This window comes from Miscanthus floridulus, chromosome 1 (genome assembly GCF_019320115.1).
Source record: "Miscanthus floridulus cultivar M001 chromosome 1, ASM1932011v1, whole genome shotgun sequence".
NCBI classification, from domain to species: domain Eukaryota; kingdom Viridiplantae; phylum Streptophyta; class Magnoliopsida; order Poales; family Poaceae; genus Miscanthus; species Miscanthus floridulus.
In genome coordinates, this window is record NC_089580.1 from 69,831,523 (window position 1) to 70,119,880 (window position 288,358).

The 288,358-nt window shown below is 44.7% G+C and overlaps 4 protein-coding genes, 1 non-coding gene and 2 pseudogenes across 5 annotated transcripts; 2 read left to right on the forward strand and 5 right to left on the reverse strand.

The window, feature by feature from the left end:
• Window positions 1-23,288: 23,288 nt before the first annotated feature.
• Window positions 23,289-153,831, forward strand: LOC136458422 (probable leucine-rich repeat receptor-like protein kinase At1g35710; annotated as a pseudogene).
• On the reverse strand, window positions 39,060-43,414 carry LOC136535817 (probable leucine-rich repeat receptor-like protein kinase At1g35710). Its single transcript, XM_066528227.1, has 2 exons — window positions 40,055-43,414; window positions 39,060-39,814 (listed from the first exon to the last, which is right to left on the reverse strand). Exons 1-2 carry the CDS (start codon window positions 43,347-43,349, stop codon window positions 39,447-39,449), a joined length of 3,663 nt encoding a protein of 1,220 aa, XP_066384324.1. The 5' UTR covers window positions 43,350-43,414; the 3' UTR covers window positions 39,060-39,446.
• Window positions 153,832-171,491: 17,660 nt separating the features above from the next.
• LOC136535826 (nucleolin 2-like) lies at window positions 171,492-178,322 on the reverse strand (annotated as a pseudogene).
• Window positions 178,323-231,511: 53,189 nt separating this feature from the next.
• LOC136535834 (cellulose synthase A catalytic subunit 7 [UDP-forming]) lies at window positions 231,512-235,755 on the reverse strand. Its single transcript, XM_066528252.1, has 7 exons — window positions 235,599-235,755; window positions 235,272-235,470; window positions 234,940-235,128; window positions 234,079-234,848; window positions 232,937-234,001; window positions 232,378-232,728; window positions 231,512-232,288 (listed from the first exon to the last, which is right to left on the reverse strand). The coding sequence occupies exons 1-7, from the start codon at window positions 235,680-235,682 to the stop codon at window positions 231,701-231,703; spliced, it is 3,246 nt and encodes a 1,081-aa protein (XP_066384349.1). The 5' UTR covers window positions 235,683-235,755; the 3' UTR covers window positions 231,512-231,700.
• TRNAG-GCC (transfer RNA glycine (anticodon GCC)) lies at window positions 232,774-232,844 on the forward strand. The gene has a single exon. It is a non-coding gene; the product is annotated as a tRNA-Gly (tRNA).
• A 785-nt stretch (window positions 235,756-236,540) lies between the features above and the next one.
• Window positions 236,541-240,275, reverse strand: LOC136486661 (eukaryotic translation initiation factor). Its single transcript, XM_066483618.1, has 5 exons — window positions 239,936-240,275; window positions 237,908-238,076; window positions 237,670-237,795; window positions 236,918-236,983; window positions 236,541-236,826 (listed from the first exon to the last, which is right to left on the reverse strand). The coding sequence occupies exons 1-5, from the start codon at window positions 240,151-240,153 to the stop codon at window positions 236,776-236,778; spliced, it is 630 nt and encodes a 209-aa protein (XP_066339715.1). The 5' UTR covers window positions 240,154-240,275; the 3' UTR covers window positions 236,541-236,775.
• Window positions 240,276-243,853: 3,578 nt separating this feature from the next.
• LOC136486666 (peroxisome biogenesis protein 12-like) lies at window positions 243,854-250,182 on the reverse strand. Its single transcript, XM_066483622.1, has 10 exons — window positions 249,815-250,182; window positions 248,516-248,621; window positions 247,797-247,945; window positions 245,725-245,977; window positions 245,293-245,402; window positions 245,062-245,136; window positions 244,881-244,967; window positions 244,462-244,548; window positions 244,149-244,286; window positions 243,854-244,067 (listed from the first exon to the last, which is right to left on the reverse strand). The coding sequence occupies exons 1-10, from the start codon at window positions 249,920-249,922 to the stop codon at window positions 243,996-243,998; spliced, it is 1,185 nt and encodes a 394-aa protein (XP_066339719.1). The 5' UTR covers window positions 249,923-250,182; the 3' UTR covers window positions 243,854-243,995.
• Window positions 250,183-288,358: the final 38,176 nt, after the last annotated feature.

The window sequence follows — 288,358 nt, forward strand, 5'->3', positions numbered from 1 at the left end:
CTACAGGTTGTACCTGCAGAAAGCTACAACGCACTGGCATATGCGTTCTACTGTTCGCCGACGCTCTTCGCGCTCCTCCCCGTCGCCCCAAAGCACAAGGCGGACGGGACTTGCGACGGCAGCCCAGCCCCGTATCATTGCTGGTCAAGTCGGAGGTAGTTTTGCGTAATGGCACGACCGCGGGACGCCTGACCTTCGCGTCGCGGACCGAGGCGCGCTGTGGCGAATCTAGGATTTTAGTTCAGGACATGCTGTTAAAAAATTTTCATATATAAATCAGTAAAATCATTTGACAATTCGGTAACAATTATGAAATTTGCTATGTAATTCGGCATATATACACTAAATAAACATGATAAGTTTTAAATTTGAAGATTAAGTTGAAAACATCCACAATATTATAATATGAATAGTTCAAGCATCATAATGATAGCTCCAAATATATGCATTAAAGAGAGTAAGAGACTTACAATACTACTTATCTGACTTTTTTTGCCGACGCTTTCTATAGGAAATGAATGCGTTTCTGATATCACCTTCTTCTAGCCAATTATTAAAAAGCGATGCAATATCTCCATCTCTCTTGATAACTACACAATTATTAAAAACACAATACCAAACAATTAAACAAATTGCAAGTGCATGGATTGAATCCTCAATCCTCATATATGATGACACAAACACTCACATGATACTAAATTGTTGATCAATTTTAGTTGTCTCTGATGTTGAGCAAATCTCCGATCTCAATGCATATTATTGATGACCGAACGATATTAGCCATGGATATAAACATGATCTTTCAATAGAAAGACGAATAGTAAAAAAAGAGATTGATTCTCACCGCGGTGGCTCAGGCTGTCGGACTATATATGCACGTTAATCATGCATCAGGCCGATCCTCCATGTCACGTACTCGGTAGTCGGCGCCGTGAAGATTCAAGCCTCGAGACGGCAGCCAGCAGGCGAGACTCTAATGTGCAATACTAGTAGATCAATAGGAAGTCCAGGCGTCGGCGGTCAGGAATTGCGCATTCTAAGGACTAGACCTTGACTTTCCGAATTTCCGCCTGGCGTCCTTATGGCCACGTGGGCAGGACCTAGGCTTCCCATCCGTATGGCCGCGTGGGCCTGGAAACCAGGAAAGTCCATCATCTCTCGGCAATGAGCAACTGCTACGTTTGTTTTCCATGGTGCAGATACGGTCTTTTTTGTTTTTACAAATATAGACGTATATACATGAAAGCTATTGCCGGATCTGCAGGGTATGCCAGTGCATACCTAGCATACCATGTAGCTCCGCCCCTGGAGGCGCGCTGCTGGACCTTCGCGGCCGGTCGGAGACCGTTGGGACCCTTGGCTTGCCGGGGTAGCTAGGTCGTGACAAGTTATCTGGCCAAAGGTGCACTGGGCTGGGTTTCGTTGGAGCTTGATGAAAATGGACCTTCGCCGATGCCATGGTGCCACCATGAATGTGGTTGAAGACGAAAAGACTTCGATTCTAGGCTAGACGAAACTCTATTTAATCAGCATGGTAGCTGGCGAAGAGTGTCCTCAGGTGCGCCAGTGCCTGCTCTCTGTTGATTAGCAGTCTGAGTAGGGCCCTGTTTAGTTCCCTCCTAAAATACCAATTTTTTTAAGATTCCCTGTCACATCAAATCTTTGGACGCAGGCATGAAGCATTAAATATAAATAAAAAATAAAACTAATTACACAGTTTAGACGAAATCCACGAGACGAATCTTTTAAGCCTAATTAGATTATGATTGGACACTAATTGCCAAATAACAACGAAAACGCTACAGTGTCGTTTTGCCAAAAATTTCGATAACCAAACTGGCCCTAGGCCATGATATCCATCGTGAGTTCTGAAGAAATCCAGGTACACAGAACCAAATGACACCAGAGTGGATCGTGATCAAGGTTTTCATTTTCGGAAATTAAAATTTATCGGGGGTCACAGATAAAGAGGATAAACATGATATATCGTAAATATCGGACTAAATTCAAATAAAATTTTATTTGAATTTAAGTAAATTTAAATAAATTTAAACAAAATTTGTACGAAAAAGATATATATTTTCTTATCGGCACCTACAGATAAAAAGGATATATCGGAAATATCAGGAGATTTCGACCTAAAAAGGAAACCATGATCGTGATCTCCATTGAAGGCAGAAGGAGAACAACATGCCGTACTTGTTGGAGAACCCGACCAAGTAGAGTTTCTTTGACCAGACGAAGGAGACGCGGCTGTCGGGCTCGACGGTGACGGTGATCTTGAACATGGCCATCGGCGCATCGCTGAGTTGCTGGCGCTTGAGGACGGGATGGTGCTAGATCCAGCGATCCGCGGCTGCGCTGACATGGAAGTCTAGGTCGGCTAGAAGCATCGCGTAGCTTTGGCCGCCATGGGAGCCACCATGCGATAGGTTGAAGTGCTCCTCTATGACGGTACTCGCCCTGCGCGCATTCATGAATTGATAAGCGACAGCGGCGGCCCTAGGGGAAGTGGAGGCCTGGGAGTCCGGGCAGAACAAGATATCCTCGGCGGCAGCGATAGAGGACTCCGACAGAGGCGACGACCATGATCCCAATGACAGCGGCTCCCTACGGGCGGCAGAAACCTTGGAATCCGTGGAATCCGATGAAGCGGAAGCGGGTCGTGTCGGCTCACGTCTGATCGGCTAGTGTTGTGGAAGCGGAAACCTTGGAACCTTGAAGAAGCTTCTGACTACCGCTCCTGTTCTAGCTCAGCCAGACATTGAAAAGCCGTTTTATGTTTATTATGATGCATCTGGCATTGGTATTGGGTGTGTACTGATGCAAGAAGGCTGAATTATTGCTTATGCTTCTAGACAACTCAAGCGTCATGAAGAACATTATCCTACTCATGACTTGGAGTTAGCAGCCATTGTTCACGCACTCAAGATCTGGCGTCATTATCTGTTGGGAAGTGCTTGTCATATCTATACTGATCACAAGATTTTGAAGTACATTTTTACCCAGTCTGAATTGAATTTGCGTCAGAGAATATAGTTAGAATTGATCAAAGATTATGATCTAGAAGTTCATTATCATCCGGGCAAAACGAATGTGGTTGCAGATGCTCTCAGTCGTAAGTCTCATTGCAATTGTCTTACAGTAAGGCCTTTTGATAGTACTTTGTGTCAGGAAATGGAAAAGTTAAATTTAGAGATCATTCAGCAAGGGACTTTAGCCAATATTACTGTGGAATCCACTATTCTGAGTTAGATTATTGCTGCTCAGAAAGAAAATAAAGGGATAGCTCATATCAGAGAAAGAGTTGTAACCGGAAAGGCTTCGTGTTTTCGGATTGATGATGAAGCAATTCTGTTGTTCAAGAATCGTCTGGTAGTACCAAAAGTTCCTGAGTTACGTTTCAGCAGATCCTCGATGAAGGTCACCTGTCCAGATTCTCTATACATCCAGGAAGCAATAGGATGTATCAAAATCTGAAGCAGAGATTCTGGTAGACTAAAATGAAGATAGGGATTGCTCGATACGTAGCTAAGTGTGATACTTGTCAACGTGTGAAAGCTGTCCATCTGAAACCTGCAGGACCACTGCAACCTTTACCTGTTCCCATCTTGGAAGTGTAATGATATTAGTATGGACTTTATTATGGATCTGCACAAGACAGTCTAAAGATTTTGATTTCATTTGGGCCATTGTTGATCGTCTTACCAACATAGAACATTTCGAATGCGGAAACCTTGGAATCCGATGACATCAGAAGGAGAAGCGGAGAGGCCAGGTGCAACATGTCGTAGTACGTTATGATGAAGGATTATATTGAGTGATTAACAGTTACTAGTTCCTATCGGGCACAAAGTAGGTCCAAGAGTTACAACGTATAAATAATGAGCTCAATCAGCTATGTATCACTTTGGATCAAACAGAAATTTCATCAGTGTTATAAAAATTTCAAAAGATGCAATCATATAGGCACACAAAGACATGTCAGCCAAACTTAGGGGAATAAAATGACAGTTAACAGTTAGGTCCAAGAGTTACAACTATAAACCATGAGCTCAGTCAGCTCTGTATCACTTTGGATCAAACAGAAACTTTGGTGTTATAAAAAACAACAGAAGCAATCCTATATGCACACAAAAGACATACGGTCTGTTCGCTGGTTGATTTCTGGTCTGATAAGCCCGGCTGGTGCTAATTTGTTGTGAGAGGAAAACACCGTTGGCTGGCTGATAAGCCCTGGCTGAAACCAACAAACGAACAGGCTGATAGTCTCAGGAGGGGCAGTTTCTATAAACATACTGTACTGACTCTATAATCGCATTCGCTGTGCCTTTCCCAAGGCTAGGATGCAAATCCACCATAAACTGATCCTTCTGTATCTTCAACAATCAGAACAGTATGTACATCTCCATTCCTATAAAACAAGATACATATCCAAGAATTACATATATTGTTATGAACCTTAGTACCTTAGTTCATATCAGAGAAAGGGAGGATAACTATTGCCAAGAGGAAGGTCGGGTAAAGTCGGTGTGAAGGGAGATTAGAATATTTGAAGGTAACTAGATTATTTGTTGTTCATTCCTTTTTTTCCTCTCTCAGCAGGATACAAGATATAAATAGAAGTTCCTGAGTCATACCTCCTCGATTCTCTCCGAGCCATTAACTTCTTACAGTACTCCCTAACCGGCAGCTTACTGCCATTGATTGCATGTAGCTGGCTGTGCATGTGCCTCTCTAGTTTTTAACCCCTAACTGGCAGCTTAACTGCCATTGATTACAACATGCACCTCCTGGATTATCGTTCTGGCTGCATCTTGAGCCCTGGGATGCCTTTGGTACTAGCGCCCCCACATCACATATATATAGTTCCAAAATTATTAATATAGAAACCATGGGCTGTGAGAGGGCAAGTATAAGGACTCTCATGAATCATGATAATAGGTTCTTAAACCGACAAGCTTGTGCGCATTATTAGCAATGAGAACTGGCACCAATGTGGCCACTATGCCGTCAAAGAAAATAACTGAAACCATGCCATGAGGGTGGAATTTTAATTTCATTATGCCATTTCCATATATAATAACATGCCATTATAATTATGAATAAGTTGAAGTTCCACTTCAGAAGATTTACAAAATTGAAATATAGTTTCATGACTGGACGCCAAGATAGATTCCAAATCAGACCTGGCAGTGCACGAGAGAGGTAAATGCAAGAGTAAATCTATCTATACTCTATACTAGTATAAAAGAGCGAAAGAATTGAAAAATACCTGTTATATAAAACTTCCTACCCACCCTATGTTTTAACCCTTAGATGTGATTTGATATCTTGATCTAAGGGATAATAAACGTCATTACCTCCTAACAAGTGGGCCACATCTTACAAAACATAAGATTTTTACGTTCCTGCCATACAATTCCATCGCCGGCGTTGTTTTTTTTTCATTGAGACAATTTTATACCCACACGTACCCACTCCCGAACGGTCACAGCGTCTTTCACAGAGACAAAATTCTACCTAAGACTAAATTCTACCCACCTGCGCCTCCTACGGCGTCACATTCGTCGGTTTCCCGCGGCACGGAGTCACGCACGCGAGATCAGAAAGTTCGTCGGGTTCCCGCGGCACATCGATCACGGCGTCATGTTCGTCAGTTTCCCGCGGCACAGAGTCACGCACAAGTGATCAGAAAGTCCACGTGCCGTGAACACGTGTCCAGCAGCAGCTTCATCTGCGGGTCTCCAGCGTCCGGCACTGCCTTCACGTCTATAGCTGCTGACCTGCCGTCACCTACAGCTCTCTGCCTGACACATCAGAAGCCAGAAGTTTGATTAATGCAGGTATACATTTTTTTATTTTTGTGTTGATATGATATGATAAAGATTGATTATGTTCTATTAAAGATTGATTAATATAATCTGTGTTGCGTGTTTATTAAAATTATTTTGAACTCTCTTTCAACTACATGTTTCTAAAAAGTAATAATCTACTCTTTTCCAACTTGCAAGTTGCAAATTATTTTGAACTCTCTTTCAACTACATGTTTCTAAAAAGTAATCTACTCTTTTCCAACTTGCAAGTTGCAACTAAACCTGAATTGCTTAAATGCATTTATCTTTAATTTTTTGTTTCACCATTGCTTTAAAATTCCTTGTCTGCAGTGCTCCATATTAATATAAACAAGACAACCTAAACCTTGTTATGCTTCGACCACAAGATAAGATGGTAATCTGACCACAAGACAAGATGGCAATGTTCAAGGTGATATGTTATTTGTTTTTTAAAAATCAGTCTTTGTGGATTTTTTATTTCAAAATCAAATAACATTTTCACATATTTGTTAGAGGATGGAGTCGGCTTGGAGAATAGAAATTCAATAGGATGTAAAAGGAAACGTGAAGTACAAGCTACTGATGTAATGACTTGTGATAAAGATGTTGAAAGACGGGCTAGAAGCCGAGAATATCAACATAACTATCGTGCACGGTTACGGGCTGAGGCTGTTGGTAAACAAAAAGAATACTCTGATCCTAGCATGATAATAGCGAAGCAACCAGGTTTGATTTAAACTTATGTTAATTATGTTACTACAATACTATTATATGTTATAAATGTGTAATAGAATTAATTGCAATATGAAACAGAACATACTGGTGTGCAGTCTAATGATAAAGAGGCAAAAAGACGGGTTAGAAATCAGGAATATCAACGTAACTATCGTGCAAAGTTAAGGGCTAAGGCCAGTGCTAATGAAGAATATCATCCTAATCCAAACACGATGATAGCAAACAACACAGGTTTGATTACAAATTTGAAATATTACTGCAGTACTATTAAATGTTATATATTTGAGGTAAAACACACTTAAATGTGAAACAGAACGTATTGGTGTGCAGTGTAATGATAAAGACGCAGACGCAGAAAGATGGGCTAAAATTCGGAAATATCACCGTAACTATCGTGCAAAGTTAAGTGCTAAGGTCGATGTTAACGAACAACGTCATCCGAATCAAGCATGCTGATTGCAAATAACACAGGTTTGATTACAGATTTTGTTACTGCAAGATTATTATTAAACTCATTGGTCTAATGTTAATAAAGTATTCAACTATTTATAATAATATATTATTGTGTTTAGGTACGATTGAAATTGTGAAACAAGATAATCTTGCATACAGCAACCAAAAACCTAATTGTGCCACTCGGTTAGCCTCTCGCACATTTTTTCTCAGACTTGTTAAACCAGAATGTTTATCTGGTCAAGCCAATGAAACGGAAAAAACCTTATAAAGAATAACACAGGGACAAATTGGAAGTAATGTCGTGAAGCCACAAAGAATAAAGGTAGGGAGTTTTAGATTTCAAATGAACAGACAATATGCAAGAGACAGAATGCACACCTTTCCAAATGTACCATGGTCACATAATTCCACCATGAGAAATCATGCGGTGCATCTTGTACAATGAATCAAATGTCTGGTTTCATATTGGATTTAGCGTGCCTGTCACAACCTGCAATAATACTGAATTATGAGAGCCTTGAAAAAAAATATGGACGTACATAACTCTGAGATTGGGAAAGATAATAACCCTTGTCTTCTTTTTAGTTTCTCACCTCTTTAAGTACAGGACCACAAATGGGTCAGCCTTGCCACCAATGTACATAGGTGGCAAATACTCTGTAGAGATGACCGTTACAGAAAGGACTCCTCAAATAATATCATTTTTCTCTGATTAACATCATATCCATTAGACTCGGTGTTGAGAACCTTCTCCAATGGAGTTAGTTGAATCTGATTACCAAAAGGATTAGGAACCCCTACCTGCTTAGCATAAGGGTAGTAGAGGTTCACCAGGTGAACCTAAGGAACAAGGAAACATGCAAAATCATTAACTTCACTGCAAGAAAAAAATTGAGTTCAGTATATACAGCTTGAAAGGCAGGTGTTGCATGTGTAGAAGCTGGCCACAGGAACCATAGATATTAAGAGATAAGTTTTGCAACTGTTACATGCTTGGGATACATGACATTATTAGCTACAAAGTTTTACTCTATTTACCCTCCATCCAACACAGATATATCAAAAAGTGGTGGTGGTGCTAGGTTCTGATTCTATAAGACATCCTATCCATACCTACATATACATGTTCTATGTATCTCTATAATCTACTAATTCTCGCAGCATAACTTCGCTTTCAGTTTGACTAGATTAGTGACCAAATACAAAAACTGAATATGGTAGGCATATTATTGCTAACAAAAAGAGATTAAAGGGGGAAATTGACATTTAAATGAAATTAACTGAACTTACTACGAAATAGAATGCGGCAAGGAGACGCAAGCTGCTGGAGCAACACTGGACTCGCCGAGTAGGAGCCGAAGGCGCCCTCGTCGCCTCACAGACGAGAAGGAGAGCATGCCCTGGCGGCCTTCGGACGGCGCAGCCAGCAATGGCAACCTGCCCGATGGCGTGGCCCTATACCGGCGGCCAGTAGGCAGCGTGGTCAGACCCGGCTCAGACCTGCCCCGGCGTCCTACAGGCGGATCCACCAGCTCCGGCGGACAACCCTAGGCGACGCGGCCAGACCCGGCGTAGCCCTGCCCCGGCTACCTGCGGGCAGATTCACCAGCTACGGCGGCCAGCCATATGGGCGACGCGGCCAGACCCAGTGAAGGAGCTCTGCCCGGCTCAACTTCTTCACCGGTGGCAAGAACTGGGACGCGCGGCCAGCCTCGGCGGTGGTGCTCTGCACAACAGGGTGGAGTACGGGCAGAAATGGAGGAGAGGAGGTGGAGAGAAATGGAGAAGACATTGAATTGGGATGCGCCGCTATAGAAAAATTAGAGGCTGACAGAAACAATTATGGACGCGACCCGTGTCTATGGGCTTTTGGTCCAATTAGAATAGGAAAATAAAATATATACAAATACAAAGTTGGTAAAAAAAAGCCGAATAAAAAAATCATTAATAAGAAAAAAAACATGATTGGCGGGTCTAATAATACCTTACCTAAACTTTATGAAATTCTACTCTAATACCCCAACATACGTACAATATAAAAATTAGTGACGGATTATAAATTATAAAAGTTTAAAAAACATAAAAAATCAATAGAAATAAAAACAAAAAATGTAAAAATAAAATTGTTGTTTTTTAAAAAAATATGGAAATAATATGATAAGATGATAAGGGCAAACAAACTAGAAAATGGCAAATAAAAACAACAAATATCTTCTAGACACGTGCGTGCCGCACATGCATGTTAACTAGTAGTAATTAATGCCTGCAAATTGAATAAAAATTCCAAAAAAGCAATAGATCATACATCTTGTTCAAACACAAAGCAATCCAAGCAATGCGCGCGTGCACTTCTTCCTTACTCCTTGTCCCCACCGATGGTCCTCCTAATGCCGTGTTTTTCAAATTCCACAGTATGATAGCTATCTGCACTTCTTTGATGACTCGAAGTCAACAGCTCGTGACGTTCCACTAGGAGATCAAGCGCTTCACACAGCCATTTATTAATTATTCCAGAAGGAACAATGCAAGAACTTTCAAGATTCATCGACGGCTCAACACTACAGCTCATGTCCTAGCCATCCAGGCATTCAATCATTCGAACACAACTAGTTTTCCAATGCAGATTACCTGTACTAATGCATCTCATGTAAATGGCTGTCCTTTGATGACGGCTTTGCAATCTGTATCGGGTGACTCATTCGCCCTCATTGCAGCACACTGCTGTTAATAAATTTGCTCTTTATAAAAAAAAAAAGTCTTGCCGGCCATTCCACTGACAGTCCTAATGCCGTGTTATCCATGCACAATGTGAATGTGCTCCAGATTCCATGACCGCGAGTCCACGGTCGTCGTCGTCAACCACGCTGCACTTGTTTTTTCTTAAGCAAAACTCATCTTTATTCAAAAGCATGAGATCAGTGATATCACTATCCACAAGAGAAGTTACTAATCGAAGTTTGGAAGGGGATCAGACCGGACACATGGCTTACTCAGGTTCATTCACAATACTATATCACTACAGTAGAACAGGCAATCACTATTAGATCATCACTGTCGGATATGCGATAGTGATTCAATGATGGGTCATAAGCCTAGGATCCGGAAAATATTGGGGGAAGTCATTTACCCAGCAGGGATCCACGTAACCACCCATTAATTGCTTCTCCACTGTTGGATCCACCACCACCGTTAGTTCTGGTTACGGCATCTTCAAGGGTTTCCAAAACATACTCTCAATCTTTTTTTTTTTGACAAGATTGGAAAAATTGATCTCCCTATCTCAACTCTTAGTCTTTGCGCACTTGGGGAAATCATCCAATCGCGCGGAAATATACGTGTGCGTATCATCGGCCAACCAGAGGTGGAATGATGTGAAAAATAATAAAGAGTGGAACAGGGTTGTTAATGCAAATATACAAGAGAGAAAGTATAAAAGTGGTTGGGGTGATTTAGAAATAGTATGGAATTCCTGATGCAAAATTGTCTTCTATATTTTAGGAACCCAATAAAAATGGCAACATATCATGTGCAAACCAATTAACCTGTGCAAACTTAGAAATTACCAATCAGGACCACTGGATGCTGATCCAATGAATGGGGTGAGGGGGCTTGAGCGCAAAAAAAGGATGGCGGGTGGGGGGCTTAAGCATAAAAAAATCTCACCTCTCACCCTATTCATTGGATCAGCCTCTAATGGTCCTGATTGGTACTTTTCAAGTTTGCATAGGTTAGTTGGTTTGCACCTGATACGTTGTCAATAAAAATACTCTCAACTTTGTTTAGGCACCGGAAAACTCATTGATGTACCAGAGTGCTTTTTTGAAACTATTGAAGATGCTCTTATAAAACATGCATCTGGACGCATCCCCTACTGGCCACTAGTAGTCCCACACAACTATCGCGCTGTACGGCTTGACTTGATCTTAGGCTGCCGATATGTTTATTATATGGTCAGTATTGTTAAGATTAAATAAATTGTGATCAATTAGTTAATCCTGTCAATAGCAATGGTTAATTATGGTTTACTGTAGAGACACCTTTAGATCCCGTAAAGACACCTTTTCATCAACAGACAACTGCACATTGGGCTTATATAAATATTTGTATACTGTTCATCAATCAATACACAGTCATTTTCATCCATCGTCATTTTTCCTTTCAACACGTTATCCGCGCGCTCACCACTGACGTTGAGAGGCAGAAAGGAAGGAAAGGGACTTCACTGGAGACTTCGCTGGCGTTGCAGTAACTCAAGGTAGAAGATGGCCAACCCCATACCTTCCACGAATGCCATGGTCGACTCCATCACCAACGCGGTGGAGTCCGCCATCCACCGTGGTCACCAAGCCAGAGGCCTTCGCCGCTACATGCTCAAGGCGCCGTCCAGCGTGTCCTTCGGGACATCTCGGACCACCGTATCCCCCCTCGCTGCTTCCATGGCGTTCGCACTGGAGGGAGCAGTGGCCATCGTCCGTCATCGCCGCGCCCGGAGCCCCATTAGTCGCCGCGCCCTTCGTCCTTGCTGCAGTTCGCCCCCGGTGTCTGGCTGACGCATGGCCCTGCCATGTTCATCAGGCACGTGGGGGCGCCGTCGTAGACGCCACCGATGCCGTCGTCGCTGCCAAGGCCGCCGGTGACATTGCTGCCGCCACCACCACCTTTATCGCTGGCCACGCTTGTGCTGCCATGGAACGGAGGTGGTGGCTCCATGGCCGCACGCCATGGCGCCCCTACGCTCCCCACCCGTAGCGCCGGCACGGAGGCTTGGCCATCTGGCTTCGCCTATGACATCGACGTCGCCCTTCCACTGCCACCTCCACCGTCCGGGCGCTCCTACGCCGACATGGCGGCCAACCGCCGCCAAGCCCAGCACTGGAACGCCCTCCTGCACGGCAACGCCCTCGGAGCTGGGTTTGTCTCCTCCTCGAATGAGGGGGAGGAGGTTCCCTACCTCAGAGCAGCCTCGGAAGGACTGGTGGGGGCGTATCCGCCATTCCCGGCTCGCAGCGATGGCCCTTGTGGCCGGAGCTCGCTGGGGACGAGCGGGGTTCGCCCTGCCGGCCGGCCTCCATGGCCGGAGTATGGGCTTCGGCCCCAATTCACCATGAGAGGAAGGGGAGGAGGGAGAAGAGGCACATGACGACGTACGGCACCAGCTGGAGCGGCACCAGAGGCGGCGGCTGCGGCGGCGGCTGGTGATTGGGTTGGTTAGGGTGCCACCTCTTTATAGGCCACCGGCGGGGCCGGGCTTGTGGGCCAAAACGGCGGCCCAGGCCCAGGTTACGGCCTGGTGCCGGCGCGCCCCTCCCCTCCCTGGCTCGCAGGGCCGCGCCTGGCTGGCCGCTAGTCTACGTGCCTGGCCGGCCGGCTGGGCTGCGCGCCCTGCTGGGCCAAAATTGCCTAGGAGATTTTTATTTCTTTGTTTTTTTTTGTTTTTCAGCAGTAGTACAATTAATTAGCATATGATTTAGCTAATTTATTTTTCTGCAAGAACATCAATTTACCTGTATTGTTTGATGTTGCTCTGTACCTGCTGTACATTGTCACTGTATATAACTATGGTTTGCTCTTATTATATTACAATGCAATCTATGATTCTATTATATTTTGGAGTATGTTGGTGCACCCAAACCCAATTTTGCACCACATAGATATTACACTTGTGACTTTGATTATTAAATTAGAATATGTTAGTGCACCTAAACCCCCTATTTTGCACCAACATATATGTTGCATTTGTAATTTTATAATAGAATTGGGTATGTTGGTGCTCCCAAACCCCTTTTGCATCACATACATGTTAAATTCGCTAGTGACTTAGATGCAATTTAACAAAATTATCCACAAAATTAGAAAACTTTAATTATTGTAAGTTTAAAATTGCAATATATATTTTGATTATTTTAGTTAATTAACACAAGATAATGGAGTCTATGGCATTGGCTGCATTTAATTCCTTGTGAATTATCCTGCCTAGAGACCGTACCATAGCAGTGATCAAATCACCCGTTACTAAGAGGTCTACATCTTGTTTCTCTGAAACTTGATGATTACCTACACTGTATTTTTACCCAAAATAATGGTTTTGGATTGTTATAAATGGTCTACATCCACGTGATGATTACCATTTTCATCATATTATTTTGCTATAACACAAGATGGTAGAGTCCTAAGTAATGGCTGCGTTTAATTCACTTGTGAATTATCCTGCCTAGAGATCGTACTTAGGCAGCAATATATTTGCCTACCATAAAGATCTACTCTTTGTCTTTGACTTAGAGACTATCTGTCTTGTGTATATCAAAAATTTATGATGATTTATTGTACGGTCTACATAATTTTGTGATTACCTACAACACTCCAAAACTATGATAAGATATAAACTTTAAAAATAATGCATTTAGTATTACAATATTACCATGTTGATTTTAATTTACCATATGGTAAATTAATTAATCCATGTTTGTCCACGTAGGATCATGGCCACTACGGGTTCGAGGAACTCGCGTTAAATGGTAGCAATTACCCTACATGGGCTTCTGATATCAAGATAGCGCTTGCATCTCGTAGTCTTTTGGCTACAATTCAGGAACCCCAAACCGGGGTTGTCCTGCAAGATAAGTATACCTATACTGCTTTAACTCTGCTACGGTTTTATATTCATAACGACCTTAAATCTGAATACCTTATAATTGAAAATCCTCGTGAATTATGAATCGCTCTTAAAGAACGATATGAACAGCAAAAGGAACTTATTTGGCCTGAGGCCAATCATGAATGGAATCATTTATGTCTCCAAGATTTTAAATCTATGGCAGACTATAATCATGTTGTTCATATGATTTATTCTAAGTTGAAGTTTTGTGACAAAGAGCCAACGGATACAGACAAGATAGAGAAAACACTCTCTACTATGCTTCTGTCTGATAGAGTCTTGCAACAACAATACAGGGCTCATAATTACCACCTTTATTCCCAGCTTATTCATACATTGACTCAGGCAGAAAAACATGATGAACTTCTTCTAAAGAATCATCATAAGCGCCATGTTGATTCAACGCCTCTGCCTGAGGTTCATAACATACAGAAAAATACAAGGAATAAGTTAAATGGATCTTTTCTAAAGAACATAACTGGTAAACGCAAACATAACAGGAGACAAAGGCCTAATTCAAACAAGAGGAAGAAGGACAATGCGAAATCAAAAAATGACAATAAGTGTCATAGATGTGGAGATTTTTCATATTTTGCCAAGAATTGCCGTGCACCTAAGCATCTGGTTGCTTTGTACCAAAAGTCCTTAAAGGAGGTCAAGCCAGCAGGAGACACAAGATATGAGGCACACTTCAATCTTGCATCTAAGGCTGTCTCGAAAGAGGGTTGTTCCAATCAGGCCCCAAAAGAACAAGTGAACAACAATTCTCTTAACATTGAAGAGAACCTTCCATCGATGGACAACATGCTCCTAGACTTTGGTTCTAGAGACATGTTTGAAGATTTGGAGTAATCTCGGTTCAACATTTGATATCTCACTTGATAAATGTTGTAATAGTTTAAGTCATACAAACATATAGTTGTTTTTGGGTTGTATTATTTAGTGTGCTTGAGAGTTGTACAACCTTCTTTATATTGTTGTTAAGTTGTACCAACTCATTGATATTGTAATATCATACTCTTGTATTTGATATTCAATATATTGCATGTATAACTCTATATATTACATTTGAGTATTTTAATTTTATTTGTTTTACATATAGATGTCTGTTGATCTCAATCCAAAGGAGGAAGAATTATGCCTTATGTACTCATGTACCTAATGTTTTCCTAAACGGTAAACGGTCTTTACACGGTCGCCCTTCATTTAGCGTTTAGGCTGTTTACACGGTGTTTAAATGAAGTTAAACGGTCTAAATGGTTTTATACTTAAAAAATACATATAATTATATATGTGCATGTAAAAATCAAGTATTCTAGTATTTATACATATTTATCCGAGTAAAAATCAATTATTTTGGTATGTATATATATTTATGCATGTGAAAAGAACTAAATATAGATATTTATGCATGTAACATATCAAGTGTACACATTTATAAATATAATAAACTTAAGTGTACAAATTTATCCATACAAAACTGAACTAGATTTACCTCGTGTTCGCCTAAACGGTCGTTTAAACAGCTGTTTAGCCCGTTTAATGTTGTTTATCTCCGTTCCATTTAGGCCGTTCAGGCCATTTTTTCTCTTTTTTGACCGTTTAAACGGTCAACCGTTTAATTTCCGTTTACCCCCTAAACAAAATAGTTACCACCGTTTACCGTTTACTGGCCGTTTAAACGGTCGTTTAATCCGTTTAGGCGAACACTGCATGTACCACAAACTCTATACTTAGAGAGATGAAATATTTCCAGACTCTTAAGAAAAGAGAAGGAAATATTATGACTATCGCTGGTCGCGATGCGTTAATAGTTGGTTCAGGAAGAGCCACTATTACCCTTCCTATAGGTACACAAATTACGATGGAGGATGCCTTGTTGTATCTCGACTCGACTCGTACCCTTCTAAATTTTAGAGACGTTCGTAAGAATGGTTTTCATCTGGAAACACATATGGATAATAAAGAGGAATTTCTTCTCTTTACCAAACTTACTGGATATGGCAAATAAATCTGTGAAAAGATTTCTTCACTCTAAACTGGATTGTACTTTACATACATAAAGCCCATAGAACATGTTGCTTATAAGATAATTTTACAAGATGTCGATACATTCCGAAACTGGCATGATTGACTTGGGCACCCTAGAATAGGGATGATGAAGAAAATTATCGGTAATTCCATTGGTCATGATATGGAAAATATAAAATTTCCCCAAAATAAAGATTTTTGTTGCACTACTTGTGCAACTAGAAAATCAATTTTAAGACCATCATATCTTAAAATTCGAGCTGAACCACTCAAATTCCTTGAAAGAATTCAAGGAGATATTTGTGGTCCGATCCAACCATTGTCGGTTCGTTCAGGTACTTCATGGTATTGATAGACGCATCTACTAGATGGTCTCACATGTCTCTTTTATCGACACGCAACCATGCTTTTGCCAAAATAATGGCTCAACTTATTAAGTTGAAGGCACATTATCCTGAACATCGGATTCAATCTATCCGAAGAATTCTTATCCCATGTTTTTAATAATTATTGCATGGCATTGGGAATTCAGATTCAGCATTCCGTTCCATATGTACATACTCAAAATGGTTTGGCTGAATCATTGATTTAAAGAATCAAGCTCATTGCAAGACCTTTGTTGATGAATTGCAAATTGCCTACGTCGTGTTAGGGTCATGCAGTTCTGCACGCTGCCAACCTAATCCAACTACGACCAACTGCATATCATGAAACATCCCCTTTACAGTTAGTACGTGGGAATCCTCTGAGTATTTCCCATTTGCGTAAGTTTGGGTGCGCAGTATACGTACCCATCTCACCACCACAATATACATCGATGGGTCCTCATAGGAAACTGGGGATCTATGTGGGATATTCATCTCTGTTGATCATTAAGTACTTAGAACCTCTAACAGGGGATCTATTTTCAGCCTGGTTCGCTGATTGTATTTTTAATGAGGATCATTTCCCGGCATTAGGGGGAGAATTGTACCAAAAGGAATGCCAGGAAATTGGTTGGAATGCAAAAGGTATTTCATTTTCTGATCCACGTACTACAGAAACTGAACTACAAGTTCAAAGAATTATTGATTTGCAAAATATTGCAAACAATCTGCTAGATGATTTCTCTAATTATAAAGGTGTTACAAAGTCTCTCCATCCTGCAAGGAATGTGCCCGAAAGAGTGAAGGTACCTAATAAAACCACTCACCCCCAAATTGGCAATAAGAGGGGGAGAAGCACTTCCAGGAGGCAAGATGTCGTTGCTGGCAAGCAAAAGAAGACTGGAAATGCAACTCAACCTTTGGTTGAAAGATACCTAGAGGACATACAATGTCCTGTGGATAGAAGTGATCCACAATCTAGCTCAGTTATGCACATAAACACTGAGGCTGGAACATCGGAAGACCCTAGATCCATCGTTTTGGGAAGTCATGATGAATCTTTAAGGGTAGACAAAATCGCTATAAATTTCATAGAAACTGGAGAGTCTTATAATCATAAGTCCACAATAGTCGACATTTATTTTTCTGAACAAATTGCAAATATCCTTCAAACTGATTCAGATCCTAAGTCTGACTGAGTGCAAGAAGCACTCGGACTAGGATAAGTGGAAGGTAGCAATTGAAACAAGGATTGCCTTGCTTTATAAAAGGGAAGTGTTTTCGGCTGTAATGCCAACACCCCCTGGTATCTTCCCTATGGGATACAAATGGGTTTTTGTTCGTAAAAGGAATGAAAACAACGAAGTGGTGAGATATAAAGTAAGGCTTGTGGCACAAGGTTTTATGCAAAGACTTGGTGTTGATTTCAATGAAACTTACTCTCCGGTAATGAGCGGAATAACGTTTCGATACTTAATATCGCTGGCAGTACAAAATCGTCTATCGATGCAATTGATGGACGTAGTGACCGCATATTTGTATGGGTCATTGGATTCTAATATATACATGAAAGTTCCTGATGGAATCAGTATACCGAATTCCAAGGCAAATCACAACATGTATTGCGTCAAGTTACAGAAGTCATTATATGGCTTAAAGTAGTCGGGTCGAATGTGGTACAATCGGTTAAGTGAATCCCTTAAGTTGAAGGTATACACAAATAATAATGACTGCCTATGTGTCTTCATTAAAAAAATCATCAACATGATTTTGCATTATATCGGTGTACATTGATGATCTTAATATCATTGGCAACGAACCCGATATTAATGAAGCACGTCATCATTTAAAGACGGAGTTTGAAATGAAAGATTTGGATCAAACCAAATTTTGCTTGGGTTTACAACTTGAGCATTTTCATTCTGGTATATTTATATACCAAGCTACCTATTTTCAAAAGGTATTGGAGAAATTCAATATGGACAAGTCATATCCAACAAAACCCCTGATGATAGATCCATAGATATTAAGAAGGATCTTTTTAGACCACGGGAAGAAGAAGAAGAAGAAGAAGAAGAAGAAGAGATATTGGGACCACATGTCCCATATCTTAGTGCCGTTGGAGCACTAATATATCTTGCTAATAGCACCTGGCCGGATATTGCATTCGCAGTAAATTTGCAGGCAAGACATAGTGCTGCTCCTACCAAACGTCATTGGGTAGGAGTGAAAACCGTTTTGAGATACCTCAATGGCACTAGAGATCTTGGATTATTCTATAGTAGAAATCAAGATCCAATTTTGTTAGGATATACAGATGCTGGTTATTTATCAGATCCCCACAATGGCAGATCACAAACAGGCTTTGTATTCTTGCAAGGTGGAACAACAATATCTTGGAAGTCTTCAAAGCAGACTTTGGTCTTCAAAGCAGACTTTGGTGTCTACTTCCACCAATTATTCTGAAATAATTGCTTTATATGAAGCATCACGCGAATGCGTATGGCTTCGCAGAATGATAAACCACATAATACAATCATGTGGTATTGGTGCACTTGAGACACCAACAATTATCTTTGAGGGTAATTCAGCATGTGTTACACAAATGGAATCAGGTTATATTAAGAGTAATATGACTAAGCATATTATTCTCAAGTTATTCTATCCCCATGAGCTCTAAAAGAATGGAGAAATTAAAATCTTGCAAACTAAGTCATGTGATAATCTAGCAGATTTATTCACAAAATCTCTACCATACTCCGCATTCCGTAAATGTGTTGAGGGCATTGGTATGAGAAGACTTAGAGACTTGCAAGAATCAGGGGGAGAATCCCTCTAAAATATAACATGTTTTCAACATCACATTACACTCTTTTTTCTTTATATGAGTTTTACTCTTCTAGAGTTTTCTCACATAAAGTTTTTAATGAGGTAATGCTAACACATAGTAAATGTCATATTATCTATTTTTCCTCACAGAGATTTTTTGAAGATAATATTTATGACATATTGATCTCTAATCAAACTGTTTTTAGACTATGTCTTTGGGAATACCTAAAGGGTCTATTAACATTGGAGTTATATATATCATGGTGTTTCTCCTTATTTTTCCCACTAGGTTTTAAGGAGTTTTACCTGGTATATCGGTATACTTTGGTTTTTTTCCACAGGGTTTTCCAAAGCTTCAAGATGATGACTTATGAACAAACAAAGACGTCTACAGGAACCAATTGATCAAGGGGAGTGTTAAGATTAAATAAATTATAATCAATTTGTTAATCCTGTCATTAGCAACGGTTAATGATGGTTTACTGTAGAGACACCTTTAGATTCCGTAGTGACACCTTTTCATCAACAGACAACTGTCCATTGGGCTTATATAAATATGTATACACTGTTCATCGATCAATACACAAATCATTTTCATCCATCGTCATTTTTCCTTTCAACAAGTATGATACATGTCCTAGTAGAACTTAGTACGTAAGAGCATCTGCAGGAGTTTCCAAAATCCATTCCCAATCTATATTTTTTGAGAATATTGAAAAAACTGCTCTACAACAACTCCCTATCTCAACTTCCAATCTTTCACTTGGAAAAATTTTATCCATATGCTCGTTATTCAGCCCATCAAGGAGAAATTGAGTGCTTGACTGTTCATGGTCTTGAGATGGTAGCCCGTTTGGTTGTCTTGGATTGTTTTATTTTCTTGCTGCTATTATTTCTCATGATTTACTTATTAAACAATAATTTACATGGAAATAATATTTGATTATCTTCTAGTGTACGAGAAATTGTAGGCGGAAGCAAATTAGAAATTGCAGATGAAATAATTTACAAAACTTCCAACATTCAAACATGGTCATCGTCTAAGAAGTGTCTTTTTCTTACTCCACTTGCCTGAAGTGGTCGTCGCGACCATGGAATCTACTAGGGGTGTGTTTGGTAGAACTTATTTACCAGTTTCATAAAGCTATTTTCAGCTTCTCCTACCAAACGGGTTCACATGAAATAGATTTTTCCTAAAACCTGTTTTTTCAGCTCCTCTCACATGCACAATTCTCTAGATGAAGCTAGATAAAACTAAAAATACTAGCTTCTCCCAGCTTTCTCTCTACTATCTTTCTGAAAGGTTATTTTACCAAACGTTTATGAAATTAGATTCAGCTCTACTAGTAAAACTGTTTTTAGAGCTAAAACCAAAAAAAAAAACTAATTCATTAGTAAAGCTGAGCTGTACCAAACTCTTGACCGGAGTCCTCATTACTGAAGGCGATCGAGGCCAACCCAGCGGCATGAATCCACACTCAGCTTTTACGCTGCTATTGATCGACTGGCGCACCAGCCCGCCAGCAACGACCAATCCACGTGCACGCTCGTTGGTCATCGTTCATATACACCGTGCCGCGGGGCCGCTGGAGTGACTGATGACTAGTGAGCTCCCTTCCAGCTACTCAATCAAGATCAACATGACGAAGCCAACCAGGCACCTCACCGTCGTTCTCACGGTCCTATTCATGCTAGTAGACCGGGAATCTGCTCGTGGAAATGGAAAGTAAGGCCCCATTTGTTTGCGCTCTTGCACGCTCTGGCTCTCCTAGTTCACTGTTGCGCACTGTGCGATACTGAAGACTGCTGTAGCGGACAAAAAGAGGGCTCTGGCTCCGGCACAGGCAAGAGAGGAGCCAGAGGACCTGCAGTTTTGAGGTTCCTCCCGGCTCCACCACAGCACTGTAGCGGCAGAGGAGGCGGAGCTAGTAGTAGCCCCTCCAAACAGGCTCTAAAAACAGCAGCTGAACAGTCTGGGAGCATGCGGGCGGCAGCTGTACCTGGGAGCATTGGTTGGGGACGCTAGCTGAATTTCCCGTCCATAGACCCACTAGTAATTTATCTTATGATACAAAGTGTCTACATTAATATTCACTAGAATATTTTACTAACACATTTAACTATCTCGCCATGCAAAGTGTCTACGTCAGCATCCACTGACACATCCAACTAACACATGCCATTATGGCCCCGTTCGCTTCGCTGAAAAAACAAACCGAAACACTGTTCCGGCTAATTTGTTATGAGAGAAAAATACTATTTTGGCTAAAAAAACAAGCTGAAAAAGACGGATTATAAGATAAAGATGTCTTTATTCAAGCTATTTACATTACCAAACCATATCATTTACTAACATATATTTAGTTGTTCATATTAAATACTAAAAATCACCCACTAATATATATTATGATATTTATTCAATCGTATATAAGTAGTATAATGTCACCCACAACTCGCGGGACGTTCTTCTAGCAACTACAACTTGGGAGACCATCGTTCCGCATACAACAAAGCGCGTCACTGCACACGTCGAGAGGAACAACGTAAGATGATGGTTGGGTTAGGTCATTAGGCGTACGTTAAGGGGTAGTTACGGTTTTTTTAGAATTTTTTTAGAATGGGCCAGCGAATAACACTGCTGTCCGCCTTCCGGTTCCTGTGTCAATGTATTTTTGTTTCTAGTACTTTTCGAACATGATCACATGATGAAGTATGTAAGTTTTAAGACATGCTGGAAACTAGTTTATTTGTGCTCGTCCTGGCCTGGGCCGGATAAACCGATAGTAGTACTGGTAACTACCAAAGTCCCGCAAAGATTTTTATCTCAAGTCCAACAACCGTAAGTTTAACTAAGTTTATATAAACAACAATAATATTTGTGATATTAAATAGATACAATCAGATTCATGCATATAATGCAATATATCTTTAAATTTATTTAGTGTTATATGTGTTGATAATCTTCCCTTCAAAAAAATATGCATGGATAATCTACTCTTTAAAGTTGGTTAAACCTAAAATATTTTAGCTTAGAACAAAACAAGAACTTCACTCTTTGCTGGACTAGGGTAGCTAGAAGTACTACCGCATTAGGCCCTGTTTAGTTTCCCCCTCCTAAACTTTAGTCATCTTTAGTCACTGGGTGTTTAGTTTGAGTGACTAAAAGAGACTAAAAGAGGCCTTTTACTCCTTTTTAGTCAGGGTGTTTGGCTCCAAAGTGACTAAAATGTGAGGTTTAGTCCCTTTTAGCAACAATTTGATGACTAGTTGGATAAAGCCCATTTAGTCCTATTTATTTATAGTATTTGGATGAAAAATAACTAAATAAGACTAGATTAAGCTGACTAAACTTTAGAAGGGGCTGACTAAACATGCCCTTAATCATGCATCCACAAATGCCGTTCACGATGGTTCGCTGCTTGTGCACCTCAAGCAATACCATAGCCCTCCCTTTCGTGGGTGGACTAGCACCACGACCGTAACAACCGCAAATCCGGAATGGGATGAAAAATCGAGCTTTACCAAGGCTTGCCATTTTATTCCATGTAAAAAATCACATAATTGAACCACCATACCTTCTCAGCACACCAATATACCTTATATACGGATCAGGTTTAAGCCAAACTTAGAATAATACTCCCTCCATTCTAAATTATAAAAATATTTTGACTTTTCTAGATAAATTGGTTTTGCTATCTAAATGCATAAAAAAGTCGTGTATCTAGAAAAGTCAAAACGTCTTATAATCTGAAATGAAGGGGTAGTAGAAGTTAGAGTATGTTTTTTTGTCCTTAGACATGTTGGCTCTCTGCGAAATCTAATCAGTTCGGTGTGTTTATCATGATAAATAGTTGGTTTGATTTCGATGCAATGATTTTAACCTATTCATTTTGTTTGTTCTATCTATGACAAGGTTTGATTCTCCAACAATTTGTTCTAGTGGTGGAAAATCATAATCTTATTTTGGGGGTTTTTGTTAGCCGTTGTTTTTTTCACTCGTTACTAGATATAATCTAGCGGCAAGTGGATTTTGGGGCCATAAAAGTCTCGCATCGCAATGGTGTTTGTAGGTGCCCTTTTTATCTCGTTGTTCTTTGATTGCGATTTTCAAATTCTGACAGACGACGGATAATCGAAGAAAGAAGATAACTATATCAGTTTTTGATGTACTATATTTTTATGCTCATTTTGTGACAAATTATCCATCTTTTATAATAGTATAATCATTTTTCTTGATAAATAGCCGATATAAGACATTCTTTTAAGCGTTTTTATTAAAGAACTCGGAACTTCCCTTTTATCGAGAATGAGAACTGGCATCGCACGCTATACTTGACCAAAATGCATGTGCACGCCACGCTCCGCTCTGCCACCCGGCCAATGCCGACGCCACCACCAGCCCACGCCCGCCTCCTCCTCGCGGCCCCACTCCTCGCCATCCTTGCCCTCGCCGTCGTCGCTGCCAATGCCAATGCTGCGACGCCGCCGTCGCCAGCCGACGTGCTGCTGGCGTGGAAGTCGAGCCTGGGCAACCCGGCGGCGCTGTCCACGTGGACGAACGCCACCCAGGTCTACATCTGCACCACCTGGCTCGGGGTCTCCTGCGACGCCGCCGGCCGCGTCGTGTCGCTCCGTCTGCGCGGGCTCGGCCTCACGGGCGGCCTGGACGCGCTCGATCCGGCCGCGTTCCCGAGCCTCACATCCCTCGACCTCAAGGACAACAACCTCGCCGGCGCCATCCCGGCGTCGTTCTCGCAGCTGCGCGCTCTGGCCACGCTCGACCTGGGCAGCAACGGGCTCAACGGCACCATCCCGCCGCAGCTCGGCGACCTCTCGGGCCTCGTCGAACTCCGCCTGTTCAACAACAACCTCGTCGGCGATATCCCTTATCAGCTGAGCAGGCTCCCAAAGATCGTCCAGCTCGACCTGGGGTCCAACTACCTGACTAGCGCCCTGTTCTCACCGATGCCCACGGTGGAGTTCCTCTCGCTCTCCCTCAACTACCTCAACGGCAGCTTCCCGGAGTTCGTGCTCAGGAGCGGCAACGTCACCTACCTCGACCTGTCGCAGAACGGCTTCTCCGGTTCGATCCCGGACGCGCTGCCGGAGCGGCTGCCGAACCTGCAGTGGCTCAACCTGTCAGCCAACGCGTTCTCCACCTTGGCGGCAACAACCTTACTGGCGGCGTCCCAGACTTCCTCGGGTCCATGTCGCAGCTGAGGGTCCTTGAGCTCGGCAGCAACCCGCTCGGTGGATTGCTCCCGCCGGTTCTTGGCCGGCTCAAGATGCTGCAACGTCTCGTCGTCAAGAGCGCCAGTCTGGTCTCCACTCTTCCGCCGGAGCTCGGCAGCCTCAGCAACCTCGACTTCCTCGATCTCTCGATTAACCATCTCTCTGGGGGATTGCCGGCGTCGTTCGCCGGGATGCGGAAGATTAGGGAGATGGGGATAGCACACTGCAACCTCACCGGCGACATTCCGAGGGGACTGTTCACGAGCTGGCCGGAGCTCATATCCTTTCAAGCACAGACGAACTCTTTGACCGGAACCATTCCACCTGAGGTCGGCAAGGCGACGAAGCTGCTAATCTTGTACCTCTTCAGCAACAACCTCACCGGCGAGATCCCGCGGGAGCTCGGCGAGTTGGCTAACCTGGCTGAACTGGATTTGTCGGTGAACTGGCTCAGCGGATCGATACCAAGCTCGTTGGGCAACCTCAAGCAGCTCACAAGATTGGCACTTTTCTTCAACGCGCTTAACGGAGCGATCCCATCGGAGATTGGGAACATGACAGAACTGCAGATCTTGGATCTGAACAACAACCAATTAGAAGGTGAGCTGCCTTCCACCATCTCGTCTCTCAGAAATCTCCAGTACCTCGCCTTGTTTGATAACAACTTGAGCGGAAGCCTACCTCCGGACCTTGGCAGAGGGCGGCCCTGACCGACGTGTACTTTGCTAACAATAGTTTCTCGGGTGACCTGCCACGGTACCTCTGCGATGGCTTCGCGCTGAATAACCTCACAGCGAACCACAACAACTTCAGCGGCACGCTGCCACCATGTCTACGGAACTGCTCTGAGCTGTACCGGGTGCGATTAGATCAGAATCACTTCACCGGCGACATCTCAGAGGCGTTCGGTGTCCATCCCATCTTGGACCACTTGGACGTCTCAGGGAACAATTTCGCGGGGAGACTGTCGTCAGATTGGTCACAGTGCACCCGTCTCACGTCTCTATTCGTCAATGAAAACCGCATATCTGGCAATATTGATGCATCCTTCTGTAGCTTGTCTTCTCTGAGGTCATTGGATCTCTCAAATAACCAACTGAGTGGGGAGCTCCCAAGCTGTTGGTGGAACTTGCAAGCTCTGGAATTCATGGATTTGTCTAGCAACATCTTCTCTGGAGGATTTGCAGGCTCAGCGACGAGCGACCTATGATTTGCCTCTCCAGTCGCTTCATCTTGGTAACAACAGCTTCTTTGGAACTTTTCCACCTATCGTTCAGAAATGCATGAAGCTAAGAACATTTGATATTGGGGACAACAATTTCTTTGGTGACGTCCCGTCTTGGATTGGAACAGCTATTCCTCTTTTAAGGTTTCTCATGCTTGGATCTAACAATTTCACTGGTATTATTCCGTCGGAGCTGTCCCTACTTTCTAATCTTCATTTACTTGACATGGCCAATAATAACTTCATTGGATCCATTCCGAGATCAATTGGCAACTTATCATCAATGGAACAACCATTCATGGTAGAAACTCTTCAAAATCACGATATTCGTTTCCAGCTTAAATTGGTACAGCAGAGCCGGGTTTCCGTGTTTTCAAGGAGGACTACTCCTGAACCTCCAAAGCCTCTGGATGAGTATCGAGCTAGAGTTAGCGTAGTCTGGAAAGGCAGTGAACAAACTTTTCAGACAAGTATTGACTTCGTAACAGGCATTGATTTATCTGGCAATTCACTTTCTGACAGCATCCCCGAAGAGATAATGTACCTTCAAGGTCTCAGGTTTTTGAACTTGTCAAGAAATAATCTGTCAGGCAGCATTCCACAAGGAATTGGCAGGTTGGATCTCTTGGAGTCCCTTGACTTATCGTGGAATGAACTTTCAGGTGTTATTCCTCGGAGCATTTCAAATCTGTCTTGCCTTAGCACGTTAAATCTCTCGAATAATCACTTGTGGGGTGAGATACCCACAGGAAGGCAACTTCAGACACTTGATGATCCATCGATTTACGGAAACAATTTGGGGCTCTGTGGCTTCCCTCTGAGCGTAGCATGTTCCAACAGAGATAAATCTGAGATGACCAAAGGCCGTAAAGAAGTTACATGGTTATGTTACTCTGTAATTCTTGGCATCGTTTTTGGTTTTTGGCTTTTCTTTGGAGCTCTAGTTTTTCTGGAGTACTTGAGATTTTTGGTTTTTAAGTTTGCTGATAGCTTAGGAAAGGTTACGCAAAGGTTTGTCTACTCGGTGTCCGGATGAAAAATCTTCTCTTTCACACCTAATTTTTTTGTTTTCCTTTTATTTCTCGTTTTTCTTCCTGAAAATAGCAAGAGAATAAAATTAAGAAAGGGCAGAAAGCAGATGACGTGCCTTCTGATTAACAATTGCCTATCAATATTTTTTGTCACTTGATGCGGTTGTGTTGATGCCATACCCCCGGTACCCCGACTTCCATATTGCCGACTACCTACTCCGGATCAGAGACGACCCGAAGGCCCACGACGACCCTATTCAAGGAAGGATATCTCCGAATTGCGCAAGACTCCGACTAGGGCACGACTCCTTAGCTTATAGGGCAAGTTGGTCCCGGATATAAATAGCTAGCAATTCTCCCTATTGTAATCATCGACTCTTTCATAGGCCTAGCCACATTGTAATCGCAATCTCGTCGAATACAAGCAATACAAACAAGTAGCAACTGGACGTAGAGCTTTTACCCGCTTCCCGGGGGCACCGAACCAGTATAAATCTCGTCTCCATATGTGATTATTCTTCGCACCAAGCGGGGTTCCCCAAGAACCAAATATCTACCGGTAAAAAACACAGACAGAAGCACACCAGGTATGGAGATCTTGCGCGAAGACCGATCATGCCGATCATCAACAAGGTTTGGTACCCAGATCTACGATTATGGGCAACTATTACTCATATTCACAGATCAATTCCCTGTCCCACGATGTGTCACCGACTATCCACTTTGGGAGTTTGGTGTTCGAACACCAGGGAGATTCCAATCTACAGCTGATAGGGATCTATGATCCTGACTTGACTCGTGCTGGCCGCGAAGTATTCACGTCATTCAACCATATTCCTGAGGATCTTGCCGATTCTACCGCCCGTCTCAATCTTGACTACGACGGCTCAGATGAGGAAGTAGACCCTTACGAGGGTCGCAACGTTTACATGGCTACACGAGACAATACACAAGCTACGACTGAGGCCGGGTCATCAACATCGCGCCCACCACCTCGTCTTAGCAACGCTCCAATGACCAACACAATTACGCCATGGGCTGTGACAGAGTCTACCCTTTGCCCAAGGAATCTAAATTCCGACTTCCGCATGGCGTAGGAAGACAACATTCAGATCAGGACGCTCATAGGAACTATGGGGGCCCTGACACAAGAAGGAACGCCATTGGCAACCATCATAAAACAGGCACAAGACCTAGCCGATCAGGCTAAACAACGCTTGGAGGCAAAGGCGGCCGCACCTTCTAAATCGACCAGATCCAAATCGCATAACCGGAATCCACGCCCTGAGTGATCTAACCGATCAGTGGGCAACCGGTACAATGCCCCGCCTGGAGGTCGAGACCTAAGGCCCGAGTTGGATGCGAACCGAAGAGGTCGGGATGCCCGAGCGACGCTCGATGCAAATCGGGCTCAATATTATGGCTCCAATCCCTGAGTCTTGGTGACTGATTATTATGCATTCGCCCTGAATCTACGGAGGGTCATTTGGCCTCGTAAGTTCAAACCTGGCCCGATTAAGAAATACGACGACACCACCAATCCAAAGGAGTGGATCAACATCTACTCTATGGTCATCGAGGCAGCATACAGTGATGATTACGTTAAAGCCAATCACCTCTTGACTGTCCTACATGGCTCGGCTCGAACATGGTTGATGAACCTACCCGCAGGTACCGTTCAGTCCTGGGCTCATCTGTGCCAGATGTTTGAGGCCAACTTCCATGCAACATACACCTGCCCTGGTCAGGAGGATGATCTGTTCGCATGCATACAGAGACCCGATGAATCTCTTTAGGATTTCATTCGATGGTTCAGTGATATCTGCAACATGATTCCTGACATGATTGAAGATCGGGTGATCGTAGCCTTCAAGCAAGGTTGCAAGGATGAAAAGACTGTCGAGAAGCTAGCCACTAAAAACCCTAAAACGGTGGCTGAGCTCTACAAGATCATCAAGTCAATGGCCAAGGCAGCTGATGCCCGAGCACGAGTGCACAGACAACTCGACGCCTCTCGATCAGCAGAGGATAAGAAGTGCAAGAACAAAGACACTAAAATCCTCACCGCCGAAAAGGGAAAAGCTCTGCCCCGACGCCAAGGTAAACCTGATGACATCCCTGTTTATTGTCCTGTTCATCATTCCACCAAGCACTCCTCCGCGGAGTGCTCAGTGTATAAAAAGCAAAAATAGGAGGAGGAACAGCAGCATAGTGCCGAAGCACCCGACTGTCAGCAATGACACGATCAGAACGTTCACATGGCAGAAGAAGAAGAAGAAGTTGTCCTGCCTGAGAACAAAATACTCACCATCTATGGTGGTACAGCCACCCCGGCTTCCAAGACCAAGCTAAAACAAGTCCAGCGGCAGGTGAGCAGTACCCAGCCGTCAGAAAGAAGGCTCAAGCGGTCAGAAGTCCCCATCTTGTTTGACTTTAGGGATCATCCCCGGAATCTATATGATGCCCCACTGCTCCCATTGGTTATTAAACCATACATCATGAATTACAAGGTCGAACGAACCTTAATCAATAGTGGCAGTGTGCTCAATCTGCTCTTCGCCAATACATACGACAACCTCGCGTTGCCCAGGAAGGCTCTAATCCCAGTCAAGGAACCCTTCTATGGAATAATACCAGGCATGTTAGCTTATCCACTCGAAAGGATCGACCTCTAGGTTACCCTACAAGATGGCAAGAACCCAAGGTCCGAAATCCTTACTTTCGAGGTGGCTAACTTTGACTCGGCCTACAACTGCATTCTGGGAAGACCGTTCCTGAAGAAATAACACCTTGTGTATTTTGTGAGCGAAGTGCTACATGCCCGATCCAGGTACCCAAACATTCAAAAGTTAATCTATGCCGTATTGATACCTTCTCGAAAGCTTAAGCATTATTTCTTAAGTCACAAGATCAAAGTAGTTTCTTCGTATCCACTCGGTACCATTGTTCATAATCGAGATGCTATTGGTAGAATCGCTCAATGGTCAATCGAGTTAGGCCAATACGACATAGAGTTTGTACCTAGAACTACGATCAAATCGTAGGCTGAAAGGTCTAAATATGGCTAGAGGGGGTGAATAGCCTATTAAAAATCTAAAAGATCACTAAAGCAATTTGATTAGTATGACAAATAGCGAATTGCAAACTTGCTCTAGCTCTATAAGGGTTGCAAGCCAGCTATCCAACAATTCTAGTTACTATGATCACTAGGCACACAATTTGCTAAGTCACTATTCACTAAGAGCTCTCACACTTGCTACACTAAAGAGCTCCACTAGATGAACTTAAACTATAAAGCAAGCTCTCAATTCTAGCTACACTAAAGAGCTTGCTACAACTAGTTTGCGGGAATATAAATGAGTGAGTAGGGTGATTATACCGCCGCATAGAGGAGTGAACCAATCACAAGATGAATACCAATTCAATCATCGGGAGAATACCAAAGGGCAAGAGACAACCAATTTTTCTCCCGATGTTCACGTGCTTGTCGGCACGCTAGTCCCCGTTGTGTCAACCAACACCTAGAGGTTCGATGGCTAAGAGGTGTTGCACGAATCTCATTCACACAATTGGACACCATAAGAACCTATCCACAAGTGAGGTAACTCAATGACACAAGCAATCCACTAGAGTTACCTTTCGGCTCTCTGCCGAGGAAGGCACATGACCCCTCACAATCACCAGGAGACGGCCACGAATAATCACCAACTCGTGCCAATCCTCCTCCGCTGCTCCAAGCCATCTAGGTGGTAGCAACAGTCAAGAGAAACAAGAAATCCACAACCACAATGATCCCCAAGTGCCACTAGATGCAACCACTCAAGCAAATGCACTTGGAATCACTCCCAATCTCACTATGATGATGAATCAATAATAAAGATGAGTGGGCGGTGTTTTCTTAGGCTCACAAGGATGTTAGGAATATCAAAGTACCAAGAGAGTGAGCCCCAAGCTAGTACCTTTCTATTTATAGAGTCCCAAGATTCAAAGAGCCGTTGGGCACTCTCGGGCTAACCGGACACACTTACCGGACTCGCCCCTACATCCAGTCGGCCAGCGTCTGATCGCATCGATGGTTGCCATGTGTCCCCATTTAAACTTCAGCCATCGGATGCCAATGGTCACTTAACGTTCAATGCATAGTCAAACAATCGACCGGACATGCCGCTTCAACGCACCTGACGCAGAGCCACGCCGCGTCTGTTCGATTCTAGAAGAGTCCAGAGACGTTTTTCGTCAACCGGACATGTTTGGTCATGAGTGACCGAACGTGCCTAGGAGTCTAGTTAGCTCCCCGCATCTCTGCCTGCGAAAAACCGGCCAACATCAGTGTACGTCCGTCGTGACCTGACGCAGCCCCTGCGCGCCCGGTCGCGTGTTGACCTCTGTGTCTACTCGCTTGAAGAAGTGACTGGACATGCCGGTCAGGGCCAGAGCCAGCATCCGGTCCTTCACCTCATCCTTGGCCAGACAGCGCTGCTTCGCTATAATTGACCGAATGTGCCCGGGGTGAGTCCGGTCACCCCGCGGCCAGCGTCTGGTCGTGGACTGTCTTCTCTTTTTCTTTTTCTAAGTCCACACCCGCTTCACCCTTGCTTTCAACTTGCTAACCACAAAGTGTAGAACTAGTGTGCATGAGTGTTAGCATTTTTCAAAGCATTTTACAAGGGTCAAGGTTAGCACACTAGGTTCCTAAATGCATATGCAAGAATCAAGTCACCTAGTGGCACTCGATAAACCGTTTAGCCAAAGATTTCCCCTCTTTATAGTATCCTAAGTCACTCACACCCTCTATGGTGTCTTGAGTGCAAAACAAAAACCTATCTTATACCTTTGCCTTGATCTTCTCGGTTTTTGTTTTTCTCTTTCTTATTTTCCAAGTTAGAGCTTGATCATCGTCAACACTTGTCCATCTTCATCTCCATGGACCTCACCTTGCTCACTCACTTGGATGGCACCAACCTAGCTCATATCACCACTCATGACAAAGGTTAGTGCTAGGTTTCATCAATTATCCAAAACCAAACTAGGGCTTTCATAGGCTCTAGCTGATTTTGTTGCAGAATGGACAAATCCGAAACCCGAGGAGGCGTCTCAAAACCCCGAGCATTGGCTAATGTTCTATGATGGAGCAAAGTGCAAGAATGGTGCAGGGATGGTGTCGTCTTAATATCGCCTAAAGGGGATGCCATGAGGTACGCAATTCAAATTGAATTTTATAGATCCTACTCCAACTAACAACATTGCTGAGTAGAAGGCCTGTTAACTAGTTTACGAATTGCCATATCCTTGGGTGTTAAGCGACTGCTTGTGAAAGGGGATTCGAAAGTAGTCGCTAAAGAAACCAGCAAGGATTATTGAGCAACAAACGAGAACATGGTCACATATCTACTGGCATATAGACGATTAGAATCTAAATTTGATGGGCTCGAGGTCTAATACATCGTGAGAAAACTAAACCCGGATGCTGATACGCTCGCTAGCCGGGCAGCTGAACGACAACACCTACCGGGAGACATCCTAGTTGAAGTGCTAACAAAACCCTCTATCCCAATGTCAAAGTCAGGTCCAAACCCCACGCTTGATCTGTCAAGTGACGAGGCAATACTCAGCGAATTCCTTGGGAAGTCTATGCTGGGCGATACGGCTCTTGCTACCGCTCTAGCTGGAAATGGGGAGAAGTGGATGGATCCCATCCGAGCATACCTCACAAACTAGGCTACTCTGGTCGATGATACGAACATAGAACGAACCAGCCGTAAAGCCATGGGCTATCAAATGGTAGATGGCACCCTCTACAAGCGAGGGCAAAATGGGGTTCTTCGCAAGTGTATCACCCAGGCCGAGGGCATTAGTTTGCTCCACGACATCCACGGAGGAATCTGTAGGTCCCATGCCTCTCATGGAACACTGGTTGGGAAAGCTCGTCGACAAGGATTTTACTGGCCTACAGCGCTCGCAGACGCCAATGAGTTGGTTCGAACATGTGAAGCTTGTCAGTTTTTTAAACGGCAGATTCACCAACCTGCTCAAGCATTAAATGCGATCCCTTTGTCCTTTTTCAAGTGCTCGGGGTGGCTAAAGATTTCTAATTGTAGCGATCGATACTTTCACAAAGTGGGTTGAAGCCGAGCCAGTAGGCCGGATAACCAAAGAAAATATAGTCAAATTTTTGTGGAGCATTGTACTGTGTTTTGGCGTATCGCACCGAATACTTTTGGATAATGGTACACAATTTACCAACAAAAAATTTGAGGTTTTTTGTGAAAGACATGCCATCAAGCATTATCGGTCCTCAGTCTATCACCCCATGACCAACAGTCAAGTAGAGCATGCTAATGGAATAATTATGCAAGGGATCAAGACTCATATTTTTGATAGGCTTAGTGCCTACGATAAAAAAATGGGTCGAAGAACTCTCCACAGTTCTATGGGTAGTGCGCACTACAGCTAACCGAGCAACGGGTGAAACGCCATTTTTCCTTGTGTATGGGGCTGAAGCTGTCCTTCCCCCTGAAGTCCGACTAAACTCGCCCCGAGTAGCGATGTTCTCCAAAGAAGAGCAAGCTGACTGTCGTTATACCGACCTAGAACTCCTCGAAGAAAACCGCGATATAGCTGTATTCTGAGTCGAGAAATACCAGCAAGCCCTTCGTAGATATCATAGCAGCGCGTACGCGGCCGGGTGCTTAACATTGGCGATCTGGTACTCAAACGAGACCAACGCACAAAGGATAAAACTAAGTTAACACCCCCTTGGCAGGGTCCATACATCGTAGTTGATATAGCCCGACCAGGCGTATACCGACTAGCAGAGATAGACGGGGATATGCTCCCGAATACGTGGAACATGGATCAGCTACAACATTTTTATGCATAATAAACTGCGTTCCTGATGTTCTATTTCTCAGCATACAACCCAGATAAGTGTTTCATTTGTTGTTGATTTTATTTCTCTGTTAGTTGTAGTTTTCTCGAGCATATATGCTCGGGGGCTGGGGCTAGGGCTGTTCAATTATGGCTACCTTTTCTCGACTAGTCTTCTACTATTTATTCAGGTAAGCTACTCATACCCAAATAAATAGTCAGGGGCTATCATACTGCTATTTACTAGTCTGCAAAAATTCTCAATCATGCTAAGCCTAAATCATGCAAATGGCAACTCACGGTGCACAAACCGCTCGAGTTTAGCTATTACAAGTCTGAATGTTTGCATAATGATCAAATAACAAAAGAAAGAAGAATTGTGCAAGACTAACAAAGTAATCTTACAATATTGTAGGGACAGATAAATGTTTTCATTTTTTTAATTTTCCTCGCCACAATTTGACAGGTCCAGCGTTGTTAGTCTATTCAAGTATTAAAAATGGCTTGACAGCCGCAATGTAAGTTAGTCACAAAGCAAACTATGGCTTTTTTATTCTCAAAATAGATGATTTAGTACACTGTAAATAATTTACAAACACCTTGTCCCTGAGTTGTGAGTAAAGTTCTAACCTGACTCGAGGCTATGAATCAACTCAGTAACTGGGACGACACTGCTAAAATTATCCCGATTTCGGATTGTGTCCACGTGTAAAGCGTGTCGTGGCTCTGATCGCGGCGACTCGAATACGGAACAGTTTGAAAAAATGCGGATAAACAACAAGATACTCATCGGGAACTAGTCATTTCATTGATATAATTTGTGAACGCGGATTTACAAATGATTAAACTAGAACCCTACTCTAAGGCGGATGAAGCAGGCGCCACCTCAGATTGTCACCAAGCTACATACAGGGCATGATGACGAGATGGGAGTAGCCTAGCTCCCCGAAGGCGACCCGCCTCCTACGGGCTCGTCCTTCTCCTCTTCCTCCCCCCTTCGTCTACCTCCTCCTCCTCCTTGGCGGCCTTGTCCTCATCGTCGCTGCTGAGGACCACAAGGCCACCATCCCCCGGGATGCCAATGGCCTCGCGATTCAGCTCGACAAAGAGCTTCCTCGCAATCTCCTCGTAGCGGCTCGTGTCTGGCCAGCCGGCGGCACAAGGAGTCGAGGGCCCGGGGACGGCGGAGACGGCGGAGGCGACAGGAGTGGTAGAGGCAACCGGGGCGGCGGGGGCAGCGCCCACCGGTGGTGTCGAGCCTTCTAGCTCGTCCTCGTCGGAGAGCTCGATCACCACCTCCGATGCGGACGGCGCCGGCTGGGTCAGGACCCTGACCGGAAATCCCGGCGAAGCGACTTCATCGACCACAGCTTCCCCGCCTAGGACCGCTGGGGCTAGAGCCGCCGGCGTCATTACTAGCATCAATGTTGTTGCCGGGGCTGGGACTTCGGAGGACGTCGGGGATGGAGACGCGGGAGCAGATTTCGGAGGCGATGGCGTACTACTCGACGACGCCACCGTAGCCGATTGGCCAGGTGACTACATGAGTAGCAGATGCGGCACCTTGTGAGGACGTTTGCGGCCGACGGTTTTCTTCCTCATCTTCGCTATGAAATTTCAAAATGGAGGTTGCAGATTCATCACGAGCGGGCCTAATTAAATAGGACCAAGCCACCTTTCTAGGAATCTCAACCGCCGTCTTAATTAAAAAGGAATTCAATCTCCACCACGCGCATTCTCGGGGAACCGAGCCGACGCAGCGTTTCGACTGACAGACGACTGTGCGTCCCCTGGCTTGCGTGTGAAACGGTATTGGCAAGACAGGACGACCCGGGGATGGCACTAGAACAAGCTCATCTCCCAACAGCGCACCTCTCTTGGCCTACCCAAGATCAGGTCTTAAGTCGCAACTGGCAATTTTGGGTGGCGTCTAATCACCCGGATCTCAAGCCAACCGACTAAGACAATCCTGACTACACATAGACGGTTGAGTTGTGTTTGATAGACAAGCTTGGGGGCTTATGTCGATGCCATACCCCTGGGTACCCTGACTTCCATATTGCCGACTACCTACTCCGGATCAGAGATGACCCGAAGGCCTACGACGACCCTATTCAAGGAAGGATATCTCCGAATTACGCAAGACTCCGACTAGGGCACGACTCCTTAGCTTGTAGGGCAAGTTGGTCCCGGATATAAATAGCTAGCAATTCTCACTGTTGTAATCGTCGACTCTTTCATAGGCCTAGCCACATTGTAATCACAATCTCGCCAAATACAAGTAATACAAACAAGTAGCAACTGGACGTATGGCTTTTACCCGCTTCCCGGGGGCACCGAACCGGTACAAATCTCGTCTCCATTGATTGTTCTTCACACCAAGCAGGGTTCCCCAAGAACCAAATATCTGCCGGTAAAAAACACCGACAAGTTGTTACAGTTTTTTTTAAAGGAAAATACTTGTGTGAACCAAGCAAAAACTAAGGTAGCGTTTGGTTGGAAGAAAAGGTGGAGCGGGGTGGTCCTGACTCTGGTTTCTGGGATGGGACGAGAACGAGATGGATACATTGTCTGTTTGGTTAGTGGAATGGGATGATCCATATTCTTTGTTTGGTTGGAAGGATAAAGTGAGACGGAGTGATCGTGTCTCGTGTTTGGATGAAGGGATAGGAATATGATATCTCGATATGGTCACCTTCCACATAAGCTGGTAAAGTTACCTCCTTTCTTTTGTATTGACAGCACAATGATAATAAATAGAATGACTTACCATTGCCGTGCCTAACCATTGTATGACAAGAAACGGGCAATGTTAATATGCAAGGTGGGTTGTTCATGAGCCCGTGAATAAGTTTAATTTTGCAGAAAATCTATGTAACAACTGAATAATTTATGAACAACCATCATCACTTGATAATTTGTGCCAAATAATAGGTCTAGATCAAATATGTCTCTCTCCGTCTTCTCTTCTCTCTTCTTCTCCCTCCGTCCAACCTTGATTCCGAGAAGCCGCTCGTGACAGATTGACAGTGGCGGAACGACCGAGGGAGTTGATGATGAAGACATCCAGAGCTTCAATCGAACACTGCTGGGTTGTTTACAGTATCCATCGTTCTTAAAAAGGTACACGAAACCACTTCCTAAATTCATTTTCTTGTATGTATGCTATCAGCCTGTTCGCTTGCTCGTATCTGGCTTATAAGCCATAGCTTATCAGCCAACTAACTGTATTTTTCTCTTACACCAAACCAGCCAACAGTACTTATAAGCTAAACCAGCCCTAACAAACACTACCGGAGACCGGCTGTGTGCCGAGTGCCAGTGGTTTGCCGAGTGTTGTTTTTCGGGCACTCGGCAAAGACGTCTTTGCCGAGTGTTTTTTTTGACACTCGGCAAAGAGGCTCTTTGCTGAGTGTTTTTTTTAATACTCGGCAAAGAGCTTCTTTGCCGAGTGTTTTTTTTTTGACACTCGGCAAAGAAAATTTCAAAGCACATTTTGAAGTAGTAAATTAATTCAAATGAAAAAGTTTTCAACTACAAAGTTGTATAACTCATCAAGATGTACAATGTTTGTTTTGGTCTTTTCTTCATACGACAAAGTAAAAATAAATTTGTTCACAAATCTAACATATCTCTCTTGTAGTTTATGAAACTACAAGAGAGATATATAAGATTTGTGAACAATGTTAGAACGACCATGTCGGATGAATAGATGACCAAACAACCAAAATAAACTTTGTAGATCTCAAAAAGTTATGAAACTTTGTAATTGGCAACTTTTTGATTTGAAAACATCTTGTCATGCAAAACTGCGTTTGAATTTCAAAATTTTAAAATTCGAACTTTTCAAACGACATCGGATGAAAAAACAACCAAAATAAACTCTGTAGATCTCGAAAAGTTATGAAACATTGTAGTTGACAACTTTTTGATTTGAAAACATCTTGTCATGCAAAACTGTTTTTGAATTTCAAAATTTTAAAATTCAAATTTTGTAAACGACCTCGGATGGAAAAACTTTCTAAACTAAAAGTGTAGATCTCGAAAAGTTATGAAACTTTATAGTTTACAACCTTTTTGATTTGAAAACATCTTGTCATGCAAAACTGTGTTTGAATTTCAAAATTTTAAAATTCAAATTTTGTAAACGACCTCGGATGGAAAAAAAACTTCCTAAACTAAAAGTGTTGATCTCGAAAAGTTATGAAACTTTGTAGTTTATAACTTTTTTATTTGAATTCGTTTAGGGCCTCAAATATGCAATTTACACTCGGTTTAGTATAATATATTGGGAACTAAAACGGAATCTAGACATAAGTGAGAGTGTGGTGTAGTGGTAGAGGAGGTATGTGCACAGCAGGAGGTCTCGGGTTCGAATCGCGTCTGCCGCGTAGCCATGAAATTCACGCGAAAAATGTTGATAAAAAAAAATTCTATTTTTTTTTGGTAAAAATTCCCATTTTTTTCGGGTTTTTTTTCGGTTTCAACTTTGCCGAGTGTCGGGCACTCGACAAAGGCTTTGCTGAGTGCCCGATAAAAAACACTCGGCAAAGTTGGCTTTGCGTCACTGTTTTTGGCGAGTGCTGTTTGCCGAGTATTACACTCGACGAACCATTTGTCGAGTATTTCGGGCACTCGGCAAACTCAAGGAGTCCGGCAGTGAAACATGCGTATATTATAGGTCACCGTCAGGCGATCAAACCAGTGGCAAATCGTGCGGCCGTGCACTTCTTTCCTGGAGGGTCCCCACCGATAGTCTTAATGCCGTGTTTTTCAAATTTCACAATGTGCTAGTCCATATATGCACTTGTTCCTTGACTCGAAGTCAGTCTTGCCAGCAATGTCCATTCCACTGACAGTCCTGCAGATGCCGTGTAATCCACAAAATCCATGACCGCGAGTCCACGGTCGTCGTCAACCAAGCTGCACTCGGGTTTCTTAACGAGTTAACGGTATGTCAAGTGGCCTTCAAACTATCACCTTATATATATATATATAAGAAAAAAAAAATCCTTCACTGGTTTCCAAGGCTGAAACCGAGAGGCGAGAGTGCCATGGCAGATCTCGCACGAGGATCCCAGAGCCTTCTCACCTACCTCTGCTCTGTCTCCTGCTACTATCATCCTCAGCCCACCTGGCGCTGGCGATGAGCATGGACCTCGACAACGACGACGACTTCGACATTGATGACAGATTCTCTGGAGAAGTTGAGGTATTCTGTTTTCTTGTTTGTTGATCGCATGCAATACAAAATTATGCAAAAGGTGCGGCCTATCAATCATTTTCTTTCGAAAGAAAAGAGTGATCCATCTTCCGTACCTATGTTTTCTACAAGTGATACAAGCTGAAGAATGGACTAATGATGTCATCTCTACTATACTTAGCAATCCAATCTTCTCTTTTTTTTTCTACCCTAGTACAGCAGGAGATTTGCTGCCTTTCTTTGTATGCTTTAAGATGTAATGCTGAGAGGAGGCCAGAAGGATTATAGTCAACTGTTGTATGGCAATTTCAGTAAAAACCTCATTATATGTTTAAGGAGATTTGCTGTCTTTTTTTGTATGCCTGTAGTCAACTGTCTTTTTATGTTTAAGGAGTAAAAACCATACAATTATGTGGGCGCTGTAGCCAGCAGCACTTGTCCTGATTCCTGACTTCCATGGAAATATTGATGCGGCATATACATGAACTGTTCAAGTAGTGAGACATCTGTGCGGGTTTTTTTTTTTTTTTTTTTTTTTTTTTTGTGTGTGTGTGTGTGTGTGTGTGTGAAGGAAAATGGCAAGAGCTCTGCCTTGCATTTAAGTAGGAATAGAAGTAGAAAAACACAATCTGGTCACAATGTGCGGTATCATCTCAGAGAAAGCACTTGTCATATTTGAGAAATAATAAGCAAAGTGGCTGTAGAACACCTCTTACAAGTTACAACTTGTGGTTTTCCACTATCTACCCTACAGTTGCATGTTTAGCCCCTTGACAGGGGGGAAAACGAACATCAGCATAGTAACAAATTTAATACAGCTAACTTTGTGTACATATAGACTTCTAAGTATCTCCAGAATAGTTTCGTGGTCTATCACTATGCAGACTGAGAGAAAATTAGTCCTCTCAAACTGTATCAAAAAACAATACATTAACTACAAATTTCACTTGTTGAGCTTCAAACCTTTGCACAGGCAAACATCACTTCTGGTAGTCTGTTAGCTTGCTTACTGTGATCTGTCTGAACGGTTCAGAAAGATAAGCCTGAGTGTGCGCTGATATCTCTTGAGCAACTGATCGCATGGAAGGCCGCGATTCAGGATTTGCCCGTGTGCAAGCGAGCACGATTCTGACAACGAACACAATTTCTTCTGCAAGGTCACCCGTTGGAGGTTCCAACCGCTGGTCTAGTATGTCCTGGAGTAATAAATCTTCTTCTGTGGAAGAGGAGATAGCCGACAGGGAGGTTAAGAGGTCACCAGGATGCTTCCCCATCATCACCTCCAGAGCAACCACTCCAAAGCTGTAAACATCGCATTTCTCTGTGACGTTCATTGTGTATGCCAATTCTGCAAGAGTAAAACCAGAGCTGCCACAAGTTAGTATGCTGCGTCGTGATACATCATCAAGCAAAGTGCCTCAGTAGTTAGTGCTAATGTAAACATCTGAATTCATAACATTACTTTTCGGCAATAGGAGGGATCTTAGTTGTTACTGGTGTACTTAATAGCTCAGATCAGGTGTTCTGTATTCAAGTAAAATCTGTAAAACTATATGCTCCATGAACAGTAAGCAGATGCAAGATTTACCTGGAGCCATATAGCCATATGATCCTGCTACAGAAGTCCAGTTTGTAGAAGCAGAGCCAAGCAGCTTCGCCGTGCCAAAATCAGACAGCCGCGGCTCAAATTCCGACTCAAGCAGGATGTTGTTCACAGTGATGTCACGGTGAACAATGGGCTGGCTACAGTCATGGTGGAGGTAGGCCAGGGCATGAGCAACCCCCTGGACCACCTTCACCCTCCTGCCCCAGTCCAGCTTCTTCTTGCCCTCTTCCCCGTACAATGTCTTCCCCAAGCTGCCCCTCTCCAGGTACTCATACACCAGGTACATGTAGTCTCCACTCGTGCAGAAGCCATGGAGCTTGACGATGTTCCGGTGACGGACCTCTGTCAGTGCCTTGATCTCGTTCTCAAAGCTCTTCCTGCTCACTTCTGATATGTCTCCTGTCTCAGCCACATGGAAGCGCTTCACGGCCACGACCTGCCCACTGGGGAGCTCAGCCTTGTACACGCTCCCAAACCCGCCTTTACCGATGCAGAAGAATTCATTGAAGCTGTCGGTGGCATTCACGATGTCGAGGAATGTGAATTTCACTTCCTTCTCCCAGATCACGGATTCATATGGATCGTTTGTGCTTGCCTCCAACACTTTCTGTTCCCTGGGTCTCCTTCTGTATGCTAGGATGAGGCAAGCAACAACGCCTGCCAGCAACACTGCTCCAACTACTGAGAAAACTATTTCAATGACCGTTCTCTTGTGATGCCCTGAAGCGGAGCTGCGGTCGCAAGAAGGAATGCCTTGCACATTGCCGCAAAGCCCTAGGTTCCCAATGTAAGCCTCAGCCGAAGAGTTCTGGAAAGCATTGCCCAACGGTATTTCACCAGTGAGCTGATTGTAAGAAAAATCAACAATCTCCAGGCTCGACATGCGAGAGAAACTTGCTGGAATTGAACCATTGAGCTCATTGTGTGACAAATTCAGTTTCTGTAGGTTCGCCAGCTTCACAAGATTTGAAGGGATAGGACCGGACAGTGAGTTACTGCTCAAATCAAGCAGGGTCTGCAGCTGAAACAGGTTACCGATCTCACTTGGTATCTGCCCTGATAAATTGTTCTTGCTCAAATCAAGATAGGTTAGTGAACCAAGATTGCCAATGCCCACTGGTATGGTCCCATTAAGCATGTTCCCTGACAAATCAACTTTCTGCAGTTTGGAATTGTTGCCCAAACTTGTCGGAATCGGCCCGGAAAAGGAGTTATGGCTCAGGTTGAGATTGAACAAGAAGTTGAGATTACCCAGCTCAGGTGGAATAGCTCCTGCCAAGTTGTTCGCAGCCAAGCTGAGATCCTGCAAGCTTGTCATGTTCCCAAACGCCGCTGGAATGGCGCCAGATATGCTGTTGCCATCCATCTTCAGGCGTGTGATCTTGGTGCATTGTCCCCAATCATCTGAAAGCCGACCAGTCAGCTTGTTCCCGGAGATGTCCAGGTAGTCCATGCTGGGGTGGACCCCGAACACCTCCGAGATGTCGCCGGTGAAATGGTTCCCCTCCAGCCGCACCCGATACAGCTCGGAGCAGTTCTTCAAGCACGGCGGCAGCTTGCCGCTGAAGTTGTTGTGGTTCGCCGTGAAGTTATTCAACACGAAGCCGTCGCAGAGTCTCTGCGGCAGCTCGCCGGAGAAACTGTTGTTGGCGAAGCTCGCATCGGTCAATGCCAACCCTGCGCCGAGGTCCGGTGGGACGGTACCACTCATGTTGTTGTCGAACACTGACAGGTACCGGAGGTTCCTCAGCAACGAGATGGTGGAAGGCAGCTCGCCTTCCAGGTCGTTGGTGTTGACGTCCAAGATTTGCAGCGCCGTCATGTTGCCGATCTCCGGCGGGATCTTGCCGGTGAGCTCGTTGAAGAAGAGCGCCAGCCGCGTGAGTTGCTTGAGGTTGCCGAACGAGTTTGGTATCGGTCCGCTGAGCGAGTTCACCGACAAATCCAGTTCAGCCAGGTTCACCAACCCGCCGAGCTGCGACGGGATCTCGCCGGTGAGGTTGTTGCTGTAGAGATACAAGATTAGCAGCTTCGTCGCCTTGCCAACCTCAGGTGGAATGGTTCCGGTCAAGGAGTTCGTCTGCGCTTGAAAGGATATGAGCTCCGGCCAGCTCGCGAACAGCTGCCCTGGGATCTCGCCGGTGAGGTTGTTGAACGATATGCCGAACTCCCGCATCCTCTTCATCCCGGCGAACGACGCCGGCAATCCCCCAGAGAGATGGTTAATCGAGAGATCGAGGAAGTCGAGGTTGCTGAGGCTGCCGAGCTCCGGCGGCAGAGTGGAGACCAGACTGGCGTTCTTCACGTCGAGACGTTGCAGCATCTTGAGCCGTCCAACAACCGGTGGGAGCGGCCCGCCGAGCGGGTTGCTCGCCAGCTCAAGGACCCTCAGCTGCGACATGGACCCGAGGAAGTCTGGGACGCCGCCAGTAAGGCTGTTGCCGCCAAGGTGCAGGTCCCTAAGCATCGTCAGCCTCGCGAGCGACGCTGGGATCCGGCCGGAGAACGTGTTGGCTGACAGGTTGAGCCACTGCAGGTTCGGCAGCCGCTCCGGCAGCGCGTCCGGGATCGGACCGGAGAAGCCGTTCTGCGACAGGTCGAGGTAGGTGACGTTGCCGCTCCTGAGCACGAACTCCGGGAAGCTGCCGTTGAGGTAGTTGAGGGAGAGCGAGAGGAACTCCACCGTGGGCATCGGTGAGAACGGGGCGCTAGTCAGGTAGTTGGACCCCAGGTCGAGCTGGACGATCTTTGGGAGCCTGCTCAGCTGATAAGGGATATCGCCGACGAGGTTGTTGTTGAACAGGCGGAGTTCGACGAGGCCCGAGAGGTCGCCGAGCTGCGGCGGGATGGTGCCGTTGAGCCCGTTGCTGCCCAGGTCGAGCGTGGCCAGAGCGCGCAGCTGCGAGAACGACGCCGGGATGGCGCCGGCGAGGTTGTTGTCCTTGAGGTCGAGGGATGTGAGGCTCGGGAATGCGGCCGGGTCGAGCGCGTCCAGGCCGCCCGTGAGGCCGAGCCCGCGCAGACGGAGCGACACGACGCGGCCGGCGGCGTCGCAGGAGACCCCGAGCCAGGTGGTGCAGATGAAGACCTGGGTGGCGTTCGTCCACGTGGACAGCGCCGCCGGGTTGCCCAGGCTCGACTTCCACGCCAGCAGCACGTCGGCTGGCGACGGCGGCGTCGCAGCATTGGCATTGGCAGCGACGACGGCGAGGGCAAGGATGGCGAGGAGTGGGGCCGCGAGGAGGAGGCGGGCGTGGGCGGGTGGTGGCGTCGGCATTGGCCGGGTGGCAGAGCGGAGCGCGGCGTGCCCGTGCCCGTTCGTGCGGTGAGGCGGGCGGGGAGGGCCGGACGGGGGGGGCGGTGAGGCGGTGAGCACGTGGTGGTCTTGACTCTTTGAGCTCACGGCGCGCGCGGGCGCGGCTGGCTGGCGGTCAATGCAGTGGGTTGACTTGCGAGCACATGCGGTGCTACGGCTGGGAGGAAGCGGAGTGAACGGGAAAAGGGCCAGCGGCGCACTTGCATTTTGGTCAAGTATAGCGTGCGATGCCGGTTCTCATTCTCGATAAAAGAGAAGTTCCGAGTTCTTTAATAAAAACGCTTAAAAGAATGTCTTATATCGGCTATTTATCAAGAAAAATGATTATACTATTATAAAAAGATGGATAATTTGTCACAAAATGACCATAAAAATAAAGTACATCAAAAACTGATATAGTTATCTTCTTTCTTCGATTATCCGTCGTCTGTCATAATTTGAAAATCGCAATCAAAGAACAACGAGATAAAAAGGACACCTACAAACACCATTGTCATGCAAGACTTTTATGGCCCCAAAATCCACTTGCCGCTAGGATTATATCTAGTAACGAGTGAAAAAAACAACGGCTAACAAAAACCCCCAAAATAAGATTTTGATTTTCCACCACTAGAACAAATTGTTGGAGAATCAAACCTTGTCATAGATAGAACAAACAAAATGAATAGGTTAAAATGATTGCATCGAAATCAAACCAACTATTTATCGTGATAAACACACCGAACTGATTAGATTTCGCAGAGAGCCAACATGTCTAAGGAAAAAAATCATACTCTAACTTCTACTACCCCTTCATTTCAGATTATAAGACGTTTTGACTTTTCTACGTACATGACTTTTTTATGCATTTAGATAGCAAAGCCAATTTATCTAGAAAAGTCAAAATATTTTTATAATTTAGAATGGAGGGAGTATTATTCTAAGTTTGGCTTAAACCTGATCCGTATATAAGGTATATTGGTGTGCTGAGAAGGTATGGTGGTTCAATTATGTGATTTTTGACATGGAATAAAATGGCAAGCCTTGGTAAAGCTCGATTTTTCATCCCATTCCGGATTTGCGGTTGTTATGGTCGCGGTGCTAGTCCACCCACGAAAGGGAGGGCTATGGTATTGCTTGAGGTGCACAAGTAGCAAACCATCGTGAACGGCATCTGTGGATGCATGATTAAGGGTATGTTTAGTTAGCCTCTCCTAAAGTTTAGTCAGCTTAATCTAGTCTCATTTAGTCACTTTTCATCCAAACATTATAAATAAATAGGACTAAATGGGTTTTATCCAATTACACTACTACATGATTGATTGACCGCGACGACGGCCAGAGGCCTCCGTGGCGGACTCCATTTTTAGCCCGTCACGGTAAATCGATCGATTAACGGAGGCGGGCATTTTCTTATTTGTCGAGACGGGCACTTTTGCCCGCCTCGGAAAATCAATTTTTCGAGGCGGGCACCATAAAATGCCCGCCATGATTAACCGTGGCGGACATTTTAAGGTGCCCGCATCGGAAAATCGATTTTCCAAGGCGGGCACGGAAAAAGGCCCGCCTCCTAAAAAAACAGGCCTAGCTCCCGGCCCATCTCAGCCCGTACACGCTCCTCGTATATATATACATCGCTAGGGTTTCCTTCACTCACAGCCCACCGCCGCTCGGCGCGCCCTCTCCCTCACCCCCGACGCCGCTCCCTCTACCTCACCTCTCTCCCTCTCCCTCACCAGATCCGGTGGCCTCTCTCCGTCGCCATCTCCTACCTCCGGCGGCAACGCCCCATCTCCTCCTTCCTACCTTTGGTGGCGGCGCCCAATCTCCCTCCTACCTCAGGCGCGGACGGAGGCGCTCCCGGCAGCGCAGGCGTCGACGGCCCTCCGGCATCTCCTCCCTCCGGCAGATCCTGGTGGCTCAGTTGCAGGCGGTGCCTGGCGCAGACCGCCTCTCCCCATGGCGGCGGCGGTGGCGTGGATCTCGGTGGTAGATCTCCCCATGGCGGCGACGGCCCCCTCCTCCCTGCGCACGACGGTGGCCGTGGTGGTGAGCGGCGCATGCCCGTGCTGTAGGTACAAATCCCTCTCTCCCTCTCTCCATCGCCCTCACTCTTTCCTCTCTTCCTTCTTCATCTTCTCTCTCTTTCTCCTAGGGCTGAAGATCCGGCGGCGTGGAGGTGCATGTCGATCCGGCATGGAGGAGGTCAGCCGTGGCCAGATCTGGCGAGGAAGAGGTCGGGTACGCCTAGATCCGGCGACGGCGGCAGCGCTGCAGCCCGGGATGGGCTCGGCGGGCCCATGGATGGGCTCAGCGGGCCTGTCCAGGGTTTTCTTTTCTTTTTTTTGTTTTTTTTGAAATTATTAACCGCGGCGGGCACATCTAAGGCGTCCGCCGCATTAAATCATTAACCGCGGCGGGCAAAGTGGTCCGCCATGGGAAGGCCACGATTTACCGTGACCTCTTCGCGGTGGCGAACGGCTTTGCCCACCGTGGTAAACCAAAAACGTCCGCCGCGGAAGTGTTTTTCTGTAGTAGTGCTAGTCACCAAATTATTGCTAAAAAGGACTAAACCTCGCATTTTAGTCACTTTGGAGCCAAATACCATGACTAAAAAGGGAGTAAAATGCCTCTTTTAGTCCCTCAAACTAAACATCCAGTGACTAAATTTAGGAGGGGGAAACTAAACAGGGCCTAATGCGGTAGTACTTCTAGCTACCCTCGTCCAGCAAAGAGTGAAGTTCTTGTTTTGTTCTAAGCTAAAATATTTTAGGTTTAACCAAATTTAAAGAGTAGATTATCCATGCATATTTTTTTGAAGGGAAGATTATCAACACATATAACACTAAATAAATTTAAAGATATATTGCATTATATGCATGAATCTGATTGTATCTATTTAATATCACAAATATTATTGTTTTTTATATAAACTTAGTTAAACTTACGGTTGTTTGACTTGACATAAAAATCTTTGCGGGACTTTGGTAGTTACTACTACTAGTTTATCCGGCCCAGGCCAGGACGAGCACAAACAAACTAGTTTCCAGCATGTCTTACAACTTACATACTTCATCATGTGATCATGTTCGAAAAGTACTAGAAACAAAAATCCATTGACACAGGAACCGGACAGGCGGACAGTAGTGTTATTCGCTGGCCCATTCTAAAAAAAAAATCTAAAAAAAAAACGTAACTACCCCTTAACGTACGCCTAATGACCTAACCCAACCATCATCTTACGTCATTCCTCTGGACGTGCAGTGACGCGCTTTGTTGTATGCGGAATGATGGTCTCCCAAGTTGTAGTGAGTAAAAGAACACCCCGCGCGTTGCTGCGGAAACCGCTGATGACATTATGGCCACGTTCGGCTTACTGAGTCTTGGCTGAAAAACATTGTTCGGGCTGAAATGTTGTAAGAAAAAAACATTGTTCCGGCTGAAAAAAAGAAGCCAAACAAACTGGATATGGGGTAAGCCGAACGGGACCTATATATTTATTAATATGATTGAATAAATATCATAATATATGTTAGTAGATGATTTTTAGCATTCTGATATGGACAACTAAATATACGTTAGTAAATGATGTGATTTGGTAATGTGAATAGCTTGAATAAAGATATAATGGCATGTGTTAGTTGGATATGTTAGTGGATGCTGATGTAGACACTTTGCATGATGAGATAGTTGAATGTGCTAGTGGAATATTTAGTGCATGTTGATGTGGACACTTTGTATCGTAAAATAAATTACTAATGTGGTTTATCTTTATAAAAGATATAGAGATTGGTGGACGAGAAATTCAGCTAGCGTCCCCATCCCATGCTCCCAGGTACAGCTGCCGCCCGCATGCTCCCAGACTGTTCAGCTGCTATTTTTACTTTCCATTTCCACGAGCAGATTCTCAGGCTCCGCGTCCGCGTGCCGACGTGAATGGCTGCAGGGACGCGTCACGCAGGCGTCCAACCGGGGCGCGTCCGCGCGTGGCGACGGCCGAATGGCAGGGCGTGCGGTGCGGTGCTCGGCGCGGGGAGCGCGCAGCCGCAGCCGCAGCGGTGCTCGCGTCCTGCTCGGGGCTGTGTCCACTAGCCGTCCAGCCGACAGCCCGACACATATGCGTGATGCTGATGTGTGATGATGATGCAGTAGTCTTGGGCTCTTCCGCTCTTCATTCTTGGCTGTGTCTGTGTGCTTTGACTTGGGATTACGGCCGCAAGTCAATGAATCATCTTCCAACTAATAGAGCCAGACTGGTCCACTCTGGACTGCTGCCAATACTTGATCTAGAGGCAGTACCTACTACAGTAGTACATACTCCTAGATTATTTCAATTAGACTCTTTTGGGGTGGCTAATGACCGTCTTTTGTTTTGTTTTTTTGGTACTAATGTAGTAGTACTAGTTTATCTTGGTGTTTTGTTTCCTTTGCTGCTAATGTACTGCTACTAGTTTATGTCGAGCATCGACAAGCAGAAACTGGCCTAGAAAACTTAGGACTACACGGTGGTTTCTCTATAAATTTAGGCCTTTGTTTGGATGTCTATGAATCCATCTCAATTCGCACAAGTTTTGATGGTAGATCAAACTTATTTTAAAGGGTGTTTAATTTAGAGATAAATGGGATAAATCCATCTCTAAAAGAGAATATTCTCCCAATAATTAGGGTGGCTTGTCTCTGAAAATAAACAGCCAGATTCATCCCACTACAATGAAGTCTCCCTCCTTCATGACCGTCTCGTCTCTGCCTCACACCACCACAGATTAGCCACTGTCGTCGTCGGCACCAGTGTATTGTCTCTGGCACCAGGGTGTGGCCCTCCACCCTCCGCTGTCCTCTGGTTCTCCTCATATCGGAGCATAGTTCTTCTTTCCACCGCCTTTTGCATCTTCGTGCACCACTGCCTCAATGGCAGCTTGTCTCCTCGGCGTCGCTACAAGCTCCCCTCGTTGCTTCACTAGGCATGCACAGCTCTAGTAAATGCCAAACTCCATGCGTGAGGACCAGACTCTTCGACTTCTGCCACCGTAGAGAATGAAGCATGAGCACCCCTGAAATGGAGAACAACAGTAGGAAAACTCAAATTCCCACTTTCTCTACCATCATTTTTGGAGATGAATAGTCAAATTGGTTCACAGTTGATCAAGTAAGATTTGTGTGAAAATGATCAGGCCAGGACTCACCATACTCACAATGTAAGATGAATTTTGCTAGAACATGGCCACAGACAATTGGGCCGGGACTCACCATGGGAGACAAAAATTTTCATGAACATGGCCAAACCAGTTGGAAGTTCATGGCATCACAGAGGAGGCTAATAGTAGATCACAGTTGGCAATAACCATCGTTTGTCCCATCCTTCTTCACTCTCTTTATCAAACAAAGAACTGGAATGGACCAATACCATGAAAAGAGCAAGTGGGGTCATTCCATCCCTAGAATCTAGGATGAGGAGATCCCATCCTCCTTTGTCGCGAAACCAATCACATGATTAATGTTCTGGTTTGTATTAGCTTTTGTATATTTGGATTGATAGGTGAATTTGTTTCTCTCAATGCATAGTTTCATTTTTTTTACTATTATATGGGCTTACTTCAGCATTTTATTCTTGTATAGTGTGAAATTGTACCAAAATTAAGTATTAGCATACTAACCACCTCCCAAAAAAGTGATACCAACAATTTGTATACATGGTTGAGGAAGAGGGAGAGGAAGGAGAGAGATATATAAAGAGGGAAAAGAAGATGAGAAAGAGAAGTAGCAAGCCTCCCTTAATTGTGCATCCTAGGTCCACCACTGCAAGAATTGGAGCAACTATATACCATAATGGCAATCCATGCCACAACTTAGACTTAACTCAGGCACCACGATGTGCTTTCTTAGTTGCTGAATTCTAGTGCCTCAAAGACTTATAGACCCAAAAAATTTAGAACCAACGTTGTAACACCCTCGGTGTTACACCGTAAATCGTTTACTAAAATATGTCATGAGCATCATATTTATGTGTTAATGCGTGTGATAAAGTGTGTAGATCAATTTCTGTAACTCGAAACGATCAACTAAAAAGTGAAATGAAAGTTGATTCGATAGTCATGTTATATCACTTATGGTTTAAAACCATTTTTCATTAAGCAAAAATGCTATAGAACATATATGGATCACCTTAATAAAGTTGGAAGTACAAACTTTGTAGATGACAGTGAAATACTTGCGGTCGAAAAATGATATTACTAGCTAATATTTTCACTAACTTAGAAATCATAAATAGAAATCAAATTCAGCTCAAAAATAGAAATTTTCAAGTCTGTCAACAGTTAGACACTGCTATGTTTAGCAATTTATTGTGAGAGATTGGGTTAAGGAGTGGTATAGTGTTATAGCTCGATTTGGTAGTCTCATGTGCTATCTTGAGCATGGTGAAGATGGTCTAGGTCCTAAAGCAATCGTTTGGTCGTGTTGAATGCTTTAAAATTCGTGCGTGTCACAGTCTCGGGTTGGTTGGCGTCGGGTGCGCGGTCACCGCGCGGCCTTCTCACGCCGCGGACATGGCCGCGTTCCGCGCGGTCAATCGTGCCGCCGCGCTTGGCCGGCCGAGCCGCCTGGGCTTGGCCGAGGCTGGCCACAGCGTGCCGCTGGCCCCGCGCCCTGCTACTCTGCCTCGCGCTGCCGTTTGGGTGCCGCCGCAACCTCGCTGCGCTGCCGTTGCGTCTGCACTACAGACGCACCTCACGTCACGACGCTGCTGCTGCCATCGCATCATCGTTGCGTCGGTGTCAGTCCGCTGCATCTCTGTGCTGTTGTCAGCCCTGTGCGTGTCGTCTCTGCTGCGCGCATGTAGGTGAGCCGCCGTCGCCATGCCATTTATGGCACTGCGGCGCGCGGGCCACGCCGGTCGGGCGTGGGCACGCGTTGTCTGTAGCACCGGCGCATGGGCCTCCTGAGCTCGCTACTCGCGTCCCGCCAAGGCAAGGACGAGCCGAGCCCACTGTCGCGCTCCATTTCTCTCTTTGTCTCTTCTCTCTCTGCTTTCCGTCACCGTCGAGTTGCGTCACGGTGAGCTAGAGAGCGAGCACCTCTCATCAATTCCTCATGCTCGCATCTCCGCCTTCACGCCCCCCTTCAGCCGACCCTACCCTGCCTTGACTCACGTCACGCCGAGCTCCAATTTTGGAGCTTTGCCCATCGTCGTGCCGTTAAGGCCCGTCACCGCCCGCACCGTGGCTAGCCTCCACCACTTCACCCCGCGCTAATTCCTCTGCACCACTAGCTCGCTTTGGCTCCCTCTCCACCATGCGCACGCCAGTGGGAGCACTACCGCCTCCTCGCTGCCGCTGACATAGCTGTGTCCGCTGTGGCTTGTCGCCGTGCTCGCCGCACGCATGTGGCCAGCACTGCTCAAGTAGTCACCGGCCGAACCACAACTTTGGCCTATTTTGTGGTGTGCCCTAGTGCTTATCCCCTATCTCTACCATCCTGTTAGTGCTGTGGCTCACCAGAATGCGGTTGTCGCCGTTGAGGTAGTTGAGGGAGAGCAAAAGGAACTCAACCATGGGCATTGGTGAGAATGGGGCGCTAGTCAGGTAGTTGGACCCCAGGTCGAGCTAGACGATCTTTGGGAGCCTGCTCAGCTAATAAGGGATATCGCCAACGAGGTTGTTGTTGAATAGGTGGAGTTCGACGAGGCCCGAGAGGTCACTGAGCTACGGCGGGATGGTGCCGTTGAGCCCATTGCTTCCCAGGTCGAGCGTGGCCATAGCGTGCAGCTGCGAGAACGACACCAGGATGGCACCAGTGAGGTTCTTGTCCTTGAGGTCGAGGGATGAGAGGCTTGAGAGTGTGGTCGGGTCAAGCGCGTCTAGGTCGCCCGTGAGGCCGAGCCCGCGCAGACGGAGCGACACGACGTGGCTGTTTACACCAAAATTTGGGAGAAGAGCGCGGGAACTCGTAGGCTTCCAAGATTGTGCTAATCAAGGAGTCGATTCCATAAGGATTGATATCAGCTGGTTCGGATGCAATACTAGGATCGGTTCTCTATGAATGACATCATCAGATAATGATGATGAGATATGATTGGTGTCGGGAAGATACATGTCGGACTCTACAAAAGGAGAAAGATTAGGGTCCAAGTTATCTTAAAATAGGAATGTTTTCTTTGTACCAAAGATTGTACTGAGTCGTACTCGAGTAGGATTCGTTTTTAGGCTCCGGGTATAAATATCAAACCCCGACTATTGTAAAAGACAGAATCAATCCAATACAAGTTACTTACTTTTTTCGGCTCTGGCCACCTCTTAGGAGTAGGAGTAGAGTAGATCTTCGCGAGTTCTTCAGCGAGTATGGCTGCATTGATCCGATCGACCTTCACTGCTTGTCTATAAGTACCATCCTGGCTTATACCTCTGTTCGTATAGCTGCATCGATCCGGTCGACCTCCACTGTGACTCTAGTATAAGCTAGTTATCGACTCTTGTTTAGTTTAAGTACGGCTGCATCGATACGATCGACCTCCACTGCTCGAACTACATTAAGGTCAAGTTATCAGCTCTATCTAAGGGTGGCATTCCTTCGGATAGATTCATTAAGTTACCAACATTGCTTGTTGCTTCCATTATTTATTTAATTACAGCAATATCACTTCACCCAATTGGAATTGATCTAGATCGGCCTTATATCTTGTATAACCCATCGTTTGTTAATCTAAATTGATCCGATCTACACTTTAAAATGATGAGTTATGTTTTATCGGCTGTTTTATGTCAATCTTAATTGTGCATAGTGTGTGGTTAAGGTATGTTGTGTCTTGAGTAGATCGATTGGCTAGCAAAAACCGTTCCATGGCCTGTTATCATGGCCTGTGTGATTCTGCCTCACACCCCACTGTTAGCACCATGGAGTGGGGATTGTTATTCGGTAGATTTGTTCTTGATAAGACATGACCTTAACTGTGCGCTATGCCTAAATCAGCTGTCTTAGCCGATATCGAGTGCTTTCATGAACAATTCACATCACGAGATCGTTGAAGTACGGATAGGTTGAAAGATGTGTTAGCCCCATGATCTTATTATTGTATTACGGCCTGCATGATTCTACATCCTTATGGTACATTATGAAGATCTACCTGATGGAGATAAAGATGTCATCGACAAAGCTATAGAAGAATTTCAGAACAAATGTTTGTTGTTCTACACCAAAACACGTGACAACACAATTGTTCAGAAATTTCCACTACCAAGAGTTCTATTACACGGGCAGACAGATACAGTTGAAGCTGAAGACAGGTGTTTCTTTATGGAAATTGTAGACAAATCTGTTCGTGATGCCATATCAAGCCATAATAAAGCTTTCTTGGACACATTCCACAACGCCATGAAAGAGGCGATTCATGGGTTTTTAGTTGGTCAAGTTGGACCGGCTTATTGCAACATTCCACATCTGGTGACCTAAGGAACTAATCAAGTCGGTACCAGCCATCAAGAAGGAGCACCAACTGGTAATGATGATGTCCAGGTAGTTTAGGGTTCATCTGAACAAGCTCAAGGAACTACTACGAATCAGATATAGTATAATCCTGGACCGTCAGTATAGCATGTGCAACAGCCGGCAGGGCAAGGTCAGAACTAGGTGATCAATTTTGGCACATCAGGCCACATACCATCGTTGGCTCAAAAAATAGCACCATCAATTCAAAGGATCCATAGAGATATAGATCCTCATGTCTATAATCAGAGACTTCAAGCAGCAAGCCAGCAAAGGACCCAGTAGATAGAGATTCCATAGGGTTATCATTATGGCACATATTATAACACCCTTCACATGATTCCAAATCTAGGGTGTCAAGGCACACGGGATTTCAATCCACAGATGGGTCAGCAGGTGTAGGGAAATCCAAATTCACATGCTGACGAGTTGTTGCTAAAGGTGACCAAGATGATGAAGAATCAATTCGGTCTAAAGCCAAAAGGGCTGACCTTTTCGTACAAATGCCCATATCCAGAATGGTATGATTTGGTCGCTCTTTCCACAAATTATAGGCTCCCAGAGTTTGCTAAGTTCACTAGCCAAGACAGTGCAAGAATGATAGAATATGTCAGTCGGTATCTCATACAATTGGGCGAGGCATCTGTTGAAGAGGCCCATCGAGTTCATTTCTTCTTCCTATCCCTGTCAGGGCCAGCCTTCACTTAGTTTTTATCACTGTCAGTCAATTCCATCGCCAATTGGGCTGACCTAGAGAAGAAGTTTCATACATATTTTACACTAGGACTAGAGAAAAGAAGATAACCGATTTAACAACTATAAGGCAGAAGACTAATGAATCAGGCACTGAGTTTCTTTAGAGGTTCCAAGAGACTAGGAACTTATGCTTCTCATTAAACTTGGCTGACGATCAGCTAGCTGCTTGAGCCGTTCAAGGAATGCTGCCAATCTGGAAAGAAAAACTATTGGGATAAGAATTTGACAACTTGGGTCAATTGGCTCAACGAGTGGCAGCACTTAATAGCCAATTCCAGAGTATGCGCAGAGATACCCGATTTCAGAAGAGTACCACAGTGGTCGAAGCTTATAATCCATATTCAGTCAATGATGGCTATGAAGATGAAGAAGAAGAGGTTGCTGTGGCTGAATGGAATTGGGGCAAAAAGACAGTAATGGTGGCAAATCCTTGTGGAAGAGGAGTCGAGGAGAGCTATGACTTTGATGTCACAAAATCAGACAAGCTCTTCGATTTCTTGCTTGAGAAGGGGCAGATCAAGTTGCCCAATAATCATGTTATGTTGCCCCCTGATCAGTTGAAGAATAAGAAGTTCTGCAAGTTCCATAACGCTACTTCTCATTCCACAAATGAATGCAGAATTTTCCGGTAGCATATACAGAGGGCTATTCAGCAAGGAAGGCTCAAGTTTGATACACCTCGGAAAATAAAAGTTGATGATAATTCTTTCCCAGGAGATCAAAACATGGTTGATGCTAGGATGATCAATGGAAAGACCAAGGTCCTAACATCAACCAAATCAAGAGAAGCTGAAATAGTCGATCCCGAGAAGCAAATATCGGCTGACGAGTATGGAGAGATTAAGAGACATCACGATAAGCAAAAGAGCCGATATGAGCAGGGGGAAACATCAAAAGCAGGGGCGATAAAGCCACGGGTTACATCTCGAATTCTATTGAATAAATGACAGCGATAGAAGGAAAAGGATTATCAGCGTTGGTTAAAGGATCAAGAATACCAGCGTCAATTGGAAAAAGAGAGGTATGAAAGGAAACAAGCCGAATCACATTGGAATTGTCCTTTCTTCAGACATTGCTGGAATGAAGGTTTGAAGTTGCCTACCAGACATGACTGTCCAGAATGCAGCGATCAATATTGGGAGTTTAGGCAATCTCAAACCAACCGTCGATCTATCCATGCTCAAGATGCATATCATCATAATAACATGGATCGGTGTTTAAAAAATAAAAGTGTTCATGATCGGCTTGGAAAATGAGTTGTTGACCAAGACTGGGCTGATTATGAAGAAGAAGGCAATGAGAGAGAATATGTCTGGCAAGAAGGCCAATGGTGCCCAGAAGGTTTGACAAGAAGCCAGAAGAGAAGGGTGCAACGAATATGGAATAGAGAGTTGGAACAGACTCAAGCATCCGGTAAACCTTAAGTATGGCGTACTAAGCAAACAGCCGATAAAAAGCAACCATCGGCTAATATTCAAATGGCTTTTCTGTTGCCATCAGAGTTCAGAGCTCTGGTAGATCAAGAAGTTTATTCGGATTTCAATGAGTCAGAGTATGAGGAGATGGTTGCCAAGTAACGGTTATACAACAAGCAATATTTGATAAACCAGTCAAGCATCAGCACCTAAAGGCTTTATATGTAAAAGGTTTGGTTGATGGGAAGCCGATGAATAAGATGTTGGTGGACGGAGGTGCTTCTGTTAATCTCATGGCTTACACCACTTTTTCATAAACTTAGCAAAGGACCAGGAGATCTGATGGAGATTGACATGATGCTTAAGGATTTTGGAGGTAATGCGTCTAAGACCCAGGGGGGGTAATAAACGTCGAACTAACAATTGGGAGTAAGACTCTGCTCACCACATTCTTCGTCATCGATGGGAAAGGGTCATATAGTTTGCTCCTTGGTCGTGTTTGGATTCATGTGAACTATTGTGTACCATCGACCATGCATCAGTGTTTGATTCAATGGCATGGAGATGATGTTGAACTGGTTCGCACTGTTGAGTCTGTGAGCATCGCAACAGCCGATCCAGCCTTCTGGGAACTAAGAGACTTTGAATGCTTTTCTGGCAAGTTGTGGGAAGGAGGCTTCATTAAAATCAGCAATGAAAGCCAACAGCCGATGTAAGCAATCAACTCTGAGAGTTTATTTTGATAAATAATCATGGCTTCGTGTTGGCCATTGGATTAAGGAAAAAATAAGCATTGGTACTGGAGATGGGCTTAGACCGACGTATGTGAATGCTAAGTTGAATCGTAAGTGTGATTCAGAGTTGATAGATTTCTTAAAGGAGTTCTGTTTCACTTAATGGGATACTTGACCTAGGTTGATCAATCATGTAACCTTTGGTCTAAAAAGTTCTAGTGCAACCTATCAATAGCGATCGACGAAAATATTTAAAGGGATGTTATCCTGGCATTTGATCAATACTTGATAGCCAATTTGTTTAGTCGCCGGCTCTAATAGCCGATACCAGAAAGGTATCGCCTCTAGTTCAAAAAATGAAAAAACCTTCAAAGACATAAAAGCCGATACGATATGTATCGCCTCCAGAGCAAGAAATAAAAAAACAAAGACAGTCATACACAAGGGCATTGCACTGAGACACATTCATGAAAGAACATGAGTCTTTGTTCATCAGTTTAGCCTAAGTACAAGTTAATCGAAGACCTTGTTCACCACATCTTGAGCAGATGTGATGTCCACAATGGCCTCCGCCGCGACGACAAACTCCTCAAGCAAATCCTCATGCTCCTCAGGGCCGTCGTCCATTGGGAAACTAGTCTCTATGGCATGGAGCTCGTACCCAGTCTGGACTTGCGCCGCGGTCAGCGCCACCACCGCACCATGATGAACGTCGTGGAGGGCGATCTCCTGAATGCGGGCCGAAACGTCGTTGAGGGGAGCATTGATGAGGGAGCCCCGAGCATTGACGACATCCACAGCCATGCTCGCCGCTAGTTAGAGAGACTCTAACTGCACTGTCAGGGCTGATGATCACAGAAACAGGAGAGTTGTCAACATAAAAGACAATGGAAATCGGAGTAAAGTGTTCCTAGAATTCGTCTTACCTGCCACCACAGCATCAGACTCGGCTAGCCATGCTCGAACGGCGCTAGCCTCTTCCTTGGCCGCACGAAGAGCGGCCTGAGAAACCCCGAGGCGGATCTTGAGCTAGCCATTCTCCCAAGTCACCTCGGAATAGCGGTTCTAAACCGCCCTCCACTCTCAGAGAAAATGCCAGGCGTCGTCGCCGTTGTACGAGTCGGAGGAGTCTGAAGATGAGGTCGGCGCGAAAGATGTAGCATCAAAGGGCTCACTGGCCCTAGGAAGAAGATGGAGGCTGTCATTCAAAATGAATCTATAGACAAATCAGAACAGTTCATCGTTGCAAGCAGAAGATGTTGATCTCACCTCATACGCCGGAGGCGCTGATTTACTGACATGTTCTCCTCTGGGACCTCCTCTGCTGCACGTTTGTCATGGTTCTCCTCGCTGGCCATGAAGTTGATCAGATCTACAGGAAGGGAGGAAGGCCGCTACAGTGTTTTGCGAGGGCGGAGAAATGCAAAGGAACAGGAATGGTTGCGAGTGCGGATGTGTTCGAAGCCAAAACCCTCGACTAGTATTTGAAGACACGAAGCGAAGAGGCGGACGCCTCGGGACACGCAAAAGGCAACCGCAATTAATAGAAGGCAAAGCGCCACTTCACCAACGCTGAAGAGAATACATCGCTGGGTGATTAAGGACAGAAGATTGAGGGGTTTGCTTAATGAAGGCCATGTTTTTAGACTTAATTGGATTCAGATTAGAAGTCTGGGATCAGCTGTTTCAAATCGGCTCTTTAGCCGAAACAAGAAGTACAATTAGGTGATGAAGAGTATGATCGATTCTACATAAGGCACGCGTTAACATACAGATTACAAGGCTAGAACATCCTGGATTGCGTTTAGTACTTCTAGCCCAATAGCATCATCTTCTGCAATTCGTTGCTTATCTTCTTTGGCTGATCCAGGAATGTCCTCAAGGCTGTTGCGGATGACCCTGCCTTCTCTAACTTTGGCCCGTAGTTCTTGCTTCTTCTGTTTGATGGCATCAGGTATTTGGGCCAGGGCGGACTTGCGATGATCAATGGTAGCCTTTATGTTTTCTAGCTCCCTCTCAAGTTCTGCACGCTTGATTTCCAGTTGGGACAATTCTGGATCGGTCCTGAGGGAGGAGTTCTTCAGATCATCAATCAACTGTGTCAGCTCTTTAGCCTCTTGCTTGTTGAACCTCTTGGCCAGTAAAGTTTCATGATCGGACAGATTCCTCTGAGCCTTTTTCACCTTCAAGGCCTAAACCTCAAAGATGGATAAAGACGATAAGACTCTGGAGAGAACTGGGGATGGATTGTTCTTGATGGCCAAAAGGACTCTCTGCATTGAATTGGTGTCTTGGACCAAATTGGCTATATTTTTCTTGAACATTGGCAATACGTCTCTTAGCCGATTTTTGGTCTGCTCTAACAAAGCTTCCTTGGAAGAGGTGACTGACGAACTGACTACATCTTCATCCAAATATTACCCAAGATTGAATGAATTGCTCAAAGCTGGGAGATCAAGCGCCTATATATAAATCTTGATTAGAAGGTTTTGATTAGTTCATGACAAAATGGATGGCGAAATGGATACAATACCTTTTCTATGATAGCCTCCATCTGAAGAGAAGGGACGGCTGATGATGCACCAGTGATGACTGGTTGAATTGGCTCTAAACTTTCAACTCGGTATCTGCAAGTATCAAGAAAAATTTTTAGTTCATAATCATTGCAGAAGGATAAAAGGGATGTATAATTTTCTTACCATCAGTTGTATGCCGAACTGGAGAATTGACAGTCTGAGTGTCAACAACAACCGGATCACCTTCAACGCCGATAGGATCACTGAGTGGACTATCAGGCTCCTGCCCCTGCATAGGTGTTTCCTCGGAAAGTATCTGGCATGATAAGAAGTCAGATAGAGGATGAAAAACTGAATAAATCGAAAGTTAGAGAAAATACTCCGACAAGCAGCAAGAAGGGAACTCACATTTTCTGCTGTTGTGGAAGCATTGGTCATTTCAACCAAAATCAGCTCCTTTTGAGGATCAGCTGATAGGGGCTCAGTTGGTGTTTAGTCGAACGCCTGGGATAGCAGTTCCATAGATTGGGACGCAATACTTGATAACTATAAAGGAATGGTATCAGAAAGGTGAACATCGGTTCGAGAAGAAGATGAATTGTTTACCTAAGCAGCTGATGGCCTCGTTCTGTGGAGTCTCTTCCCAGTAGTAGTTTTCTGGGTTATCCCTTGAGCTACCTTGCACTTTGAAGATTGATACGTCACGATAGCAGAGGCAGCATGAGTTTTCATTAATTTTTTCAGTGAAGGCGCAGGCGATCCCATTCTTGAAACAGGGCACGGTTGCTGGTAATCTATAGGTCACCCCTTCCTATCCAAGCTCGGAGGATCAAATTCAACATCCTAAAAAGATCGATTAGACCGGTTGGCAGAGGAATCCGTCGAGCAGTTTTCTTGAAAAGAAATAGCAAATCACCTCTCTGTCAGAAGGAAATTCTCCATCCAGGGCTATACACAAAGGATGGACCAATCCACAGAAGAGATGGGAGTGCCATTCTTACCACCAGGAGTCGAAGAGAGTGGAAGAAAGGTTGACTATAATCCAGTCATGCAAACAGAGGGAAGGAAGATCTGATCCCAGCTGAAAAACTCTGGAGGCTTTCAGTACTTCACTAATATCTTTCTGTGGCTTTAATATGTTCTTGAAAAATAGTTGAGGAGGCAATTGACCGAAACCAAACTGACGAGCTACAAAGGATGGGTTGTAAAACTCATAAGTTGGAAGGTTGCTTGGAATGAAAGAGCCTGTTGCCATTTTGCCACGGCCATGACGAAACTCGGCTGGAAGAACATAGGGCTTGACGAAGGAATTGAAGATTGCGGCCGCCTCATCATCCGAACAGCCTGACTCAAATCCAAATTTGAATGGGAAGATCAACTCATCATTCTCATCATCATATGGTAGCCTAAGTCAGGATGTCTACATCAAACCCTCTTTAGAACTTCTTGAAGAGATGGCCAATATCAAAATCAATTGTTATGGCCGATGCAGCCTCACCATGGCTCATGCACTGCCGAGTTCTTCCTTCTTCACCTCTATATTCCTCATCAAAGGTGGAAGAAGGGAAGCTCAGGCTTTTGAGATCAGACCTCACAAACTTATGCATATACAGGTTAAGCCACAGTTGTATTAACCATGAAGGGCCACTGACAGTATGCATTGGTTCATTCTTTAGTAATTGGGCAGCCACATGGTACATCAGATGATAAGCGGCTCCTAGCAAATACTTTTCAAGAGGGATATATTTGCCTAATGCTAGGTGCTCCGCCATGAGTTTGTGATTGTAGGTTGGACCATAAGATGACCCACAGAAAATGAATCTTTCCAACCACATGTTTAGAAAGGCCACGTATTCCCTTTCGCTGATAGCTAATCCATCTCCAACGTGGTTCAAAATGTAACTGACCCATCCTATGTAGTCTGCTATTTTGGCTAATTTCTTGGAGCCAGCACTCAAGTACTCGTAAGGCTGCATTGATCTAGTAATTCTAAGGCCAGTCAATATGTAAACATCGGCTAGACTGATGGTCATTGGGCCATGACCAAATACAAAGGCATTCAGGGCATTGGACCAGAAATAAGATGCAGAAATCAGGAGTGAATCGTTCATCTCCATCCCGAAAATGAGAGGGTCAAACATTGGTTCAGATCATAAAGCTCTCAATCTCCACCGTTTTTCTTAGACACCCTACGGAACCAATTTCTCCATCCCTTAGGCATCTTTGACCAATTTCTGAAGAGAGTTTGGGTATTCCAAGAGGACAAATCCACTACAGATTGTTTAAAAGGGATTTGGTTGGTTTCTTGACGGATGAAATCAGATGGATCAAGATCATCCATAGGCCCAAGAAAATAAATATTGGAGGCAACAACTGATGGAATCAGGATGTCGTTCCTCATTTCCTAAGAAATCGGACGAAATAAGTTTGAGGAGAAAAAAAATACAAGGTAGCGGCCGATGATTGGAGAGTAGAAACTTCGAGACATACCCCAGGGATGTGGTCGATGGTCGCCATTGCAGCCAAAATAGGTTTGAATCTGGCGAGGATCGCTTGGATGACAGCTTGTTAGAACAAGTGATTTGCTAGGGTTTGAGGCCTTGGTGATGACGGCGTCGGCTGTTAAAGTTGGTTCAAGAAAGAAGGAGAAAGTAAATAGGACAAGTGAGTTGGAAGAGATACTGTTGGGGTGTTATATAAAACTCAGGCCGGGAAGTCAGGAGTCATGCGTATATCTCGGGATAAAACAGTTGCGGCGTGGTAAACCAATGTACCAGAATTTTGGAATAAAATCATTTTATCCTAAAATTGGGGGCATGTGTTTACACCAAAATTTAGGAGAAGAGCGCGGGAACTCGCAGGCTTCCAAGATTGTGCCAATCAAGGAGTCGATTGCATAAGAATTGGTATCAGCCGGTTTGGAAGCGATACTAGGATCGGTTCTCTTTGAATGACGTCAGCAGATAACGATGATGAGATATGATCGGCATCGAGAAGATATATGTCGGACTCTACAAATAGGAAAAGATTATGGTACAAATTATCTTAAAATAAGAACGTTTTCTTTGCACCAAAGATTGTACCGAGCACGTGGTGGTCTTGACTCTTTGAGCTTGCGGCGCGTGCGGGCGCGGCTGGCTGGCGGTCAATGCGGTGGGTTGACTTGCGAGCACATGTGGTGCTACGGCTGGGAGGAAGCGGAGTGAACGGGAAAAGGGGTAGCGGCGCACTTGCATTTTGGTCAAGTATAGCGTGCGATGCCGGTTCTCATTCTCGATAAAAGGGAAGTTCCGAGTTCTTTAATAAAAACGCTTAAAAGAACGTCTTATATCGGCTATTTATCAAGAAAAATGATTATACTATTATAAAAGATGGATAATTTGTCACAAAATGACCATAAAAATAGAGTACATAAAAAACTGATATAGTTATCTTCTTTCTTCGATTATCCGTCTGTCAGAATTTGAAAATCGCAATCAAAGAACAACGAGATAAAAAGGACACCTACAAACACCATTGTCATGCAAGACTTTTATGGCCCCAAAATCCACTTGCTGCTAGGATTATATCTAGTAACGAGTGAAAAAAACAACGGCTAACAAAAACCCCCCAAAATAAGATTATGATTTTCCACCACTAGAACAAATTGTTGGAGAATCAAACCTTGTCATAGATAGAACAAACAAAATGAATAGGTTGAAATCATTGCATCGAAATCAAACCAACTATTTATCATGATAAACACACCGAACTAATTAGATTTCGCAGAGCCAACATGTCTAAGGAAAAAAACATACTCTAACTTCTACTATCCCTTCATTTCAAATTATAAGACGTTTTGACTTTTCTAAATACATGACTTTTTTATGCATTAAGATAGAAAAACTAATTTATCTAGAAAAGTCAAAATATTTTTATAATTTAGAATGGAGGGAGTATTATACTAAGTTTGGCTTAAACCTGATCCGTATATAAGGTATATTGGTGTGCTGAGAAGGTATTGACATGGAATAAAATGGCAAGCCTGGGTAAAGCTCGATTTGTCATCCCATTCCGGATTTGCGGTTGTTATGGTCGCGGTGCTAGTCCACCCACAAAAGGGAGGGCTATGGTATTGCTTGAGGTGCACAAGCAGCGAACCATCGTGAACGGCATTTGTGAATGCATGATTAAGGGCATGTTTAGTCAGCCCCTCCTAAAGTTTAGTCAGCTTAATCTAGTCTCATTTAGTCACTTTTCACCCAAACACTATAAATAAATAGGACTAAATTGTTGCTAAAAGGGACTAAACCTCACATTTTAGTCACTTTGAGCCAAACACCCTGACTAAAATGAAGTAAAAGGCTTCTTTTAGTCTCTTTTAGTTCTCAAATTAAACAGCCAGTGACTAAAGGTGACTAAAGTTTAGGAGGGGAAAACCAAATAGGGCCTAATGCGGTAGTACTTCTAGCTACCCTCTTCTAGCTACCCTCGTCCAGCAAAGAGTGAAGTTCTTGTTTTGTTCTAAGCTAAAATATTTTAGGTTTAACCAACTTTAAAGAGTAGATTATCCATGCATATTTTTTTGAAGGGAAGATTATCAACACATATAACACTAAATAAATTTAAAGATATATTGCATTATATGCATGAATCTGATTGTATATATTTAATATCACAAATATTATTGTTCTTTATATAAACTTAGTTAAACTTACGGTTGTTTGACTTGAGATAAAAATCTTTGCGGGACTTTGGTAGTTACTACTACTAGTTTATCCGGCCCAGGCCAGGACGAGCACAAATAAACTAGTTTCCAGCATGTCTTACAACTTACATACTTCATCACGTGATCATGTTCGAAAAGTACTAGAAACAAAAATACATTGACACAGGAATCGGACAGGCGGACAGCAGTGTTATTCGCTGGCCCATTCTAAAAAAATTCTAAAAAAAACGTAACTACCCCTTAACGTACGCCTAATGACCTAACCCAACCATCATCTTTCGTCGTTCCTCTGGACGTGCAGCGACGCGCTTTGTTGTATGCGGAATGATGGTCTCCCAAGTTGTAGTTACCGAAAGAACGTCTAGCGCGTTGCTGATGATATGGAAAACTAAATATACGTTATACTACTTATATTTATTAATATAATTAAATAAATATCATAATATATGTTATTTGTTATGGACAACTAAATATATGTTAGTAAATGATGTGGTTTGGTAATATAAATAGCTTGAATAAAGACATAATGATATGTGTTAGTTGGATATGTTAGTGGATACTGATGTGGACATTTTGTATGACGAGATAGTTAAATGTGCTAGTGGAAATGTTGACGTAGACATTTCGTATCGTAAGATAATTTGCTAGTGGGGTTTATATATATATATATATATATATATATATATATATATATATATATATATATATATATATATATATATATATATATATATATATAGGCCCCGTTCGGCTTACCCCATATTTGACTTGTTTTTTTAGCCAGAATATTATTTTTTTTTCACAATAATTCAGCTAAAACAGTGTTTTTCAGTCAGTTTCAGTTAAGATTCAGATCAGCGAGAGAGATTCGTGGACGGGAAATTCAGCTAGCGTCCCCATCGCATGCTCCCAGGTACAGCTGCCGCCCGCGTGCTCCCAGACTGTTCAGCTGCTGTTTTTACTTTCCATTTCCACGAGCAGATTCCTAGGCTCCGCGTCCGCGTGCCGACGTGAATGGCTGCAGGGACGCGTCACGCAGGCGTCCAACCGGGGCGCGTCCGCGCGTGGCGACGGCCGAATGGCAGGGCGTGCGGTGCGGTGCTCGGCGCGGGGAGCGCGCAGCCGCAGCCGCAGCGGTGCTCGCGTCCTGCCCGGGGCTGTGTCCACTAGCCGTCCAGCCGACAGCCCGACACATATGCGTGACGCTGATGTGTGATGATAATGCAGTAGTCTTGCTCTTCCGCTCTTCATTCTTGGCTGTGTCTGTGTGCTTTGACTTGGGATACTGCAGCAAGTCAATGAATCATCTTCCAACTAATAGAGCCAGACTGGTCCACTCTGGACTGCTGCCAATACTTGATCTAGAGGCCGTACCTACTACACATGTATGTACTCCTAGATTATTTCAATTAGACTCTTTTGGGATGGAGCTTGACCATCTTTTATTTTGTTTTTTTGGTACTAATGTAGTAGTAATGTACTGCTACTCAAAGACCTTGTGCATCAGATTACCCTAAGTAATCAAAGACATGTATTCACAGTCATGCGCGAAGGCATCGCATTGAAACATATTCGTGAAAAGAACATGAGTCTTTTGTGCATCAGATTACCCTAAGTACAAACTAATCAAAGATCTTGTTCACTACATCTTGAGCGGATGTGATGTCCACTATGGCCTCCGCTGCCATGACAAACTCTTCTAGCAGGTCCTCGTGTTCTTCAGGGCCGTCGCCTGATGGGAAACCAGTCTCCATGGCGTGGAGTTCATACCCGGTCTGAACTTGTGCCGCGGTCAGCGCCACCGCCGCACCATGACGAACACCGTGGAGGACAATCTCCCGAACATGGGCCGGAACGTCGTAGAGACGAGCATTGATAAGGGAGCCGTGGGCATTGACGGTGTCAACAACCGTGTTCGCCGTCAGTTGGAGAGACTCCAACTGCATCGTCAGGGCTGATGATCACATAAAAGGGGGAACTATCAAGATAAATGCAGTGAGAGATCGGAATGGAAACATCTCTGAAGATCGTCTTGCCTGTTACCACAGCGTCGGACTCGGCCAGCCGCGCTCAGACGACGCTGGCCTCCTCCTCAGCGGCATGAAGAGCGGCCTAAGAAGCCCCAAGGCGGATCTCGAGCTAGCCATTTTCCTGAGTTGCCTCGGAGTAGCGGTTCTGAGCCACCCTCCACTCCCGGAGGAAACGCCGAGCATCATCGCCGTTGTACGAATCGGAGGAATCCGACGATGAGGATGGCACGGAGGATATGGCATTAGAGGGTTCACCAACCCTGGGAAGAGGACGGAGCCTGTCGTTCACAACAAACCTAGAAACAAGAGTTCACCCCTATGAACAGAAAGTTACAGATCGTCGCCATGAGTAGAAGGCAACAATCTCACCTCATGCGTCGGAGGCATTGGCTCACCGGCATGTTCTCCTCCAGAGTCTCCTCCGCAGCGCGCTTGCCGCGGTTGTCCTCATCGGCCATGAAGTTGTTTGGATCTATTGGAAGGGGAGAAAAACCGCTACAAGGTTGTGAAGGTGGAGATGTGCAAAGGAACAAGAGCGGTTGCAAGTGTAGATGTGTTCGAGGTCAGAGCCCTCGGCTGGTATTTGAAGCCACGGAGCGAAGAGATGGACGCCTCGGGGAAGTACAAAAGGCAACCGCAATTAATAGAAGGTGAAGCGCCACCTCGCTAATACCAAGAAAGATGCTACGTCGGGCGATTGAAGGCAAAAGATCAAAAGGTTCTCTAAATAAAAGTCACGTTTTCATATTCAATTAAGATCAAGATCGTAAATCTGGAATCGGCTGTTTCCAATCGGCTCTTCGGCCGAAGGAAAGAAATACAACAAGACAAATATGGTTATCGTACACAAGATATGTATGTTGGCCTACAGATTACACGTTCAGAACATCCTGAATGATTTTCAGTATTGCAAGCCGGACAACATTAGTCTCTGCAATCTTGTGCTCACGTTCTTCAGCTGTTCCAGGGGCGTTCTCAAGGCTACCACGGATAGTTCTACTTTCTTTCACTTTGGCCAATAGTTCATATTTCTTCTGTTTGGTGGCATCAGGTATTTGAGCCAGAGTGGACTTGCGATGATCATTGGTGGCCTTCACGTTTTCCGGCTCCCTCTCAAGCTCTGCACGTTTGGCTTCTAATTGGGACAACTCTGGATCGATCCCGAGGGAAGAGTTCTTCAGAGCATCAATCGACTGTGTTAGTTCTTTGACCTCTTGCCTGTTGGAATCCCTTTTAGCCAACAAGGCTTTATGGTTGGACAAGTTCCTCTGAATTGTTTTCACCTTCAAGGCCTGATCTTCGAAAATAGGCAAATATGATAAGACCCTGGAGAGAGCTGGGGATGGATTGCCCTGAATAGCCAAGAAGACTCACTGCATTGATTCAGTATCTTGGACATTGTTCGCCTAAACGGTCATTTAGCCCGTTTAAACACCGTGTAAACGCTACACGGTGGTGCGCCGTTTCCGTTTAATCACCCGTTTACCCCGTTTAATTGGTCGTTTAGCCCGTTTAATGGGACATTTTGCCCGAATAATGGCTAAATGGTAGGTGACCGACTCTTTACTATTTAGCGTTTAGGAAAACACTGATCTTGGACCAAATCGACTATGTTCTTCTCAAATATAGGCAGTATATCTTTTAGCATTTCTAGTCTCCTCTGGCAAGGATTCAACAGAAGAAGTGGCTGACAATCTGATTTCATCTTCATCAAAATACTCCTCAAGATTGAAAGAACAACTCTATGCCGGAGGATCGAGTGCCTATATGTAGGGGAAATATTGATTAAAAGGTTTGAATCAGTTTGTCGCAAAATGGATGGTGAAAAGATACAGTACCTTCTCTGTAGTAGCCTCTATCAGAAGAGGGGGAGCAACTGGTGATGCACCAATAGCATCTGGTTGAATCGGCTCTAGATTTCTAGCGTTGATATATGCAATGGCAAGGAGAGATTTTTATTCATGTTTATTGCAGAGGAATAGGCCAAGCACATGATTTCCTTACCATCAGGTGTATGCCGAATTGGGGAATCGGTAGTATGAGTATCAACAACGGGACTGTTCCCAGCGTCAATGGGATCGTTGTCAATAGGAGAACTGCCAGGCCCTTGCTCTTACATGGGTATTTCCTCAGAAGATGTCTGGCGTGACAAAGGATTAAACAAAGGTTGGAAAACCGGGTAAATCAAGAAGTTAACGGAAAATCAAGGATAAAACTCACATTTTCTGCCATTGTGAAAGCATTGGTTGCCTCTACTAAAATTGGCTTCTCCTGAGATGAAGGTTCGGTTGGTGGTGGATCAAGTGCCTGAGATAGCTATCCCGCGCCCAAAGCAGACTGAGACGCGATGCTCGATAACTGTGAAAAAATTGGGATCAAAAAATTGAACATCAGTTTGAGGAGAGTGTGAATCGTTCACCTGAGCAGCTGATGGTCTTGTCCTACGGAGTCTTTTTCCAGTAGTGGCTTTATGAGTTGCCCCTGGAACCACTTTGCACTTTGGAGATTGACATGTCATGATCATAGGAGCAGCATGGGTTCTCATCAACTTCTTCAAAGAAGATGCAGTTGATCCCATCCTTGAAATTAGGCATGACAACTGGTAATCTATCGGACGCCCTCTCCTATCCTGGCTTGGAGGCTCGAATTCAATATCCTGAAAGGGTCGGTTAGGACAGCTGGCAAGAAGATTCACCAAGTAATTTCTCCGAAAAGAGAATGAAGGGATTACCTCACTATCAGAAGCAAATTCCCCGTCCAGAGCTATGCACAGAGGGTAGATCGGCCCACAGAAGAGATGAGAATGCCATTCTTGCCACCAGGATTCAAAGAGATTGGAAGAAAAGCTGGCCCTGACCCAGTCATGCAAGGAAAAAGAAGGAAGGCCTGATCCCAATTGGAAGACTCTAGAAGCTTCTAGCACATCACTGATATCTTCCCTCGGCTTCAGGGTGTTCTTGAAGAACAAACAAGGGGGGAGTTGACCGAGGCTGAACTGACGGGCCACAAACAAAGGGTTGTAAAACTCATAGGTTGGAGTATTGCCTAGGATGGAGGAGCCTTTAATCATTTTACCACGTCCATGATGAAATTCGGCTGGAAGAACACAGGGCTTAATAAAAGAATTGAAGATCGCAGCCGCTGTTTTGTCCGAACAGCCGGATCAAATCGGAATCTGAAAGGAAAAGTCAGTTCATCCTCCTCATTATAAGGTAGCCAGGTCAAGACGGCCACATCAAACCCTCTATAAATTTTTTTGAAGAGGTGGCCAACATCGAAGTTGATTATTATGGTTGATGCAACCTCACCATAGTTCGTACACCGTCAAGTTCTTCCTTCTTTGCCTCTACATTACTCACTAAAATTAGAGGAAGGAAAGCTCAAGTCTCTGAGGTCAGGCTTTACAATCTTGTGCATGTACAAATTGAGCCACAATTATATTAGCCACCAAGGACCGCTGATAGTCTACATCGGTTCATTCTTTAGTAATTGGACAGCCACCTGGTACATCAGATGATAAGCAGCTCCTAGCAGATATTTTCCAAGAGGGATATTCTTGCCTAATGCTAGGTGCTCCACCATGAGTTTGTGATTATAGGTTGGACCACAAGATGACCCATAGAAAATGAATATTTCCAACCACATGTTCAGAAAGGCCACATAATCCCTTTCACTGACGGCCGGTCCATCTTCAATATGATTTAGAATGTAACTTGCCCATCTAGTACAGTCTGCTATCTTGGCCAATCTCTTGGGACCGGCACTCAAATACTCATAAGGTTGCACCGATCCAGTGATCCTAAGGCCGATCAACATGTATACGTCAGCCAGAGTGATGGTCATTGGGCCGTGGCCAAAGATGAAAGCATTCAGAGCATTAGACTAGAAATAAGAAGCAGAGATCAAGAGTGAATCATTCCTCTCCATTTCGGATAACGAAAGTGTTAAGCATTGGTTCAGATCATAAAGTTCCTAGTCTCCGCCTTTTTTCGCAGATACCCTACATAACCAATCTCTCCATCCCTTAGGTGCATTAGGCCAGTTTCTGAAGGAAGTTTCATTCTAGGAGGATGAATCCACTACAGACTGTTTAAAGGGGATCTGGTTTGTTTCTTGACGTATAAAATCGGATGGGTCAGAATCACCCAAAGGCCCAAGAAAGTAAGCATTAGGGACGGTAGCTGATGGAATCAAGATCTCGTTCCTCATTTCTTAGAAATTGGATAAAATAACTTCAAGAAGAAAGAAGATATGGGGTGGTGGCCGATACTCGGAAAATGGAAACTTGGAGATATACCTCAGGGACGTGGTCGAAGGTCGCCATCGCGGTCAAAAATTGGTTTGGATCTAGCGAGGATCGCTTGGACAACAACACAATTGGAACAGATGATCTGCTAGGGTTTGAGGCCTCAGTGATGATGGCGACGACTGTTTGAAGTTGGCTTAAGAAGAAGGGAGAAAGCGAACAGGCCGAGTAAGTTGCAAGATATACTGTTGAGATGTTATGTAGAACTTGGGCCGGGGAGTCAGGAATCGCGCGTATATCTCGGATGGTGCAGTTGCGGCGTGGTAAACCAGTGAACCGGAATTTCGGGATAAAATCATTTTATCCCAAAATTGGGGGGCATGTGTTTACACCAAAATTTTAGAGAAGAGCGTGGGAACTCACAGGCTTCTAGAATTATGCCAATCAAGGAGTCTATAGAATAAAGATTGATACCTGCTGGAGCAAATGCGACACTGGATCGATTCTCTCTGAATGACATCAGTAGATAACAATGACAGGACATGATTGGCGCCAAGAAGATACATATCGGACTCTACAAAAGGGGAAAGATTAGAGTCCAAGTTATCTTAAAATAGGAATATTTCCTTCATACCAAAAATTGTGATGAGTCATGCTTAGACAGGAGTCGTGCACAGGTCCCGGGTATAAATATCAAGCCCCGGCTATTGTAAAAACAACAATCAATCAAATACAAGTCAATTACTTTTTTCGGCTCTGGCCACCCCTTAGGAGTAGGAGTAGAGTAGATCTTGGTGAGTTCTTCAGCGAGTATGGCTACATCGATCCGACTGACCTCCACTGCTTGTTTGTAAGTACCGTCATGGTTTATACCTCTGTTCGTATGGTTGCATCGATCTAGTCGACCCCCACTGTGACTCTGATATAGGCTAGTTATCGACTCTTGTCTAATTCAAGTATGGCCTGTGTGATTCTGCCTCACACCCCACTACTTGAATTAGATCAAGGTCAAGTTATCGGCTCTACGTTAGTATGGCAGTCTTTGGTAGATTCATTAAGTTACCAATATTGCTTATTGCTTTCATCGTTTATCTAATTACAGCAATATCACTCTGCCCGATTGAGATTGATCTAGATCAGCCTTATATCTTGTTTAACTCATCGTTTGCTAATTTAAAGTTGATCTAATCTACACCTTAAACGATGAATTATGCTTTTATCGGCTGTTTTATATCAATCTTAATCGTGCATAGCGTGCGGTTAAGGCATGTCCGATCATGAGTAGATCTATTGGTTAATAAAAACCATTCCATGGCCCATCATCATGGCCTATGGGATTCTACCTCTCACCCCACTGTTGGCACCATAGAGTGGGGATCGTTAGTTGGTAGACCTGTTCCTGAGGAGGCATGACCTTAACTGTGCGCTATGCCTGAATATGCTATTTAGCTGATATCGAGTGCTTTCATGAATAGTTCACATTACGATATCATTGAAGTAGAGATAAGTTGAAAGATATGTTAGCCCCATGATCTTATTATTGTATTACGGCCTGCATGATTCTGCCTCGTGCCCCACTGATATTAGTAATGAGTTAGGGTCGTCGAGTCTATTGTTCTTACTACGGCCTGCATGATTCTGCCTCATGCCCCACTGGTCATGGCGATGGATGAGATCTAACATGTTCATTAGATTTATCTTTATTAAATGTTTAAGTGGTGTTGAATTGTCTCTTTATATAAAAAGGAGTTCGGTTACTTGTAATCATTGGCTCAGTATAAACCGATCATCATTGATATCATATTGCCATTGATTAATATTTGCTTAAATAATAATTATCCTGAATGATAACCGATTCTTCTTATACGACCCTATGAGCTTTAATCGATTTATTCTTATAAATATGCTAGAATTGACTATTTAGTCGATCTCCTCTCATATCGGCTCTCAGAGCCACACATTCAGAACTGTCTGGCAATACCAGCATATTTCACCCTTAATTACAGATGAGCTTTCTCTCCTTGTCAATTGCAGGGTCAAATTGACTGGCATGTCTCGGGAAGATTGTGCAAGGATCGACCACCCTTGCATTGAAGCTAGGCGGATCTGCTCCATCGAGCAGACCCTTCCGGCTTGCTACGTGTGTCCTCGGCACGGGGATGAAAATTCTATGTCAACACACGTTTCTGGCACGCCCGGTGGGACACCACAATCGTCATGGCTGCTCACAACAACGACAACATCCTTATGGTACATTATGAAGACCTACTTGATGAAGATAAGGATACCATCAGCAAAGCTACAGAAGAATTTAAGAAGAAGTGTTTGTTGTCCTACACCAAAACACGTGATAGCAAAATTATTCAGAAATTTCCACTACCATGGGTTCTACTACACAGGCAGATAGATACAGTCGAAGCTAAAGACAGTCATTTCTTTATGGAAGCCATAGACAAATCTATTCGTGATGCCATATCAAGCCACAATGAAGCTTTCGTTGACGCATTTCACAACGCCATGAAAGAGGTGATTCATGGAACTCTAGTTGGTCAGGTTGGATTAACTTGTTACAACATTCTAGATTCATCGACTCAAGGGACCAATCAAGTAGGTACCAGCCATCAAGAAGCAGCACCAACTGATAATGGTGATGTCCAGACATGGCTGCATTCCGCGCGGTCAACCATGCCGCTGCACTTGGCCGGTCGAGCCGCCTAGGCTTGGCTGAGGCCGGCCGTAGCGAGCCGCTAGCCCCGTGCCCTGTTGCTCTGCCTTGCGCTGCCATTTGGGTGCCACCGCTGCTGCGCTGTGCTGCCGTCACGTTCGCATTGTCGACGCTCCTCGTGTCATGACGCTGCTGTTGCTGTCTCATCATCGTCATGTTCGCACTAGTCTGCACGCATGTGGGCGAGCCACCATCGCCATGCCATTTATGGCACTACGACACGCGAGCCACGCTAGTCGGACGCGTGCACACGTTGTCCGTAGCACCGGTGCATGGGCCTCCTAAGCTCGCCGCTTGTGTCCTGCCAAGGCAAGGACAAGCCGAGCCCACTACTGCACTCCATTTCTCTCTTTATCTCTTCTCTCTCTGCTTTTCGCCGCCATCAAGTCGCATCACGGTGAGCTAGAGAGTGAGCACCTCTCATCAATTCCTCATGCTCACGTCTTTGCCTTCATGCCCCCTCTCCAGCCGACCCCACTCCACCTTGACTCGTGTCACGCCGAGCTCCAATTTTGGAGCTTGGCCCACCGCCATGCCGTTAAGGCCCGTCATCGCCCGCACCATGACCAGCCTCCACCACTTCACCCCATGCTAATTCCTCTGCACCACTAGCTCACCTTGGCTCCCAATCCACCATGCACATGCCAGTGGGAGCGCTACCGCCTCCACGCTGCCGCTGACACAGCGGTGTCTGCCGTGCTCGCCGCACGCACATGGCTAGCACTGCTCAGCTAGTCGCCGGTCGAACCACAACTTTGCCCTGGTTCGCGGTGTGCCATGGTGCTTATCCCCTATCTCTATCGTCCTATTAGCACTATGGCTCACCAAAACACGGTTGTCGCTGTTGCAGGTCATCCTTCGCCAGGGAGAACCCGCTCTACTTCACCCCCATTTGTGCCACCACCGCCCATCGCTTCGTGTTGAACCCTAGATGAGCATCAGTCTCGTAGATAGGTCAGTGTGGCTCCCGTATGGCCGGCGCAAGCGCCAGTGCCATCGCTCGCCATGCTGGAGCGCATGGGGAAGGTCGGGGGCCTTGCCGTTGTAAAGAAGAGAAAGATCCGCAGGTTCCGTTGTAAAGTCGTTGTCTATAGAAATAGTACGTGTAGTGTTCGCGCTATTTTCTGATAACGCGAGGGCATATTTGCTAATGTGCCAACACGCGCGGGCTTCCTCGCCATAGGCCGCCTCGCGTGCATGGGCTGGTGCCGTGTGGGCCGCACCGCGGGCCACCGTGCGCTCGTGCACTCGCTGCGTCGCGTGTGGCCCGCGTTGGGCCGAAATCAATTTAGAGTTTTCGTGGAGAATAGAAATAGCTTTTCACTTTAATTCTGAGCTGAACTTTGGTAATTAGTATAAAATCAGGTAGGTATCCAAAAATTATGAAACTAATTTTGTTAAGTTCCTAAAATTGTGCTCTATCTATTAGTATATTTAGTTCATATGTATACTTGTTGATACTATGAGCTATTAAATCATTTGAGAGTGCTTAATATTACTAGGTTAAATATTGTAGGAATTTTTATGGTAAAATGGTGATAGCTTTAGTTTTGAAAATTTTATAGTTGCTTCATGGTATTATTATGTGCTCACTATAATTTTTGTAGCTTTAAAATAGACTTAACATAAGGGTAGTTAAATGCTCTTTGTTTCAAATATACATTAAATCATTAGTAGAAATAGAGATATATCCTTCATTTGTAAAGCTATGTGTTTGTTAGTTGAACCCAACACTTTACCTGATAAAGATGATAGTTAGCTTAATATCTTAGTCATTAGAGCTAGCTTAGTAGTTTACCATGTGCATTCTTATTTTAAGTGTTGATGTTGCTGAAATGCTAAGTGTTGCATCATCATCGCATGCGTATAGAGAACAAGTTGGCGGAGATCATGACCATCAGAGATCATGAGTTTGAGGAAGTGATCGAGGAGTATGAGGAGGAGATCCTCGTGCAGGAGGAGGTCCCAGAGCCACCACTGACTGACTGAGCTGACACCGCGCCTGCCCAAGGCAAGCCCAGGTGCATAACCCTTATTTTGAATAATCACTAGATATATATATATGTGATGTGTATTTATGTTACAGGCTTATTGTTGAAACTGCATGCATAGATATACCTACCCATGAGTTCTACTAGCATAGGTCGAGTAGATTCTATGCTTAGGTTTTTCGGTAGCGTGAGTAACCTGCTGTTACTCATAATAGGAGATTATTATTATTACTCTCATGATAAAATGGTGAAAGAAAATGGAGACTGGGCAGGGATATGGTACGTGTATTGGTGGGTGTAACAGGTTGTGTCCCACGGCCAACGGGGCATAGCTTGGTTACACTATTTCCCTATCCGTGTCGGTTAAGGACCAACTGTTGCATTGGATTCTAGTCAGGTCACAGACTTATTATCCTGAGTACATACTTGCTTATGGGAGCCGGAAGGCTCGTTGCTCTCTTGTCGTGGGTTTCGGCTCTTTCTAGACTGACTGATTGGAGGCGGGGATGGTGGAGGTCTAAGCACCACACTGGGTCCAGGACTCAGGTGTGGGGGCTTGGAGTCCAAGTTTGGACAGGGACCTGGACCCCTTGATAGGAGAGTGGTGGGTTGGTCCTACTTGTGCCTAGGGTATAAGTGGGGCATATGTTTTGGGGTACCCAACTGGGCTACATTGGTTCACGAATCGCCATGTAATACGGTATGACTTGTCTACGATCTAGCACCGTAGTAATAACTAGAAGATGAAAGATGGTAAAATGGATCTGATTGCTCAACCCTTGCTTGAAAGTAGAATAACTGCTTAAATTGAATGGTTAGATAATGAACTAGTCATGACGGCTAATAAAACACCTACATATGGATTCACTACTAGTATTGCTTTTTGCAAAAAGGAAACCCAGCAAACCATAAAGCTTATCATATCCTTTGGAGTCGGAAAATTATTCCCACTAGTCGGGTAAGTCTTGCGAGTACATTGTGTACTCAGGGTTTTATTTACCCCTATTGCAGGTGCAACTTGAAGAATGACTATTGTGTGGAGGATTTTTCCGATGGGCACAGATGGATACTTGTATCTTATCGTTAGATGTTTATTTCAATTCCGCACTCTGAATTTAGTATTGTAATAATGTATTTCTAAGAACTCTTATTGTATGAAATGGACTAAGTATTGTAAACTTATTCTCATTATTGGACCCTGGAGGAAAAACGTGGATTGTTCGAGTTCTCTCTTGGGGTGTGCTTGACGGAACCATTCGACGTAGCTTACTTTCGGGGTACTTAGGGTCTGGTGGAAGACAAGCGCCTCTGAAAGCGTGCTATTTTGGCGATTCTGCCACAAACATTTAGCCACAAAAGCACCATGATCGAGGTTATTGTAGTCTTTTTGAAAATGAAGTAGTGAATAAACAAAGCCTACTATTGTCCTACAAAAGGCGGAATAGAAAAAATATCATTGTTGTCTCATCTCATGGGAGGAGGCATGGGCACAAGGGATCCCTAAAAGTGTGTCAGAATGTATAGTCTGAATACAGATTTTGTCGGGACTCCTGTTGGTAATGGTGAAGGATGGGTTTCGTCCTAAAACTATGTTGCTCTCTTTCTCCTCATAATTAACTTATCACGTCAACAATTTTGTTGTTCTGTTATAAATTTAACTGAGATTGAGACCCTGATGAAATTTCCACTAGGACTAACCTCAGCAAATGTATGAGTACCCATCATGTTCTTGTACACCAAGTTTTCAATTTGCTAGAATCTAGAAGCCCACCATTTTCTTGCAAAAGATAATAGCTGATTAATCTTTTACCAACTAGATTCTCTTGTGGGTCTCTCTCTCTCTCTCTTGCATCTTAAGAGATTCTTCCTCCATTACAAATTAAAATCCATTTTCAATTTGCCCTTATCTAAATTTGCTTGGCGCTGGCTAAAATCTAGCAAACTATATCCAAATATACAGTATCAGATGAATTTACTATTTATTTCATGTTGTACCTAATGAATTTTGTTTGATGTTATAGATGTTTATGGCTTTTTTCTATAAACTTTGTAAAGAAACTAGATAAATTGGCTTAGGATATAAATCCAAAATGGCTTGAAGTTTAGAACGAACGAAATATTTATTTATGGCTTTTCAGAGCCTACATTTTTTTTGTATGGTGGAGGTGGAAAATGATATGTATTTCTTCTGAGTTGTGTGACCAGATGTACGAAGGTCAACTGTTCTACCGCTATCCACTCACAAAAAAAACTTTTCTACCGTGAGTGATGGATGTGGTGGCTTAATATTTGCACACTTGCACGGTTTGGCCATGTTGTCCATTGGGTAGGGGGTACTGGGGTCTGCTGGACCTTTAGCCCCAGTGCTGCTGACAGGGGCGAAGCTAGGTTATTGATAGGTGGTGCAAATGCACCCTACAAAATTTGTAAAATAGTGGTTTTGTCTAGATTTTCACCATATATGCACCCCCAATAGCAAAAGTCTATGCACCCATAAGGCAATTGCACCACCCTCTAGTTTACTCTAGCTTCGCCACTGGCTGCTGACCTTCGTGCGCCACAGCCCACCACAACAGTCAAACACAAGATCCAATCCCAACACATCAATGCTGTGGGCACAAACGAATACTTGTATCTTATGGTTAGATGTTTATTTCAATTCCGCTATTAAATTCTTCACTCTGAACTTGGTATTATAATAATGTATTTCTAAGAACTCTTGTTGTATGAAATGGACTAAGTTTTGTAAACTCATTCTCATTATTGGATCTTAGATGAAAAACATGGATTGTTTGAGTTCTCCCTTGGGGTGTGCTCGATGAAACCGTCCAATGTAGCTTACTTTCAGGGCGCTTAGTGTCGGTGGAAGACAAGCACCTCCCGGAGCGTGCTATTTCGGTGGTTCTGCCACAAGTGGGCTCAGATCCAATAATGAGTCTACGAGTTTCATAACTCTTTTTAAAACCTAAAATTTGACCAACAAAAGTTTTGCGAAAGGTAGGATGCGAAAAAATTATGTAAATATGTATAAGCCCTAGCAATATGGTCTAACTAGGATAATGACACTGGTTTTATCTAATCAAGTTTCTATAGGTACACTAACTTATGCTATGTAAGAATCATTTAGCAAGCAGAAAGTGAGTGTGCGATGTGCCAAAAAATTCTATGAATGCCGCTATATTCCGACTTGAGTGAACGTATAGGTCGATGCATGCATCATGAAAAGAGAATCTTGCTTAAACTAACTTTCCCCCACACGTATAAATTGGATTAGTGAATTGATAGGATAACCTAAAAGAATGCTTCATCTAAAAGCCTTATCATTTCTTCAATCTCTTATTCCTGATGTGGAGGTATTGCCCCTAACGGTGGGTTCCTATCTTTTTTCAGATGAACCTAAGGTCTAGTTGGGGGAGTACCAGCGCTGGGGCAGACTAGGGTGATAACGGTCGTGATGAGGGCATTGGCAACACCAATGGGGACAGCCATGAGGCCCCACTTCTGGCTCCTCCTCCACCACCACCACTTTCGATGACCCATGCGGAGATGATGGCGGAGATGCTGGCTACTTGGCGCGAGTCAACCCATGCCATGGAGATGCTAGCCTAGGCTGTTGGTGGCTTCACCCATGGAGGGCCCGATGGCAATGGCAGGAACGGGGGTGGTGCCCACGGTCCCGAGGGGCCTTGTTCTTACCAAGATTTCTTGAAGATGCACCCACCCAAGTTCACGCCGACTGCTGAGCCTCTAGATGCGGAGCATTGGCTTCGTATTCTAGAGCAAAAGTTTCTGCTACTCACTGTAACTGAAGAACAGAAGGTGCGCTTTGCAGCGCAGCAACTATTGGGTTCTGCTAGTGCATGGTGGGACACGTTCAATGCCATGCAGCCGGTGGACCACCGTGTGACTTGGCAAGAGTTTACCGCTGCTTTCAGGGAGTACTACATTCCTACTGGTGTGCTAAATAGGAAGTTGACGGAGTTCCTAGACCTAAAGCAAGGGAGCATGTCTGTGATGGATTATATGAACAAGTCCAACCATCTTGCATAGTATGCTAGGACCCATGTAGACACTGATGAGAAGAAGAGGGATCATTTCTATCATGGCCTCTCTTGCAGTCTACAGAAGGAGCTATACACAGGAAACTACCAGACTTTTGGTGCTATGATGAATGTTTTTATTGCCATGGAAGGACTTCAGCATGACTATCAGGCTAAGTGGAAGTGCAAGCGAGTGATTATTGGGTCTTCTAGTCACCCCTAGGCTCAGAAGGTGCAGGTTGTTAGGAAGATGTCCTATCACTCTCTGGGTGGATAGCCATCCCGTTAGTCTTAGCAGATCACCAGGTGGTGCAACAACAGCCTTAAGGCATAGCAGGTTCTGCCTCGTCAGAGGTAGGGGAACAATCTTGGTGCTTGTTTCAAGTGTGGCAAGGAAGGCCACTATGCTTGGGAGTGTCCGTAGAACTAGCATGCGCACTCTTCCTAGCCTTTAGTCAACTCCCATCTGGTCAAGAGGACGATTATCAAGAAGAAGGTGCCCATAAGCCGCTCTAGACAAGTCAACTTCACTGAGGTTGAGGAGATCTTGTAGAATGAACTAGTGATGGCTGGTATGTTTACCATTGATTCCCACCCAGCATATGTGTTGTTTGATTCTGGTGCATCACATTCATTCATGAGCATGGGGTTTGCACAGAGGCACAATATATCTCTTATGGCTATTCCTATTGCCTATAGAATCAGTACTCTGGGTGCACAGTTGTGCGTTAATACTCGGACGGACATAGTCGGATTAGTGCTAGCCACTCACACTTACCGCCTCTAGTTCATGGTGCTGCCTGGGCAAGGCATTGATGTAATTCGAGGCATGAACTGGTTGCGAGTTTATAGGGTAGTCTTGGACCTTAAGCAGAGAGTTATTGAGTTATGACTTTCTTCTTCCAAGGATAGGATGTCTCTTCTTATTCCCTCAGATCCAACCTTACCAGTTGTTGTTTATATTGTAACTTCTCCTGATTTTGCCTCTATTCCCGTGGTCTATCAGTTCCCGGATGTATTTTCTAAAGATCTACCTAGGTTGCCACCGGATAGAGATTTGGAATTTTCCATTGAGTTAGAACCTAGCACTGCTCCTATTTCATGGCGTCCCTAGCGCATGGCTCCTAAAGAACTAGTAGAATTATTGGAGAAGGGCTTTATCCGTCCTAACTCTTCACCATGGGGTTGCCTTGCTATTTTTGTAAAGAAGAAGAATGGTACTCTGTGGATGTGTGTCGATTATCGCCCTCTCAATGTGTGTGGATTGCCTCGTATTGATACTTTATTTGATCAGTAGGCTGGTGCAAAGGTGTTTTCAAAGATTGATCTTCGTTTGGGTTATCATCAAAATAAGATCCAGCCACAAGATATACCAAAGACAACTTTCTCTACTAGGTATGGGCTATATGAATACCTAGTCATGTCTTTTGGTCTTACCAATGCTCCTGCATTCTTCATGTATCTCATGAATTCAGTCTTCATGTCAGAGCTGTATAAGTTTGTAGTGGTTTTCATTGATGATATTTTGATATACTCAAAGAACAATGAAGAGCATGCACATCATCTTCGGATAGTACTGACTCGATTAAGGGAACACAAGCTGTATGCCAAATTTAGCAAGTGTGAGTTTTGGTTGGATCGAGTGCAGTTTTTGGGACATGTTCTGACACCTAAAGGTATCTCTATGGACCCAAGCAAGGTGCAAGATGTGTTAAATTGGAAGTCTCTGAAGTCAGTCCATCAGATCCATCAATTCCTTGGTCTTGCTGGTTATTATCGGTGCTTCATTCCTGACTTCTCCAAAATAGCCCAACCAATGACCAAGTTACTCTAGAAAGATGTGAAGTTTGTGTGGAGTCCGGCTTGTGAAGAAGCTTTACAAGCCCTAAAGAAATTTCTTACCTTTGCTCCTATTCTTGCCCAACCAGATATTGACAGGTCATTTGATGTGTATTGTGATGCCTCAAGGACTAGATTTGGATGCGTGCTTATGTAGGATGGACGTGTGATAGCTTATGCTTCATGCCAGCTAAAAAAGCATGACGCTCTAAAAATTTTGAGGCATTATTTGTTGGGAAATAAAGTGCATATTTATATGGATCACAAGAGCCTCAAATATATTTTTACTCAGTCTGAGCTGAGCATGAGGCAATGGAGATGGTTGGAGCTAATCAAGGATTATAATTTGGAGGTTCATTACCTAAGCTAATGTGTTAGCTGATGCCTTAAGTCAGAAGTTGCATCAAGTTGAAGAAGAACCTTTGTCTCTCAACCATGCTGAGGTGTTAGCCCATATTGCTCTAGTCTCAAATCTACTTGAGCAAATTATTATAGAGCAAAGGCAAGATGTTTCGGAAATCCCACATATCAAGGGCGTGGTCCACATTTTAGTATTGATGATCAAGGTGTAGTGAGGTTCAAGAACCGATTGGTGGTTCCCTCAAGTGATGAGCTTAGGAGAGAATTTTTGGATGAAGCTCATAATTCCAAGTTATCCATTCATCTAGGAAGTAACAAGATGTATCATGATTTGCGTCACTTATATTAGTGGTCAAATATGAAGCAGGATATCACCAAGTATGTTGCGGAATGCGACACTTGTGGAAGAGTTAAGGCAAACCATATGCATACATTGGGATTTTTGCAACCCTTGCCTATCCCTATTTGTAAATGGGAGGATATTTCCATGGACTTTGTTGTGGGTTTGCCCCACATGGCAAAGGGGTATGACTCTATTTGGGTCATTGTTGATCGCCTTACCAAGTCCGCTCATTTTCTTCTGGTGGATACAAGGTATTTAGCCAAGAAGTATGCCAAGTTGTATTTTGACCCAATTGTGACCCTGCATGGAGTTCCTCTTACTATCATCTCTGATAGAGGGTTAGTCTTTGTCTCTCATTTCTAGGAGCAACTTCAGCAATGTCTTGGTACTAGTCTCCTCGGAAGTTCAGCTTATCATCCGCAAACTGATGGCCAAACAGAAAGGGTAAATCAGGTACTAGAGGATATGTTGAGAGCTTGTACCATTTCTTTTCCTAGAAAGTGGGACGAATGCTTGACTCTAACTGAGTTTTCTTATAACAATAGTTATCAATAAAGCTTTCGAATGGCACCATTTGAGGCCTTGTATGGCAAGAAATGTAGAACACCACTTAACTAGGTTGAAGTGGGTGACCGTGGTTATTTTAGACCTGATTTTATCAAAGAAGCTCGAGAGCAAGTTAGCATTATTCAGAGCCATTTGAAGGCAGCTCAAAGTCGTCAGAAAACTTATGCGGACAAGAGAAGAAGGCCCTTGCAATTTGAAGTTGGTGATCATGTGTATCTCAAAGTGTCACCCATGAGAGGGGTGCATCGCTTTGGTGTCCGAGGAAAGCTAGCCCCTCGCTATGTTGGACCTTACAAGAATTTGGCCCGGTGTGGTTTTGCTGCATACCGTATCGAGCTCCTGGATATTTTGTCAGTAGTGCATAATATCTTCCATGTTTCCTAGTTAAAGTAATGGTTGTGGACCCCTGATGAAGCTTTGGAAATTGAAGGACTTCCCCTCTAGCTCGACTTGTCTTATATTGAGCATCCTATCAAGATCTTAGATAAAAAAAGAGTGACTAGAAATAATGTGATGAAGTTTTATAAAGTTCAGTGATAAAATCACTCGGAGGACAAAGCAACGTGGGAGCAAGAAAGCTATATCTTAAAGCATTATCCCCACCTTCTTTCTAGTTCACCGAGGTAATTGTTAAATCGGAATTTATTTCTTATCTCTTTTCCCACACTAGGCACATGAAATCTCGAGATGAGATTTTGTTTAAGGGGGGTAGATTTGTAACACCCTCGTTGTTACACCATAAATCATTTACTAAAACATGTCATGAGCATCATGTTTATGTGTTAATGCGTGTGGTAAAGTGTGTAGATCAATTTCTGTAACTCGAAATGATCAACTAAAAGGCGAAACAAAAGTTGATTCGATAGTCACGTTATATCACTTAGGGTTTAAAACTAATTTTTATTAAGCAAAAATGCTATAGAACATATATGGGTCACCTTAATAAAGTTGGAAGTACAAACTTTGTAGATGATAGTGAAATACTTGCAGTCAAAAAATGATATTACTAGCTAATATTTCCACTAGCTTAGAAATCACAAATGGAAATCAAATTTAGCTCAAAAACTTAGAAAATTTCAAGTCTGCCAACAGTTAGACACTGCTATGTTTAGCAATTTATTGTGAGAGATTGGATTAAGGAGTGGTGTAGTGTTATAGCTCGATTTGGTAGTCTCATGTGCCATCTTGAGCATGGTGAAGATGGTCTAGGTCCTAAAGCAATCGTTTGGTCATGTTGAACGCATTAAAATTCGTGTGTGTCACTGTCTCGGGTTGGTTGGCGCTGGGTGCACAGTCACTGCGTGGCCTTCTCACACCGTGGACATGGCCGCATTCTGCGCAGTCAACCATGCCACCACGCTTGCCCGGCCAAGCCACCTGGGCTTGGCCAAGGCCGGCCACAGCGAGCCGCTGGCCCTACGCCCTGCTGCTCTGCCTTGCGCTGTCATTTGGGTGCCGCCGCTGCCGCGTTGCGCTATCATCGTGTCCACACAACCAATGCTCCTTGTGTCATGACACTGCTGCTGCCATCGCATCATCATCGCGGCCACGCCGGTCAGCTGCATCTCTACGCTATTGTTGGCCCTGTGCGTGTCGTCTCTGCCGCGCGCACGTGGGCGAGCTACCGTCACCATGCCATTTATGGCACTACGGCGCGTGGGCCATGCCGGTTGGATGTGGAAGCACGTTGTCCATAGCACTAGCTCATGGGCCTCCCGAGCTCACCACTCATGTCTTGCCAAGGCAAGGATGAGCCAAGCCCCACTATCACGCTCCATTTCTCTCTTCTCTCTCTGCTTTTCGCCGTCGTTGAGTCGCGTCACGGCAGGCCAGAGAGTGAGCACCTCTCATCAATTCCTCATGCTCGCATCTCTACCTTCACGCCCCCCTCTCCAGCCGACCCCACCCCGCCTTGACTTGCATCACGCCGAGCTCGAATTTTGGAGCATTGCCAGCTGCCATGCCATTAAGGCCCGTCACCGCCCGTGCCGTGGCCAGCCTCCACCACTTCACCCCACGCTAATTCCTCTACACCACTAGCTCGCCTTGGCTCACTCTCCACTGTAAGCATGCCAGGGGGAGCGCTACCGCCTCCCCGCTACCACTAATGTGGCTGTGTCCACCATGGCTTGTCGCCGTGCTCGCCACTCGCACGTGGCCAACACTGCTCAGGTAGTCACCGGCCGAACCACAACTTTGGCCTAGTTCATGGTGTGCTCTAGTGCTTATCCCCTATCTCTACCATCCTATTAGCGCTATGGATCATCGAAAAATAGTTGCCGCCATTGTAGGTCGTCCGCTGCTAGGGAGAGCCCGCTCTACTTCAGCCCCGTTCATGCCACCACCGCCCATCGCTTCCCGTCGAACCCTAGATGAGCGTCGGTCTCGTAGATAGGTCAGCATGGGTCCTGTGTGGCTAGCATCGGTCTCATAGATAGGAGCACACGGGGAAGGCTGGGGGCCTTGCCATGGTAAAGAGGAGAAAGATCCGAGGGTTCTGTTGCAAAGTTGTTGTCTATAGAAATAGTACATGTAGTGTTTGCGCTATTTTTTGATAACGCGAGGGCATTTTTGCTAATATGCTAGCACACGCAAGCTTCCTCGCTACGGGCCGCCTCGCATGCTTGGGCTGGTGCCGCGTGGGCCACAGCGTGGGCCACCATGCGCTCGCGCGCACGCTGCATTGCGTGTGGGCCAAGTTGGGCCAAAATTAGTTTAGCGTTTTCAAGGAGATTAGAAATAGCTTTTCATTTTAATTCTGAGCTGAACTTTTATAATTAATATAAAATTATGTAGGTATCCAAAAATTGTGAAACCAATTTTGTTAAGTTCCTAAAATTGTGCTCTATTTGTTAGTGTATTTAGTTTATATATATACTTGTTGATACTAGGAGCTATTAAATCATTTGAGAGTGATTAATATTACATGGTTAAATATTGTAGGAATGTTTGTGGCAAAATGGTGATTGCTTTAGCTTTGAAAATTTTACAGTAGCTTCGTGGTATTATTATGTGCTCACTGTAATTTTTGTAGCTTTAGAATAGACTTAACATAAGGGTAGTTAAATGCTCTTTGTTTCAAATATACAATAAATCATTAGTAGAAATAGAGATATATCCTCCATTTGTAAAGCTAGGTGTTTGTTAGTTGAACCCAACACTTTACTTGATGAAGATGATAGTTAGCTTAGTATCTTAGTCATTAGAGCTAGCTTAGTAGTTTACCATGTGTATTCTTATTTTAAGAGTTGTTGTCGCCGAAATGTTGTGTTGCATCATCATCGCATGCATGCAGAGAACGAGTTGGTGGAGATCATGACCGTCGGAGATCACGAGTTCAAGGAAGTGATCGAGGAGTATGAGGAGGAGGTCCTCATGCAGGAGGAGGTCCCAGAACTGCCACTGACTAACTGAGTTGATACTGCGCCTGCCTAAGGCAAGCCCCGGTGTATAACCCTTATTTTGAATAATCACTGGATATGTATATGTGATGTGTATTTACGTTACAGGCTTATTGTTGAAACTACATGCATAGATATACCTACCCATGAGTCCTACTAGCATAGGTTTTTCAGTAGCATGAGTAACCTGCTGTAAACTCACAATAGGAGATTATTATTATTACTCTCATGATAAAATGGCGAAAGGAAATGGAGACCGGGCAGGGATATGGTACGGGTATTGGTGGGTGTAATAGGTTGTGTCCCACGGCCAACAAGACATAGCTTGGTTACACTGTTTCCCTATCTGTGTCGGTTAAGGACCGACCATTGCATTGGATTCTAGTTAGGTCATAGACTTATAATCTAGAGTACATACTTGCTTATGGGAGCAAGAAGGCTCGTTGCTCTCTTGTCGTGGGTTCTGGCTTTTTCTGGACTGACTAATTGGAGGCAGGTATGGTGGTGGTCTAAGCACCGCACTGAGTCCGAGACTCAGGTGTGGGGGCTTAGAGTCCAAGTTTGGACGAGGACCTAGACCCCTTGATAGGAGAGTGGTGGTAAAAGGTCCTAATGGCTAGAGGGGGGTGAATAGCCTATTAAAATTTCTACAACAACACTTAGCAAACCGGTTAGACAAATATGTGATGAAACGAGTGTTGCGCTAGCCTACTAAAATGCAAGCCACCTACCACAATTCTAGTTTCTATAGTCTCTATCCACACAATGGCTATGTCACTACACCAAGTTAGTGTTCTCTCAAAGGCTAACTAAAGAGCCACACTAACCAAACTAACAAGCTCTCATGACTAGTTACACTAAAGAGCTTAACAACTAGTTTGTGGTAATGTAAAGAGAGAGAGCAAAATGGTTATACCGCTAAGTTGAGGAATGAACCAATCAGTCATAAGAATGAATACCAATAAAGACCAATCACCTCAGAATCAAATGATGACACATTGATTTTTTACCAAGGTTCACTTGCTTGCTGGCAAGCTAGTCCTCATTGTGGCAATTCACTCACTTGGAGGTTCACGCTCTAATTGGCATCACACGACAAACCCTCAATAGGTTGCCGCAAAACCAACACAAGATGACGATCACACAAGCCACAAGCAATTTACTAGAGTACCTTTCAGCTCTCCACCGGGGAAAGGTCAAGAACCTCTCTATCAGTGCGGGACCCACGGGATACCCCACAAGAAAGGAAGAAGACCTAGTCTAACTAGGATTCTTCCCCTGTAATATTAGTAGCAGTATTACTCCATAATCCTACTAGGAATTCTCATTGTAAACCGACTAGGACTCTGACCTCCTGACTATATAAAGGAGGGCAGGGCTCCTTAGATAAGGAGTTTAATAGAACAATTGTACGACACAACACTTCATAATCAATCCAACGCAAAGGCTAACACCGACTGGATGTAGGGCTATTACTCGATCTGCGATCGAGGGCCTAAACCAGGATAAATCGACTGTCTCTTGCGTTAACCATCGAGTTCTGCATATGCTGAAGCCCGAACATACTGCCCCGGGTACCCCCGTGGCAGGCGTGCTAAAATCCAAAAACTCGAAAAACACTTCCAAGGACTAGAAATTCTACATGTCTTGCGGGATTCCAACATTGCAGCAGATGTTCTTGCCAAGCTTGGATCCGACAGGGCAAAGGTCCCACCCGACGTATTCATAGAGGAGTTATCAGCTCCTTCTATCAAACAACCCGGTGAGACAACCACAGAACTCACAGCCAAAGGCAACTAGATTCTGGTGATCAACACTTCATGGACACAGGTTTTTATTAACTACATCAAAGAGAATATGTTGTTGGCAGAAAAACAGCAAGCCACACAAGTCATTCGTAGAAGCAAGAATTACGTCCTAGTAGGAGACAAGCTATACAGAAGAGCCGCATCATCAGGAGTACTCCTAAAATGCGTCTCATTTGAAGAAGGCAAACAAATCCTAGACAAAATACACTCAGGCTACTGTGGAAATCACGCTGCTTCAAGAACACTAGTCGGCAAAGCATTCCGCACTGGTTTCTACTGGCCAACCACTTTGAAAGACGCAGAAGAACTCATCAGAAGATGCAAAAGTTGTCAGATATTCGCAAGACAAGCTTATGTGCCAGCCCACAACCTCATCTGCATTCCACCCGCTTGGCCTTTCTCCTGCTAGGGGCTAGATCAAGTGGGACCTCTCAAAAAAGCAAAGGGCGGTTTTGAGTACATCTTTGTAGCAATCAACAAGTTCACCAAGTGGATCGAATACAAACCACTCGCAAAATACAGCGCAGCCAAAGCGGTCGAGTTCATCCAAGATATTATGCATCGCTTCAGCATGCCCAATCGAATCATCATAGATTTGGGTTCTCCCTTCATAGCTACAGAATTCAAAAGTTGGGCATAGGATTGTGGCTTTAGTATAGATTACGCTTCAGTCGCACATCCAGAAGCCAATGGACAGGTAGAAAGGGCTAATGGACTCATACTAGCCGAATTAAAACCAAGATTGTATGAAGAACTAGTAGACTATGGGTCAAAATGGATCGAAGAATTACCCAAAGTCGTATGGGGGCTACGGACTCAAATAAGCAGAGCCACCGGATACTCACCTTTCTTCCTGGTATACAGATCAGAAGCCATACTGCCCATAGACCTGATCTGGACGTCACCAAGGATAGAACAATACGACGAAGGAGAAGCAGAACACACCCGAAGATTAGAACTCGACAGCATAGAAGAAGTCAGAGTAAACGCTACCCTACAATCAGTGAAATACCTCCAAGGACTAAGGCGCCACTACAACAAGAATACACAGTCTCAATCATTACAAGTCTGAGACCTAGCACTAAGAAGAATACAAAAAAACCGACGGACGCCATAAACTACTCAGTCCATGGGAAGGTCCTTTTATCGTCGCAGAAGCCATCGGACCAGGCACATACAAGCTCATAACAGAAGATGGAAAAGAAGTCAATAATACATGGCACATCAGTCAGCTACGAAGATTCTACACATAAAAACAACTCAAGGGAGAATATGTATACAAGACACAAGAGATCAACGTTCATGATCAACAAAGATACCGCAATGTACCATTGTAACACATCAATATTCATGATCAATAAAGATGATTATCTCTCGACAAACATATGTCTCATGGCTCTATCCGAGTTGTTTCTTAAATGCAAAATGGCTGAAAATACGCCTGAGCATCCCGACCGAGAGCAAAATAGTTGAAAAGACACTTGAGCCCACCGATGAGGGTAGCTAACAAGTTAACACCCAAAATAAAATGCAAAATGACTGAAAAGACGCCTAAGCATCCCGGCCAAGAGCAAAATAGTTGAAAAGACACTTGAGCCCGCCGATGAGGGTAGCTTACAAGCTAACACCCGAAATAAAATGCAAAATGGCTAAAAAGACGCCTGAGCATCCCGGCCGAGAGCAAAATAAATGAAAAGACACTTGAGCCCGCCGATGAGGGTAGCTAACAAGATAACACCCGAAATAAAATGCAAAATGGCTAAAAAGACGCCTGAGCATCCTGATCGAGAGCAAAATAGCTGAAAAGACGCTTGAGCCCGCTGATGAGGGTAGCTAACAAGCTAGAACCCAAAATAAAATCAAAATGACTGAAACTAAGCCTGAGCATAGACTAGAGCAATATCAAAAGCAAGACCCTCCAGCTACTTGTACCAAACAACAAGAGGCTCGGGGGCTACACTGGAGATAATTAAGAATGCAAAGATCTACATATAACGAGTTGTTTACAACTTGACGGATCAAGAAAGGTCGTCAACACAAAGATCTACATATAACGAGTTGTTTATGGGGCACAAGAGAAGGCCAGACAAGCACTCGACAGATCAAGAAAGGTCATCAACATGAGTTGTTTACTTAAACAGAAAAGTACTCGACAAATCATCCGAGGAATAGGCGGGGCATTCAGGCAAAGAAGACATCAACAAAAAAGACCTTCATTCAAAAAAAAGAAGTATAATGTCATATTACAAGGCACGGGCATAAAAGTCAAATACATCAAGCCTCATCATCAGGAGAAGGGAGAACGATATTAAGATTATCTACTATCCTACTAGCTAAGTCTTCAACTTCAGGCTCCATCCTCTCAACAGCATCGATGTATTCTTGACTATCAGCTTCCTCTGCTATCTTGGACAAAAGAGCCGCTAGAGCAAGAACTCGGACTTGGGCTAGAACATTCTTGGTACACAGTTGAGCGCACCTCTTCACAAACTCTTGGAAACAAGTTGGAATTCGAGGAATCAACTGAGCCCAAGATTGCCCGTCATCCGCTGGAGTTCGAAGAACGTCGGCTACTGAACAAAAGGATTTCCACAAAGCCTTCCAGTTTTCAGTAGCCGTCGCCAACCTACCAAACAAGTCTTTAATGGTTTTCTAGGCCTGCACAAGATCTCTATCAGCTCCACGCCTAATCAACTTAGCAAGCGCAAGTTCCTCTTCAGCATGAGTAATTACCTCCTCAGCCTTGTTATGACTTGTACGAACGAGAGTCTTCATTTCTTCAACGCCCTCTGAGAGTTTTTGTTTCTCAACCTGGAGAGCTAGACGAAGCAGCAGACAACAAGTCAGCAGAAAGGAAAGTTTGAATGCAAAAAGAAACAAAAATAACCCTCAATACCATTGCACTCCTTCTTCACGGCCTCCAAGTCCTTCACGGCCTCCGAGTTCTTTCGAGCCTCCTGAAGAGTGGCATCCCTCTGCTTCTTGATTTCAATAGCCTAGGCACAAAGAGATTTTTCTTCATCCTGATGCATTTGATGCTCAGCCTCTAGCTTGGCCCGGAGGAGATCAAGATCAGCTTTCAGGGTGCTCACTTCTGAAGACAACTTTTTCTCATTTTCAGACGAGAAAAAGAAGCCGGTATGATCATGAGAGAAGGACTGAGCAAAAAGATACAAAGAAGAACAAAGAATAAGGACCAAAGAAAAGCAAACATCCAAAGAAGGAACGATGAAAAAGCTTACTTGGAGCTTTTCTCCAAAAGAAGTCGCAAGGGATGACAAGTTTCCCCAGGCAGCAGTTAATTCCGATAGCCGATGAGTGGCATCGAACTGCTACACCACATCATCAGCAAAAGGTGGACCACTAGAGGCAAGAGAAGGAGAGGGAGAGGCTGGCCGAGGCAAAGAAGGAACGACCAGAGCGACCTCCCAGGAAGCCGAGGCCAATCCCTTAGAAGGACCCAATGCAATGGCCACGGTCACCTCTAGGGCGGCCAAGTCTACAGCGGCACCATCGCTAGAAAGCTTCGTAGCCCCCGCAGCCACTTCACCAACAGTACGCTGCGAGTCCTAAGGCTCGGTACTCGGTGGCACGACGGAGGGCTAAGAAGAAGTCGACGAAGAAGCGAGAGAAGACGAAGGACTGAAAATTGATAAAAGAAATCGCCGATGAGAACCAGAAAAAAGGAGAATAGAAGCAAAAAAGATGAAGCCAGAATCTACTCACCCAGCCACCTTCTTCCTCGCAAAACCAAAAGAAGACCTCGCAGGGGGGACCATGGCGGCAAAAACGTCCCTGCCACTTGGCGACAGGAGCGGTATAGCCGATACCGGAGCCCAGGAAGAAGCTGGGGCTTGAGCCACGGAAGAACTCGGCATTGGAGCTATGGAAGAACTCGGTACCAAAGCTACCGAAGAACTCAACATCAGAATTTCAAAAGAAGCCGGCGCGGGAGCCTTAGAAGAACCCATACCCGATGTCCGGTTACTTCAAATAGATCAAGACTAAAAGTCAAGACAAAGAGGAGAAATTCAATGGAAGGGGAATATGAAAATAACTCACCGCCACATGATGAGGGGTACTTCATCATCCTCTTCCCCCTCGATCTCAACCAAGGCCACCAGAGCACCCACTGAAAAAAAAGAATAAAAGTACTCGGTTCAAGATAAAAACAAGAAAACAAAGGGACAGAGAGTATAAAATATGCTCACCTAAGAGCATGCTAGCTACAACTGGAGTACCTGGAAGAGTACTTGACTTGCGAGACTTCTTGGAAGCAGGTAGGCCAGATGAAGACCCATCCATTCGCCCCCTCTTCGAGACACTACGAGGACCGCGGGGGACTAGATGAGGAACATATTCTTCATATACATCAACAAATCCAGAAGAAACTCTAGGAAGCACTTTGGAGATTGGGAACTTACTGGTTGCGGAAGCTCCAGCAAGTTTCTCCCCAGTTTTTGCCACGGCAGGGAGAACATCAAGAGGGACCAGGTCAACAAAGTTGCGCCCAAACTCCTATGAAAAAGAATAAAACAACAAGATAGGGAAAAGTTAAACAAAAATGGATACAGTAAGAATACATAAAGTACCCAAACAAAGAGAAAAACAACTTACGGTTGGAGGCGGGTTGTTGGCAGAGAACTCAGAGACAGTAAGCGGGACAACGCTTGCTCCTTTGAGCATCTTCTAGAGACACTCGAGTACCTCCTCATCGGTCAGCTCAAGAGCTAGGACCATGCGTGAAGGATCCTTAGCCCCGAAGTACTCGAAGCCGAGGTGTTCTCGCTCCTTCAAATGCTGAACTCGGTGATGAAGAAAACTCGAGACAATACCAAAACCGGTTAAACCCTGCTGTTTCAGCATACTAATCCTATCAAGGAATGACTGGATTGCCTGAACCTCAGTGGGTGACATAGGGTTCTTATCCCATCAGTCATTAACCATGGGGCCAGATCCAGAGTGGACAACAAGGGAAGGGATCAGATTGGTGGCATAAAACCAGTCGGCACGCCAATCTCTTATAGAGTTGACCAGGTCATAGTCAAAGAACTTGCTCTTAAGACCTTGGTGAAATTGAATCCCACAACCACCAAGAACACTGGTTTCTTCACGGCGGGGTTGGGGTTTCAGGCGAAAGAAATAACAAAACAGAGAAAGAGAAGGGGGAATTCCAAGGAAAGCTTCATAAAGATGAACAAAGACAGAAAGATGAAGAACTGCATTAGGAGCAAGATGGTTCAAGCAAATCCCAAAATAGCTGAGAAATTGATGAAGAAAGGCAGAGGCGGGAAGGCAAAGTCCAGCGCGAATGAAAGAGACAAAAAGAACGATCTCACTAGGACCTGGAGTAGGGACCCGATGCTCGCCTGGAACTCTCCATTTAGCAAAAGCCTTGCTCTGGATCAAGCCATCGCTGACAAGCTCACGGAGCTGCTCTTCGGTGGTTGTCAGAGTCGGCCAAGACTTCTGGGCGGCCCTCATGGCAACAAACTCCTGATTCTCGATCACGGAGAGTGAAGACTCCTCGTCCACAAAAGAAGACTGGGACTTACTTGCGGTCTTCTTCTTACCCATGTACTAACGGAGGCAAAAAGCAATTAGGGGAAAAGAAAGCCTAGACAGCGACGCTAAAGACGGCGATGGCGGATGACTGAGAGCTAGGGTTTGAAGGCAAGAGAAAGGCAGTAAAGAAAAAGAAGATGAAGGGTCTTTAAATAGTTTTTACAGCATTAAAAATGGCCCACCAGGCTCGTTAAAGCACCATGTGAGAACGCAACGGTCCATTTACTGACATAGCTAAAATGACGGAGGGCACAAATCCACACAATGGTACAATTCAATGGGCAGATTTCAGACTTATCCATCCAGCACTACTGCGGAGTTATCAGATAACTGCAAGAACAACTCATCAACAAAGAAGAAAAGAAGGGCAACTTCACAAGGAACATAAGAACTCGGTTCTTATGAAAAGAACTCAGGAATATCATGAACAACCAGAACTACAGCAGAAAAGTAAACAACAACTCAGAAGACAAGATTCTTTCCATTACAAGTGACTTCAAAAATAGAAGATTACAAATCTTACAAGACCCAACGTACTCGGTACCATGAAAAGCAAAGTAGCAAAGAAGAACATGGACACGGCTGGGCTCTAGAACGACTATGTGTCCTAAATTGCTACTCAGAAGGACAAACCGCCATCGGCTACACTGTTTTCTTCAAAGGACAGACGCAGTGCATCCAAGGCGGAAATCAGCAGCACGGTAGGACAACATGGAGCAGAGGAGGCCAATAGGCATCTGTCTACCCAAGACCGATGTGATGCTGGATATGGTGTTGATCTGCACCAGACAGTCTCAAGACAGGCCATGAGGATCAACCTAGAACTGCCAGATGAAGGAACAAAGTCTACATCACAAGACTTCCTCCAACTACCGCCACGTACATCCTAGTACATTGCTGCCACAGGATTAGCCTACCTCTAATCCCTATCACAAGACTTCCTCCAGCTACGACAAGACACACAGGAACTATGAAACATGCCCAGGGGCTGCTCTACTTCACAAACTACCATGTTAGTGATCACAAAGGTTTCAACAGAATGTTCAATGGATGAAAGCAAGCACTCTAGGAGGGTATTTATAGATCAAAGGAGCGGTGCACATGGACTAGGAGTACCAACAAAATAAGCCTAACAAAGAACATAGTGAAAAGACAGGACTCAATAATGGAAGACTCAGGCGAGAGGGAACAGTACTCGAAGACGGGCATATTCAGAAGAATATACCGACACAGTACAACCCATGAACAAAAGGCATTCACACTCAACCACCACCATACAACTACATCTGACAACAGCAGACTACTAGAGAATATGCCAAAACCCTACTTCTGAGTTCTTCCTAAATAAAACAACCCGGATATATGCTCGGGGGCTACAAAAGGAGAGGTATACAGTTCTTTCAAACAACTCAGATTCAAGACCCTCCAACTTTTTGTTCCAAATAGCAAGAGGCAAGGGGGCTACACTCAGTGAGTGCACTTTTTTCTCCAAAAAAGCGCACACCACTCAGAATGCTTCTTCAAGACAGACGGCGTCAGGGCCACAAGACAAAAAGAACCCAAACACAGCTAAATCAGAGCCCCTTTTTCAACAAAGAAGTCGGGGAGCCTTTCGACGAAGAATCAAGAAGGTTACAAGAAAAGACCCTCAAGCTCCTTGTGCCAAACAGTAAGAGGCTCGAGGGCTACATCCATATGGGAGTACTTTTTTCAAAAAGGTACACACCACACAAAGATCTCACGAAGCGCTACACGGTTTCAATCAAGAAAGCACTCAGACGACGCTTGTTCCTGCTCAACAAGACTTGAAGGAACAAGACGAGGCTTCCAGAACTCAACCATGAAGTGCTCGGGGGCTTGTCAGTGCGAGACCCACGGGATACCCCGCAAGGAAGGAAGAAGACTTAGTCTAACTAGGATTCTTCCCCTGTAATCTTAGTAGCAATATTACTCCGTAATCCTACTAGGAATTCTCATTGTAAACCGACTAGGACTCTGACCTCCTGACTATATAAAGGAGGGTAGGGCTCCTTAGATAAGGAGTTCAATAGAACAATTATATGACACAACGCTTCATAATCAATCCAACGCAAAGGCTAACATCGACTAGACATAGGGCTATTACTCGATCTGCGATCGAGGGCCTGAACCAGGATAAATCGACTGTCTCTTGCGTTAACCATTGAGTTCTGCATATGCTAAAGCCCAAACATACTGCCCTGGGTACCCTCATGGCAGGCTATCGGTGGTCAAACATCGACACCCTCACAATCACCATGATCAGAGCCAGAGACAATCACCAACCTCCGCTCGATGATCTTCGCTGCTCCAAGCCATCTAGGTGGCGGCAACCACCAAGAGTAACAAGTGAATCCCGCAGCGAAACACAAACACCAGGTGCCTCTAGATGCAAACACTCAAGCAATGCACTTGGATTCACTCCCAATCTCACAATGATGATGGATCAATATGGAGATGAGTGAGAGGACTTGGGCTAAGCTCACAAGGTTGCTATGCTAATGCAAATGACTAAGAGAGTGAGCTAGAGCCAGCCACATGCCTTTAAATAGAGCCCCTAGGAAAATAGAGCCGTTGGCTCCTATATCCAGCGAAACATGGGCTGACCGGATGCGCTGGCTAGGTTGACTGGATGCTGGACCCCTGTGTTCAGTCGCCCGATGCTCGCCATGTGTCATTAGCTTCAAATGTTGAATGCTCAATCTCAATGGCTAGTCTGCTTTGCGCCACGTCTTAAGTTGTGACCGAACGCACTGCTCAAAGTGATCGGACGCTCCATCACTAGAGTCCAATCATTTCTAGTAAGGTTCCAGAGATGGTTTTTCATGATCAGACCTATTTGGTGGCTCATGACCGGACCTAGGCTAGCGTCCGATCAACTCAGCCTCTCTTGGTTGCTTGCGTCAACATATGTCACTAGGTGACCAGACACACTCCCTGCGTGTCCGATCCCTCTTTCTCTTCAGTGTCCGATCAAGGGACTGAGGGTGGCCTTCACTGCGTGCCACTTACCGGACATGAGGTCAGAGTCCGATCACTGCCCAAGGGAGAGTCCGATCAACATGAAACTTTTCCTTTTGACCCCGAACTTCACCACCCTTGATTAAATGTGCCAACAACCAAGTGTATCACCTTGTGCATGTGTGTTAGCATATTTTCACAAACATTTTTAAGGGTGTTAGCTTTCCACTAGATCCTAAATGCATATGCAATGAATTAGAGCATCTAGTGGCACTTTGATAACCGCATTTCGATATGAGATACACCCCTCTTAATAGTACGGCTATTGATCCTAAATGTGATCACACTTGCTAAGTGTCTCGATCACTAAACCGAAAAGATCCTATCAATTTCACCTTTTGCCTTGAGCTTTTTGTTTTTCTCTTTCTTCTTTTCCAAGTCCAAGCACTTGATCATCACCATGGCATCACCATCATCAAGTCATGATCTTCATTTGCTTCACCACTTAGAATGTGCCACCTATCTCATAATCACTTTGATAAAGTAGGTTAGCACATAGGGTTTCATCAATTCACCAAAACCAGACTAGAGCTTTCAATCTCCCCCTTTTTGGTAATTGATAACAACCCTTTCATAAAGATATGAATTGAAATTCATTTAGATCCATGTTGCTTGCCCAAGCATATTTACTGTGTAAAAGGATATGGACAAGTTTGATGAATCCCATATGGTAGCAATTGCTCCCCCTACGTATGCGCTAAGAGTTTGGATTGTAGCTTGCACATATGCTTAGATATGAAATATAGGAGACAATGTCTACCAAATGATGCTAAGGTATAAAAGATGGACCTTTGAAGCGTGATACCAATCAAAGTGCACCAATATACCATCCTTAGCACCATGAGTAACTAGACATTCACAAAAAGACTAGAATACCCCGTGAGATCAACATTAGAAGTAAGGGTCTAGTTTTCATAATGTGAGCATGAGTCTAGTTACTTAACCTATGCATGTTAGTTTTTCATTTCATCATTCAAACCTACAACTAGCATACACCACACAAGCATGGATATCGAAATTTAAAACTTGTGCTATGCAAGCAAATATACGAAATGCACATTCAAATGCATCCACCAAGTTTATGAGCTTGCTCCCCCTACTTGTGTGCTAAAAATTTTAATTGATCCCTTTCTTTGTCATATCTCTCCTCCTATGTCAATTTTTCACTATTTCTTCCCATATCACTTATATTTTTATTTCTCCCCCTATCACTTATATCTTTGTTTTTTCCCCTTTGTCATCAATGATCACAAACTCTTAAATTATAGATAGGTTAGGATTATCAATGTCAATCAATGGGGTGAGGATCATTTTCCCAAATTTGGTCCAATCTAGATCACTAGCCAAAGATATTTAACTCGGTTTGATCCAAGGACAAGCTTCTTCACACCTCCAAATAAGGATTATCTTTTACCATGTTGAGTTAAACACTTAGAGCTCATTTTCTAGATCAAACACTATGTTTATAAGCCCACAAACATGTCATATGCTACCACTAGACCAAATTAAGCATAGAAGCAATAGTGGTACCATACAAACATCAAAATCATTTTATTTTCATGAATGAGCCTATTAAATGTGAAAGATGACTAGATGCACTAAACATATCCTTAGCAAGGATGTATGCCATGTCAATCAACTTTTACCTTGGATTGCTCGAAGAAGAGGCATGTCATATAAGTGGGGGGTTCATCAACACATATTTGAGAAATCCAATATGTTCAACTCATTCCTTAGCTTGCAAAACCTTTTCTCATCCAATGGTTTGGTGAATATATCGGCAAGTTGATCTTCGGTGCCTACACTCTCAATGCAAATGTCCCCTTTTTGTTGGTGATCTCTTATGAAATAATGACGGACATCAATGTGCTTTCTTGAACTTGATTCCAAAGTCACTCAAAGTGGCCTTCATCCAAAGTATTTGTGCACAACAACTACCGGCGGATATGTATTCGGCTTCGGCGGTTGATAATGCAACACTATTTTGCTTCTTTGATGACCATAAAACAAGTGATCTTCCCAACAATTGACATGTGTCTGAGGTGCTCTTCCTTTCAACCTTGCATCCCGCATAATCCAAGTTGGACTAACCAACTAGCTCAAACCAATATTTTGTGTATGCTTCAAGTACCGCAATATTCTCTTTGTAGCCTTCAAATTACTTTCTCTTGGTAAGGCTTGAAATCTTGCACACATGCATACACTAAACATGACATCCGGTTTTGATGCGGTCACATAGAGTAGACTTCTAATCATAGACCGATACAATTTTTGATCCACTATATTGCCTCTTGCATCACTATCCAAGATACCATTTGTCCCCATTGGTGTACTAATAGCTTTGCTATCACTCATGCCAAACTTCTTGATCATGTCCTTGATATACTTGCCTTGACCCACAAATGTACCATTATTTAATTGCTTGATTTGAAGACCAAGGAAGTAACTAAGCTATCCAATCATGGACATCTCAAACTCACTTGCCATCATCTTGCCAAACTCCTCACAAAAATCTTGGTTTGTTGACCCAAATATGATATCATCAATATAGATTTGCAATACAAACAAGTCATTTCCAAGCTTCTTGGTGAAGAGAGTGGTGTCAACCTTTCCCATCTTGAATCCCTTAGAGAGTAGAAAATCCCTCAATCTCTCATACCATGCTCTTGGTGCTTGTTTCAATTCATACAAAGCCTTTCTCAACTTGTACACATGGTCGGGCTTCTCATCATCTTTAAAACCGAGAGGTTGCTCAACATATACTTCTTCATTTATGTAACCACTGAGAAATGCACTCTTGACATCCATTTGATAGAGTTTGATGTTGTGGGCACAAGCATAGGCTAGCAAGATTCTAATTGCTTCCAATCTAGCAACTGGGGTATATGTTTCTCCAAAGTCAAGACCTTTAATTTGTGTATAGCCTTGTGCTACCAATCTTGCTTTGTTCCTTACTACTATCCCATCTTGATCTTGCTTGTTTCTAAATACCCATTTGGTTCTAATCACATTGAGTCCCTTTGGTCTCTCTACTAATTCTCATACTTGATTTCTTGTGAAGTTATTCAATTCTTCATGCATAGCATTCACCCAATCAACATCCTTCAATGCTTCATCTATCTTCTTTGGTTCAATGAATGACACAAATAAGAAACTCTCACAAAATGAAGCCAATCTTGATCTAGTTTGCACACCTCTTGAAATATCACCAATGATAGTGTCCAATGGATGATCCCTTGCAATATTGGTTGGTTGGGGGTATTGGAACTTGATTGCTTGTACTTGCTTGATCATTGGGTTGAGATGATGTGCTAGCCACTTGATCTTGTTCATTATTATGAGAGCCACTTGTACTAGCTTGATTTGTATCATCTTGCAAATTTGTGTTAGAGAGCACTTGCACTTGATCATCTTCATCATCATTCACTTGCTTAGGCCTCAATTCACCAACATCCATGTTCTTCATGGCATTTGAAAGTTGAATACCTCTAACATCTTCTAAGTTCTCACTTTCATCTTGGGAACCCTTGGTTTCATCAAATTCAACATCCTGAACTTCCTCAAGAGTACCACTATCCAAATTCCAAACTCTATATGCTTTGCTAGTACTAAGTATCCAAGTAGGAATTCTTCATCACATTTATTGTCAAACTTACCCAATCTAGTGTCTTTCTTCATGATATAGCATTTGCAACCAAAGACCCAAAAATATGTAATGTTGGGCTTTCTACCATTCAAGAGCTCATATGATGTCTTCTCTTTTAATGGGTGACAATAAAGCTGGTTGCTACAATAGCAAGCCGTGTTGATAGCTTCGGCCCAAAAAGATTGACTCATATTGTACTCACTAAGCATAGACCTTGCCATATCATTGAGTGTTCTATTCTTCCTATCAACAAGGTCATTTGATTGAGGAGTGTACTTGGTCGAGAATTAATGTCTAATTCCAAATTTATCACATAACTCATCAATTCTAGTGTTCTTGAACTCACTACCATTGTCACTTCTAACTCTCTTGATGGTTGTTTCAAACTCATTGTGCATGCCCTTAACAAATGATTTAAATGTTGCAAACACATCACTTTTGTTCACTAGAAAGAATACCCAAGTGTATCTAGTATAATCATCCACTATCACAAAGTCATATTTGTTTCCACCGATGCTAGTGTATTGTGTTGGCCCAAACAAATCCATGTGCAATAACTCAAATGCTTTACTAGTGCTCATCATACTTTTCTTAGAATGGGTGTTTTCAACTTGTTTGCCGACTTGACATGAGCTACAATGCTTATCCTTCTCAAACACAACATCTTTCAAGCCTCTAACCAAGTCATGCTTAACCAATCTATTCAATTGGTTTATTCCAACATGACCAAGCCTTCTATGCCATAACCAACCCATGCTAGACTTAGTGAACAAACATGTAGATAATTGAGCTTCACTAGCATTGAAATCAACCAAGTATAGATTCTCATATCTAAAGCCTTTGAAGATCAAGTTAGAGCCATCAACACTTATGATCTCTACATCATCTACCCCAAATATGCATTTGAATCCAAGATCACACAATTGAGCCACGGATAGCAAATTGAAGTTCAAGCTCTCAACAAGCAACAAATTGAAAATGCTCAAATCATTGGATATTGCAATCTTACCAAGCCCTTTGACCTTACCTTTGCCATTGTCACCAAATGTAATACTATCATAACCATCATTGCCATTGGTGTTGATTGAGTTGAACATTCTTGCATCACCGGTCATGTGTTGAGTGCACCCACTATTAAGAACCCAATGCCTTTCTCTGGCTTTGTAATTGACCTACAAAAGAACATCAATTCTTTTTAGGTACCCAAACTTACTTGGGTCCTTGAAGGTTAGTGACCAAGCTCTTTGGCACCCAAATGGCTTTCTTCTTTGAGCCCATCCATGGTGTACCAATGAACTTAGCTTTCACACCATTTATACCCTTAGTAAGCACATAGAAAGAATTAATCTTAATTGAGGATACATTAGCATTTTTGCTCTTGTTCTTACACTCATGCTCTTTATGACTAACTTGCTTGCAATTAGTGCAAAACTGACCATTGTTCTTCACAAAACAAGTCTTGTGAGGAGCAAAGGCCGCCTTGCCTTTCTTAGGGATATAGCATAATCCCTCTTTGTAGAGAGAAGCTCTTTGACTACCCAAGTACATAAGCAAGCGGTCCTCACCACCATAGGCCTTAGTCAAGGTGTGAGTGAGCTCATTGATCTCTTTCTTGAGGGTCTCATTCTCAACTATTAGTGAGGCATCATATGTGAAACCATCACTACTAGATGTGGTGGAAGTAGAAGTGCTACAAGAAGGGTTAGTGGGAGCAACAATGATAGGCTTATATAATGATTCATCAATTAGGTCACAAGTTAAGCCTACATTACATGTCTAAACATGCTTATTTTCATTTTGCTCATCAAGTAAAGAGGAATGAGCCTTTTCAAGCTTCTTGTGAGCGTTGCCAAGCTTATCGTGGGCTTCCTCTAGCCTCTCATGAGATGCGTTTACCTCATAAAAGGCTTGCTTAAGGGCTTTTAGTTCCTTACGCAAGCTTTTGCATTCCCTTCTCTTAATGTTAAAATATTTTTAGCATCATCTAACATGTCAAGTAGTTCATCCTTAGTTGGTTCATCATCATCACTATCACTTTCATTTTCATTTTCATTTTCATTTTCAAGTTCCTCATCACTTCCATCATCACAAGTTTGTACCTTAGTGGCCTTAGCCATGAAGCATGATGGAGTGTCAAAGAGAGAAGGCTTCTCATTGATAGTAATGCTTGCAAAAGCCTTCTTCTTGGTGGTCTTGTCATCATCACTATCATCATCATCACTTGAGGAAGCATCACTATCCCAAGTGACCACATATGAACCACCCTTCTTCTTCTTGATGGTTATCTTATCCTTCTTCTTGCTCTTTTTGTTATCATCATCATTATCACTATTGTATGAGCATTGAGCAACAAGATGATCCTTGCTTCCACAATTGAAGCACTTTCTTGATTCTTCCTTGTTCTTGGATGAAGACTTATTTCTTCTATCACGGTAACCCTTCTTCATCATGAACTTCCTAAATCTCTTGACAAAGAGAGCCATCTTCTCATCATCTATCTCATCAAAGCTCAAGTCTTCATCTTCACTTGATGATTCTTGCTTTGCCTTGCCCTTGGATGTTGTGGCCTCGAATGCCACACTCTTCTTCTTCTCATCCTTTTTCTTATCTTTGTTTTCCTTCTTTTCTTCCTTCTCATCATCGACTCTATATGTATCATCGGTCATTATATCTCCTAACACTTGGTTTGGTGTCATGGTGTCCAAACCACTCCTCACTAGAATAATGATCAATGTGCCAAATCTTTAGGGTAGGCATCTCAAGAACTTATGGGACAAATCCTTGTCCTCCATCTTCTCTCCAAGTGCTTTGAGATCATTGACAAGCACTTGAAGCCTATGAAATATCTCAGGCACACTCTCATCTGTAACACCTCTGGTGTTACAAGCTTGCTTAGCACCAAGATTTAGACCTAGGAGAATTTACCAAAATGATTTCTCAGATTTTTAAAATTTAACTTATGTTTAAAAGTGTAATTTTGGTGAATTATATGGAACAACGGGTTAATTAGTTCCTAGATGTTTTGTTCTATGAGTTAGTATGACATATGGACTAGTGTGTGAAATGCATAGTGGTTGAAATTAATTTGGTTTAGGCATATTAAAAATCATGGCAAAAGCAATAAAGGTTGTTAGTTCTAGCTAGTTATTATTATTCTCTCTACGTCGAAAATGATAGTAGACAATGCCATTTTGACATTCGATTTCCAACAAAAATGGTTAAGCACTACATCTATGTTTTCACATGATCGGTTGCATTTAGGTGTACACTAGGGCATGGTGCAAGTCATGGTTACGTTAGAAGTTACGATGCTCACGCAAATAAAAATTGATCAAAATTCGCTAGAACGCTTTGAACCGTGTCGTTGGCGCTCTGTTCATGAACCGGCACCTGTGGCAAGTGATCTCTGTCGCTCATCTCAACTACCTCGCTCGTGTCCTTGCTGCTGTCCTTGTCTTTGCCCTTCCACTTGCTCTCTCCCTTGTCTGCTCTGTTTGGTACCGCTGCCACTACTGGACGAGCGCAGTAGGCGCCATGTGAGCATGCTCCCTCATGTCCTTCTTCTAGAGTGCGTTAAAGCAAGTTGACCGAGCTTGCTTCTTGAACTAACCCATCATGTAGGGGCATCAACAGGAGAGCATGTGGCCCTGCTCCTGCCCACATTGTGTCCAATCCTGTCTCTGTGCATGCACAGGCGCGCCTCTACCCCATGCTACGTCGTTCTGCCCTGCCCCTCGCTGTGCTTGAAATTGGTGGTGAGCTCGCACTAGTTTCCTCACTTTTCCTATTGTGCCATTCGGCCTACCTTCGCTAGCCCCTGTCACTTCCTGCTCTGTCGAGCCAAACAACCATGTGTGGCCGCCGTGCCCACCTTGGTCCATGCTGGACCATGCCCCTCAGCGCGGCCCATCCTAGTGCGACAGCCACTGTGCCCTAGAGCATCATCACCGGGCCACCATCGCTATGCCTTCCATTACCTGTCATCAGTTTCCCCACCTCGCAAGTACATGCAAGCCACAGTGCTACCAATCCCATGCGCCCGAGTCTGCTTTGCCATGCGCTACATCCTCCTCCTCGATGTCCATAGCGCCACAACATGCGGGTGTGCTGATGTTGCCATGCCACGCCAACCACCCGTCCATTGTCGGCTTTTCCCCCATGGCATGCGTGTGACCCATGGCGCTGTCCCTCTCCAGTGCCTCCTCCACCTCCACGCCCGCACCAATGCTAGTGCTATGCCACCATGCTACCATGCCCTGTTGTGGTGCCACCCCCATGTCGGCGTCACCCATCCCCCATGGCACTGCCTCACCTCGCCACGCCTCCCCATAGACGACCACATCAAGGGCTGAATAAAGGCCGCGTCCTCCTCATCCCCGGTGGCTCACCACCACATGATGCCTTGACCGTCGCTCCTGCTGTGGCCGTGCGTGGCCATCGGGCCATGCCCCGCCTCGGTCCATGCCACCGAGGTGTGCACGTCTGTGTCCTCCTGGTCGCTGCATCCTGCCCCAGCATGAGCAATGCCATGTCCACCATGTACCGCGTTGCTCCATGATAGCACCATCGTTGGCTGGTTCCCCTGCCTCCGCATGGCTCTGTTTTAAGGTAGACAAAGGGCTCAAGTGTAAATAGCACTTTTACCATGTTCTTTTTGCAAAAACGCTAGACTCATAGGTTTACAAATAGGGTCTTAGTTGATTTTGAGAAAGTTCAGGGGCCTTTATGCAATTTGCCACCGTGCCTGGGCTTGTCCATGCGTGGGCCGACCATTCCTAGTTGCTGGGTTGTGGCCATCCTAGGCCTGGTGCCGCTCGCCCCGCTAGGCTGGCCTGCTCCCCGCGTGGGCTGGCCGCTTAGCCGTGCATGGGCCGCACACGCCCCGCCTTGCCTAGGCTACCTTGGCCGCCGGTCTAGGCCGATGCTGGGCCAGCCGCTGTGCGCGTAGCCATTTCTGCATGGGCCATGGGGCTTCTAGGCTAGTTTAGTTGCCACCGACCCTTGTTCATTTTTTAGGTATTTTCTAATTTAATGTTGAAGCAAACTTGTAACATCAGTAGTAAATTATGTAGTGGTCTAAAAATTGTGAAATTAATTTTATTAGGTTCATAAAATCATGATCTACTTGTTAGTGTAATTTATCCACATAGTTGCATAATATTTTTAGGAGTTCCCTAATTATTTTAAAATGCTTAATATTGCTAAGAATGAACTTGTGAGAACTGTTGTGAGAAATTGATGATAGTAGTGGCTCTAAAAATTTCATAGTAAATTCATAATAATATTAGTTACTCTCTATAATTTTTGTAACTTCAAAATAATTAGATAGATATGGTAGCTAATGAACCCTAGTTCGAATAAAGATTAAATTGATAGAATGGGATCAAGAAACAACTTGGGTTTGTAGAGCTAAAACATTTGTTCGGAAGTAACGCCTTATTCAACAACATTGATACATAGGTTAGTACGTTAGTCGTTGGAACTAGCTCATTAGCTTGAGAGGCGTAAATTGTATTTTACGAGTCATGGTTGCAGTTGATTAATTACGTCTTTGCATTGCATCACATTGGATATCATAATAGGGATGTCGATGGATCACGGAGTTATCGGGAGTTGTTGGAGAAATGGTACTTTGGGAGATCGTGTTGCCATGATGGAGAGCTAACTTCTGATTAAATCTTACCCAGGCAAGCCCTGGTGAATAACACCTACTGTTCTGCACTTTAAATTATATTTGTGCATTAAGTTTTAAGGAGTTGAATGAAACCCACTTACATATATATATATATATCTTTATCCTATGAGTTTTACTAGTATGATAGAATCGTGTAGATTACTATGCTACAGGACTCCGGTAGAAGTCAAGTGATTGCCTGTCACTCGCAAGAGATAGAAAATATATTACTATATTATTTTTATCACTTGGAATATATAAATGGTGGAAAGGAAAATAGTGACCGGGCAGGGATATGGTTTGGGTATTGGTGGGTGTAAGAGGTTGTGTCCTGCGGCTACAGGGCATAGCTTGATTACACTGCTTTCCCTATCTATGTCGGTTAAGGACCAGCCATTGCATTGGGTTCTAGGCAGATTACAGACTTATTATCCCGAGCACATACTTAGGTATGGGCATAGGGAAGACTTGTTACTCTCTTGTCATGGGTTCTGGCTCTTTCTAGACCGACTGTCAAGGTGGTTTTTGGGTATTGGAGGTCCTTGAACCGCACTGAGTCCGGGACTCAGGGGCGGCGGCTTGGAGTCCCAATTTGGATGAGGACCTAGACCCCATGATAGGAGGGTAGTGGGTTGGTCCTGCTTGTGCCTAGGGTACAAGCGGGGCATGTGTTTTAGGGTACCTAGCTAGGGGCATTGATTCACAAATCACTAGCATTCTGGTATGACTTGTCTACGGTGTAGCAACATAGTAAGAACTAGAAGATGAAAGATGGTAAAAGGATTCTGATTGCTTACCACCTGCTTGAAAGTAGCACATGTGCTTACATAGAATGGTTAGTTAATGAACTAACATGACCGCTAATAAAAATCGAATATAAGGACGCACGCTTAGTAATGCTTCCTGTAGATGCTATAAACCCATAAGCCAGATAGCCTTGCATATCCTTGGAGTCTTTTCTTTCCTCCTGTCAGGTAAGTCTTGCTGAGTACAATTAAGTACTCAAGGTATTATTTCCACCTGTTGCAGGTGATAGGTGGATGCTAGAGCTGACTCTTGTGTGTGGATTCCTCCTGGTGGGCTCAGAGGGGATTCCTTTACGCTGCGATCATAGTCTTTATTTATAACTCTCACCAAATGTTTTTATAAATGGAAGTTCTATAATCTGTTGTCATAGCGTATATAATAATGCTTTATCATGTCATGAATAGATATTTATTTTCGTTGTAATTCTGATCACATGTTTATATTCCGCTATTAAATTAAATTGTTCATAACTCTGATAACATGATCATAGTCTACTATTATCAACAGTTAATAGTATACTCTGATGTTGCATAAAAAGTGATATAAGAAATGGTTAAGAATGATGTAAGCTTTATTCTCTCATTTGTGATCCTAATGAAAAAATGTGGATTTTCGGGTTCTCCCTTGGGGTGTGCTCGATGGAACCGTGTAATTTAGTGTTCTCCCTTGAGTGCTTAGTGTCTAATGGAAGACAAGCACTCCTGCGAGGTATTAGATTAGGCGGTTCTACCACAGGTGGTATCAAAGCATAAATGAGGAAATAAAGCTTCAAAAACCTTTTCTAAAATAAAATTTGACTACAAATTCTTTTCAAAGAATAGGACATCTTTATGTGAAGTTATATAAGTAGCCCTATTACTATGGTTATGTATCCAGGATAGATGACACTCTACTGACTTAGGTAGGCTTAATCAATTTTTCTGTAGGTACACTAACCCCGAGCATAGTCTGATAGTATCGACTAGCTACAGGAAGAGAACGATGTGCCAAAAATCTAAGAACGGTTACCGTATATATTGGCAATAGTGGAAGGACATATAGGATGTGCATTCATGCATATCCTAGTTGTGTATTGTAGTGCCCGTATTGCTTGCAGATACGCTATCCATAGGTGTCGTGCGTGTCGTATTGTGCTAACTGACCGTCCTTGTTCTAGAGTTATTTCTACACTATGGCTTCATGCTCTGTGTTCGCCCGTGGTTCACGCCTATTGTGACCCATGTGTCCCCATACTCTTTTCTGCGCTCTTGTCAGCCCCTTGCCCTACAGTCATACTAGTCAGTAATGGCCTCGGACATCGCTCGCCTTGAACACGCGAAGGATTTGGTTGATTCATTCATAGTAACCCCACGTAGGAACCCTAGTGAACCACGCTAGGACCACTGACCGCTCTGCCTTTATAAGTAGGGCCTAGCTTAGCCATTGGTACCACCACTCAGCGCACTTTAGCTCATCTAGCTTTTCCTTTGAGCAAGCTTTTTGCTCAGTTCTTCCTCACAACCACCGCTAGGAATGGTAGGTGTCTGGGTTAGTAGTTACTGCCTGAATGTTGAGGGTTTTCCCAGAATCCTACATGCCACCCTACAAAAGCTCGGAGTCAAAGATCATCCTGAGTATGAGGGCCATGAGTATGAGAAGCATGGCACTGAGCGGTGTGAGGTTACCGTCTACATTGGGAAGAGTGAAGAGTTCCCCAACATCACTGAAGCCTGGAATGTGACCGCAACCAGGTTTTACTTCGTCGACACCTACCAAGTTGTGGCCCGCAAAGCCTTGCGGTATCTTTGCTAGATCTATGAGGATCCCATTGCCCGTATCCCCATGAGGTTCTTTCCACCTTTAGAAAAGAACTGATGGGCATGGAGGGCTCGCATGGAGGCTTTGTAAGGGTGGGATGCACAAGAAGGCTTTGCATCTATATCAGAATAGTACACCCATCATAGAAAAATAAGTAAAAGAGTTTGAAACATGATTCTACGCATCGCTACGAACACATAGTCACGAGAGGCACGCTAATCGGAGCTACGGTTGAAACGATACAACTACCGAGAGATTTACTTTAAAAACAAAACCACATACTTCATTTATTTTAATAATTATATAAAACATCTATAAGATATCTCAGAGAAAATACTTAAGTTGAATTAAGTCAAACTTATATTTGGTTTTAAAAATTGAAGTGGAATTTATTACATTTTACTTATAAATCTAGTGACATAATTATTATTCAAGTTGGGATTTAAACCCAAGAAATTCCAGAGATTTTGACATTAATACTAATGCGTAGGTCACATCATTAGGAAACCAACGTAATTTGAATGGACTATTTCAGAGTTAAAATGAATAAGTTATGATTTACACAAGTTTTACTTTAGTTAAATAATAGATTAAATCTACCCATGAATTTTAAATATTGAAAACATGCCTAACAGTAGTATAAACATGTAGAAAATGTAAATACGGACCTAACGAAATTCAAATGGTTCAAATCGGACTTAAAATGCAAAAGTTAGGCATGAAATAAGGTGCAATGGCATTTCTGTAAATAAACTAAACTTATTTTTGAATTAAAATAATTAAAATATGATTTTACATGTTTATTGGACTACGTGTACTATTTCTAGAAAATATAGGGACCTAAATGAATAAAAACAGGACTGATATGCATTTATTTTGAATTAATCTGGACTCTGGATTGATTCTACGAAAACAGAAGTGCTTTTCTGCAAAACTAGCATGGCTTGACTGGATGTTGACCACGTCAGCTGACTGGATGGCATGTGGACGCATACGATTCGCTCGGTGCACCACGTGGCGTGGTGGACTGGCTGACGCAGCACCATGGGCCGAGTCTATGGGTCCACGGTGGACCGGTTATGATCCAACCGGTATGGTTAGATCTCGGTCGTCCAGAATCGATCCGACAGCATAGGAGGCACGAAAGGACCTATGCCGCTGTACAGTAACGCCGGTGAGCATGCCATGGCCGGTGGTAAGGCTACCACAGCGGCGAATCCCCGGTACGGCGATTCCAACCATTCCAACCCAAACCGAAGGCACGTACGGGGTCTACAGAACCTCGCGAACATGATGGAATGCAAAACGTGGGTAGAGAACATGCTGGAGTGTGGATCCCATGGCGGCACCATTGTCGGCGGCGTCGGGAGCATGCGGATACTGTGTTCTAGAGCGCTAACCGAGACAAGAAGGGGACGAGGAGGTTTGGGAGCTCACCGTGAGTCCGGGAAAGGCGACGTATGCGTCCGGGAAGGCTCTGAAGGTGGGGTCAACAACGATGGCTATCTGGAGAGAGAAGAATGGGCATGGTGAGGGTGAATCCGATCATACCGTGACCAAAACCAAGAAATGGTGGTACCTACGGGCGTGGGGGAATACAGCATAGCTCACGGGCGCTTCGGCGACAAGGTTTGAGGCATTGAAATGAGGAATTGCAGCCGCGGCGAGCTTTGAGCGGCGTACAGAGAAAAGGGGAGAAGGAGAGGGGTCTAGCTTAGGCTTTATAGGTGGGTAGCGATGCAGTAGAAGGAAGGAGAGTGGGGCACGGTGATCTCGTCGCTTGCCATGTGGGCGCGGTGGGCCAACGGCTTGCCGTAGGGGCAGCGCCATCGGTGGGAGCGAGAAAGGAAAGGTATGTGAGGAAGAAACGAAAGGGAAGGGGGCGCGGTGCTGACGAGTGGGACCCACGTCGTAGCGAGAGAGAAGGGAAGCGCATGCGGGTGTGCACTGAGGTGAAGCCGAGGTGGGCCATGGGAGAGCTGGGCCATGCGGGCAACACAAGGTGAAGGTAGGCGTGAGCAACAGGCCATGAGCGGGAAGAAACAGGAAGGGGAGAAGGGCATGGAGCAGCGGGCCACCGAGCGTGCCGGTGCGGAGCTAGAAGGCAGGAAGGAGGGGAGGAAGCTGGGCCGGCGAAGAGGAAAGGAGCGGGCCATCGAGTGGGCCAAAGCTAGGAAGAGAAGGAAGAAGAGGCTGGGCCAGTTCCTAGTGCTGGGCTGAAAAGGGAGAAAAGCAAAATTTTCAAATAAAAATCCTTTTCTATTTCTAGTTTTCAAATCCCAAGCCAAATTCAAATCAAATTCAAGTATAGTTTCAAATATACTTCCCTGTTCAAATAAAAATGGACAATTTTGTTAGGCTTTCTAAGATAAACTTTACAACTTTAAAAATACTTTTGTTTTCTAATTTTAATTTTTTTTTTCTTTTCTTTTATTTCAAAGCCATTTTCAAACCCTTTTCAAAAACATTCCAAATTACTTTGGAGTTTTGGATCAACACCACCCATCACGATAAACTTTATGCACCAACATGTATGCACAACCAGTTGCTAAACCTTATGATGAATTTTAAATTAATGATTTTTTTTATTTTCCTATATTCCATGTGCACAAAAATTCATAAATAAATCATTTTAGCTCTATTTCAAAAGAGGCAAATTTTAGGGTGTTACAATTCTACCCCCTTAAGATGAATCTCGTCCTCGAGATTCGGAAGACGTCGACTAAGAGATGGGAATACTCTGTCATTGGATTCTTCTTTACTCCCTCGTGTAGTTCCTTCGTCTTGATAAAGATCCACTTTACTTTGCATACCTATTGCCCTTACTCCAAGTAATTTGCCTAACTAATTCCAAAATTTTGACAAGTACCTTGAACAACTCTCAGGTAACCCTAATCACTAGGCCATAATTCTCTTTCCTCATATGTTCACCTTCCAATGGAGCTTCCTTATCTTCTTGGTCTGAAAGAGAATCTATCACCAATCTTCAAAACATTAATGATCCCGATTAAGTTACTCGAACTAGGAATACAACTCTTAATCCTTGGTGTCACCCGAACCTTCTTAGCACAATTCTCCATTGCTAAGGGCATTGGCCATGACTTCGCTTCTTGAAGTGATAGCACTTTTCTAAGTCATAATCAATCTCATTCCAACGAGGTTATCACAAGCTCAAGACCAACTTGGTGAAAATGTCCTATATATTCTTGTGATCCTCCTAGATATCACTTTTTACTTTCAAGAAGATAGTACTTCCATGCTTCACAATGGATAACTCTAGATAACATGTTAGGTAGTTCAACTCAAGCTTCCTTAGTTGACTTAATGAACAAGCCACTACTTTTCTTCTCGTAGAAGGACACATCCCACACCTTGATAAGGTGCATCATAGTGGGGATAAAGCTCTTGTCCTGATCTGACAAAGCTAATACTTAGGTTTTACATCAATCTCTACTTGGATTCCTTCAAACACTTACCTAAGGTTTCTTTATCCAAACTAATTTAAAAGTTTCTCCAGTAGCTCTACTAAAATCTTGATGATCTTGGATAAACCTTTCTTGAACTTCTAACCAAACCACATTGAAACTCTGAGTTTCTCTTGCATCTTTGGGTATCACCATGCTTCCGCTACGCAAACTAGAACGTAAGATACTTCATCTTACAAATTCTTCCACTTGGCTACCCCCTTAAGAAAAGATAAACCAGGGGACACAAGAAGGGTAGCTTGCACCTTCTTTAGATGAGCTTACTAGTATCAAGATGTTCTGTCATCCCAATGATACTCTTGTATATGGGCAAGGACAAGAAATCTGAATTTCCTTGCGAGCAGAAAAATAGCAGTGTGGTAAGACAGTTGTGACTCCCATTCTGTTAATCCAATGAAGTTGTAGCTTATATCGTTGGAAAGCTTATAAAATTCTCCACAACCTCCTTATAGAACACTTTTCTGAATTCTACAGTTCACTTGGTCAAAAATAGTGCACAAGAGAAACTGTTCCTGGTTCCAAACAGCACAGATACATCGCCTTGTGATTGAAGTCTACTGTTGTCTAGAATTTTCTCATGATTTTTTATCATCCAAAATCAGAGATATGAACTGATAAAAACAAGCTGCTCCGAAGACAGGATAGGAAAAATAGAAGAAAACCATAACCCAACTATTTATTTCATTAATCCTTATACCTTAAACATATGAACTAAATGAAATTGTGCGATCACCCAACAAGATCATTGCAATCATTACAAAGATTTAAAACAATCATAAGCAAAATGACAATTCAATAAGCAGTAGAGATGCACAGTTCAATCATTGTCTCAACTTGCGATACTATCATTTTTATTACATAAAGGGCACAATTCCTATCCTTAACTAAGGATCTTGGATAGTCTAACTTAACTTCTTCATTCACCAATCTCACCGAATGCTTTTTTCGGGCTGGGTATCACTGACACTTTTTGTAACAGTCCAATAGTGATCTAACTCTGGCTACTTCTTTGGTGTAATTGTTGATCCTTCTGTGGGCAAGATTTAACATAATGTCCTTCCTGATGGCAATGATAACACTTTCTCTTAGCTGGATCTTTAGTGATGTCATACTCCATAGAATTGTTGCTTTGAGTATTGTCAGCTTGCTGACTCTATAAGTTCGTCTTTGTTTGATTGGACCGCTTTTTAGCTCGCTTGATCTTTCAGGGTTGAAACTCCTTATAGGTGATCGTCCACCCATCTATGCATACCTCATGTGGAAAGAGTGGAGTAATCTTAGCTTGAGAAACTTCTAATTCTCTAGAGTCTGAGTTTATCTGACCAGGGATTGGAGCTAGACGTGACAATGTAGTAGAACTCGAATGTTGATTGCTTCCCAATTCTAACTCTGGTGAGACCTCCTTTCTTTTCTTATCCACATTAGCTTCACAACTCGGGTTCACCTTAACTTCCCTCTTATTAGACTTGTCCTGAAGATAGGGAAATCCATAATGTTTACAACACTGACATGGATCTTGACTTCTAAGAGTCTTGATATGAACAGCCTTATTAGACTTCATCTTCTTCCAAGCTTCTACCACTTATCTCTTCACTGGTCCCTTTGGTATGTTGGTTTGACCTTGTGGCAAGCATTATTGAGAACTCCCATATTGAGTCATTCCTTCTAATACTTGTTGTTGCATAGCTACCAGCTTCTCCTTGTTGAATGCAGTCAAGGACAATGTAGCTTGGTCCTCCTGATCTCTGATGCTGGTGGTCTCCTCATTACGACCCATCTATATAAACGAAGAGAGAGGATTGAGAATAGAGACAAAGTTTTCATAATAGACAGAGGCCGAAGTGAGCATAACTTTTAGCAAATAATAAGGTTGGAGAGAAAACAAGAACTAAGCAAAGATGAAAGCATGCTAAAACGTCCAGTTCTATCTAGGCTTGCGTCCTATAGTCAGCATTGCTCTGATATCACTTTGTAGCACCTGGTTTTAAAGACAAAACTAGATGCACACTATATGTGAGTCCAGGAAGTCAAATCTCACATATAGCCATAAATAAGGGTAATATCAATAGACAATGCTTAAATACATAATGTATTAGTATAAGGAATATAACCTCAGAGTGTAGACAACGGAAAGACAACTCTGATCTTCTAGTGAAGACTCCAAATCCACAGGAACGACTGACTAGTTGACCACAAGCCTAACTCCTCTAAACCAGCAATCTGGTACCCATCTAGGATTTTTATCCAGAGTATAGAAAAGTAAAGCAAGCGTAAGTACATCTCATACTCAGCAACATAACATGGGGTTCATGAGGCTCAAAAGGCTGACACTCGTTTAACTGCGATTAGCTTTTGATTATCACAATTTTAGCAATTGGTTGGCAACAAGTTTAACCATAAGCCCATAAACACATGATCAGGTAAACATGAATAATGTATAGCATAAATAATTAATTATTAGTATCACCATTAACCATTAATGATTATCTATTCCGTAAGGGTTCCAATGCCACTCATGTCCATGAGCACGGTTGTTATAACAGTTTTACACTCTATAGAGGTTGTACACTTTCACTGTGAGTCATGATTTACCCTTTCGCTCGAGGTGATCAACCTCTTGACCCACTACCAAGGAAGGTCAGCAGGGTTTGCTATGAAGTATTTCAAAGGTTCGTCTAACAAATTAGGGCCGCTAAAGTATGTGGCCCTCCTCTAGGAGTGGCACGCGTGGGCACGCAGCACGGTACACACATGCTAACAGGAAAGGAAACATACCCTCTTGCGCCATAAAGGTAACCACTAACAAGCTAGAAAAAAGGTCCTCGTACTAAGCTAAAGCCAGAGCCATATAGCCCTCATAGTTGTACTGTATGTCCTGGATGATCACTTATAGATAAGTCCTTAGGGAGAGGAATTTGAAGCATTTAGAAAGTAGCTAAATACTCCAGCCCCCTTGTTTCCATGTTACTAAAAAGTCATGCTTTAATGTTTATTGCATATACCATTAGTCAAGTTACACGATCATGGTTTTGGTTAAGCACTAGCAAAAACTACCCAATGCAATATCCCAAAGGTATCAAGGTACAAGATATCAAATACAGGGACCTAAATGAATAAAAATAGGACTGATATGCATTTATTTTGAATTAATCTAGACTACGGATTGATTCTATGAAAATAGAAGGGCTTTTCTACAAAACTGGCATGGCTTGACTGGATGTTGACCATGTCGGCTGACTGGATGACATGTGGACGCATACAATTCGCTCGGTGCACCATGTGGCGTGGTGGACTGGCTGACACGGCACCATGGGCCGAGTCTATGGGTCCACAATGGACCGATTATGATCCAACTGGTATGGTTAGATCTCAGCCATCCAGAACTGATCTGATGGCATAGGAGGCACGGAAGGACCTACACCACTGTACAGTAACACCGATGAGCATGCCATGGCCGGTGGTGAATCACTGGTACGGTGATTCCAGCCATTCCAACCCAAACTGAAGGCACGTACGGGATCTACAGGACCTCACAAACATGATGGAATGCAAAATGTGAGCGGGGAATGCGCCGGAGTGTGGATCCTATGGTGGAGCCATTGCCAGCGGCGTCGCGAGCTTGCGGATACGGCATTCTAGAGCGCTAACCGAGACAAGAAGGGGACGAGGAGGTTCGCGAGCTCACCGTGAGTCCGGGAAAGGCGACGTATGTGTGCGGGAAGGCTCCGAAGTGGGGTCGACGATGGCGGTGATCTGGAGAGAGAAGAATGGGTGCGGTGAGGGTGAATCCGATCAAACTGTGACCAAAACCAAGAAATGGCGGTTCCTATGGGCGTGGGGGAACACGGTGGGGCTCACGGGCGCGTCGGCGATGAGGTTTGGGGTGCCAGAATGAGGAATCATGGCAACGGCAAGCTTTGAGCGGCGTACGGAGAAAAGGGGTGGAGAGGGGTCCGGCTTAGGCTTTATAGGTGGGCAACGATGTAGTAGAAGGATGGAGAGCGGGGCATGGCAATTCTGGTCGCTTGCCATGTGGGCGCGGTGGGCCGGCAGCTTGCCATAGGGGCAGCACCATTGGTGGGAGTGAGAAAGGAAAGGTACACGAGGAAGAAAGGAAAGGGAAGGGGGTGCGGTGCTGATGGGCAGGACCCGCGTCGTAGCAAGAGAGAAGGGAAGCGCATGCGGGTGTGCGCTGAGGTGAAGTCGAGGTGGGCCACAGGAGAGCTAGGTTGCGCGGGCGACACGGGGTGGAGGTAGGTGCGAGCAATGGGCCATGAGCAGGAAGAAAGAGGAAGGGGAGGAAGGGCGCGAAATAGCGGGCCGCCGAGTGGGCCGGTGCGGAGCTAGAAAGCAGGAAGGAGGGGAGGAACCAGCTGGGCCGCCAAGTAGGCCGAGCGTGGGAGGAGGAGGAAGCTAGGCCAGCGAAGAGGAAAGGAGTGGGCCATCGAGTGGGCCAAAGCCGGGAAGAGAAGGAAGAAGAGGCTGGGCCAGTTCCTAGGGCTGGGCTGAAAAGGGAGAAAAGCAAATATTTCAAATATAAATCCTTTTCTATTTCTAGTTTTCAAATCCCAAGCCAAATTCAAATCAAATTCAAGTATAGTTTCAAATATACTTCCCTATTCAAATAAAAATGGACAATTTTGTTAGGCTTTCCAAGATAAACTTTACAACTTTAAAAATACTATTATTTTCTAATTTTATTTTCTTTCTTTTCTTTAATTTCAAAGCCATTTTCAAACCCTTTTCAAAAACATTCCAAATTACTTTGGAGTTTTGAATCAACACAACTCATCACGATAAACTTTATGCACCAACATGTATGCACAACCAGTTGCTAAACCTTATGATGAATTTTAAATTAATAACAAAATTTATTTTCCTATATTCCATGTGCACAAGAATTCATAAATAAATCATTTTAGCTCTATTACAAAAGTGGCAAATTTTAGGGTGTTATAGTATCACATGAGCTTATATAGAATGGTTATTTAATGAACTAACGCGACTGCTAATAAAAATCAAATATAAGGACGCATGCTTAATAATGCTTCCTGTAGATGCAATAAACTCACAAGCTAGATAGCCTTGCATATCCTTGGAGTCTTTTCTTTCCTCCTATCAGGTAAGTCTTGCTGAGTACAATTGAGTACTCAGGATTTTATTTTCCCCTGTTGCAGGTGACAGGTGGATGCTAGAGTTGACTCTTGTATGTGGATTCCTCTTGGTGGGCTCAGAGGGGATTCCTTTACGCTATGATTATAGTCTTTATTTATAACTCTCACCAAATGTTTTTATAAATGGAAGTTCTATAATCTGTTGTCATAGCGTATATAATAATGCTTCATCATGTCATGAATAGATATTTATTTCCACTATAATTCTGATCACATGTTTATATTCCGCTGTTAAATTAAATTGTTCATAACTCTGATAACATGATCATAGTCTGCTATTATCAATAGTAAATATTATACTCTAATATTGCATAAAAAGTGATGTAAGAAATAGTTAAGAATGATGTAAGCTTTATTCTCTTATTTGTGATCCTAATGGAAAAATGTGAATTTTTGGGTTCTCCCTTGTGGTGTGCTCGATGGAACCGTGCAATTTAGTGTTCTCCCCTGAGTGCTTAGTGTCTAATAGAAGACAAGCACTCATGGGAGGCATTAGATTAGGTGGTTCTGCAACATCATTCTTCTTCATCTTGAAACTAGCAAACTTCTCCTTAAGGATATATGCCTTGGCACCCTTCACCACTTGAGTGCCCTCAAATGATTTCTTCAACTTCTTCCATGCTTCATGAGCTATCTCAATGTTCTTAATTTGCTCAAATGTTCTCTCATCAATAGCATCAAGAATGGCACTAAGAGCAATGTCATTGTTTTGGAGAAGCATTTCTTCGGCGGCGGTGGGGTTTTCTGGATCCTCTATCTCAATCTTGGTCTCCACCACTTTCCAAACCTTTCTATTGATTGACTTGATATATGTTGTCATCTTAGCCTTCCAATAGGGATAGTTTGAGCCATTAAATTGGGGTGGCTTCTTGGTGTTGTTAATTTGAGCCATTTTGACACCGAAGGTTGTTAAGCCTCAAATCATGGTGACCTCAGCTCTGATACCACTTGATAGGTCCTAATGGCTAGAGGGGGGGTGAATAGCCTATTAAAATTTTCTACAACAACACTTAGCAAAGCGGATAAACAAATATGTGACAAAGCGAGTGTTGCGCTAGCCTACTAAAATGCAAGCCACCTACCATAATTCTTGTTTCTATAGTCTCCACACACACAATGACTATGTCACTACACCAAGTTAGTGTGCTCTTAAAGTCTAACTAAAGAGTCACACTAACCAAACTAACCAAACTAACAAGCTCTCATGACTAGTTACATTAAAGAGCTTGATAACTAGTTTGCGGTAATGTAAAGAGAGATAGCAAAATAGTTATACCGCCGAGTCAAGTAATGAACCAATCAATCACAAGAATGAATACCAATGAAGACCAATCACCTCAGAATCAAATGATGGCACAATGAGTTTTTCCCGAGGTTCACTTGCTTGCCGACAAGCTAGTCCTCGTTGTGGTGATTCACTCACTTGGAGGTTCATGTGCTAATTGGCATCACACACCAAACCCTCAATAGGGTGCCGCACAACCAACACAAGATGAGGATCACACAAGTCATGAGCAATTTACTAGAGTACCTTTTGGCTCTCCACCGGGGAAAGGTCAAGAACCCCTCACAATCACCATGATCGGAGCCAGAGACAATCACCAACCTCCGCTCGACGATCTTCACTGCTCCAAGCCATCTAGGTGGCGGCAACCACCAAGAGTAACAAATGAATCCCACAGCGAAACATAAACACCTAGTGTCTTTAGATGCAAACACTCAAGCAATGCACTTGGATTCACTCCCAATCTCACAAAGATGATGAATCAATGATGGAGATGAGTGGGGGGACTTTGGCTAAGCTCACAAGGTTGTTATGTTAATGCAAATGGCCAAGAGAGTGAGCTAGAGCCGGCCACACGCCTTTAAATAGAGCCCCCAATGAAATAGAGCTATTGGCTCCTCTGTCTAGCGAAACTCAGGCTAACCGGATGCATTGGTCAGGTTGATCGGACGCTGGACCCCTGTGTCCGGTCGCCCGATGCTCGCCATGTGTCATTAGCTTTAAATGTTGAACGCGGTCGTTGTCTCATCTCACGGGAGGAGGCGCGGGCACAAGGGATCCCTAAAAGTGTGTCAGAATGTGTAGTCTCAATACAGATTTCGTCCGGACTCCTGTCGGTAATAGTGAAGGATGGGTTTCGTCCCTATAACTATGTTGCTTTCTTTCTCCTCATAATTAACTTATCACGTCAACAATTTCGTTGTTCTGTTATAAATTTAACTGAGATTGAGACCCTGATGAAATTTCCACTAGGACTAACCTCAGCAAATGTTTGAGTACCTATCATGTTCTTGTACACCAAGTTTTCAATTTGCCAGAATCTAGAAGCCCACCATTTTCTTGCAAAAGATAATAGCTGATTAATCTTTTACTCTCTTGTGGGTCTCTCTCTCGCATACTAAGAGATTCTTCCTCCATTACAAATTAAAATCCATTTTCAATTTGCCCTTATCTCAATTTGCTTGGCGCCGGCTAAAATCTAGCAAACTATATCCAAATATACAGTATCGGATGAAATCACTATTTATTTCATATTGTACCTAATGAATCTTGTTTGATGTTATAGATGTTTATGGATTTTTTTCTATAAACTTTGTAAAGAAACTAGATAAATTGGCCTAGGATATAAATCCAAAACAGCTTGAAGTTTAGAACGAACCAAATATTTATTTATGGCTTTTCGGAGCCTATATTTTTTTTTTGAGTAAAATACATCGGAGGTTCATTAACTTTCGGTGAAGTGTCATCTAGGTCCATCAACTTTGAAACTGTATTTTTGGGTCCATTAACTTTTGTTTTGTGTCATCTAGGTCCATCAGCTTTGACTCTTGCATTTTTGGTCCATGAACTTTTAAAATGGTTCAATGTGGGTCCACGCATGTATGCATGCACGTCGGCTTTTTGCGTCGGTGGAGCCATGCCTGCACTCGCCGCCATCGCTCGTCTACCGGGCATGCATGTGTGTTTTCCTGCTCGAATCATGACAGGGGCGCATCGCCGTGCGGCTGCCTGACGTGGCCGTTGACGACCTTCTCATCCCGAGCTACTCGTACCTCGTGGGGACGCTCTACGACATGGCGCGTGGCGGCACGGGGCAACCAGATGCTGCGGCTCGATATGGACAGCATGTGGAACCGCGTGTAGGAGCTCGAGCGCGAGTGCACGAGCATGAGGAAAGCCATCGACAAGATGGACCGGCGAGGCGGGGCACCGGTGGATAGGGGAGCGCCGTCCGTGCCGGCGGATGGGAGGTGGGGTGCGATAGTGACGAAGCGGTTCGGGTGCAAATTCCCGGCGTAGGTCTACCAGTCGCAGCAGCGGATGGTGGTGGCACGGACTCGCCGGCCACGCATTGAGCAGAGCCCCTGAGTTCTTAGCCATTGCACATCCTAGCTTTGAGTTCATTGTTCCGTTCTCTTGATTCTTTCAGAGTTTTCCCTGCGCGGCATTGTGTCCTTTTTCACTGAGATCATTGAATTGCGTATTAGCAGCGCACAAATTGTACTTGGAAGTCAGTCATCTTGCTCTAATTGTGCAACGGCAAAGGCTCGCCACTCGTTGCAGTAGTGCTGCGCGTGGGTGCGACCTTGTGCTCCAGCCGCATGTGGTCGAAGCACCGCAGCCCTTCCTCGAGCAGACCGTCGCGGCTGTAGGCGTTCAGCACGCCGACGTACGCCGCCGCATCGGGCGCGTGGCCTTCCCGGACCATCGCGTCGAACACCTGCAGCGCCTTCCGCCCGTCCCCGTGCAGCGCCAAGCCGGATAGCATGGCGCTGTACGTCCACGCGTTCTTGCCGTCCATCGCGTCGAACACCGTCGTGGCCTTCTCGATGCTGCCGCACTTGGCGTACATGTCAACCAGGGACGTCTGCATGATGGTGTTCAGCCTCGCAGTGTTCCTCAGCAGCGCACAGTGGACGCTCCGCCCGACGTCGAAGGAACCCAGGTGCGCACACGCCAAGAGCACGCTGGCCATGGAGCTCTCGTCGGGCCTCCACCCATCGAGCTGAAGCTGTCACCTGCCTCCCTTCTTGCAAGGCCGCGAGCTGCGCGCACGACTTGAGTACGAACGGGAATGTGTAGCTGTCAGACCCGACGTCCGCCTCCAGCATGTCAACGTACAGGCGCAGCGCGGCAGCCGGCTCACGGCCGGCTCACGATCGCGACTCGAAGATGGACGCCGCGAGCTCCATGCCGCCCGGCCAGCCCGAGAGCGCGCTGAGGAGACCCGAGCTGGAGGCCGTAAGCATGACTCACGCACGCGGCACACACGCCGACGCACGGCCGGCCCATCGTCGTCTTTCTGATTGACGCTCCAACGACCGACCAGCGGCATCCTTTCCGGTCCATTATGCACGATCTCTCTTTCTTCTTTTGGCTCTGGTCTAATCCAGTAGAGCAGTAGTTCGTTCACTGCACGACATGTGGTCGCCTGTTACTAGCTAGCTAGCTACTGCACTTCATTTCATCTGATCTCAACATCGTCCGGCCAGGGCGTTCCCCGTCGAGGGCGGCGGCAAGGCGCTGCGGTTCGTCTACGGCAGCCGGCCAGGGCCGCTTAGCCGGTTAGCCGGGCCGAAATGCACTAACCCTGTCATGATTCGAGCAGGAAAACACATATGCATGTCCGGCAGACGAGCGACGACGACGAGTGCAGGCATGGCTCCACCGACGCAAAAAGCCGACGTGCGTGCATGCATGCGTGGACTTGCAGTGAACCATTTTAAAAGTTCATAAACAAAAAATGCAAGAGTCAAAGCTGATGGACCTAGATGACACAAAACGAAAGTTAATAGACCAAAAAATGCAGTTTCAAAGTTGATGAACCTAGATGACACTTCACCGAAAGTTAATGGACCTTTGATGTATTTTACTCTTTTTTTTGTATGGTGGAAGTGGAAAACGGCATGTATTTCTTCTGAGCTGTGTGACCGGATGTACGCAGGTCAACTGTTCTACCGCGATCCACTCACAACAACAACAACAACAACAAAGTCTTAAATCCCAAATAAATTGGGGTAGGCTAGAGTTGAAACCCGGCAGAAGCCATCAAGGTTCAGGCACGTGAATAGTGTTTTCCAAACACTCATATCTAAGGCTAAGTCTTTATGTATATTCCATCCTTTCAAGTCTCATTTTATTGTCTCTACCTAAGTCAACTTCGGTCTTTCTCTGTCTCTCTTCACGTTACTATCCTGGCTTAGGATTCCACTACACACCGGTGCCTCTGGAGGTCTCCGTTGGACATGTTCAAACCATCTCAACCGGTATTGGATAAGCTTTTTTTCGACCGGTGCTACCCCTAATCTTCCGTGATCCACTCAACAAAAAAAAAAAAAAAAAAAACTGTTCATCGGGCCATGTTGTCCATCGGGTAGGGGTACTGGGGTCTGCTGGACCTTTAGCCCCAGTGCTGCTGACCTCCGTGCGCTGCAGCAGTCCGTTGTCCACGCAGACGCAGCCGAACCCTGGCCCGGGCGGGGACGGGGACGGGGATGAAAACCACGGCTAGTACTCACGACTCACGAGCGTCGAGCGAGGTGGTAAAAGCAAAGGAGGAGGTCACTTTTTTTAACGTAAAACTGGTAGGTGTTCTGTCTTTGCAAAGCAGGGAGTGCACTGTACACATTTGCCTGCAGTCAGCAGTTACCTTTGCAAAGTAGACACGAGAGATTTCAGCGCCGCCTTGGCTGCTTTTCAAATTTGGTGCCATGAGTGATGTGCAATTAGACGTGGTGATAGTCTGATACATTTCGGATTCAAATCAACATGGACAGCAACTAAAATGTACTCGGTAAGTCCAATTTTACCTCAATACAAAATGACTATCCTATGCTGAAAGTTTGGTCCTGGAATAAAACAATTTGTGTTTGCCCTTTTAAATTGTAAGTGAATTTGACTATAATTTATTGAGATGACTCGGTACAATTGCCTGCTACTTTATGTAGATTGGTGTGACTAGATGAACGAGTGTCCTCACATCGAAATTTAGACCCTAAGGGGCCGCATGCTCGGCTCCGGCTCCTTCGTCCCTGTTACTTCCTGTGCAATTCTGTAGCGACCAAGAAAAAGGCTTCGACTCCTACACAGCCTAGAGGAGAGCCAGAAGAGCTACCGAAGGGGTGCTCCTCCTGGCTCCGCTACAGTTGCGCTACAGTAGCGGAGCCGGAGCACCCAAAAGCCGCACCAAACACAGCTTAAAATTGGAAACCTCGCGTTCGCATCTTAAAATTTAGCGAAATTTGCTGGAATTTGCCGAGGACTCGGTACGATTGCTGCTACCTTGTGACTAGATATATACGTGGGCCCCATGTTTAAAGTCGAACAAGAAATCATTTATGACTTAATTTTAGCGGAATTGACCAAAAAAATTTATTATATACCGTATGATTTGGTACCATTGTCTCCATGGACCCTATATACCTTAAAAGCCAGATCCTAGAATTGAAAAATTCATAGTTCGTGCCTTAAATTTTTAGCGTAATTTACAGACGTCTGTTGGAGATGAGCCGCTACTTGTGCAGATTGGTGTCGCTAGATATATATATACGTGGGGTTCACATCGTAAACTCGAAATGGACTTTAAAAGCTAATCTATCTTTTTGAGTCGAAATAAATCCAATGAACATTGTACCTTTTGAGTTAATCTCCAATGGATTTTGAATTTTATTGCATCAAATGATGGTGGACATTCAAATCCAAATAGCTAGCAAGTAGACCCCAAGACAGCTGAAGTCAAATTAGACTTTTATTATTCGAATCTACTCCTACCTCTACGTGCAAGTGCAATCTAGCCTATGTGCTGATGAAATACTAGCATTAGTTTACCATCCAGCGTGAAAAAAGCACCTAAATATTGTATACGGCGGCACGTTGAGTTGGACTCGATGTGATTCCAACGGTCCAACCATTGGAAAATGAATTACCCTAGTTCGGCATATGTTGAAATTCTCTTCAGCCCTCTTATCCCCATCTTATTTGTCAAAGCGCCTTGGCACCTGCCCTTCATCCGGCCGAGCCAATTTGAAACACAAAGGCGAGCCGAGCCATGCCTTTTCGGTGGTAGCCCCCTCCAACCACAGTTCAGTTCCAGACGAAGCTCGCGCCTCTTGAGAGTCATCTAGTGCTCGGGAATGGAGGAAAACACACTACCGATTCCAGAGGAAAGGATCCGTTGGCTCACAAGAACACAGGAAAGAAAACATCCGGTTCGAGCTCATGTTTTGGCGGAAGTCCGAGGCAAATCTCCGTCGTCCCTCGCTCACGGAGAGAGAAAGCGCTCGCTCGACCGCACCACAGCGCGGCTCACCTGCGCGACGCCGCAACAGCGGCCTTTCCTGTGTTCCTCAAGGGTGCCAGGCCGCCGTCTCCGACCAGCGCCGCACCGCGCTCGACCTCCTCCAGTCCCTGCCCCGGCCCCCTCCGCCTGCCGGCGGCCCTCCCCCGTCCGGCTCCAACCCTGCTCCTCGCGACTCCTCCAACTCCCATCGCGACTCCTCCGACCGGGACCGGGACCGGGACCGGGACCGAGACACAGACAGAGACCGGGAACGCCGCCGCGACGAGTGCCACTGTTGCTGTGAATTTTGAGCCCTGACCATGGTTTGGTTGGGTCTTTTCACTTAGACCACATCCATGTGGAAACCATTGGCGCCTTCCGTAACCGGTGGGTGACCCCAGTTTCCTTGCTAAGTCACTCGTGGTAAAAGTTTTTTTTTAAAAAAAAGTATGTGTGATACGCCTCAAACAAACCGTATTCGTCGGCCGAGTGGATTCCATGCGCACAGCACACCTTGTAGTTTCCGATTCGCTTCCTTTGCATTGATCGCAGACATACGGAGTATCGTATGTGTCCAACACATACCGCGCGCATGCATTTCCCAGTCAAGCAACTGCCTGTTTAGATAGATATACTCGATGACATCACTTTCCTTCCAATTCCAACCGATCTTTCCGTTCATCGCCTCTCCTTTAATTTGGCGCCTAGCAATATCACATTTCCATCCCCAAGACTTCCACGCTGTCTATACGGCTAGCGTGTGCAGTGACAGTGAGCCAGTGACCAGTGAACCAAACCATCGTCGGGACCCGGGAGCCCGGGACAGAATTATAATTGGTTCCTACTCAAAAAATAATTATAATTGGTTCTTTCTTCTGCCCTAATCCCCCTGGTCCTCGGTTCACGGCGGTGACAGATATTATTATTTGACGAGGAGATCGCGGCCCGTCATCAACACTAGGGGTGTTTGGGACTGCTCCACGAACTCCACCGTGGAGCAGCTCTATAAGAAATTGGAGTTTGTAGAGCACCTCTTTAGATGCTTTCACAACCCTACACTTTTTCCCGAAATAGAGTGCGTGGAGCTGAAACCGTTTGGCTAAAAAATATGTAGCGGAGCTAGAAAACATAGAGCGGAGCAGTCCTAAACACCCTCTTAATACTACTCCATAGTTGCATACTCTATCAATCAGACATAGCTAGCGGCCGGTCAACTCAAAGGGTGCCAGGAAAACAGGATCGGCAGCCTAGGATTCTAGGAATCACATGGCTGATGAGTACTCTGGACAGGGAGAGGCATGCTTAGCAGGGAGCTCTTGCACATGGAACAGGAAGGACAGGTTGCTCAAGAGTCAAGTCAAAACCACGGGCTTTTCATAATTGAATATTACTACCTAATCTGCTCTTCAGTGTTCCTTTTCTCTTGAGATGACGAAACGTTCCTACCTAATTTGCCTGTCTATGGTAAATGCCATTTTTCCTTTTTTTTGCTTGCCACCAGCCCATGTAGGTCACGGATTCTTACATGGCCCGAAGCAGGATGGGCCACCATGCCGAAGTGGGCTGATAAGCCTTTACTAGGTCTTCTATCGTACATCCAGTTAGCGTCAGAAGCCCAGCCCAGTTATGGTTGCCGGAACCGAAATAATCCCATGATACAATGGTTGTACTTATTCCCAAGGTCCAGAATCCGGAGAGACTGAAGGACTTGCGGCCAATAAGTTTATGCAGTGTGGTTTATAAAATTGCATCGAAGGTTCTCTCAAATCGCCTTAAGACCATCCTGCCTTTCATCATCTCACAGAATCAGAGTGCGTTTGTACGTGGGCGCCTAATCACTGATAGTGTTTTAATAGCATATGAGATGACGCATTTCATGCAGACAACTAGAAGTGGAAGTGAGGGGTATGCAGTCCTAAAATTAGATATGAGCAAGGCTTATGATCGGGTGGAGTGGGTGTTTGTGGAGGAAATGATGAGAAGGTTGGGTTTCAATGAACATGGATTAGCCTGATTATGAGATGCATTACTACTGTGAAGTACAGGGTGAAAGTGATTGGTGAACTTACAGAGCAGATCTGTCCATCACGTGGTCTACGCCAGGGTGATCCAGTTTCACCATATCTATTCCTGTTATGTGCAGAAGGTTTCTCGGCCTTAAGAGAATGATGATCGACTGCAGGGGGTTTATATATGTGCAACAGCTCCGAGCATAACTCATTTATTGTTTGCAGATGATTCTTTGCTTCTCCTGAAAGCTAATGAAAGGAATGCATCTCATCTGCGACATGCATGTGCTACAATTGTACGAGGCATGTTCGGGGCAAATGATAAATAAGAAAAAAAATCTTCTATCCTATTTAGTAAGAATACAAAGGCACGGGACAGGAAGGATTTTATGGATGTTCTTGAGTTGTCACAGGAAGCTACGAATGCCAAATATTTGGGGCTGTCTGTTTATATGGGGAAGTCAAAGGCAAGTCTCTTTGCTTATCTCAAGGAAAGGGTATGGAAGAGGATTCAGGGTTGGAAGGAGAAGCTCCTTTCGAAAGCTGAAAAAGAGACTCTTATCAAGGCCTCCTCCTTCTCTTCTTGGCAGTGCTCTGCCATGGCCGCCCCTGCTAAGCTGCCTTCCCTAGCTTCGGCAGCGGTGGGGGAAAAGTTCTCCTCCTTCATTCTCGGCAAGTATGGGATGGTTGTGGCTCCTGGTGCGCCATCTGTTGGTGCCTTCACACTGCTCGTCGTCCTTGGCAGGTGCCGTTTTCGACTAGATGAAAGTTTCGTTGCTACTACTCTCGGTGCCATTCTGGGTGATCTTGCTGAGCATTTTCATGTCAGTTTGATTGAGGATAGAATCTTCCTCTTCTCTGTTTCGTCCAAGGCAATTGGTTTTGAAATCTACAGAATCAGAAAGTTTGTCTGTGATGAGCTTGAGCTTTCCTTCCATCTTTTTAACGACTCTGGCTTGGCCTCTGCTAGCTCTTTCTCAAGTAATCTCCCGGTTTTCCCTTGGGTGGAAGTAAGGAAGAAATCTTCTTATGCTGATGTAGTGAAAAAACCTGCTGCAGTTCTTACTGGCGCAAACAGAGTTCCAATCCGCTCGCCACCTGTTCGACAGAATGCCACTTCCAAGGCCAAGCAAAAGTCAGTTTTTGATCGCTTATCCTTTCCAAGAATTTCTGTCTTTGATCGATTGAATTGGGATCCAAGGCGTTCTGTGAAACATCAGGTATTTCAGAAGCAGTTCAGTCAACCAATTTCTAACTCTTCTGCAATGGAACGAATGCAATGTTCTGATCATAACTCACATGGGCTCAGTGTTGAGTGGGATGAACTTAACTTAGATTTGAATTTGGGATCTTTATTTGGTGTTTCCAAAGGTCCAGTTGATCTCTCCTCTTCGGTTTCTGTGTTTTGCCGGCGTTGTCACTCTTCATCCCACTCAAGGTTTGCATGCAAAGCCCCCATTAAATGTGATAAATGTCTTGGGTGGAGCCATGTTGCAGCCTCCTGCCGTGTGAATTGGGAGAACCTGCAAAGACGTGTGAATGGACGCCCCCTAGATAATTTCGTGAAGGATTTTGGGTCATCTTCTGATCACACTGTAGGATCTACAGGAAGATAAAGAAGGCCTAGAGGGGGTGAATAAGCTTGTAAAAATTCAACTCAAAACTCTATTAGAACAGAGGACGGCACTGCCGGCCTTTCAGGGCAGCACTGTCGCTCTATGAAAATAAATCTAACACAGCTGAGATTTTACAGAGATGAATCTGACCCCACTAGCTACTTAATCCTGCAATAGACAGACAAGATCTAGTTCAAAGACTGAATACCACAGAAACTCTACACAAGCGTGGATCGAGCAACCAAACCCTAATAACAGCTAGCAATGAGCTAAACCAGCAAGTAAACAAGATGAAGCACGTGAGACACAAGATTTATCCTATGGTTCAGCTCACCACAGTGATTTGCCTAAGTCCACATTGTTGAGGAAGTCACAAAAGGCTTGGGCTTGCCACAAAGGCTTGCCTTACCCTCGTTCTCAAATCAAGAGAGCGAACTCTTGAGGTGAGAGGTAATTTCTTAGCTTTTGAATGAGGTTACAAACCTCCCAAGACTGCCACACGGGTTGGCAAGCACAAGGGCGACGCCTAGCCGGCTAGGAGCAAACTCCAAGAGTAACAAACCCTAGAACCGCCGGCCAAATATAAACCAAATGCTCTTAGACTTTGGGAATCAGTGGATCTACTCTCCAATCAAGTTTTGCTGCCTTTTCTCTCAAGTTTTGATGGTTGGAATCAAGGATTTGCTTGAGGGATGGTGGAGCAACAATGAAGGAGAGAAGTGAGCTTTGGTTCTATCTTATTTCGAGCAGAATGACTCAGTGAAAAAGATGACTGTTGTGGGCCGGGCCTGAAGGGTATAAATACCCCTCGAGCCCAATGGTTAGTTAAGGGCGGCACTGCCGCTCTTAACAGGGTGGCACTACCATCCTAGCCAAAACAGGTAAGATGATGTGAAATTTGGCTGGCTGTCTTGACTAGGTGGGAGGATGTAAATCTATGAATTTGAGCATCTGGTTCAACAGTTGACCAGCTGTCCTAAAATCCCTCTTAATAGTACGGCTTTCCCTAAACTCAATTTCAAAACATAAAAGAATTTAAATCTCCTTTGAGCTAGGTCTAGCCACCTTTTGTAATTAGGACACCTGCAACTTGTACATCATCCTCATTTTTCGATTCTCTGCTTGTCATCTCGATAAATCTCATTAGTCCTCTAATTTGGTGGTCATCAATGCCAAAACCCACAATAGGGCTTGATTGCACTTACAATCTCCCCCCTTTTTGGTAATTGATGACAACCCAATTAGAGCATACAAATGATATGAAATCTAAACTAAGATTTTCGAACCATGGATGTAGGAGCCTCCCCCTAAATTTGTGAATAGAGATTTGAATTCTCAATTTGGCATGAAGGGCCATGATTCACATTTTAGGTGTGATGGGAACCTCCCCCTACATCCATGCCTGTTGTGGGGTGCTGAACAAAGTGTCACAAGAATAAGAGTGATGCATATGACAGGTCATATCAGTTCAAGCACACAAGACTCTGGCTGATACAGCACAGGGCGGCACTGTCGTCCTGACTATATCAGTCAGGTAGCAATCAGATTCCTACAGCAGATCATACGAATATAAAACAATCTAAACTCAGAATATGACGAGCTAAAAAGTATCCATGAATACATGTCTATATCTGAAGCAAATTAAGTCACAAAGTAGCATATTTCATAAAATAGAGTTTTGAGCGACTATCAAACTCATAACCTAACAACTACTCTCATCGGATCTGAACATAAGGCGCAGCTGCAGAGAACACATGGCGTCAAAAATCTATTGACCCCTCTAATTTTCTCCCCCTTTGGCATCAAGTACCAAAAAGAGAAGAAAAAGAAGAAAAAACACTCGTCACTGTCGGAGTCAACGCGGGCACGTCCGGCGACGTGGGTGTGTGAAGTGAAGCGTGCTGATCGTCGCGGAGGTGCTGCCCCAGCTGAAGTAGAAGGCCCTGGCTGATCCATCGAAGGACGCGGTCTCCTAGAATATGTGCGAAACAAAGCTGCCTGAACCTGTGGATCAGCCTCTATAGGGTGAATCTCTACACCAAGGTCCTGTTACCTTAGGGGCTCCTCAAAATGCTGCCCCTGTGGATACCCATAGTACTGACTGAATGGCTCATATGAGTGCCCATACTACTGATCATCTGGTTGTTCATCATGATGCTCATCAGAAGAAGAAAGGCGAGGCAAGTTAGGAAACTAAGGTGGTAACTGCACTGGTGGAAGTGGTGGCAGCCCTGCCATCTCCCTAGCATGCCTCACAGCTTTCATGTTTTCCATTCTATCCTCATAAACAGTCTGTGAAGCATATGCACAATGAGCAAAGATTGCCTTCATCCATGCACTCATCTTCCCCCACTTTGACTTCTTTTGTTCCCTAGCCCTGGACGGCTTAGGAATATCTCTATGTGCAGCTCCAGAAGAGTGAAAGCATGCTGCCCCACTATCTCCAAGTCCTCCAGACCTAGTGTGCTGAGTAGCTGAGCCAAGTCCCCCTAAGCCACCATGGGTCTTTTTGATCTTGTAAACAGTGTGCTCACAATCCTTAGGGAACCATATGCCAGTCACTCTCTCAATCATAAACATGAGATAAGGGGCATAGGGCAAAGATCTCCCATCATCCAAGGCATATGTTAGCTTAACCCAAATAAATCTTAGAACATTAAACTTTTCACAGCTAGGAAACCTAGACAACATATTAGTGATATAGCCATTCAAATATGTTGCATTGTCTTTGGGGTTAAGAGTGATCCTGAAAAGATTGTTCATGATGTAATAGAAGCTCTTGAGCTTGGTCCTTGACCAATCAGGAACTGCAAGATTTTGATCCTCCCACATGAAGCTTACTTCCATTGGCTCAAGATGACGCTCATTATGAATCCTCTCATATCCCCTGTGGATGTGTCCAAAACCAAGAATATGACAGAAGGTGACAAAATCAATGCGATAATGTCACCCATCAGTCATCCAATGAAGCTCATCCACTTCCCTGTTCTAACAGTAAGTGGCATGGAACTGTGCAAGAATCTCCCTGTTCCAATCATACCTGAAACTCATGATGTTTGTCATCTTAAAGCGGTCATAGGTCTTGATGGCTGTAGCAAACTGATGATCATCTCTGCTCTCCAAGTCACCAAAATCAATATACTGCATCTTGCTGATCTTGCCCTTTGACTTGGATAGGATGGATGTGGCATAAAAATCAGATTAGAAAGCATTCCAAAATCTATAATCAATGCCATTGGATCTGTCAGAGGAGTAAGGATCAATCTCTCTAGCTTCACCAGTCTTCTTTCAACTCATAGAATAATCAATGACCTTATGATTATCACTGTTTTGGGGAGGATTGAGGTTGAACACATTAGTGTTATCTCTCATGTAGTTGCTATCAAACTCTAAAATGTGTAGAGGAGAATTAGGCCACACACGAATGGTCATTCCCATCTTCTGAATTCTTTCTTCTTCAGCAAGGTCTTCATCAAGATTTCTGTCACTGAGAATATAGGTTGCCTGTCCCCTGCCTCTCTTGACCTTTTGCTTAGTTGTCATCACCTTTCTTTTTCCTCGGTCCATCTATGCAATTAAATGAGACTTGATAAGAAACTATAAAAGATGATGAGTTAGAGATAGCTGCAAGCAGGTTTTAACAAGAAAAAGAATTTTGAAAATGACACAGGAAGCTTTGCTAGATTTGGAATCAGCATGGTCGGGTGGCACTGCCGCCCTCAGTTGCTTCACTAGTTCATTTTCACTTTTCTCATTCTGGCTAAATCCTACTTCCAACAGTGTCTATCCATCATCACAATTTCATAATCATATTCTAAACAAAAAATATATGAAACCTTAGCCATGGATTTGAAAGATTGAATATGAAAAACTTTAGAAACAATTTTGATAAATGAATCCAATCCATTCTGAACTTCATTGATTTTATGAGATTGAGTATAGTAGTTAGAATCTGCTAGAGGTGCCATTAATGGTCCCATGGGCGGCATTGCCGCTCTCCCCAAAATCATCCAACCAGTGAAATTCAAAATCAATCCAATTCAACCATCAAAAACCTTTCTAAACCCTTCATACTTCCCCTAGAAACTGGAATCCATGACTAAAAGCTTCACATTGCATAGATCGAATGGGGTTAGGGTTTCACCTTGCTTCCAAAATGTTGGAGTGGAGGGAGAAGAGGAGAAAGGGCTCGGCCAGGAGCTTCCTACAGGGATCAGCGATGAGAAAACTCGCCCGGCTGTAGGGGCGGCACTGCCGGGGTGGTAGGCCACAAGGAACGGCGGTGGCACATGCTTGAGAGAGAAGAAGAGAGGAGCACAAGCGTCGGCGTCGGCTGGGAGAGAAGGGAAGAGTTGAGTCGAGGGCCAGAGAAAGAAATATATAGAAGAAAACGGGCCCCGCAACCCAGCCAAAGTTGGCAGAAAATGGCCCAGTTTTCTGAGAGCGGCATTGCCAGCCATTAAGAGCGGCACTGCTGCCCGACCAATTTTGCAGAGATTACGCTAAAACTCTATGACCTTCTTTACCTCAGATATGGATATATATTATCTAAATATCATGACTAGTAAGCAATCAACAATACAGACAATGGTCATGACACTTAGTTGGCCTTTTGAAATGGTTTTGAAACACAATATAGTATCCTTTTAAATCATTTTCCTATGTCGCTAGGTTGTCAAACAGAGGTGTGCCATATTTCAAACCACGTTACGAGAATCAAGTATATTTAGCTCACTACGCAAAGCTCAAAACCTTGACTCATCGAGAGGCTTAGTGAAGATATCGGCTAGTTGTTTTTCGGTGCTCACATGACGAATTTTGATATCTCCTTTGATTTCGTGGTCTCTCAAGAAGTGATGTCGGATGTCTATATGTTTGGTTCTTGAGTGGCTTACGGGATTGTTTGCAAGCTTTATGGCACTTTCATTGTCACACAAGAGTGGGATTTTGGTGAATTGACATCCGAAATCACGAAGGGTTTGCCTCATCTAAAGTAGTTGAGCACAACATGCACCGACTGCAACATACTCAGCCTCAGTGGTGGAAAGGGCTACACAATTTTGCTTCTTTGAACTCCAAGACACTGGGGACCGTCCAAGGAATTGACACGTCCCCGAAGTGCTTTTTCTATCTACCTTACAACCGGCATAATCGGAATCCGAATAGCCAAGTAGATTGAACTTGGAGCCCTTGGGATACCACAAGCCAAGGTTAGGAGTGTGTACTAAATATCTCAAGATTCTTTTAACAGCCACTAAATGGCACTCTTTCGGGTTGGCTTGAAATCTAACACACATGCACACACTAAGCATTATGTCTGGCCAAGATGCACATAAGTAAAGTAGAGAGCCGATCATGGATCGATATACCTTGATGTCCACGACTTTCCCTTCTTCATTTAGATTAAGATGTCCATTGGTTGGCATGGGAGTTTTGATAGGCTTGGCATTCACCATGTCGAACTTTTTAAGCATATCATGGGTGTACTTGGTTTGGCTAATGAATGTCCCTTCCTTCATTTGCTTGATTTGAAATCCAAGGAAGAACTTCAGCTCACCCATCATGGACATCTCAAATCTCTTAGTCATGATCCTACTAAACTCATCACAATACATATGGTTAGTACTAACAAATATTATGTCATCGACATATATTTGGCACACAAATATATCATTTCCAACTTTGTGAGTAAAGAGTGTAGGGTCAGCTTTGCCTATTTCAAAGTCTTGTTTGTGCAAGAATTCCTTAAGGCATTCATACCATGCTCTTGGTGCTTGCTTAAGCCCATAGAGTGCCTTTTGGAGTTTATAAACATGATTTGAGAATTTGGGATCTTCAAATCCTGGTGGCTGCTCCACATATACTAACTCTTGTATTGGGCCATTGAGGAATGCACTCTTGACATCCATTTGGTACAGCTTGAAGTCATGATGGGCAGCAAAGGCTAGAAGCATTCGAATCGCTTTAAGTCTTGCCACTGGTGCATATGTTTCTTCAAAGTCCAAGCCCTCTACTTGAGTGAAGCCTTAGGCCACTAATCTTGCCTTGTTCCTTGTCACCACGCCATTTTCATCTTGCTTATTGCGGAAGACCCACTTGGTACTAATGACATTGGTATTGGGCCTTTCCACCAAGTTCCACACTTGATTTCTCTCAAAGTTGTTGAGCTCTTCTTGCATGGCCATGACCCAATCTGGATCTCCAAGTGCTTATTCTACCTTGAGAGGTTCCAAAGAGGAAACAAATGAGTAATATTGACAAAAATTTGCTAAATGTGAACAAGTTATTACCCCCTTTCGAATGCTCCCAAGGATATTGTCAATGGGATGATCCTGTTGTATAGTGTGACGTAGCCTTGGATGCTCAACACCTCCTTATTCTTCTTCTGGACCCTCAGCCTCTTCTTGTTCAAGGATAGGCTCCAGGTTGAGCCCTTGAAGTGGTGGAGTAGGAGTTGAAGGAGCTGCTACTAAAGTGGATGGGGCGGCACTGCCGCCCTGCTGATTTTCAGCAGGTGAGTGCTGCCCTTGTCGATGAAGTACGTCAGTAGAAATTTGTGCAGCAACATCCTGTGGATCCTCATCATTAGTGGCTCAATCTTCTTGTGGCCTAATGTCGCCTATAGTCATTTGCTTGATTGCTTCACATGGTGGATCCTCTTTTCCTACAATACTTGAATCAACTTGCTCCACTTGAGAGCTATTAGATTCATCAAATGTCACATCTACCATGACTTCAACTCTACCTATGGTTTTGTTGAAGACATGATAGGCATGCTCATTTGATCCATAACCAAGAAGAACGCCTTCATCAACTTTAGGTACGAATTTAGAGGTTTTGGGTCTTTTGTTAAGTATAAAGCACTTGCACCCAAACACTCTAAAGTATGACACCTTTGGTTTGTTACCGGTTAGAAGCTCATATGAAGTCTTCTTGAGTTTCTTGTGTAAGTAGAGGCGGTTGATGGCATGGCAAGCGGTGTTGACGGCGTCACTCCAAAAGAGGTCCGACGTCTTGTACTCATCTAGCATTGTCCTTGCCATATCAAGAAGTGTACGGTTCTTCCTCTCTACTATACCATTTTGTTGAGGGGTTTAAGGAGTTGAAAACTCATGCTTGATGCCCTCATCATCAAGAAACTCTTCAACTAGAGTGTTCTTGAATTTGGTCTCATTGTCACTTCTTATCTTCTTGATAGGAAGACCAAACTCCCTTTGTGCCCTTTTCACAAATATCTTGACTTTCTCTTGCACCTAGGACTTATTATAAACAAAGAACACCCAAGTGAAATGGGAATAATCATCAATAATAACTAGACCATATTTTTTAGCCCTGATGCTTAGGTAGGCGACCGATCCAAAGAGATCCATGTGAATCAACTCCAACAGTTGTGTGGTGGTCATGATGCTCTTTGGTGGGTGAGGTACACCTACTTGCTTTCCGGCTTGGCAAGCACTACAAATCCTATCTTTCTCAAATTAAATATTGGTTAGTCCAAGGATGTGGTTGTCTTTTAGGAGTTTGGCCAAGTTCCTCATCCCAACATGAGCTAGTTAGCGATGCCATAGCCAACCCATGCTAGATTTTGCTACTAAACAGGTCTCAAGCTTAGCTTTACTTTTGCTGAAATCAACTAGGTAAAGCTTGTTCTTGAGTTGACCCGTAAAGACAATAGAGGAATCCTCCCTCTCAGAGACTTCCACACCCTTATCCGTGAAGAGACAATTGTAGCCCATCTCACATAATTGAGAGATGGACAGCAGATTGTACTTCAAGGAATCAACATGTAAGACATTTGTAATTGAATGATCAAGTGTAATAGCTACTTTACCAAGTCCAATCACACCCCTTTTTGAATTGTCACCAAATATAATATTCTCATCTGAATTTGTAGTTGGGGAGTATGATGAGAACATACTCCTTTCTCCAGTCATATGGTTTGTACAGCCATTGTCAAGCACCTAATTTGACCCACCGGAGGAGTATGCCTGCAACACAAGTTTAGTTCCTAGTTTTAGGTCTCCAAATATTCTTGGGGCCTTGCATGTTAGTCATAAGAACTTTAGGAACCCAAATGGAAGTATTAAGATAAACATTTTGACCATTGCCAACAAACTTGGCAAACACTTCCCCCTTGCTGTTGTGCTACAAAACAAAGTTAGAATTCAAACATTGTTGAGGTGCTTTTGTCTTTGGTGGATAAGCATATCTATTTGGAGTGACCCAGATAGATTTCTTTAGTTTCTGGACAACTTGCTCAGGATGAGACACCTTCTTCTTGGGCTTGACATGAGCAGAGGAGAAGGAGGTGGTCTTCCCTTTTCTGTGGGGGGCGGCACTATCGCCCATAGGCTGTGGTGCTACTCTGGGATGGCCTTGTGCCACCATCTATGCAGATCTATCTATACCTTCCTGCCCTTTGCTCATGAACTGAACACACTCATATCCATTGATTACCTTTCTCCCATTGGTTTTACCTCCATGAGTGTGCCCAAGCCCATCTTTGATGCGTGGATTTCTTCCACCTTTGTATTGCGGCCTCTTTGGTTTTTCAACTTTACCACCAGTAGGTTTCTTGCCTTCCATGCACCTTTTTCCTAACATAGCATTGAGCCTAGCAATCTCCTTTTTCATAACCTCCAAGTTTGCAAGGTTAGTGGAATAAACATTTAAGTCAAGATTATAGCATTTTCCACACCCTTGGCTAGTGGAGGGAATAGAAGTGTCATTTGTGTTAGAGGAGAGTGGGGTGCTCTCGCATAGAAGATTATATTGCTTCTCAAGTTTGTTGTGCTTTTCAACTAAGACACAATACTTGTCATTGAGTGCAATATTTGCCTTCTTTGTGAGAGCATGTTGTCTTTGTTCTTCGGCCAAGGTCTTGTTCAAAGAGTTCACCTCACTTCTCTCTAACTCAAAAGCTTCCTTGCAGCCAATATACATCTTTTTGGTTTCCTCAAGATATTCATCTCTATCGGCTAGCTCGGCTTTGACACTTTCTAATTCCTCCATTAGATTTATGATGAAGAGCTTGGTCTTAGGATCCAACTTTTTAGTCAATTTAGCATATTTCTCAACATCATAAGTATCATCATCACTAGAATCACTAAGTTCACTACTAGAGATGTCACTAGGAGGTGGAGGAGATTTCGCTCTTTGTTTTACCTTCTCACCCTTTGCCATAAGACAAACGTGAGTGGAGCGGTGGTCATCATCATCGGACATGTTGTTAAAGAGCCTTGATGTAGAGGATGGCTTTTGAATGGCCACGGTTGCAACCTTCACATCCTCATCACTTGACTCCTTAGTTGAGTCCCACTCACGCCCAATGTGTGCCTCTCCCATTTGCTTGTATCTCTTTTTGTGTTCATGCTTACCTTTATTGTTGTCCCTGTTGTATTTGTTTTCTTTCTTGTCATAGGGACACTTAGCAATGAAGTGCTCCGTGCTGCCACAATTGTAGCAAGTTCTCTTCTTCTTGTTTGGAACCTTTTTTACACTATTTTATACCCATTCTTTTTCAGCCCCTTGTGATAGCTCTTTATGAACAAAGCCATGTCATCAATCTTCATGTAATCAGCCCCATCATCTTCATCTTCACTTGAGGATGAACTTGGATCATCATTTTGTGGAGTTGGCTTGATTTCCTTGGGTTAACTTGTTGATGCTTGCTTATTGTCCTTTGCCTTGTTGGAGGTGCCTTGATTGCTTGATTTATTGGCCTTGAGAGCTACTTCCTTGATTTTCATGCCTTCTAGCTTGGCTTGCAACTCACCAAGTCTTCTCCTCTCATTGGCTTCTTCTCTTTGCATGTCAAATGTCAACAATCTTCCAAGCACATCATTAGGTGTGAAGTGCTCAAACTTCTTCTTATCTCTAATCAAGGTAACTACGGTCTCATTTCTTGGTGAGTAGGCTTCCAACATAACCTTCACCACTTTGTGATCATCAAGCTCATCACATCCATAGCCTCTAATCTTGCCCACCAAGGTCATCAATCTATCAAACATCTCTTGTGGCCCCTCTCCATCAACAATCACGAACCTATTGAGCTTAGCCATCAACAAATCAATTTTTGCTTTCCTCACTTTAGCAACACCTTTATGTGCTAGATGCAAAGTGTCCCAAATCTGTTTTGCAACATTGACATTCATCACTCGGTTGTACTCATTTCCATCCAAGGCACTAAGAAGAATGCTTGTGGCTTGGCCATTGAGATGGATAGCAGCTAACTCTTCATTTGTTGGCACTTCGGGATCTTCCGGTGGCTGCAATCCATTCATCACAATCTCCCAAAGACTGGGGTGAAGACCTACAAGATAGGCACTCATCAAGTGCTTCCACTTGGCAAAGTCTGTCCCATCAAAATGAGGCAACTTGCCCGCGGGTACGTTGATAAAGGACCTTTTGTTATGGTTAGACAAATAAGAATAATAAAATGATACGACGACATATTTATTCTTGTTGTTGTTGCTACCCTTGTCATCGCTATCCTTCTTCTTGTCCTTGCTCTTCACCTTCTTGCTATCTTTCAAAGCATGGTATGACACATCATCATCTCCATCATCCGAGCTACTAGAGAGCTCACTAGATGATGCATCATACTATTTCTTCTCTTGCTCTTGAGCTCTTGCTGCCCTTCTCTTGGCTCTTGCCTCTCTTGTGATTCTTCTAGCTTCTTTTCTTTTCTTCTTGTCTTTGAGCCGCTGCTCTTCCTTCTTCTTTTCTCTTGTTGTGATCTTGGCGGCTTTTCTTTCTTTTCTTGCCTTTCTTCTTTTGGCATTGGTGGTCTTAGGTTCTTTGATGGTGGCATCACTTGCTGTCAACATGGACAGCTCACTGCTACTGCCAACATCCTCGATGTGCACACCACTTGTGTCTGCATCATGAACGGTCCTTGAACCTCCTCCTTCTTCCATACTTCACGCGGTGAAGCGTATACGAAGCAACCTCGCTCTGATACAACTTGTAGGATCTACAGGAAGATAAAGAAGGCCTAGAGGGGGTGAATAGGCCTATAAAAATTTAACTCAAAACTCTGTTAGAACAGAGGGCGGCACTGCCGGCCTTTTAGGGCGGCACTGCTGCTCTATGAAAATAAATCTAACACAGCTGAGATTTTACAGAGATAAACCTGACCCCACTAGCTGCTTAATCTACAATAGACAGACAAGATCTAGTTCAAAGACTAAATACCATAGAAACTCCACACAAGCATGGATCGAGCAACCAAACCCTAATAATAGCTAGCAATGAGCTAAACCAGCAAGTAAACAAGATGAAGCACGTGAGACATAAGATTTATTCCGTGGTTCAGCTCACCACAAAGGTTTGTCTAAGTCCACATTATTGAGGAAGCCACAAAAGGCTTGGGCTTGCCACAAAGGCTTGTCTTACCCTCGTTTTCAAATCAAGAGAGCGAACTATTGAGGCGAGAGGTAATTTCTTAGCTTTTGAATGAGGTTACAAACCTTCGAAGGCTGCCACACGGGTTGGCAATCACAAGAGCGACGCCTAGCTGGCTAGGAGTAAACTCTAAGAGTAACAAACCCTAGAACCACCGGCCAAATGTGAACCAAATGCTCTTAGACTTTGGGAATCAGTGGATCTGCTCTCCAATCGAGTTTTGCTGCCTTTTCTCTCAAGTTTTGATGGTTGGAATCAAGGATTTACTTGAGGGATGGTGGAGCAACAATGGAGGAGAGAAGTGAGATTTGGTTCTATCTTATTTCGAGCAGAATGACTCAGTGAAGAAGATGACCGTTGTGGGTTGGGCCTGAAGGGTATAAATACCCCTCGAGCCCAACGGTCAGTTAAGGGCGGCACTGCTGCTCTTAACAGGGCGGCACTACCGCCCTAGCCAAAATAGGTAAGATGATGTGAAATTTGGCTGGCTGTCTTGACTTGGTGGGAGGATGTAAATCTTTGAATTTGAGCATCTGGTTCAACAATTGATCAGCTGTCCTAAAATTCCTCTTAATAGTATGGCTTTTCCTAAACTCAATTTCAAAACATAAAAGAATTGAAACCTCCTTTGAGCTAGGTCTAGCCACCTTTTGTAATTAGGACACCTGCAACCTGTACATCATCCTCATTTTTCAATTCTCTGCTTGTCATCTTGATAAATCTCACTAGTCCTTTAATTTGGTGGTCATCAATGCCAAAACCCACAATAGGGCTTGATTGCACTTACACACACCAACTGGTTTAACCCAGCCCGTATGAATGTGGGCCCGTCTACACCACCGTGGTTCCTAGACTTCTCGGATTTCTTAGGTGACCCTTGGCCTTCCCGCACTATACATTGGGACCCTCCATGCTCTCCGAGGCTCTTGGGGGATTGCATTGCTCATTCCAGAAACCCCTGTCCTCACCCCTCGCATTCTCTTGATCATCACAAAGAAGGGTCGTCAAAGGCATATTTCTATGCTAATCCAATGCCTTTCATCCCTGAGGGCCTGCACTAGATTGATGTCCAAGCGCGCAATCCCATGGAGCATGTGGTTCTGATGCGTCCATGTGCCAAGCATCATGATCTGCCCATCGTCTCCATTCACCCAATGCCTGAGCAGCAGGTAACTTTTCAGGCTATCAGGGAGGTTGTTTCGGATTTCTTGGTGAATGAGCAGCATGTTGTCATCACTGATATGCAACCAACACACCTTGATCAGGCGTTTCTTAGATTCAAGAATGTTTTTGATAGGGATCGGTTGATTCAGCATGGTGCGTATGTGTTTGGTAATGTCACAATCAGCTTTGTTGAGCATAATAAGGGTAGGAACTAGCGTGCAATTAATTTCAATAGGGAGTGCTGGATGCTTTTGCTAGGGTATCCGCCTGACTTTAGAGAAGATGAGTATGTGGTCAACACAATCTGCTCCTTTGGTAGAGTTATTTCCTAGGTGGATGACGATAGACATTTGTCAAGAATCCTGGTTAGGGCTCGTGTGGTTGATCTGGAGTCTATTCCATAGTTCTTGGTGCTTACTAAAGATGAGGGGTTTCAGGGGGAATCTTGGATAGTGTAGTGTGAGGTACTACAAGGACAGCTACTGGGTGGTTTGTAGCAAGATGAAGACCTAGTGCCTGGACTGGGTGATTTCCCTCCGAGGGGCCATTTTGATATGTTTGGTTTTGGCTAGAATGGTCCTGGCCCTGCTGCTCAGCCTAATCAGCAGGGTGGGCCTAATGAGTTTCCTGCTAGTCTTGGTGGAGACAACATGGGATAGAATATCTAGCCCACTGATGCTGCCTGGGAAGGATGGCCTGATAATGTTCAGGAGATCCCCAATTTTGATCTCAATGAGGATGCTGAGAACCCACCAGAGCTTAATCTAAATGAGGTCCCTGACATGCAGGAGATGATTATTGACCCGGTCATTCAGGGCCCTCAACATCATGAAATGTTTCTTGAGCTCAATGATCTGCTTAATCAAGTAAACGAGGAGGAGGAAGATGAACATGAGAACAATGTTGCCTTGGACCCCATTCAGGAGGGTTTTGCTAATGCCTTGAATGATCCACCAGCTGTTGAGGTGAATATCCCTGTCTTGGATGGGCCGGCTGATAACTTCATGCCTTTAGAGATCTAGGAGGATGACCTCATGAACGATGCAGAGATTCAATAGATTGTGGCTGAGGAAACCCAGAATGCGAGTATTGGGCCTCAAAATCTACAAGTTAGCTTGGTCCTAATTAGTGATCAGCTCAATGCTTCCACCCTATCCCTTTTTGAAAGGCATAACTACGATAGCTCCTTTGTGGACCTAGCTGGGCCTTGGGCCAAATTCTTTGCCCTTGGTCCTAACAAGGTCCCTCTATTCCTGATCCCTAGTGATTAGGCCAACTATTTCACTGCCCTCCTAATGTCCCTAGGCCATTTTAGTCATGCCAAGCAATTCATGTAGTCCAATGCTCTCTTAGGTAGTATTGATAATGGTCAAAAATTTGGTTTCACTCTGCCTGCTTCTTATCCTATGAAGACCTTCCCTTCCTACACAGTTAATGCAGATGTTGCAGATGATGAAGCGCTGGAAAGTGCCAGTATGGTGATAGAAAGCTTAGCTACAGATATGTTTGTGGACTTAAATGAAGCCCCTCCGGTTGATGATGAAGGAAGAGTGAAGAACAAGAAGAAGAAGGGCATTGTTCTAGTGGAAACAGATGTTTGGAGGAGTCCCAGGATCAAGGTGAACAAAAAAAGGATTCAAGGATCCAATCTGCAAGGACAAGTCCTGCCTTGGCTGTAATGTCAAGCCACCATCTCTCTCTACTAAGGCCATCAGGAGTATTAGCTTCACTCTTTGTGATCTTGATGCTTCTCAAGTTACCGATGCTGCTCTTAGTAAGAAGAAGAGTCAGTCGGCCCCTGTGGGAACTAGCTCTCACAAAAAGAAGGATGCCTCAAGTAAGAAGGATGTTGTAGCTTCAAGCAAGAATGATGATGCCCCCCCAAGTAAGAAGAATGGTGCTGCTGATAAGTGAGGACTGCCCTCCTCGCGGTGCATGGAAGAAGTGGGCAGATAGGAAGGCCTTTTGCCTCTAGTTGGCTTCCTGCTTTTGCTTTTTTCTTTTAGTTCCTAGAATGTTAAACTTTCTAGTAGCCTTGGCTCAATGCCTGGATGGTCTGTTGAACGATGAGATCTTATGTAATGTTTTTTTCTATATTTTTCCTAAACTATGTACTTATGTTATGTATACTTGTACTTGGGCCTACCTCTTTACTGTTTTCTATGGATAGTAGAAATTACAATAGATCTTGGAATGTTATTTGTTGGAACATTAGGGGCATCAATGCTGTTAACAAATGGGAGTCCATTAGAAATAAAATCACATAAAGTAAATATGATATCATTAGCATCCAGGAAACCAAGAGAGAGTTTTTTTATCTTACTTATATTAGGAAATTTTGCCCAAGATCCTTTGATAACTTTTGCTTCATCCCTTCGATTGGAGCTTCAGGGGGTATTCTTATAGTCTGGAAGAGTTCTATTTTCTCGGGTCAAGAGGTTTTCCAAAATAGGTTTGCAATTTCTGTGGAATTCTCTTATGTCCATAATAATGATCCCTAGATTCTCACTTCAGTTTATGGGCCTTGTGATAGTGAAGTCAAGGTAGAATTCATGCACTGGTTTGAAAATATTCAAATGCTAGATTATCTTGCCTAGCTTATCATTGGTGACTTCAATCTCTATAGAAAACCTGAAGACAGAAATAGAGCAGGTGGAAATGTGGGTATATGCTCTTGTTCAATAATGCAATCAGTGCATTGGGGCTTGTTGAAATTTCTCTACATGGGAGAAAATTTACTTGGACCAATAAGCAGCATCCACCACTCTTAGAAAGACTTGACTGGTTTTTCTCCTCTCAATCTTGGACTCTCGGGTATCCTCTTACCATTGCTCATTCCTTGGTCATGGAAACCTCTGACCATTGGCCTTGTGTGATTAAGATTAAAACTTCCATTCCTAAGGGAGGAATCTTCAGATTTGAGAATTGTTGGATGTCACATGACAGTTTCTTGCCTGTGGTTGCTAGTTGTTGGAATGGCTCTTTTCCTCAATAGGATGCAACCAAGCTCCTGACTACCAAATTCAAGTCTCTAAGATGTGCTCTAAGGTTTTGGCAGGCTAAACTTTCAAATCTCAAGATCACAATTGAGAATGTTAAATTAGTTATTTCCTTCCTTGACTCTATTGAGGAATGGAGGGATCTGTCACTACAAGAATGGAATTTCAGAGACATCCTCAATCTAAAGCTCTGTTCTCTCCTTCACCAACAAATGATCTACTAAAAGCAAAGAGGCACTGTTAAATGGGTCTAGTTGGGGATGAGAATTCTAAGTTTTTTTCACTCAATAGCAACTGTCAGGCATAGGAGGAACCTGATCACTTCACTAACTAGCCCATTTGGTGTCCTAGTTTATGACCATAATTCTAAGGCTAAGCTCATTTGGTCAGATTTCAAGGACAGATTAGGCTCCTCAAGCTACCAGAACATGTTGTTTGACCTTGATTCCCTCTTTGGCCAGCCCTATGATCTCAGCTCTTTAGAGGTGCCCTTTAGCAATCAAGAAATTTATGATGTTGTAAAGAATTTGCCTCCAGACAAATCTCCAGGGCCTGATGAGCTTAATAATGAATTTCTAAAGAAATATTGGTTTCTGATCAAGCCTGATTTCTATAACCTATGCTCTGCTTTCTTTTCTGAAAAGGTTTGCCTCTAGAACATCAATGCCTCCTTTATAACCCTCATTCCAAAAGTTGATGGGCCAACCAGAATCAGTGAATACAGACCCATCTCCCTACTCAACTCCTCGGTAAAAATCATCACTAAGCTGCTGGCTAACAGACTTCAGCCCTGGATTACTAAGTTGGCCCATATCAATCAATATGGCTTCATCAAGTCTAGATCTATTCAGGATTGTCTGGCTTGGTCTTTCGAATATCTGCACCTTTGTCACTCTTCAAGAAAGGAGCTTCTAATCTTGAAGCTAGATTTTGAAAAAGCATTTGACAAAATTGAACATGAGGCTATGTTGCAAATTATGATGAAGAAAAGTTTTGAGGAAAAATGGCTGGCTTGGTTGAACCTTATCTTTTCTTCTAGCACCTCTTCTGTTATACTAAATGGTACTCCTGGTAAGGTCTTTCATTGCAGAAGAGGTGTTAGGTAGGGGGATCCTTTATCCCCTCTTCTGTTTGTCCTTGCTGCAGATTTATTGCAATCAGTTCTCAACAGGGCAAAGGAGCAAGGGTTGCTCAATCTCCCAATCCATCTTCAGTATACTAACGACTTCCCAATCCTTCAGTATGCTGATGACACTCTTATTTTTATGGAAGGAGATGCTAGACAATTGTTTGTGACGAAAGCCCTTCTAAACACTTTTGCTGATTCTACTGGTCTGAAGGTGAACTTCTCCAAGTCAATGCTAGTTCCAATTAATATCTCGAAGGAAAGACTTCAACATCTTACTGCCACCGTTGGCTGCTCCACTGGTAGTCTACCTTTCACCTACTTGGGGCTCCCATTGGGTACTACTAAACCAAGAGTTGATGACTTCTTGCTTTGGTGACTAGATGTGAAAGGAGGCTGGTTAGCACCTCCCTTTTTCTCTCTCAAGCTGGGAAGCTTCAGATGACTAATTCAGTTTTCACATCCATTCCTATGTTCTTCATGAGCACTTTCCACCTTTATTCCACTGTCAGGGAGCAAATTGATAAATATAGAAAGCAATGTCTTTGGAGAGGGGCTGAAGAAAACAACAGAATCAATGCCAAGGCTGCTTGGCCCATGGTGACCAAGTCAAAAGAAGAAGATGGACTTGGGGTGCTGGACCTCAAAACCTAAAATGAGGCCCTGCTCCTAAAAAACTTTCACAAATTTTACAACAGAGCAGACATCCCCTGGGTGCATCTTATCTCAGAGAAATATTATAGTAATGGTAGGCTCCCTAATCATGTCAAGAAAGGGTCATTCTGGTGGAAAGATGTTTTGAAATTGTTAGATAAGTTCAAAGGCATGGCCTCAGTTTCAGTGGCAGATGGTGCTTCTTGCCTTCTCTAGAATGATTGCTGGATGGGCCAACCTCTAAGATTAACCTTTCCTGAATTGTTCTCTTTTGCCAAGAAGCCTTTTCTCTCTCTCCAATGTGCAGCCTCAGTTAGTAACACCTTCAGTCTGTTCAGCCTTCCTCTTTCAACAGAGGCTTTTGTACAATTTTAATAGATTAAAATCATCCTACAAAACCTTCAACTGTCTGATGGTGTTGACACCTGGATGTATATTTGGGGCAGCTCCATTTTCACCTCCAAGAAGGCTTACGGTCAGCTACGTGGAAGAAGTTGATCACACCCGATTTATAAATGGATTTGGAAATCCTCTTGCCAGCATAAATACAAGGTCTTCTTCTGGTTGCTCACTCATGAGTCATGACGGACTGAGCACCCGTAACATTTTGAGGAGGAAGCACATGCACCTTCCTTCTCACAATTGTGTGCTTTGTTCTTCGAATTTTAAGGAAACTGTTCAGCATCTTTTTTTGGAATGTGAAATGGCTAAAGCCTGCTGGAATCTTATTGGCATCACAGTTAATTTAGCACTAGACCCTTTGTAGATCTTCGAGAGTTTCAAAATGCAGCTAAATGCCAGCTTTTTTATGGAAATTATCATCATTATGAGTTGGAGTATCTGGACTATTAGGAATGATGTCATTTTCAGAGGAATCACTGCTACCGTTCAAAGGGCTTTAGATGTTTTCAGGCACACTTTTGGCTTGCTCCTATGGAGGGCTAAAAAGAAATACTTTTCTTCAATTAAATTATGGCTAGAGCACTCTCATGTAATTGTTTTAATTTTCTTTGTTTCTTTTTTATTTCTTGAATTTCACTCTGCCTACTGTCTTTCTTGTAACCTCTTGTAAAACTTTTGTTCTTTGTTAACCTTCTTGATTACTCTAAATAAATTTCCAGTAGGGACTACCCGAGTCCCTCATGTTCCCTCAAAAAAAATTCCATCTTATGCTATGTCGTGCTTTGATCTAACTAAATCTCTCTGCGATGACATAAGCCGCATGATCTGTAGATTCTGGTGGGCACAACAGGATAAAGAGAGATGCATTGGGTGTCATGGGATGTGTTGAGCAAGAGAAAGGAGGAGGGAGGCCTGGGATTCCGGGATTTGCATCTCTTCAATTTAGCTATGTTGGCACGTCAAGGCTGGAGGATAGTGCAAAATCCTGATTCATTGTGTGCTCAAATTCTTATGGCTAAGTATGGTAGTAGTGGCTCGCTGTTAAGTGCCAGAGAAGGTCCGGGGATATCCTATACTTGACGGAGTATCATTAGAGGTTTGCAGGCCTTGAACAAAGGACTCATTTGGAGAGTTGGCGATGGCAGCAATATTAGGATCTGGGATGATCCATGGATAGCAAATGGGGTATCTCGGAGACCTTTTACTCCACGCCAACATATCGTTTTGACCCGGGTTAAAGAGCTGCTAGATCCAGAAATAGGATTTTGGGATGTACAGCAAGTGCGAGAATTGTTTTGGGAAGAAGATGTGAAGTTTATTTTGGCTACCCCAACAAATCCTGGACACGAAGATTCGCTAGCCTGGCACTATGATAAACGTGGAGTCTTTTCTGTTAAATCTGCATATCACGTTCGGGATGATGAGAAACTATGGAAGCTTCCTTGTCTACCAAAAATAAAACACTTTTATGTGGAGATTTGCACGGAATAGCCTAGCTATGAGAATGAATATCCAACGTCGCGGAATGGAATTGGACACCAGGTGCCCGGTTTGCTTACTCCTAGATGAAGATGGTGGGCACTGTTTCCTCAAATGCAAGTTTGTGAAGCGTTGCTGGCGTGATCTCCAGTTGGAGCCGATTCGCCTGAAGTTGCTAGCAGAAAAATCGTCTTGGGATGTCACCCAGAAGGTGCTGAAACCGAAGGAAGATGAGTGCCTGAAAACTATTATATTGCTGTGGAAATGGTGGAGTAACCGGAACAAGTTGAATAAGGGAGAGAGAGGCTTCTCTAGTGATGAAATTACAGGTGACGTCTTCAGATTGTTGAATGAACTCGGATGTAGCGAGGAGCATATTCATGGAAGAACTGCAGTTGCGGAACCAAAATGGAAAGCTCCCCCACCGGGGCTCTTGAACATCAGTGCAGATGGCTCATTTATCAGTGACAACCTGAGCGGAGGGTGGGGATTTTGTAGTGTTCAGATGGCGAACGAGAGGGGTTGAATAGTTCTTTCTAAAAGTTAATCATATATGCTAATTGAAACAAATACGAAATTAAAACTATCGGTTTAGCCAAGACTAAACTCATCTATTTATGTTCTAAAACACCTTATAAAGATCATAATTATACAACAAATGTGCCGGACTATTTAGAGTTCACCTAAACAAATCTAGTAGCAAGGTCACACAAACCTATACAACTATTACTTCAAGCACCGGTGGAGCTCCTACACAATCTAGTAAACAAAAGCACAAAGTCATCTAAGCTCACTAGCAAAGCTCAATAACAAGGCTACACAAGCCAAATTAGAGAACGCAAATTACTTAGTTATACAAACTAAGCAACGTGGCTAACAAGGTTACTCAAACCAAATTAGTCACGCAAGAGAGCTACTTCTATGCTACACAAGAAAGAAGGCAACTAGCAAGCTACATAAGCTATTTAATTATAAAAGTAACTACACAAGCACAATATATATGAAAATACTTACAAACTTATGTTGGGGAATTACAAACCAACAGGATGAACAAGGTTGATACGGTGATTTTTATCTCGAGATTCACTTGCCTGCCACCAAGCTACTCCTCGTTGTGTCGACCGTTCACTTGGTGATTCGACGGCTAATAGGTGTTTCACAAACCTAGCCCACACGTTGGGCGCTTCAAGAACCTACCCACAAGTGAGGGTAGCTCAATGACACGATCTACTAGAGTTGCTCGTTGCGGATCCCGCGGGGCGAGCACAATGCCCCTCACAATCACTTCTCTGGAGCACCGCACAATCTTCTTTGCGTGCTTCGACGAAGAGCACAACCTCCAAGCCGTCTAGGTTATGGCAATCACCAAGAGTAGCAAGAAACCCCCAACCACAAAGATTTTCTAGTGCCACCAAATACAAATCCCGAATACACACACTAGGTCTCTCAACCTCTCATAAATTAGCACTAAGCTTAGAGAGGGAGAGGAGAGGGAGAAGTGGATCTTCAACCTCTCATACACACCCACAAATGACACTCAATCTCTCAAAATCATAGAGCACAAAGCTTGGGGAGAGAGAGAGGAAGGGGATGAATCCTAACTTCAAGTGCGTAAGAATGGGGAGAGAAATTGGGAGGAAGAGGGCTGCAGCCCCCCAAATACCCTCAGCTCGCACTCCCAACGGTCAAATCTGATGAGTTGAACTGGAAATTTCAGCTCGGGCAGGAAAATTTTCTAGACACATGCTTTCGACCGTTGGCGCGGGAGGACTCCCACTCTGGAAATTCCAGCTCGGGGCAACTAAATTTCCAGCTAATTACGCCAAACCAACAGAGCACCTCTAGCTGAAAATTTAAGCTCCGTGAGCAAGAAATTTCGGTCAGGCTGCACAAAATGCCCTTTTCAAGTGCTATCTCTTCCAAAAAGCACCAAACCAAATTTAGCATTTGAGATAGCTTTTCACAAAGAATTTTCCCGGGCTTTCTTACGCATCTCACCATGTCACTGAGCGCAATGCATAGTGGCACTAGATAACCATTGCAATTAAAAATTTTCCCTCTTTATAGTATGTCTATCTATTATAAATCCGGTTATAAACTTCTCTACACGCCTATGACCGGTGAAATGAAATGCCCTATAGGTTATACCTTTGTCTTGCGCATTCCATCCATCTCCTCCGATGTTGATGCAACACATGCACCGACACGATCAACAAATGATATGATCCACTTCATATCATCACGTGACCTTGTTGGTTCATCGATCTTGACCTTACTTGCTTTTTACCATTGCCTTCGTCCATCGGCACAAAGTCTTGCTTAAGCTTCACCGCCACGCGGTCCATAGCTCCAAAGCCTCTAACTTGCCCTTCACGCTTGCAACCGGTCCATCAAACAGCCTTATCTTGATCTTCTCCACCTTAGTCATATGACTCAATGTTATGTCTCATATGCAATGAGCTCATTCGTCGTATATATCTCATACAAACACATATTAGTCTATTTAGGTTGTCACTCGGTTACTAAAACCAAACGATGAACCTCTCAGATTTATCATCCGAGATCATGAAGGGGAAGCTGTGATCGCAGGGGCAGGGCATGTAGCAGCGGCTCCGGATGTGCTGACAACGGAGGCGCTAGCCTGCTCAAAGGCTCTCCTATCGGCGACGGACTATATGGCATCTCGCGTATTCAGCTTGAAGTCGATTCTTCTATCCTGGAGCAGGCGATCTCATCCTCATCCATGGACCTAGCTGCTAGTAGTATGCTGATCAGTGACGTGCGTAACCTCCTGCATGAACACTTTGTATGTGAGGATGTCCTTTTAATTCCTAGATATTGTAATGCCACGGGCGCATGGTCTAGCTAAATTGGGTTTGAGTTGGAACTCGGGTGTGTCATGTGTGTGGACAAACCCCCTCCCAGTCTTTGTAAAAAAATTTGATGTCTCGCGACTCAATCGAGTTGATGAATGAAAGGCCCAAGAGCCAGTTGCCAGTTTCAAAAAAAAAAAATCCCAATTCCCAATTCTACATACCCAACGCAGATACCAACCATGCATGCTGATGCTACAGAAAGTAGCTGGGGCTGAAAGGCCTCTGACGAAAGAGTAAGCAACTGCTGATTGTAAAGGTTTGCCGGTTTCCAGCTTCCACACTATTCCATATTTTCCATACTAGTAGACGTTCCAGATCGAGTCACACAAGTAACAGCCTTTATTTGTTAGGAAGAGCAGCACTAGCTCAGCCCATGATGATCTTTTTCAAGTGCGGCCATCTTATCACGCTCATCGATATGGCTGTGTAGTAAGGCACACAGAAATCTCAGTGGCATGCATGGATTGCCATGTCCAGTTTAATTCTAATTCGCTCATCGATATGCTCTAGAAGCTGTTAGGTTAGGCCAGACTCACAGCGAGTGATTCGTCGCGTCAGAGATGACCGAACAAGATCCTGCTGGCAATCTCACATGCATAATCTGAGCTCTATACGTACGGATAACGAAACAGCGACATCTCTTTCAGTCCTTTACCATGTGAAAAAGCCTTGAGCCAGTTCTTTATATGCGTGCCAGCAAATGTTAGTAGAATTCTCAATTTGTCATCGAAAAAGTCATGATCCCTTCACATACCATCACTTCATCTTCTTTTTTTCCTTTTTCGTTTTTCATATCCGCGCCACTTTCATATAATAACAGAGTTGACATCAATGTCACGTAATGTCAAAGGGCTACCTAAATGCATCTCTCTTTTTTTACTTGTATGCTGGCAGAGACACACATAGGGTATGACATTCAGTCAGAGAAAAAAAAATCCCTGCAAGCACAGACTCGTACATACCTACTCCCGCAATAATTTTGCAGGGAGTTGATTATCCGTTCCCAGCGTCTCTAATCTAGTAATTGACGTCTTTGTCGTTGAAACCGTCCTAAAGGCCGGGCTCCTATTACTCGTACCAGCTGGTAACAGCCTGAATACCATTTCGACGCAAACACGTTTTATCCTTGGCAAATAGGAGTGCTATATCAACGTACATTTTTTTAGTATATAAATATATCAACGTACAGTTGCCGTACATGTAGCGCACTGCAGGCAATAAATAAAACCACTAGAAAAACACAAGGTCGCCTACTCACCTGATATGATAACTGATACTAGTATTTGTATAAGCATGGATCGAGTTGATGCAAGCAACCACAGGACATCGTCATTGACAGGCGCTGGAGATGGACCGGCCGGATGAGGAAACCAGCGGCCAACCAAGACCACGACCCAGCATAACTTTTTTGTGGGGGGGATGGAGATGGACTACCGGATTTGAACCGGATCCACTGGGTGCAACAGGCGCTGAAAATGTACCGGTTGCGGGACAGAATAGAGCAGAAGTTGTCTAGTCCGTAATCCCCATGAATTTTGTAAACCTGAAGTTACAAAATGAACCTGTTGGTTCGTTGTTTGTTGATAAGAAAAGAGACAGGTATAAATTATTCACCGTAAATTTAGGATGATGAGAGAGAAGGCCTCCATTTGAATCTTATCAGTCTTATTCCCTTCTATGCATGCCATTCAGATCTATAGAAAGAACAAAGGCTAAAGGAAAGAAAAAAAAATCTTTCACATGTGTGCCCTCTCTAATCCCACGTGCCAACTCTTGAGAAGCAATGCAGTGCAACGCCTGATCACATTCACATGTGTGCTTAGCCGCCTTTGCCTAGATTCTGGAGAGGAAGAGATGGCGCGCCAAACGACGTCAATGCCCCACCGCCGTCCAGCAGGCTGCACCAGGCGCGCGCTTCTGCTCCTCGCCCACCTGCTGCTCCTTTGGTCCTCCCCGCGCCCCGCGTTCTCGGCGCAGGGCGAGGCCGAGGCGCTCCTGAGGTGGAAGGACAGCCTGCCCCCGCCGCCGCGCTCCGCGGACGCGCTCGCCTCGTGGTCACTCAACGGCTCGGCCACCGTCGCCGCGGCGCCCGCGCCGTGCGCGTGGCGCGGCGTGTCGTGCGACTCCCTCGGCCGCGTTGTGGGCGTCGACGTGGCCGGTGCCGGCCTCGCCGGCACGCTCGCCGCCCTGGACCTCCAGTCGCTGCCCAGCCTCGGCAGCCTCAACCTCAGCTTCAACGCGCTGACGGGGGGCTTCTTCCCGCCCAACGTGTCCGCGCCGCTTCTCAGCGTCAGGTCTATCGATCTGTCCTACAACAACTTGTCAGGTCCGGTCCCGGCCACGTTGCCGGCGTACATGCCCAACCTCGAGCACCTCAACCTCTCGTCCAACCAGTTCACCGGCGAGATACCGGCTACACTAGACAAGCTGACTAAGCTGCAGAGCCTTGTCCTTCACTCCAACAACCTTTCCGGCGGCATACCGCCGGTGCTTGGCAACGTCTCCGGGCTAAGAGAGCTCGAGCTGTCAAGCAACCCGTTGGGCGGCACGATTCCCGCCACTCTCGGCAAGCTCCTGTCGCTGGAGCGCATCAATGTCAGCCTGGCTCGGCTGGAGTCAACAATTCCAACTGAGCTCAGCCTCTGCACCAACCTCACCGTCATTGGTCTCGCCGGGAACAAGCTCACCGGGGGCCTGCCGCCGTCGCTGGCCAAGCTGACCAGAGTACGGGACTTTAACGTCTCCAAGAACATGCTCACCGGCGAGATTCCACCGGACTACTTCACGTCCTGGACCCACCTCAGGGTGTTTCAGGCGGACGGCAACCGCTTCACCGGCAGGATGCCCGTGGAAGTCGCGACGGCGTCGAGGCTCGAGTACCTCCACTTGGCGACCAACAATCTCTCCGGTCCGATCCCAGCGGTCATCGGAAGCATGACAAGCCTCAAGGTGCTGGACCTCTCCGAGAACGGGTTCTCCGGCGCGATCCCCCGGACGATCGGCAACCTCACGAGCCTCGACACGCTGCGACTGTACGACAACAAGCTCACCGGAAGGTTGCCGGACGAGTTCGGGAACATGACGGCGCTGCAGAGACTGTCCATAAACACCAACATGCTGGAGGGCGAGCTGCCGGCCGGGCTCACTCGGCTGCCGAACCTCCTCGCCATCGTTGCCTTCGACAACCTCTTCGCCGGCACCATCCCACCGGGCTTCGGCCGGAACCTGTCCATCCTCAGCATGTCCAACAACAACTTCGCCGGCGGGCTGCCTCAGGGGCTGTGCAGCACTCCGCGCCTGCGGTACCTCAGCCTTGACGACAACGACATCTCCGGCACCGTGCCCGCTTGCTACAGCAATTTTACCAAGCTGGTGCGCTTCCGGCTGGCACGGAACCGGTTGTCCGGCGACGTGTCGGAGATCTTGGGATCGCATCCTGACCTGTACTACATTGACCTGTCGGGGAATTCGTTCGGTGGCGACCTGCCGGCGCACTGGTCTCAGTTCAAGAGCCTCTCGTACCTGCACTTGGAGGGCAACATGATCACCGGGACAATTCCGGCCAGTTACGTCGCCATGACCGTATTGCAAGATTTGAGCCTCTCATCAAATCGCCTTGCCGGCACGATACCGCCGGAGCTCGGTGCATTGCCTTTGCTCAAGCTGGATTTGAGCCGTAACATGTTGTCAGGGCAGATCCCTCTGACGCTCGGGAATGCCACTGGTATGCTATGGCTGGACCTGTCCGGAAATCACCTCGACGGTGGCGTGCCGGTGGAGCTGACCAACCTTGCCCACATGTGGCACCTGAACCTGAGCCACAACAGCCTCACCGGAGAGGTGCCGGCTCTGCTCGGAAAGATGGCCTCGCTGCAGGAACTTGATCTTAGCGGCAACCCTGGCCTGTGCGGCGACATCGCCGGGCTGGGTTCCTGTCGCTCGGAGCCGAGTAGAGGCGGCTCCAGCTCCAAACGGTACCGCGCGAGGCTAGTCCTCGTCGCGACGCTGGTTTCCGCCACGGCGCTTCTGCTCTCCGTAGCTACAGTGTTGTGCGTACTGGTGGCCCGAAGGAGGAGGCAAGCCGGACAAGACAGCCCCGACACGACGGCGAGCGGCGCCGGCGGCGCGATGGCTCTGACAGCTTCCATATGGGGCAAGGACGCGGCGTTCTCGTTCGGCGACATCCTGGCGGCGACGGAACACTTCAACGAGGCCTACTGCATCGGCAAGGGCAGCTTTCGGGAGCGTGTACCGGGCCGACCTGCCGGGCCCCGGCGGGCAGAGCCTTGCCGTGAAGCGGCTGGACGCTTCGGAGACCGGCGACGCGTGCCGCCGGGGCGTCAGCGAGAAGAGCTTCGAGAACGAGGTCCGGGCACTGACGCGCGTCCGGCACCGCAACATCGTGAGGCTCCACGGCTTCAGCGCCATGGGCGGACACATGTACCTGGCGTACGAGCTGGTGGAGCGCGGCAGCCTCGGGAAGGTGCTGTACGGGCCCGGCCGTGGCTGCGGGCTGTTCGACTGGCCCGCGCGGGCGCGCGCCATCGGCGGGCTGGCGCAGGCGCTGGCGTACCTGCACCACGACTGCTCGCCACCGATGATCCACCGCGACGTCACGGTCAACAACGTGCTGCTGGACCCGGACTACGAGCCGCGGGTGTCCGACTTCGGCACGGCGAGGTTCCTCTCCCCCGGCCGCTCCGACTGCACCAGCGTCGCCGGCTCCTACGGCTACATGGCGCCAGGTAATAATGTAAAGGCATTGCATTTCACAGTGGCTGCGTGCGTCGTGTGCGAGAAATGTTTCGCTGCCGCGCTCACATTGCCATGGCTGATTGCTGCTTCTTTCTCGGCCGCATGCAGAGCTGGCGTACCTGAGGGTGACGACCAAGTGCGACGTGTACAGCTTCGGCGTGGTGGCGCTGGAGATCCTGATGGGCAGGCACCCGGGCAGCCTCATAAGCGCCCTGCACTCGCGGCTCCCGGTCCCGGACACCCATGGCAATGGGTCGCTGCTGCTGAAGGACGCCCTGGATCAGAGGCTGGACTCTCCCGAAGGGCAGGTGGGCGCGCAGGTGGTGTTCGCGTTTCTGGTGGCCCTGTCGTGCGTGCGGGAGGACCCCGAGGCCCGCCCGACGATGCGGAGCGTCGCGCAGGAGCTCTCGGCACGGAGGCGTTCGGTGCTGGACAGGCCGTTCACCGCGATCAGGGTCGCCGATCTGACCGGCATTCATGGATGATACCGCGTAGCATTGACTCGTTTCTCAGCTTCATACAAAGGATGTTCGACTCGCTATGTTCTTTGCCGAAAATGTTTTCGAGCAAATTGGGGATTTTAAATCTTTTTTCAAAAGAAATTTTATTTTTAATTACATCTCTTTTTTTTAACTAATCCCTTCGACCGCGCCAACTCCCCCCAACATGGCCCATACTGCCGTGCCAGGCTTGGTGGCCCGACAGGGTAAGCGTGGTAGCCAAACATACCCTGCTGCGCCACCCTGCCCACTTCAGCAATCACATACCCTGCCCGCTTCTATTTTCCCTCTAATTAGAGATCTAAAATTAATGTTTGACGAAATCCTATGTAAAATTTAAAGATGATTTTGCATAGATTATATTGTCTACATAGAATGCACTAGACTAAATTTAAGTTATGAACTTTCGATTCATCATGATAAATTGATAATTTTGGGTTGTTTTCTCTTAAATTTTATGATTTTTGTGTTATATATTAGCTTAATAACACAGCGACTTAACACCTACGGAATAGGTGTAGCCAAATATCACGCGCGCCGTCGAGAGCAAATTTTTACTCCATCCGAACCTTATCCGACCCGTTTACATCTTTGTCCACGACAACTGCCTCGGCAGGGGCTGGTACAAAGCCACACGCGGCAGGCGATGGAGTTTTTGTCCGCGCGGAGCCGCTGCGGCAGGGGCCAATACAAAGCCACACAGGCCTCGGCAAGCGATGGAGTTTTTGTCTGCGCGGACTAGAAGAGGAAGAAGGGACTAGGGAGAGAGAGAGGAGAGTATAACATCCTCGATGTTATACCATAAATTATTTATTAAAACATATCATGAGCATCATGTTTATATATTAATGCATATGATAGAATGTGTAGATAAATTTATTATAACTTAAAATGACTAATAAAAATGTTAAACGAAAGTTGATTCGATATGTTTATGTATAAACTAATTTTTATTGAACAGAAATGCTATAGAACACATATGTGACGCATAAATAAAGTTTGAAGTACAAACTTTGTAGATCACAATGAAATACTTGGTGTTGAAAAAGAATATTGCTAAGTAATATTTTCAATAGCTTAGAAATGCAATATGAAATTAAGATTAGCTCAAACGCTTAGAAAATTTCTAACCTTGTGGACAGCTAGACGTTGCTATGTTTAGCAATTTATTTGAAGAAATTGAGTTAAGATGGGGTGTCGTGTTGTAGCCATCTTTAGAGTAGTGAAGATGGCTTGGTTCCAAATAAAATCGTTTAGTTTTTACGGACGCTTTAAAATTCGTGTGCGTACTCAGTCTCGAGCGGCCGGGCTCGGGAGCGTGGTCACCACGCATGGTCGTTCTGCGTCGCTGCGCGGCTGTGTCGTGCGCGCGCGTGTGTGGCCGCACACCGGCCAGCCGAGGCTGCCCGTGGTCTAGCCACGACTTGGTCGCTCTAGCCGCACCGCTTGCAGCCAGTCATAGGCCGCCATGCCCCGCCGGCCCTCTCTGCGCCCGATCGCCACTGCCGCCGTGGCTGCCGCTGATGCTACTGCTACCATCCATGTCGCGCGTCGCGACGCAATCGCGGTCGCAGTCGCTGTCGCTGCCGTCATGTCACTCCCGCACTCACGTCTGCTCGCTGCATCACGCTGCCCCCTCCTTGGCCCGGTTGGGTGTCATCCGCACGTGACCGTGCACGCAGTCGTCACGCCATTAATGGCGCTGCAGCGCATGGGCCATGGCCGGTTGCGGACGCTCGCGCTCGTTCCCTCATGCTTGGACTTAGGTCCCTCGGCCACGACAACCGCGCCCCGCCAAGGCATGCGCTAGCCGAACCACTGACCGCACCCGCCGCCCTTTTTTCTCCGCTGTGCCTCTGCTTTCCGCCGCCGTCGAGTCGCGGTCACGGTGAGCCAGAGAGCGAGCACCTCTCATCAATTCCTCGTACCCGCGTCTCCGCCTTTACATCCTCTTGCCGACCGCCCCCTCCCCGCCTTGATTGCTGCTAGGCCAAGCTCCAATTTTGGAGCTTTGCTTCCGCCACCGCGCCATTAAGGCCCAGCCCACCTCACCGTGGATAGCTTCCACCTCGCCATCTCCAGCTAGGCTGACTGCACCGCTAGCCCCGTCTAGAACCCTTCATCGCCATGAGTACCTAAGCCGCACTCCTACCACCGTCTCTACGCCGCTGATGCAACCGCGCTACCGCGACCCGTCGACGAACTTGCCGTGCGCACACGGCCAGTCTCGCTCGGGGCATCTCCGGCCAGGGCATCTCCATGGGTAGGTTCGTGGTGAGTCACTAGTGCTCACCAGATGTTTCTACCACTTCCGAAAGGTCGTGGCTCACCGGAACTTGGCTACCGTCGCCACAGGGTGCCATCGTTGTGGAGAGGCCATTCTACTATGTCCCGGCTCCTCCAACGGCTACCCAAAGTTGCGCGTCGTCCCATAGGTGAGGATCGACCTCCTAGGTGCGTCGGAGGGGCTCCTGGTTGGCCAGTGTGGCAGCCACGTGCCAGCCGACATCGCGCTGGCGAGCGTGGGGGCGTCAGGGACCGGCCGGATGTAAAGATGGGATAGGGCGAGGGCCTATCGGCATAAGGGCCGACTGTAGGAACAGGGCGCATAAGAGTTGTGTTAATACTAGAAAGAGCAAGGACGCTTTTGCAAAAGCGCCACATGCGCGGGCTCCCTCCCGCCGTGGGCCGGCCTGTGTGCATGCGCGCGCGCCGCGCATGAGTGGGCCGCGTCCACGTGGTTGTGGGCCATGCTGGTGAATTTATTTTTCCTTTTATTAGAAAATAGAAATAGCCTTATATTTTAGTTTCTGTGCTGAACTTTGATAATTAACAACAATTCATATAGGTGTCCAAAAATCGTGAAACCAATTTTGTTAGGCTCTTAAATTCTTTATATATCTGTTAGTATAATTATTTCATACATATCTATAATGAAACTGAGGTCTATTAAATCAATTGGAAATACTTAATATTATTAGGTTAATAATTATAGGAATTTTTATGGCAAAATGATAATAGCTTTAACTCTAAAAATTTTATGGTAGTTTTCTGGTATTATTATGTGCTCGCTATAATTTTTGTAGCTTTAGAATAGGCTAAGCTTTAGGGTAGTTAGATACTCCTTGTTTTAATATATGTTAAATCGCTAGTAGAAGCAAGAATATATTTTAGTTGTTAAGTTAATATGTGTTAGATGAATTTCTATCTTGTTTGATGAAAATACTAGTTAGCTTAATATCTTTGTCATTAGAGTTAGCTTAGTAGATATATTCTTATTTTAAGAGTTGTTGTTGCTAAAATACAAAGTGTTACATTATCATTGCATGCACGTAGAGAACGAGTTGGTGGAGTTCGTGACCATCGGAGGGTAAGAGTACGAGGAGGTGATAGAGGAGTACGCAGAGGTCCTAGTACAGGAGGAAGCCTCAGAGCCACCGACGACTGACATAGCTGACAATCCGCTTGCCCAAAGCAAGCCCCGATGCATAACCCTTATTTTGAATAATCGCTAGATATATATATGTGTGTGATGTGTATTTACGTTACAGGATTTATATTGAAACTACATACATAGATAAGCCTACCTATGAGTCCTACTAGCATAGGTCGAGTAGCTGTTATGCTTAGGCTATCGGTAGCATGAGTAACCTACCGTTACTCACAATAAGTGATTATTATTATTACTCTCTTGATAAAATGATGAAAGGAAATGGAGACCGGACAGGGATATGGTACGGGTATTGGTTGGTGTAATGGTTGTGTCCCATGTGAAAGCATCTAGGCCCCTAGTTGGATTTCGGTAATTAATGACAATACGTGATTACTATGACTAACGTGTGTTTTGCAGAGGCAATTAAGTTAGGTCACGGTAATGGAAATTGATTGGGCAATCATGGTTGTCATGTCCCTACGATGGAAATCATTTTGGTTTTCAAAGGATGGACGATAAGGTTAAGGATGGACTAGTTCTAAGTATCGTTTGGTGTTGAAGAGACGCTTAGAGTAGTTTAGGACTTTGTTTTTCCTTTGGCCGTACTATTAAGTGAGGTATGGACGTGTAGCTTGACCTAGGTGAGTCTAGTGGGTTAGGTGTGGTGCACACTTGTCAAAACTAGCACTAGGTAGCTCCAAAACAGCCCCTAGATCAATTGGAGCAAACTTCATTCACAGATGATTGCGAGATGAAAGTGAATGGAGGGTCAAATGCTGATATGATGCTGGTTCCAGTGTGACCAGATGCTGGCGCAGAGTCCGATCAGTTCATTTGATCAAGGTGAAGTCGTCTGGTGCGACCAGACGCTGAGAGGTGAGCGACCGGACGCTGGGTGCCAGCGTCCAGTCGACTCCAGTAAGGTTCTAGAGAGGGAAAATCGTGATCGAACGCGTCCGGTCAGTGCTGACCAAACGTTGTCCAATGTCCGGTCACAACTTAAATACTGGGTTTTGGGGTGAACTGACCGGTGCGTCTGGTCAACTTGACCGGAGCGTGCGGTCACCCCACAGAAGCATATAACGGTTCGTTTTGAATGAGGGGTTATAAATACTTCCTCTATTCACTCAAGGGATGACTTTTGCTTATTCCAACGGCTGAGAAACACCGTTGAGAGTGCCAAGAAGAGCAAGGTCCTAGCGAGGTGATTGAGATTTGAGAATCCAAGAGTGAGACCTCATTAGTGAAAGCAAGAGTAGCAAAGTGTGCATCCACCCTTCTCATTAGGCTTGTCGTGATCAAGTGAGAGTTCGTGCTTGTTACTCTTGATAATCGCCATCACCTAGATGGCTTGGTGGTGATTGGGAGCTTGGTGATCATTAGGCGGAGCTTGTGGATGACCCAACTCAAGTTGTGAGCGGTTGTGGGTAATTCACCACGATGGAGTGTCAAAGAATCAACCCGTAGAGAGCACTTGATCCTTGCGTGGATCAAGGGGGAGCTACACCCTTGCGCGGGTGCTCCAATGAGGAGTAGTGGAGAGTGGCGACTCTGTGATACCTCAGCAAAACATCACCGTGTTCCACCTTCTCTCTTTACTTTGAGCAATTCAATTCTTGTCTTTATATTCATAGAATTGCCATGCTAGAGTAGGATTGGAACTTATGTTGCAAGACTTTTTTGTGTGATAGAACATTAGAAACACTTTCTAGGCACAAGGGGTGAAGTGGGCTAACTGAAGGGTTTAATTATTACAAAAAAATTTAGAATTAGCCCAATTCACCCCCCCCCCCTCTTGGGCATCTTGATCCTTTCAATTAGTATCGTGGCCTCGTGCTCACGAAATTAGACTTAACCGTCTAGAGAAAGATGTCTCACGGGAATGGTCCTCCTACTATCTTTGAGGGGGATGATTTTCCTTATTAGAAAATCCACATGGAGACGTATTTAGAAGCTCTAGATGTTGAAATACTTAGAGCCGCCTCACAAGGATTTCCAAAACCTCGGGATCCCATGCGTTTTCAAGGCGATGAAGTAAATTACGAAAAATGGAATACAAAGGCTCAAAACACCATCTTTAGAGGCCTTTGCAAAGATGTGTTCAACCGGATGAGGAACCACAAAGACGCCCATGCACTATGGTCGGATATTTGTGCGCTCCATGAGGGAACTAAGAGCGAGCATGAGGAACGATATCATCTTGTTATGAAAAAGCTAAATTCAATTGAGATGCTTCCCAAAGAGAGTGCTAATGAAATATACTCACGCTTGAATGTTCTTATAGAGGAAGTCAATGGGCTTGGACTCACTCAAATATAACCATCCGATGTTGTAAAAAAAATCTTGAGTGTCCTCCTCATTGATAAATATGGGCATATTATGACCGTGCTTCATCAAGGTAATCTTTTCACCGCTACACCAACTCAAATCTTGAGAAAGATCAATGCTCATGAGATATACATGCATATCACACCACAAGATGGCTCATCCTCTACTAAGAAGAAAGACAAGGACTTAGCATTCAAAGCTAGCCAAGAGAAGAGCAAAGCAAGGCTTGAGTATAAGAGCTCAAGTAATGATGAAATTGATGATGCAAGTATTTCTCTTATGATAAGAAAAACCGCCAAGATGCTAAAGAAGCTTAACAAGAGTGGCATCAAGTTTGATGGCAAGAAAAAGAAGTTCTTCACTAGCTCTAGAAGGAAGCCAATCTCGGAGATGGATTGCTACAATTGTGGAGAACTTAGTCATCTAGCACACCAATGCACAAAGCCCAAGAAAGACAAGTACAAGAACAAGTACAAGGGCAAGAAAGATGACTCAAGTAATAAAGAAGAAGATGAGAAGAAGAAAAACAAGCCATACAAGAAGAAGGATGGCAAAAAGAATGACTTCCATAAGAAAAAGATGAATAGCAAGGCATACATTATCGGTGATTGGCTCATGGATATTGATTCATCAAGTTGCTCATTCAATGATGATAGTGATAATGAGAAGGTGGCCACCATTGTGATTGACTCTTCATCATCTTCATCGATACCACCACCATCATCCTCTACACACCTATGCCTTATGGCCAAAGGTGAACGTAAGGTATCAAATGATGATGATAGTAGTGGTGATGATCATGCTAACAATGATGATAGTGATAGTGATGATGATGAATATGAATCACCTTCTTATGATGATCTTGTTAAATTGTTAAATCAATATACTAAGATCATTAGAAAGACTAGAGCTAAGAATAACAAGCTAGAAGCTAAGAATGATTCTCTTTTAGCCAAATGTGATATAGCCAAAAAGGCTAGTGTTGAGCTTAGAGAAGCAAATGATGCTATGTCATCCAAACTCAAGGAGCTCAAATCTTATAAGAAAGAGCTTAAAGATAAACATGATAAACTTGAGAGGATACACAATGAGCTCATCACTAGCCATAATATGCTAAAAGAAGAATATACCAATCTCAAGATTAATCATAATCATCTTGTTATTGCTCAAGAATTTTTATCCAATGAGCCACATGATGCTACTAACAATGTTGTTAAGATTGATATAGCTACATCATGTGATGATTTGATCATTGAGAGCATTGAGCAAAGTTCTAGTAGCAAGGGCAAGCAAGTGGTTGAGACCGATAATTATGATGAGTATGTCAAGCTCAAAAATGATAATGAAAAGCTTAAGAAAGATCTTGAAAAGATCAAAACCCACAACACTATTATGCTAGAAACTCTTGATCATGATGGTGATTTGATTCTTGAGAAAGAGAAGCTCAAAGAAGAGAACAAGAAACTCAAGGAAGAGAAAAATAATGATGCACTCAAGAAAGAGAACAAGAAGCTCAAGTTGAAGAAAGAGCAACTCAAGATTGGATTGAGCAAGTTCACAAGAGGCAAGCATCTTCAAAGTGAGCTACTAATGAACACCATCATGAAAATGGATAGAAGTGGCATTGGGTACTTTGCAAACCAAAAGAAGAAGGCTCAAGCTCAACAACACAAGTCAAAGCCAAAGCCAAAGAGATGTTTTAAGTATGGACAAGAAGGCCACTTTACCCATGAGTGCCAAACTCCACCACCACAACCCTTGCCCAAGCATGCCAGACCTTTTGCTTTCAATGCTCATTACATGCTTAGAAAGGACTCTAGTGGAAAGATGAAAGTCATATTCTTAGGACCTCCCAATAAGAATAGGCCTAAAAAAATTTGGGTTGCAAAGTCACTTGTTGAGAAAGTCAAGGGCCCTCAACAAGTTTGGGTTCCTAAAGCTTGATCTCTTGTGTGTAGGTGAACTTCAAGACCGGTGAAAGTCATTGGGTAATTGATAGTAGTTGCACACAACATATGACCGGTGATCCTCGTATGTTCATCTCACTAGATGAAGAAGTAGATAGACAAGAAAGAATCATATTTGGAGATAATTCAAAGGGCAAGGTTAAAGGATTGGACAAAGTGGCAATATCAAATGATCATTCAATCTCAAATGTGCTATATGTTGCTTCATTGAGCTTCAACTTGCTATCCGTTGGACAATTATGTGATCTTGGCTTTCAATGCCTATTTATCGAGAAGGAAGTTGTTGTATCCAATAAAGATGATGATCAAGTGATATTCAAGGGATTTAGATATAACAACCTATATCTAGTTGACTTCACCTTCGAAGATGCAAATTTGAAGACTTACCTATTCACCAAAATAACACTTGGGTGGCTATGGCATAGAAGACTTGCTCATGTTGGGATGAGCTCACTCAAGAAGCTAATGAGAATGATTTGGTGAGAGGGTTGAAGGATGTGAAGTTTGAGAAGGACAAGCTTTGTAGTGCATGTCAAGCCGACAAGCAAGTTGTAAATACTCATCCAACTAAAGCTTTCATGTCAACCACAAGAGTGCTAGAACTCCTTCACATGAATTTATTTGGACCGACAACATACAAGAGTTTGGGAGGAAATCTTTATTGTCTTATGATTGTTGATGACTATTCAAGATATACATGGGTATTCTTCCTTCATGACAAATCTAAAGTTGCATCTTGTTTCAAGAAGTTTGCCAAGAGAGCACAAAATAAGTTTGAAGTAAAGCTCAAGAAGATAAGAAGTGACAATGGGAAGGAATTTGACAACACAAACATAGAAGCATATTGTGATGAAGTTGGGATCAAGCATGAGGTCTCTGCAACATATACTCCTCAACAAAATGGTGTAGTTAAGAGAAAGAACTGGACATTGATCACTATTGCAAAAACAATGCTAGATGAGTACAACACCTCCAATGCTCTATGGGCGGAAGCTATCAACACCGCATGCTATACATCCAACCGCCTATTCCTTCAAAAGTTCCTTGGCAAGACACCTTATGAGTTGCTCAATGGAAAGAAGCCGGACGTCTCCTTCTTTAGGGTGTTTGGTTGCAAATGCTACATCTACAAGAAGCGGTAACACCTAAGAAAGTTTCAAAGATGTTGTGATATTAGTTTTCTTGTTGATTACTCATCAAAGTCCAAAGCATATAGAGTATTTAATCATACCACCGGCTTGGTTGAAGGAACATATGATGTGGAATTTGATGAATCTAATGACTCCCAAGAAGCACATGAGAATCTTGATGATATAGGTGATGAACCATTGAGGGAGACTATGAAGAACATTCCTATTGGAGACATCAAGCCTAATGATGATGAAGATGATGTGCAAGTGATTAATCCACCTTCTTCATCAAATATGCCATAAGATGGTGAAAAAGATAGAAGAGTAGAAAATAAAGATACTCATGTCTCCCATGAGCAAATGGTGACACAAGCACAAGGTGTTGATGCTCCACAACCACCCCCTCAAGTGGTTGATAGAAGAAATTCACCTCTACTACAAGCTCATCCACAAGATCTCATCATAGGGAGTCCATCAAAGAGAGTAATGACTCGCTCTCAAAAGCATGCTTCATTTATTAAACATCACTCTTTTGTTTCTTGCTTTGAGCCTACTAAGGTAGAAGAAGCTCTTCAAGATCCGGATTGGATAAACGCCATGCATGAAGAGTTGAACAACTTCACCCGTAATGAAGTTTGGACGCTTGAAGAGCGACCACAAGGTGTTAGAGTCATTGGAACAAAGTGGGTGTTCTACAACAAGCAAGATGATCAAGGCGTTGTTGTGAGGAACAAGGCAAGACTAGTTGCAAAGGGGTTCTCTCAAGTTGAAGGCTTAGATTTTGGAGAGACCTTTGCACCGGTTGCAAGATTAGAAGCTATTCGTATCCTCCTTGCATATGCATCACATCATGAAATGAAACTATATCAAATGGATATGAAAAGTGCATTTTAAATGGCTTTATTAATGAACTAGTCTATGTTGATCAACCTCCTAGATTTGAAGACCCTAGATATCCTAATCATGTTTATAGGTTGTCCAAGGCGTTATATGGGCTTAAGCAAGCCCCAAGACTCCAAGAGCTTGGTATGAGTGCCTTTGGGACTTCCTCATTGAAAAGGGCTTCACCATTGGAAAGGTCAACACCACACTATTCACCAAAAAACTTAATGGATATAGCTTTATTTGTCAAGTGTATGTTGATGATATCATCTTTGGATCATCAAATGAAGATTCTTGCAAAGAGTTTGGTGAATTGATATCGAGATGTCAATGATTGGAGAGCTTACATTCTTTCTTGATTTTTGAGTCAAGCAAATAAGAGAAGGGATTTTCATCTCACAAGAGAAATATACAAATGATCTTCTGAAGAGATTCAAAATGGATAAATGTAAGCCAATCAAGACACCAATGTCAACAAATGGACATCTCAACCTAGATGAGGGAGGTAACATGGTTGATCAAACTCTCTACCGCTCTATGATTGGTAGCTTATTATATTTAACCGCATCTAGGCCTGGCATCATGTTTAGTGTGTGTATGTGTGCTAGATTTCAAGCTAATCCTAAAGAAACTCATTTGATTACTGTTACAAGAATCCTTAGGTATCTTAAGCACATACCAAGCATTGGCCTTTGGTATCCCAAAGGAGCTATATTTGAATTAGTTGGCTATTTCGATTCGGATTATACCGGTTGCAAAGTTGATAGAAAAAGCACATCCGGAGAGTGCCATTTGCTTGGTAGATCACTTGTGTCTTGGTCCTCTAAGAAACAAAATAGTGTGGCTTTGTCCACCATCGAAGCGGAATACATTGCCACGGGTGCTTGTTATGCACAAATACTTTACATGAAGCAAACTTTGCTAGACTATGGTGTAGTTCTAGAAAAAGTACCTATTTTGTGCGACAATGAAATTGCAATAAAACTTGCAAATAATCCGGTTCAACACTCTTACACCAAGCACATAGATATCTGCCATCACTTTTTTAGAGATTATGTTGCTAAGAATGATATTTCACTAGAAGGTGTAAGGACCGATGATCAATTGGCGGATATCTTCAGTAAACCACTAGATGAGGTGACTTTTTGTCGATTGCGGAATGAGCTCAATGTTCTTGATTTTAGCAACTTCACTAGAAAATGAGCTTATGTTGTCCCTTGCATTGCATTGTAATATACAACATGTTTACTTTATGGTAATGCACGTAGAGCTTGTCTAACATGGTTAAGATAACCGTCAAAAAGCGTGTGAAGAAGCTTAACCTTGGATCAAACTTGACAAGCAACTAGAATTACTTTCAAGTATTGCATTGCATATGCATGAATATTGTTTTGTCGTTTCTCTTCAAATCACTCCTTTATTGCCTATTTTCTTAAAAAGAATTATAGCCTAAGGCAAAATACTTTGAAAAATTTGAGGGTTTGAGAGAGGTCACTCACATCAGTCCTAATTGGTGTTTATTTGGATCTTATTAAAGTTGGGACTTGATTGGGAATAAGTAACTTTGAAGATTTGCTGGAAAACAGTGACCGGACGCTACACCAGACTCTGATGTCCAGCGTCCGGTCAGTTCATAGGAGGTGAACCGAGGCTATGATGGAGTGACCGGACTCTACTGTTCAGCGTCTGGTCAGATGGTGTTCCTATGTCCGGTCGAGTGAAGACAATGGAGACAGGTTGGACCAGACTCCGGCTGCGTCCGGTTAGTTATGATCGGACGCGTCCAGTCACAGCTCTAGGGGATTTGGACCTCTATGGAGTCGACCGGACTCTAGGTGGCAGCGTTCGGTCGTTGCCACCGGAGCGTCCAGTTAATAGGAAACGTGCGATTTCTGGATTCTTTTCTCCGTTTCCTTTTCTATCATGGGTGGGCCACCATATAACGTCACTGTGTCATGCCTTTGACCTATTTTGCCCACGCCGACATCGCCGCCTAGCCTCGAGCTCGCCATTGTCCGCGCCCATGCCCTAGCCACCGAATCCGCCAGCGCCGCTCCTACCCCGTGCCACCTGCTCCGTGCCGCCTGCCCATAGTCGCGTCGTCATGCCCTGCACGCGCCGTGCCCACGCCGTCTCCCGTACAGCAGCACCACTCACTGCCCCTCACCACGACCGTGTGCCCTAGAGCCTCCCACAGCACATCAACACTGCCGTGCCACCTCCCTATGTTGTCACCTCGCACCAGCGCCTCCCCTGCCACATTGCTCCACACGCCAGTGCCTACATTGCACCTCCACTGTCGATTCCTCATCGCACTTCGCCAACCCTAACCCTAGCTTTGCAGTGCCGACCCGATGGTTCTCTGTGATCCGTTCCTTGTTCTTTGGTTCACCGGTTCATCAGGTAGCAAGCCATCATTTCTAATTTCGTACCCATTGCTACCTTCTTAGGGTTTCATATCTCTAGATATATATTGAAATTATTCATATATCTGATCTATTCTAACGTGCAGCGAGTCGGTGTTTCTGAGGTCTCATTGGTAGTTGTCAGTCAACTTGGGGCCAAGCTCACGAGTACAGATTGAGGCCAAGCCTCAGAAGTGACAGTTGGCAGTTGATTCTTGTCAGTGCAGTCATTCTTTTTAGCTCCATCAGATGGCTCATGTCAAGAATGTCGGAGGTGGTCCCGGTGATGAGGATCCAAGGCCCTCGCCTCGCCTGCCTTCTGAGGCAAAAGGCAAGGCGACGAAGAAGCTCACGTCAAAGAAGCGGAAGTATGCAGATGCAGATACAGCGAGAGCAGCCATAGTTGCACCCACCGCAGAGCTTGCTGAGAGAGGAGGTGCTTGGAGTGGTGTAGTCATTGCAGATCAGCTTTCACCTGCTTAGAGGGCCGCTGTCTAGGAGGTTGAGCATCGTCATGGTGGTCCAGCTAGGACAGCCATGGTTGGAGGACAACGTGTCACTATTGATGAGAGTCCATCTCAGGGGGAGTCACAGCAGTAGGCACAACAGACAGAGTAGACTCAGGAGGGAGTACAGTTAGAGGAGACAGAGCAGGCACCTTAGCTATAGTTACGCCGCTCTGGTCATACTCGCACTTAGGTGACACCGAGGCCAGAGACACATAGGAGGGTCCTCGTCCACCTCTGAGACCACAGGGTCCGCCTTCAGTGACTCATCTAGATTTGAGGGCCGCCACGGCCAAGCAGGTGCAGCAGCTCAGGTTCATTTAGTTTGAGGAGTGGTTTCCGCCGAGGCGGGATGAGCATGCATCAAAGGGCTTCTACACACCACTGTAGGAAGATTTTTATAATGCATATCTTAACAATGGGGCAGCATTTAGGTCTCAAAGGGTGTGCAACATTGAGTCTATTGTAGCAGCAGCTGGAGAGCATATTTGACCTTTCCTATCTTACTTGCCAGGGCTGATAGACTTACTCGAATGGACAGGCTTATATGTTCTATCTTGGGTCCATGAGTTCTATGCTACACTTTGGATTGACCCACAACATAGATTTATACACTTTGCATTCAGAGGCAGAGATTACAGGCTGATGAGCTTTAGGGTCAGGGAGATTCTCAGGCTTCAAGAGCAGCCTGTCCGGCTACATGAGGTTTGCTATGGATAGACAGTGCCTCCCAGATGCCATCATGGCGGTATGGTGCCTCCTACAGATTTGGTCCGCCATTGCTTCATAGAGCCATTCGGCGAAGGGTCGAGCAAGACACCCAGTGACCTCACTCCTATAGCTAGAGTGCTTGATGCTATCATGAGGAGGACACTGCTTCTGAGGATGGGATGTCGTGAGAGATTGACTCGCATTCAGTTGTGGCTTCTGAACTCTCTGATGCAGCAGACTATATTTGATATTTGGGATCTCTTACTATTTGAGATGGAGGATACTATTGTAGAGGGGTTCAGAGGTCACCGATAGTTGCCCTATGCTCACTGGGTTATATTCTTGATTCACAAAGTAGTTACAGTGAGGCCACCAAAGATGTCAGATGCTCCATCGTAGCAGGCCGAGTGCACCTAGCCAGTCACGCCGTCGCCTAGAGGTGCCTAAGACTGTAGTACAACAGGATGAGACTATTAGGGGTATAGCAGCTACAGAGGAGGAGGAGCCTGATGCTCAGTAGGAGGAGATGGTTGAGAGCGACCCTAGTGATAGTACTAATGATGACTACCAGGACATCCCTCATATGCCTCCATGATGATATGACCATAAGGCTAGTAGCTCCAGTTCAGCTCCACCTACATCGCAGACAGACCCCGTTCTCCTTGCTATACTTGAGCGGATGAGACAGGATCAGGCTCGCTAGGCCTAGGAGACCGCTACTACATTTGCATAGTTTCAGGCCAGACACGATGAGTTTCAGCAATAGCAGCAGGCGATCCAGCAGCAGCAGCAGGCTATACAGCAGCAGCAGCAGGCCATGCATCAGCAGTAGCTCCTCATGCAGCAGTAGTTACTCAGATTTATGCAGCATGTCGTCTCTGTTATTGGAGCTCCACCGCCACAGCATACACCTCAGCTTGGTCAGCCTACCACCACTTCATAGACTCCAATTGTATAGCCTAGTGGACTTCAGAGTTAGGGATAGACTGCTACTCAGTTTGCTTCACCTATAGAGCAGGTGTCCTAATGGTTTGCCTCACCAGTGTTAGCCCCGTAGTTCACACCTTTTCAGATGGGCTTCACACCGACTCAGACTTCCTCGCTACTTGTGCCAGATACTACAGTCTCCAGGAGCTTGCCTAACTCTTTTGTTCTTATTGTCAAAAGCTTATATGAACCAAGCATGTTAAAAACCTCATCTCTTTCGCATACTCGAGGTGGTATTGTCATCAATCACCAAAAAGGGGGAAATTGAAAGCATCTAGGCCTCTAGTTGAGTTTTGGTGATTAATGATAATACGTGATTACTATGACTAACATGTATTTTATAGAGGCAATTAAGTTAGGTCACGGTAATGAAAATTGATTGAGCAATCATGGTTGTCATGCCCCTACGATAAAAATTGTTTCAGTTTTCAAAGGATGGACGACAAGGTTAAGGATGGTCTAGTTCTAAGTGTCGTTTGGTGTTGAAGAGACATTTAGAGTAGTTTAAGACTTTGTTTTTCTTTGGCCGTACTATTAAGAGGAGTATGGACGGGTAGCTTGACCTAGGTGAGTCTAGTGGGTTAGGTGTGGTGCACACTTATTAAAATTAGCACTAGGTAGCTCCAAAACAGCCCTTAGATCAATTGGAGCAAACTTCATTCACAGATGATTGCGAGATAAAAGTGAATGGAGGGTCAAATGCTGACCAGACGCTAGTTCTAGTGTGACCGGACGCTGGTGCAGAGTCTGGTTAGTTTATTTGATCAAGGTGAAGTCGTCTGGTGCGATCGGACGCTATGAGGTGAGCGACAGGACGCCAGGTGCCAGTGTCCGATCGACTCCAATAAGGTTCCAAAGAGAAAAATCATGACCGGACGTGTTCAGTCAGTGCTGACCGAATGTTGTCCAGCGTCCGGTCACAACTTAAATACTAGGTTTTGGGGTGAACTAACCGGTGCGTCCGGTCAACTTGACCGAAGCGTCCGATCATCCCGTAGAGGCACATAACGGTTCGTTTTGAATGAGGGGTTATAAATACTTCCTCTATTTACTCAAGGGATGACTTTTGCCCATTCCAACAACTGAGAAACACCCTTAAAAGTGCTAAAAAGAGCAAGATCCTAGTGAGGTGATTGAGATTTGAGAATCCAAGAGTGAAACCTCATTAGTGAAAGCAAGAGTAGCAAAGTGTGCATCCACCCTTCTCATTAGGCTTGTCCTGGTCAAGTGAGAGTTCATGCTTGTTACTCTTGGTGATCGTCATCACCTAGATAGTTTGGTGGTGATTGAGAGTTTGGTGATCATCCGGCTGAGCTTGTGAATAATCCAACTCAAGTTGTAAGCCGTTGTGGGTGATTTACCGCGATGGAGTATCAAAGAATCAACCCGTAGAGAGCACTTATCCTTGCACGGATCAAGGGGGAGCTACACCTTGCGCGGGTGCTCCAACGAGGACTAGTGGGGAGTGGCGACTCTCCGATACCTCGGCAAAACATCGTCGTGTTTCTCCTTCTCTCTTTACTTTGAGCATTTGCTTTGAGCAATTCAATTCTTGTCTTTATATTCATAGAACTGTCATGCTAGAGTGGATTGAAACTTAGGTTTAATTATTGCAAAGAAATTTAGAATTAGCCTAATTCACTCTCTCTCTTGGACATCTTGATCCTTTCACCGTGGCCAACGGGGCATAGCTTGGTTACGCTATTTTTTCTGTCCGTGTCGGTTAAGGATCGTCCGTTGTTGTGGATGATAGTGAGGTCACAGACTTATTATTCTGAGCAAATATTTGCTTATGGGAGCGGGAAGGCTCGTTGCTCTCTTATCTGGAGTTCTGGCTCTTTCTAGACCGACTGATTAGAGGTGGGGATGGTGGAGGTCTAAGCACTACACTGAGTCTAGGACTTAGGAGTGGGAGCATAGAGTCCAAGTTTAGACGGGGGCCTGGACTCCTTGATAGGAGAGTGATGGGTTGGTCTTGCTCGTGCCTGGGGTACAAGTAGGACGTGTGTTTCGGGATACCTAGCTAGGATACATTGGTTCGTGAATCACTGTGTGATACGGTACGACTAGACTATGGTCTAGCACCGTAGTAAGAACTGAAAGATGAAAGGGGATAAATGAATCTGATTGCTCAACTCTTGCTTGAAAGTAGAACATGTGCTTACATAGAATGGTTAGTTAATGAAAAAATTATGACTGCTAATAAAACATATACATAAGGATTCACTACTAATAGTGCTTTTCGTAAAAAGAAAAACCAGCAAATCATAAAGCTTATCATATCCTTTGGAGTCGAAAAATTATTTCCACTAATCGGGTAAGGCTTGCGAATACATTGTGTACTCAGGGTTTATTTACCCCTATTGTATGTGTAGCTTGAGGAGTGGTTGTTGTGTGGAGGATTCTTCTGGTGGGCATAGACGGATCCTTGTATCTTATCATTAGATGTTTATTTCAATTCCGTTGTTTAAATTCTGCACTCTGAACTTGGTATTGTAATAATGTATTTCCGAGAATTCTTGTTGTATGAAATAAACTAAGTATTGTAAAATTGTTCTCGTTATTGGATTCTGGATGAAAAACGTGTATTGTTCGAGTTCTTTCTCGGAGTGTGCTCGACGGAACCGCCTAGTGTAGCTTATTTTCGGTGTGCTTAGTGTCTAGTGAAAGACGAGCGTATCCGAAGATGTGTTATTTCGGACGGTTTTACCACAAAGAGCCCATGCGGTGCTACCAGCCCTGCCGCGATGGCCAGCCAGGCTCGCCAAGGATGTTGACTGCAACACTGGTAGCCCTGCCGCAATAGGACAGTATATTTTGGCCCAGCCAAAGGAGTTAGACATTGTTTAAATCTAGGGTGTAAAGTTTTAGGGTGTCACATCGGGTGTTACATGAAGGTATCGCATGGGGTATTCGGATACTAATAAAAAACAAATTATAGAATCCATCAGTAATCTGCGAAACGAATTTATTAAGCCTAATTAATCCGTTATTAGCACATGTGTTACTTTAGCACCACATTATCAAATCAGACTTAAAAGATTCATCTCATAAATTAGTCGCAAACTATACAATTAGTTATTTTTTTAATCTATATTTAATACTCCATACATATCTAAATATTTGATGAGATAAAAAATAAATTTTAAAGAAAAAACTAAACAAGAGACCTTAGTTACAAAAGGAGGTGGAATACGAAAATTAAAAATTCTAAAAATAATTGGGCGATTGGTTCCTCGATTCTTATAATCATTCGTTCATTGCGATGCGGTGACGTGCGACAAAAGCATGTTCTATCGCAGAAATTCAAAGGCCAAAAACATACGAACTCGCCGCTTCTCATATATTATAAATAAATCACGTCTTCGATATAACTTCATAGCTCCAAATGTAAAAAATGGTAAAACAATTGTCAAAATTATCAAGCAAACAAAGCAGTACAGCCTCCAATAGGAGAAACAGATAACAGAAGTCTGAAAGGTACAATATAGTTTGCGTTTCACTATAATCTCCAGCCTTGGATCTTCAATCGTCATCACCAAATGTAGTCTTCTTTCCTGCAAAATTTGAACCACAGTTCCAAATCAAGGAGACACAACAAACGTAACTCCAACTAGATACAAATCAATCTGGCAAAACAATTATTAACCCAAGCAATTGTTTACCTGTACTAGGGGTACCAGCGGTCTGTCTGAAAGGCATACCCCGGCCACCACGGCCTGTGTCACCCCGGCCACCACGGCCTCCAAATCCACGCCCACGGCCACCACCACGCCCCCTGTCACTCCTTCCTCCTCTGCCACCACGCCCACCACTGAAGCCACCGTCCCTGTTGTTATCAGGTCTCGGCTTCGCTTCATCGACATACAAGCTGTAGCCACCAAGGTCGGTTCCATTCAGCTCATATGCTTTATTCAAGGAATCTGGGTCCATGAAATCCATGTATGCCATCCTGCAAACCGAGCACAGCGTCGTGTCAATGAGTCAACAACAAGAATGGAGACTTCTTCAGATGATGACATTCCAAAAGAAACTATATAATATCAACACTCCTGAACATCTTGCTGAAAAAAATAAGGCTCTAACCTAAGTACTCTCTCTGTCCCAAATTATAAGTCATTCCCACTTTCCGGAGAGTCAAAGCATCTCAAGTTTAACTAAATTTATATAGTAAAAAAATAACATTTATGAACCAAATAAGTATCATTAGATTCTTCATCAATTATATTTTCATAGCATACCTATTTGATGTCATAAATCTTTGTAATTCTCTCTATAATTTTGATCAAACTTGAGATATTTTGTACTCTCTAAAAAGTTGGAATGACTTATAATTAGGGACGGAGGGAGTATAAAAGAATGATATGTTAAGAGCCAACTAACCCTTTGCTTGCACCAGTGTCATAATCCTTTGGAATTGAAATACGGGTAATCTCTCCACATAAGCCAAAATGTTGTTGGAGAGCACTCCGGATCTGGCGAAGGAATACCATCATCAGATATATAATGTAACAAGACATGGTTCAACATAACACAAACACAATGATAAGTGGATAAAAAAAGGAAATTCAAATTACCTGGTCCTCTCCACCAGACGTGTCAAAGCCCTTAATAAATACAGTGTTGCCTGACCTCTGAGCAGACTTCCTGAATGAACCTATTGTCCTTCCTGAGCAATAGACAAAATTATGGCCATACTGAATAATTGGTAACAGCTAACAGCAAAAATTTCATAAAAGCATCCCCTACTGAATAACCACAGCACAGTAAATAAGATAGAGAATAACCCGCTGCTAGGAGTGTATGCACCCCTCTCGACAGCTATGTCGATCCTTAGAGGACGCCCCATCAGGTCATGACCAATAAATTCAAGTGCCTAAAACGAAGAAAGAGTTCCAAGTGTCAGAACTTCCTCGCAAGTGGCATTAAATATAACTTGATGGAGAGAGGCGGTCTGCTCTTGTGACAGTTTAACTAATAACAGAACTTGCTAGTATCCAATAGAACTTGATGGCAGTGACCAGTGAGGTGTTTTGCTCCTTTAACAGTTGAACTAAGCAGCATATATATTAAAAAAAATAATCAAGGAGATTGTTCACCTTTTGAGCAGCTTCAACAGTAGCGAATTCAACATGTCCATAACCCTTGAAACTCCCATCATCAAAAGTAGACAAACGAACATCTACAACTTCGCCAGCCTCCTCAAAAAATTCCTTACTACAGCATGTGGAGAAATGGTGTTAGTGGCAACACATTTGGAAAAAAATAAATTGGCACATTTAACAAACTTACACTTGTTCACGCTCTATACTATAGGCTAAATTCCCAACAAAAATAGTCTTTGAACCAGTAGCCTGACTTTGGCTTTTGGCAGGAGTTTTGGGCTGAAAAGATAAGACAGTTGTCAAACATCCATTTAATGTTTATTAAGTAGATAAAATTAGAGAATGGCATAGATCGCAGAATACCTCATTACATGCCAACTTTTGCGTAGTGTCTACAGAAGTTTCCTGAGAATCAAAGAAACTGTTATATCCCAACTAAAAAGATGCACAGGTAACTCAGTAGCAAATTATGCAAAATTACAACCATTCCCTTAATTTTAGAACAAAAGGCTTCAAAAGCCAAACCTTTTTCTTAGGAGTTTTAGTTGGTTCACTTTCCTCCTCATCGTCAGAGCTTTCATCCGAACTTCCATCATCTTCATCGCTGCTGCTTTCTTTCTTTGAAACCTTAGTGGCAGCCTTGGCAGCACCAGAAGGTGCAGAATTCTGCAAGTACAAGAAACAGTAAAAAGGTGAGATAATCTTCAAAAGGCAGAGGTCTGACACGAAGAAACAGTACCTTAGACTTCTTTTGTGGAGGCTCCTCGTCACTTTCATCAGAACTCTCATCAGAGCTGCCATCAGATTCGTCGCTGGACTATAGAGAGAGAGAGAGAGTTTCTATTGAGTCCAATGTAATATGTACAAGAGCAGACAACTGAAACGCAAAAAGTATACTCCCACCATTTATTATAGCAGGTAGTACTTTGATACAAAAAGTTCAGAATTAGTTTTGGGCATTTATTCGAGTATTAATCAACATGATACATAAAAGCATTTTGAAATACGAAACAACTATTTTGTACAATAAATATAGTAGCAATTTGATTGTAGGTTGACCTTTATCAAATCAAAATACAACTTATTAAAGTGGCAGAGGGAGTATGAGTCAAAAAACAAGATTTTACAAGAGAGCATACTTCTTCATTCTTCTTATTTGTTGCTAGAGGCCTTTTCGCAGGGACAGTAGGTTTTTCAGGCTGTAAAGACGAGGAAGAATTAAAAACTACACAATAAAAAATTAACATGAGTGGAGAAGAAAGTGCCACCTACTTCATCAGAATCAGAATCTGACTCTGAGTCAGAATCTGAGCTCCCACTAGATTCCTCCTCCTTTTTAGGAGCAGCAGCCTTGGCAGGCTGTACTGTTTTAGCATTATTATCCTGGCAAATATAAAATGAAGCTTTTTAAGAAGTGAATTAAGTTTGAAGACTCTTAAAGTTTTGTAGTAAGGTGACTACCTCATCCTCGGACTCAGAATCACTATCAGAATCAGAACTGTCACTGGATACTTCCTTTTTCTTGGCCACTACTGGAGCTTTAGCAGGAATATCCTACAGATATTGTTTGTGTCAGGGTTACTACTGATAAATTATGTTTGACAAAGAATAGCTATCGAAGATGCATGAATCAAGAAATAAGTGCAACATATGAATCCACAAATTAATTACATCTTCTGATTCATCATCATCAGAATCACTGTCAGAGCTATCAGATTCTTGGGTCTTCTTTTGCACAGAGGCAACCGGAGGCTTCTTTAGGTTAGCAGCAGGTTTCTGAAAAGCAAGAAAGCGAGACAAATGTCAGTGAAACCAGGAAAAAAGAAACCAAGGTAAGCTTGATTGGAGATTACTGACTGCAGTAACCCTGCATAGAAATTACACGGTGGTGCCTGATTGTACATACATGGGTTTATCTCTACATGTGTTCCTCTATTATTTTTAGATATATGAAACTTATAGCTGCCTAATTTTACAAAGAAACAGAAAACATTATATTATACAAATTTAATTGCCTCCTATGCACATTAGTTTAGCAAATACTCCCTCCAGTCCCATTTCTAAGCGTGATTGGAGATTACTGACTGCAGTAACCCTGCATAGAAATTACACGGTGGTGCGTGATTGTACATACATGGGTTGTATCTCTACATGTGTTCCTCTTTATCATTTTTAGATATGAAACTTATAGCTGACTAATTTTACAAATAAACATAAAACATTATATTATACAAATTTAGTTGCCTCCTATGCACATTAGTTTAGCAAATACTCCATCCAGTCCCATTTCTAAGGCGTGAAACGTAAGATACAGATACCAAGACGCTGGTGCAGAACATTGCGCTCGTGCATAGGATGATTTACGCTTTGACAGGTCCCGCAGCGAATTAGCCACGTCGCGCTTAATAAGTGGTTAGCCTCCAAAAGATGACGTTCCGACTTCTTTCTCTACAGGATTGGTGCATGGCGCCATGCAAATAACTCTTGGCTTCAAAGACATTAATTCCTGCGCTTAATGACTCTTTGGATACCGCATGCGCCTTATATAATAGTCTTTTCTCCAAAACTCACATATGCCTTGGAAAACAGGCTGGAGGGAGTAGCACATCTTGTCTTCTTTTAGAGAGGTGTCCATAGCAGGAGTGAATCCAGCCCTTGTTATCAGGGTCAATGCACCCAAACGGAATTCTGTAATTCTTTAGCTAACATATTGTTCTTGCTCATGTTAACCTCACTAATTTATTTGAGCTGACCCTGGTGACATTGTGAGCTGGCTCATAGGACATCTCATGGTTAGAAGGGTACTATTTCATTCATCTATGTCAGTGTGTGCGTGCAGTGTGGGCGCTCAAGATGCACAAAAAAGAAAATTAACAGGATGCAAACCATCATTTAACACATAGCAGATGTAAAAAAAAGGATGCAAATGATTCATAGATGTAAAGAAAAATCCAAGAATAAGGATTCAAAAACCATTCAGGATTTAGCTCGCAAGATAGAATAGGAAACAAATACTTACTTCATCCTCATCTGAGCTACTGTCGGAGCTGCTGCTATCATGCTTAACCTGTTTTGAACCATTACTAACAGCTGTGACAGGCTTCTTTGAAAGGACAGTGGGCTTTTTTGCAGGTTCCTCATCAGAACTGCTATCATCACTGTCACTGCTGTCATCACTGTCGCTACTACTGGCAGCTGGCTTATTTGAACCGGCAACTGGTTTTTTGGAAGGTTCCTAATTTAAGGAAAAATAAGTTTGTGTGTTGGTAAGAAGAAAGCCCCAAAAGCAAGTGGGCAATGCTTACATCATCTGAGGAGCTCTCAGAGCTGCTGCCATCACTGGACTCCTGTTTAGCAGGTTGTGTACCTTTCTTTGGTTGAATGACCTTTTTTGGCTGGACCTTAACCTGCAAACATGTCCTTTTTCTAGAAAGAAGTTTCCAATAGAAATCAAATGAAAAGCCAAAATTTCATTCATACACTAGCTTCCTATTAAGCACAAGAGGAACTGCAAACTGATGTCATTAAACAAGTAATTTTTCTTTATTAGTATATATCAAGGGAAAAAACAAAAGGTGCAAAACCATGTTGCTTTTCAAACACCGTTGCAATTGACAACAAAGGTATAGACAACGAGCAAAACTACAATGCAAACATCTAACAAACAATTGATGTTAAATCTCAGTTTTTCGATATTTGGATGATCATATCCAGGTACAAAAGAGTGATAAGGATTTTTTTTTTTACCTTTTCCTTGATGACATACATTTTTATGCAATTGGTTGCTTTAAAAATAGCATAAAACTTGTCTCACATATTCAATAAAGGAATTGCAACACCAAATAGATAAGTAATGACTCTACTGCAACTGCTAGCTCTTGAGTCTAAGAGTATCAGAGAAAATAAATAAAATCAATTGGTAGCACAAAGAATATAGTAACAATAAAAACACTATCATACAATCAATTGTGAGATTGTGACATAGTGAAGCAAAGCGATCTCCAGAGTTCAAGCATATAGCTTATGATTTTAACTAAGGGGAAACATGAGCCAAAAGTGAAGAACGTGATAGCACCTCCACTTCAGAATCTGAAGAATCCTCCTCAGAGTCAGAGCTGCTGCTCTCAACTTTCTTTGGAGGGGGCTGCTTCTTAACCGGCACCTCCACTTCAGAATCTGAAGAATCCTCCTCAGAGTCAGAGCTGCTGATCTCAACTTTCTTTGGAGGGGGCTGCTTCTTAACCGGCACGGCCTTTTCAGATGCAGTCTTTTGCTTCTTGGCACTCACGGCCTTCTCAATCTCATCTTCTGCATTTCTCTTCCCTGCTCATTAAGATTAAAAAAACTCTTGTGACACTGTGATAAGTGTGGTACATACAAAGCAACAAGACAGAAACATAACCAGCAAGTATTCCAATGCAACAAAGAGCTATCAAAAGCCTTACCCTTCTTTACAGATTTCCCCTCTGGAACTGAGACAGCAACAGGTGCGGCCTCAACACTGGACTTCTTGCTTGACTTACCCATAATGCCTCAGCTAAGCTCTACAGAAAAGGAAATGGAGGCACTAATTTAAGAATAACGCATATAACAATACTAATACAAGCACATGCACAACAGCAACAACATATATGAATATGGCCATCCTAACAGAGGCAGAAGACGGATAAATTTAGTCCCACTACCTCGTCAATATTTGTCAATTTAACATCGGATGAAACATAAGAACTCCCAATTTATTCGAGGTAATTAGTCAGCCCCGTACACACAAGGTAGTAAAATGATAAAAGAAAAATATCAGCAGGTCATATTGGGCAAGAGGCAAGACTCGCGCTCCACCACGCACGCAGCAAATAAGCAAACCGGCAGCGAATAGGATGGATTGGAGAGAGCTAAGCGTTCGTATTCGAGGGCTCGCAGAGACGCAATGATCCCGCGGAATCAACAATAAACCAAACACTTCATCAAGGGCCAAGGTTCCTTACCGAACGTAGGGGATCGGAACGACGGCGTTAGAAGAGGTAGGAGGTGAAGGATCGGGCGGGCGGGCAGCGGCGGCGGCGGCGCAGGGGGATGGGTAGGGTTTCCGGCGGCGGGCCGGAAGGGTTTTTGATGGGTTTGGGCAGTGGCGCCCGGCATTTATACGAGGCAGAAGAGAAGCGCTCATTTTGCATTGCGTCCCCACGATTTTATGTAAATATATATGAAATTCACAGGGAGTGAAATGTAAAGTGGTTAGATATTTTCGTAGCCTGGGGCAGTGGGCTTTTTGGGCCAGATACGGTATGGTTTCACGGTGTGTGCAGTGCAGACGAAGGACGCGTTTGTTTTCTTCGATCAACGCCGTGCTATCTTGCTGAGCGAGTTTAAGCTACGCTGGTAGTTTTCTTAATAAAGGAATAACAACTTAACAAGGTCTCTATATCCACGGATAAATGTGTATATATATAGCCAAAATATATAGACCACAGTAGCACTTAGGCTAGTTTGGTTTCCTTACCTATATGTCTTGGGTTTTGTACTAGTAAGACTGGGCATATTTGGTTTGTGCTAGTAAGACTGGGCATATTTGGTTTGTGCTGTAACTTGACACTTCAAACCTTCGGTAACCTTGGCTGCCACTGAAAGTTCTGCGAATAAAATTAAAGCCACACTCGTACCAAAGTTTGACAAAAAAAAAAGATTACGAAACATGGGACAGGGTGCTAAGAAAGTGTGGCACATCATAGTTCTGACAGCGAACCAAATAGTTGTTTAAAAAAATAGTGGCACGGCGTGGTCCTGACACCCTTGTGAGCATCAACATCATAAGCATCCTTGCATTCGAAATCAAATAATTAGAAACGGAACTCTGCATTCAAACTCCTCACTGTGGGATCGACGTAGTCCGCCAGCACCACCGGACCATCCGTCAGTCCATCTGCACGCACTGACAAGTTTAGACTCGGTTAGTAAGCAACCGACACCACCGGAGAGTCTGCCACCACGACGGACTGTCCGATAGGATCGTCCCATACAGAAATGTGAGGTGTCATTTTGAGAGTCACTTGGTCCCACACATCACCACAGCTGTCCAATTCATGGAAGCACCAAAGCAGAGCAATCACCAGTTCACTCACTCTCACACTCTCACTCTCTCTAGTTCATCTCTCTCTCTACTCTCTCACACACTCAAGGAAGGAAGAGGATAATGAAAGGAAGAGAAAGGAGAAGAGATTGTAGCTTGGAGGCAGCAAGAGATGGCCGTGGAGATCACCTAAAGGTCATCGTCCACAAGAAGTAGGGTTAGAAAGGGGGATGAGCCCTGTCACCCTTGCCATAAGGAGCTATGAGGAAGAAGAGTCAAGAAGAAGAGGATTTTGAGTCACCAAGAAGGAGATCCAGCTGCTCCATCACCTTGGAGAGCTTGGTATCTTGTTTTTGCAGCCCTTGGTGAAAGCTCTAGTTTAGTTTTGATGAATTAATGAAACCCTAAGTACTAACCTAGTTCACCAAACTGATCATGAGATAGGTAACACATTCCAAGTGGTGAAGCAAATGAAGATCATGGCATGACGATGGTGTTGCCATGGTGATGATCAAGTGCTTGGACTTAGAAAAGAAGAAAGAAAAACAAAAGGCTCAAAGCAAAGGTATAACTTATAGGAGCCATTTTGTTTTGATGATCAAAATACTTAGTGCGTGTGATCACATTTAGGTAAAATAGTCGTACTATTAAGAGGGATGAAACTCATATAAAATGCGGTTATCAAAGTGCCACTAGATGCTCTAACTCATTGCATATGCATTTAGGATCTAGTGGAGTGCTAACACCCTTGAAAAGGTTTGTGAAAATATGCTAACACATGTGCACAAGGAGATACACTTGGTGGTTGGCACATTTGAACAAGGGTGAAGAAGATAGAGTTGAAAAGGAGTTAGTCGCGCTGGTCACAAGGTGACCAGACACGTCCGGTATGTGGCTCGACACTGAACTGCAGAAAGTGACCGAACGCATCCGGTCGGTGTGAATCAGCGAAGTCGATGTTTAGTGCAATAGTCGATCAAACGCTGGAAGCGTTCGGTTGGACCTAGGAGTTACTCGACTCGACCGGACGCTGAGGCTCAGTGTCCGGCCATTTTCTAACGGTGCGTCTGGTCAGACCTAGGTACTCTCCGGACTCAACCGAACGCTGCAGCTCAGCGTCCGATCGTTTCTTACTGAGCATCCGGTCGTAGGTGAATGTGTGGCAGCAATGGCTAATTTAGTTTGAATTGGACACGTGACGGTCAGGGAGCGACCGGATGCGTCCGATATACACAAACTGAGCGTCTGGTGCACACAGAACTGTGCGTCCAGTCAATGCGCAGTTAGCCCAATAATTGAGCCAACTGCTCTATTATTTGGGGGTGTCTATAAATACCATTTGGCCAGCTCTAGCTCACTCTCTTAGCCATTTACATTGATATAGCAACCTTGTGAGCTTAGCCAAAGCCCTCTGAAAGGTCCTAATGGCCAGAGGAGGGTGAATAGCCTAATAAAAATTTCTACAACAACACTTAACAAACCAATTAGACAATTATGAGGCGAATCAAGTGTTGCGCTAGCCTACTAAAATTGCAAGCCACCTACCATAATTCTAGTTTATATAGTTTCTATCCACACAATAGCTATGACACTACACTAAGTTAGTGTGCTCTTAAAGACTAACTAAAGAGCTACACTAACCAAACTAATAAGCTCTCACAACTAGCTACACTAAAGAGCTTGGTAACTAGTTTGCGATAATGTAAATTGAGAGAGTAAGATAGTTATACCGCCGTGTCGAGGAGTGAACCAATCAATCATAAGAATCAATATTAATGAAGACCAATCACCTCGGAATCAAATGATGAATACAATGATTTTTTATCGAGGTTCACTTGCTTGCCGGCAAGCTAGTCCTCGTTGTGGCGATTCACTCACTTAGAGGTTCACGCGCTAATTGGCATCACACGCCAAACCCTCAAGAGGGTGCCGCACAACCAACACAAGATGAGAATCACACAAGCCATGAGCAATCTACTAGAGTACCTTTTGGCTCTCCACTGGGGAAAGGTCAAGAACCCCACACAATCACCACGATCGGAGCCGAAGACAATCACCACCCTCCGCTCGACGATCCTCACTGCTCCAAGCCATCTAGGTGGCGGAAACCACCAAGAGTAACAAATGAATCTCGCAGCAAAACACGAACACCAAGTGCCTCTAGATGCAAACACTCAAGCAATACACTTGGATTCTCTCTCAATCTCACAAAGATGTTGAATCTATGATGGAGATGAGTGGGAGGGCTTTGGCTAAGCTCACAAGGTTGCTATGTCAATACAAATGGTCAAGAGAGAGAGCTAGAGTCGGCCTTGGGGCTTAAATAGAAGCCCCCATAAAATAGAGCCATTGTACCCCTTCACTGGGCACAACACGGGGTGACTGGACGCTCCGGTCATATCGACCGGACGCTGGACCTCAGCGTCCGGTCACGCGATGCATGCCACGTGTCCCCTCTCTTCAAATATTGATCGCCCGATCTCAACGGTCAAGTGATGACCGGACGCGCTGCTGTGAAGTGACCGGACGCTGGACCTCAGTGTCCGGTCGTTTCCAGTAAGCATCTAGAAATAAGAAATCACGACCGGACGCGTCCGGTCATGCTCAACCGGACACCCCAGCATCTGGTCACACGATGACTCTTCTGTGCACTGCCACGTCAGTGAGACCGGACGCATCCCTCCAGCGTCCGGTCACTAGGTGACCCAGCGTCCGGTTAGAGACCAACGCCAGCGTCTTCACTGCTTCTACTGACCAGACGCACCGGTCCTTCAGAGACCATCGTCCGGTCACTTACAGTGACCTCCATCTTTTCTATATAGGGCGCTGGTGGCACCGTCCGACTATCTACACTCTACGGGCGGACACTTCGCCGGTGATGTTCCTAACCCTTGCTCAAATGTGTCAACCACCAAGTGTATCACATTGTGCACATGTGTTAGCATATTTTCACAAACATTTTCAAGGGTGTTAGCACTCCACTAGATCCTAAATGCATATGCAATGAGTTAGAGCATCTAGTGGCACTGTGATAACCACATTTCGATATAAGTTTTACCTCTCTTAATAGTACGACTATCGTACCTAAATGTGATCACACTCTCTAAGTGTCTTGATCACCAAAACAAAATAGCTTCTACCATTTATACCTTTGCCTTGAGCCTTTTATTTCTCTCTTTCTTCTTTTCAAGTCCAAGCACTTGATCATCACCATGGCATGATCTTCATTTGCTTCACCACTTGGAATATGCTACCTATCTCATGATCACTTGATAAACTAGGTTAGCACTTAGGGTTTCATCAATTCACCAAAACTAAACTAGAGCTTTCAATCTCCCTCTTTTTGGTAATTGATGACAACCCTTTCACAAAGATATGAATTAAAATTCAATTGAATCCATGTTGCTTGTCCAAACATATTTAATATGTGTAAAAGGATATGGACAAGTTTCATGAACCCCATATGGTAGCAATTGCTCCCCCTACATATGTGCTAAGAGTTTGGATAGTAGCTTGCACATATGCTTAGATAGGAAATATAGGAGGCAATGTCTACCAAATGATGCTAAGGTATAAAAGATAGACCTTTGAAGCGTGATACCAATCGGAGTGCACCATTATACCATCCTTAGCACCATGATTAGCTTGATACCACTTGAAAACACTTGGAAATGAAATCACTAGATAACCTATACATGCTAGATTTTCATTTCATCATTCACACCTACAACTAGCATACACCACACAAGCATAGATATTGAAATTTAAAACTTGTGCCATACAAGCAAGCATATGAAATGCACATTCAAATGCACCATACAAGTTCATGAGCTTGCTCCCCTGACTTATGTGCTCAAAATTTTAATTGATCACTTTCCTTTGTCATATCTCTCCCCTTATGTCAAGTTCTCGCCCTATCATTTGTATCTTTATTTCTCTCCCCTTTGTGTTGTCTTTTTCACTATCTTTGTACACTAATATATCTTTTGTTTTTCTCCCTATGTACTAATATTACTAATATCACTAATATATTTGTTTTTCTCCTCCTTTGTCATCAATGACCACAAAGGTTCAAAATATAGATAGGTTGAGATTATCAATGTCAATCAATAGGGTGAGGATCATTTTCTCAAATTTGGTTCAATCTAGAATACTTGCTAAAAACATTTAACTCGGTTTGATCCAAGGACAAGCTTCTTCACACCTCCAAATAAGGGTTATCTTATACCATGTTGAGTTAAACACTTAGAGCTTATTTGCTAGATCAAACACTAGGTTTACAAGCACACACAATGCTTTCTTCATGAACCCTTTAGAGAGTAGGAAGTCCCTCAATCTCTCATACCATGCTCTAGGTGCTTGCTTCAAGCCATACAATATCTTCTTCAACTTGTACACATGGTCGGGCTTCTTATCATCTTCAAAACTAGGAGGTTGCTCAACATATACTTCTTCATTAATGTAACCATTGAGAAATGCACTCTTTACATCTATTTGATAGAGCTTGATATTGTGGGCACAAGCATAGGCTAGCAAGATTCTAATGGCTTCTAATCTAGCAACTAGGGCATATGTTTCTCCAAAGTCAAGACCTTTAACTTGTGTATAGCCTTGTGCTACCAATCTTGCTTTGCTCCTTACTACTATTCCATCTTGATCTTGCTTATTTTTAAAGACCCATTTGGTTCCAATCACATTGTACCCCTTTGGTCTTTCCACTAATTCCCATACTTGATTTCTTATGAATTTATTCAATTCTTCATGCATAGCATTCACCCAATCAGCATCCTTCAATGCTTCATCTATCTTCTTTGATTCAATGGATGACACAAATAAGAAATGCTTACAAAATAAAGCCAATCTTGATCTCATTTGTACACCTCTAGAAATATCACCAATTATAGTGTCCAATGGATGATCCCTTGCAATATTGGTTGGTTGGGGGATTGGAACTTGATTGCTTGCACTTGCTTGATTACTAGGTTGGGATGATGTAATAGCCACTTGATCTTGTTCATTGTCATGAGAACCACTTGTAATAGCTTGATTTGTATCATCTTGCACATTTGAGTTAAAGAGCACTTGCACTTGATCATCTTCATCATCATTTACTTGCCTAGGCCTCAATTCACCAACACCCATGTTCTTCATGGCATTTGAAAGTTGAATGCCTCTAACATCTTCTAAGTTCTCATTCTCTACTTGTGAACCTTTGGTTTCATCAAATTCAACATCATGAACTTCCTCAAGAGTACCACTATCCAAATTCTAAACTCTATATGCTTTGCTTGTAGTGGAATAACCAAGTAGGAATCCTTCATCACATTTCTTGTTAAACTTGCCCAACTTAGTGCCTTTCTTCAATATATAGCATTTGCAACCAAAGACCCAAAAATATGCAATATTGGACTTTCTAACATTCAAGAGCTCATATGGTATCTTCTCTTTCAATGGGTGACAATAGAGGCGATTTCTACAATAGCAAGCCGTGTTGATAGCTTCAGCTCAAAAAGATTGACTCACATTGTACTCACTAAGCATAGACCTTGCCATATCAATGAGTGTTCTATTCTTCCTCTCAACAAGGCCATTTGATTGTGGAGTATACTTGGCCGAGAATTGATGTCTAATTTCAAATTTATCACACAACTCATCAATTCTAGTGTTCTTGAACTCACTACCATTGTCACTTCTAACTCTCTTGATGGTTGTTTCAAACTCATTGTGAATGCCCTTGACAAATGATTTGAATGTTGCAAACACATCACTTTTGTCCACTAGAAAGAATACCCATGTGTATCTAGTATAATCATCCACTATCATAAAGCCATATTTGTTACCACCGATGCTAGTGTATTGTGTTGGCCCAAATAAATCTATGTGTAATAACTCAAATGCTTTATTAGTGCTCATCATGCTTTTCTTAGGATGGGTGTTTCCAACTTGTTTTCCAGCTTGACAAGAGCTACAAAGCTTATCTTTTTCAAACACAACATCTTTCAAGCCTCTAACCAAGTCATGCTTAACCAATCTATTCAATTGTTTTATTCCAACATGACCAAGCCTTCTATACCATAACCAACCCATGCTAGACTTAGTGAATAAGCATGTAGATAATCTAGCTTCACTAGCATTGAAATCAACCAAGTATAGATTCTCATATCTAAAGCCTTTGAAGATCAAGTTAGAGCCATCTACACTTATGATCTCTACATCATCTACCCCAAATATGCATTTGAATCCAAGATCACACAATTGAGCCACAGATAGCAAATTGAAGTTCAAGCTCTCTACTAGCAACACATTGGAAATGCTCATGTCATTGGATATTGCAATCTTACCAAGCCCTTTGACCTTGCCTTTGCCATTATCACCAAATGTGATACTATCATAACCATCATTGCCATTGGTGTTGATTGAGTTGAACATTCTTGCATCATTGGTCATGTGTTGAGTGACCCACTATCAAGAACCCAATGCCTTCCTCCAGCTTTGTAATTTACCTATAAAAGAAGATCAATTCCTTTTAGGTATCCAAACTTGCTTGGGTCCTTGAAGGTTAGTCACTAAGCTCTTTGGTGCCCAAATGGCTTTCTTCTTTGAGCCCATCCATGGTTTACTAATGAACTTAGCCTTCACACCATTTATACCCTTAGTAAGCACATAAAACGAATCAAGCTTAATGGAGGATACATTAGCATTTTTGCTTTTGTTGTTGCATTCATGCTCTTTATGACCAACTTGCTTGCAACTAGTGTAAAACCGACCATTGTTCTTTACAAAACTAGTCTTGTGAGGAGCAAAGGTTGCCTTGCCTTTCTTGGAGATATAGCCCAATCCCTCTTTATAGAGAGAAGCTCTTTGGCTACCCAAGCACATAAGCAAGCGATCCTCACCACCATAGGCCTTAGCTAAGGTGTGAGTGAGCTTATTGACCTCCTTCTTGAAATTCTCATTCTTAACCATTAGTGAGGCATCACAAGTGAAACCATCACTACTAGATGAGATGGAAGTAGAAGTACTACAAAAAGGGTTAGTGAGAGCAACAATAATAGGCATAGATAATGATTCATCAATTATATCACAAGTTAAGCCTACATTGCAAGTTTCAACATGCTTCTTTTTATTTTGCTCATCAAGCAAAGAGGAATGAGCCTTTTCAAGCTTTTTGTGAGCCTTGCCAAGCTTCTCATGGGCTTCTTCTAGCCTCTCATGAGATGCATTGAGCTCATCAAAGGCTTGCTTAAGGGCTTTTAGTTCCTTACGTAAGCTTTTGCATTCCTTTCTCTTGATGTCAGAGTGTTCTTTAGCATCTTCTAGCATGTCAAATAGTTAATCCTTAGTAGGTTCATCATCATCACTATCACTTTCATTTTCATTTTTATTATCATGTTCCTCATCGCTTCCATCATCACAAATTTGTACCTTAGTGGCCTTAGCCATGAAGCATGATGAAGTGTCGAAGAGAGAAGGCTTCTCATTGATTGCAATGCTTGCAAGTGCCTTCTTCTTGGTGGTCTTGTCATCATCACTATCATCATCATCACTTAAGGAAGCATCACTATCCCAAGTGACCACATATGAACCACCCTTCTTCTTGAAGGTCATCTTGTCCTTCTTCTCTTTCTTTTCCTTCTTGTCCTTCTTCTTGTTCTTCTTGTTGTCATCATCATTGTCGCTATTATATAGACATTGAGCAATAAGATGATCTTTGCTTCCACATTTGAAGCACCGTCTTGACTCTTCCTTGTTCTTGGATGAAGATTTCTTTCTTCTAGCATGGTACCCTTTCTTCATCATGAATTTGCCAAATGTCTTGACAAAGAGAGCCATCTTCTCATCATCATCATCATCATCCCATGAATCATCATCTTCACTTGATGTGTCTTGCTTTACCTTGCCCTTAGAAGATGTGGCCTTGAATGCTACACTCTTCTTCTTCTCATTCTTCTTGTCATCTTTCTTCTCATCATCATCTCTATATGTATCATCGGTCATTATATCTCCCAACACTTGGTTTGGTGTCATAGTGTCCAAACCATTCCTCACTAGAAAAGTGACCAATGTGCCAAATCTTGAAGGTAAGCATCTCAAGAACTTGTGGGAGAAGTCCTTATCCTTCACCTCTTCTCCAAGTGCTTTGAGATCATTGACAAGCACTTGAAGCCTATGGAACATCTCTGACACACTCTCATCCTCCTTCATCTTGAAGCTTGCAAACTTCTCTTTGAGAATGTATGCCTTTGCACCCTTCATGGCATGAGTGCCCTCAAATGATTCTTCCAACTTCTTCCAAGCCTCATGAACCCTCTCAATATTCTTAATTTGCTCAAATGTTCTCTCATCAATTGCATCATGAATATCACTTAGAGCAATGTCATTGTTTTGGAGAAGCACTTCTTCGGACGCGGTGGGATTCTCTAGATCACCAATCTTAATTTTGGTTTCTACCACCTTCCACTCTTTTCTATTGATTGACTTGATATGTGTGGTCATCTTTGATTTCCAATATGGATAATTTGTGCTATCAAATTGGGGTGGCTTCTTGGTGTTGTTGATTTGAGCCATTTTTACACCGAAGGTTGTTAAGCCTCAAATCATGATAATCTCGGCTCTGATACCACTTGAAAGGTCCTAATGGCTAGAGGGGGGGAGGTGAATAGCCTAATAAAAAATTTTACAACAACACTTAACAAACCAATTAGACAATTATGAGGCGAAGCAAGTGTTGCGCTAGCCTACTAAAATTGCAAGCCACCTACCACAATTCTAGTTTATATAGTTTCTATCCACACAATAGCTATGACACTACACTAAGTTAGTGTGCTCTCAAGGACTAACAAAAGAGCTACACTAACCAAACTAACAAGCTCTCACAACTAGCTACACTAAAGGGCATGGTAACTAGTCTACGATAATGTAAATTGAGAGAGTAAGATAGTTATACCGCCGTGTCGAGGAGTGAACCAATCAATCACAAGAATCAATATCAATGAAGACCAATCACCTCGAAATCAAATGATGAACACAATGATTTTTTACCGAGGTTCACTTGCTTGCCGGCAAGCTAGTCCTCGTTGTGGCGATTCACTCACTTAGAGGTTCACGCGCTAATTGGCATCACACGCTAAACCCTCAATAGGGTGCTATAGAACCAACACAAGATGAGGACCACACAAGCCATGAGCAATCCACTAGAGTACCTTTTGGCTCTCCACTAGGAAAAGGTCAAGAACCCCACACAATCACCACGATCGGAGCCGGAGACAATCACCACCCTCCGCTTGACGATCCTCACTGCTCCAAGCCGTCTAGGTGGCAGAAACCCCCAAGAGTAACAAGCGAATCCTGTAGTGAAACACAAACACCAAGTGCCTCTAGATGCAAACACTCAAGCAATGCACTTGGATTCTCTCCCAATCTCACAAAGATGTTGAATCTATGATGGATATGAGTGGGAGGGCTTTGGCTAAGCTTACAAGGTTGCTATGTCAATGCAAATGGCCAAGAGAGAGCTAGAGCCGGCCTTGGGGCTTAAATAGAAGCCCCCATGAAATAGAGCCATTGTACCCCTTCACTGAGCACAACACGGGGTGAATGGATACTCCGGTCATATCGACCGGACGCTAGACCTTAGTGTCTGGTCACGTGATGCGTGCCATGTGTCCCCTCTCTTCAAATATTGATCGTCCAATCTCAATGGTCAAGTGATGACCGGACGCGCTGCTGCAAAGTGACCGGATGCTGGACCTCAGCGTTTGGTCGTTTCCAGTAAGCATCCAGAAATGAGAAATCACGACCGGACGTGTCCGATCATGCTCGACCAGACACACCCAGCATCCGGTCACATAGCAACTCCTCTGTGCACTGCCACATCAGCGGGACTGGACGCAGCCCTCTAGCGTCTAGTCACTAAGTGACCCAGCGTCCGGTCAGAGACCAACGCCAACGTCTTTGCTGCTTCTACTGACCGGATGCGCTGGTCCTTCCAAGACCAGCGTTTGGTCACTTACAGTGACCTCCGTCTTTTCTGTATAGGGCGCCGATGGCACCGTCCGACTATCTACACTCTACAGACGGATACTCTGCTGATGACATTCCTAACCCTTGCTCAAATGTGCCAACCACCAAGTGTATCACCTTGTGCACATGTGTTAGCATATTTTCACAAACATTTTCAAGGGTGTTAGCACTCCACTAGATCCTAAATGCATATGCAATGAGTTAGAGCATCTAGTGGCACTGTGATAACCGCATTTTGATACGAGTTTCACCCCTCTTAATAGTATGACTATCGTACCTAAATGTGATCACACTCTCTAAGTGTCTTGATCACCAAAATAAAATAGCTTCTACCATTTATACCTTTGCTTTGAGCCTTTTGTTTTTCTCTTTCTTCTTTTCAAGTCCAAGCACTTTATCATCACCATGGCATGATCTTCATTTGCTTCACCACTTGGAATGTGCTACCTATCTTATGATCACTTGATAAACTAGGTTAGCACTTAGGGTTTCATCAATTCACCAAAACCAAACTAGAGCTTTCACCCTCCCACTCATCTCCATCATAGATTCTTCATCTTTGTGAGATTGGGAGTGAATCCAAGTGCATTGCTTGAGTGTTTGCATCTAGAAGCACTTGGTGTTTGTGTTTTGCTGTAGGATTCACTTGTTACTCTTGGTGGTTGCCGCCAGCTAGACGGCTTGGAACAACAAGGATCATCGAGCGGACGTTGGTGATTGTCTCCGTCTCTGATCATGGTGATTGTGAGGGGTTCTTGACCTTTCTCCGATGGAGAGCCAAAAGGTACTCTAGTGAATTGCTCGTGGCTTGTGTGATCCTCATCTTGTGTTGGTTGTGCGGCACCCTATTGAGGGTTTGTCGTGTGATGCCAATTAGCGCATAAACCTCCAAGTGAGTGAATCATCACAACAAGGACTAGCTTGCTAGCAAGCAAGTGAACCTCGGTAAAAAGTCATCGTGTCATCATTTGACTCTAAGGTGATTGGTCTTCATTGGTTTTCATTCTTATGATTGAATTGTTCATTCCTTGACACAGCGGTATAACTATCTTGTTCTCTCTCTTTACATTACCGCAAACTAGTTATCAAGCTCTTTAGTGTAGCTAGTTATGAGAGCTTGTTAGTTTGATTAGTGTGGCTCTTTAGTTAGCCTTTGAGAGCACACTAACTTAGTATAGTGCCATAGTCATTGTGTGGTTAGAAACAATAGAAACTAGAATTGTGGTAGTGACTTGTATTTTTAGCAGGATAGCGCAACACTTGCTTTGCCTCATAATTGTCTAACCGGTTTATTAAGTATTGTTGTAGAAATTTTTAATAGGCTATTCACCCCCTCTAGCCATTAGAACCTTACAAGTGGTATTAGAGCCGAGGTCTCCATGATTTGAGGCTTAACAACCTTCGGTGTAAAAATGGCTTAAATCAACAACACAAAGAAGCCACCCTAATTTGATGGAACAAATTATCCATATTGGAAGTCAAAGATGACCACACATATCAAGTCAATCAATAGAAAGGTGTGGAAGGTGGTAGAAACCAAAATTGAGATTGATGATCTAAAAAATCCCACCGTGGCCGAAGAAGTGCTTCTCCAAAACAATGGTATTGCTCTAAGTGCCAATTCATGATGCAATCAATGAGAGAACATTTGAGCAAATCAAGAACATTGAGATGGCTCATGAGGCTTGGAAGAAGTTGGAAGAATCATTCGAGGGCACCAAGGAAATGAAGGGTGCAAAGTCATGCAAAGTCATACATTCTCAAGGAGAAATTTGTTAGCTTCAAGATGTAGGAAAATGAGAGTGTGGCGAACATGTTCTATCGGTTGGAAGTGCTTGTCAATGATCTCAAAGCACTTGGTGAGAAGGTGGATGACAAGGACTTCTCTCATAAGTTCTTGAAATGCTTACCCGCAAGATTTGGCATGTTGGTCACATTGCTAGTGAGGACCGGTTTGGATACAATGACACCAAACCAAATCTTGGAAGATATTATGACCGATGATGCTTATAGAGATAATGATGAGAAGGAAGAAAAGAAGGAGAAAAAAGATGAAAAGAAGGATGACAAGAAGAAGAGTATGGCATTCAAGGCCATGTCATCCAAGGGCAAGGCAAAGCAAGACACATCAAGTGAAGAAGATAGTTCATGGGATGATGATGATGATAATGAGAAGATGGCTCTCTTTGTCAAGAGATTTGGTAAGTTCATGGTGAAGAAAGGCTACCGTGCTAGAAGAAAGAAATCTTCATCCAAGAACAAGGAAGAGTCAAGAAGGTGCTTTAATTGTGGAAGCAAAGATCATCTTATTGCTCAATGTCCATACAATAGTGACAAAGATGATGACAAGAAGAAGAAGAACAAGAACAAGAAGGAAAAGAAAGAGAAGAATGACAAGATGACCTTCAAGAAGAAGAAGAAGGGTGGTTCATATGTGGTCACTTGGGATAGTGATGCTTCCTCAAGTGATGATGATGATAGTGATGATGACAAGACCACCAAGAAGAAGGCACTTGCAAGCATTGCTATCAATGAGAAGCCTTCTCTCTTTGACACTCTATCATGCTTCATGGCTAAGGCCACTAAGGTACAAACTTATGATGATGGAAGTGATGAGGAACATGATAATGAAAATGATAGTGATAATGATGATGATGAACCTACTAAAGATAAATTATTTGACATGCTAGAAGATGCTAAAGAACACTTTGACATCAAGAGAAGGGAATGCAAGAGCTTGAATAAGGAAGTAAAAGCCCTTAAGCAAGCCCTTGATGAGCTCAAAGCAACTCATGAGAGGCTAGAGGAATCCCATGAGAAGCTTGGCAAGGCTCACAAGAAGCTTGAAAAAGCTCATTCCTCTTTGCTTCATGAACAAAATAAGAAGAAGCATGTTGAGACTTGTGATGTAGGCTTAACTTGTGATATAATTGGTGAATCATTATCTATGCCTACCATTGTTGCTCCCACTAACCCTTCTTATAGTACTTCTACTTCCACCTCATCTAGTAGTGATGGTTTCACTTGTGATGCCTCACTAATGGTTGAGAATAAGACCCTCAAGAAGGAGGTCAATAAGCTCACTCACACCTTGGCTAAAGCCTATGGTGGTGAGGACCGCTTGCTTATGTGCTTTGGTAGCCAAAGAGCATCTCTCTACAAAGAGGGATTGGGCTATATTCCCAAGAAAGGCAAGGCAGCCTTTGCTCCTCACAAGACTAGTTTTATGAAGAACAATGGTTGGTTTTGCACTAGTTGCAAGCAAGTTGGTCATGTAGAGCAAAAGTGCATGAACAAGAAGTCACAAGCTAATATATTCTCCATTAAGCTTGATTCTTTCTATATGCTTACCAAGGGTGTAAATGGTGTAAAGGCTAAGTTCATTGGTAAACCATGGATGGGCTCAAAGAAAAAAACCATTTGGGTGCCAAAGAGCTTGGTTAGTAACCTTGAAGGACCCAAGCAAGTTTGGGTACCTAAAAAAATTGATCTTCTTTTATAGGTCAATTACAAAGTCGGATGAAGGCATTGGGTTCTTGATAGTGGGTGCACTCAACACATGACCGGTGATACAAGAATGTTCAACTCAATCAATACCAATGGCAATGGTGATTATAATAGTATCACATTTGGTGACAATGGCAAAGACAATGTCAAAGGGCTTGGTAAGATTACAATATCCAATGACATGAGCATTTCCAATGAGTTGCTAGTAGAGAGCTTAAACTTCAATTTGCTATCTATGGCTCGATTGTGTGATCTTGGATTCAAATGCATATTTGGGGTAGATGATGTAGAGATCATAAGTGTAGATGGCTCGAATTTGATCTTCAAAGGCTTTAGATATGAGAATCTATACTTGGTTTATTAAAATGCTAGTGAAGCTAGATTATCTATATATTTGTTCACTAAGTCTAGCATGGGTTGGTTATGGCATGGAAGGCTTGGTCATGTTGGAATGAAACAATTGAATAGATTGGTTAAGCATGACTTGGTTAGAGGCTTGAAAGATGTTGTGTTTGAGAAGGATAAACTTTATAGCTTTTGTCAAGCCGGCAAACAAGTTGGAAACACCCATCCTAAAAAAAGTATGATGAGCACTAGTAAAGCATTTGAGTTATTGCATATGGATTTGTTTGAGCCAACACAATACACTAACATCGGTGGAAACAAATATGGCTTTGTGATGGTGGATGATTATACTAGATACACTCGGGTATTCTTTCTAGTGGACAAAAGTGATGTGTTTGCAACATTTAAATCATTTGTCAAGGGCATTCATAATAAGTTTGAAACAACCATCAAGAGAGTTAGAAGTGACAATGGTAGTGAGTTCAAGAACACTAGAATTGACAAGTTGTGTGATGAATTTGGAATTAGACATCAATTCTCGGCCAAGTACAGTCCATAATCAAATGGCCTTGTTGAGAAGAAGAATAGAACACTCATTGATATAGCAAGGTCTATGCTTAGTGAGTACAATATGAGTCAATCTTTTTGGGCCGAAGCTATCAACACAACTTGCTATTGTAGCAACCGTCTCTATTGTCACCCATTGAAAGAGAAGACACCATATAAGCTCTTGAATGGTAGAAAGCCCAACATTGCACATTTTTGGGTCTTTGGTTGCAAATGCTATATCTTGAAGAAAGGCACTAGATTGGGCAAGTTTGACAAAAAATATGATGAAGGATTCCTACTTGGATACTCAACAACTAGCAAATCATATAAAGTTTGGATTTCGGATAGTGGTCTCTTGAGGAAGTTCATAATATTGAATTTGATGAAACCAAGGGTTCACAAGAAGAGAATGAGAACTTAGAAGATGTTAGAGATATTCAACTTTCAAATGCCATGAAGAACATGGATGTTGATAAATTGAGGCCTATGTAAGTGAATGTTGATGAAGATGATCAAGTGAGAGTGCTCTCTAACTCAAATGTGCAAGATGATACAAATCAAGCTAGTTCAAGTGGCTCTCATGATAATGAACAAGATCAAGTGGCTAGTACATCATCTCAACCCAATGATCAAGCAAGTGCAAGCAATCAAGTTCAAATCCTCCAACCAACCAATATTGCAAGGGATCATCCATTGAACAATATCATTGGAGATATTTCTAGAGGTGTACAGACAAGATAAAGATTGGCTTCATTTTGTGAGCACTTCTCATTTATGTCATCCATTGAACCAAAGAAGATAGATGAAGCATTGAAGGATGTTGATTGGGTGAATGCTATGCATAAAGAATTGAATAACTTCACAAAAAATCAAGTATAGGAATTAGTAGAGAGACTAAAGGGACACAATATGATTGGAACCAAATGGGTCTTTAGAAACAAACAATATCAAGATGGGATAGTAGTTAGGAACAAAGCAAGATTAGTAGCCGAAGGATATACACAAGTTGAAGGTCTTGACTTTGGAGAAATATATGCCCCGGTTGCTAGATTGAAAGCAATTAGAATTTTGTTAGCCTATGCTTGTGTCCACAACATCAAGCTCTATCAAATGGATGTTAAGAGTGCATTTATCAATGGTTACATCAATGAAGAAGTATATGTTTAGCAATCTTCCGATTTTGAAGATGATAAGAAGCCCAATCATATGTACAAGTTGAAAAAGGCATTGTATGACTTAAAGCAAGCATCTAGAGCATGGTATGAGAGATTGAGGGACTTCCTACTCTCTAAAGGGTTCATGATGGGCAAGGTTGACACCACTCTTTTCATCAAGAAGATTGGAAAAGATTTATTTGTGTTGTAAATCTATGTTGATGACATCATATTTGGATCAATCAATCAAGACTTTTGTGAAGAGTTTGGAAAGATGATGGCTAATGAGTTTGAGATGTCCATGATTGGAGAGTTAAGTTACTTCCTTGGTCTTCAAATCAAGCAATTGAAGAATGGTACTTTTGTGAGTCAAGGCAAGTATATCAAGGATATGGTCAAGAAGTTTGGCATGAGTGATAGTAAAGCCATTAGCACGCTAATGGGAACAAATGACAACTTGGATAGTGATGCAAGTGAAAATATGGTGGATCAAAAATTGTATCGGTCTATGATTGGAAGCCTACTCTATGTGACCGCATCAAAGCTAGATGTCATGTTTAGTGTATGCATGTGTGTAAGATTTCAAGCTTTACCAAGAGAAAGTCATTTGAAGGCTATAAAGAGAATATTGAGGTACTTGAAGCATACACAAAATGTTGGTTTGTGGTATCCCAAAGGAGCAAAGTTTGAGCTAGTTGGTTACTCCGACTCGGATAATGCGGGATGCAAGGTTGAAAGGAAGAGCACCTCGGGCACATGTTAATTGTTGGAAAGATCACTTGTTTTATGGTCATCAAAGAAGCAAAATAGTGTTGTATTATCAACCGTCGAAGCCGAATACATATCCGTCGGTAGTTGTTGTGTACAAATACTTTGGATGAAGGCCACTTTGAGTGACTTTGGAATCAAGTTCAAGAAAGTGCCATTGCTATGTGACAATGAGAGTGCAATCAAGTTAACCAACAATCTGGTTCAACATGTAAGAACAAAGCACATTGATGTCCACCACCATTTCATAAGAGATCACCAACAAAAAGGGGATATTTGCATTGAGAGTGTAGGCACTAAAGATCAACTTGCTGATATATTCACCAAGCCATTAGATGAGAAAAGGTTTTGTAAGCTAAGGAATGAGTTGAACATATTAGATTTCTCAAATATGTGTTGATGCACCCCCACTTATATGACATGCCTCTCCTTCAAGCAATCAAAGATAAAAGTTGATTGGCATAGCATACATCCTTGCTAAGGACATGTTTAGTGCATCTAGACATCTTTCACATTTAAGAGGCTCATTTATGAAAATCAAATGAATTTGTTGATTGTATGGTACCACTATTGCTTCTATGCTTAATTTGGTCTAGTGGTAGCATATGACATGTTTATGGGCTTGTAAACCTAGTGTTTGATCTAGAAAATGAGCTCTAAGTGTTTAACTCAACATGGTATAAGATAACCCTTATTTGGAGGTGTGAAGAAGCTTGTCCTTGGATCAAACCGAGTTAAATGTCTTTGGCAAGTATTCTAGATTGGACTAAATTTGGGAAAATGATCCTCACCCCATTGATTGACATTGATAATCTCAACCTATCTACATTTTGAATCTTTATGGTCATTGATGACAAAGGGGGAGAAAAACAAAGATATTAGTGATATTAGTACTATAGGGAGAAAAACAAAGATATTAGTGTACTAAGATAGTGAAAATACAATAAGGGGAAGAATTTGACATAGGGGGAGAGATATGACAAAGGAAGGGATCCATTAAAATTTTGAGCACACAAGTGTAACAACCCGGGTTTTTGGAGAAGCCAAAAATATGAACTTTTTAAAATTTTTCCTGAAATATATGAAGCATGTAGATGCTAGGTCAAACTAAGAACAATTTATAAATAAATTGTTGCATGCATATAGAATTACCTGTAAGAGTTTGCCGGAGTTCTTTTGTTGGTTTAGTGTTTTGTGTTGGAGTGCACAAATCCGTAGCAACCCCTCTTAATTTCCTTTTTGAAACATCTCATAAATCCCCGTCACATGTCTTTGAACTCATTTGATCCAAAATCATTAAAAATCACACCTCTCTGATTATTTTGAACTCCCCTTGAAATTCATTGTGATGTACTTCAATTTCTCTCTATAGTCCACGTAGTCTCTCTTTAAAATTCATTTCAAATTCCTTGAATCAATAAAAGGGAAAATCCTTTTCCTTTTATTCCTCCAAGTCCACCGTCCCCTTCCCCTGGCCCAACCGGCGCAGTAGCCCAGCCTGGCCTAGCTAGCAACGTGGCCCAGCTCGCCACTCCTCCCTTCGACCTGCCCCGCCAGTGCCTTGGCCCAACCAGGCCTACAAGCCACGAGGCCCATCCTAGCCAGCAGCCACACGCCCCACCAACCCTAGGGCAGCGCACGCCCAACTCCTAGACCCTGCCGCCGCCGCTCGCAACGCCTGCTTCCGTGCGTGCCCTGACAACGCCCCGTCTTTTGCGCTGCTTGATGCACGCCGCGTGTCCCCACCTGCGCACGGACGTCGAGGATGGACAGAGCCCCTAGAAGCCATAAGCCGCTCGCCCTATAAACACCGAAGCAGCCAGCACCCTCTCCAATCCCAGCAGCCACCGCACCCCATGCTCCTCTTCCTCTCCCGCGACGAGCCACGCCCGACCACCATGGCCATGCCACCGGCACCCGTGGTGCTGCCCACCACTTCCCAACCGCGGTCGCCAGCGCTGAGCTCATCCTCCACAGTGTCGCGACCGAGCCACACCACTCCGAGCACATCATCACCAAGACCACCACGAGCTCGTGGTCTGCCTTATGACATCGTCATCCCTGGCCAGGTGCCGAGCTCGACCTTCACTGCGTCCGCGACGTCCGCGTAGCTGCACCACCGAGGCCACACCGGTGCCCTCCACCTCGAGCCTAGCGCCGAGCCCGTCGATAAGCACCAGACCCCCAAAAGCTCCTCCTTTGATTCTTTGCCTTGAGGCCTGTCTATCTGGCCTTCGTGCCGCATTGCCTATGGCACCTACATTTGCACGCACGATGCTAGCTCCTTCGAGCTCTCGGCCAAGCACGCATAAGATCGGACATGAGTACCTACACATAGGCCTCCGCGCCTCGACAGTCGACACATCGTTGCATGGGAACCTACACGCGGTGCTGCACAACCAAGCTATGACCATGCACCGATGAGCTCATCCTTGGCCAAGCTCCACCTTCTTGGCCCCTCGATGGCATGTCTACATGCCCAGCTGACGTGCCACACTGACCTTGCTGCCCATGGCCATCATACGGCCAAGAGCACCGCACACCACTTGCCCATGTCACTAGCACACCGCGCTGGCACCCACACTAGCCACTACCATTGCTTGACAAGGCCCTACCTTGCCTCGGTGCCACGCCGTCGGTGAACCTCGTCGTGGCCATGACCACGCCACCACGCCGACGGCCATGCCACGGTGAGCACCCAGTTGGCAAATCGGAGCTGAAGACCTCCAGTTCGCTGCAGCAACACCGGCGCCTCGCCAACAACCGCCACCAAGGATCACCATGCTGGCCCTCGCTTCCAAACCACAGCACATGACCACCATGGTGAGCGCATCTCCGCGCGGCACCGTACCAATGGAGTAGCAGCCATGCGACCACGTCCTTGCCTTGTCCCCGTCCTACCGCTACCCGGCGTGCACGATGCGCAGGCACGCAGTGCGCTGGCGCTGCCCCAAGCCGCCGAGCACCGGTAGGCTAAAGCCGACGGCCTCCTCTTCTTCAAGTCTTGGGCCTCCTCTCTTCTTGGGCCGTCAGCAGCACCAGGAGCCCAAGTGTCGGCCCCTCTACTCCTTTTTCTCCCCGCGGGTGGGCCGTAAGCCAACCCAGCCCACTCCAGCTTGTGGCCCGCGCATGAGCCCCTGCCATGGGCCACCAGCAGGGAGAAGTAGCCCAACTGAAACCTGCCCCTTTCCATCCTCCTTCTGATTTTCAGAAATCCTTGGCCACATTTGGAAATTCGCCAAAAATTCATCTTAGCTCCAAAAATTATGGAACTAGTTCCATATTTTTTCTAAAATCAACCCTACGACATGGACCCATCCTTGAGTAGTTCTGACCCCTCCAAATGGTAAGCCATCACAATGCTTGCGCTCACTCATGTTCGCGCAGCTCATAGACTAACTTTGGATTACAACCGTTGACCGAGACCACCGTTGCCAAGACCACCATTGCCAAGACCACCGTTGCCGAGACCACCAAGACCCTGTCTACCGCGAGCCATTACCTCTAGGTCTTTGAGTTATCAAACTTTAGTCGATGCCTTACCATGATGATGGAAAGCCTCATCTATTATCTTCCCGTATATGCACATCTACCTTGTCGGACCCCAATATCACTGACCACGTTGATGACCTCTCCGACCACCTCGGCAACCTTTTCGACCACATTGGCAACCTTTCCGACCACTTCGGCGATCTCACCGACCATGTTGGTGATCTCTCCGACCACCTTGGCAATCTTTCCGACCACCTCGGTAACCTTTCTGACCACCTTGGTGACCACTCCGACCACCTCCACGATCACTCCGACCACCTCGGCGACCACTCCGACCTACCTCTCCCAGACTAGCAGGAAGACCCCACCGTCTTGCCGGACGCTTTCTTCACTAACCCTTGCGGTGTTTGACAATAGCTGGCACATCTTAGCTAGTCGTTGCCATGCCTGGCCAGCCATAGCTAGCCTTTGGCCAACCACAGCCATAGAAAGCTGCAGCAAGCCACAGCTAGCCACAGTAGGCCGTAGCTATCCTCAGCTAGCCAGAGGAGGCCACAACCCTCCAGGACAAGTTACAACAACCCTTGGGCCGCCACATCTTTGCCGTGAAGATGAATCCTAGTCGAACGACACCCCCATCACCGACAAAAGCCCCTTCCTGCTCATTCCTATACTTGTTCGTACACTTACAATACGTGATCTTGATCTATCTATATATGTCTGCATCGTGCCCTTGTGTAGGTCTACCCATCCCCCTCACTATGGAATGTGCTATTCCGCAGTCATGTCGAGTTGTTGCATCTTCGGTCGTGTTTGGTTCTTATCGCTGATTATTGGTGTTGTTGCCTGTGTGCCGAGCCTTCGAGCCGGCTGAGGGATCGTACCTCATTCGGACGTTACGATTGTGGGATCTGTCTCGCCATGACCATGATGCCGAGTGTAACTCGACCCGTCGCTTTTTAGTTGGCTTCATAGTACCACGAGTGTTAGCTCCTGCCTTCGGCCCTAGAACATGGTTGTGATGGATTCGATGTCAATACTAACATCGATGCGGATATCACCCACACGCCTTGAGCCCTCCATGACCAAGTCCTATGGGAGATGACCTGGAGATAACAATCGTGGAACGATGGGTGCCAACCCGTTGGTATAGCTTATGGTCGCGAGTTCACCTCGCCATGACCATGGAGTTACGCCACTCTTTTACTTTTACTTGCCTCTTCATGCACAAACCCCCGTATGCTTGTACCTTGTATGACCATCGCATTTCCTTGATTCCCGCAGTGACAACCGCACCGCTATGAATTAGAGAGATGTCTTAGTGCCAGTGCACCTAAGTTGGGTACCCTATGAGTGGTTTGCGCACTTGTACTCTTTAGTGAGTCGCTCCTTCCGATGCCCTGTCTTCTATCGTGGCGTGTGTGTTGGAAGGAGCAGACCTTAGTTCCTTGCTGTCATTGCCCTATTAGCTGCTCTGTTCGATCCCGTCGTGTCCATGGTGATTGGATCAAAGACTAGACTATCTCTTTTTAGCTAGTGAAGCTATAGTCTATGTCGTACCTCGGACCCATGCGTGTCGACCCGATCGACCGTCTAAAACCATCTTCCCCGAAGATATGTCTGAGAACATGACATGGATGTGCCTAGCTAACCCTCGCTTCTTTTGTTTTGCTGAGCAACTCTCTTCTCGGCTCCCGACGTTATTATGTCATGAGGATCGAGAGAACATGTTGCTGTCCAAACTCTTTGCGCTACCGCTTTCTACCGTAGCGGGCGAGCCGAAGTACATTGAAGCCAAGTCACAATAGTGTTATCATTCTTGTGTGCTACTCGTGTCCAAATTGTGACTTGCGGGATAAGGCTATAAGAGCCAAACCCCGTCGTTCTTCTTTCTTGGGGCTCGACTTCCAATCCCCATCAATTCAATGACACCGAATCAAAAGATCATGAGCCATGGTGTTTGCTCTAGATAAGCTCTGGCTTAAACTGTTTATCGTAAAGCCATACCGGCTTGGCCATGACTTCAGCTTGTGTTTAGCAAACCACCACTTGTGATTCTTGGCTCGAGGAAATCGGACAACCGCCGAGAGGGCCAAGCCATGTATCTTTTATTGTCTCGTTGGTATTATTGGATCTTCCTGTGCCTCATCGTCTTTTCGGGTGTCGAGTGTTCTCTTGCCTTGCGTGACGCTTAGCGGAGTAGCTGGCGATTGGACCAAGAGAACGTGGATGACGACAAGGACTGCAGAATGGAGTCGACGTAGGAGGAGGCAACCCTGCTAATGGAACACCAACAGATGGAGAATTGTACCACTACTACCTCTACATCGCAGGTGTCATGGCAGCACCCTCTTTTAGAGAATCCTATTAGACATTGCATAATATCTAGAACTGCTAGCACTTTATAATTATTCCTTTGCTAGTACTTTGATGCATGCTACTACCTAAGCCATTATTACCCTGATGCAACCCACTCTACCATGTCACCCTGCTTTGCACATTTGCTCACTTATATATGCTTACTTGCCTGCTTGCTTGCATATTACACCACTATACTTATTATTAACTCCACTTCGCATTATATCGGGGATATGATGCTGGTGGTGAACCCCCTAGGAATGGTTTGGCTATGGGTGCCGGACTAGGTGGTGTGAGAGCGTGCTATGTGTGTCTTGGGTGCGTGGAGAGTGAGGGTTATGTCGACCGAGCTGGAATAACGATGAGCCTGGGGCAAGTCTTGCTATGTGGTGCTACCTGGGCACTTGGATAGGGAATACCTGTGGCGGGTAAAAATGGTAATTGGAGGTGTCCTTGGGTGTGAACCTCGGAGAGGTGGAGCCCGGGGTAGAGGTGCCATAGTGGCACGTAAAATGGAAACCCTGATGAAGACGTTCTAGCTTGGTCAATCCCTAAGGACTTACTAGTACTCAGACTCATCAGGAATCCTTTACATCCCACTCGCCCTATATGGTGCAGGACGGTCAGACTACTTGGTAGAACAATGCCACTACTGCTAGGCGAACGTGTGCAAGGAGGTACGGGGCGCACGGTTTCCCCCACACCCTTCCGAGACTTTAGGAGGCCTTGTGGACTGGGCTCTTGACATCCGAAGGGCCCCGGCTCTGTCTACGACTCATAGTATTAGCCATCCCAGACTAGACTTGGGATGTTCCAGGGCTGAGAGGTAGGGTGGCATCGTTCTAGGCTAGCAAGCAGCCGGAATCTGCCTAGACGGGGCACCGTCGAGGATGGCTATCTTGTGGATATGTAAAACCTCTGCAGAGTGTTTGGTTGATCGATTGATACATATGCCAAATTGTCGGCTATGGACCTTTCCTAGGTTTCGCTTAAACTAGATAGGAGATGAGTCCTTCTTTCCTCTCTCCAGGGTTGGGGTATTTTCTAGCCGTGAGCCAGGGGCTGCGGGCCGTTGAGACAAGTGCCGAGAGGGAGTCAGCCTATCGACCTAAGTGAGTGAGATGAGATGTGGAGATAGTGGTGTGGCTATGGTTGGGTTGAATTGGTTGATGGATATGGATGGATGTGGATGTGTGTGGCTGGGAACGTGTTAAAAACTGGATATTATTATTACATTACTACTGTTACTTGCTTCTCATGTGCTAAGGATGCAAACCACAGCCACATATTAGGATCACCAGATCCTCTTGTTTTATCTTTTCCACTAAAGCTCATTGGTGCTGACCATGGCCTGCACACATCTGGTGGTGTGTAGATTTTCCTACTTCTCAGAGATGCTGACTTTAGAAGGATTAGAAGGTCTTATGCCTACGCTCAAGTTTGGTTTAGAGATGGAATCTATGCTGCACTACACCAACTCTGATGATGACCCGTGAAGGAGGAGCCTTCACTCGATAGTCTTCCGCTAGATTAACTCTATAATAGGTGTGTTCCCCAGTGATATAATATCTTGTATTCTTGTAATCTTACGATGTATGACTATGATATCGACTGATATATGATAATATGATGGAATCAACTATTGGTTTCATCATATTATAATTCATTCTGTGGATTTTTCCTTCGTGGAAATTTGAGGATGTTTCAACAAGTAGGGGGAGCAAGCTCATAAATGTGGCAGAACTGCCCGAAATAGCATACTTACGGAGGCGCTCGTCTTCCACCAGACATTAAGCACCCCAAAAGCAAGCTACCACAGGCGGTATCCATCGGGCACACCCCGAGGGAGAACCCAAAAGATCCATATTTTTCCTAGGGATCCAATAATGAGAACGAGTTACAATACTTGTCCATTTCATACATCATAGATTCTTAAAAAGTATATTATTATATTACCAAATGTCAGAGTGCGAAATGATAAACAACAGAATTTAAATAAACATCTAGTGATAGGAGCGAGGATTCTGTCTGAGCCCACCAGAAGGATCCTCCACGCAAAGGTACTTCTCAAGCATCACCTGCAACAGGGGTAAATAAACCCTGAGTACACAATGTACTCGCAAGACTTATCCGACTAGTGGGAATAATTTTTTGACTCCAAGGAATATGATAAGCTTTATGGCTTGCTGGTTTCTTTTGGCAGAAAGCAATACTAATAGTGAGTCCTTATTTATGTATTATTATCAACCGTATTAAATTATCATCTAGCCAGTCTATATAAGCACCTGTTCTTCTTTGAAGCAAGAGTTGAGCAATCAGTTCCATTTCTTTTCCTTTCAACTTTCAGTTCTTACTACGGTGCTAAACCGTAGACAAGTCGTACCGGATTTCCCGGTGATTCGTGAATCAATGTGCCTAGCTGGGTGCCCCAAAAACACTCGCCCTGCTTGTACCCTAGGCACAAGCAGGACTAACCCATCACTCTCCTATCCTAGGTGTCTAGGTCCCCATCCAAACTTGGACTCCAAGCCCCCACTCCTGAATCTTAGACTCAGTGTGGTGCAAGGACCTCCACCATCTCCGCCTCCAATTAGTTGGTCCAGAAAGAGCCAGATCCGCGATAAGAGAGCAACAAGTCTTCCCTGCGCCTATACCCAAGTATGCGCTCGGGACAATAAATCTGTGACTTGCCTAGAGTCATATGCAACGACCGGTCCTTAATTAACACAGATAGGGAAAACGTGTAACCAAGCTATGCTCTATTGGCCACAGGACACAACCCCTTACACCCACCAATACCCAAACCATATCCTTGCCCGGTCACCATTTACCTTTACCATTTTATCATGGGTGATCATATTTATCACCTACTTACGAGTAACGACATGTTACTCACGCTACCGATATCCTAAGCATAGCAGCTACTTGACTTGTACTAGTAGAACTCATGGGTAGATATATTTATGCATGTAGTTTCCATACAATGCCTGTAACTTAAATGCACATCACATATATATATATATATATATATATATATATATATATATATATATATATATATATATATATATATATATGCGGTGATTAATAAAATAGGGGTTATGCACCAGGGCTTGCCTTGGGCAGACGATGGGTCAGTAAGGTCAGCACCAATAGGCTCCGGGGCTCCCTCCTACATGAGGATCTCCTCCTCATACTCCTCAATCACCTCGTCGTACTCCTGTTCATCGACGGGCATGAATTCTACTAGCTCGCGATCTACATGAAATGATGATGCAATGCTTAATAATATGACAACAACTCTTAAAATAAAAGTACATCTGTTTAACTACTAAGCTAGTACTACTGACCATGGTACTAAACTATCTATTGTTATCGATAACAAGTTTGAAGTATGACATTTATTATTATTATAGCAACTACAGGTATTCTTACTCCTAATGCTAATTTACGCTATATACGATAAAGCAAGGGTAATAGCTACTTTATTTAGCAACTCATCCTAAAGCTACAAAATTTACAACAAGTACATAATGACCTAGGGAACCTACTGTAAAATTTTTATGTCTATAGCTATCACCAATTGTTCATAAATATTCCTACAATTATTAATCTACATAATATTAGCTCGCTATTTTTGAATTTATGACCCAATACTTTCCATAGCTAACTACAGTCTAACTATACTAACAAGTAGATGGTATTTTTGCAAACCTAACAAAATTAGTCTCACTATTTTTGGACCAATACACAATTTACTATAAATTATCAAAGTTCAGCTTGAAAACTAAATTGAATAAGCATTTCTACTTTACTGGAAATTGAAGAAAACAATTTCTAACCTGTGGCCCAACATGCGCGGCTCGGCCCATAATGGCGTGACGCACACATCAGCGCAGCGTGGCCCACCCGCGGGCGCAGCCTAGCTAGATGATGGCTTGCGGAGGGAAGGATCCACGCATGACGACAAAAATGTAGAAACACCCCCGGATTACTTTGTATTCCCTACGAGCTCTAAGGCACTATTCCTCTAGTCTACGATTTTACAGATACACCCTCAGAATCTGCTATCCTCACACCAGCGACACCCCTATGGGCACCCGCACACACTGGCCCAGCGACGCTAGCACTAGCGACCTACGCCAGCCACAGTAGACCTTCCCCTCCCCAACAACCGAGCTGACCCTTATCTACGAGCGAACACAAAGTGCCGGGTGAAGAAAGCGCAAGCTGAGCTGCAGAAGCACGGTCTGACCACGGCAGCGGAGGTCCTGTAGTTATAGCAGTATCATTCCGGTGAACGTCAGCAAGGCCAGGGCAAAATAGGTAGCTAGTGAGCTCCAGTGACTCACCGTGGAACCCTTCGAGACGATGATTCATTTGGAGACGGCCCGAACCGAGCTAGCCGCATGCGCGCGAGGTGGTGCGGCGGCGCATGGCGATGGCACGACCGTGTCAGGGAATGATGGGCTATGGTAGCATTATGATAGAGGTGTGTAGGGTACTTAGGAGGGCGAGATGAGGCCGGTGGTGCAAGGAATTGCCATAGGGTGCTCAGGATAGGTGGCTTGCCGATGGTGCGTGTCCGTCCAGTCTTATGGACCCGGCGGAGCAGCGATTTCAAATTGAGGCTCTATGCAGCGGTACACACAGTGAGGTGGGGATGGTTGTGTGGCCAGCTACCTAACAGAGCTAAGGATGCGACGAATTGGATTATAGTGCTGCTATCACGGTGAATCGAAGGAAGGGGTCCCACCGATCATGGCGACAGCGGAGACAGGGGGTTCTGGCGTGGCATGGCTCGGCATAGCCATGGCCCTCAATGCAAAGTACACATGCACATAACAATGGGGAACAGCGAGGTGTGCTCTAGGCGGCTGTCCGCACGACCGAACCCACAAGCCAATGAAGCTCAGAGATGTGTCACAGCAAACGACGCCGGACAAAGGAAGCACTAGCACAACGTGACGCCGAAGTGATGGTGGAGTAGGCGGCCGTCCCATGCATGTGCAACCATGATGGGTCAATGGCACTAGTGCTGGGTGCGGCGATGAGTGGCGTGTAGCGCGGTTGGGGTACTGTGCGACGCGACGGCGAGGCAGAGCTGCTAGAGCCCGGATGCAGTGCGCTTGCGTGCGTGCGTGGTGAGTGTCGGGCAGATGCATCCACCCGAGTAGCATCACGGGACCCGATGCACCTCCGGCCAGTGCAGGGAAGGGAGTAGGCGGCGTCTGGACAAGCGCGACAGCCACGGCGATGTGAACAGCGCGCCAGCGCGTGGCAGTACGTAGCCGAGGCAATAGCGCTAGGACCAAGCGCACGACATGCTAGCACAGGATGGCAGTGAGGATGCGGTTGGTGCTTCGGCGTGCACTGGGCGAGCCAGCAGTGGCGCGAAGCCAAGCAGTGGTGGTGACCACGGTCAGCATGGGCTTTGTTCGAAATAGGTGACGTGCATGGTTTTTAAAGCGGTCGCAAAACCCTACCCGAAGGTCCAAACACCAAACTACTTCTTCCATACTCTAGTGGGTGCGTAGAGCTATCGACCTAAGCCACGACACCACGCCACTTCTTAAGCCGATCTCTCTACAAAAATTACCAAAAGTGGCTTGGTCGACCCATTTTTAAACTTATGCGAAATGACGTAACTCTGAACGGTTTCGCGTCGAATTCCAATTCCGACCTACTGGATGTACTAGCTAGCTATCCTCGTCCTCGACCACACATATTTCATCGTCGCCTATGAAGTATGTACTACAACTTTATTAAAGTTCACATAAACGTTCTACATCATTTTTATTCGATAAAAATTCACTTAGAATACTAAACGATATAAAGCGACATGAAACGAAAGATTTGTTTCCTTGTTTCAGATAAACGTTTCAAGTACCGTACATTGATTTATACTTTATGTTACACTCCTTTGCACATAAGTATGATGCTCATGCAACTTTTAGCAAAAATTGTACAATGTAACACCGAGGGTGTTACAATGAACTTGTATGGTGCATTTGAATATGCATTTCATATGTTTGCTTGCATGGCACAAGTTTTTAAATTTTAATATCCATGCTTGTGTGGTGTATGCTAGTTGTAGGTTTGGATGATGAAATGAAAAACTAGCATGCATAGGTTTAAGTAAGGGAGAATTATGTATTTGGCACTGGAACAAATCAGACTTCTTTATTTAGCACTAAAATTTTTGAACTTTTTTATTTGGCATCGAGTTAAAATTTTCTTCTGTAAATGGCACTACCATCCATTTAGTGCATCCATCTGTCAGTTGACTACGTTGACCCTGTCATGTTTCTTTCGGAAGTACCAAAATGCCCCTCTATACTTGCTCGTGGCCAGCGGCTCATCTCCTGCCTAGGAGCTCACGGAGGCACGGCGGCCTCTCACACTAGACTCAGAAGATCGAGGCATGGGGGACACGCTGGGAGTTCCTCGCCCGCTAGTGCTGGCCCCAGCTCGTAGCGCGAGGGTGCGGCGGGGTGGTCTCGCCCACCGACGCTAGTGCTAGGCCGCAACGCGGGGGACACGATGGGGTGAGCTCGCCCATCAACGCTCTAGCCAGCCCACCTGGCTCGTCGTTGCGAACAAGCCATGGGGTGGCATCGCCTGTCGACGCCCAAAATGGGGCGTGTGGCTCCTCGGGGAGAAGGGAGTGATCAAGAAGTTCCTGCATAATCACCTGCAAGATCCACACCAAGCCTGGATGTGCCACCACCATTCATGCATAGCACAGTGTGCGTCTCGGTGTGGAGGAGGAGGTCGTCGGGTAGCTTCTCTATCTAGAGATGATGCGATGGCACTGGAGCTCGACGCGACGCCGATCATGTGGCTCTAGGCATGGGACGAGCGGCGGCTGTGCTGCGCAAAACGCGGTGTCTCCTACACTGGTGTGGAGCAGGATAGTGATGCCAGATGGCGTGACACGACTCAGGCGTGCTCGTGGCCACGTGGCCCGGTGTTGAATTGCTCGGCGTCAAACACTGGCCGAGGCATGCACAATGTGCTCTGCTCTTGAGCCACGATGTTATGATGACAACATATACTCTCATTTTCTTTTAGAAAACTAAAAGATAAATACCTTGAAAATATGAGTTACATATTTCAACCAGCAGCCATCCTGAGCCATGCATCCTTGATCTGTGGCTGAGATGAAAGGAAGAGTGAGGGGCATAATCTATACCTGCTATTACCAATTTGAAATTTATTGATTATTTATTTGTAGTCTTCAATTATCAAAAACCCACATTTTAGTTCAAAGTATATTTATGATATTTATGATTTTCTTATTTGACAGCCTGTCTATTTATTTTTTCCCTATTTAGCACCATGGACTTTTGCAACAATCAAGGGCATTTATGTCATTTTGCTAGCCACTTGACACCGTTACTGGTCTAAATGGACGGCAGTGCCATTTACGAAAGAAAATTTCAACTCGATGCTAGATAAGGAAGTTCAAATTTTCTAGTGTCAAATATGAAAGACCGATTTGTTTTAGTGCCAAATACATAATTCTCCCTTTAAGTAACATGACTCATGCTCACATTATGAAAACTAGACCCTTGCTTCTAATTTTGATCTCATGGGATATTCTAGTTTTGGTGTATGTCTAGTTACTAATGGTGCTAAGGATGTTATATTGGTGCACTCTGATTGGTATCACTCTTCAAAGGTCCATCTTTTATACCTTAGCATCAGTTGGTAGACATTGTCTCCTATATTTCCTATCTAAGCATATGTGCAAGCTACAATCCAAACTCTTAGCACATATGTAGGGGGAGCAATTGCTACCATTTGGGGTTCATGAAACTTGTCCATATCCATTTACACATGGTAAATATGCTTGGGCAAGCAACATGGATTCAATTGAATTTCAATTCATATCTTTGTCTAAGGGTTGTCATCAATTACCAAAAAAGGGAGAGATTGAAAGCTCTAGTTTGGTTTTGGTGAATTGATGAAACCCTAAGTACTAACTTAGTTTATCAAAGTGATCATGAGATAGGTAGCACATTCCAAGTGGTGAAGCAAATGAAGATCATGACATGACGATGGTGTTGCCATGGTGATGATCAAGTGCTTGGACTTGGAAAAGAAGAAAGAAAAACAAAAGGCTCAAGGCAAAGGTATACATTATAGGAGCCATTTTATTTTGGTGATTAAGACACTTAGTGAGTGTGATCATATTTAGGTTCGATAGTCGTACTATTAAGAGGGGTGAAACTCATATCAAAATGCAACTATCAAAGTGTCACTAGATGCTCTAACTCATTGCATATGCATTTAGGATCTAGTGGAGTGCTAACACCCTTGAAAAGGTTTGTGAAAATATGCTATCACATGTGCACAAGGTGATACACTTGGTGGTTGGCATATTTGACCAAGGGTGAAGAAGATAGAGTTGAAAAGGAGTTAGTCGCATTGGTCACAGGGCGACCGAACGCGTCTGATATGGCAACCTGATGCGTCTGGTATGTGGCTTGTATTTTTAGTAGGCTAGCGCAACACTTGCTTCGCCTCATAATTGTCTAACTAGTTTGTTAAGTGTTGTTGTAGAAATTTTTAATAGGCTATTCATCCCCCTCTAGCCATTAGGACCTTACACTTGGTAAGAATCTAACTAAGCCAAACATAGGATTGCATCTTTAGGAGCCAAAACCTAGAGAATATCGATTTGTTGCCTAGAGTTAATTTGCACCCAATGTAGCTAGAACCAACCAGCTAGATATGCTCCATAGAATCCTAGTAGCCTACCCTAAAGATGGTTTACACATGCAAGCACCATAGGTGAAGATTTGGATATCGAGTTGCTATGAAGTGTTCATTGTTAGTACTAACAGAGAGTTCGACATCACCAGCATAGTGCCCGATAGTACTGAATGTATCTCTGCTCACATGCATAGAACACGTCCGTAACCCATTGGAGCGTCCATCACTGCACTGGAGTGTCTGATGAGTTATACACCAGAGACAAAGGAGTGTCCAGAGAACTTAGATCACAGTTTTTGGTACAGCGGAGTGTCCGTCGATATTCTAGAGTGTCCGCTGATATATAAACCAGAAACGTGAGAGCAGCCAGTTCATACTGGATGATCCATCACTCACACAGATTATCTATCGGGTTCATAAACACGGGGTCCTTTGGGGACCGGCTTCCACACTAGGGCTCGGCCTAGGAAAACAGCCTTTCTTTTTCTAGACCGGCCTGAAAGTCTAAAACCAACAGACCAGAGCACTCGCTTCAAACCTAGGCCGCCTTTGGCCCATCTCTTTGACCAGAGCACTAGCTCAGGCTTAGGCCAGCTCTGAACATCCTCTCCGATTAGAGCGCTAGCGTTAGGCCCCGGCTGCCTCCACACGGCCTCCACTCAAAAAGCCTGACCCGAGGACCGCCTCCGACTCTGACCCTGTGCCTTCGACCGGGGTTCATAGAAAACCCTACTCATCGCTATTCTTCGACTGGCGTGCTAGAACCAACTGGGGACCATCTGACCGGGGACGCCCGCTTAGAAAGAACCAGAAGGCGTGCGGAGAAAGGCAAGGCATGGCTCACAAGTCAACACCACTGTACCAGGGACCATACCCTGCACAAAGCAGTGCTCTGTAGCCACCCTGACACAAAGTATTGTAGGGGCCGCTAGAAACTCCCATATGGTAAGCCCCCTCCGCGTGTCTCTGGACACCGATTGCGGTATGGGCTCTAGGATTTGCCATACCGAGTGAACATAGCGCAGCTCCTCACATGCCACTAGGCATCCAGAAGTATTTTGTAGGTACCGGGGTCATCCTTCCTGAAGAAGATAGCTCGACCCTCCATGCACCTTTGACATCCAACATCGACATCGATAGTATTGGGGGGCTTTAACCATTATCCAGTTTTCATCACCGTAGGCAGCAAGACTTAGAAATATCTACAGTCTCCCCTTCTCACCTGTAAAGTCATCCCCTTCATCAATAAAAAGGGATGCGCTCCCTCCCCCGAAGGGGAGATCGACTTCTTCAAGCCCAGACTCACTAGATCGACATCAATGCTCCCAACCATAGGACCGCCAAGTTTCGACCGTGACCCTTCCGGTCAGAGCTGACCGAACCTCTTGTACACCCCCTTTCTCCTCCTTCTCATTTGTACCCCCACTATAGACTTCGAGCACCTAGGCTCAGGAATAAAGTCACCGACCAACCCCGACTGGATGTAGGGCACGTTGCCTGAACCAGTATAAATCCTGTGTCATTGAGTGCTAGGCCACCTCCGATCACAACATACAACAAAACTACAAATATTTACTAGTTGATCACTTTTTGCACCGACAGTTGGCGCCATCCGTGGGGAAGACGCTATACATTCAACACTCTTTTGGTCATCGGATGGCCCATTTTTCTACCACTCCCGCCACGATGGGCTCGGGCGATACGATTTGCTTTGAATCGCTGGAGTTCCCTACACTCTCGCTCGCCGGGATGCGGGTTCCACCCATCTTCGAGCCATTCTAGGTCTTCTGCTTCGGGAGCCTGGACTTCATCATCGACCGGCTCGGCGTACTCCACCTCCACGAGGAGGCTCGTGACCCGGCACCCATCGGAGGGACGTCCTCCATCGACTCTGGGATGTGCAACTTCGACGGCGCGGCATCTACACTTCATTCTAAGCAAACTCTCTGCTCAAACCCCGCTGTGAGTAATATACATGCTGTTATTTACTTATTGTGCTTCATTTTCCGCCAAATACCCGATGGGTTACCGTTGTCCCCATCGCAGCCGTCATACGGCCGGTTCCCCTATGGCCTTGCGTCTTCCGCGGACGCATACGCTCGGGGACTCCAAAAGGTGCTGGCACCACACCCTCTCACATTTGAGTTCATGGGGATGGCGAGCTATGCTCCCACCTGTTTCCTCGACATCATGGATGACGACATCGAGAGTGACGGCTCCAGCATCGGTGACGTGGCGCCTAGCCACCGTCGGACCCGGGAGTACGCTATGGCGGACGCCCCAGAACGGCCGCTAGGGCTAACGGAGTCCTTTCGGACCCATGCCCCACCAGGTCCTCATGTGGAGACCCCCAAGCTCACACGTGAGCATGGGGAGGATCTACGACGACAGTGGCTGCATCAGCCACCAACTGCACCAACGCGCCCGGTGCACCATGATGCGCCTCGTGTGCATAGACTGGCGAGCGATGCTCGGGGTTGCACCTGTTAGCCCTAGCGCAATGCCCTGGTTTGGGGGACCAATCCCCCATAGTTTGCTCAGGCTAGTTAGAACATTGCTACCACGACAATGCTCCTACGTGACCTGCCCGAGCCGAACGACCCTCATGGATGGGCAATTCATCAGAACCTCCGGGCACTGTTGGAGACCGCCGCCGTTCAATAGGCGGAGTACTCCATACCATGACTCATGACCTCGCACCCCGTCTGGGGAACAGGGACACAGCAGATAGGGCACCACACTCTGTCATCGCCACAACCACCGATTGCGGCACAAGAAGCCACAATCACTCCTTGTCTTGACTTGACGACCACCCTGTGCTGACCGCCCATCTACACATGGCTCGGGTCAAACCAAGACACGTGCAACGTCAATCAGAGTTCTAGCCCTGATAGCCTGGAACCACGGACCTTTGTCCAACACCCCCAGCAAGTGCCTTTTCTGCCGCGCTTCAATGAGGGCCACGACAAAGGTAAGGCCAAGCGCTAGGATCAAGACGATAGCCCCTCCACACAGAGGGGAAAGAAGAATAGAAAGGATCGCCGCCGACCGGCCAACTCTGCGTTGGCCACCGTGGCAGATTACGTGGACACTCAGCCCCAACAAGACCCTCCGGGCCACTTTCATGAGCTCATGGAGAGCCCGTGCACCAACCACAACTATCCCATCAACCATCTCTACAAGGACTGCTAGCTCCTCAAGCGCCTGCTGAGGTAGGCTGGCAGGCCAAAGGACGAAGACGATAGGGAAGCACCGACTATAGGACGACGACGACAACGCCCTCTCCGTGGACCTTGGAACAGCTATGTCTTTTCTTCTTTCCCTAAGTTTCAGTCTTACCTTACTTAGCGAATGCTCCTACAAGAGCACCCCGACCTAAACACTGTTCGGCTCGGAGCGCTCAGGGGCTCCACTAGGGGGCTCTACTACCCCTTTGTTGTTTTTTACCTTAAGTACTCTTTTGCTTTTGTATAAAGAAACTCCTTCCTACCTGAGTAAAAGGGTAGTTTGTTCCTTTGTTTTACCTTACGTAAACATTCCGACTGATCGCACCCCACCTTTTCCTACAGCTACGACCGGCCGAGCCTCATGGGCCACGCCCTAGGCTTGTAAAGTTGTAGCCCATAGAACAAATGGGTAGGTACGAGAGAGAAAGAAATTTAAAACAAAATTATGCCAAGGGAGAACTAAGGAATGAAAGGGAACAAGCTTCCCTGAACAGAGCAACTCCATTACAAAAGCAAAAAACTGATTGCAGTCATTAAAACACACACAAATGTTTTACATAGGGGTTCCCCCATGAACTTAAAACTTCCTACATTTACTAACTACTATTATATTTTTACATGCTACTGGGCCGACCCGATGACATCCGACGATGGTGCAACCGACAAAGGCGCAGGCTGCTCACTTCCTGACGGCACGACATCCAGCTTGGCCAAAACTAGGGTGACATTCACCTCCAACCCAGGCTCCTCGGCTTCCGAGAGCTCTGCAGCATCCTCTCCATGTGCGCTTTTGGCTAGGTCTTCACGGCGGACGTCCATCATCCACTCGGCGGAGACTTGATCTACCACCGACTGCGCGTACGGCAGCAAGCGCTCCCCGATCGACTGGATGACTGCCATGCTCATACCTTCAGCGTATCTGCTACATATGGTGGCGAAGTCCAGGTGCGGATGGTGTGTCCCCACCATGGTCAGCACCCCCGACGCTTCATAGAACAGCCCGGATCTGATGAGATCCTGGACCTCCCCCGGGACCTCCGCCAGCTAGACAGCGGGCGCGCTGGTGCTCGGCGCCGACCCAAAGATCTCTGAGACGACATGCTGGGCAACATTGTGGATTTGGTCGAGATCCCCCTCAAGAGCATGATGCTCCTCATGGGACTTGGCTAGCTCCTCCATACGCTGGCCAAGCATTACCTTGGTCGTCTCTAGGTCCCGCTCCAGCACCTCCACTTTTCCGCCCAGCTCTGTGAGAAGAGCAACGAGCTCAGAAACAGGCTGAGGGAAAAGCCAACACAACAAAAAAGAAAAAGGGTACATACCAACATGAGAAGCCTTGAGGGTGGAGAGATCCTCCGCTTGCCGAGCCACCTGCTCATGTAGCTGGGCCACCTGCTCACGTAGTCGGGCACTCGCGTCCTCCGTCTCCATCACCTAGCCTCGAAGCGCGACCACCTCTCGATCCGCCTTCGACTGGGCCCTCTGCTCCACCTCCAGGGCCTTCTCCACCGACTCTAGGGTGGCACGCTCTGGATCAAGGGCCACTAAGGCCTCCTGAAGCACCACCTCAATGTTCGCCAGGGACGCTCGCAACTCTGCCTCAGTCTCCACCTGGCGGGCCCTTGCTCGGCCGCAGTCGCTCGCTCCTCCGCACGCTGCCCCTCTGCCCGCACCACGGCTGCCTCGGCCGCCTGGTCCCGAGACTCATGGTAAGCAGACTCCACCCAACACTTGAGCTCGGCCATTCGGGCGTACTCCGACTGGAGGAAGTGGGACTTGCGAAACGACGTCTTCCTTATCTCCTATGAAAGGTAAGCACGCTAAAAACAATCGATAAGGGGATTCAAGGGGAAAAGGATGAGTACTAGAGACTCACCTCCGTCATGAGCTGCATGTCGCCCTCAACCAACTGCCGGGCAAACAAAGCCCACTTCCGGGTGCTTTCAAGCTACGCGGTTAGCTTGGTGAGTTCTAATACCGTGATGTGCCCTTGCCCCCGAAGATATCCCAGAACTGACGCTCCTGGGAGTCCCGAAGGACGAACCACATGCTCACTGGATGCTCAAGGCAGGGCCATGCTAGGTCACCCTCCGGCACCTCATCCGAGGGCCCAACCTCCAATTGTGCCACAGCCAAGTCCCATGGTGACACCACCGGCCTGCCAGAGGTCCTAGCCACCGACAGGACCACCGCCAGGCTCCGCGATGGCACCAACGACTCTGTCGTGACATCACTGGCGGGTTGCTACAATGGCACTGATGACTCTATTGGGACGTCTGCCATGTCATCAGATAGGATCTCCACCGCCTCATAGACCTAGGCCACCGCCGGGCATCCTGACCCTAGCCTGGCCACATCTTCCCTCGGCGCCTTGGGCTCCGACGGCAAGGGCGAGCCGCACGACCCTCTACCCAGCTCGGTAGGAAGCTCGGTTTCCCTTGCCTCCACCATGAGAGTCACCTTCAATGCCACCACCGCCATCGGCATCGGGATCACCGCTAACACCAACGCCATAGTCACTGCCTCCTCGATAGCCGAGCTAGAGGGCACCATCCCTAGAACAGAAGGTCTTGCCACCGCGACACGCTGTAGAACAACCTTCTAGGTCTCCTACATGGCAGTCGGGGCAATACTCATCCCCAACATCCCCAAGCCACTGACGGAAGGTATGGCTTAGTCACACTCCAACAAAAAGCTCAGCCAGTAGAAAACCAAAAATGGAGAAAGACATACCGGGTGGCGAGCGGCACAACTCTGAAGGCCGACCCCGACCTCGATGTGCCCATAGGATGCGGACCGCTCCCGGACTGCGACCCATGCCCCCTCACTTCGAACGGGGTTGGGGCCGACCCAGCCTGCTCCTGCCCGACCTACAGATCGCCACAACCTTCGGCTCAGGGCTCCCTAACTAGAGCAGCGGCTGGGGCATCCCTCCACTACGAGTCATGCGTCGACCAGGCGCCAGTCTGCCCCTCAGACCGCTCGGACTATTCAGCCATATTCATGGCAGGCGGGGCCTCCTCCAGCGCAAGTTTGGCGTTGGCACCGGTCCCGCCACCACACATTTGCCAGGCCGCTCCTCGGACCGCCCGGCTCGTCCAGCCGTGTCTGCCACAGGCAATGGTGGAGCTAGCAACACCACCGAGGGGCGTGGTGACCGTGTCTGCTTCACCGCTCGCTCGCCAATGGCATCCATGCTAGCCGCATGCTTCCTCGATGCAGGAACCTCCATGCACCGCGTGGCCTCCTGCTCCTCGCCAGCAGACATCGCCACAGGGTCACGACGCACCGCTGAGGTCGCAACGACCTCCCGACTCTCCTCCTCGTCGGAGAAGGCCATATCGTCCAGATCTATAGGATCACCCAACGTGAGTTCCGACTCGATGTCGCTCGCACGTTCCCTGGCCCTCATGCGTCGGGTGACCTCCTTCTTCCCTTCCTTCCGCTGAACCTCTTTGGTTTTCTTCTTCTTCTAGGCATCTACCGCCTCCTTCTGGGCGGCCTGCCTAGCCCGGCCCGCCACCCCCTTGGGACGGTGCTGCTGGGACTTGTACCTCCCAAGCCCCTATGGAACGAATGAACTAAAATCAAAAAAGAAGAGGGGAAGAGGAAAAAGCACGAGCAAAGTGAGGGAGCATACCAGCGAGGGCACGATCGAGGCATTAAATAGTATGGGGTTTCCCACCACCGTCTCATTAGGCCTTAGCTGCAGCACTCAGCCGACGTGACTCCGGATCTCATCATCCGGCAGCTCCTCCGGCGACGCATGGTCGGGGTCTGACCGACCGTCATACTTCCACATCGGGTGCGTCCTCTCTGCCAACGGCGCGACCCAGCGGCGGTAAAGGGTGTGGAACACCCACACCCCATCAAGGCAGTCCCTTATGAGCTTCTGGAGCTCCTCCTTGATGACCTCCACCTTGTGCCTCTCTATGTGGGCACAGCCCCACGACCAACTCTTCTGCTTCATTGGCCTCTCGCTAGTAAACGCTGGAAACGGCGCCCCCTGCCAGATTCCTAATGTAGAACCACTCCCCATGCCATCCCCAGTTGGAGTCACATGGGGAGTACGTGGGATATGATCCTCCCGCACGTGGCTTCCATTATAGGGCGAAGCCTCTGATCGGAGCGATCTCGGCCAAACTCCAGTCCGCCATGGCTCTCCTGGAGAAGAAGAGCCAGAAGAGGTCCACATGTGGCTCCATCCCAAGGAAAGCCTCGCAGACGGTGACAAAGCTAGCAATGTGCAGCACCCCCATTGAGTTGAGGTGCTGCAGTTCTAGACCCCACTCGTTGAGGAGCCCGTGCAGGAACCAATGCATGGGGTATCCTAACCCGCGCTCATGGAAGGTAAGGAAAGACACCACCTCATTGGGACGAGGTTGCGGGAACTCCTCCTCCTTCCTAGGGACCCTCCAGTGAGCCACCTCTAGCGCTAGCAGGAACCCCTTCACGACGAACGCCTCCAGCACCGACGCCCTCACGGTGGACAACCTCCAGTCTGACATTCCGATGAGTTCTCCTCTTCTCCCTCGCTCTCTCCCCCTTCCTTTCCTAGAAACCTCCACATCTCTCAGGAACACTCTCGACGAGGAGGAAAAAGAAAGGCAGCGGTGGCAGACGACGAACAGGCAAAAGAACAAGGCGAACACCCTCTCTCTTCTCCTACTTAAAGGAAAGGGAGCAGCGGTTAGGAAAGGACGTGCTGATCAGGAAGGCGAAGCGTTGGGGCGAGAAACTCTCTCTCTCTTTCCATTTAATGCAGATGGGACACCCCTTGATCGACGAGACATGCCCAGCGTGATGAAACGGCTCCTGATCAGATGGAACACGACCGGGACATGGCCCACCACTACCGCATGACCAGCCACTACCTCACGCCGGGCATGAAAACCAAAGCATCACCACACGTGAATGGCTCCCTATCTCCCCAGGCGTGACCTAGAGAGATCCAACAGTGAAGTCTCCGCCAGGAGAGACCAACCGGCCTCCTGAGTCGATCGATTCACTGAGGATAAACACCTGAGATATAGGTCCCAGTCGGACGCCTCCGACTAGAGCTATTCGAACCCGTCTCTTAGGTCACCAAGGTGAGCATGTGTTCATTAATACATACAGTTCACACAAGGGCTAACCCACAATTGACGAGCGCAGGTACTGGCTGGACGTCTCTGACTAGAGCTCTTCGAACTCCGTCACTCTAGTCGTGCAGACGTCACCACATGAAATCTCCGTTGGGAGACAACCAGACCTCCCTAAGTCGATTGAGTCACCTAGGATAGATCAACCAGCCTCCTGAGTCGATCGATTCGCTCAGGATAAGCACCTGAGATATAGGTAGGAAGCGAAGGGGTGCCCCATGTGGGCCATGCCAACTCTGTCTTGAATGATGAGCATGGGTCCTGGTCGGACATTTCTGACTAAAGCTCTCCGAACCCCATCTCTCAAGTCATCAAGGTAAGCATACGTTCATTAAATACAAAACTATTCACATGAGAGCTAACCCACGATTGACAAGCGTAGGTCTCGGATGAGCGTTTCTGACTGGAGCTCTTCGAACCCCGTCGCTCTAGTCTTCAAGGTAAAACACCATCAAAAGCCCCTCTATTTCATTACAAATCATTCATACATCCATACGCGCATTCATCTCATACGCCTGAACCCCCTGGATGGTTAGGGCATGAACTGCCCGGGGGCTCAGGAACTAAGCATCGCACGTGGAGTGAAATGCACCAAAATGCTCCATGTTGCGCCATGAAGCGGTGGCTTGCCTCATTCGACATGAGCAACCAAACAGAGCCAGGGGAGAAAACCATAGATGAGCACCGTGCGGCCTTTGCCCAGTTTGGCAAACCAGGTCATCTCAACCTTCTCGTTTGATCCTAAACCTCTCGCCAAGCCTATAGAATCTCCATCGAGGGGAGGCCGTCAAGCCACCCGGGTCAGTCTATGGAACAACCAAGGCATCTGTTGGGCTACAGGTAAAGGAGTAGTGGAATGCCACAAGAGGGCTATGCCAACCCCATCATGAATGATGGACTCAGATTCCACTCGATCACACCCGTTAGCAAGCTCACCGAGCTAGTCTTCGAGCCCGAGCGATCGGGACAGGCGACGAAACTCAGCCCCTCCGGTTGTGAGGAACCGGATGGGGTAGCACAAAAATGACTCACAGCCCCCACGAAGGCCCGACAGGGCTCGGGGGTTTAAATGCCATGGGACCGCGACTCCGAATTCGCGTCGATGGGATAGGCGACATCTGGCTACGGCTTGGGACCGCGACTCCTCAACTCACGTAATGGCTTCAGATGGCATCACTAACTAAAACTATTTCTTTCGATCCACGGTGAGCACCGACGCCTAGGTCTACTCGCGACTCCACCTTACCCGATCCCACAGCGCACACCGATGCCAAAGATCGAACTCTGTTACATCCGAAACTAAGTTATTTCCATTCATGGCACGCATCGACGCCAGGGCTTGTTTCAAAAACTAAAAACTTCCTTGTCCGATCCCCGACGCGCACCGACGCTGGGATCATTAAGTTCTGTCTCAATCCAATCCCCGTGCTTAAAAACACCTCGGCTGCACAATGATGCCATAGTTAAACAAAATTCTATCTCAAACTAAAAAACATGCATACACGCCTGCTGAGACAACACCCCCAACCGGTTCGGCCCAAACCGCCTGGGGCTCGGGGGCTACACCCACAGGTGCGCTCGTGCGCACCCACTGGCAAGACAAAAATCCCTCGGACGACTCTACCCGAATCGCCCGAGGGCTCGAGGGCTCCTATCGGGTTTATAAACCCGAGGTCCCTCAGGGACCGGCTTCCACACTAGGGCTCGGCCTAGGAAAATGGCCTTTCTTTCTTCTGGACTGGCCCAAAAGTCTAAAACCAACAGACCAGAGCACTCGCTTTAGGCCTAGGCTGCCTTTGGCCCATCTCTCTGACCAGAGCACTAGCTTAGGCTCAGGCTAGCTCTGAATGGCCTCTCCGATCAGAGCGCTAGTGTTAGGCCCTGGCTACCTCCACTCAAAAAGCCTGACCTAAGGACCGCCTCCGACTCCAACCCTGTGTCTCTGACCGGGGTTCATAGAAAACCTTGCTCATTGCTATTCTCTGACTGGCATGCTAGAACTGACTAGGGACCATCCGACTAGGGATGCCCACTCGGAAAGAACCAAAAGGCGTGCGGAGAAAGGCAAGGCATGGCTCACAAGTCAACACCACTATACCAGGGACCATACCCTACACGAAGCAGTGCTCTGCAGCCACCATGACACAAAGTATTGTAGGGGCCGCTAGAAACTCCCATATGGTAAGCCCCCTCAGCGTGTCTCTAGACACCGATTGCGGTATGGGCTCCAAGATTTGCCATACCGAGTGAACATAGCGTAGCTCCTCACATGCCACTAGGCATCCAGAAGTATTTTGTAGGTACCAGCGTCATCCTTCCTGAAGAAGATAGCTCGACCCCCCATGCACCTCTGACATCCTATAGTGACATCGATAGTATTGGGGGGCTTCAACCATTATCCAGTTTTCATCACCGTAGGCAGCAAGACTTAGAAATATCTGTACTCTCCCCCTCTCACATGTAAAGCCATCCCCTTCATCTTAAAAAGGGATGCGCTCCCTCCCCCGAAGGGGAGATCGACTTCTTCAAGCCCAGACACACTAGATCGACATCAATGCTCCCAACCATAGGACCGCCAAGTTTCGACCATGACCCTTTCGGTCGGAGCCAACCGAACCTCTTTTACACCCCTTTCTCCTCCTTCTTGTTTGTACCCCCACTATAGACTTCAAGCACCTGGGCTCAGGAATAAAGTCGCCGACCAACCCTGACTGGATGTAGGGCACGTTGCCTGAACCAGTATAAATCCTATGTCATTGAGTGCTAGGCCACCTCCGATCACAGCATACAACAAAACTACAAATATTTACTAGTTGGTCACTTTCTGCACCGACAATATCTGATGGAGCCTAAACACTTAGTAGCCCATAGTACCCTACAGACCTGACCTGATGGATGGTCCGCCATAGTTGATGAAACCTTCTGATAGGATTATAATTTACACAGAGAGGTTCCCAAGAGCATAGACTTTGTACCGGAGGGTCCGATCCTAGTTTGGAGAACTCGATGGCCCTAGAGAGCCAATTTCCCACTAAGTCCCAATAACCACTGTATCATCCAATATCCACGCTAGACTATCCGATAGTCACCAGTCAGCAGACCACTAGTGTATAACTACACACTCACTCTTGTGTCACTAAAGCATAATCAACTAAGAATCGTCGCATAGCATGAGCATGTACTTTATGCAGTTCACTCATTGTCGCAGAACTGACCAATTTATAAGAGCACAAGTACAATGGCAGCCTGCAAGCGGTCGCATTGTCATACTTGAGCCCATATAAACTCGGTAGTCTGTCGAGGACCATGATGGGTCTCGATAAATGATCCACAACAACCAAGATCATACATGATTCAACATACATGTCATATATTACATAAAGTTCACAGATACATTTCCATCATCAGAGTATGAAACAAAGTTATTACAAACCAAGTTTGATAGATAATAGCGGAAGCAAATTAAGTTTGAAAGTAGCATTTGTCAACATAGTTTAATACAGTGCCAACATACGATCATAGTCCACAAAAGCATGTAGAGGGATTAATAAAGAAGCCTGCCCAAGGCTTACTCCTCATCCACAATGGGATAGAAGCAACTCTTGCAATAACCATGATAAACTATGACATCTGCAACAATGGGAATAAAACCCTAAGTACGAGAAGGTACTCAGCTAGACTTACCCATCATAAACCATAAATAAATTGACTCCAAGGATTATGCAAGGCTGTATAATTGGAGATAGCTTGACAACATTTGCATAAAAAGCGATTAACTTAGTTATACAATTATAATTCTGTTATCAAGTTATTTATAACTACCCATCTCTAAATTAGCAATTATCCTATGCTAAACATGTGGTATATCATTTTAAGAGCATACAATAGTAACCAAAGCAGGTATAGTAATTCCATGTTTATCCGAACCATCATATTCCATAATACAATTACTACGATGTTGGGGCTAGCCAAGTTTCTCACTATCCGGGAGAGACAATGATTCAAATCAATTTCAATCAGCTGGGAATTTATTCCTAACACAAACTCAGGCGGACCAGATCAACGGTCACTTTTGGTACAACTCAAGTCCACATGTCGTGGGTTCGCCCAGCGCCGCACAATCAGGGACAACCAACTGCCAAGACGTTTAGGACTATCCTACCCTTGGGCTCATGTCTGGCTTCCCCACACATCCTTACTACCATCCAGAGTGCACACTCTTATAGAGCGAGGCCCGGCCTAAGTTGAGTTACTCGGCTTCATGGTCGGAACAAGTTATCCAGCCAGCTAAGTGATAGGCATGCGTTCAATCTTGTCAGAAGTGCCAACAACGGTATGGTCCTTAATCAGTTCTAGCCATCTTCATTGTCTCATGTTCAGCTCAGGTTGGGTAAAGATGTACTTGAGACTTTTATGGTCAGTCTATATATGACATACATTGCCCAACAAATAATGTCTCCATATCTTTAGTGCATGAACAACTGCTGCAAGTTCTAAATCATGCGTAGGGTAGTTAACTTCATGTTTTCTCAACTATGAAGAAGCATATGCAATAACTCTTCCTTCTTGCATGAGCACACACCCCAAACCTATACCCGATGCATCACAAAATACATCGAAAGGCTTCTCAATGTCGGGTTGTGCTAAAACAGGAGTTGTAGTTAATAGAGTCCTGAGGGTGTGAAATGCTACTTCACATTCTGGCATCCACTTGAACTTCTCATCTTTCTGAAGTAGCCTAGTTATGGGCTTAGCTATCTTGGAGAAATCTAAAATGAAACGACAATAGTAGCCTGCTAACCCTAGAAAACTCCAAACTTCATGAACCAAAGTCGGGGCCTTCCAATCTATGACCTCTTGTACTTTTGATGGGTCTATAGATATTCCATCTCTTGATAAGATATGACCTAAGAAAGGTACTTTACTCAACCAAAATTCACACTTGCTAAACTTTGCATACAACTTATGCTCCCTCAATCTGGATAGAACAATCTTTAGATGCTCTGCATGATCTGCCTCGTTCTCCGAATAAATCAATATATCATCGATAAACACTACCATGAACTTGTCAAGCTCGGGCATGAATACCAAATTCATCAGGTACATGAAGTAGGCAGGAGCATTTGTTAGTCTGAAAGACATAACCAAATACTCATACAAGCCATACCTAGTGGAGAAAGCAGTTTTAGGTATATCCTCTGGCCTAATCTTTATCTGATGATAGCCTGATCTCAAGTCGATCTTGGAGAATACCCTTGCTTTTGCCAACTGATCGAATAAGATGTCGATGCGAGGCAACGGGTACTTGTTCTTGATGGTCACATCATTGAGTGGCCTATAATCCACACACATTCTCAAGGACTTGTCCTTCTTCTTCACAAACAATGCTGGACATCCCCATGGAGATGAACTAGGTTGAATGAGACCTTTGTCCAATAGATCTTGTAGCTGAATTTTAAGTTCTGCTGACTCATTTGGTAACATCCTATAAGGCCTTCTTGAGATAGATGCCGTACCTGGCACTAACTCAATCTTAAATTCCTACAATAAGAACGGAGGCATAATAATTCATTCTCGCAACATGACACCACCAATTTGATCACTTATCGGACTCATAGCACGTTAACATTCAAATCATGATCATCGATAAATGAACTAGAATTGCATTAGCGTTTAACCAAACGTGAGATAACATGCAAATACCAATATTACATGATAGTCCAATCACCAACACCAAACTCAACTACAGGTCCATTACATAGATAGCGATGATACATCTAGTGTTTCCACTAGTCACTAAGCAATCTAATCCTCATTATGATCATTGTTGAGGTCAGAGATAGGATCATCTCCCTCCTTTGGCTCCACTTCTTCCTCGTCCTCATCGTTATCTTCTTCCATATTTGGACCATCTTCTTCCCCATCAAGGATTGGGTTCAGCCAGTTGTTTAGATAGTGCACCTCATGCTGAAGGTCCATCACTCAAAGCTGAGCTTGTGCAAGTTGCTGATGTAAGCCCCTTTTAGCATGGTCATGCGTGGTACTTATGGCATGGTGCCTATCTCGCTCTATTCTTGCTGCAGTGGCACGGTTGTTGGCTACGTCCCGCTGGCATGTAGCTGTGGACGCCTCTGCACGAGCGGCCTCTAGCTGCTCCCGTAGTCCCGTAGGCAATGCTTGATCATCAGCTCTTGCTTCTTGGGTTGCTGCTCTCTGTTGATCCACTTGCTCCATTTGGGTATGGAGGTTTCCCAAAGCTGCATAGGCTTGGTTAGATTCCCATCGGGCTTCACTTGCTGCTTTCTTATGCCTACGCACATGCTTCTTGAGCTTGTGTTGTGCGGCTTCAGCTCTCATGAGCTTGTCCATGCAAGTGGTGTATGATTCCTGCCAGAAATCCCTGGTGTCCTAGCGTGTACAAAACATCTTCATCACCGCAAACATGGCACTCATAGCGGGACTAGAGCTATTTGCCCGCTCATCCCAATCTCGGATCAATGCATTTTGGTTGCGTTGTTCCCATATTGCAATGGATGGATCCACCCGAGGAAACATACTAGTGGCACTGCCGGTAAGTGCATCCCTATGCTGCTGACAGATCTGACTCAAAACCTCAAAGGCCACCACTTGGGCAGCCTCCCAAGGAGTTTTCCCTTCGGATTCCGCCTTCCACTCCTGCCAGAAAGGTGCTTGTGTGCGGGCTGATATGGTTAGCCGCACCTCATACCATGGCTATCCCTCTAGGTACTTTTCATTCCAATGATAGCGAGGTGGCTCCTGATACCCCGCAAAGTGCAAAACTCTCCAAAGCAAAGCAGGAGTTCCAAACACCATCAGGAAATTCTCACATCCAACTGGTGCTGCCATCTGTACCATCAATATGTACAACTTTTGTGAGACAAGGCCATAATGGATAAGAGTTACATAACCGAGTAAGAAATTTATAAGGGGAGGAACAATGCAAGTATTGATTAATTATTATCATGATGCATGCACGTTCTGTACGTCCTCACAAACTTAGAAAAAATTTATTTCTAACGACATACATAGTGGCATACATACGTTCTCTCATATATAGCGTAACTAGTCGAGCTACACGTTTCGTTGTTAGTGTACCTGCATAAGAATTTTATTTCAGCCCAAACCCCATAATTATATATGTAGAATGTAAATCTAAATACTTCCATATATGTATACCCATACATATACTTCCGTATCAAAGCTATCCGATGCCAGTTTATACCCACAATTAAATACGCACCATATACACATGCAAGCATGCATACATAGCTGTACCAAAGCTAACTTTCCCCGACCGCACGCTCACATCTTGCGGTCATGCCACTCATCAACTTACCTTCTTACCTTGGCATAGAGGCATTTGATCCATACATTACCATTCAAGTGAATGGCATCCATACAATAGCACGCCGTATGGACGACGAAATTAAAACCCCCCAAGTTAGTACTTAAATAGCCACCTAATAGTCCTTAATTTGGGCATAAGGAAAGTGATCATTGGCACACTTTAGATTTCAAATACCTATTTATATAGCTATTAGTTGCTAGAAAAGGGTTTTAGAAAACAAAAACCTTTGTTTTAAATACACATGTGGCAATTAATGTTGAATCTTGCTCTGATGCCAGTTGTTGCAGAACCGACCAATTTATATGGGTTCAAGTATGACAGTGCGACCGCTTGCGGGCTATCATTGTACTTGTGCTCTTATAAATTGGTCAGTTCTGCGACACTCATCAAGCATCATGCATGTATAGGTGACCCGATTCCCGAAGAACCCTTTGAGGAGGAGCCTCAGGAGGAAGAAGCCATCGAGCCTAGCAACGACCCCAAGGCAGGCCCCTATGCATCCCTATGCTTTACAAGTGCATAATGAACTATGGTTATCTATTGCATTGCTATGTTACTATATGACTAGTGAACCAGGAGGGAATTACCTATGTCAAGCCTTATCCATATATTGCCTCACCAATCAACCATACATGTCTTGTTTAATAATCATGCTTAGTATGCTTAGATTCTTAGAAGTCGAGCTAATGATGGGTTTCTCATTACTCGTGCGATGATAGGTTAATAATCCACTAAGCAACACCTTGGGAAGGGATCAACACTTGTTTATGGTATGAGCTTTGGTCAACAAGGCGTATGGTCATGGCAAGATGGAGATTCTTGGATGACATAGCTTGCTTACTGATTAAGGACCGTGTATTCGTGGTAGTGAGTACGAACATAAAACTGTACAGACCACTTGTCGCCAATGCGGGAGACAAGCCAAGTAACTTATCGCGATCGTCTTATCCGTGAAACTGGCGAGGGGGATGACGTCGGTCGGGAATGTCTAGGACATTAACTGGGCATCCAGTCGAACCTTTCGTCGGACATTGTGGCCAGGTTGGGGAAAGGTTGAAGCACGGAGATATCCCTTCTATACTGACGGGTCTTATGGGCGATATCCCTTGTTTTTGAATGGGGTTAACTTGTACCCCTCTGTAGAGTATAAAAGATTGAAAGCAATAAATTCTACTTCTAGATATGGACTAGTGTTGGGATTGGAGATCAGAACTTGTGGAAGATTGAGTTCCCTTTTGCTAATGCTTAACTTTATTACCTATGCTATGCTTAATTCTGCTACATCATAGATCACCTTTACTTTATTGTATAAATGCTTTTATGCAAAGATACGCATTCCTTGCTACTACCCAAATGCATAATCCTTGTTTACTATATTGAGTAAGTCCCGCGGAGTACACTCGAGTACTCAACCTGTGTGATCTTAAGTTTTGTAGGTACCATAGCCCATGTGCATGGATTCTTCTATGCTCCTGAACCTTCGTCGGATAAGGAGTAGTGAAGAATCCCATGTCCCGTAGATACCTGGATATGGCACACCCGTGTATCTATTATCATAAACTATGTTATGTTGAAAGACTTCTGCTAGACTTCGATGTAGACTGTAATGTGTGACCGTGTGATGAACTAAGTGTGCGAACCAAGACTTGTAAACTTTAATGCTCTGAACTTGTAATGTGATCTAAGCACTGTTGTGATATATTCTCTCTCTCGAACTGATCCTGAAGAGGAGTTGCCATGTGCGCTCCTGGGGACCTCACGATGATTAGTTTGCTTAAATTGAGGGGTCAAATAGTCGACACTCGGTTTAGGTGAATTAATGCAACGGTCACCCACAAATAGTGTCATGACTAATCTATGGCATGACACGTTGTGGTCACGAACAAATAAGCCCTTGCTTTGCTCTTGAGTGAGTCAAAATGGCTCACCAATATGGGCATGCTTCTTATTATTTGTGTTAGCAGAACAAGGCAAGGTTAGACGAGATGTCCCTAAAAACCAAACATGCAAGCCTTCTTCTGGCGTCAAGCGCCCTGTTCGTTTGGGCTGGTTTAGCTTATAAACCATGACTGAAAGTACTGTTAGCTAGTTTTGTGTGAGAGAAAAATATTGTTCGTTGGTTGATAAACCATGACTTATAAGCCAAATACGACCCAACGAACAGGCCGGAGATTGTGCACAGAGCTGGATCCATAAATCTCAATAGCTTCCTACAGCGGCAAGAGAAAAAAATGGAAAGAGAAGGTAAGATGGTATCTGCCAAAACCTAAGTTAATGAAGATTAATTTTGATGGCGCTTTTCTTCAAGATAGGAAGGTTGGGATCATGAAGGTTTGGTGGTTTTGGCATGAGCAAGAAATTTGGCAAATGTACGTAATGCTTCATGTGTAGAAGCCTAAGCTTGCTTGGCAGCAGGGGCGTCCTCGGGCCGTGCAGGCTGTGCGACCGAACTGGGCCCCCAAAAATCATGGGCCCCCAAGATTTACTAAGTATTCTAAGTATATATAATAATTTTGGGCTTTGTTTTAATTAGAAAATAAGCCTAAGCTGTCTTCCTTGGCCCAAAAACATGGCATGTTGGAGGTGGAGCACACGGTGATTCCAATTTTTAGGTAACCCTTCCCCCTTCGTCGCCTAGATGGACTTCCAATTCCTTGGCCTCGCCCTTGCCGTTATTCGTTGTTCGTCCCAATCCAGACCAGATCGGAGACGTAAATTGTCTGGTAAATTCCATGCCCAGCCCCTATTTTATATTTTTATTTAGTTAATCTTGGTCTATGCTGCTATACTTCTCAAGTGATAGTTATACAACAGGTATAATTCTTGGTCTATGCTGCTATACTTTGTAATATAAGTAATACATTGATATTTGCCATTATGTTGCAAACCCAGCTTAAGTGAGATTCCCCAGTTTTTGTGAAGGTCATCAAGTCGGTTGAATATGATCTTTCACCTAGAGGTGTTTTGTTCCTCTAAATTTATTTTATTCATGCAATTTGCTTCCGTTGATGTGAATTTTGCTATGCATTCTTAATTGTAAGGAACGTGCACATGAGTTAGAGCATCTCCGACATATTACTTATTCCACGTCTTCTAAAAGTCTGTATAGGTGACCTATTTTTAGTAGTAGTGTAACTCCACCAGATCCCCCCCCCCCCCCTTAAAAATTTAGTATATGGGGGTTGAGAAAACTCAATTTCAGATTACAGGGGAGAGATTGAGAAACTCCATCCCCTTTCTTTTTATGTGGGACCCACATGTCAATGGCATCTCTCTCCATTCCTCTCCCTCTTCTCTCTTCCTCTCCCTTCGTCACAGCAAGAAGGCGAGCGTGCGGCGGCGGCGGCGGCACAGCCAGAGCACCATGACACGGTGCCTCCACTAACCTAGGGACCCACGTGTCAGTGACAGGATGAGGGGAAAAAGGGGATTGAGAAAAATATGTGCCACTTCCCCCTTTCTTTGAGTGATTGAAGGGAGCTTTTGAGAGATTGAGAAAAATATAGGAAAATAGGATTGAGAAAGAGGATCTGTTGGAGTAGTTTTTTTTACCGTATTCCCCTATATGACACTTTTAGGAAAAGAGGATCGTTTGTCTCAATGTGGTGAAATTGCTCTAATACCTTTAAAATGGATAGGGGATAGGGGGTGGATCTCCTACATCGGGTGGGAGGGAGTGGATTTTAAGTAATTATTTAAAACTTTTAGGTATTGGGGATAAGATAATTAATGTGTTGGGGTAACCACAATCCCTTATATTACATTTTTTTGTGTTGAGGATGAGAAGTAATTATTGGAGATGCTCTTAGCTCACATAGTTTTTGTCCTGGGACCCAGAACAATCCTATTCATGGGTAGATTCCCTCTTGGAGTTTGTAAATTCTTTAGTGGTTCGTGATACCCTCGAAACCCTTATGTTATAATCAAGCTGCATTTTTTTAATAAAAAAGTGGTATGATTACATGTTGGGTTAGTTTTTTTCACATTCACGTGTTTTAAATAGAAAAAAACAACACAGCCCTATACTTAGTGTTCTAGAAGTGAGTCTAGCGCCTTTGTTCCTGCCATCACCCAGAGGTGACCCTGGTCGTGTACCTCCTGTAGCCCAATTGCCTCTTGAGGGTGAGATGTCGTCAAGCACACATCGATTTTGATGTTTCCAGATAGTCCAAGCAACAAGGATATAAAAAATGTAGCCCCTTCCTGACTGCCTTGTGCGCCCTCCGCGTCCTTCGTCGCCACCATACTTCGAAGTTGGAACTCGTCAGCATTCATGGGTGGCGCGAGGGCATTAAGTCCCGGTCGATGTAGCACAATTATGCCCGGTTAATAAGCAAGACAGCAGATGAACACCTCCTAACCATTTTGATTTCAAGACTCCATGTAAGAATTGAATGCTTTGTATAAACATGAACTTTCCAACATGTTACAGTACAAATTAATATTCTGAGGGATAAACAGTACATCAAAGAGAGGCTGTTCAGATGCTTAGCATCAATGTTCCCGTTCCCCTTCGCGGAACGTGGAACATGGGAACAGGAACGTGAGCCATGTTCCTGTTCCTAGGATACTAAGTTCAGATGTAAGCTAAATGGAAAATTAAGAAGCTACAACAAATTATGAGCATTTTAAGTATCACTTGCTTTGTTTCCTAATCGAGCATCATATATCTGACTTCAAAATCGGTAACTAGACAGTTGTGCTATCCTAAAGAAAGAGAGAACCAGAAGGAGGGCAAAGGTTTGTCGAGCAGTGTCGTTAATGACTTTGCCCAACTATCCCGAGAACAACATGTCAACAATAGTGATCACGTTAGGACTATTGAGGAGTTCTAGATTTTTGCAACAAATCATTGGCCAAAGTGGTTAACTTTCAGTTTTCTGTGCAACAAATTGCAGGTTTATACCTGAATGATCTACGCTAGAAAGTTAAAAAAAAGGCAGGTTTATACCTGAATGATCTCATACAATACAACCAATACATTGGAAGAGCTAGTAAGTAGAAACACAATTTGAATTTGAACCTTCTCTAGCTTATTTCAGGGCGCCGATCTACGGCAGAGAGAATCACAAAAACAGGCCCAAGGCATTGTGTCGAGCACGTTACATGGACTTCTCATGAAAAACAGAACATGAGGTGTAGTCGGCAGCGTGGTGCGTAGAGCGGTAGAGGAGATGACGATGGCGGCGGTGGATCAGTGGATGTGGATGTACGGGTCGGTGAGTCATCTGTTCCCTGTCTCCCACGCCACTCCCTGCCGTCGCTCGCGCCAGACAAGCCGTCGTCCCCTGAGTTGCCTTGGCCAGTTGGCCTCGCGCCTTCTGCTGGCCTTCTCGCGGCCCACCACCCCAAGAAGCCTGCAGGGCCACACAACTGCGATGGCGTCCTCTCGTGCGCGTGGAGAAGGTAAGCTTAGCTGCGGTGGAAACGAGTAAACGAACGGCGAGTCTCGCGACAAATCGCGGAATATGTAGACGACCAACGGCTGTAGGATACTGCTAGGATTTGACCTCGCTCGAGGGCAAGTCGCGATGTTTATCGAATGTTGAAGAAGAAAAAAAAAAGAAAGAATGTCCTTTAATTTGAGCGAACTCCAGTACTCCACCACAGTTCTTACACCCAACACTTTATCTCACTCGATCACAAAACTTGTACAAAATTAAGCAAGTCGAAAATGAGTAGATCGAAGCCTGGCCCGAAAGTGCCTGCTGCATGTCCAAACAAGCAAGCTAGGTGAGCTCGCTCATCAGCACTCGACTCCGCATGGCTTGAGGATGGGGCCCTTGGCCTTGGGGATGAAGGGGTCGATCCTGACCCAGACGAGCGAGAAGATGGAGGCGAGGAGGATGGACCAGAGCACGACGATGGTGGGCGTCCGGTTCTGCCGCCCCATGAGCCCCTTGAGGAACGGGTAGAGGTGGACGATGACCCAGAAGGAGAAGAAGAGCTTGCCGAAGAGCGGGCCCCAGGAGCCGTACCCGTTGTTGACGGCGTCGGAGACGCCCGCCACGATGCCCACCATGTTGATGATGATGAGCGTCGTGGGGGGAACCAGCAGCGTGGTCCACTTGAAGAGGTACAGATCCCCGAAGGCGTCCGCCTCGTCGCCGGCCGCCTTGGAGGTGACGGTGAAGCTGGTGTCCACGCCGCCCAGCACCTTGAGGAAGCCCTGGAACACGGCGAAGAGGTGCGCGGACACGCCGCCGATCACCCAGAACTGCTCGTTGCGCCACCAGTCCTCGATGCTTACCCCGCTCCACCGCAGCTCCAGCACGCTCGTCGCGATGATGGACAGGAACAGCGCGATGAACCAGATGCTAGCAAGGTTGTTGAGCTGTCGGTCGTACGTCCAAGTAAGCACACATGGACAGGAATGTACAGTCGTCGTCATCGTCAATGCATGCACCTCGATCGATCACTCACCGTGGGAATGATGAACTTGCCGGTGAGCAGGCAGACGGCGGGGATGGTGCAGTAGGCGAGCAGCGGGATGGAGGTGAAGGGGTAGACGATGGTGTTGGTGTAGGCGAAGCGCTCCAGCCACTTGAGCCGCCCGCCGTAGGCGTACCAGAGCGGGCAGTGGCGGCTCATGAAGATCTCCACGGACCCCAGCGCCCAACGCAGCACCTGGTGGAGACGATCGGACAGGTTGATGGGCGCCGAACCCTTGAACGCCGGCCGTGTCGGCGTGCAGTACACCGACTTCCATCCCCGGCAGTGCATTTTGAATCCCGTCAGAATATCCTCTGTCACCGACCCGTAGATCCACCCAATCTGGTGATGGTTCAAGAAGAACGAAAGATCAGTTCCTGCATCCAAGCACCAGTGGTCTAGTGGTAGAATAGTACCCTGCCACGGTACAGACCCGGGTTCGATTCCCGGCTGGTGCAGTTTCTGTTTTGCTTTTCTTTTCTTTTTACCAGTAATAATAATAATACTAATGAAAATGAAGAAAAGCAAAAAAAAAAAAAAAAAACAGTACCTCCTTGCCCCACTCTGTCTTCTCCTCGTATCCGCAGCTGATGACGTGGATGGCCTCCTTGATGAGCGCGGCGGGGTCGGCGGCGGCGCCCTGCGGCAGGCCGCCGTCCTCGACGAGCGTGGAGGCGATGAACACGGGCGACTGGCCGAACCGCTTCTCGAAGCTCTTCTGCGACATGAGCGAGGAGCGCTCCAGCTCGTCGTACCCCTCCAGGCCCTCCTCGATCTCCTCCAGCTCGAACGCGCGCTGGTGCTTCTTGTACAGCCCGCCGCCGCTCTTCTTGCTGCCGGCCACGGACCCGCCGAGCTTATCCTTCTTGCTCCGCTTCCTGTAGAAGCCGAGCAGGCCCCGGCGCGGCTCCTCGCCGCCGTCGCCGCCGCCGCCCTTCTTGTCCTTGCGCGCCTTGCCACGCTTGCCGCCGCCGAAGCAGCAGCAGCAGCAGCACCACGACGGCCAGCAGTCGCACGTCATCTTGGGCCGCTTCTCGGGGCGCGGCGGGTCGTAGCCGTACAGCGCCTGCCGGTTGAACACGCACCCCGTGCCGACGTACACCGGGCCCTGGATGCCGTCCAGCCCCTTCATGTTGATGTCGAAGAAGACGACGTTCCGGTTGGCGTATCGGTCGTGTCGGTCGATGCCGTCGAACCGCTGCGGGAACTGCACGTAGCAGAGCTTCTTCCCCAGCTGCGGGTCCATGAGGAAGCACATGGCCTCGCGCACGGCCTTGCTGTTGTTCACGTAGTGGTCGCAGTCGAGGTTGAGGATGAAGGGCGCGTTGGTGAGCACGGCGGAGACGCGCACCAGCGAGTTCATGGCGCCGGCCTTCTTGTGGTGGTTGTACCCGGGGCGCTTCTCGCGGGACACGTACACCAGGCGCGGCAGCTCGTGGCCCTCCACGTCCAGCGCGCCCTGGCTGCCGAGGTACACCTGGATCATGCCCGGGTGGTCGCGCGTGTTGTTCCCGGGCCACGGCGTGCCGTCCTGCATCACCCACCCTTCCTCGGGCTTCTTCTGCGCCTTGGCCACCAGTGCGTTGATCCGGATCTTGAACTCCTCGTACTCCCTCTGAATATATATGATCGATGTTATATATGATCGATGTTGTTATAACAAAGAGAGAGAGAGAGAGACGAAGGTAGTACTTTCATGGCGCGGCGCTCCTTGACGAACGTCGGCTGCACCTTGTCCTTGAGGTAGTCGATCTTCTGCGAGAAGTAGAACTCCGGAGCGCGGGGCTCCACGGCGAACTTCTTGCAGAAGGGCACCCAGCGGCGCGCGAACTCGGCGGTCTCGGACAGCGTGTCGAAGAGCAGCATGGAGGCGCCGTCGTCGGAGACGTAGCAGCTGACGCGGTCCACGGGGTAGTCGACGGCGAGGATGGACAGCACGGTGTTGGCGGTGATGATGGGCGGCTCCTTGAGCGGGTCCACCGTGCTCACGAAGAAGTCGATCGGGGACAGCCGGCACGCCTCGCCGTCGCGGTCGTACCGCAGCGCCAGGCGGTCCAGGTACGTCTCCCGCGTCACGGGCGCCCACTTGGGCAGCTGGTCCAGGATCCAGGAGAAGGCGAACCAGAGCTCGCAGATGACGGACGCCAGCCACAGCGGCACGGCGTCCATGGCGGGCGTCGTGATCCGGAACTTGAGGAAGAAGCACAGCACCACCAGGCGGAGCACGATGACGATGCGGTACGGGTTGATCTTGCTGGACGGGATCGGAACCTTGCGCCACAGCGGCTGACGGGCCTCCGCCAACAGCATGTACTCGTCCTCGTTCTTGTCGTCGTCGTCGTCGCTGTCGTCGTGGTTGAGCTTGCCCCTCTTCTCCTGCTTGGTCTTCCACTTGTCGATCCGGTCCTTCCACTCCATGCTCCCCTCCATCTCCCTCTCCGCCTCCAGGTCCTTCCCGGCCACTGCACACACACACACACACATATTCAGCAGATCGATCTTGCAACATGCCAACACCATCAATATAATGCAGCTGGAGCTAGCACTACTCACCGCTTCCGGTGAAGGACGACAGCGTGTGGCCTCCCGTCCGCCATTTCTGCGCAGGCTGCTCGCCGTTCTCGGAGTAGACGTCGAAGGCGACGGGCTCGTGAGGCTTCTTGGGGCTCTTGACGGGGAACTCCTCCTCGAAGTCGTCCATCTCCGGGCCCTCGTCCTCGTCCCCTTCCACCCTCGGGCACCCTGCAACAAGATCACGCACGCACGCACCAAAAATCTCTTAGCCGTCAAAAGCTTCCAAATTTTTGTAGACTGCGACGCGACCGACTTGGTGGCGTGTGCTATCTATTATTAGTGAGGTGAGGTGCACCAACCCAAGTACCGACCTTTGTGGCGCTTGTAGCGGGTGTTGCACTGCGGGCAGCACTGCGTGCCCTCGCTGCGCTCGTACTCGTAGCAGGGCCGGCACACGGGGAAGCCGCACTCGGCGCACGCCACGAAGGGCTGCCCGTCCTCCCGCGTCCCGACCTCGTCGGCGCACACGCGGCACGTCTTCACGTCGGCGCTCCGGACCTTTCCGTTCGGCTGCGCGCGTCGTCGTCGTCGTCGTCGCCACAACCGCCGATCGATCAGTAACAATGCCATCAATTACTGATGACAAAGAAAAAAAGCGAGCGAGAGCGAACTAAAGCAACAGGAACGAACTAACTAACCTCCTCGTGGGCGCGCATGACGTGCAGCTCGTCCCGCATGTGCGAGCCCGCGGCGAGGCCACCGGTGACCGAGCCGGTGTCCATGCCGATTGCCGATGGAGCGAGCAAGCAGGGGGTGAGGTATCCGTGAAGGGACACGGAAGTGGCTAGTAGGGTGATATAGCTGATGGCGCAAGGTGATGTGGTGACTGGTGAGGCGCCGAGGGAGGTGGGCGGTAAGGTGGCGGGGTGGCGTCCCGCACCAACCGTGAGTTGGGGAGTCCGGCGTTGATTAGAGCACAAGCCAAGGCAGGCAGGTGCATGACAACACACAGCAGGGCTCGCTTCGAGATCAAGCCCGGAAATGTGTTGCACACTCGCAGTGTTCCCGAAGCAAACGTGCTGCGCGCGCCCTGGGCAATTGTCTGTCCAAATCAATCAGGAGCAAGCAGAGGCCACAGGCCAGCGCGAGCGAAAGGGGTGGTTCGCGGTGACGCCTCAGCGTTTCTGGTAGGATGGCGAGCTCGTGTCGTTTGACGGTCAAGTCAGTGCGTGTATGAATGGCTGGTGGTAGGACAGCCATCCAGCCCAGGCCATCTTACCAAAGACACATGTGCGTGCGCGATACCACGCCGACAAACACAACACTGCCTCTCTTGAGAACCGTCTGATACTTCGTTAACTCGCCTGAATGCCGAATTGCGAAGTGCAGAAGCAACAAGCACCCTGAGTCCGTATCGTCATTGAGGTACTTTATACAGCACCGACACAAAAGGGTAACAAATGTTGGTTACTTCGACACAAAAAGGCAACAAACGTTGGTTACTTCGGCCAACATCTTACCGACACGGCGCATTTGCAGAAAGATGCACAACGGCTCCACGAATGCCAAACATTTTATAACAAGGTCTAAAACATGGATATGCATTGCAAGAATCTCCAGAACGCAATGACTCGTTTAGGTGCTGTTGAATCGGGGCATATTCAGATAGAAATTCAGTTGCATACAAAATCGTCAATGTCTCCAACACCTCTTTCTTGTACTACATAAGCTATCTGAAAGCAAAATAACATCATAATAGGTGCGAAAGTTGCCTTGGGTAAGCCGAGGCTGTATCAAATGGAAGTCGGTGCTGATCTCAGCAGAAAATTCCACTCCTCCAGCTATCCAGTCCAAGCGACCTTGTTGATGTGCAGCTTACACGGTGTACCGTCCGCCTCTGCTCGGCTTGTCTCTTCTCGAGTCGTCCTGCACATGAGAGGCATCAAGATAGTGAGCTCAGTGTTCAACAAATAAATAAGCTATGAGCAGCAGCTTAAGAAATAATCTGAAGGCATACATGGAAAGTGTAGGTGATCTTGTCATTGTAGTCGATGACATCCTTCCATTTCTTGCCAATGTTCACCTGTATAAAAAAGGAATAGGCCAACTCAGAAATCAGAGCAGCACGTTAATAATGTCCTTTTGAGAACAAGGGCAACAGAGACTTAAAAGGTATCACAGCTGCAGCATGGGACACTGTTGGTCCAATGAGATAACCATGCCCCACAGAAGATGAAACTATAGTAGGGTTGTTAATGATCAAAGATTCTCCAAAAGAAAAGGCTTCTGTATCCTCTTTTTTCCAATATTCCGCTCATTGCATAGAGGATGAAGAATATTGTTCATGTAACAATGTTACAACATAAACAGTACCAGAAAATGCAACAGGTATTTCCTGCAACAACACACTTAATAGAGAATCCAAGTCCCCACTTTCATGCAACATCACTCCACTATTACATGCACAAAAAATTCCTAGCAAACTATATAGTTCTCTTCCAGAGAGATGATTTAGGTATAGCAATTTGAGCCTTTGAAGAGAATAATGGTATAACAATAATAAAAAAACTTACAAAAGCTGAACCCAACGAAGGTAGCAGGACAAACCATATATAGTGATGTATTCCATAAGGCAATATAGCAGCTAGGGATTTACACAGAAAACACTGGACTAAGTTCACCCCCTTATCAGGATATATGAACCTAGATACTATGATGCATAAGAAGATATCAGCACTGAACTTGATTAGAATGGTTTTGAAAACCAACCTGGACAGCTTCATTGCTGGCAGTCCTAGTCCATAATGCGAGCTTATCTCCTCTCGCACGGACACTAGCAACAATTCCACAAATGTCCTCTGTTTCATCAAACTGCTCCCCAATAAGAGCCATCAACTGCATATTCAAACAATTATTCAAAAGCAGTCCATTAATGGAACATCTCAGGCAACATCTGGTAGCAGATGCTTGATCTTGAACAAATCAAATATATATAACAAAGATGTACCGTTTCAAGCCACATGTTCTCAAAGGTTGCCTTTCTGTTGCATGGGACAGTCCATTTGCCACCATTTGCACACTCTGGGTCTTCCCATTTTGGCTCTACTCCAGCCTTGAACAGATGAAAATCAGCATTCCCAGACAACTTGCTTGGACGAAAAATCTGATCATACAAGCTACAGCAAGAAAGAAGGGATCTGTAAGTACATGGATACAAGACCACCAAATTGAAGGCACAAGGCAAAATTGCATCAGCTAACTGCAGTAACATATATAGAAGTTTTGACTTCAAAAGACAGCACATACACAGGTATTATAACTAATAGAAGATATTGCTCATTACTTAAGGCTAAACATAAGATGCTAACTTTTTATATATTTGAATAGGGTCTAATGCAAGCAGAGCATATCTTTCATAAAAGACTAGGTTCACAAAGACAAACAGAAAAAAAAAGTTAGAGAAGACTCACTCCATATATGCAGCAAGGCAATCTGCTCAAAGCATCAAACCAAAAATAATTAACATAGTAGAATTGTAAAACAGTTCATTCAATAATTCAGAGAGCCAATCTACAACAAGGAATAACCTATGGAGGCGACTAGCTGACCATGGCGAGAGGGATCTCCAGATAGGACTCAACATCCCTCCCCACGTGAGCCCCAGCTTCTTGTCTTCTTTTTTTGGTTTTCCAGCTCTCCCGTCCTACACCCCATCCAAACCTCCATTAGCGCCTCCCCCCCCCCCCCCCCCCCCCCCCGGCGCCCTCGGACGCTCGCCTCCTACTCGCTGGCATCATCGGTTCACCCCCCATCCTTTCGGCACTCAACCATCCCACCCCGCCACTGGCCTCCACCGTCAGCCCTGTGCAGTGGCACCCCCACTGCCCGCCTACCGCCAGTCTAGCGCCCCCCCCCCCCCACCCCCCACCCCCCCCCCCCCCCCCCCCCCAACACACCACCACCACCCAAATTCGGAGATGGTGCAGCTCCCCAAAACCTCACCGGACCTTGCTGGACCTTGCCGAAGACGTAACTGTTCGATTTGGCTTCTACTTCTCCTTCCTTTTTTGGTTTCGGAAATTCTGACAATGAGTTTATTTCCATTTTGGGGCTCTCAATTTAGCTTGAATCAAGAGGCCTCTCGTACCATACCCTATATATACAATTACACGGGGCAATTTACGTGAAAAATTCAGCCACAGGCAATCAGCAATCAGGCATATCAAATCCGACGCAAACAGGAACCAGCCCATCCTTCAACAGATCGTCGCTCCCCCATCCCCACCTCACCACCGGCATCCGCTGCCAGCCCTGTCCAGCGGCGCCTCCGCCACCCGCCCACCCCCGCCCTCCCCTAATCTCAATCGGAGGAGGAAAGCCCAGCCCCCTAGCCCCCGCTGCCAGCTCCGCCCAACAGACAGTCCAGCCACCGCCCCTCCAGCCACCAGTCCAGCCGCCGCCCCTGGCCCGCCTCCCCTTCTAAGGACAGAAATGGTGTAGCTCCCCAAAACCCAAAACCTTAAACCGGAGCTCGCTGGAGGTGGAGATTGCCGAAGACGTAACCGTCGGATTTGGCTTCTGTTTCCTTCTCCTTCCTTTTTTGGTTTTGATAATTCTGACAGTGAGTATATTTCCATTTTGGGCTCTTGATTTAGCTTAACCAAGAGGCCTCTCACTTCAGCTTTTACCATACCCTATACATACACAACTACACAGGACGGCTTACGTGAAAAATCAGCCACGGGCAATCAGCGATCAGGCAATCAAATCCGATGCAAACAGGAACCAGCGATATAATGAATAAACAAAACCTAATCGAATTTGTCATCTAATCGTGTCAGATTTGTTGGCACTAAGATTACCTAGAACCCTAACTACTGTATGAACAACTCCTGCCGCCACATGACCGCCCAACACACGCACAGAAACTGGTACACAGGAACCTCCACGGCATCCAGATCAGATCCGAACAGAACAGATTCAGGCAGGCAACCGGGGCACGAAGGAAGGTATATCCGCGGCAGCGCCAACGTACCTCCAAAACTCCTCGACGGTGTCGAAGGTGTAGGCCTTTTTGAGGGAGGTGCCCCACGCAGCGCCCGGCTTGGGCTTCGACTGGATGTCGTACCAGAAGGTCCACTGCCGGTGCAGCTTGTGCGGACCCTTCGCCTCCGTAGCGGGTCCGCCCTCGGTTGCCGCCTCCTCAGGGGTCGTCGTCGCTACCGCAGAAGCTGGAACCTCGACCTCCGCCATGTCGCGCCGCCGCCGATTTTCGAGGGTTTTTTTGGGTTGTGGGAGAGACGATACCAGACGAGGGATAGAGGTTGCGGCTGTCGAAGAGACGTGAAGGCGAAGAACGGAGGCGTCGGGCTTTTTGATGATGATGAGAATAAAAAGATGGTGTGTTTGGACGCGCGTGTAATAAGAGGCGTGTGGGTTTGACTGGGCTCCGGCCCAGTTTATGTTGGATTGCACAAGAATCCTGGTCCATACACCTTCTCAAATGTTGGAACAGTAGATTTCTTTTCTTCTTTATCCCCGGCCCTCTCTTCTCCATCTCCGGCGGGTCTAGAGGAGTTTTTTTTAAGAACAGCAAATAGGCTAGGCGGTGGGGGCAGGAGAGACGGCGGTGATGTCGCCAGAGCGGGCGGCAGAGGAGGCGGCCGAGCCAGGTTAGGTCAGGGCAGCCATGGCCACGACAATGGTGGGGGAGGGAGGGGATGAAGGAGGTCACCGCGGACGCGGTGGATAGTGGGCGGCGGCGGCACGTCGAAGGAGGAAGAAGACGTGAAGGAAAGAAATCAAGTGTTCTGGATACCAGAAACACTTGAGTGATGCGTAGACAGACTCTTTATTTTTGCTCACTTACATCTCATGATTGGAGATGCAATTAGCGTTGTACCAAGTAGCATGAAACATGCGAGCCAAAGTGTGTTGTTCTATGATTCTATCAGGCTGCATGTCATATAGATTTTGCATGGCATCTACCTTGAGAAAAAAGGCTCTCATTTTAGCGTTATATCAAGAGCAGTGAAGAAAGAACTAAGATTAACCACGATGTGAATCAGAATCGATGTTGAAATAAGAAAATGTGACTTTGGGCATATGGTAGTGCCATTGTGTGAAGCGATGTCAAGTTCAAATTTAAAAAAAAAAACAGCATTGAGTGATCTACTTGCATCGATGCACAGTAAGTAAACAATTGTCTCTCAGCCGGCGTAGATGTTTTCTCACGCATGGGAATTGAAGATGATGGTCTGATGCTGGTCCCTATAGGCACATGCATGTCGATGCACTGAACATTGGTGACGTTGGGTGCTCAGCATCAATTCCACATACCATGCACAACCTCTGACTATATTGTGGGTAGTCTAAGAAGGAACCTCCAATTCCACTTGAGATTTGACAGGCGCAATGCTAGGGCTCAATATTTCCATATTAGGGTTAGTGATTTTACATTTACATGTGTTGCCAAAGCAAGGGTTCTCGTGGGAGGACTATGGAAAGCCAGGAAGGCTATTGGCTAGTAGTAAAAGTGAGCTATTGCAACAGGACAAGATGGTAAAGTGACAGTGGGCTGACCACTATAGTGGTGGGAGACTAGGCGGTGGGAGTGTCGGCAATAGGCGTTGAGGGCATGCTTTGTTAGATGCCCTAGATTACTTACCTGACAAAATGTGGTACTTAGGAATTATCTTGAAACTTGATGAGTTTCACCTCGACATGCAAATCTAAAGAAATTCTATTTGGTTGGACGTCTGTGCCTAAAAACGTTAATAAGTTAATATGATGTATGATTAACATGTATAACTAGATGAATTCCCAATGCCTTGGGACATACATGTTGAAGTTGACACAAATTCTTGTCAAGAAGTGCATGCATGCTTTAATATAGAAGTTACATTGTTGGGATATCTCAAAACTAAATTTAATTTGGATACAAAGTTAATAGTGTAGCCATGATGAAGCTAGAATCGAAAACTCAGACATTTGAGAATTCAATCATTCTATGGTAAAACTAAAAACATACCATCAGTGACATTTGAAACTGAAATATGAAAATTTCATCAATGATAATTAGTTTACATCTAGATGAACTCGAAGGGGTCGACCAGTACAAAACGTAAAGAAAGAAATCAAAACTTTAAGCTAACTGATGCGATAAACAGAACATCTCACTGCATATCGCTGCAGTAAAAATATATTAATGGCATGTCCTAAAAAATAATTATTACTTGTCAAGCTCATATAGTCATATGCAAAATGTATAGAGTTTAAAAAAGCAGGGTATAACAGAGCTCATGAGAGAAAAAGGGGCTTTGAAAAGCACACCATGAAAGAAAATTTTCTGGACAGACCAAAAGAACATACCTCCTGCATACAAGGATATATGAGCTCCCGACTGTAACAGCATGAAGTTATTGATGTTTTTTTTTTCTTTAGAGGCTTGGACTACGGTCATAGTTTATGGATCGCTCTCGCCTTCTTCTATCTCTCTCCTGCGCTATCGATTAAACCGCGGAGTTTCCCACTGACATTTTTTTGAAGATTCATGGAGTCGATCGGCTGTTACTGCGAGGAGACATTGTTTTTCCTGCAAGGAGAGGTATATGGTGAGGAAGAGGACGAGGAAGAGGAAAAGAAATCGCAATCTGTTTCGACTAAGACTATCTTCAACAACCACACTCAAAATACAAGACTCATTTAACCTTTGACAGTGCTACATGCAAAGGGTTCAACACCCATTCGACATCTTCTCCAACAACAAAACTCAAAAGAGAATTCTTTCTGCAAATGAGTTTTCACGAGAGAGAATGCTCATATTTGGTTGTGCCTCTCATGTAACTCAAAATGAGTCTCCAATATAGATAGTCTTAGTCTGTTGATGGCTAATTTTGAATCTCTTATTACTCATTTTGAATTTAGGTGATCACCTGGAGACAGTCTAATACGGAGTCAACGAATGGAATTCCGGACTCCGGTGTCTGCGGAGGAGCGTTCAAAGCGGCACAGCCTCTTCGGCTGCAGGAAACTTAATTAAAGGGGTGCGCATGCAACTTTTTTTTTTTTTGCCTTTCTCATTTGTTTTAATGGCAGAACCTTTCTCATTTGTTTTAATGGCAGAACCTTAACGAAGTAGGAGAATTTCGTGCGGAGCACATAGTAACGACTCTAATAATCTGACGTTCAATTAGCTACACAGGCAGTGAAATGTTGAATCCCTAAAAATTACGTCTGATCAACATTTAACTAAAATGAAACTTAGAGTATGTTTGGAACAACATTTAACTGAAATTAAACTTAGGGACTGTTTAACACCGCTCTGGTCCCAAAAGCAGAAAAGCTAAAGAAACCAGACCAAATGATTTCAAAAAAAAAAAAAAAAAAAAAAACCGTACCAAACACCCTAGAATAAGGAGCTGTTTTTTTCTACATATATACAAGGAGCCAGAACTGTTCTTTTTCGAAGCCAGAGCTGCAATTTGTGGCTCCCACTTGGGGAGCCATGCCAAATAGGCACTTACAAATTATAATTCTACCGAAGCACCAAAGTTCAAGAGAACACAGAGTTGACGAACAATGTAAACAAAACTCATGCTAGGAGCATTACAGTCTAAGTAGGACGCCAGAAAAATACAACACATATACTCTGGCAGGTTACTCCAAACAGCCGATACGTCGCCAAAAACAGGACCATTCCAAAAGTACAGACTTTTTTTTTTACAATGAAATGAAGACTAATTATAACCTTTACATGACCGCAAATTGTCATGCAGGTATATAATTACCTCTCAGTGGGTAACTGGTTACAGCCACCTCATCTAAATGGATCTGCTAGTATCACCTAGCAACAGATTATACACCCTATTCTAAGACTGTCAAGCTCAAACTTCAGCTTTGTTTTTGCCGTGCAATTTCCAATGGACGAAAAATAAAAGTACAAAGGAAAACGAGAAGAAAGTGTCATCCATGCATTTGCTTCAGTATGAAAAGGGTACATTGAGGCCGAGTTTCTTGTGATGTATGTTTCTTGTAATGTAACAAAACGATGTCCGTGCTCTTTAGAAAACAGGAAGTTTTGGGGTCTTTCATGGCTACAAATCGTGGAAGAGACGCCTGATTTGCTCAACACTGGCAGGCATTAGTGTGACAGGGCACCTTTTATGCTGGAGCACAAGACAATGTCACATACGTTGGTGATGGAGAGAAAATTTGGCTTTGACATACTAGATCTGTAGAACACCCACCTGAGAGACGGATTTGAATATGCAGCTGTAGCAAAAAACAAAACCAGAAACAGAAAGAACAGAGGGGTTAGCGCGCTTCTGGCAGCACAGGGGGCAGAGCGTCCTGTCAGGTGGCAAGGGAATCCCATCTTTGGCAACCTAATAAAAATGGCACAGATCCACATAAGATTATGATCATGAACTAAAGATTTCATTGTTTTATAATTTAACGCCAAATGTGGGGACTTAAACATAAAACAGAATCACAGCTTTATTCTGTGACAAACGAATGGTTGTAGCTCCTTGCTGGCATGAGTATAATCAAGAGATGTACCTTCGGAGTTGGAGGAGGAGGGGGTGGCGGATATACAGTTGGAGCTGACATTCTTTCTTCAGCGGATTGATACCACCACTCCATCATCTAGATAAGGTTACCAGAAAGAGAACACTGAGTACAGTTGAGTAGTTGAATCGTGGTTCACATTACATGACATCTAACACAGGGATAGAGCTAATAGTTCATCTATATGGTGAAAGTTTTGCAAATATCATCGAGTGAGGACTTTCATTTCTTAGTTATGCAAAATTCAAAGAGTTAAGAGGATGGCTTCTAGAATAATTTATCACATTTCAAATCAAGTATTCAATAACTGTTAACCATCCAAACTCAGAAGTCTACTTGTAAGAAGATGTAGAGTGAGGGAAACGTTAAAAGATCCTAGATTCTCTCTGATAGTAAGTTGTAGAACAGACCTTGAAAAAGAAGACTGCAGCAATTAAACCGGTTTGTGCATAATCTAGAGTTGTGTACACACAACTAAGGAACACTCGTTGCACAGCCTGCAGACGCCATACAAAAAAGTACTTGTCATGAGTTAGGACTCAAGAATTCATAATTGAAACAAGCTACTGAACACTGACAGTCCTCTCCTACCTTGAACCATGGAGGACCACGAAGTCTTTCAAGTTCACGATTTCTAATCCTTGATATCCTAGAAGATGATTCCATCTAGTTATTCAGAGGAAGCAAAAAAAGACACATCAGGCACTGAATCGTATAAAAGAACACATTGGTAAAATAATGTAATAATAAGATTCTAAATATATGTCTACATCTACATAAACAATAACAAATATACCAGTAAGAATAAATTAGGGAGTATACCAGCTCTTGTCCAGTAGCACGACAAACATGAAGCCCAAGCACATGCAGTGCTGGACTATAAAATCCAGTAGCATCCAACAGATACAAGAGCTGGTATGCAAATGAGAGACCTGCAAACAATATAGGGCGTCATAGGTGAAACTTATACTACCCACTAACCACCCAATGAAACAAATTAAGCTGGCAGTGCAAAATTCTTTTGATTTGACATGAAACGCAAATGAAATTGAATTATACTGAACAAACAGACCAAAAACACCATCACTGGAAACTAAAATGATAAAGAGTCAAGAAAGGATAATACAAAGATAACAAGAAAATTTGAATTGACTGTGATTTTTTTACTGGTGCTTAATAACATCAACTCCCTGAAGTCAATAAAGACAGAGTCAACTCCCTGAAGCAAATAAAGTCAGGAAGTAGCAGACAAACCTTCATTAGTTGCATGAATCCATGGATAGCAAACACCTATAAGTGAGACAAAATTCTTTTTAAAACGTGTCAAATTTGACACTTCTCCAGTAGTAGGTTCAGTCTGTGCTTGAGAAGTCTGCTCCTGATCTAATACAAAGCCAGCTTCATCAAATCTAACATCATCCTGACCCCAAAGGGTTGCCTGCAACCTGGCTTCCCTTTCTTTGTTATATATAGACTGCAACTTTGACTTAAAATATGGCAAAACAACCTGCAATAATATTGGCAGGAGTTAAGCGTAAAGAGAAGAAATATTCTGTCTCCCAACAAGATCATTATATAACAAAAATTGGTACATATTTGCTTATATAAATACACATAGTTGTCTAATTATCTTAGACATGACTAAAGTTATAGATGGCTGCATTTTGAGAATGGCACAATGCAAAAAACATGGAGCACTGAAATCAGAAATTAACAGTTCCATACAAAATGATTAAAACAACAAGATATACTTTAAATTTGCGATTCATAAGGTTAATTTTACTAAAGTGCATCCCCAATACATTTCCCCAAAGAAAGGGGTATGCTAAGGAGTACGGTAGAATATGTCGGTAAGCAGCCATAAACCAACTGTTTTATAGTACAATGTACCGTATTAGAAAATAGAAATTAGAATATTATATGTCGTTATACTGCAACTTGGTACCACAAGAAGCAATTGCAGCACATATATCACTACCAAATGCCAACAAACTAACAAAATTGAAGATTAATGAAATCAGTAATACAGTAACAGTATCAGAGCAACTAAGCAAAAGGCCTTTGTAATTTCACTCCAGAACAGGTGACCTCAACTCAGAAAGTTGATCAGCGCTTCCGGGGGCATGAAGCAAGCAGATCATTCTAATCCAAATCTACCTACAGGGCATTCTTTTGTGGCTCTATTAAATTCGAGCATGACGGCGTTTGTGGAAATCTTGGGCCCCGGACAAATGCAAAATATTTTTGTCACTTACTATTTGAAACAAATGTTTGACAGCAGATCGATTGGCACATAGAGGGCTTCCTCATCCTGAGCAATGTGTGATGTGCGATCATGATGAAGAGAATGTCCAGCACATCTTAACTACTTGTGTCTTCTCTCGGTAGTTTCGGCACACTCCACTAGCACCTGTTGGTTTTGGGCGTGTTACACCCAGACGATCGGAACCAAGCTTTGCTGGAGAAGCAAGTTGTCACATTAACAACGCTAAGGAAGGGATTTAATAGCGCTGTGATTTTGGGGACCTAGACCTTATGGAATCATAGGAACAAATATGTTTTTGATAGCATCTCCCCCTCCCTACAGGTAGCACATAAATTCTTCATGGAGGAGTTGAGACTTTGGGGTCTTGCTGGAGCCAAAAAGCTCCAATAACAGGACCTAGGTCGTTATGAGGGCTAGTTGTAAAGTCTTTGTCGGCTTGTTATCCTAATTTACTTGGGATATCTTTTTCTTTTCAGTATTACAATCCCTCTGATCTCCTGGTGGAGTTAGAGTGGTTGTTTGTAAGGGTCATTAAGGGACCTTTTTGCTTCTTGTCTTTAATATAAGATACACAGCTCTCCTATGTGTTCAAGAAAAGCAAATCACACTGTCAAACAAGTCAGCTTGTTTCTTTCTTTACAGTGAGTGGTGCTGTTAGTCTTGTACTAGTGGCCTAACCGCCTAAGGGAGTTGGCTTTGCCTCTCCTTTGGTTTTTTTTTCTTTTTTTCTCTACTTAATGAAATGGCACACAGTTCTCATGCGTAGTTCGAGAAAAAAAAGTCAGCTTGACCTTAACGAGCAACTCAAGGTGCATACTGGAATAGAAATATCTTACGAGTCAAGAGTAACAAACATGCAGTAAGCAGACAAGTCACAGCACTAAAATCTAGTTCATATGCTATTGGCAGTAACAGAATTTGGCGATTATTTTATCAATTCATTCTTTTATACCACTAGCTAACTGGCAAGAGCATAAGTATGTTTCCCCCAGGAAAGGAAAAACAAAACAAAACAAAGAAGACAGAAAACTACAGTAGAAAGAAGCTGAGGGCATCCTACCAAAAAAACAACAGAAAGGATTTTCTGGCGCTTCCTTAGTGCAGAATCATAGACTTTGTCACTGGATTCTGTACCAGGACCTTTTCTCTTCACTGAAATCTTAACAGGCCTCCTCCTGAGACCATATAATGACTCTGAAAAGGAACCATCTGGAAGGAAAAAATCAGGACAGTTAAAATTACACAATTAAAATTAGGAACAAGCCATGTGCTTAGTCAAGCTTGTCTATTTGACAAGTTGCATGGGTAACAATTCACATACATAAGAAGATTAAAGTAAGACCTAAGTTAACATAGCACTTCTAGGCTGTTTGATTCAGTGTTTGGTTTGCACAATAAGTTCGTTCAAGAAGGGGATCATTTCATTCCACTAACCAAACAGACTTGTATAGTTAGATAGTATTATTCCAATAACCTAATATATATGTAGGAGAGGAGAGTATGAGACAGATAAGGATATATGATGAAAGCATAAACGTAAAGAATGATGATTGACCCTATTGAAATATCACTATATTGATGCATGGAATTTCTTTTCTCAGTCACATTCAAGAAAGATTCATTTCTTAGTAATCTGTATCCAAGGGGGCTTGCTAAAGAAAAAGTAAGAAGAAAACTCAAGTTGTATGCATTGTTCCATTGCTTTCCTGCATGCCCAGTTATGTTACAAGTGTCCTAAACATGTCAAACTTTTTAATGCTGAAAGAGTCAATAACGAACCTGTTGTCCGTAGACTATGGGACTCAAGGACACCCATTAACAAAGCAAAGAATTCGTCTTCATAATCTAAAACTTTGTGTAGTAATGGTCTTCTTAGCGCAAAAACCTGCAAATAGAAGAAGTTGACCATAATCGTTTAAGGGGTCAAATGACATACATGGATGTTTGACAATAATAAATTTGGAGAAGAGAGAACATGATCTGGTCACGAAACTATGCTGCTTTAGCCAAAACTACAATAGCACTTGTAAATTTCTGAGAAAAAAGGCAACCCCTCCCCCCACCTCCTTTCAAAAACGACCATTAAAGTTTCTGGATGCTGCTGCACTGATATTTGTGCAATCAACAATAAAAAAGATTAACTAGATGGTGTAGAAAAGTTTCTTCATATAAACTGAAACAACTGGATAATTCTTTATAGCTATAGCAAAAGGGCATCAGTTGGTTTAGCACTTCATAGACTGAGACGTGGCTATCAGTTGGTTTAGCACTTAGCAGGCAGCACGAAGGAAATGTAATAGCATGTGCAGCAAAGAAACAAAAGTATATTAACTTGAGACTTCAGATGTACAAACAAAGGATGCAATCAAATCATTATTACATCAAGAACCCTGAAATCACGCTCCAACATGTTTTGCACAAGGTGTTATCCCAGAATTAGGGATGCGAATTGGTGGCCCTAAGGGTATCCACATATTCACCACCCTCTTTAGTTCAACAAATTGTACGTGGTTTCCAAAATGAGCCCTCTGGGAAATTAGTACAATTTGCACAACTAAAGAGACATGGCGGATGCCCTTAGGGTCACCAATTCACATCCCTACAGAAGTTCATACCTAATATACCGCTGCATATAAAGTACCATAGAATGTCAGTTGAACATATATTCACTTTCTGCCATAGAATGAAAGGAGTAGATTTCAAGATCTATGTGGGTTTTTTTTCTTGCTACTACATGTTGAACATCAAAATGTCAGTGAATGTTGACGATCCCATATCACTACTAGTCCACTCTGGGTCTCAAAAGGTAGCTAAACAGAGATATTCAGCACTTGACGGCTCAGTTTTGCATTTCGAACCGCTAATAAAACAGTCAAACCAGAAACAGTGCTTGAGCTATTTAATCGTCCTCGAGCTAGAGCGTTTCAATGCGTCGCCCCGAAGCTGCACCATCCTACGAGCCATACCAGAGGGGACACGCACGATTAAACACTCCCCGAACCAGGCACACAACCTCAGCGATTCGATCGATCCAATCGGAGACAAGCAAGAGCAAGGGGAGGAGGCGGGCGGTTTTACCCCGAGCGAGTAGGTGAGGGCGGCGCGGAGGCTGGCGGGCAGCTGCTGCGCGGCGGACATCTCGAAGAAGGTGGGCCGCGCGCCCTGCCCTCCCACCTGGAACAGCATGGCGCCCCCGGCCTCCGTCGTCGCGGGAGGTGGCTAGGGTTGGGCCCGGAGGCGGAGCCCAGAGCTTGGCTGGCCGCGCTCGCCGGAGCTGCGCTGGCACCCGGCAGCGTGGGCGCTGCAGCTGCCGCGGATGGGGTGTTGTTACCTGTTGGGAACAGTCAGTTTGGGTGTTGGTTCGCGCGTCCACGGCGGTGAGGGGAACTAGGCAAGCAAAGGCAAGGAGAGGCGGGGCGCAGAAGGGGAGGCGTGCTGACCGGAGATGGGCGATGGGTGTGGGAGGGAGACGATACATCAGACGACAGACAACTAGATGCAAGAGGAACGGCAACACACACGACGAGACGACAGAACGGGCCCTCGCGCGTGAGGAGGCCTGCCTGCGGCCTGCTTACATGTGGCTCGGTCCGCAAAGTGTGGGCTGTATGCCTGCATGGCCCGAAAGTCTCCTAGCCCGATCAGTTTTTGGCTCGGTTTTCATCATCAAGCGCCAAGGCATATAAAAACGATGATCCACAAAAAATATATACAATTTTCTCAAAAAACAAAAAATATATAAAAGGGATTGTTTTAATACCAACTCCATCTGTTTCAAATTATTATTAACTTTATTATCTTTTTCATTTTTTTAATTTTGACTATTCTGTAAAAAATATTTTATATATAATTTAATGTCGTATATGTTAATAATTTTTTGCTACACAAATTCGAAAAACAAATTCTATCTGATATAATGTTCGCTTTAATTCTTGGAGACTGAAGTTTTCCACTACTACACAAATTCTTTTGCGCAGCGTTTGGTAAAGTGTCTCGGAGGCGGGCAGGCATTTCAACCGCCTCGGTTAATGCCTGGAAGGCGGCCATTTTTTATTAACCGAGGTGGGCCTTATAAGTGGCCCACCTGAGAAAATATGGTCATTTTCGGAGGCGGACCTCTTATAAGGCCCGCCTCGGTTAATAAGGTCGAATTCATTTGAAGCCCATCTCAGCCCGAAAACTACTCACGCTATATAATGCAAAAGATAGGGTTTGGGCCATCTCTCTCATTCACTCCCTCAACACCGCATCCACCCGACCCTCTCTTCGCTCGACCCTCACCCGTGTGACCCTCTCTCTCGTGCGCGACCCTCACCTGTGCGCCGCTCCTCCCTCCCCGTGCGCCGCTCCTCTCTCTCCCATGGCACGGCGGCGCTACTCCCTCCCCATGGCGCGATGGCGCCCCTCCCTCCCGCACTCCTCCCTCTCCTCGATGGCGACCAGCGGTGGACTAGAAGCGGCGACGACGGTGGCGCGGTGGAGTAGGCGAGCGTGACGACGGTGGAGTCCGCGCGAGATCCATCATCTACACCACCTCCAGGTCCAGATCCGGCCTTGGGGCGCGTGGATCCGGCGAGCTCACCGTGGGCCCGCCTTCCGACGGCAAATCAAGGGCGGGCGCGGGCGAGGCGGCGGCGCTCCTCGTCTTCTGGCATCGGGGAGGGAGGAGCCGGCGGCGGTGCTCCTCGTCATGCTGGTGGGGAAGCCGGATCCGGCTCGACGGTGGAGGACGCACCCTGGCGGCGGATCCAGCGAGTGGCGGTAGCACGTGGATGGGCTCGGTGGGCCCATAGATGGGCTCGACGGGCCTATCCATGGGTTTTTATTTTTTTTGTTTTTTTATTCGATTAACCGAGGCGGCCATCCAACCGTCTCGGAAAATGGCTCATTTACCGTGACCTTTGCACCGAGACGGTTGCGATGCCCGCCTTGGTTAATCGTTTTTGCCCGCCTCGGTAAAGTTTTGTGTAGTAGTGTTCTCGCCAACAAAGGGTCTGAGGCAGAGTGATCCACTGTCTTCATATCTATTTTAGTTGCCTATTTTTAGTATCCTAGGGATTCACACCACGCTTGAGCCGTCGGAGGAGCCACACCACCCCTCACTGTAGGATGGATTTTCTGGGACACGTGGATTCCATCCGAGCGGGCCTGCACGGAGACGTAATTTTTTTCTCGGAGGGATGGTCTTACCCTTGCACTGAAGGCATACAGCAACATGTACATACACATTCCAAAACTATATATCTCTATGTTACGCATAACACGTGCTTAAAAGGAAGATGTTGTCCAGTTATCATGCGTAGGATCAAGACAGGAGCGGTTAATATTCATTTCATCTACCCACTAGAACCAATTTCTACGTCCTGCAAAGTGTCGTCCTATCCACTATCCAGAACCAAAACAATGCAAAGAAATAAAGGGGGCGCACTAGTGTTAAAGCAAAAAAAAAAAAAAAAAAATCTTTAGCTGAGAGGAGGAAGCTGATACTTTGCATGTGATCTGAGTCATTACCTGATCGGATGGTCAACAGATAGATGACACAAAGTGCTCGGTCGTTGGTGGTGGCACTATATATGTGGGAAATGGGGATCAAGTTGTACAGTCATCCGAGTCATCATAGAACAAGGATGACCTGCCCATTTTGGAAGGCTTCGCCCTGCGTTAGATACTTAGGTTTCACTAATGGCACTCCCTTTTGATCGCCTTAACATCAGTGGCGATTTGATAAAAAAAGTTTTTTGTGCCTTTTTACATATATGTGTTATAGGTGTCGATCAAGTGTTCTAGTGAACGACCAATCGATTTTCTTGACCATTGGATCTATAATAAATGGCTTGACAAATATCTCTCTTTTAGCTCCTTCCACCACTGTTCCCTCATCTACTTGTGAGCAACCATGATGTTCAACACTGCCCGTAGCGGGTGGCACCGCATCCAGTTCATCGCCCTGTCATCTTGCCTGTCACCGTCATCGGTCAGTATACCACCCCATACAATTCTTCCTCTAATATAATGACAAAGATGATATGAAGACTTTCTAAAGCCAAAACCACGAACTCCAAACCCTATAGCTAAACCCTTGCCAGAGATATTGACCACCCACCTGAGATGTGGAAGCAAAATGTGTAAATCAGATGACGGGACTTCATCACTGGTATAATTGGGTGCTCCGCAAATAAGATGTTGGAGGCATATAAAATGTTTGTTTTTTTATTATTTTTCTAAGTTTTTTTTTATTTTGAGTCAACATAAAAAATTTCCCACGTGTCATGTCTATTCTACATCTTCACTTTAAAAAATTATAGAGTTAAATACAACAGTGGTCCATAAACTTATCTTTATGTGGTACTTATATCCACATGTCATCCATGCAGCAATTGAAACATGCCAATTACCGTACCACCATATGTATTGGACCTTCATCCTTAAAATCGTGGTCACAACTAGAGAGTATCCGCCAACTATCACCCAAAGCTATACAAAGAAAGCAATGGATGAGAGAAGAGAAACACGATTTAGATGACATGTGGATTCCATAGGCCAGTGTCATCAACATCATAACGCCACGTCAACTGCCAGTCTGCCACGTGTTCACACGGGCAACATATAGAACCATGGTGTACCTTGGACAAGTTTAGTGACCTAGAAATATGTTTTTCAGAGTTCATAAACCTAAATGATATAGAGTGAGAAATTTATGGGCTAATGGTATATTAAATCAAAATTATAAACCTAGGAGTACCTAGGTGGATATTTTAACAAAGAAAAAATATACACCCAAAATTTTATGAAGGGCTTGAACATATAAGGTCGAACCTTCATCCATATAGCCTCGACTGCTGAGAGGTGAAGGATGCAAATAATGGCCGCAGTTTGTCTGTGCTGGATCTCAGGATCAATCACGTCAAACACATGCGATTTGGTTTTGAGTTTCGCGTTTAGTTTCTTGTGAGTGTTCCATCATCTAAAAGGTTTTTTTTTTCACGAACATGCGCTGGGACGTAAGTTTTTCATTATGAGGGAAGGAGTTTTGTTACAATTGCAAAGCGCGCTCTAGCTAATTCTTAGCGGTGCAAGGGGCAGACCAAGAACACCCGGAAGCGCAGATCACACAACATAAGCAATTATACAACACTGAATTTTGCGACTAAGCGCCTTGCAGCACTAAACCGAAGCTACTGCCAGCAATGCAGCTAGGCACCTGTGGCTGCCGGCCATCTACCTTTAGTATTTCAGTTTTCTTATCTAAAAAATCTACAAGTAGCTAGATATAGTTTTGGCAGATGTTCCTCTTCATACATAGCTCTTCGGCTCGCGAGCGTGTTGGAGAAAAAAAAAAGCTCAGGTAGATGAACAGTTGGATACGGGTGTGGCACATGCGTATGCCTGAACACAGAAGAGAAGATCTCAGGATCAGATTAATTATACAGAAACCATTTATATTCCAAGCTTCAAATAGCTCCACAATAAAGCATCATTTTGCTGATCGATGGCAGATTTAGTCTTACTTACATATATACTACTACTCCTGAATCCTGACTACAGAGAAGAAGCTAAGGGAGTAGTGATCCTATACAATGAGTCAACGACTGCACGAGCTAACAATAGTCACCGGAAATTAGTAACAACCATAAGTACAGAAGTGGCAAGAGGGAAATGTTGAGCTAGGCACAGCTACAAGCGGTGGTGTCCGGAGGGGGAGGCAATGCCGTCGTCGAAGTTCTGGGAGTAGCTATGCAGGTCATACCCGAACCTCACCGCGCTTCGCCTCTCCTCCAAGCGACAGCAACTGCTTCACCGCCGCAGCCGACCGCCGACCGCCGCTCCTGGCGTGGACCCTCCCGCCCCGGCCGCTGCCGCCGGTGTACAGGACTAGCAGAGACGCCGCCATGATCCCTCACTCGGTTGTCACAAGTCACAGACACTCTTGCCGTCTTGCGACTAACTATGTGCTCTCTTTGCCCCGAGCTGGAGGAGTATCTGTGTTCTGCAGCTGTAGCTTCTGAAGATGTTGTGCAAAACGAAACCTCCAATGCCGCAGCTTTTATAAGCTGAGATGGTGGGAGTATCCTGACACGCGTCGATCGACGACTGCACCCGGACCCACCAGCACGCCCTCACGTACATGGTGACGAGGCATCCACTAAGGCGATCATCCAAAAGGTCCAAGCAAAATCCAGCTTCATGTATGCATCTTTTTGAAGCCGCCGTCGTGTAGTCCAAAGAAAGAGAAACCGTCTACCACCAACAGCGCCAGCTAGGATGAGAGGTTGGCCATGGCAACTGGGACACTGCGCCACACGGCGCCATGCCCGCGCCTACTCATAATTATGGTCACAACTAGCAGGTATCCGCCAACTGTCACCGAAAGCTGTACAAAGAAACCAATGGACGAGAGAAGAGCAACACGATCTTGATGACATGTGGATTCCCTAGGTCAATGTCATCAACATCGTCCCGGCAGGCCGAAGGTGCGGGCAGAGCGCGACGCGGCGGCGCGAGGAGAGGCGATGGCGGCGCGTGGAGAGAGATTGAGGGCGATGGGAGGGAGGGGAGGGAGAGAATAACCGCAGGTGAAGGGACACGGCCGAGTAAATGAGACAGTGAAATGGTGCGGCACGGTCAAAATGGACGACACGACGGTCAAAAATCCAGATTTGCGTCGGAACTACCGGCTTACGTCGGGACTCCCGGCGCGAGCCGTGACTTCTGCCCGTTGGGACTTCCGGCGTACATCGGGACTTCTGACGCAGGGGAACAGAAAAACACCTCAACCTGCACTCACTCTACCATGTGGGGAAAAATATGATGGACACTAACATTTTCACAAGTGACTAGATTTCATTCAACCAACACAAAGCAATAGTCACTCATGAAAATTATAAAATAGATTTTGAAAGTGTCACACAATGTTTTCTTAATTCTTTTCTCCTAACTAGATCAAACAAAATATGTGTGCAAGGGATCAAGCCATGTTACGAGAATCAATGATATTTAGTTCACTCCTCAAAGCACAAAATCTTGACTCATCTAGGGACTTTGTGAAGATATCGGCTAATTGCTTTTCGGTGCTCACATGATGAATGGCGATATCTCCTTTGGCTTCGTGGTCTCTCAAAAAATGATGCTAGATGTCTATGTGCTTTGTTTGAGAGTGGTTTACAGGGTTGTTTGCCAACTTAATGGCACTCTCGTTGTCACACAAAAGTGGAATCTTGATTAACTCACATCCAAAGTCCTTTAGTGTTTGCTTCATCCAAAGTAGTTGGGCACAGCAAGCGCCAGCCGCCACATACTCGGCTTCGGTGATGGACAAAGCAATGGAATTTTACTTCTTAGAGCTCCAAGACACCAAGGATCGACCAATAAATTGGCAAGTCCCGGTAGTACTCTTTCGAGTTACTTTGCAACCGACATAATCCGAATCGGAATAGCCAAGTAACTCAAAAGTGGAGTCCTTAGGATACCACAAGCCAAGATTAGGAGTGTGTACTAAATACCAAAAAATTCTCTTAACGGCCATAAATGACATTCTTTCGGATTAGCTTGAAATCTTGCATGCATGCACACGCTAAGCATAATATCGGGCCTAGATGCACAAAGGTAAAGAATTGATCCAATCATGGAGCGATATACCTTTTGATCGACGTCGTTTCCTCCTTGATCAAGATCAAGATGTCCATTGGTTGGCATAGGTGTCTTGATGGGCTTGGCCTTGTCCAAGTTAAACTTGTTCAACATGTCGTTGGTGTACTTGGTTTGACTTATGAACGTGCCATCCTTAAGTTGCTTGATTTGAAATCCAAGGAAAAACTTCAACTCTCCCATCATGGACATCTCGAACCTATTTGTCATAATCCTACTAAATTCCTCACAAAAAGCCACATTAGTACTACCAAATATTATGCCATCGACATATATTTAGCAAACAAAGATATCATTATTGACTTTGCGAGTAAACAAAGTAGCATCGACCTTTCCTATCTCAAAACCTTGTTTGAGTAGGAAATCCTTCAAACAATCATACCAAGCTCTAGGGGCTTGTTTGAGCCCATAGAGCGCCTTGTCGAGCTTGTAGATGCGGTTTGGATACTTGGGGTCTTCAAAGCTCGGTGGTTGCTCTACATACACCAACTCGGATAGGGGGCCGTTGAGAAATGCACTCTTTACATCCATTTGATATAATTTGAAGTCATGATGAGCGGCATAGGCAAGTAGAATACAAATTGATTCTAGCCTAGCCACCGGTGCATAGGTCTCCCCAAAATCCAAGCCTTCAATTTGAGTGAATCCTTGAGCCACCAACCTTGCCTTGTTCCTTGTTACCACACCATACTCATCTTGCTTGTTGCAGAAGACTCACTTGGTTCTAATCACATTTGCTTAGGCCTTTCCACCAAGGACCAAACTTCATTCTAAGTGAAGTTGTTCAACTCCTCTTGCATGGCTATCATCTAATCCGGATCGTCAAGTGCCTCTTTAAAAGTGCATCTAGCCCTTTAGTGGGTTTTGGATGATTGAATGACAACATGATTAAAGGTCTAACCCGTTTGCTAAGTGTGAATAGGTAATAAGGTATCTCACATGTACTTAATCAAAGCCAAAATGATGTGTTGTTGTATAAATAATCTAGTTCAAGCACAAGACAACAATACAAATGGAATTCATGCAAATGCTTATTTATTGTGGGATTTCCATGTTCTATGTGAAAGCAAGCTCGTGAGTATTAGTTAATGAGACATGAGGGATTGCACATGGAATGGTCTCATATTTGAAGCTTGCTAAATTGAAATGAAAAAGATAACAATACATATGAATGGATGATTCAACACAAGATGTGACTTGATGGCTTGAGATGGTGAAGATAGCAAGGAAAGGCTTCGAGGTACTAAGCAAGGGTGAAGGGCAAGCGATGGCTTAGCGGCCAAAGAACCTAGCTAGGGTGAAGAAGAAAGTACTTGCATTTAGTTGAGGTACTAATCAAGCTAAGATGGTCATATTGATGTGAAGGGTCAAATCTATAATGAAGTATTTGATGGAAGTGACTTGATACATTTGGGATTATTCAAATTTGATGAACGGAATCAAGTCATGTGCTCAAGATGGCTATGCTCAAGTGATAAATATCAAAGTTGACATGCTAGCACCCTCACTTGGTGAAGATTGGAATACATGGCTTCGGATTGAAAGAGATCAACTCAAAAGGTTTAATTTCGTTATACTTTTAAATTTGAATTAATAGGAATGCCGTACTATCAAGAGGGATGTATCATGTTGATAGATAATGTTTCATAAGTGCTTAAGCCAACCCATGTGAGTTTTGAGTGTTTGAGAGACAAATGAGCTAACTGATTTCTCGCTGGTCTGGCAATACCGGACGTGTCCGGTATTAGCCCAGCAACTGTAAAATTGTTGTTCTCGGGTTGGTTTGTCGGGAGTTCCGACGTAGGTCAGGAGTTCCGGTAATGGTCGGGAGTTCCGATGTCTCACACTTTAACTGACATTGGAGGGCTCACGATCTTGGTCATACCAGACATGCCCGGTATTCATACCAGACGTGTCTGGTATTCACGACCAGAGGCCAACGGTTACTTTTCAAAGCCTTGAGGGTTGGGAGTTCCGACGTGAGTCAGGAGTTCCAACGGTCGGGAGTTTCGACACCTCACATACTTTAACTCAGTTATATGGTTTTCAAATTTGCAGAGGGTCAGGAGTTCCGACGTGAGTCGGGAGTTCCGATGGTCGGAAGTCCCGGCATTCATCGGGAGTTCCGATGCCTCACAACATCACTGTAACTTAGTTACTGTTGGTGCAGTGTAAGTCATACCGAATGTGTTCGGTATACATACCGGACGTGTCCGGTATTGCAACGGCTATAAAACGTCTAGTTTTCCAAAGGGGGCTATAAATAACCCTAGGCCTCCACCTTTGGATGTTGCTAATTCTGTTGATATACACACACGATTTTGAGCCTTGCCAACTCTCCTAAACCCTCTCTTAGTGAGTGTGTGATACAAATTGCAAAATCCATTTGTGGGTTAAGAGAGAATTTGAAAAAGAGAGCAAGCCACCACTTGAGCACTTGTGCATATTGTCAATCTCGTGATTCGACGTCGGGACTCCCAGCGCAAGTCGTGACTTCTGGCCGTTGGGACTTCCGGCGTACATCGGGACTTCTGACGCAGGGGAACAGAAAAACACCTCAACCTGCACTCACTCTACCATGTGGGGAAAAATATGATGGACACTAACATTTTCACAAGTGACTAGATTTCATTCAACCAACACAAAGCAATAGTCACTCATGAAAATTATAAAATAGATTTTGAAAGTGTCACACAATGTTTTCTTAATTCTTTTCTCCTAACTAGATCAAACAAAATGTGTGTGCGATGGATCAAGCCATGTTACGAGAATCAATGATATTTAGATCACTCCTCAAAGCAAAAAATCTTGACTCATCTAGGGACTTTGTGAAGATATCGGCTAATTGCTTTTCGGTGCTCACATGATGAATGGCGATATCTCCTTTGGCTTCGTGGTCTCTCAAAAAATGATGCTGGATGTCTATGTGCTTTGTTTGGGAGTGGTTTACAGGGTTGTTTGCCAACTTAATGGCACTCTCGTTGTCACACAAAAGTGGAATCTTGGTTAACTCACATCCAAAGTCCTTTAGTGTTTGCTTCATCCAAAGTAGTTAGGCACAGCAAGCGCCAACCGCCACATACTCGGCTTCGGTGGTGGACAAAGCAATTAGAGCTCCAAGACACCAAGGATCGACCAATAAATTGGCAAGTCCCGGTAGTACTCTTTTGAGTTACTTTGCAACCGACATAATCCGAATCGGAATAGCCAAGTAACTCAAAAGTGGAGTCCTTAGGATACCACAAGCCAAGATTAGGAGTGTGTACTAAATACCGAAAAATTCTCTTAACGGCCATAAATGACATTCTTTCGGATTAGCTTGAAATCTTGCACGCATGCACACGCTAAGCATAATATCGGGCCTAGATGCACAAAGGTAAAGAAGTGATCCAATCATGGAGCGATATACCTTTTGATCGATGTCGTTTCCTCCTTGATCAAGATCAAGATGTCCATTGGTTGGCATAGGTGTCTTGATGGGCTTGGCCTTGTCCAAGTTAAACTTGTTCAACATGTCATTGGTGTACTTGGTTTGACTTATGAACGTGCCATCCTTAAGTTGCTTGATTTGAAATCCAAGGAAAAACTTCAACTCTCCCATCATAGACATCTCGAACCTATTTGTCATAATCCTACTAAATTCCTCATAAAAAGCCACATTAGTACTACCAAATATTATGCCATCGACATATATTTGGCAAACAAACATATCATTATTGACTTTGCGAGTAAACAAAGTAGCATCGACCTTTCCTATCTCAAAACCTTGTTTGAGTAGGAAATCCTTCAAACAATCATACCAAGCTCTAGGGGCTTATTTGAGCCCATAGAGCGCCTTGTCGAGCTTGTAGACGCGGTTTGGATACTTGGGGTCTTCAAAGCTCAGTGGTTGCTCTACATACACCAACTCGGATAGGGGGCCATTGAGAAATGCACTCTTTACATCCATTTGATATAACTTGAAGTCATGATGAGCGGCATAGGCAAGTAGAATACAAATTGATTCTAGCCTAGCCACCGGTGCATAGGTCTCCCCAAAATCCAAGCCTTCAATTTGAGTGAATCCTTGAGCCACCAACCTTGCCTTGTTCCTTGTTACCACACCATGCTCATCTTGCTTGTTGTAGAAGACCCACTTGGTTCTAATCACATTTGCTTGGGCCTTTCCACCAAGGACCAGACTTCATTCTGAGTGAAGTTGTTCAACTCCTCTTGCATGGCTATCATCCAATCCGGATCGTCAAGTGCCTCTTTGAAAGTGCATCTAGCCCTTTAGTGGGTTTTGGATGATTGAATGACAACGTGATTAAAGGTCTAACCCATTTGCTAAGTGTGAAAAGGTAATAAGGTATCTCACAGGTACTTAATGAAAGCCAAAATAATGTGTTGTTGTATAAACAATCTAGTTCAAGCACAAGACAACAATGCAAATTGAATTCATGCAAATGCTTATTTATTGTGGGATTTCCATGTTCTATGTGAAAGCAAGCTCACGAGTATTAGTTAATGAGACATGAGGGATTGCACATGGAATGGTCTCATATTTGAAGCTTGCTAAATTGAAATGAAAAAGATAACAATACATAGAATGGATGATTCAACACAAGATGTGACTTGATGGCTTGAGATGGTGAAGATAGCAAGGAAAGGCTTCGAGGTACTAAGCAAGGGTGAAGGGCAAGCGATGGCTTGGTGGCCGAAGAACCTAGCTAGGGTGAAGAAGAAAGTACTTGCATTTAGTTGAGGTACTAATCAAGCTAAGATGGTCATATTGATGTGAAGGATCAAATCTATAATGAAGTATTTGATGGAAGTGACTTGATATATTTGGGATTATTCAAATTTGATGAACGAAATCAAGTCACGTGCTCAAGATGGCTATGCTCAAGTGATAAAGATCAAAGTTGACATGCTGGCACCCTCACTTAGTGAAGATTGGAATACACGGCTTTGGATTGAAAGAGATCAACTCAAAAGGTTTAATTTTGTTATACTTTTAAATTTGAGTTAATAGGAATGCCGTACTATCAAGAGGGATGCATCATGTTAATAGATAATGTTTCATAAGTGCTTAAGCCAACCCATGTGAGTTTTGAGTGTTTGAGAGACAAATGAGCTAACTGATTTCTCGCTGGTCTGGCAATACCGGACGTGTCCGGTATTTGCCCAGCAGCTGTAAAATTGTTGTTCTCGGGTTAGTTTGTCAGGAGTTCCGACATAGGTCGGGAGTTCCGGCAATGGTCGGGATTTCCAACGTCTCACACTTTAACTGACATTGGAGGGCTCACCGTCCTGGTCATATCGGACATATCCGGTATTCATACCAGACGTGTCCGGTATTCATGACCAGAGACCAACGATTACTTTTCAAAGCCTTGAGGGTCGGGAGTTTCGACGTGAGTCAGGAGTTTTGACACCTCACATACTTTAACTCAGTTACATGGTTTTCAAATTTGCTAAGGGTCGGGAGTTCCGACATGAGTCGGGAGTTCCGACGGTCGAAAGTCCCGGCATTCATCTGGAGTTCCGACGCCTCACAACATCACTGTAACTTAGTTACTGTTGGTGCAGTGTAAGTCATACCGGACGTGTCCGATATTGCAACGGCTATAAAATGGCTAGTTTTCTAAAGGGGGATATAAATAACCCCAAGCCTCCACCTTTGGATGCTGCTAATTCTGTTGATATACACACATGTTTTTGAGTCTTGCCAACTCTCCTAAACCCTCTCTTAGTGAGTGTGTGATACAAATTGCAAAATCCATTTGTGGGTTAAGAGAGAATTTGAAAAAATGGCAAGCCACCACTTGAGCACTTGTGTATATTGTCAATCTCATGATTCGCATTTGTTACTCTTGGACTCTTTGGTCCTAGATGGTTAGGCGTCGCCGGAGAGCACCCGAGAGATTGTGGTGTGCCACGGAAAGTTTGTAACGGTCGATTCCACCGCTCGGAATCAATTAGTGGAAGAAGGAAAATGAGTTGGAAAAGACTTTGGCTAGAGTGACCTTCGTGGTATCCTCTAGGGCTAACCTTCGCTGGGTTGCCCGTAGCCCCCTCAACGGAGAGTAGGACTCAAACGAGTCTGAACTTCGATAAAACAAATATTGTGTCTCAATTCGCATTTCATTTGATATTTGTGTTGCTCCAGCTCTTGTGTAGGTTCTCTGTGTAGATTTATATCTCTAGTAGGTACCTACAGTTTGCTTTGAAGATCAAAATTGAAAGGAGCAAGTTCGGGGCTGATCTGTAGAAACCGTGCATACCGGACACGTTCGGTATTCATACCGAACACGTCCGGTATTAGAGCTCTGTGCTGAAAATATTTATTTTTAGTTCTAATTTTGTGTTGCGGGGTTATAGCTTCTAGATACATTATTTATACCTTGTATACTCTATGGCTAACTTGTGAGGGGTAGTACTACTCTTTATTTGGAGTTTCTATTTTGGAAACTCCCTTTTCTAATCGTTTCCACATTTAAAGGTGTAAATTTTTAGAAACACCTATTCAACCCCCTCTAGGTGGCATCCTAGGTCCTTTCAATTGGTATCAGAGCAAGGTTCTCACCTAAAGCTTCACCGCCGTGAGAAAAGGATGTCGACGCCTATCGAGTTGGAGCCGGTGCTTCTCCAAAATGATGGTTCAAACTTTCTACCTTGGTCAATTAATGTACTCAATGCTTTTAGGGATATTAGTCCTCTTGTTGAGCATATTGTGGATGCAAGCATATCTCTTCCTATAGTTGATTGGAGCAACTACAAAAATTTGTCAAAAGAGGAAGAGATATGTGTGCAACTCAATGCTCAAGCTATTAATGTTATTTTGAGTACATTAAGTGTAGAGGTTCAAGATGAGGCAATATTCAATGGACAACCACCTCTGGAGAGTGCACATCTCATTTGGACTAGACTTTTAGATTTATATGGAAAAAACAAATGTGATGAGGCACTTGAGATCGCGTTAATGGAAAGTATGTCCATTGTGTCCTCATGCAGCGAAGAAACCTCATAAGACCTCAAGAGCACCGAGCCAGAGCAAGAAGTGCAAGCAGCGCATGATCTACTATTTGTCAGCATATATCGGACATGTCTGGTATACCTACCGAACATGTCCGGTATGGCCAAGGCAGCAGAGTAGCAAGTGGTTGTTTGCAACAATGCTCAAGCCCGGTGGCGACCAAGTGATGAGTCAACCTCAGTATCTCATGATACTCATCACGTGTCTCATGGCCAAGAAAAGCAAGAAGAAGAGTAACAAGAAAGATCAAGAAAAGGAGAAAGCACAAGTAGATGATCAAGATGAGAGTGATGTTGAAGTTGAAGATAACTACAATCTTGATCATCTCAACCAAAAAGACAAGTCCATCATCATGAAGATAGTTGAAAAGAATGATGAGCTTGAAGAAGAGATTGAGAAGCAAGAGCAATCACTTCAAAAGCAAGAATTGTTTCTCATCTCCAAGATGGAAGAACTAAAGGCTCTAAGTGAAAGGTATGAAAAATTGTCAATTGAGCATACTTTAGTTGCTAACTCCTCTTCTAGTGTTTCACAACTAGAGAAGGAAAAATTGGTGCTTAAGGCAAGGCTAGATGAACTATCAAGCAAGTACAATGTGCTACAAGCAAACTATGTTCATCTAAAGTGCTCTCATGATGAAGTAGAAGAATCAAGCATCATGCTTGAGGTGGCTCATGAGGTTGTGATTACATCGGTAAAATTTTCTCAACCTCTTACACATTCACTCACTAGTACACCATCTCAATTAAATATTTCTTGTACTAATGAGTGTGCTCCTCAAGTAAGCCAATCTTCGATTGAGCTAAATCTCATAGAAAACATAGAGCTCAAAGAAGAGGTGGAAAGATTAAAGAAAGATGTGATTTGGTTGAAAGGTGAGGAGAAAGCACAACCTTCTCAAGATAACCGTGATAACATGGTGAAGAAGCTTGAGAAGGGTTCAAACCTTGCTTCCTCCAAAGCCCAACAAAAGAATCACATCTCAAGCAAGGCCAACACAACCAAGAGCAAGAAACATAGAAAAAAGATGTGCTATGGTTGTGGATTGTATGGACATGAGTGGGCTATGTGTCCACACAAGAGTTGGGCCAACAAGGTTGAAGCCGCCAATCAAAAGGCCTCAACCAAGGAGGCCAACCAAAAGAAAAGTGATAGAAAAAATGCTTGTCTCATGAGCAAGAAATTGGGGCATCCTACCAAGAAATGTTCAATGTACCAAGAGGCAAGAATGGAAGCCCAAGTTGCAACTAGAAGATGCTATGGGTGCAATGAGATGGGCCACAAGGTTGATAGATGTCCATACAAGCAAAACAAACATAGAGCAAACAAAGGCCACATATGCTATACTTGTAGAAGAAAGGGACATCTAAGCTATGAATGCCCAAATGGTAACGCTCCTAAGCCAGACACATTCGTTTATAATGATAAGCTTAGGAAGACCACAAATGGAGTTAGCACTAGCAAGGTGATGTGTTCACCACAAACTAGTGCTAAATCCATTTGGGTGCCTAAGCACTTGTTGACTAACCCAAAAGGACCCAACAAGAGTTGGGTACCAAAGTGTGCTTAGGATAATGATGTAGGTACTTGGTGATGCGATGAAGGCTTCAGGGTGGTTGAGCAAGTAAATTGAAAATATTCACTCAATCTATCAATCAATTCTTATCATAATCTCTTATATTGTTGACCCGTAGATAATTTAATGAATATATCATTTACTTCATCATCACCATTGATAGCAAGTACCTAAACCTCACATAAATAGCCACTTTATTTGTTTTGTGCTCAATGACTCACAAATAGGCATATTTGTGAAAAATGTGAAAGTGGCTAATTAGTTTTATTTGATAGTTATCATGTTTGTCATATGATGCTTTTAATAATTCTCTACTAAAGCAATTCATTTGTTGAGATTCAAGTACACAATAAATAATGAAGCCAAACAAAGAATCACAAGCAGCGAATTAATCGATTCTGTCCTGCACGTATCGGACATGTCCGGTATTACTATTGGACGTGTCTGGTATGGCCAGGGACAGAAAGTCAGTGCTTCTGTTCTAGGTATTCTAGACGTGTCTGGTATGCCTACCGGACGTGTCCGGTATTGCAGCAACCAGAACACAATTTGAATTACAACTAAGTCTTTGATCCATATATTTTCATATATCCTTAACTTACTCAGAAGCTTATAATTTATCAAAACTAAGTGGATTGTGAACATCTCTTGAACTCAATTGTAAATATGGCAATTTTATTAGGTTTATGATTAAAATGGAAAATTGTCTCTCAATTTCTTAATAGAATAAAAGTGCCTGTTGAAACTCATTCAAATTACTTGAAGCACTTATTTAGGGGAGCTAAATTTCTATTTTGCACCATTGTGGACTAACAAATTTATCTAGCATTCTTTATAGTTCTTTGGATGAAAATGTATCTAGCATGATTATTTGGCAATTGAGGTCAACATAAAGATCATCATGTTGTTTATCTTCTTAGTGGTATTCTTGTGGGCTCAAGGCAAAGGTATGTGTTTACATATATACATTGTAAGTGCATCTAAGGCCCTTTATATGTTAGAATGTGCATTTGTGTGACATAGGAGAGGTATTTTTCAAAACCCATAACTAGCATGTGTAGGTGGTGTGAATTTGAAAAACTATTTGAATCTTGGTCTTTGTGACCTGGCCTTGTCATGTGATGATTATAGCTCTCCTTGATTGTTTGATTGGGTAATCACACATGGTATGGTTTTCTTAAGTCCACAATCTACTTTGTCTCACCTATCTCTCTCAAATAAGCAAAATCTTGTTTATGCCAAATATTTGGATAAGAGAAAATCATTTTATGGCATTGGATAAGAAAAGTGATGATACTCAGTTTGGATCAAGATTATATACCTTTTTGAACTGAGAAATAACAAAAAAGGGGATTGAAAGAGAGAAACACATTTTGGAATAACTTGGGCCAGCTCGCGTATACCGGATGTGTCCAGTATGCTACCGGACGTGTCTGGTATGAGCGGGGCTATAAAACCGAGCGTACCCCTTTGGCCCAGATAGGCTTGTCTCCTTCCAACCAACCCAGCCGCTGACTTCTTCCTCACCTAGGGCGATCGAGGACTTCACCAAGAAAAAGGAGAGAGGGAGATTGCATTGGAGAAGGCTTGCATCAAGGTTGAAAGCGCGGGGATTTGGATTTCACATCGCTTTCTCCTCTCTCCTCTCAAGGTACCCTAATCACGGACCTCGTCCGATCTACATGGTCAATGCATGATTTTGAAATTCCTTCGGTCAATATGCTGCATTGCCCAAAGTTTGGAATTGATCCGTGATGGTTTGAATCAAGGAACCCTAGTTAGGGTTGCTGGGCGTCAATATCGGACGTGTCCGGTATGCTACCAGACGTGTCCGGTATGGCCCAGCAGAGCAGCTCCTCTACTTCCTTTTGATTCAATCCAATATTAGAATTGTATGTTAGGCTTAGCTTCTTTTGTATCCTCGTTTTGCAAACCTATTGACAGTTGTGTGTCAAAGATGGATGTAAAACCATGGATCAAAGATTCTACGTCTAAATTGTAATTCGAGATTAAATTTTGGGCATGTATCTGAAATTTCTTGAAAAACTTTGGATATAGGACAACAGCCATGAGTGGACGACAGGAGCCGAGGTCCAAGCACAGGCATGATCCCGCACTTGAAAAGTACAAGAAGGCAAGATAGGAAATGCATCCTGGATTCAAGCCAACCAGCAGGAGGTCTACCAGAGCTGCCTCTAGTGTAGCACCTTAGTATGTAGAGGGATTAGGGAGCTCTTCTTCTGACACTAACACTGATGATTTCAGAGTGGAGCCTAGAGAAGAAAGAAAGAGGAAGAGCACTGACAGAGGATCAGATGGTGATAGCTCAGATGAGGAGCAGGAGATTGAGGAGGAGGAGCCTATTCCTCTAGTTCAGCACCAGCCTAGTCAGGGTATGCATTATGGTCTCCTTGAGACACGTCTGCCAAATGTGCCCTCTTATGTTCCCAGAGTTGACTATAGGGAAAGGGTATGACCAGGAGAGCTAGAGATGAGCGAAGGGTTGATCCGAGGGGCTTACCTAAGGTTCAGTACGATTACCGCTTCCAGATAGCCTTTCACCTGGACTACTACTCTAGTGTGATTCTCACTAGGAACCTAGTGATTGCCAGGTCTCAGTGGATTGACTAGTAGTACATTAGAGAGTTGCAGAAGGCCTCAGTTGATCATGCTATTGCTATTTGCCAGCGCACTGGGGTTTATGAGATCATGGAGTTCTAGCATGACTGGAACACAGAGGTTGTAGCTCAGTTCTATGCTACTCTGTTCGTTGAGGAGGATGAGAGGCAGATGCACTGGATGCTTGAGGGCCAGTGGTACAGTGTAGATTATAATGTGTTCGCTGCTCAGCTTGGCTTCTCAGAGGATGATCTCTAGAGGGATAGGATCCACACCGAGCAGGTTTTACCTCCTGAGTAGCTCGCCTATATGTATCCACCTGGAGGTGAGAGAGGAGCAGTGGGAAAGGTTCTAGGTCTTCACCCTACTTATAGGTACCTGGACAGGATGTTTAGGAAGACTATTGACTGCAAGGGTGGAGACAAGGGCAACATTGTAGATTACTCCAGGAACCTGCTCCATAGGATGGCACCTGATGCTCGGCCGTTCAACGTATTTGACTTCATTTGGTTAGAGATTAGGAGTGTGGAAGAGAGGCCACTTAAAGGATGTGGATTTGCTCCCTATATCATGTATATGATTGAGCAGGTGATAGGGCACACATTCGAGTATGACAAGATTCACAAGGCCCTAAAGATTGTTGTAGATCTACCTGAGACAGGGTTACCTCTAGCAGGACTAGGAGGAGGAGCAGCAGCACCAGAGGTAGATGCACCTAAGAGTGGTGCACCAGCAAGAGCTTCACCTTCACCACATGCTCCTTTATGTTCTACTTCATGCCATGGCAGTCCTCCCTCGCCTATCCGTAGGCTTTTCAGCTCCATATTTGGGATGTGCCGGGACATCCAGACCTAACAGCAGAAGGAGAGGGAGGCTAGGAGGAAGGATACTCAAACCTTGAAGCAAATTGCTTCTAGGCTTGAGCTTGATCCTCCTAGGTCTCCACTATCAGATGAGGCAGCTAGTGAGCCTAAGACTGAGGAGCAGCTGCAGGACAGGTACAATAGAGGGTATGCTGAGTTCCTTCAGCGACAGCAGTAGCAGCAGCAGGCGCTAGAGCACCCTAATACTCTATCACTATAGGCTCGTGTGCCTACTCACTCTCAACCACGTCCTAGTTCTGCAGATGTCTATGCTTTAGACTAGTGGAGTGACCTCACTGGTGGCAGCGGCTACTACGGGTCTGGTGGCTATGACCTATCCAGCGTAGGTGGTTCTCATCCAGCTGGTGCTACACGCTCAGATGACGAAGATGCTAGGGGAGATGAGGATGATGATGAGTGATGCCAGAGATCAGATACAGCTTGCAGCCCCTTTTGTCCTTAGTTTGTCATTGTTGGACCTTTGTGGTGATGGATGACAAAGGGAGAGAGAGACTGATTAAAGCTTCAGGATATTTGTTTCATTTAGCTTATTTTTGTACCTGATGATATGTACTGCAGGCTATAGTTTTCATTTTTTGAGCTTCATTGATGTATCTTGAGTTTGAGATAGTTTGTATCATGTGAGAGATGAGACTCACTTATGCTTTATCTTTGTATCTCTTGAGACATGATCCAAATATATAATTCAGTGGCTTGTGGACTTGAGAGAAAATGTGTAATGAGTGTTATGTGTGACATACATGTGTTGTATTTATTTTCATAAGGTCTATGCATGTTAGAATGAAAATATTTGATGTGATGCCTTTATATTTATTCTTGTGTGATATATCATGTCATATGCATCACGGTTTCATTTTGTCACACACACATGCACCCCACGGATGCAATGATTTAGGGGGAGTCTCCTATATGTTTTAGTATGTGCAATTGATATTTGAGGTCATTTTGTGAATCCAAATCATAAGCACATATTAAGGGGGAGCCTCTCATATATCATTGAACCCAAAATCTTAAATGTTTATATTCTTGTGTAAGCTTTAATCAAATTGTCATCAATCACCAAAAAGGGGGGATTGAAAGTGCATCTAGCCTTTTAGTGGGTTTTGGATGATTGAATGACAACGTGATTAAAGGTCTAACCCGTTTGCTAAGTGTGAACAGGTAATAAGGTATCTCACAGGTACTTAATGAAAGCCAAAATGATGTGTTGTTGTATAAATAATCTAGTTCAAGCACAAGATAACAATGCAAATGGAATTCATGCAAATGCTTATTTATTGTGGGATTTCCATGTTCTATGTGAAAGCAAGCTCGTGAGTATTAGTTAATGAGACATGAGGGATTGCATATGGAATGGTCTCATATTAGAAGCTTGCTAAATTGAAATGAAAAAAGATAACAATACATATGAATGGATGATTCAACACAAGATGTGACTTGATGGCTTGAGATGGTGAAGATAGCAAGGAAAGGCTTCGAGGTACTAAGCAAGGGTGAAGGGCAAGTAATGGCTTGGTGGCCAAAGAACCTAGCTAGGGTAAAGAAGAAAGTACTTGCATTATTTGAGGTACTAATCAAGCTAAGATGGTCATATTGATGTGAAGGATCAAATCTATAATGAAGTATTTGATGGAAGTGACTTGATATATTTGGGATTAATCAAATTTAATGAACGGAATCAAGTCATGTGCTCAAGATGGCTATGCTCAAGTGATAAAGATCAAAGTTGACATGCTGGCACCCTCACTTGGTGAAGATTGGAATACACGGCTTCGGATTGAAAGAGATCAACTCAAAAGGTTTAATTTCGTTATACTTTTAAATTTGAGTTAATAGGAATGCCGTACTATCAAGAGGGATGCATCATGTTGATAGATAATGTTTCATAAGTGCTTAAGCCAACCCATGTGAGTTTTGAGTGTTTGAGAGACAAATGAGCTAACTGATTTCTTGCTAGTCTGGCAATATCGGACGTGTCCGGTATTGATACCGGACGTGTCCGGTATTTGCCCAGCAGCTGTAAAATTGTTGTTCTCGGGTTGGTTTGTCGGGAGTTCCGACATAGGTTGGGAGTTCCAACGGTTAGGAGTTCTGGCAATGGTCGGGAGTTTTGACGTCTCGCACTTTAACTGACATTGGAGGGCTCACTGTCCTAGTCATACCGGACGTGTCTGGTATTCATACCGGACATGTCCGGTATTCACGACCAGAGGCCAACGGTTACTTTTCAAAGCCTTGAGGGTCGGGAGTTTCGACGTGAGTCGGGAGTTCCGACGGTCAGGAGTTTTGACACCTCACATACTTTAACTCAGTTACATGGTTTTCAAATTTGTTGAGGGTCAGGAGTTCCGACGTGAGTCGGGAGTTTCAATGGTCGGAAGTCCTGGCATTCATCGGGAGTTCCGACGCCTCACAACATCACTATAACTTAGTTATCGTTGGTGCAGTGTAAGTCATACCAGATACCGGACGTGTCCGGTATTGCAACAGCTATAAAACGGCTAGTTTTCCAAAGGGGGCTATAAATAACCCCAAGCCTCCACCTTTGGATGCTGCTGATTCTGCTGATATACAGACACGTTTTTGAGCCTTGCCAACTCTCCTAAACCCTCTCTTAGTGAGTGTGTGATATAAATTGCAAAATCCATTTGTGGGTTAAGAGAGAATTTGAAAAAGAGAGCAAGCCACCACTTGAGCACTTGTGCATATTGTCAATCTCATGATTTGCATTTGTTACTCTTGGACTCTTCGGTCCTAGATGGTTAGGTGTCGCCGAAGAGCACCCGAGAGATTGTGGTGTGCCACAGAAAGTTTGTAACGGTCGATTCTGCCGCCTCGGAATCAATTAGTGGAAGGAGGAATAGGAGTTGGAAAAGACTCTAGCTAGAGTGACCTTTGTGGTATCCTCTAGGGCTGACCTTCACTGGGTTACCCATAGCCCCCTCAACGGAGAGTAGGACTCTAACGAGTCCAAACTTCGGTAAAACAAATATTGTGTCTCAATTCACATTTCATTTGATATTTGTGTTGCTCCAGCTCTTATGCAGGTTCTTTGTGTACATTTATATCTCTAGTAGGTACCTATTATATACTTTGAAGATTGAAATCGAAAGGAGGAAGTTCGGGGCTGATCTGTAGAAACCATGCATACCGGACACGTACGGTATTCATACCGGACATGTCTGGTATTAGAGCTCTATGCTGAAAATATTTATTTTCAGTTCTAACTTTGTGTTGCAGGGTTATAGCTTCTAGATACATTATTTATACCATGTATACTCTGTGGCTAACTTGTGAGGGGTGGTACTACTCTTTATTTGGAGTTTCTATTTTGGAAACTCCCTTTTCTAATCGTTTCCGCATTTAAAGGTGTTAATTTTCAGAAACGCCTATTCACCCCCCTCTAGGCAGCATCCTAGGTCCTTTCACTCTTCCACCCTACGAGGTTCCAAAGGAAAAACAAACGAGTAATATTCACAAAAACTTGCTAAATGGGAACATGTAGTTACCCCTCGTTGAATGCTCCTAATATGTTATCAACGGGATGATCCCATTGAATGGATTGATGCACTCTAGGATGTGGCACTTGAGTTGATCTTTGGATAGGGCCATCATCATCATCATGGTCATGATCGATTGGAGGATCACAATCATGAGCTTATGGAGGGTTGACTTCACTTTTTTCTTCATTGTTGAGTTGAAGTTGGGCTTGCTCATTGTTAACACCATCTTCATGAGAATGACCTTGTGCTTCATTTGATCTCCCATCTTGATTATTTCTTGTTGCAGAAGCTTCACCATGTTCATTGGATGAAACATGATGAATGGTTGGATCAAGATCATCATGCACAACATGGTCTTCATCTTCATCTTCGATGGGCTTTACTTCACCAATGGCAAGCTTCTTGATTACTTTGTGTGGAGCTTCTTCATTACCTACATTCTCAACATTGACTTGCTCTTTTTGAGAGCCGTCGGTTTCATCAAAAGTCACATCTACCGCGATTTCAATCAAACCGGTGGTTTTATTGAAAACATGATATCCATGTTCGTTAGTACCATAACCAAGCATGAAACCTTCATCAACCTTTGGTGCAAACTTAGAGCTTTTGGATTTCTTGTTAAGTATGAAACACTTGGATCCAAAAACTCTAAAGTAGTGCACCTTAGGCTTTTTACTAGTTAGAAGTTCGTAGGCGATCTTTTCTCTTTTCTTGTGAAGATATAAGCGGTTGATAGCATGGCATGCCGTGTTGACCACTTCCACCCAATAGTTGGTTGGAGTCTTGTATTCATCCAACATTGATCTTGCGGCTTCTATGAGCGTTCGATTCTTCCTCTCAACAACACCATTTTGTTGTGGAGTGTATGGAACCAAAAACTTATGCTTGATTCCTTCTTCATCAAGGAACTCTTCAATGTTGGTGTTCTTGAACTCCATCCCATTGTCACTTCTAACTCTCTTGATTTTGACATCAAACTCATTTTGGGCTCTTCTTGCAAACTTCTTGAAGATACCATGGACTTCACTCTTTTCACGCAAAAAGAATACCCAAGTGAAATGAGAATAATCATCAACAATTACAAAACTATATTTGTTACCACCAATGCTTATGTAAGCGACGGGTCCAAATATGTCCATATGAAGCAACTCCAATGGCCTTTCGGTCGTCACAACATTCTTGATGGGATGTTTAGCTCCAACTTGTTTTCTCGCTTGGTATGCGCTACAAATCCTATCTTTCCCAAAAGAAATATTTGTTAGTCCAAGGATGTGTTCGCCTTTTTGAAGTTTGGCCAAGTTCCTCATCCCAACATGGGCAAGTCGGCGATGCCATAACCAACCCATGCTAGATTTTGTCATTAAACAAGTCTCAGGATTTACTCTATTTGATGTGAAATCAACTAGATAGAGTTTCCATTTTAAATGACCCATAAATGCAACAGAGGAATCCTCTCTTCTATAGACTTCCACACCCTTATCCATAAAGAGACAATTGTAACCCATCTCACAAAGTTGTGAGACGGACAACAAACTGTATCTCAATGAATTCACAAGTAAAACATTTGAAATGGAATTATTATTTGATATAGCAATTTTACCCAAACCGAGGACTTCTCCTTTTCCATTGTCACCAAACATAATATTTCCACTATGATCATGATTTGGTTGGAATGACGTGAACATGTCCTTCTCTCCGGTCATATGATTGGTGCATCCACTATCCAACACCCAACTTGTTCCACTGGAGGAATATTCCTACAAAGACAAATTAAGCTTTTGTTTTTGGTACCCAAAAAGATCATAGCACCATGGAAGTGGTGCTTGTGGCTTGGGGCATCGGATTGCTTCATCTTGATTGTCTTGTCACTTGTAGGTTGGATCTTTGGAATGTAGACCTTGTTGTTGGCCTTGCATATTAGCTCATCAAGAGCAACGCCCTTGTTGAACTTCACACAAGGCACACCATTGATCATGTTCCTTCCATTGACCTTTCTATCATACCTATTATAGCCAATGCCTTCCTTGATTGATGAGTGCCTTGATGACTTGTATATAGTCCTGTTAGATTGCTCTTGACACTTGCACCCACTCTTCAATATCATCTTCAACCTATGAATCTCCTTGTCTTTCTTCTCTAACTCAACAAGGTTAGTTGTATATGCATTCACATCAATTTTATAGCATCTTTTACAACCAACACTAGTGGAGACATTAGAGTCTTCGGTTGCCTTAGGAGAAGTTGAAGTGCTAGCCCAAAGAGGACTATAGTTTAGCTCAAGATTTCGATATTTTCTTCCAAGCTTGTGAGGCTTTCTTGAGCTATACTCTTCTCATTCTTGAGGCTAGCTACTTGATCATTAACTGAGGAATGTTCCTTAGTCAATTTTCCAATTGAGTCATTGGCTAAAGACAATTCAACGGTTAACTTCTCAACCTTCATCTTTTCCTCGGCGATAGATGCTTCAAGAGCAAGGTTTTTCTCTCTCTCTTGAGTGATTATATCTCCTTGCATCTCTAAGCATCTATCCCTCTTCTCTAATTTCTTCATTAGTATTTTTATTTTAGTGAAGGCCTTTTTACCAAATTTCTTTATCATGGTTGCTTCAATTTCTTCTATGTTATCATCATAACTATCATACTCATCACTAGATGAAACATGTGTAGTATGTACCTTCTCCCCTTTTGCCATGAGACAAGTTGGGGTGTAGTAGTCGTTGTTGATGAGGTTGGAGAAGGGCTTCAGTGGTGAAGATAGGTTAAGGAAGAGTTTTGGTGGTGAAGTTAAGTCGGGAAAGATCATGGTCGGTGAAGAAGAGTGGTGGATGGCAATGTTTGCGACTCCCTTCTTCTTCTTCTCATCATCACTTGAGTCACTATCACTTGACTCGCATTCTTTCCCAAGATGAGCTTCACCTCTCTTCTTGCCTTTGTTCTTCTTGTCTTCATCCTTGTCATGCTTGTGCTTCTTTTTCTCATTAGGACAATCGGCTATGAAGTGACCGGTTTGACCACATCCCTAGCAAAATCTCTTTTTGAACCTTCTCTTTCCATCACCATAGGTCTTGCGGTTGCTTTTCTTCTTCATAAACTTTCTAAGATTTCAAATCACAAATGCAACCTCCGCATCGGAAACTTCTTCTCCACTTGAGGAATCATGCTTCACTTTCTTCTTCTTTTCTTGACTTAAACCTTGACCTTTATATTGTTGAGTCACTTTAAGGGCTGCACTCTTGTTGAAACCCATTGCATTAGGATTTTGATTGTGAGCATTGATTGCATCTTCATCTAGACACTCATGATGCTTGAGTTTTGAAAGAACTTCTTGAGGTGTCATCTCATCATAACCGGGCCTTTCCATGATCACGGACGCTAGCATGTTGTTCTTAGCTGGATAGGTTCTCAACATCTTTCTAGCAACCTTGTTGTCATCCCATTCGGTGCTTCCAAGAGCTCTTATGCGGTTGACCAGTGCCATGAGCCTATCAAACATGGATTGTGTTGTTTCATTTTGCAAGAATACAAATCTTTCTAATTCACCATGAAGTAACTCAATGTTGCCTTTTCTCACACTTTTATCTCCTTCAAATGACACTTTCAAAGTATCCCAAATTTATTTTGCACTCTCCATTCCATTCACTTTTCTAAACTCATCCGAAGCTAGGCTTGATATAAGCAATGCTATGGCTTGTGCATTTTGATGGAGGTTGTGCACTTCTTCTGGAGTTATCTCTCTATCTTCATTGGTATGAATCATCACACCAACATCCAGAACTTCCCAATGTCTTGCGGCAATGAGATGCATCTTCATTTTATAAGGCCAATCGGTGTATCTTGTTCCATCAAAGTAAGGTGGCTTGCCAATGTTGATGGATGGAGTATGTAGTGTTGAACCTTTTATGAGTTGTCCATAGTCAAAGCTCATATTTGAATATATTCCCTTTCCATGAGCATGCTCACCGGCTCTAATATCACTAGCGGCATCTTTGTTTGCTTCATTCTTGTCACTAGTATCATTCTTGCCACTTATTGCATCATCAACCTTCTTGCTTAATTCTTCCTTCATCTTGCTCATCTCATCTTACATCTTTTTTATTTTATCTTGAAAGAGCTTGGCTTGAGCACTCATCAACTCTTCAGCTATTTTCTTGGCCATTTCGACGGCAATGGCTTGCATCTTATCGGACTCCGACATTGTTTCTTCTCACACGGTGAAGCGCAAAGAGAAGACCTTGCTCTGATACCAATTTAAAGGATCTAACAATGCCTATAGGGGGTGAATAGGCGTATCTAAAAATTTACTGCAAATGCTAAGTTCAAATATGTCAGTTAATGTCGGAAGTCCCGGCGTTTGGGACGGAACTCCTGACATTGTCAGAAGTTCCAGCGCAAACATCAGTTGTTCCGACGCCTACGTGAACTATAAAAGCAGTGCCAAATTTAACTTTGCGGATAAATAATCTTACAACCTCACTTCCTAGTGGTTTGGTGAAGATGTTGGGTCACTCCCTTGACACCGTAATGCGTCCAAACCGTAGATCAAATCCAAACCCTAAAATGAAAGTTTGGGAGAGAAAGAGACAAACAAATACAAGTAATCTCTAGCAATCACAACAACAACAACAAACACGCATGACATAAGGATTTATCCTGAGGTTCGGCAACCCCACAAAGGAGCTCCTACGTCCTCGTTGTTGAGGTGACCACCAAGGTCGGAGTCTCTTCCACCTCCTTGCCTCTCTCAAAGCGTCCATAAAGGTCACTTGAGCTTTCCACTAAGAAATCAAAGGGTGATATAAACTTCCCAAGGCTCTTCCACAAGATGGAAGCTCTTGGGCAATGCCTAGCCGGCTAGGGGCAAAGCCCCAAGAGTAATAGACATAAAATCAACTGGCTTGATGAAGAAATCAAGTGCTCAAGCTTATCAATGTGATGATCTCACTTAATCCACTCTTCTTTCACTCAAAACCCTAAGGGAATCGAAGATTAGAGCAAAGGGAGAAGGAGAGGGGTGCTTTAGTTGCTTGGGAGTTATTGATCATGAAGTGGGTCAGCTGTAAATGAGTCTGTAACGGTTAGAAGTGAAGATAGAGGTATTTATACTGCAAGTGAAAATCTAACCGTTCAGATCTACGTCGAAAGTTCCGATGTAGATCTTGGGACTTCCGACGTTAACCAAAAACACTGTTCACAAAGGGTTAGAAGTCCGTGTGTGCAAGTTAATGTCGGAACTCCTGGCAAATGTCGGGACTTCCGACGGTTGGAACTTTCGACGTACGTTGGGACTTCCGACGTGCACAATTAAACAAACCAGTAAAGCTCCAGGTGTCAGGACTCCCAACAAGGTCCGGGACTTCTGATGTACGTTGGGACTTTCGACGAGCGCAGACATCCAGTCAGTAAGAACCATAGGTGCCGGGACTCCTAGCTTGGGTCGGGACTTCCGACCGTCAGAAGTTCCGACTCACGTTGGGACTTCCAACGTCCACAGTCACCGCGCAGGCTAAGTGACTGGGAGTCGGAACTTCCGGCAAGAGTTGTGACTTTTGACTGTTGGGAGTTCTGGCTTACGTCGGGACTTCCGACACCGACAGTCATAGAAAAATAATCTATGTGCTCGTGGAGTGCTAGAGTGTCTCTCTTTTGATTTTATTTTAATGCTTGAGCACTCTATCTTTCTCAGACCAACTAAATTTGCATCCCTCTTTATAGTGCAGTGGATCCTAAACTCAAAAACAAAATTAAAATCTTTGGAGAGCGTTTTGAGTTCGTCCGCCTTTTCAACTTCAAGAATTGAGGGATACCATTTTATCTTTATCAACTCTTTGAATCTTTCATGGAACTAATAGCTGCGACATATCTAATTAAAATCACATTAGTCCCTAATTTGGATGTCATCAATACACCAAAATCCACATAGGGGGCAAATTCACTTTCACAAGCTCTTTGTCAAGTGCTACGAAAAAAACTCTTGAAAAAATAATTGCACTCGGCAAACAAACTCTTTGCTGAGTGCTGTAAAAAAACACTCGACAAAGAAGTGAGTTTGTCGAGTGTTTTTTTGTACTCGGCAAATAAATAAGTTTTTTCCCTCTTGTAACCTTGAAACTTTTTTACACTCCACATAGAACATTTGGTACTCTATGTTAAAATTTGGTATATTTCTAGATCTGTTTGCTATAAGTAATTAATTTATTGTATTTCAAGCAATTTTTTGAATCAAGTCAAATTTGAACCGTAAGTGATTCAAATAATAGAATAAAATGAGTAGAAAATGATATTTATGTTATTGAGTCAAGTATGAGGCCTTACCTGGGAAATGAAAAGAAATTTCGAACATCTTTGTTCAGGAAACACGACCACGAACGTGTGGTCGGATGGTTTTTAAATTCTAAAAAACGCAAATGAAGTATGAAAATCATGAGATTTGTGATGATGTGATGATATCATATGTGGAGGCTGTGGTAAAAATTTGAGAAGGTTTCGCATAATTTGTCACGTACGATGTTTACAAACCGAAGCATCTCAGAAGAAGAATCGTAGCGTTGAGAAGGAATCAGTAAGATTTGGAGTCAAAGTCACGATCAAATTGGGGTTTGACTTCAAAACTTTTTGTATAGCCAATAGAGAACATAGATTGTTTTATGTGAAAATTTGGTAATTTTTTTGGATCCGTTTGATAATTTTAATTTATTAAGAGCAATTATAGAATTTTAATTGATATAAATTAAATTTGAGCTATAACGGCATAAAATAATAGAATCATATTCGTAGAAAAGTCATATATATATTGTTGAGTCAATTTGATAAGGTATTTTCAAAGTACATCGAACAAAAAAAAGGAAAAACACGTTATGGAAAACAAGGAAATGAAAAAATAACTAATATATTTACCGAGTGCCCAAACCTTCACACTTGGCAAAGCCATTGCCAAGTGTCCTAGCTCCACACTCGGCAAACTCAACACTTTATAAACTTAAAGAAACACGTCCCGCCATGTCAGTGATCCATGTCTCCAAAATCGAGCCCTCCCATTGGTCCGAACCTCCTCTCCCTGGATCCCTCCCCTCTTATCCCTTCCTTCTCCCTCTCTCCTTATCCATTCCTCTCACCTCATCTTCCAAGGGGCAAGGGGCAGGAGGGTGGCGGCGGCCGCGGGACACCGGGCGGGTGCGCGGGGCGGCGCGGGCAGGGTGGCGCGGCGTGAGACACCGGCCGGCGGTGGGCGACGCGTCACGACGGCAGGAGGCGGCAACGCCCGGGTGCGTGGGGCGGGTGGGCGGGGCAGTGCTGGTGGCTGGGGCCGAGGCCGTGGCGGCGCGGGCAGGGTGGCGCGGGCGCGGGATACTGCTGGCGGTGGGCGGCGCGACATGTTGGCAGGAGGCGGCCATGGCTGAGCGCGCGGGGCGTGTGGGCGGGGCGGCGCGGGCGGCCGGGGCCGAGGCTATGGCGGCACGGGCAGGGCGGTGGGAGCAGCGGTCGCTGCGGGCGTGCGGGTGGCTGGAGCGGGGAGCGGCTGAGCGGTGGGAGTGGCGGGAACGGCAGCGGGAACACTAGGACACGACGGCGCCGGTGCGTTTCGTGGCCACCGTCGCGGCCACCGGCGCGCGCTTGTTGGACGCCGAGCGGCCACCGGTGCGGACCACGCCGGTAGGGGACGGGCACGTCGTGAGCGGGCTTTTTTATTTTTGCAAAAACCATTCTTTGCCGAGTTTTTTTTTTGGTCGACACTCGGCAAACAAGACATATTTATCGAGTGCTTATGCCGTTAGACACTCGACAAACGCGCCATAAACGTCTTCTCGCCGCCACGTTGCTTTTTTTGCCGAGTGTCGGTTTTAACACTTGGCAAAGTCGATAAAAAAACACTCGGCAAAGAAACGTTTGTCAACTCTGTGTACGCCGAGTGCCGTTTGTCGAGTGTAACACTCGACAAAGCCTTTACCGAATGTTTTTTGGGCTTCGCCGTGTGCCCGGCAAACTTCCAGATTCCGGTTGTGTCATGGTCTTTCACTCTTTTGATACGTTAAAAAAAAAGGAAAAGGACCAAAAAAAAAATACCATCGAGCTGATGAGTCATCCATGCACAGGAATAGGATCAACATGGGAGCGGATTAGAATGTGTATCTACTTTCTACAACGAATTTCTACATCCTAAAGAAAGAGAAAGGGAACGCACTAGTGTTATGTTAAAGCGAAAAATCTCTAGAAGAGGCGAAGTTTCTATTTGCATGCGCGCGTCTTCAGCCTGAACGGATGATCAGCAGATAAAAAAAAGGGATGGTCGGCGTAACGCGGTGGTGGAATGGCAGCATATACGCAGTCGACTGTGGTAGTACAAATCAACTCGCCGGTCTCGCTTTTGAGGTTTTGCCCTGACCCGATGCCAGTTTATCAGCAGCTTCATTTGACCGTCAAGATTAGTCTTTTCCGATTTAGGCCCCGTTCGGCTTACCCCATATTCAACTTGTTTTTTTAGCTGAAATAGTGTTTTTCTCTCCCAACAATTTAGCCAGAACAGTGTTTTTCAGTCAGTTTCAGCCAAGATTCAGCAAGTGGAACGGGCCTTAATGGTGTTGTTGCCTGCTAAAGAGATCCATCAATAGTCAGGGATAACTACATGGATCTTTTTAAGGATTTGTGTAGGGTTATAGAACGACTCCAAAAAATTCTTTATATCCTCAGTATTCATGATTGAAATTAAAATTTTGATTAAAAAAAGTCATTCAACGGCTTCTTCTATTTGATCTCCAATTATTGTTATCCTCACTAACCGAAGATGAAAAGTGGGGCTAGTTCTCCACAATGAGTATAAGGTATATATAGAAGCTGTTGGAGGGTGTGGAATGATATAGCGAGTGATTTTCGTTCAAATGGCGATTTAGAGAGTAAGTTAAAGAAAATTTTTGGACACATTACCAGACTAAGCAACTTTTATTGTCTAGGATCTGTATCCTTAAATATATTGACTTCTAATTTTCCTACGTCAAATTATCTTAGACCAAATCTATATGCAAAAGCATGGATATTATTTCCAAAAGTGCTAAAATAATCTAAAAAATATATTTCACATTTTAATTAATAATTATCAATTAATATATATAGATTTTTATAAATTAGGTTAAACTAATAATAGTTTGACTTAGAACAACCTAAAATGCATTAAGTAATATATATAAGAAGTAGTTTGGACTACTAGTCGACATATAAAACGGTGCTACCTTCTACTTAGGCTAGGGTCGTAATAGAAAACATAAGTATTAGATGTTCATGCTCAGTACCTACAATAAATGAAAATTACTTATCTTTGTGTTCTCTCTAACTTTTTGTCATTTTCAACACATTTCTATTTGGTTGTTGTGAACTTATCAATTACTCTATTATTTTTCTATGCATATATAGTATCTCTCTATGTACATGGCACTCTATATGTTTACATATCTTAGATCTTAGCTTTGGTTGGCATCATGAATCTAGATTTCTACTTTTTAAATTTGTATCATATTAGTTGCTACAAATTTCATATCCACATGTCAATTTGAAACTATTATCTTTATTACACATTTAATTCAAAACTCTCCTTTTGTATTTTATTGAAACAATGATGACATAAACAATCATTTATAATGATTACGAGACTTTATCACTGGTATAATTGGGTGCTCCGCAAATCAGATGTTGGAGGCATATAAAATGCTTGTTTTCTACTATTTTTCTTTGTTTTTCTATTTTGAATCAACATCAAAATTTCCCACGTGTGGTGTCTATTCTTCATCTTCACTTAAAAATACAACAGTGGTCCACAAACTTATATTTATGTGCTACTTAGATCCACAGTGTCATTCATGCAGCAGTTGAAACTTGCCATTTACCACCATCTACACCAGACCCTCATCCCTTATTTTTTACTATTTAACCATTTTTTCGAAGAAAATTTACATTTGGCCCCCTGGGAGACTTAAACTCATCTTTGGACCCTGGGGTCAGCGCCATGAGTCCTGGCGCCGAGGTAACACGTTTCGGCGCCACAGATCTTGGCGCCGAGGTGCCTGGCCGAGATCCTAGGTGGCGCTGACGTGGCAGGTACCTCGGTACCTCGGCACCATAATACATGGCGCCAAGCTCGGCGCCGAGCATGGACGTCTGCAGGACGATGGGACATGACGAGTACGGCCGCTGCTGTACACTGCCTCGCTGCTGTGATGTGCAATGGCTCACTGTAGTACTAGCTACTGTTCACCACTGTAGACACAACCACACATGCATGCATACACCCACGCAGCTAGCTAGCACTAGCAGCGCCACTGCTGCGATTAGTCGACTGCTGTCCACTGTGCTACAACTGTGCGCCTCCCATTCTCTCTCTGTCGGTCGAGCGTGGCTAGGCGAAAAACAAAGCTGGCCAATATGCGGTCGACAGCACACACCCTATGGTCCCCAGCGCATGCACGCTCTTGTCCTGCGCGGCTCTCCCTCTCTCGCAGAGTGCAAGCCACTCTTTCTCACAAAGTCAAAGGAGCAGCAGCATGCAAGCGGGCCCGCGGCTATTCCAGGCGCTCTCTCACAAGAAGGAAACGGAGCAGGCAGCACCTCTCAACCGCTCGTGGTACATAAGAAAATTCAAAATTTTTAAGACCGATTTGTTTTTGTACGAAAAAGATATTTCTCTTTTTTTTTACTCCCCGCAGGCGCCTACACCTACACGCCTCCTTTTTTTTTCTTGTTTGGGCACGCACAACCTACCCAGCCCGGAGCAGGCAGCACGACACAGCTTTGGGATTAATGATGTTTCCTTCGTCCCGAGCGGCCTGGGCACTGTAGCAAGAGGCCATGCTGTGAACTTTTTCAGGCACTGTAGTATATGTGCTCCTTTATATAAATTCGATCAAACATTAGAAAAATAGCTTAAATCAACTATAGAAATTAATTTATTTAGGGACAGAAGGAGTATTATAAATTTGTGCATAGATTTAGATACATACTCCTACTCGTACAACTACAACTATTTAAAACTGCTTATCTTTGCATGGTTTATCTCTATTCATTTTGCTAACACAAGAACCATAAAAACAATATGTACTCTCCATTAAGCTATATTCTCTCCGTACTGAAATGCAAGGCTGCACGTATTTTAAAATTCAAAATTTATTTTCTTTGACTAACAATTAGAACGCACTACTCCAATGCCAATGCAAACGCCTAGCAGCTGCTAAACGGCAATGTGAAGCAACATGGCATCCTATCAACAATCAATGCTTAATTAGAATAGTTTATTTTGTAAGTAAGCAGAGCAAGCAGTAGCTAAATATGGAGGTTCTCTCTTCTCTGCACTGCACCCGTGAGTGCTCTGCTCTCTGGTCCCACCAGAGCAAGCAGTACCCCGCTCTCACCTCATCACCTTTTCCTCCTGCTATGTCTGTCTGGCTTTTGTCCACTGCTCTAGGAGGACTAGGAGAGTACATTACCCTTCTGTGATGAGCTGAGCTGCTGCTTGGAGGAGCGTGCAACGTGCGGCCTTGTGTGTGTGCGCGCCTGTGTGCTGTGTGGGACTGGACGAGTGGACGACGACCGGACGATGGATAGATGATGGGACGGGACGGCGATAGAGCGAGAAGCTAGCGCTATCAGACTGAGAGGCGCAGCAGAGAGGCATTGCGGGGCTCACTTGGCCGCACGATTTGAAGCCGGTACCTCGGCGCCAAGATCGGTGGTGCCGAGCTCAGCGCCACGTGTTCTGGCGCCGAGGTACCGACCACGTAGGATTTTCTCCTGTGCACGGCTAGGTACCTCGACGCTAAGATCTGTGGCGCCGAGACGTGTTACCTCGGCGCCAGGACTCATGGTGCTGACCCTTAGGGTCCAAAGATGAGTTTAAGTTTATCAGAGGGCCAAATGTAAATTTTATTCAAAAAAATGGTTAAATAGTAAAAAATTAGGACCCTCATCCCTAAAATCGTGGTCACAACTAGAGAGCATCCGCCAAGTGTCACCCAAAGCTGTACAAAGACAGCAATGAATGAGACAAGAGAAACACGGTCAGGATGACATGTGCATTCCATGGGTCAGTGTCATCAACATCAGCACGCCACTTCAATTGCCATGTATTGACATGGACAACATGGACCCCTTGTGTATTATTGACAAGTTTAGTGATCTAGAAATATGTTTTAGAGTTCGTAAACCTAAATTTATGGGACCGAAAATTATGGGCTAATGGATTTAATTCAAAATTATTATAAACCTAGGAGTACCTAAGTGGATATTTTAACAAAGAAAAATATACACCGAAAATTTTATGGAGGGCTTGAACATATAAGGTCGGATCTTCATCCATAGCCTCGACTGATAACTGAGAGGTAAAGGATGCAAATAATGGTCGCAGTTTGTCTGTGCTGGATCTCAGGACCAATCATGTGAAACAGATGCGATTTGGTGTTTTGAGTTTCGCGTTTAGTTTCTTGTGAGTGTCTCATCATCTACCTTTAGTATTTCAGCTTTGCTTATTTCCTAATAATCTACAAGAAGCTACAAATAGTTTGGGCAGATGTTCCTCTTCTTACATACCTCTTCTGCTCGCGAGCGTGTGTTCGAAAGGAAAAAGCTCATGATGTAGATGAACAATTGGATACGGGTGCATGTGGCACAGGTGTATGCCTGAACACAGGACAGAAGATCTCATAATCGGTTTAATTATACAGAAACCATTTCTATTCCAAGCTTCAAATAGCTCTACAACAAAGCATCATTCTGCTGATCTCGATCGCAGATTTAGTCTTACTCTTACATATATACTACTCCTGAGTCCTCTGACTACACAGAAGAAGCAAAGGGAGCAGTGATCCTGTACAATAATGAGTCAATGACTTCCATTAAAAATAATGAGTCAATGACTGCACGAGCTAGTAATAGTCACCGGCAATTAGTAGCAACCATAAGTACAGAAGTGGCAAGAGCGATTATTGTACACTAGCTAGGCACAGTACAGCTACAAGCGGTGGTGGCCGGAGTAGGAGGCCATGCCGTCGTCGAAGTTCTGGTAGTAGCTATGCAGGTCATACCCAAACCTGACCGCGCTTCGCCTCGGCCGCGCCGCGCGTCTCCTCCAAGAGCGCCTCAACCTCGACAGCAACTACTTCACCGCCGCAGCCGACCGGCGGCCGCCGCTCCTGGCATAGACCCTCCCGCCCCGGCCGCTGCCGCCGGTGTACAGGACTACCAGAGACGCCGCCATATGCTCACTCGGTTCTCGCAAGTCACAGACACTATCGTCGGAACTAACTAGCTGCTCTCTTTGCTCCGAGTCCGAGCTGGAAGTAAGGAGTATCTGTTGTGTGCTGCAGCTGTAGCTTCTGAAGTTGTTGTGCAACACGAAATCTCAACCCATGCCGCAGCTTTATAGGCTCGGATGGTGGGAGTATTCCGACACGCGTCGATCGACGATGGCACCCGGACCCACCAGCACGCACTCACGTACATGGTGACGAGGCATCCACTACGGCGATCATCGGAAATGTCCAAGCAAATTCCAGCTTCATGCATCTGCAACTTTTTGAAAGCCGCAGCCGTGCAGTCGAAAGAAAGATAACCGTCTACCACCAAACAGCAGAAGCATGCGCATTTAGCTTTAGTGACGGATCGGACCTCGATCGCCAGCAAGGATGAGAGGCTGGCCATGGCAACTGGAGAGACGACGGCGCCTAGTCACCTGAGCTGCTGCCTGTCAGTCCTGCCGACAAGGTAGGCTCTCGGCGGCTTCCTGTCCGTCCTGCCGCTGGATCATGTCGGAGTCACCAGGTCATCCGTTGGTTTCTGTAGAGAATAGAGATGTTCATCAGTCGGCAGTTAGGCACGGGAGCTACAGATGACCGCCGCCGGCGCCATGGATGTGTTGATGCACTGTTGATGGCACGGCGGTGGCCGGGCGTCTAATACCCCGTGCACAATGTGTTTCAGTGACCTGTGGCGCGGCCCATGCAGGCGAGTTAGGCAAGATGTTAGTTCTGTAGAATTTCACATGCTATCAGATACTAGGGGCGTGTTTGCTATCTTGCACCAAATACTAGGCCATGCTGCAACTCCCTTATTTGGTGCACCTGGCCTAGCATCGGAGTTTGCGTCGTACGGGATCTAAAGCAGCTTGGGCCGTTCCGGAGAAACGCCTTCCCCCTTTGGGCATGTTTGCGCACCTGGACCAGCATGGCCTAGCCAGCCCAAACAGACCAGGCGTGGGCAGGCCTGCCCCAACTGCTGCAACGCAACTTGTTTGCGCACCTATACCGATTCAGCCCGGCCCAGGCGAGCTAGTGTTTGTGACCCAATACTCAGCCGGGCTCAAACGCCAACCGCCACCAACTGCCGATCACAGATTGTGTTTGCCAGCTGCGCTGTGCTCGGCCTGGCCCAAAGAGAAAGAAGAACAGCATGATCAATAGAGAAGCAAACACTTTGAATAAAAATATACAAAAGACATAGGCCTCAGACTAATTCCATTTAATCAACACATACATTGCCGGCTACATTGCATAATCAAAGAAGCAAATTAAGAACAGTAGCAGAATTAAGTAGTTTGGCAAGCCGAGAAGGGCAACAAGTTAACAGAAAAGCATGTAGCCAGCTAATGCAGTCATCCTATTGTGTCATCATCGGCCTAATTAAAACAACAGCTGTGGCACATGAACAGCTTGAGTGACAGACCAACTACAACCATAAACAAGATCAAGATGACAACATTTTTGCAACAGCCTTGCAGCCAAAGTGAATGAGGATAGATTTCAGAACCTTGAGCTGTCACCAGTTCATGGGATGCTGATGCATCCCCATGAGGGGCATCAATTGGTAACAGCAAGGGTTCTTGAGGTACCCTTGCATTAAAATCTCTAAGAGCATCATCATAGTTGTTGTACTTCTGATAGATAGCCCCTTCTTCCCTAAGCACTTAGCACACTCATACCATGTAAAATAAATCACAGGTTTTTTCCCTTCAAAGACCACATAGCAAGGAGGCATTCTCTGAAACCAACCAAATGTAGAACATGTAAGTGGTCTGAATGACATGCCTCAGTTGACCATTCAGTTTGAATGATGGTGAACATCATCGGCTACTTGATAAAAAATTAGCCTCAGCTTAGTAGTTTGGTGGTTTTTTTCCTTGTTTAGTCATTGGTGGCTACCAAGAATTGTAAGAACCAAATAAAGAGGCAAATAAACAACAGTTGCACTCACTGCCATACAGACCTTTTGATCAGTTGCACTCACTGCCATCAGCCATCACAAGAGGATATTGTTGCTGTGGAGTACAACTGAGCATAAGTGTAGAATGGAAGGATAGGCAAATAAAGAACAAAGCACAACAACAAAACCATCAAAACAAGAATAAGGTAGCCACCTCATGTTTGTTTTATGCATCATAGGCCTTTAAATCCCACAGTTACCACCAGAGGCATAAACAACACAAATAGGCAACTAGTTATCAAATAAAAAGTAGCCAACAGAGGCTACAAATAAGTTTCTTATAATACCAAGTTCAGCCCAACAGCCAAGGGCTCAAATGTTCCCAAATCCTTGCCTATTGTTAGCCACCCTCCTAGGCAAACTACACCATCAAGGTCAGGTGTCAAAAGAACAAGCAGACTGCACAAAAGCTCCTGTTGTCAAAAGAAGAGAGAGTGGGTGAGGGGGGGGGGTGGAGGAACTGTACATCTCTACAGTAGCCCTTCATGTGTAGTGGAACTACACATAGTAGTTTTTGGCCAGGAAGGTCCTAAGGCAAAGGGCCCTGTGGGCATCACTTATGTTCACAAAGCCCCTGCCTTGGGCCTTGTTGTCTAGGAGGAAGGTGTAGGCAACAATAAGTGCCTCCTCACTGAAGCCAAGCATCTCCATCATAGCAAGGTACAGATTGGCATCAACATGGGCAGGTCCAGTCTCCCTAAGAGCATTGGCCACATTGTTCACAGCATCTAACATGTTAGTCAACATGAGCATCTCCTCCTCAGAGAAGTTCCCTCTCTTCCTCTTTGGGCCAGCAGCTGAGGAGGTAGGAAGCAGTTCAGTGGCCTTGCTATCCCCTCCCTATTCACTGGGAACTATGGTGTGGGTCAAAGGAGGACCATCAGCCTTGGCACCAACACTATTAGCCTGGTTCTGCCCTAAGGCTTCACCAGACCCAAGTGCAAACTTGCCTGTGGCCATGGCATTAGCAAAGATAGCCTCCATCTCAGTGTAGAACCTAATAGGGCAGTTAAGAAACTCTACATCTTTAGGATGGTCCTGCAGAGTTGGGCAAATGTAGTTTAAGAAAGGCAAATATAGGTAGTCAAGGCAAAGACGAGATCAAACTGCTACCTTGCAGTGGCCAAGGTAGTGCTCTTGCTCAAGA

Coding starts and splice junctions, on each gene's coding strand:
- LOC136535817 (XM_066528227.1), bottom strand. CDS start 43,349: ATGCCGACGCCACCACCCGCCCACGCCCGCCTCCTCCTCGCGGCCCCA. Junction 39,815..40,054: donor ATATGGCTATATGGCTCCAG/GTAAATCTTGCA, acceptor TTACTCTTGCAG/AATTGGCATACACAATGAAC.
- LOC136535834 (XM_066528252.1), bottom strand. CDS start 235,682: ATGGACACCGGCTCGGTCACCGGTGGCCTCGCCGCGGGCTCGCACATG. Junction 235,129..235,271: donor CCGCTACAAGCGCCACAAAG/GTCGGTACTTGG, acceptor ATCTTGTTGCAG/GGTGCCCGAGGGTGGAAGGG. Junction 232,289..232,377: donor GCAAGTTCATCATTCCCACG/GTGAGTGATCGA, acceptor TACGACCGACAG/CTCAACAACCTTGCTAGCAT.
- LOC136486661 (XM_066483618.1), bottom strand. CDS start 240,153: ATGGCGGAGGTCGAGGTTCCAGCTTCTGCGGTAGCGACGACGACCCCT. Junction 237,796..237,907: donor AGAACATGTGGCTTGAAACG/GTACATCTTTGT, acceptor TTGAATATGCAG/TTGATGGCTCTTATTGGGGA. Junction 236,827..236,917: donor AGATCACCTACACTTTCCAT/GTATGCCTTCAG, acceptor TCTCATGTGCAG/GACGACTCGAGAAGAGACAA.
- LOC136486666 (XM_066483622.1), bottom strand. CDS start 249,922: ATGCTGTTCCAGGTGGGAGGGCAGGGCGCGCGGCCCACCTTCTTCGAG. Junction 245,403..245,724: donor GATTCATGCAACTAATGAAG/GTTTGTCTGCTA, acceptor TATTGTTTGCAG/GTCTCTCATTTGCATACCAG. Junction 244,068..244,148: donor TATTCAAATCCGTCTCTCAG/GTGGGTGTTCTA, acceptor CTTGTGCTCCAG/CATAAAAGGTGCCCTGTCAC.